The 288,358-nt window shown below is 37.1% G+C and overlaps 11 protein-coding genes across 20 annotated transcripts; 7 read left to right on the plus strand and 4 right to left on the minus strand.

The window, feature by feature from the left end:
* The first annotated feature begins 9,327 nt into the window (after positions 1-9,327).
* LOC113119198 (potassium voltage-gated channel subfamily G member 2) lies at positions 9,328-44,775 on the plus strand. The gene is made up of 3 exons (XM_026288480.1): positions 9,328-9,795; positions 15,879-16,754; positions 40,062-44,775. Exons 2-3 carry the CDS (start codon positions 15,951-15,953, stop codon positions 40,896-40,898), a joined length of 1,641 nt encoding a protein of 546 aa, XP_026144265.1. The 5' UTR covers positions 9,328-9,795; positions 15,879-15,950; the 3' UTR covers positions 40,899-44,775.
* LOC113119200 (PQ-loop repeat-containing protein 1-like) lies at positions 44,093-80,831 on the minus strand. Of its 3 annotated transcripts, none has more exons than XM_026288482.1 (5): positions 80,282-80,831; positions 79,126-79,259; positions 77,867-77,914; positions 60,494-60,710; positions 44,093-46,664 (listed from the first exon to the last, which is right to left on the minus strand). In XM_026288482.1, exons 1-5 carry the CDS (start codon positions 80,482-80,484, stop codon positions 46,457-46,459), a joined length of 810 nt encoding a protein of 269 aa, XP_026144267.1. In that variant the 5' UTR covers positions 80,485-80,831; the 3' UTR covers positions 44,093-46,456. The 3 variants fall into 3 exon arrangements, with proteins under 3 accessions (XP_026144267.1, XP_026144266.1, XP_026144268.1); XM_026288481.1 differs by having other exon boundaries at positions 77,867-77,917; positions 80,282-80,484; XM_026288483.1 differs by lacking the exon at positions 77,867-77,914.
* Positions 80,832-83,724: 2,893 nt separating this feature from the next.
* On the plus strand, positions 83,725-129,654 carry septin7a (septin 7a). Of its 3 annotated transcripts, none has more exons than XM_026288484.1 (15): positions 83,725-83,849; positions 92,486-92,490; positions 92,803-92,905; positions 100,821-100,927; positions 114,184-114,284; positions 114,423-114,557; positions 116,353-116,470; positions 119,510-119,602; positions 120,078-120,174; positions 123,675-123,726; positions 123,884-124,009; positions 124,467-124,487; positions 127,289-127,424; positions 127,520-127,665; positions 128,763-129,654. In XM_026288484.1, the coding sequence occupies exons 1-15, from the start codon at positions 83,804-83,806 to the stop codon at positions 128,797-128,799; spliced, it is 1,323 nt and encodes a 440-aa protein (XP_026144269.1). In that variant the 5' UTR covers positions 83,725-83,803; the 3' UTR covers positions 128,800-129,654. The 3 variants fall into 3 exon arrangements, with proteins under 3 accessions (XP_026144269.1, XP_026144272.1, XP_026144271.1); XM_026288486.1 differs by lacking the exon at positions 92,486-92,490 and adding an exon at positions 84,288-84,289 and having other exon boundaries at positions 83,726-83,849; XM_026288487.1 differs by lacking the exon at positions 124,467-124,487.
* Positions 129,655-137,542: 7,888 nt separating this feature from the next.
* On the plus strand, positions 137,543-162,180 carry eepd1 (endonuclease/exonuclease/phosphatase family domain containing 1). The gene is made up of 7 exons (XM_026288488.1): positions 137,543-138,617; positions 146,291-146,342; positions 155,883-155,993; positions 159,024-159,158; positions 160,181-160,301; positions 160,475-160,669; positions 161,682-162,180. Exons 1-7 carry the CDS (start codon positions 137,785-137,787, stop codon positions 161,876-161,878), a joined length of 1,644 nt encoding a protein of 547 aa, XP_026144273.1. The 5' UTR covers positions 137,543-137,784; the 3' UTR covers positions 161,879-162,180.
* A 5,413-nt stretch (positions 162,181-167,593) lies between these two features.
* Positions 167,594-174,875, minus strand: LOC113119203 (chromatin target of PRMT1 protein-like). 2 transcript variants are annotated; one of them, XM_026288490.1, is made up of 6 exons: positions 174,592-174,875; positions 172,902-172,993; positions 171,749-171,899; positions 170,452-170,629; positions 169,847-169,975; positions 167,594-168,401 (listed from the first exon to the last, which is right to left on the minus strand). In XM_026288490.1, the coding sequence occupies exons 2-6, from the start codon at positions 172,964-172,966 to the stop codon at positions 168,202-168,204; spliced, it is 723 nt and encodes a 240-aa protein (XP_026144275.1). In that variant the 5' UTR covers positions 172,967-172,993; positions 174,592-174,875; the 3' UTR covers positions 167,594-168,201. The 2 variants fall into 2 exon arrangements, with proteins under 2 accessions (XP_026144275.1, XP_026144274.1); XM_026288489.1 differs by having other exon boundaries at positions 169,847-169,981; positions 174,592-174,874.
* Positions 174,876-177,169: 2,294 nt separating this feature from the next.
* On the plus strand, positions 177,170-180,006 carry LOC113119204 (SNARE-associated protein Snapin-like). The gene is made up of 4 exons (XM_026288491.1): positions 177,170-177,328; positions 178,004-178,050; positions 179,222-179,340; positions 179,415-180,006. The coding sequence occupies exons 1-4, from the start codon at positions 177,207-177,209 to the stop codon at positions 179,520-179,522; spliced, it is 396 nt and encodes a 131-aa protein (XP_026144276.1). The 5' UTR covers positions 177,170-177,206; the 3' UTR covers positions 179,523-180,006.
* A 2,383-nt stretch (positions 180,007-182,389) lies between these two features.
* LOC113119205 (mothers against decapentaplegic homolog 4) lies at positions 182,390-204,218 on the plus strand. Of its 3 annotated transcripts, none has more exons than XM_026288492.1 (12): positions 182,390-182,755; positions 184,964-185,209; positions 189,953-190,127; positions 190,238-190,261; positions 191,665-191,883; positions 191,972-192,172; positions 193,467-193,565; positions 193,655-193,708; positions 193,837-194,020; positions 195,242-195,410; positions 196,602-196,740; positions 199,050-204,218. In XM_026288492.1, exons 2-12 carry the CDS (start codon positions 184,973-184,975, stop codon positions 199,259-199,261), a joined length of 1,713 nt encoding a protein of 570 aa, XP_026144277.1. In that variant the 5' UTR covers positions 182,390-182,755; positions 184,964-184,972; the 3' UTR covers positions 199,262-204,218. The 3 variants fall into 3 exon arrangements, with proteins under 3 accessions (XP_026144277.1, XP_026144279.1, XP_026144278.1); XM_026288494.1 differs by having other exon boundaries at positions 193,470-193,565; XM_026288493.1 differs by having other exon boundaries at positions 184,969-185,209.
* A 942-nt stretch (positions 204,219-205,160) lies between these two features.
* LOC113119207 (synaptotagmin-11) lies at positions 205,161-226,487 on the plus strand. Its single transcript, XM_026288495.1, has 4 exons — positions 205,161-205,411; positions 215,371-216,260; positions 222,761-222,881; positions 222,993-226,487. The coding sequence occupies exons 1-4, from the start codon at positions 205,378-205,380 to the stop codon at positions 223,301-223,303; spliced, it is 1,356 nt and encodes a 451-aa protein (XP_026144280.1). The 5' UTR covers positions 205,161-205,377; the 3' UTR covers positions 223,304-226,487.
* Positions 226,488-227,426: 939 nt separating this feature from the next.
* On the plus strand, positions 227,427-238,973 carry LOC113119208 (GTP-binding protein Rit1-like). Of its 2 annotated transcripts, none has more exons than XM_026288496.1 (6): positions 227,427-227,583; positions 229,571-229,660; positions 232,233-232,289; positions 233,324-233,397; positions 234,952-235,143; positions 237,551-238,973. In XM_026288496.1, exons 2-6 carry the CDS (start codon positions 229,579-229,581, stop codon positions 237,779-237,781), a joined length of 636 nt encoding a protein of 211 aa, XP_026144281.1. In that variant the 5' UTR covers positions 227,427-227,583; positions 229,571-229,578; the 3' UTR covers positions 237,782-238,973. The 2 variants fall into 2 exon arrangements, with proteins under 2 accessions (XP_026144281.1, XP_026144282.1); XM_026288497.1 differs by lacking the exon at positions 227,427-227,583 and adding an exon at positions 229,288-229,442.
* Positions 238,974-267,761: 28,788 nt separating this feature from the next.
* On the minus strand, positions 267,762-269,797 carry LOC113119214 (ras-related and estrogen-regulated growth inhibitor-like protein). The gene is made up of 4 exons (XM_026288504.1): positions 269,605-269,797; positions 269,464-269,517; positions 269,299-269,375; positions 267,762-268,961 (listed from the first exon to the last, which is right to left on the minus strand). The coding sequence occupies exons 1-4, from the start codon at positions 269,771-269,773 to the stop codon at positions 268,545-268,547; spliced, it is 717 nt and encodes a 238-aa protein (XP_026144289.1). The 5' UTR covers positions 269,774-269,797; the 3' UTR covers positions 267,762-268,544.
* Positions 269,798-270,566: 769 nt separating this feature from the next.
* LOC113119209 (uncharacterized) lies at positions 270,567-276,847 on the minus strand. 2 transcript variants are annotated; one of them, XR_003294429.1, is made up of 7 exons: positions 276,792-276,847; positions 275,591-275,670; positions 274,893-275,048; positions 274,648-274,776; positions 271,725-273,273; positions 271,333-271,407; positions 270,567-270,918 (listed from the first exon to the last, which is right to left on the minus strand). XR_003294429.1 is itself a non-coding variant. In XM_026288499.1 (5 exons), the coding sequence occupies exons 2-5, from the start codon at positions 275,668-275,670 to the stop codon at positions 271,809-271,811; spliced, it is 1,830 nt and encodes a 609-aa protein (XP_026144284.1). In that variant the 5' UTR covers positions 276,792-276,847; the 3' UTR covers positions 271,648-271,808. The 2 variants fall into 2 exon arrangements, 1 of the variants encoding a protein (XP_026144284.1); XM_026288499.1 differs by lacking the exons at positions 270,567-270,918; positions 271,333-271,407 and having other exon boundaries at positions 271,648-273,273.
* Positions 276,848-288,358: the final 11,511 nt, after the last annotated feature.

Consider the following 288,358-nt stretch of genomic DNA (forward strand, 5'->3'; position numbering starts at 1 on the left):
TTTAAAAGAGGTTAAAATGTGAACTGTGTGTAATGTGAGTGGTGCATTTATGTGGCAAGATGTGCAGATTTTTCATGGATGCTCATGCTGTTGTTTTTTGTCTGTTTATTCAGGCACATATAAGCCACTGCCGTTGTTTTATACACCTTTATTGGTTCTTTAACATAGATTGCACTCTTTCAAGTCAAATTGGGACTTGTGATCTGGTGTTTTGATTAGAGATTATTACTGTAAAGGACTTATTTTTGTTATTTGCTTTTCTTATGTTATTTCACATTCTGTGCCCATTGAAGGGAACCGAGTCACATCATTTGTTTTGTTTTATTATTCTGTTTTATACGACTTTTCTTGTTTAATTGGATCTAAGTCCTGAGAAAAAACTATTTTTCCCTGAACCAAACATTTAATGCTGGGTCTTCTTTTGAGGCTCAGTCAAGAATAAAAGAATCCTTTTTTAGTAGATGTCTTGGCATTGTCTCTTCCTTTAATATATTAGAAGGACATCAAGCCGGCCACATATATATATATATATATACATTCTTAGTGTGAAGAACATTTTAATTATCTAAAGAACCTTTTGTGGAATGGAATGGTTCTATTAATGTTAAAGGTTCTTTATGGAAATAGATTAAGAGATTTCATTTTGTTTAATAACATTTATGCATTTGGAAGATGCTTTTGATCCAAAGTGACTTGCATTGCATTCAAGATCCAGTGTATATTTTATAAGCTCATGCTTTCCCTGAGAGTCATTTCCATGCTCTATTGTTTGATCTAATGGAAGCAATCCACAGTGAACTGAACAGACAGACTCCAACAGGAAAACTAACCAATGAAGGAGTTACATAAGAGCTTATTATTCATTAGTGCTCATTTAGGTAAAGTGAACCCTAATTATAGGCCTAATTTGATCATTTTCTGAGCAGACGCTGAATCAGAGGTGCTCAGGGCGAGGGATGGAGGGACAAGAGTCATACAGAGACCAGTATATCTCATAGTCACATTCCTGGTTATACTTGTGTGTGTTTTAATCCCACTTTTCTGATTTCTTAGGAGTGTGTATGTATGGGCTTCTTCTGATCTTTCTGTGTAATATCACAAAATAAGCTTGCACAATTTAAATATGAATGCGAAAGAAGACAACATAAAATTAAATGGAGAGCAGCAGCTATTGTTTCTGCTCTGATAGCTGCAAAACTCAGAATGCTGTTGGTTTGTGTTTGAATGAAGACTGATAAGACATTGTGCTTTTTACATTTCTTGCCTTCAAACCAGACTTACACTTTCACCTGGCAAAGCTTAAATCCCATCTAGCTTGTTTCAACACGTCCCAAACTAGGTTAGTAAGATGCGTCTCATACTCAGTAAGCAAAAGTATGAGCATTATCCACTTGTGTTGAGATCTCAATGCCAGGTGTAAACCACAGAGTCATTTCTCAAAATACCTTTTACATTCTACAAAAAAAGAGTGGGGGTGAGTAATTTTTGGTGCATTATCCCTTTAATGAAGCTACCTTTTATGAGCACCAGCAAAGATTTTGAAAATCATGAAAAAATCAGCAGAACAGATGTTATTTTGACCGTCCTTGTGATTCCAAGGTTAAAGCTGTTCAAACACAAAGCAGACATGATTATAACCTTGCGATCTGCACGCCACCCACACGTCTGAAGCTGTATGTGTGCTGGATTGATGGTTTCCTGGAGGAGCTGCACCGTGACCGCTTACTACAAAAGTCCCCTTCATCACTGGCTCTCCATTTGTCAGTCCTCTTGATGTTCGGCAAAGCAAGTTGACATTAATTGCAGTGTACAAGCATCAGAGTACTTGATAAAGAGTGTAACTCAATGTTGCACCCATTTCTTCAAATAAATCGGAGGTTATTTGAGTGCACTTGTTCCGCTGAAGTAAACATCAAACACAGAGACACTTAATGTTTGAATGCAAATGGACTGCTGTTTCTTGGGAATAAGACGGTCAGGTCTTTCACACTGACTTCTTCTAAATTAGTGGAGGTCAGTTTGCTCCATCGATTCAGACTGTGTCCTACACACACACACACACACACACACACACACACACACACATGAACTCAGGATTTTTGTGTTTCAGTGTAGATATTCAATGCAGGTTCCTCTGGGGTTGACACACAAATGAGACGGTAAGCTCATTATAGTGGAAGTTCATTCGGCGCTGGACTTCAACTTCATGATCAGTTCAGTGGTGAAAGGAGTTTTGTCTACATATGCATCTTATTTTACAATGTGTGCAATTACTATTGGTTAACTACATGGGTTAAAGTTAGTGTACAGTGTACAGCACTGTAAAAATAGTTTCATTTTATTTTAAGCTGTCCTTATTACAGTGTAATTCTGCATTTAAGTACTGAGTAATACAAGTTAACATGTACTTGCTTGTAGTTACACACAATTTACTGTTATTAGTAAATGTGACATGTAACAAGGACTCAAAATATTGTTACCAAAAAGATACTACCATAATGTATTAATATTAATTGAAAAATAAATACTATTATATAAATGTCAGAAATCTGCATGTAATTTATTAATAATTATACATAATTTACTGTCATTACTAAGTCAATTTAACAAGGACACTGTAACAAGAAGCGGTAGTAAAAAACCACTACTACCAAAATGTTTTATTTTTAATAAAATATGTAATAAAGTAATCTTCAGAAATATTGATGTGGTTGTTTATAAATATGCATAAATTACTGTTGTTGTTTTTATTATTATAGTAAATACATGTAACAAAAATTCTGCAAAATAGTGTTACCAAAATACTACCAAAATACATATATATATATATATATATAATAATTGCTTGTAATAATGCATAATTTACATATTACATAGTACATATAACAAGGACAATGTAAAATAGTGTTATCAAAATGTACATCCAAAATGTTTTTTTACATCAAAATAAATATAATAATAATGTAATATTCAGAAATGTTTATGTAATCGTTTACAATTATAAATAATTTGCTGTTATAACTACAGCAAGTACTTGTAACGTTACAAGGATGCTGTAAAAAAGGATGCGTTACCAAAAAGTACCACCAAAATGTTATTTTTCATAAAAATAAATACTAATGTAATCTTCTGAAATACTTATGTAATAGTTTACAGTTATACATAATTTACTGTTATTACTATAGTTCAATGGACAAAATTAAGTGTTACCAAAAAGTATTACCAAAATTGTTTTATTTTTATTAAAAATATGTACTATAATAACATGCTTTATATTATGCATAAATAACTTCCATTACTATACATGCAGCATGTAACAAAGACACTAAAATAAATTGTAAAAACAGTGACACCAAAATGTTTTATTTTTGATCAAATATGTACTATAAATATAAGTATGCATCTGTCTGACTGTCCAGCACAAGATCTGTGTGTTATTTATTAGGGACATTCACACTGTTAATTCAAAGCATTCGTGTAGTTTCTGCACGTCCAGTGAAAGATGAAAGTGTTCGGAAGACACTACCCTGACACCGCAGAGAAAACATTTGACAAGCTGAGAACAACTTGGCAAGCAAAGGAGATACTAGTACACATTAAAACTGAACGACATCCGTAACCAATGGTGGGGCGTTGTGATGCGACCACGAAGCACATGACAGTGTTATGACAAACCACACTTCATCAGCTCCAACGCAGTTTCTATCCCACTTACTGGACAGCACTACAGGGCTCGTCCGAACTTAAGTTTTCATTATTTTAATGTAAATATAAAAAGGTTGGACTCTCCTAAAAAAAAAGTCACTGAATAATATCATTATCGATAACACTTTATTTTGATAGTCCTCTTTAGAAATTCCCATGGAACTCGGTTTCTGCCACTGAACAAAAAATAAACAAGGGAAGTGCTACTTACAGTTCTGACTTTTTTCTCGCAATTGCAATTTTTTTTATCCCGCAATTGTGACTTCTTTTTTCAGACTTAAATTTGTTGACATTTTTTATATATCTCAAAGTCTATAGAGTTTTTCTCAAAGTTTATATCTTGCAATTCTGACTTTATATCATGCAATTGCAAGTTTATCACAGAATATCTCGCAAACCTGAGAAAGATAGTCATAATTGTGAGATAAAAATCTGCAATTACCTTTTCTTTTTTATTCAGTGGTGGAAACGGGCTTCCATACATATTGCATTTTCTTATAATTAATAGAATGTCTACCAGAAGTTAAACACATTGTCAAAGTTATCAGGAGAAATGTTCAAACAAAAGACAAATCGGCAGGAACTATGCCACTGCTTCAAAGTACATTAAATATGTTTATAATTGCAGGTAAACAAAATGTTGTAGTCAACATGTAAATTTGTTTCAAACTGGATTGGAGTGCGAAATTGTGAATTGTTCAGTGCAGTCAGTAACCTTGGCAATGTTTCTGTCAAACAAGACACATTGTTAATTTGTTCAGTGCAATGGTTTATAAAAACACAATGTGTGTCAGACGCTTCTTACATCCACAACTCACAACAAAAGGCACAAGTTTTCAGCTAATTCTGTGGTTTAGAAATGTTATGACAATAGATCTAAATTGTTTACTTGCACTGTAATAATGGATTACATCATCATTATTGGTAATAGTGCTAGAAAACAATATGAACATTATACATGTTAATCAAACCCTGGGTTCACATCCGATGGAAACCCTCACTGTGATGCTTGATGTGATCCGAGTTCACTTTAATTGAACAAGATTATCATCCTGAGGAAAAGCAGCAGAATCAGTCACACATTTATTTATATTGTACTGTGACAGTCAGAAACACACACTCATCCATCACTCTTCAGTCCCACTCATTCACCTTTACTGGCACAAACCATCAGTAAGTGAAACTCACCAAAGGTGTGGGCGATACACCAGTAGACACGGCAAACTGCTAGAAATCTGTCTCTATAGCACAAGAGAAAAACTTTCAAATTTAAAGCTGCTGGTCATATAATTAGAATTTCATCAAAAAGATGATTTATTTCACTAATTTCATTCAAAAAGTGAAACTTGTATATTATATTAATTCATTACACACAGACTGATATATTTCAAATGTTTATTTATTTTATTTTTGATGATTATTAACTGACATCTAAGCAGAATCCCAAATTCAGTATTTCAGAAAATTTGAATATTGTGAAAAGTTTCAATATTGAAGACACCTGGTGCCACACTCTAATTAACTTAAAACACCTGCAAAGGCCTTAAAATGGTCTCTCAGTCTAGTTCTGTAGGCTACACAATCATGGGGAAGACTGCTGACCTGACAGTTGCCCGAAATACGACCATTGACACCTTGCACAAGGAGGGCAAGATACAAAAGGTCATTGCAAAAGATTCTGGCTGTTCACAGAGCTCTGTGTCCAAGCACATTAATAAAGAGGTGAAGGGAAGGAAAAGATAGAAAAAAAGTGTACAAGCAATAGCGATAACCGCTCCCTGGAGAGGATAAAATGTGGGGGAGATTCACAAAGAGTGGACTGCAGCTGGAGTCAGTGCTTCAAGAACCACTACACACAGACGTATGCAAGACATGGGTTACAGCTGTCGCATTCCTTGTGTCAATCCACTCTTGAACAACAGACAGTGTCAGAAGCGTCTCGCTTCAAAAAGGACTGGACTGCTGCTGAGTGGTCCACAGTTATGTTCTCTGATGAAAGTAAATTTTGCATTTCCTTTGGAAATCAGGGCCCAGAGTCTGGAGGAAGAGGCACACAATCCACGTTGCTTTAGGTCCAGTGTAAAGTTCACACAGTCAGTGATGGTTTGGGGTGCCATGTCATCTGCTGGTGTTGGTCCACTGTGTTTTCTGAGGTCCAAGGTCAACGCAGCCGTATACCAGGAAGTTTTAGAGCACTTCATGCTTCCTGCTGCTGATCAACTTTATGGAGATGCAGATTTCATTTTCCAACAAGACTTGGCACAAGCTACCAGTACCTGGTTTAAGGACCATGGTATCCCTGTTCTTAATTGGCCAGCAATAGAAAATCTATGGGGTATTGTGAAGAGGAAGATGTGATATGCCAGACCCAACAATGCAGAAGAGCTGAAGGCCACTATCAGAGCAACCTGGGCTCTCATAACACCTGAGCAATGCCACAGACTGATCCACTCCATGCCACGCCACCAACTAAGTATTGAGTGCTGTACATGATCATACTTTTCATGTTAATACTTTCCAGTTGGCCAAGATTTCTAAAAATCCTTTCTCTGTATTGGTCTTTGCTATGCCTTGGGATTAGCGGGGAGGGCAGATCTGGTGTCTCCAGTGTAAAGATCACGATTTGAGTAATTTGGTCTCACTTTAGTTTGGGGACTAATTCTCACTTTCTATTAACTTTGACTTTTACCTCAACAAATCTCCTAATCTGCTGCTTATTAATGACCTGCATACATCACAGAGAGAAGTCTGTCACTTTTACAGGAAGGTGTAGTAATCAGATTAAATATTACAAGATAAAAAAATGAAATGTGTGCACTGAAGAATTGTTCTGTAATATATGCAATATGCATTAAGAAAATACTGTAGATAGGGTGAATTTTCATTTTATTCCAACTTTAAGTACATCCAGCAAGAGAAAACTTATATCAAGAAAATATATCAAACACATTCATAAAAATACATATTCCAATAAGCTGATTGATAAAAATGTATTGCTAGTTGTCAGTTTTCTGATGTTGAATTGTCACATTATATTTAATTTCAATTAAAGTATGATTTAAACTTATATTTAAAACTATAAAGAACCTACTGTGATACCAATGTGTCAAATCCAGGTTATTTAATCTATGGAAATGTATTGCTTCAGCCATGAAACCTGCAAAGCTGGGGAATGAGAATGGGAGGCTTTAAAGCCTTTTTTCATTCAGCTGCACGACAGAAACACCCCGGTGCTGTGCTTACAGGTAACAGACGCTGAGACATGCTCTTACACACAAACACCATTCAACAGCTAGAAGAGAAGTTTATGATCAAAACGTTCTCTCTGCGGCGCCGTTACTGTGTGTAATCATGTGTGTAATCACATTTACTTGAATGCATGGCTGTCTAAACATCACATGTGGCACATTGCATGAACATACACTATTATCGTCTCTGCGAGGATCTTTAGGCAGATACGCCATCCACAGCAGTCTGCCTGCAAGACTCTTGATTGACGATATACGTTTGGACATAGCACTTGCTTTCTCCGTGTGTCATTAGCTTGTGTGTCTGACATGAGTGAAGCCCCTCTACCCACAGCATTGCTCCTCATTATGACACCGTCAGCTCGAACCATCACCGCCGTTACTTCAGGAGCGGCACTCGGGAGAAAATACTGCATTTGCGTCACTTGTGTTTGTGTGGGCAAGTGCAGTACAGCTTCCAAACAACGCTTCAGCCAGGCCTGTTCTCTACATTTGTTACCGCAAGACTTACAAGACAGCTTCTGCTTAATCCATTTCCGCTGTTTTCTATCGCAAAGCCCATAGAAATGCTGTCAGTGTGCATTAAAGGAGTAGGTCACCCCAAAAAAGAACATTTTCTGGAAGTTTACTCATTTTGTTTCTTCATTGGAACTGATTTGTGGAAATGTAGTATTACATCACTTGTTTACCAATGGATCCTCTGCAGTGAATGGGTGCCGTCACATTAATCCACAAGTAATCCATGCCACTCCAGTCCATCAATAAACGTCTTGTGAAATGAAAAGCTGTGTTTGTAAGAAACCAATCCATTATTAAGATCCTTGTTAAGATTAAGTTAACCATGAGTCCATAATTCATAATAACACTTCCTCCGGTGAAAAAGTCCATCTCCTGGTTGTCCTCTCCCATCAAAATCCACTGATATATTTGTTTGGAACTGTTTTTTTTATCACTGGGGAAAACTATATATTATGGACGTAGCTGGAAGCAATGGTTTGAAGTAAAAAAACTCTTAATGATGGACTTGTTTCTTACAAACATGCAGGTTTTCACTTCACAAGTCATTAACTGATGGACTGGAGTGCTGTGGATTATTGTGATGTTTTTATCAGCTGTTTGGACTCTCATTCTAACGGCACCCATTCACCGCAGAGGATCCATTGGTGAACAAGTGATGGAATGCTAAATGTTTCCAAATCTGTTCTGATGAACAAACACACTTATCTGTCTTATCTATCTTGGTTGACCTTAGGGTGAGCACATTTTAAGTTTTGGGTGAATTATTCCTTTAAATGTTGATACAGTGTACTATATACTCATAAAAATGATGGTTATGTAGGCTATTCTGAACAAGTGACAGACTTCATTTCTTGCCAGTAAAAAAGTATTACCATAGTGACTGTTGAGTCAGTTTTAAGACATTAAACTTGAATACAAAACAATGAAAATTTTATAGGCCATCCAAATCTCATCAAAAATTTGTATAGTCACATAACATCCACTTTGCGGTTACAAGGAAAAACAGAGAACATTCTTCCTCACAAATACATAACCAGTTCGCTCTCATTAAACTGATTTAGAGATGATTTACAAAATGTTTTCTGTTTGTTTGGCATGAAGAAAACAACAGCGAGCCGTGTGATGCTGAGCGTCTGACGTGCAGACGTTTCTCCACAAATCAGCTCTCAGCCTTTAATTACAAAGCTCTCGATACATAGTTCATTTTGATTCCTCTCAGAGCTAAGCAACATGAAATACACAGTCCATTCAGAGCAGGTCATGGGAATCATTATGTCAGTCTTTAATGCATTGCAGAAGCCAAGATATTAACTGTGATTTAGTGTTTGATATTTTAAACTGCAGTGAGAGAGTTGCTGTAAAACCAAATATTACCTGACAGATTGATATTCTCAGGTGCTTTTTAGATAACTGATGTAAAAAAAAAGATGTGAACTTGATAATGGACATTACATGCTACTGACAGTCCCTCAGTGTGATCGACTTCTCTGTCTCCCCTCAGTGGCCAGACTGTGTCCACCTCTGAATCACACAAAAATAACAGAGAGACTGAGATTTATTCATGTTTTATAATATATGCAATTTTAATTTGTATGTATTTTTTAAAGCATATATTTTCCATTCTGAGCTATAGTTTTACAGACAATATTTAAAAAAAGACCAGATTTTAATATTAAAATTACATTGTATTGTTATTGTTTATAGAATTATGATTCTATTCATTAGTGTTGGCGCTGTTATTGTGTTTAATATAAAATAACACGAGCTAAAATAATGAAATATTGCTGTTTTTGTTCATGCATCACGCACGCCCATACGCACGCTGATATCATTAACACGACGCGTTTAATGCAAAACGAGCGACTTGAAGGATTGGAGAGAGAAAGAGAGAGAAAAAAGTTAAAGAACAGGATTAATGTTTTAAAACTAGCTGGAAAGAGCTCTCCTCCGCGTGCATTCAGCAGGATGGATTACACATAACGAGCATGATTTAATTAGCAAACCCGTGGAATCCGAGAGAGGAGTGTTTGTAATGTATTTCTGCATGGTAATGCGTCGTTATTGCTCAGCAAACAAGCTCGAGGTGAGCTGGGGACTCGAGTGTGCGCGCGAGAGCAGCAGTAACACCCATCAGATCCGGATCTGACACGAGGACTGAGGAACTTCAGCAGTTGTGAGCTGGAGTCAGTCTGATGCTGGAATAAAATCAGCCAGCAATGCGGAGAAAGGGATGAATAGTAACTGTGCGAGCGCATCACAGCACAACGTGCACGTGCGAGCTGAAAATGAGCAGGGCAGCGCAAAACCAATGGGCTTAAAACGGGTAAGTGACTGGTCACTGGGAATTTTTCTGAGTTTGGGCTTGTTTGGAATGAGTCTATTATATGCATATATTTTCTGTATGTATATGCAACCCTTTTTTATTTTTTTTCTGTCTATAATATCTCAATAGCAACCGCGGAAGATTAATTCGAATCTTTCTGAGTTCCAAAAAAAAAAAAAAGCGTTCTAGGTTAGAATTTCGCTATACAAAGCCTTTATCAGTGCACTGTTCTGTTTCTCATTTGTCTTGGACGAGAGCAGTGGGATTTCAGGCAAATGTTAATTAAGATGGAAAACTATAAAGTTACATAATGAATATTAACGTCAAAGATATGTTTAATAAAAACATGGCTTCGTTTTACTAGCATACTGAAGAGTCCATGTCGTGTCAGTCATGCAGAAACAATATATGAATTATTTTAAATGGAGAGGTAAACTAAAAGCTTGATGAAAACACGTATTGTGCGTTTTATGACCACTTCATAATATATATAACAGTATTATATAAGGTTTGTCAGATCAAGTACATTCAAGAAGCACTATTTTCTTAGAAATGTCGATTATAAATGACCTCCTATTACATCCTATTAAATATCCATTAAAAAGCTTATTTTAGTTAGGGTTGCTTAGTATACAAATCCTTTGAATGTTGAATGACATCTGGGTAAATTTTAATGGCACATTTATAATCATGAGCGATTTCCTGAAACTCATTATGACGTAATGTAAAATATACATTTGGTACAATATTAACACTGTCTCTTAATGATCAAAAAGCTTTTTTTTAAATGCTTGTTTGGTTCTGACTTTAGACCTGTGATGGGATTTCTATAGATGTACTAGCTACTGTACATGAACCACTTGTACAGTGTTAAAAAATAACAAGGATACACTTTTCTTGCCGCTTCGAACTTCTCAACACTCCCTTGGTTTTTCTGTCCAACTTCATTTGTCCGTATTGCCTCTGAGAAATGAGAAATGACCCCTTCATTAAAAAATGAAACAGACCCCAAACCTGTCACACTTATCCAGCAGAGGTTTATTTTAAATGAATCCATGTGTGTCTACATTGACATTTTAATCTGAGTGTGATGTGCACATCTTTATTTTAATTTCTTCTCTGAATTTACATATTGTGGCCTTGTTGCTTGCAACACCTTGGTAATGGGTTCGATTCTAGGAGAATGCATCAATTGCACCTTGAATGCAATGCATGACAAAAGTCTGACAAAAGCATGATGGTAAATGCATATCAATTCAAAGTAGTCATTGCAACTGATTCTATTTCAACATTAAAATAAATACAAATACTTTTTTGTTGTTGTTTTTTGATCGAGAAACAATGCCACTTCAACTTGTTGTGTTAAATTGTGAAGAGTGCTGGCAGTTTTATCATAAACTTTTTGAGGTTTGCCTAGCAGCACAACTCATCATCTCTGCAGATATAAAACAAAAACTGAGTGACAGATAAACAATGCACTTAGTGTCTTCCCATCCGTTTTACAGCGCAATAGCGTGAATAACGTCGGCATCTATTAAGAACAAGCACGAATAGCTCATATTGATTCATGCGTGACTTTATAAGTCTCTAACTCAAAGTGCCATTGCAGAAATCTCCCCATCAGCACTATTGAATTTCATCTTCCCCGGGAGACACACAGCGCCATCACTCATACATGCTCCTGTACGGCCGCCCAACATCTTGCTCTTCATCTCTCGGCTGTCTGTGCTGGAGAGTGTGTGTGTGGCTTGTGTTTTCATATGTCTGTACAGAGACCTCCAGCCTCCTGTGCGCTGTTATGAAGTTCACAAAACGGAAATCAATGTTTCAGGCATCTTGGAATTGATCTGTGCTGATTGCTAATAGTGATGACAGTCTCCACAGTCTTTTACCATCGCTTCTATAGATCTCCATACAGACCCACAGGACTGAAGGAATAGAGTGGATTCTCAATGATTATGAATGTAATTAATAGAGCAAACAGCTGTGGGAAAGAAAAGGAAGAAAGAAAGAAAGCGCTAGCAGACAGATCTGCCCACACTGTCTCTTACACTCTTTGCCTTTGAGGAAATTCATTTAAATGTGTTCACTTCTTTTGTGCATGTTTAAAGTATGTCTGCATGTTTGCATTAAATACGAGAATGTATATAGGACCTACCGTATATAAACACTATTTCTCTGTAAAACAAATCTGTCAGATATTACAGTAAAACTGTAAATTTAACCGTATTTTACTATTAAATTACATTAAATGTCCCATTCGATCCAGCTTTTGACCATATATAGTAAAGGAACTTTACAATTACTAATTACAAGTATTTTACTGTAGAATTTGTGTAGTGTTTTACCATGAAAAACTTTTATTGTGTTAAAGAAGTCTCTTGTCCAGGATACATTACAAACATTAATATTGTGAAATATTATTTCAGTTTCAAATAACTGTTTTCTATTTGTGTTCAATTTATGTATAATTTCTCCAGTTTCTAGTCTTCAGTGCTGCTCAAGAAACATTTCTTATAATTAATGTTGAAAGCAGTTGTGATGCTTCATGTTTTTGTGATACGTTTTTATGATAAAAGTTCAGAAAAACAGCATTTATTGGAAATAGAAATCTTAAATGTCTTTATGCATCCTTATTATTTCTGTATTATTGTATATTTATACTTTCAGTAATCAGTATAAATAGTGCGACCAGTTTTTTATTCCAAAAAAGATTTCACAATATTACTGTTTTTACTGTACTTTTGATCAAATTCATGTAGCCTTCGATTCATGCAGAGACTTCTTTCCAAAATATTGAAAGGTCCTGCCAACCCAGATCTTTGAACAGTAGTGCATACAAAAAGGGTTTTGTGTTTGACTGCTTTGTATTCACTTGACTGTGGTGAAAGTCATCTTACATTGGAAAGATCTGTCACGTTGCTCTGCTTTACTCAAATCTTTTGTGTATCATTTATCATTGGTAGATGTTGCTTCCTAGTGTTGTCTTTGGACATGAGAAAAGTCTGGCTCGTTTGCATTTTTAAAAATGCCTTGGCAGCTTGTTGAACTGGCACATGATGTGCCGTTTGAGCTCAAATGATGGCAGTATGAGCTTCATGCAGGAAATGCTGGGTCATATATTGACTCATGGATCGAACGGTAACACATGGCATCTTTCTCTGCACTTGTTTCAGTTCAACAGTGATTCATTTGGATTGTCAGAGGCCTCAGGGCTCAAAAAACATGCTAAGAAATCAAATTAAAGCCCAGACGAGATAGAAAGCTGAATCATATATAATGCTCAAAAGTTTCTATAATTACTGCTAAGTCATGCTTAAACAGGTTGCATTTGTAATATAAATGGGAGGGAAATTTAGGATAGAAATATTCAATTTGGTTTTTGGTGAGCTTTTTGAAGTTTATTAACATCCACCATGATAGCACCAGTTTTTATTCATCATTTCTGACGTCTAAAACTTGCATAAGACAGTAATCAGAGATGCCTTTCTGCTCAGATATGCTGTTTGAAAACATTATGCTTTAATTTCACAAAAGGTTGAATGGCCGTTGTAAGACGAATGGATGGTGTTTCTCAGAATGGCTGAATCCTCTGCTTCATAAATCTCCTGTTTCAGTCAGACTAATTATACCCATGTTCATGTGAGCGCACCGGACCTTACTCTGCCACTGTGTAGAGAACATGGCTCATTTAGGAACTTATCCATCAGTAGAAAAGAAAACATCATAATTAATTCCTCCGGAGTCAACTTGTGTTGTGACATGGATTTACTGCATCTTGTGACTTGTGAGCAATTGATACTTACAAAGCCATGGTAGAACTGATTTTAACTACTGATTGAAAAAAGAAAATATGCAAATATGTCAGGAGAATGTGATGTTGCATTAGGAGACTGATACAGTGAATATATTAGTATGAATTATGCAGCATTACTGTTGATATTTGACAACTTTTATGCGTTCATTACGTATTTTTCAATGAGTGAGTGTTATTACCCTTGAGACAGTTAACATGCTGCTTATTTGAAATCCAGAGCTCATGGAATGATAAATTGGAAAGTCTAAATTCTTCACCCATGTAAAAGTGTACTAATATTCACTCAACATTTTTAGAATGTTGGAGTAGAAGACATTGGTGGAATAGAAAACTGGAGTAGTTTTTGAAGAAATGGAATTCAATTGCATTTAGGTTATAATGTACAGTAGGTATAATGTAAAGGTCTTTTTCTTCAATGCAGTCATGTTTTTCAATGCGATTACAAAGAATGATGACCAAAATAAAGCAAAAACACCATTAAAGTGTCCATATGACGTATGACTAGTCCATATACTTTTAAAAAAGGTAAGACTTACTTGGAAATTATATACTTTAGAAGAATATTCTTAAGCGTGAACTAAATGTAATGTTTTCAGAGAATAAGTTAATTGTTAATTGCAATTAAATCAAAATGTGTTGTAGTTTAAATTTATATTAAATGCAGTTCACTGTAGAGTGCTTTTTGACCAACTTAAATAGGACATCAATATATCTTTATATCTCACTTCATAACTGGTCTTTATGACAAGCATAAAGATACTAAAATATACATTTATGTCATTTCTATCGAAACTTGTATGTCATGTATTTAAATATATTTGCAATTATATAAATAGGTAAAAATTGATAGCCTGAATGCACTGTAAGTCGCTTTGGATAAAAGCATCTGCTAAATGCATAAATCTAATTTAAATTTAATTTTAATAAATATATTTATTGTAAATTATAAATAATAAACATATTTGCAATTTGCAAAGTTAGTTATTACATTTATAATATTATTAACTCTTAAATATTTTTATTCTCTTTCCCTGCCAGCGTTTTTTTTTAAGTTGCCAGCCACTGCCTGCATTTTTGACCATTTACATTAAATTTTCATGGCCCTGAGAATGGGTTGTTATATGAATATCTGAGCATGCAATACATCAAAATAAAGAACAAAACAAAACTCTAGCTTTAAGCATTCTTTAGTTAATCAACACTTGAATGTAGGTAAGTTTTATTAAAAAAAGCAACATTTTGTTGCTTTTGTTTTTATCAAAGACTACACTGGATCATGTACAGTTCGGTGAACAAAGCATAGATGAAGTAGTTCACTTCCACCCTCAAAGCATTCACAGTACTTTACCACTTCCTGGATCGACATTTCACTCGGTAACATTAGGCATTTTTGATTGATATGCTGTTTATTGTTGATGATTGCATTATTTTTCATATGCATCTGGTTAAATATGAAATCACTCATTCCTGCATCTTCCTTTGCTGTGTTTTTGATCATTCAGAAGATGTGTAATAGCACACCCAAACGTATAACAGTGAAAACACGGAGAGCGGTAAAATCTCGTCTTTGCGTTTTCTCATAAAAGACATGCGGATCGAAAAACTCATGTGACTTTGCGCTATGAGACAGGATAACTTGACTAGCAGCGAACCGGTCTCGTTCACAGCATCTATATGTTATTATGGACGTTCTGAAATGCCTGAGCAAAGTCTGTCATCAAAGTATTTCAGTATAAGTCCTACACGACTGCGTTCCCAAACAGCAGCATCCACCTCCGAAAGCAATGAAAGCATTTATTGTCTTGTCTGCTCATTTTGAAGCACAAGCAATGTATTGTAAATTAAAATTGTTATATTCAGTGGCTTCTCCTAGTTATCTTAGTGATATTTAGTGCCAATTTACCAGGAAGTGACTATTTTATTCTCTTTGACTTGTTTATATGAAATGTTTCATGTAATATTCGAATAAGTTTTGAATTTGAATATTTGGATGGAAACATAGGTAGCGTTCATTTCCATTTGCTTCTGAAATGAATAACACAAAACTGGTTGAAAATCAGCTAACTTTTACTTTAAGTATGTGCAGTATACAAGGGACCATTTTCTTTGTGTTGTTGAGCATTTCAAGTGTGTTTTGGATATATCTGGACTAATTAATCTGTTGTTTTCTCTGCTAATTTTGTTGCATCGTGCCCCTTAGACTTAGCAACCTGGAGCTGGAACTGAAAAGTAAGTCTTCATTAAATCTTCCTCTTTTATCTCTCAGAGCTCATCGATGATGACCAGCGTGACCTGCTAGACTGTGAATCTGTGGAGTGCACAGCCACGCACAGCAGAGATGTACCAAGAGGTGGCTTTCCTAGCAGGCAGCACCGATCATCAGTTTACCTCCTTCCACTTTAACCCTTTGGAGAATCCGCGTGAAATCAGCAGCAAAAAAGGTGTGTTTTACAAGCGTGCACAATTGCAGTGCAAGCCTGGGGTACAGGAGGAAGAGGTGCACCGGAATCAAGGAGCTGGAGCGGATGAGGGTGCTTTAGTCGACCGCACCGCCATCATCAACGTGGGTGGCATCCGTTATCGCATACCATGGTCCACTCTTGAGGAGTTCCCATTGACGCGTTTGGGGAAGTTACGCAGCTGCAGCAATGCCGAGGAAATCCTCGACTTGTGTGATGACTATGACGCGCACTGCAACGAGTTCTTCTTCGACCGAAGCCCCAGCGCCTTCCGCTCCATCGTCTCGTTCCTGGCGGCCGGGAAGCTTCGTCTTCTGCGGGAGATGTGCGCGCTCTCCTTTCAGGAGGAACTGATGTATTGGGGTGTGGAGGAGGCCAGTCTGGAGTGGTGCTGCTTGAGGAAGCTCCGTCTTCGGCAGGAGGAGCTGCGAGAGAGACTCCGGCTGGAGGAGGAGGAGGCTGAGCTGACCTCGCCCCAGTCCTGTGAGGAGGCGCCCTGCGTCGGGAGCCCAGAGGAGGGGCGTATGGACGGTTGTATGCACAGCCTTAGAGACATGGTGGAGAACCCTCACTCCGGGATCCCTGGGAAGATCTTTGCTTGCCTCTCTGTGCTCTTTGTGGCCATTACGGCAGTTACACTGTGTGTCAGCACCATGCCTGACCTGAGGGAGGAGGAGGAGAGGGTGAGTGCACACCTAAACATCCCAGACTAGGGTTGGTGTAACTTGGTGAACTAGTTGATATAGTTGTCCAGAAAGTGTAGACAATGATTGCAAAAACTTATTTTCTTAATCATTATTTTTGTCTTATTTTCCAGTTAAACGTAGACATCCTTAAAATTGACTTTGGGAAGACCTGGGATAACATTTTTGGACCCTTATCCCAAAACCTAAATCTTTTAATTAAAAAAATCACTATAATCCTAACCCTACCTACTGTAGCCTTACCCAAAAAAATAACTTGAACCTTGAAAATCCTAACCCTAAATTTACCCTTCACTCATTACTTAAATCTAACCCTTATAATCCTAATCCAAACCTTACCCTTACCCCAAAACCAAACTCTGACCCACTAAAATCCTAAAGCTACACTTTCCCCCAAACCTAAATCAAACCCTTATAATCCAAATGTAACTTTACCCTTACCTCAAACCTAACCCTAAACACTATAACCCTAACCCATAACCTAACTCTAACACCTATAATCCTAATCCTGATTTAACCCTTACCCCAAAACTGACCTCTAACCCTTATAATATTCATCTGACCTTGCTCTTAACCCCAAACTGATGTCTATCCCTTATACAGTAATCATAACCCTGAGCCTAACCCTAACCAAAAACCTAAATCTAAACCCTATAATCCTAATGTTAACTTTATCCTAAAACTGAATTCTAACACATATAATCCAAATCCACATTTTTACCATTACCCCCAAACCTAACCTAACTCTTACCCCTATAATCCTAACCATAACACATTTGCAGTAAATGTGGTAATTTTCCAGAACAACATGTTATTACACAGTAAATCTGAAGTAGGTGAAGATGTATGATGCTAGTACATGGTAGGTAAAGCCACCTATTATATAGTTTTTGTTTAGGTGGCTTAAGTAATTAAATATTATTGCGGTCAATGTGAATGAACAGTTTTAATAACTTGTTCTATTTTATTTCTTAAGCAAAGTATCTAAATTGAAGTATGGTTAGATTTGTTTTTACTCTGAAAACAAGACAAAAATACTGATTAAAATGTAAATATCACACCAGGCAGCATCAGCTGGAGTGTGTTTTTTGTGTAACTGAGAAATGAAATCTCGCAAATCTCCAATGATGTGGGTTGCATTGACATATATGGTGCAAAACAGACATGTCCCACTCATACAGTAGTTTCTGTCAACCTAAGATTCACACATAGTTATTTTCAGGACTCAGTCCAACAGTCCAAACAGAAGTTAGGAAGCTTGTACAGTGCCCTTATACTATTGTTTGTAAGTCTAAATTTATTTGCCTGTTACCATATGAAATTAATGACATACCCAAGTGACACTGCGATGCATTTTGGAGTTGATGTCACCATATACAGTAGATTAAGCACAGCAAGTTTGCATGTTGCCACAGGCCCAACAACAGTCACCCACCACAGGAAGACCGTGCAGTTCAATTAATAATCAATTAAAAGGATAGATACTATTCTGTCTTCCTTCACCAATCCTGATGGACTTACTTCCTTAAAGAGATCCAATTACAGAATATTAGCTTACACTTAATGATTAATTCTGTGAAAGGTTCATTCACAGTTAACCCTCTGACTGGTTAATAGCTCACTTGAGAGAAAGATTACCAGTGAGATAGATACATGCAGGGTTAGGGTTACTACTTTTGGGCCACATTTATGACATTGTTTTGGTTCTTTTGCGTGTCTTTTGTATCTTGAAAGTTCCAGTACGGACTCTTTCTCCTGCTTGGAAAAAGAACAAAAAGTACATTCTTCAAAAAGTGTTTCGAAGGAGAGTTATGAATTTGAAATGACATGAAATGATGGCTGGAGTTTCTTTTTTGGGTGAACCATACTTTATAGAAATGAAACACAGGGATTTGGACTGGAAATCATAATTAATTCAGACTTCAGTGAACTTCCGTGAACTTTTCACTTGAGAATTTATGTTCAGCAAAACTGCGGTAAACTTTTTGAATTCATAAAATGCAAATATAACGATCTTTGAGTTAGAGTACAGCCACTTATAACACCCCTGGGCAAAACCGGCCCTCAAGTTCGGCCTTTGACAAAAACCAAGTACTCCTTCATCTGTCTGCGCTTGATGATGTGAATCATTCTCTCTGTAAACAGTCCAGAGACATGAGATGTTTGTGTAAGATGTTTGTGTGTGCAGTGTGTGTGTGTTCGTGTGTCTCAGTAGCTAGACTTTGTACTGTAGGGGGATATTTTTCTGACAGAAACAGGCATGACAGCCTGGGGACAGCATCTCAAGTCCAGAGCCAGATTTCATGAATACCAAATTAGCCATATTCCACAGAACTATTGTAAAAGCCTGGCAGCTGTTCCTCTATCACACACACACACACACACACACACACACGTGCCTACTCGCTCACTCACACTCACTCACATTCAAACACACACTAGCACTCACTCAAACGGTTTTGTTTCACTGTGTTCCTCAGGACATCCCAGTAACTATTGTTTAAAGCCGATTATAATTATTATAGACTAAATCAACCCCAAAAAGAGCTCACACTTTAGGCTTCTAAACAGCAATAAAATGTTATATTTAAGAATCAATTTAGTGATTAAGGACATCTCTGAAGAGAGGAGTTGACACTTTTAAGGACAGTTTTGTCCCCCAAAATGCTGCAAACATGCGCACATACAGTACAAACACTCACACTGGTTTCTTCCATATTATATGAGGACATGATGGTTTTTCTTCTGTACACACTGTATTTTCTACCCACAAATGCTAAATCAACATCTCGCACAAAACTTTCTCCATTTTCATATTTTCTAAATACTTCATTCTGTATGATTTGTAAGTTGATGTCCTCATGTGGTTCCAATAATGTAAAAAATACGAGGTAATTAACTACCCCAACCAAAGAAATCTGTTTTCACCTTTAGACATGTTTAACAACATTTCTTTATTTACAATATATTTAATAATCTGACATTTATTACTGTTTAGTGTCCAATTTTCACTATTAACTAGCTGATTATTAGCATGAATATTAATATCTTATTGACTGTTTATTAGTACTCATTATAAACCACATATTAATGTCTTATTCTACATGACCATATTTTAGATCCCTTAATCCACCCAAAACCTAAACTTAACAGCTACCTTATAAGCTATTAATAAGCAGCAAATTAGGAGTTTATTGAGGAATCAGCTGTCCTGTCAGTCTAATCAATGATTATGAAAATATTTAATATTATTTATTACAATTTATTAAAATCTTTGGTTTGCTTTTAAGTAAACTGTCATATTAGCAGAAATTTCCCACAACAGACATCACAAGTTGCTCCTCCATCATTGCAGTATCCAGATTTTCCAAACAGCTGTAAATGTGTGGCGTTCGGGTGATTAAACATCCCGCAAAACGCTTACTGCCAATAGAAAACTATTTTAAAAAGATGCCCCTCGCTGCAAAATATGTGTTCTTTCCGATCAGGCCTTAGTGTATTTGGTCTAGATCTGCTATACATGCAGCTGAGTAAGCCTGTAGACTAGTTACTACCACTAGATACACAAGCCCCTTTCACACTGCACGTCGGACCCGCAATATTTCTGTAACATTGCCTGGTCGCCTTCTGTGTGAAAGCAACCACGTCCCGGGATTGATTACCGAATTGAACCCGGGTCGGGGACCTAGTAACATTGTGGGGTTCGACCCGGGACGAGCGCTGTGTGAACAAAAGCCAGATCTAATTCCTTGTCGAAGTGATGACGCATGTTATCGCGCGACTCTTTTACTGGCTGTTTTGAAGGAAGATCAACGTTCGCGACGAAAACACATGTGCAAACTGTAATGAAGCAGAGATCAGTTAGTTCCACACTTTCCGCGCTGATGAAGAGTGTTGCTTCAGTTAAAGTATAATGTGCCAAGCGTTGTCGACTCGTACATTACACGTCACGCGCTGATGTCACGTGTCGTTACGGGATCTTCAGGGGTTGTGTATGAAAGCACGCACATATCCCGGGTCATCACTGGCAGTGTGAAAGTGCAAAATCTAGCGACCAGGGACCAATTGCAGGAACACTTTACCCCTGTATTTGCCGGAATGGCAGTGTGAAAGGGGCTACAGATGCTGTTCTAATGCTGCTGCTGCATGAATGTGTCTACATAAATGCTGTAGCAGATCTAGAAAGGGGGTGCTGGGGGAGGTGGAGGGTTTCAGAGGAAATCTTATAGCATGCTGCAGGACCGTCTTACAAAAAAACATTGAGTCAGTCTATATAAATGTTGAGAAAGCAGAGGCCAGTCAGCTTGTGCCATATAGTAAATCATATGATTGCTAGCAGAATGAATTTAAAGGACCTTTCAGTCTGCACCATCTAGAATGTCATGACTGAACCACATATTTATAAAACCTAGCATCTGAAACGTCCTGACTGTTAGTAATGATACCATCAGGTGCGATTAGAGTTTAAGGGAAAACCCAACAACCATGACAATACTCCTGTGCGCAGGACCTGTTATATCATTTTTCAACTTTTAGGAGTTCTGACTAAGGAGCGTTTGTGTACTGGAGCACAGCCCTCTGCATGACATCAATAAAGTCTGCAGAGATTAAAGCGGAAAAAGAGAGAGCGAGGTGTCTTCCACAATCAAACGGCCACACTGAAGAACAGCAGGAGGAATCTAGGGAGCTCTTTATCTTCAAAGAGACAATCAATCACTGTGAGCAATGCATTCTGCTCCAGAACCCCCTCACAAAAACACACACGCTGAAACAGACATATGAGTATCCATGAGGAATCATGCATATACATACAGCATATACAGTATTCTGTGTGCACGTGCATTGTACTTCATATCAGAATATATTTTAAGAAGAACTATATACTTGCAGATAAAAAGTGCACTTTATAATATCAAATTCAATGTTTTAGTTTTAGTGCATTTAAAGTAATTTGGCTTAATATTTTTTTTGTCATGCTTTAAAGAAGTACACTTATTTTAATGTGTTGACTAACATAGTAAAGCACATGTAAAGTACTTGACTATACTTTTAAATGAAGTGTGTATAAAGGTGCGTCTCAATAAATTAGAATGTCATTGAAAAGTTAATTTATTTCAGTAATTCAACTCAAATTGTGAAACTTGTGCATTAAATAAATTTGATGCACACAGACTGATGAAGTAGTTTGAAGTCTTTGGTTCTTTTAATTGTGATGATTTAGGCACACATTAGAACAAATTAGAATACTTCATAAAACAAAAAAAATGTAAATAAAAAAAGTATGTTAATTTACCGTACATGTACTCAATACTTGGTAGAGGCTCCTTTAATTACTGCCTCAATTCGGCGTGGCATGGAGGTGATCAGTTTGTGGCACTGCTGAGGTGGTCTGGTTTCTTGTGGGCTTCAGCTCATCTGCATTGTTTGGTCTCTTGTTTATTATTTTCCTCTTGACAATAACCCATAGATTCTCTCTGGGGTTTGGGTCTGGTGAGTTTGCTGACCAGTCAAGTACACCAACACCATGGTCATTTAACCAAACTTTGGTGCTTTTGGCAGTGTGGGCAGGTGCCAAATCCTGCTGGAAAATGAAATCAGCATCTTCAAAAAGCTGGTTAGCTGAAGGAAGCATGAAGTGCTCCAAAATGTCTTTGGAAAACGGGTGCAGTGACTTTGGTTTTAAAAAAAAACAATGGACCAACACCAGCAGATGACATTGCACCCCAAATCATCACAGACTGTGGAAACTTAACACTGGACTACAAGCAACTTGGGCTATGAGCTTCTCCACCCTTTCTCCAGACTCTTGGACCTTGGTTTCTAAATGAAATACAAAACTTGTATTTACTTCTGAAAAGATGACTTTTTCTTCTCTTAGCCCAGGTAAGACTCCTCTGATGTTGTCTGTTTCAGAAGTGTCTTAACAAGAGGAATACGACAACTGTAGCCAAATTCCTTGACATGTCTGTATGCCTTGACCCCAGCCTCAGTCCATTCATTGTGAAGCTCACTCAAATTCTTGAATCAATTTTGCTTGACAATCCTCATAAGGCTGCGGTTCTCTCGGTTGGTTGTGCATCTTTTTCTGCCACACTTTTTCCTTCCACTCAACTTTCTGTTAACATGCTTGGATACAGCACTCTGTGAACAGCCAGCTTCTTTGTCAATGAATGTTTGTGGCTTACCCTCCTTGTGAAGGGTGTCAATGATTGTCTTCTGGACAACTGTCAGATCAGCAGTCTTCCCCGTGATTGTGTAGTCTAGTGAACCAAACTGAGAGACCATTTTGAAGGATCAGGAAATCTTTGCAGGTGTTTTGAGTGGATTAGCTTATTGGCATGTCACCATATTCAAATTTTTTAAGAGTGAATTGGTGGGGTTTTGTTAAATGTGAGCCAAAATCATCACAATTAAAAGAACCAAAGACTTAAACTACTTCAGTCTGTGTGCATTAAATTTATTTAATAAATTATTTAACAAATATTTTGTATTTGGTGTAAGGCAATGTGTTTATGTGGTTTAAGGTAAAAAACAAAAACAAAGAAAATCCAAGTTACGCCTTCTTTCTTTGCATGAACATTTGGGCGGTGTTATGCAAATATTCCCACACAGTGACGTAGATGTGGGTGCATGTTTAAACGAGGTGTTTTAGGAGGGCATGGACGGGTCTTAACTTTTATAAAAAATATTTCTTTGGGTTTGAGACATTAGTCTTTGCAACTTTAGGGATCTTATCTATGCATGAACCGCAACACTCCAAAGAGAAAGAAAAACTTGAAATAGCATCATATGACTCCTTTAAAGTTTATTTTAGACTTACATAAAAATAAGTATTTAAGTCTTCCTTAAGTAGGCCAAAATGCATCAGCATGCTATTAAATTTCTAAAGATTTTACATTAAGTTCACACTTAAGTATATTCTTTGAGATTGTGTTGTTCCTGTAATAAGTATTCTTTTTAAAAGTATGATAAAATGCACTTCTCTTTTCAATCAGGTTCAAAGGTCTGATTATCTTTGAAAGATTTGATGCCATAAACCTTGCAAATTTTTGGCAAATCCAGCCACCAGTCCTTTCTCAGAAGAGCTTATTGAAGTAGCCTAATAAGAAATTGGTAGATAGTCCGTTGGCAGGCCGTCTGAGACAACAGCCTTGTATGCTACATTACCTACACTAATACCACAATAAGTGTACAAACCCAACTCAAAGGCTGACCTAACTCTCAATTCATTCATTATACAACAGCAAACAATTACATTATCACACTAGACACATTATCTGTGGCCTCTGAGGAAACCTGCTGTTATCTATAATGAGTTTGTGATGCACTAAAATGCCTCAATTAGAGAATTAGTTGAGCGCCTCAGAGACAGACTGAAGAGAGAAAACACTAGATGAGTCCCGTAAATAGCTTCTCTCGCAATGAAGACGATGATAAATGCCACGTTTTTGGAGAGCACTTGGATTCTGCAGATCCAGTGGCCCTTGAGAAAAAGGAGGAGCACTTAATTGTACTAAAATGTGCACTTGTAGTGTACTTCAAATCTTAGAGTATTTTTTAAAAAGTGTACTTGCAGATGATATAATATTAAATAACTTAAAAGGCCACTTACGTGAACTTAAAGAGAGTTCAGTTTCTTAACCCGCTTAAGTAGATTTTCAAAAAGTGCACTTTAAAAAGTTTTACTTTTATGTTGTACTTTTAAAATCATTAGTTAATGATTTAAAATGTACTTAGTTCATCATAACATCATTGTTAATTAGTTAATCATAAGTACATTTATTTTGATGTGTTGACTAACATAATAATGCATTTGATTATAATTGTAACTAGTGTGTTATTCAATATTACATTTAAAGTTAATTTTAAATGCAATTAATTGCAAATTAATCACTACAAAAGTGTACTTAAATCTAAATACAGGATATACAAGTTTCAATGGAAATTACATTCAAGTATATTTCAATTTAGCAAAAATGATTGTCGGTATATTCAGCTTTACACTTAAAAAAACAAATTGCATTTTAAGGTGTACTTAAGTCCTACTTAAGTGAGCCAAAAATGCTCTAAAGTTCGATTCATTGCATTTAGTATAAATGTTCAATAAAATATTTTTATTTAATTGCTGAAAACATGCATTTGTGCAAAAAACTGTACTGTATATTCATTTAAAGTATGTTGTTTCTTTGATAAGTACCCTTTAAGTATGATAAAGTGTACTTGTTTTAGTGTATTTAAATCACTTAGCAGTAAGTGTGCCTAGGTTTGGTCCCTTTTTGCTTTAAAATTAACAGGTTTAAATTAAATAAAGCCCATATATTGTACACTTCATATATACCATAGTAAAAAGTAATATATTTAAAATACATTTATTTCAAATGCATTTAGTTTAAATCTATTAAAGTATTTACTGACATGTCGCTGGAGAAAAACTGATAAAAACGTATAATTAAACTTTATGTTAAGTACTAATTGTGAACAATGCACATTTCTTAATATTTAGCCTAAAATGTGTTTTAATGTCATTACTGTGTGATCTTTGAATAATACAGGTCTGTAAATGCAAGGCATTTAAAGTGTACCAAAAAATATACTTGCAGTAGTTTCACTTTAGCACGATCAAATATACTTCAGTATATCTTTAGTTGGACTTCAGCACTACTTCTTCACAATTAAAATGCATTAAGTGCAAAATGAGTTGTTCTAATTTAGCAGACTGTAAGTGTGCCGACATTATTGCAGGGTATTTTTATTACACTCATAAGCATTTAAATGTATTAAGCATGAAATAAATGTAATTATCTATGAAGATTCGGGAGGAGCGCGTCAGATACTTAGCCTAATCATCACAGGTGGACCACAATCAAGTAATCAATCCCACAGTATAAATATCGCTGACTTACCTCTATCCATTGACGGTTTATCAGCATTTTGGTCCGCATGCACCATGTCCCAAAACCGAGATTCCTCGTCAGAAGACTCATCCAGCTCTTCCCCAGCCCCATCACTGCAGCCAGCCGGCTCCAAGGCCACCCCTTCCCGGCGTGGCAACCAAATCGAGCCCCAGGCTCCAACCCGCGGGCGCGGTACGGCGCGAGCAGCTACTCGCCTCCCAAGACGCCTAGGCCTACCTTCGCCGCCTCCGGCGAGAACCGCGGCTGACTCCCCCGCGTCCTCCTACCGCTCGGCCAGGCATACGATTCCGCCAATCGACAAATGGACGGTGTCGAGTCTGAGGCAGGCCCTGTCCAAAAACGACATCACACCATCAAGCAAGTTAAACAAATCCGAACTGTATGACTTGTATACAAAAAATCTAAATAATAACATTTCTCCCCAGTCTACCCCTGTACCAAAGAAACGACAAAAGAAAGGAGTACCTCAAAATTCGCCTCAAAGCACTCCACCATCCTCCGCCGCTAGGCCTAGCTCGCAGCGGCTATCAAGCCGTAGCAAGAGGCCTTCAGCAAGCCTAGGCCGCGCCCCGGTTCCAACCGCAAGGGCGCTCGCTATGTCGCCCGGAGCTCAGCCTCCCTCCGCGGCTCCAATTCCAACAGCTCAGGGCGCCGAAGCCCAAGGAGGCTCCTGGCCGCCTCCTCCACCCATCGCAGCCCCTCCATACGGAACTTTCTATACCAACACCGCAGCCCAGGCAAGCGCTTGGCCGAACAGTTCGCCACATACAGCGCCGCCTCCCGCTTCCTCCAGCTTCACGCCCGCGGTCCAAACTAGCGCTTGGTCGAACTGGCTGTCACACAATGCCCCGCCTCCCGCTCTGCCGAGCTCCGAGCCCGCCGCTCATGCTAACGTTTGGCCGAACTGGCCGCCTTACACAGCCCCGACTTTAGCCCATCCCAGCTTCGGGCCCGCGGCCCAAGCAGCTGCCTGGCCATACTGGCCGCCCAACCCAGCCCCGCAACCCGCGGCCTCAAACTCCGGGCCCGCGGCTCAAGCAAGCGCTTGGCCGCAATCGCTGCCAAACACAGCTCCGCCCCCAGTTGTCGCCACCACCCTCCTCCAAGCGAAATCCCCCCATTCACTCTTCACTGCTACACCAATGCCCATCCCATCAAACGCTGTCTCCCTCGAACCTCCCCAAGTGACCCACAGCATTCGGGCACAGATATTAGCAGGTGCGGATGTAGATCTCTCGTCTCTCCTTTCTCTCCTGCCCACATCCGATTCAAACCGCCAAATAGACTGCGGGGACTTCTCAGTCACGCTAAAAAATCCAAATCCCCTTTCATCTCGACTTCTCTCCTTCTCCAAATTCACCATCGCATTCAACCGCTACACCGAGATAATCTGCTCAGCCTTCCCCCACAGGCGACGCGAACTAAACGATTATTTGTCTATAATAGCCGAACTCGCGTTGTCCTACGGAGGGGGGCACTTCTACACTTACCACAAGCTTTTTTCCGCTAAATGTGCCATCCGAATAGCTCAGTGGAACCAGTGCCCTTTCTGGGGAGCGATCGACTCCGACTTGCACAGTCGCGTATTCCTAGGCTGTAGGAGCATTTCGTGCGCAATCTGCAGGTCCGTGGCTCACTCCACCACATCCTGCCCACAAATAAACCCGAACACTCTCTTACTCCCCCGGCAAAATCCACCAGCTATGTCCCAAAATCAGTTACCGCAGCAAACTCACGCCTAGCCCAACCAGGAGAAGAAAGCACACAGCAATGTATCGCCTTCAACAACGGGAAATGCATCAGACAGCATTGCCGCTATCTACACTCCTGCAAGTTCTGTGGCGGTGCTCATGCACGCATAGTTTGCCCCGTGCATAAAGCCGTAAATAAAAAATCTAAAAATTACCTATCGACTCCTGTGAATATTTTTCGCATGACCATTGAACTAGCACACCATCCCGACAAAGAATTTACTAATTATCTCCTGTCTGGCCTCAAACACGGTTTTAACCCGGGCGTCGTTTGCGAGCTTACCCAAAACACCGTCTGCCGTAATCTCCAATCCGCCCTCGCAGAGCCCGATATAGTAGCTAACCTCATCAAAAAAGAAGTCGAGTCAGGCTTCATGATCGGGCCCTTCAATACCCCCCCCTTCAAAACGTTCAGAGTCAGCCCAATCGGAGTGGCTACGAGAAAATTTTCTGGTAAGAAACGCCTAATAGTAGACCTGTCATCTCCGCATAATTCTACAGTCCTGAGCATCAATAGTTTGATACCCCTCGACGAATTTTCACTCAAATACCAAGACATAGATCAGGCAGTCGAACTGATTAAAATCGCGGGCCGAGGAGCCTGGTTAGCAAAAATAGACATCACTTCTGCTTTCAAAGTGATGCCCATCCATCCGGATTTTTGGCACCTGTTCGGGATACGATGGCTCGAGAAATACTATTTCGCCGTCCGGTTAACCTTCGGATGCAAAAGCAGCCCCAAAATTTTTGATATGCTATCAGAAGCCGTTTGCTGGATCCTTTCCAACAATTACGCAATCCCACATATTATCCATCTCTTAGATGACTTCCTGGTCATTTCATCGCCCAAGGCTATCCCAGCCGCCCATATCCTCACCGTCCAAAAAGTCTTTTCCGAGCTCGGGATTCCCATCGCTCAGGAAAAAACCATGGGTCCTGCCACAACCATAGAGTTCCTCGGCATCTACCTCGACTCAGCTAAATTTCAGCTCTCCCTGCCAAAGGAAAAGATTGATAGAATAATTCTCGTCTCATCCACCCTCCTCGACAGCCCTTGTTGTTCTAAACCCGAACTTCTTTCCCTGCTCGGGCATTTAAATTTCGCCATGCGCATAATTCCACAAGGACGCCCATTCATCGCGCACCTTCTAACACTCGCATCATCAGTTCACGCGCTCGAGGACCTCATCCCCCTAACCCATGCATGCCGCGACGAACTTAAATTATGGATCCTGTTCCTTAGACAATGGAACGGGCTTTCTTTTTTTTACAACAATTTAATCTCGTCTCCCATCGACTTGCAGCTGTTTACAGACGCGGCTCCCTCAATTGGTTTCGGAGGTTTCTACCAAGGCCGTTGGTTCGCGTCCACATGGCCCCCCCAGATGCAGGACTCGACCCAGTCCTCAGCTCTTTTCGAGCTCTATCCCCTCGTAGTAGCAGCCTTCCTGTGGGGCAATGAATGGACAACTAAAAGCATTTTAGTGCACTGCGACAACGAAGCCGTAGTTCAGTGCATAAACAAAGGCCGTTCTCACTCCCTCGCCCTCATGCCTCTCCTTAGACGCCTTATATGGATTGCAGCATGCGACCAATTCATAATTAGCGCAAAGCACGTCCCAGGTACAGAAAACCAAATCGCTGACTCCCTGTCTCGTTTTCTGTTTCAGAAATTCAGGACGCTGGCTCCAGAGGCGGACCAATTCCCCACTCCGGTTCCTCACTATTCAGAATTAATATTTCCGTAACTCACCCTCTAAAACCACTCCTCGAAGCATCACTGGACTCTATTCTCCAAGCAGTCTCTCCCAGAACCCTCCAGTCATACGTGACTGCATGGAGGTGCTTTAAGTCATTTCACCTCACCTATAACATCCCTTTCCCAGATTTTTCTCCAAGTCGGATCTATAAAAAGCTACCTGAGCGGAGTCCAGTTTTTTCACAAACTAATGACCGGCGCTCCTTCACCCGAAATAAATAATTCACAAACCTCCCTCCTAATCAAAGGGATCCAGCGATCCCAGCCCACCCATCCAGACACCAGAAAACCCATAACGCTAGATATCCTCACAAAATGTATCCACACCCTCCGCACAAATTACCAACCCCTCAGCATTGCCCGCATGCTCGACGCCATGTTCATCCTTGCCTTTTTCGGTTTTCTCAGGTGCTCAGAGCTTACGATCTCTTCCAAATTTAATCCTAAAATCAACCCCACCGTGTCAGACCTAACCATACTAGATGACGAAACAATCGCTTATTTAATCAAACAAAGCAAAACAGACCAAACCAACAAAGGCCATTTCATATACATTTTCAATCTCCCCTCCCCAATCCAGCCTTACCAATCCGTCCTCGCCTTTTTATACCTTAGAAATTCCCAGGCAAAATCCCCACACGAACCCCTATTCATCGACGAGTCCAAAAAACCAGTCACTCGTTTCTGGTTCCAAAAACACCTCAAATGCGTCCTGCAATTATCAGGCATCCCAGCGAACAATTTCTCCACCCATTCATTCCGCATCGGGGCAGCAACTTCAGCTGCACAAAAAAGGCCTCTCCAACCAACAGATCCAAACTCTAGGAAGATGGTCCTCAGAAGCATACCAAAGCTACATCAGAATAAACCAGTTTCACATAAAGAAAGCCCACCAAACCCTCATCGGCCATAAATAAAAAAAAAAAAAAAAAAAAAAAAAAAAAAAAAAAAAAAACCCCAGCGACACATCCCTACTGAATACCGACGAGTAAATTCCTATTAATACCGCCGACTCCAGCCGCACACTCCCGGCCAAATAACCTAACCTTTTCTATCCTATGACCAGCGAGGCTTCTCTCTTCGATGACAGGAGCACGAGCTCCCTTCGGATGCCGACGAGAGCCTCCCGGCCAGACAACCTCACCTTTTCCATTCTGCGGCCAACAAGGCTTACCCGTTCGTTGCCAGGAGCTCACACTCCCTTCGAACGTAGGTGAAAGCCCCCGGCTACCTGCTTTTCCATTTCTGTCTTACGTACGGAGAAGTTTACCCGCCCAACGCATGGAGTCAAGGCTCCCATTGAACATAGGCGAGAGCTTCCCGGCTAGACAACCTTACCTTTTCCGTCCTTTGGCCAGCGAGGCTTAACCGTTCTATCCGGGAGCTAAGCTCCTGTCGGACGAAGGTAAGAGCCTCCCGGCCGGACAACCTTTTCCGTCCTTCAGCCAGAGAGGTTTACCCGTTCGATTCCTGGAGCTAAGCTCCTATCGGACGTCGGTCCGAGCCTCCTGGCTAGACAACCTGACCTTTTCCACCCTTGGCCAGCGAGGCTTACCCGTCCGATGTGAGTGCTCCCATCGGACGCCGGCGACAGCCTCCTGGCCAGCCAACCACGACCCTACTGTGTGTTTCAGGTTACTAACCTACAAGCAAGCTGCTTAAATGCTGCAAGTACCTAACACACAATAAACTCTCCTTCCTTCCTATGGTCACCAAGGCTAAACCGTCTCTTGCCAGGAGTAGCAAACTCCCTTAAACGCCGACGACAGCCTAACGACCACGCAAACTTACCTTTTCCATCCTACGGCCTGCGAGGCTCACCCAGTTTGTCCCCGCCGGACGCTGGCAAGAGCCTCCTGGCCACCTATCGTTACCTTTTCTGTCCGCCATCCGGAGAGGCTTACCCGTTCGATGCGCGTGCTCCCTTCGGACGCCGGCGAGAGCCTCCCGGTTAGACAACCTTACCTTTTCCTTTTCTATGGTCAGCGAGGCTTACCCGTTCGATGTGTGTCCTCCCTTCGGACGCTGGCGAGAGCCTCCTGGTCAGACTTGCTTTACGTTTCCACCCTACGGTCGGCGAGGCTTACCCGTTCGATGTGTGTGCTCCCTTCGAACGTCGGCAACAGTCTCTCGGCCACACAACTTACCTTTCCATTTGACGGTAGGCGAGGCTTAACCGTCCGACGCAACGAGTCTCGTCCTCTCGCCAAATCCTGCAAAAAAAAAAAAAAAAAAAAAGCTACCCTCAGCTACTCTCACATCTTTTAACCCCGTCTGGCGAGGCTTACCCGTTCGATGTTCTGAGTTTGAGGCCCCATCGGATGCTGCGAGAGTCCTCCCAGTCGGGTTTTCCTTTCCAACCCTGTCTCCCGGACGGGCCTATGCTTGCCAGCCGCAAGTGAATCTCATCCAGCCGATGCCGTGAGTCGGGATCTCCCTTCGGATGTTGCCAGAGTCCTCCTTGTCGGCTGGCCCAAAAGCTTTTTATCTGCCTAACCGAGAGGACCCAGACGTCCGTCATCCTGAGTCTCAATCTCCTGTCGGAGGCTTCATGGGCCCTCTCGGTCAGCGTTAGGCCCTTCACCCACTGAATAGCAGGGGCTATCAGCCAGTAGGGCCCGTACGCCGACACCGTGACCTATTCCGGTCGAGGCAACTCGGGTCCTCCCGGTCGGGCACCACAACCACGCCGCTCCTCCTCATCGGCCGGCAGGGCTCACCGATCCAACGCCAAAAAACTCCAGTTGAGCATCGGCCCGAGCCCTACCGACCGGGCGCCAACAACCACGTAGTTCACTAGCTGCAGCTGGTAGGGCCTACTCTCTCAACGCCCAAGTCGCTCCCTCCGGAGTACGTAGGCCCTTCCAGCCTGCCAACGAGATAACTTCTCAGAAACCAAATCAGCCCCCGCCAGTACTCTGCTTTTTGGGGGGCATTCTTTAAACTGGCGGCTGTCCTCCTGTACATTTGCCTTTTTGGGGGGTACTCTAGCTTCGGGCAATTCCCGAGCTCGGAGCCCTTGCCCGGACAGCACGCCAAATACGCATACCATACCTCAGCTAATTATATGTAAGCGTGAACTAGTGAAATGTAATTATCTATGAAGATTCGGGAGGAGCGCGTCAGATACTTAGCCTAATCATCACAGGTGGACCACAATCAAGTAATCAATCCCACAGTATAAATATCGCTGACTTACCTCTATCCATTGACGGTTTATCAGCATCCCTCCTCCACCCCATCTCCTCACTTCAAGTTCACTTTACAATATACGGGGAAGGGGGGGTACTCTAGCTTCGGGCAATTCCCGAGCTCGGAGCCCTTCCCCGGACAGCACGCCAAATACGCATACCATACCTCAGCTAATTATATGTAAGCGTGAACTAGTGAAATGTATTTAAAATACATTTTAGTATATTTATTTTTGACTAGGGTAACATTTTCCACCAGTCACAGGGTTGTCATAAACATTCATAATGCACTTTGTAGTGATCTCAAAGTGCAACCTAGTGTTATGAGTGTCAACACTGAAACAGTTATTGACAAAAATAACGATTTTGCTCTTACATACAGTGCACACACACCTTAACATCACGGGTGACCGATCCCATCCATCAGAGCTTAAATGCCCCTCTGAGATCACAAACAGGCTCTGACAGAGAGAAGAGAGCAATATCATAGTTGTCAGTCTATTTGGCTTCTAACGGAGCACTTGACCCTGAGTTATGATGTCTAGCAGCCGCTGGGACCGAGCAAGAGAAAGAAGGACAGAAAATCTCACAAAACAATTTGTTCTCAAGTGATTCCTAATGAATGTTGACAGAAGGATGCAAGCGAAGCAGTCGTGCATGTTGAATATTAAAAATATTGAAAAAGTGATTAAAGCTAGAAGACATAATTAGTCCTGTCGCTCTTCTGTGTATGGTTTTACAGTTAATGTCAAAGCTGTCTGCAAGTATAGGACAGGCCGATAGTACTGATGGGCTCTGGAGAAGCACTCAGACTTGCCCACACACTCAGACAAGAGAGCACTGGAAACATTTGACCCTGACTGAGAGAATGAGAGAAAGCAGGAGACATATGAGAGCCCCGTCAAAGATGATTGCCAAATTGTAGCCCAGTTTAGAAGGGGATAGAAAGGTGATGATGGATGGAAGGCATTTCATCCTGAGAACAGTTACACAACCACAACAAAACCGCCTCTACCTGAGCAGATCAGGACAGTCACGTGGGTTTCCTGTTAGAACTGAGAGATTGAGATAGCACTGAAATTATAGGGCCAAAGGCACAAATACTGTAAGAGTGATCAGATTTGTGTCATTTTAGCACTCCTACACTAAAAAAAAGTTATAAACAAAATTTTGAAGTGTTTTAAAAGAAAATACATTTTCAGTTTTCATCTTGAAAATGTGATGTTTCCGTGTATGAAATATGAATTAAAGACTTAAAAACCTATTAGAAATTGGGAAAGAAATATATATATATATATATATATATATATATATATATATATATATATATATATATATATATATATATATATATATATATATACAGTATATATATATATACAGTATATATATATATATATAAATATATATATATGAAGAGTTCAGATGCAGAAGCCTCTAAGTGCCATCTGAAATTTTTATCTAAAATTAGGATTTTTATCAGGCACCTATATTTATTATGTTCAGTTATTTCACTTTAATAGCCTGGAAAAGGACCTGCATATTGCCACTAAAGTAAAACGACCTAATCCTAATCTTAGATGGAAATTTCAGATGGCACTTACAGGCTTTTGCATCTGAACTCTTCATATATATATATATATATATATATATATATATATATATATATATATATATATATATATATATATATATATATATATATATATATATATATATATATATATATATATATATATATATATAGTTTATATAAGTTATATATTATAAATGTACACACATTACGGATGTACATATGCATATGCAAATGCTATTTCATTTTGTAGGGTTTTTATATAAACATATATTCATCTATACAGAGAATGTTTCTATAATTATAAATTAACATATAGGGCAATTATTATTTAAATCCCTTTTATATTGTAATAAAATTATATATTATCTTATAGGTAACATATATAACTTATTATATAATTGCACTTTTATATTATTATAAAATTATATATGATCCAATAGGTAACATCTATGGCAATATATGGGAACAAATGGCATATATTATATTTCCTTATGGGTTGCTTCAAAATGATGAGAATCTTGGAAAGTTGATTATTAGTGAAGTGCACAAGCATTTCAGATTGTGCTCTAGTTTGGGCCAAATTATTACAAATGTTCTGTTGTATGAGTTGATATTTTAATTACTCTTTTATGTTTTTTTTCTACTACACTTTGCAGTTGGGATGAGGTTCCTCTCGAATGCAGAGCAATGATTTTCAGTACAGGACTCTCTTCTGGTTCATCCACATGGTCTTTGGCAAACTTCAGAAGGCAGCCGTGTTGAGAGCAGAGGCTTCTTGCTGTCCTGATATACAAACCATTCACATTCAGTGTTTGTCTGATGGTCACCTCATAGACAGTGTTGGGGAAAATTACATTTAAAAGCAATGTACATTTAAAAATGACTATACTTTACTAATTATTAGAAAAAAGTAATCTGATTACGTAACTTGCGTTACCCAAACACTGCTCATAGAGACAAGCCAATGCAAAAGAGGCCTGTAAATCCTTAGATGTCACCCTGTTTCTTTTTTGACTTTGTGAAAAGTTTTCCATCTTGATTTTGGTTGGATGAGCACTTTTAGGTGGAGTAGCAACCGAGGCGTCCCTTTGAACTTTCAGCAACACACTAACAGATGACAGATGAGTTTAATTTATGCCAAAAGTCATATTCATAACAAATTAAAAGCAAAGGCTGTGTGCATATTGACTTGAAGCTGGGAAATGAAATTCAAAGAAGCTTTGAATTCTGAAGTTGACAGGCTTCAGACAGCGTGGGGAACGCCAGAGGCGTGTGTGTGCGAATAACAGTAATTAAAACACTGCAGGGCCAGGTTCTTACATCCACTAAAATATAAAATAGCCTCCTCTCACCTAAACTGCATCTGATTCATTGTTACTGCTTTGCCACACGTGTAGGTGGGCCTGGGGCAAGTTGTCCCATTTTTACTCCAATCAGTATTTCTGTACAGACACGTACCTTAAAATCTTGACAACAAAAAAGCCCAGGAATATATTAAATAAGACAGGTGCATGTGGAATAAAATTTGTTTAAATATTAAAACTAAAGTAAAAAGAAAGGTAGAAAAGTAAAAAGAGGGAAGAACTTTAAATAAAGCATTTTGTTAAAATTAAATAATATATATATTTGAGCTTATTATACTTATTATACTTACTTTTTTTCATCATACCATCAACAGATGATGATAAAACTATGTGTGTCTTTGGTTATTTCTTTGTTAAAGTATTTTGTCATGCTTTCATAATGTGTTTTTGTTCAGTTTAACAGGAAAAAATTGTATGCAAGCATAACAAGCCATCTTGCACAATATATTTGTATTTAAAATGAATTAAATACATAATTATTACAGTTTAATGACTTAGCAGATGATTATATTGTTGCAGTTGATACTGTTTTATACTATATAGAGGAGAGCGATAGGTAAAGTATAGTGAGTCTCAAGCTCAGTGAATGAACTGAACATATGCAAAGTAATATTGATGAAATAAATGCATATGTGTGTTTTTGGGGGAAAGTGCATTCATGTTGACCGATGCACAGCTCGTCCTGCAGATGAAGACATCAGATCAGTGCTGTAATCGTCTGCTTTTAATCTGATCAGTGTGGAACTGAGAAATAATAAGAAAAACAAGCCCTCATCCAAAAAGCTTCCCATCAAAGGGAAATTATAAAACCACAACACAAGAGCATTTCAGAGAATAGACCTAATGGACTTTAAATGCATTTCTTCTGTCTCACACACACGCAATCATTAGCCATTATATTATATAATGAAAATCAGTATACAGTATGTATATACTTACATACACACACACATATATACATCTATCTATCTATCTATCTATACTAGAGAAAGTCATATGCACCCTAATAACAACTGAAACCTTCTCCTCATCAACTCTTTTCATTATTAGGAAATAATCACATTTAATTATGCCTTTAAATATTAATGTTGTTCATTAACTGCAGACAAAAAACTGATTATTTCGGGGGGAAGCTGGGGATCATGCAGGGCTTGTAAGGAGAATGAAACCTTTTATAAATTAGACATATTGTTCTGAATGCCTGTCTGATCCGTGACATGAAAACAGATTTGTGTGGATGAAGCTCATTAATACATTTCAAGAGTGGATTGATTATTTTTCCTAGAGAAATGTGTAATTAAACATGGCCTGCGGGATTGTACAAGTCTGTCCCGTCAGAAACATGCATCAAACAGCTCAAGTCTGACGTAAAGGTCCATTGTGGAGTTCTTGACATGCCCATTAAGCAGAAATGATCCACTAATCAGTTTGCAGTCAGCAATAACGTATTAATAGCTGAGGGTTGGTTGCACAAGTGTTATGTGGCATGTACATCTTAATTAGCATTATAAATAAACATTTCTGTAAATTGAGAAAAGTATGAATGATAAATGATCATGATTTAAAAAATGAGGACAGATGTGGATTGTGATATCTGAGTTTAGACTGATGATACTGTGTCGGTGAGGACTTTAATGAGTGTGCACCTTGTGGAATATTCCACATTTGACAAAATAAATCTCTGAGAATATTTGCCAGTGTTCAATGCATTACGGGTCCAAATTTTGTATATTTAATATATATAAGTCTGTATATTCTCTTCATACAGTACATAGATCTTATGGAGCAAATAATCATGATTTCTGACGGATCATGTGACACTTGGAGCAAAGATACTGAAAATGCAGCTTTGCATCACAGGAATTAATTACATTTTAAAATATATTTGAATAGAAAACAGTTATTTTAAATGGCAATAATATTTCACAATATTAGAATTTTTACTGTATTTTTGTTCAAATAAATGCAGCCTTGATGAATATAAGAGACTTCTATAAACAATATTAAAATGGTGTAACAATATTAAAACGTTTAAGTTGTGCAATACTGTATAATGATTATAAACAGTGAACTGCGATAATATTGAAACATCCAGAATTCTTTATGTATTTATTAGAATTACTTTTGTACCTTCATGACACAGAACTGAACTCATCTAAACAGCTTTGGACCCAACTGACTCATTGTTTTGAATGACTGGATGGATGAATTAATGGTAACACTTTAGTATAGGGTCCAATTCACACTAATAACTAGTTGCTTATTAGCATGTCTATTATTAACATATTGGCTGTTTATTAGTGCTTATAAAGTACATATAATGCATGACATCCATAATCCTACCCAATACCCTAAACTTAACAACTACCTTATAAACTATTAATAAGCAGCAAATAAGGGGTTAATTGAGGCAAAAGTCATAGTTAATGGTTAGTTAATAGTGAGAATTGGACCCTAAAATAAAGTGTGACTGAATTAATTAATAAAAACAAAACAGACATTTTTCAGAATATCTTTTGTGTTCATTAGACGAGAGGAAGTCATACAGGTTTGGAACAACATGAAGCGTATCTATCCCTTTAAAACACAAATGTATGAATAGCTTTATATAACATATAAATGTATTATATAACAAATATATAAACCCAATCTGCATTTCATTATAAACAATATACCACAAGCAATTCACTCACACCAACTACACAAACACTGATTAGAAATTGTAAAATGGCTCAGAAAGTTACAAGTTGTGAGAACAACTTTAACAGTATTTCTTTTTATATTGCCACTTGATTTAATATTTTGTATTAAATCAAAATATTGTGCAATTGTACATTGTACAATGAGATTCAGACATTTTAAATTCTCGGATGTCTTCACATTTTTGTGGTCACTTTATATTAATACGTGAGAGCCTTTGGCATTAACTATAGCTGAGATGCTTTGAGTGAGTTTTGAAGTTGCACATAATTGCACTATGCTAAAATTATCATTTTATAGGTCATTCCAGATGGCTAACGTTAATGACTTGAAGCTACCCTGTACGATTTTAATTTGTTGTTTTTTCGGTCCTGCTCTTTACTGTGTTGTGTGCATTACATGGAGCTCTGAAGCCAGACTGATCTAAATAGTGGAGTGCCTTTGGGCAACTTTAGACTTAGGCTTTCCTCTCTATTTTATTCATACCAGATTTCTATGTGTGTATGTATTGTTGCCACATGCACAGTTGGAGAATTATAAGTCGTTTAGAGTTGCCTTAAGTTTCTTTTTGTCTTGACACTGGTGGGTGGCCGGTTCTGGGCACATTCTCTCTCACACATTTAGTGATGACCTTCACTGCTCTTCAGAGTATAGTCAATGTGTTAAAAATGTTATTAAATCTCTCTGTTTCCAAGAACCTTGTCTTCAGCATTCGTGGAACATTTTTGTGTCTTTACGATTAAAAATTACTCAGAAAGTACACAGCTTCCCAGACACAAGTGTATTCATCTCAAATCAATGCTAGTAAAGTAATAACAGTAAAGGTCACTCACGTTACTCAATAACTTTTGAATTTACTAAAATTTTTACAACTAATATACTTGTCTTGTAATTTAAGAAATTGTATAGAAATGTAGAGCATAATTTTAGAATATTGATTGGTCAAGCTTAAGCATTTACATTTTATTAACTAACTTGATTGATTATAGCTCCGTGAGGGACTAACACAAAGGTACATTTAATACATTTTTATAATTTCAAACTAATTTCTGTAATTTTATCAAATATTATGGAATGTCTTCATCACTTATACTTACTTATGCTCAATGCTTTTCCCACCAAAATTACACAAGATGATGTCATTATGGTACTGGTTGTTGTTGGGGAAGTTCACCTTAAAAATGAAAATTCTGCCATAATTTACTCTCATTTCATTCCATGTCCTTCAAAGCCCATAAGACATATGTTATATATATATATATATATATATATATATATATATATATATATATATATATATATATATATATATATATATATATATATATATATATATATAGGAATCGAAACACCTCCAACTTCAGAATCCAATATTGCTGCTTTGTACATCAACAAAAGAGAAACAGTAGTAATATATTGTTTATTAACACTTATGTTTGTGTGTGTCTCAATAAACTGGTGGTGCAAACTGTACTATACAGCCTCTATTTGTGGACATGATACTATAGCTTTATCTGTGCAAACTTTCACTTTTTATGTTTTTTTAATCAACTGGTATTGGTAACAATGGTTGTGTTCTTGGTTTTCTGACTCTGACATCTGACTTCCAAGGTCAGTTGAACGCAGCATTAGCACCAATCCTAATTACTGTAAATGCACCAGGACTAGCTAATCAAGGTATTCAGACTCATTAGAAACTTCTTGGCAAGTGTGTTGAAGCTGGCTTGAGTTAAAATCTGCTGGACATTGGCCATCCAGGAATATTGCTTATTAAATTGTCTTTTTTTTTTTCAAATTGGACGTGAGTGCAGCACCCAGAGACATGACAAAATAAAACCAACTGCTTGAAACATAGTAAAATAATATGGTTTACTATTGTGATTTCCTTCTTTTAGAATATGTATTATCCACTACATGGAAACATTCTGCATGATGACCTTCTGAATGAAGACTCTGAATGATATCTGAATGATACAACAGAATGTGAGAGCCTAACCCTGAGCTCGACTAACATGTGTTTTCTCTCTCAGGGTGAGTGCTCCCAGAGGTGTTACAACATCTTTGTGCTGGAAACAGTCTGTGTGGGTTGGTTCTCCCTGGAGTTCCTGCTCCGTTTCATCCAGACTCAGAGCAAGTGGGAATTCTTACGCACACCCCTAAACATCATTGACGTGGTGGCCATCCTGCCCTATTACATCACTTTGATAGTGGACTCGCTGTCCGTAAGCGACCGTCCCACTGGCTCTGGAAACAACTACCTGGAGAAGGTGGGATTAGTGCTGCGAGTTCTTCGAGCACTGCGCATCTTCTACGTCATGCGTTTAGCACGTCACTCATTGGGGCTGCAGACGCTTGGCTTGACCGTACGCCGCTGCACTCGAGAGTTCGGACTGCTCCTGCTGTTCCTATGTGTGGCCATGGCACTGTTCTCTCCGCTGGTCTTCCTGGCGGAGAGCGAGATGGGCGCCAAGCAGGAGTTCACCAGCATCCCTGGGAGCTACTGGTGGGCCGTCATTTCGATGACGACGGTTGGATACGGTGACATGGTTCCTCGCAGCATTCCAGGCCAGGTGGTGGCGCTCAGCAGCATCCTGAGTGGAATCCTGCTCATGGCATTCCCAGTCACATCCATATTTCACACTTTTTCACGGTCCTACCTAGAGCTTAAACAGGAACAGAATCGGGCCGCACGGCACAAGCCCGATTCACAAGACAGCACCAAGTCCCAAAACAGTGAGGATTCACAGGACACTGACAGTTCCTTACATGGAATCACAGAGACCGTCGCAGTTGGTGTGCATCACCGCAGATCCGTCGCTGTGGCAAGTCAAGGAGCACCACAGGTCAGGAGATCTCTAAAGTCATAATGCAAACTGCTGACTGTAAGACTAAAAAAAAAAAACATGTACAAAGACATGCTACAGGTGATCGGCCATAAATAGTACCTGTATGATCAGGTGACTTGACAATAATAGACAGTGGGAAAGGGATGTTAAAATGGACAGGTTTGAATGTCCAAAGCACAAATATTGAAAGAGTTATTTCACCCTAAAATGAATGTTCTGTCATCATTTACTAACCCTCATGTTGTTCCAAATGCGTATGACTTTATTTTTCTGTAGAAAACAAATGAAAATTTGCACAATGCTAATTGTTTTTATATAAAGAAAGTGAATGGAGACTGGATCTATAAACCCAAAAGCACATTTTTAAAAAGAGGTCCATGACTCATACTATTATATTCAAAGCTTTCTGTGGTCATAAGGTAATTTTGTGTGAGAAAATGATGCATGGAGCTTCCCCTCTGTGTTAGCTCTTAAATCTCATTCTTGGTTGAGTATTCAGATGTGTCACACCATGTTGGACTTCAGTGACAAGATGCAACATTGTTGTGGCATAGATCATAACACATATTGTACTGTTTGAGTATGCTTAACTGGTCCTAGCTGCACCGCTCCATGTGGGATTCAAACCAATGTAAACCAGGTGGTGGGCACACTAACAAGGACGCTAAAGATTGGAGCCTCTAGCACTGTGTGCCTCGAAGGTTATGGGAGTGAGGTTTAACTGCACAGCTATATACCACTTGGCCTCTGTTACACTCACTGCCTTAATCTTAGTGTCACGGCACCAACGTAACTGGTCCTACATGCACCATTCAAAGACGGATTCAAACCAGTGTCAACTGGCATGGGTGGTGGGCATGCTAACAAGGATGCTAAAACCAGCATCCCTTACCGCACCTCTTGAGGCCTCATACACTAACTTTCTAAACCTTACTCCCATTCGGGTCACAGCACCAATTTCTCTGGTCCTACTGGCACCACTATCAAAGGGAGGTGTCATGTTAACAAAGAAACAGCAGTCCTTAATGTGCTTTTTGAGGCCAGAAGAGTGAGGTTAACCTGCACAGCTCTTACTAGCTGGCCTCTGTTACATTCACTCCCTAAACTTCACTCCCATTCGGGTCATGGCACCAATCTCACAGTATGGTAGAAGGGTACTTTAAGAAGGCACTATGAAAATGTCCACTTTCATGCCTCTTGAGGCCAGGGGAGTGAGGTTTATATGTGCAGCACTTACTAGCTGGACACCATTATACCAACCCCTCTAAATTTCACCCTAATCTAGGTCATAGCACCAGTGTAACCAGGGATTCAAACGAGCGTCAATCAGCATGGCAGGAGGGCACTCTAACAGGACTGCAGAAGCCAATGGCCTTTAATCTGTCTCTCGAGGCCAGTGAAGTTAAGTTTCCTGTGGAGATCTTACAAGCTGGCCTATATTATACTCACCCCCCCTAAATTTCACTCCCATCCGGGTCATGGCACCAATGTAAATTGTCCTACTCTTAAAACTCTGAGAAGGATTGGAACCAGCTCAACCAGTATAAAAGTAAGGCATGCTAACAAGAATCCTAAAACCAAAGCCCTTAATGTGTTTCTTGAGGCCAGGGTAGTGAAGTTTACCCGTGCAGCTCTTATTAGCTAGCCTCCGTTATACTCACACTTCTGAATTTCACCACCATTTGGGTCACGGCACCAACATAACTGGTCCTACTTACATCATGCTGAGGGGTTTTAACCAGCATCAACTGCAGAGGAGGAGGGCACGCTAACAGGTACGCGAAAACCAGCGGCCCTTAATATACCTCTTGAGTGAGGTTTACCTGCAGAGATCTTACTAGCTGGCATCTGTCACACATTTCTCTTAAACCTCACTCCCACCTGAAAAATGCCACCAATACAACTGGTCCTACTTGCACCGGTCCTAGTGAGATTGGAACCAGTATCAAGTGGCATGGATCGTGGGTGCACTAACAAGAACACTTAAAACTAGCAAGCCTCTTGAGACCAGGGAAGAGAGGTTTACCAGCATAGTTATATTTTACACATGCAGCAGTTCTAAAGAGGTTTGGGAGTTCAACTGCCTCTGTCCCCATTCACTTTCAATGTATGGAAATGAGCAGCATGAACATCCGGTTAAATATTTCCTTTTGTGTTCCACTGAACAAAGACAACCAAATGGGTTTGGATTGGTATTCGGGTGAGTGATGACTTAATTTTCATTAAGAATGGATCGATGGATGCTCCTAGCTGTGAAAACTGTATGACTGTGAAGATTGCCATTTTATTTTGCATCCACCTTTAAGGTTAAATTAGCTTTTCTCTGGTGTCAGAGGATACAATGTCACACTGTTCAAAACAGGCTATTAAACTTAAATTTATGCTCCTATATAGCTGATTTGCAATAACTATGTTTATGAAAACACATTTACACACGTCTCTGTATAGCTCTGCTTTTAGATGCCATAGTCTCAGGATCTGCCAGTTGTAAAAAAAAAAAACAGTGAAATACCTTTTAAAAGAATAAAGGTTTCTTATTTTCAAACTGTCTTGAGTGATAGATGGTTCTTAGTATATATAGATTCAAGTAAAACGTGAACTGGAAAGTGAACTGAATGCTGCTATACAGTACGTACTTAGACATAATACTATAGGGTATTTTTGACTACCATGTAAATGCCATGGTATATCAATATAGTAATAATTCAATAGCATGGTATTATCTTCTAATAACATTTAGTTGGTTTATTATATTGAGCCCAGTACATCTAGTCCTATAAGTGATGTGTGACAGAGGGTCAGATTGCTGTTATCCACATTGACCAGTGGTAAATACATCCTTATTGATTCCATTGGGAGTCCTGTGCTCATAAAAGCATGGAGAGTTATTGTGTGCTGCCAACACAAACACTGCTAAAATGACCACGGCTGTAATGAATGCACTCTCAGGTTTCCATTTTTAATAAAATTGGTTCAATGCCTGCACATTATTCCATAAAAAAAAAAAAAAAACCAGGCTGAGAAAGCCTGAGACCCTAGAGCAATAATGCCCTTTTTATTCGATTTATTTATTCAATGTGATTATTATTCATAAATTTAAATGTAATTGTTTGATAAGCTAACATCACATGCATCTATGAAGAAACCCGACTGTAAAACACTAAAAACTCGAAACACATACTCATTTACATATTAATGACAGCAATATACATACAGAATTTTTTTAAAGGTTTATTATAAAGGTTTATCTTGCTGTAAAAAAGTAGCATTGAAAATATATGACCGAAAGTACCCACCTAAATATGAACAGAACATTTGGCTAAACAGGCAGTAAACAAAAACAAAAACAGTGCTCAATAACTGCGAGTATCAATTCTGTGTGGAGTGCAATGACAGAGTAAACCTCTATATCATCATGGGAACCCGTGTACGCTGTTACCTGCATTCAGTGGCAGAAGATAGTTTGGCAATACAGAATAAAGCAGTTATTTGATCAAATACAGCACAAAGAGAAACAATACATAGTTAAATGAAGCTCAAGTAAAATACATGATATCTCAGAATAGCAGGTAAAAAAAGATAATAAAACACAAATAAGCGAATAACAGCGAAAGTAATAAAACATTGTCCTTTAAAAGAAAGCCCTCTTGTCTTTCTAATCTAATTGAGGAGAGTTTTATCAGAGACTCATATCTCCTCATATCGAATATCTTGTCAAAAGCCATCAGTCTTGCCAAACTGTTCCTCAGCATCACACACTGATAAGCAGCACCTCTCTCATAACATTTACTGGCATCTAACATCTCTGACTATAACTACTTTATCAGCAAAAAAAATCTAGTATTTTTCATATTTTCAAAAAAAAAAAAAGGAAAAAAAATGATAATTAAATTTAAAAGTTAAAAAGTAAATTTATAAAGAGACACGTGAAAAGATATATTCTCCAACATTTGAAAAAAAATCTATAATAAAACATTTGAAAAAAATAATAATAAAAATCCCCCACCCCCTTTTCTTTACTGTATGTAAACATATCCTCTTTTAATAATAAAAAAAAGTTTCCTTACAATATTTATTGTCTTACTGTCAAGTAAAAAACAAAAACATTAATCTGTAATCATAAGCCAAAACAATAATGAAAATGATATTGCACCACAATTATTATTATTATTATAAATCATTTTATAAATAAACCTTTTATTTCATAAACTTTTATAACGCACATAAAACTTATACTGGAAAATGAAAAATACTGTTAAAGAAAGTGATTTTTGTCAAATAAATTGCAGTGTATTGTCATATTCAGGACTGATGGTTGACTGGATGTTTGAAGCACTTGGCTTTGAAGTCATACATCTTTTAATTAACCCCCAATGTGCTGCAAATACTGTACTTCAAGTTTCCTAAAGAGGTCAAAAGTCAGTAAATGAATAAAGTGACTTCATATTTTGAACTGATTGCATGTAAATGAACTAGGATTGCCATACACATTTGTGGGAAGACACACCTTCAAGTCATGCGGATTTGTAAACTGTATGAAGACTGTATGAAGTGGGTATTTTTTAATTTTTTGGTTCAACATGACACAGTGGCTTTCTTCAATGGGCCTTCACTGTGTGAAACACCACAGAGAGCCACTGAGTTAAAAACAGTCTTCTCCAAATAAAACAGCAGTCACTGTATTAAACTCTTGTAACAAAAGCTTTGTACATTCATCCATCTGATGTCAGATACATTTCTGAGAGTCTGTAAGGCAAACGTTTTCAAAGCATGGTGATTACCTTGAACTGGTTTGTATATGTATGTAAATGTGTAAATATATCTGAATATCTTTATTGTATTGCATGTAACATTTGGTTCAATGTATATTTACATATACAGTGTATATATACAGTGGCACCAAAAATCTGAACACTTCATGAAATAGTTGATCTTAAAATGAAACATGATTGTTTATTCATCAGAACATATTAGGAGAAATTTAGTTTTACATAACTTCCTCATCAAAGGATGCTCTGCAGTGAATGGGTGCCGTCAGAATGAGAACAGCTGATAAAAACATCACAAGTAATCCACACCACTCCAGTCCATCAACTCACGTCTAGTGAAGAGTAAAACTATTTGTAAGAAAAAAATGATCATGGGTGACTCAATCTGACGGCACCCATTCACTGGAGAGGATCCATTGTTAAGAAAGTAATTTAATGCTATTTTTGTTCTCCAGATCTGATGAAGATACAAACTCATCTACATCTTGGATGGTTTGAGGGCGAGTACATTTTTAGCTAATTTTCATTTTTTGGGTTAAGGATTCCTTTAAGCAACACTGAACAATTATGAATGACATTTCATTGCATAAAAAAAAAAACACATGGCAATAATTTCAAGAAAACATAAGCACAAAAAGTTAATTGTAATTAAAAATCTAACATCATAATTTGATCTTGTGTATCAAATACAATGACATTCAGGCATATTTAGATGTGGCGTAAAAAGTGTATCACTAATCCAGATATATTTTGGGGACACTGTATAAAGATGCTGTATGTATGCATAGATCTGAGTGAAGCGAGGGTGTTTCATAGGGCCTTGGCGCTGGTGGTGTGTGTGGTGTGAGAGACGGGTTTCTGTGGGAAGCGGCTGTAGAAGTACACCTGGAAGAGGATGGCCAAGTCCACGCACACCTGAAGGAGGCCGCAGATCCAGAACTGCACGGGAGCCTGAGTCAACAGGAAGTAGCCGCTCTTGAAAGTGTCTCCACTGGTCCACATCAACACCATCTTAATACTGGAGGAACAGGAAGTGAGAAAGAGAGAGAGAGAATGTTATTAAAGCCTGGAGACGTGAGAAAGCAAGAGGCAGCTCAAAATCACTGAAATTGGGAAAACAGGCAAACGTGTAGGATGAGTGACATCTTTTTTTGACTTGATTGCACGTTTTAATATTTAGGATTCTACGTACTGTAGATTCTCCATAAAAACAACACCGTCTAATTTCTACATAATTTCTCACTGTAGCAAAGGAAGGTGAGCTGGAGAGGTATTGGTTTGGTCTTTCTAACCACCTCTGTTTTTCATGTCATCGGTCATTATTTGGGAAAGGACAGGCCTGACAGTTACAGTGTTCCCACAGGCCGGCTCCATCTGCTCCGCCTGTGGGTCTCATGCTCGTTTCTCACACTTCAGTACAAGATTACACATCCAACTGTAAAGCATCATACTGTCATCATTTACTCACCCTCATCCTTCCATGGAGAACAAAAGAAGACATTTAGAAGAATGTGCTGCTCACTCTTTACTATTCAATTACCATGAATAGAGACTGAAGCATTCAAGCTTAAAAAAAAACAGCATTAAAGTAGTCCATGCAATTTATATATCATATAACAACTCTAGCTATGTGTTAAAAGAAGATTTTTTTATTTAAATATTAAATGTTAACCACAAATATTCTTCAAAACTTGACCTTTGTGTTCCACTGGAGAAAGAAAGTCATACAGTTTGAATTACATGTAGGAAAGTGAATGATAGCTTTAACTGTCTCCTCAAGTGCAGAAACCTCTGTGTAACCCTGTTCAAGCAATGAGAACGATTTTTAGGAAGAATAAAGTAGGATAACTTCCTTTGTTCGGCCACATTTGGTGCATCAGCAACTTCATGCAGAGCCGCACAGCAGTTTATTTCCAGACGCAGAATGAAAGAGGTATTTTCACACACACACACACAAACACACACTATAACTAATTCCACCTGCATAAAGCTGTTCCGCCATTGCTGTTTCATAATAAACAAATAAATTATTCAAGCTGTGCATTTTAATTTTAGATTTCCCAGAATACAGTGCTCCACAACACACCGATTATTCATTTGAGATTTGCCTTTTTGGGGTGTACTAAAGCACTTTTTATGCAGTGAATCATACATTTAAGTAAACAGCCTGGAAGTATGATTTTGTTGAAAAAATAAAATAAATAATTTTATTCAGCAAAGGGCATTTTAAATTGATCAAATATAAAAGTAAAAAAATGTATAATTAAAGGTCAAACAATATATCACCAACATATGACTGATTGACATATGTTTTGCTGAGCCAAAAACAGTGTTTTCTGACAGTGACAGGACTTTTATTTTGACAGCACTAAGAAGGCCAGCACTTGAATGCAGACATGAACATAATCTTGTATTATCTTGTGTTATGTAAAGTTACAGTTGAAAATATGACCCTTACTGAGCACATTTACTGTTCACTTCCTTGTTTTTTACATTTTATTTTAATTTCTCCATTTGTGAAAAGCACTATTGCTAATGGAATTACAGAATCAAGATGTTGCATGAATCATAAATCTGTTTATTTTAAGTGTAAAAATTTTTTCATAATGATTAATTTTTACATAAAATACAATATACTGTCTTTATATTGGCCAGTGGACACCCTGCCCTAGTGACAACCAAAAAAACAAAAAAAACAAAGGCATATTGGTCAACCAATAGTTTATAATGCTACAACAGAGGTTTTTGTGACACTGACGACTAAAGTAATAGCGCCTGAAAATTCAGCTTTGCTTCAAACAAACTACTATTTAAATTATATTCAAACAGAAAACAGTTTTTTTAATTGAAATATTTCACAGTTTTACTATAGTTTTGATCGAACAAATGCAGCCTTAGTGAGCATAAGACTTCTTTAAAAACATTTTTTTTTAAATCATATCAATCCCTAAAGTCCTGTATATTCACACTGATACCTAGCAGAGTTTAAAAATCAAATGCAAGACTCCGTGAGATTGCTGTGGTGTGTCTTTCAAGCAGCAGACTCAAAAGGATGAGTATACAAAACAGCTGGGTGTAATGAACAAACTAAAGATAACAGAGAGTGCAAAACACTAACAAATCTCTTCTTGCCCAAAAGAAATGGAGTCAGGTGGGAGTGCAAGCACAAAGCCAAGGTAAACGCTGTTTTCTCCTCGTTGTTTGGCTCTGTGTTACACTCAAAGCAGATCTAAGAGCTGGCCTGATCCACGGCATCTGATAAAAGGCCACTCTGAGAGCTTATTACAGCAGCACGTCCTAAAGAGATGAAAGAGCACTCTCAGCGCCGCTGGGCCACAGCGATCAGCCCCTGTGATAGAGTAATAAACCACTCCACACTCCACACAACAGCACAGCTCAATGAGTGTGAGCGATGATGTGCACAGGGTCACGCTCGCTTACATCATTAAAGGTGAAATATGTACGTTTACTCCGCTAGCAACACCAAACCACTGGAAAAAATAAAGACTGTTTCCCAGCATGTTAAATACCCCTACTGCCCAGGAGCTGCCAGACAGCTTGTTTTGCACCGTAGTTGCACTAATGATGCAAAGCATGCCTCAAATTACAGACAACATAAAACAACAAAACTGCTTATGCAGACTTTGCAAACATTGTAATATTGAGTAATTAGATTTTCATTTGAAGCACTGAAACGACTCTTCTCGAAACATCTGTCATTTGCCTTGCGCTGCTTTATTTAACTTTATTTTTAATTTTTATTATATGTCTTTTTTTTTTATATCATTCCCTTGTATACATTGTATAGTTGTATCTACATTTTATATTTGATCTAGTTATTTTTTTAGGCTTTAATGTTAATGTTAACTGTATGCACCGGGGTCTGAGAGTAACACAATTTCGATTCTCTGTATGTATGTACTGTACATGTGGAAATTGACAATAAAGCAGACTTGATTGTTACCTTTTCACAGTATTTCAAACTAAACAAAACAAAAAACAAACAAAACAAGACAAAAAAAACCATGACAAAACAAAACAAAAAACATTGCAAACAAAAATGACAAAACTAAAAACTAAACTAAAAACATGGGAAAACAAAAACATGACAAAACAAACAAAAATGACAAAACAAAATTAGAAACAACACACAACAAAAAACATGACAAAAAACATGGGAAAACAAAAACAACGCAACAAAAAAAAAAGAAAAAAAAAATGACAAAAATTTAGAAACAACAACATACAACAAAAAACATGACAAAAACATGGGATAACAAAAACAACGCAACAAAAAACATGACAAAACAAACAAAAATGACAAAACAAATTTAGAAACAACAACATACAACAAAAAACATGACAAAAAACATGGGAAAACAAAAACAACACAACAAAAAACATGACAAAACAAACAAAAATGACAAAACAAATTTAGAAACAACAACATACAACAAAAAACATGACAAAAACATGGGAAAACAAAAACAACACAACAAAAAACATGACAAAACAAACAAAAATGACAAAACAAATTTAGAAACAACAACATACAACAAAAAACATGACAAAAAAACATGGAAAAACAACAACGCAACAAAAACCTTGAACAAACAAAAATGTCAAAACATATTTAGAAACAACACACATTAAAAAACATGACAAAAAACATGGGAAAACAAAAACAACGCAACAAAAAACATGACAAAACAAACAAAAATGACAAAACAAATTTAGAAACAACAACATACAACAAAAAACATGACAAAAAACATGGGAAAACAAAAACAACACAACAAAAAACATGACAAAACAAACAAAAATGACAAAACAAATTTAGAAACAACAACATACAACAAAAAACATGACAAAAACATGGGAAAACAAAAACAACACAACAAAAAACATGACAAAACAAACAAAAATGACAAAACAAATTTAGAAACAACAACATACAACAAAAAACATGACAAAAAAACATGGAAAAACAACAACGCAACAAAAACCTTGAACAAACAAAAATGTCAAAACATATTTAGAAACAACACACATTAAAAAACATGACAAAAAAAACTTTAAAAACAACCCAACAAAAAAATGACAAAACAAGCAAAAATGACTATACAAAATGAAAAACAAAAACACAACAAAAAACTAAATGAAAAAACAACACACGACAAAAAAACATGACGAAACAAGCAAAAATGACTATACAAAATGAAAAACAAAAACACAACAAAAAACTAAATGAAAAAACAACACACGACAAAAAAACATGACAAAACAAGCAAAAATGACTATACAAAATGAAAAACAAAAACACAAAAAAAAACAAATAAAAAAAACAACACACGACAAAAAAACATGACAAAACAACACACAACATCGACAAATCAAAACAACTAAGAACATGATAAAACAAAAAACACAAAGCACAACAAAACAAAACAAAAAAATGTACAAAAAACAAGTAATAATGTTTCCGTTTAATAAACCATTTGAGACAGCTTGTTTTACACCATAGCTGATCAACTGACAAAAAGCATGCCTCAAATTAAAAACAACTTTAAGCAATCCCATAATGCACTGCAATATGCTTTTACATTATATAATAAACATTAGATAAGCATTTCCATCAGATATGGCAAGTACTGAAAGAAAATTGTTTGATCCTATAAAAATGAACTTTTTGTTGCAATGCAGTGCTTCATTGTCACTTCTGTAATAAATACGTACAATCAGCTGATTATTAAAGATTGACCTATTTTATTGAAAATAAATGCTTGTGTCGCATAACACCTTAAATTCGAGAAAATGTGTTTTCATAAGAAAAACAAGAACTAAGAAAAACAGGAAATATCTAAATGTTTGTATATAAGCCGTCAGGTTAAACAAAAACTAGGTTTACTGTAAATAAACTATAAAGCACACTAGTTTGGGATATGGGCAGTGTTGGTGCCATCAAACCAACTGTGGTAAATGAGAAAAAAATAAAGAAAAGAGGGGCAGTGATCGGTTTTAACAGCTGCCATGGAAACCATCAGGAGTGGAGAAAGCAGACAGCTGCCAGGGCTTCCTTGATAGATATAAACAAATCCTCCCGCAACAGTTACAGGAGAATCACAACAAACACTGTTAGTGCAACATCACAAACAACCATCGGCTGACCAACTCATCAACATCCAGGAGGCCATCAAACACCAATAGTACTCATATTCTGTCAATTGGATGAAATGGCGTTCTGGTACCCATGGAGAAACTACAATTTTATGCTCTTTATACATACAATCCTTTTTTTTTTAATGATTTGATTCATGATTAATGCATTTGGTTTCAGGATAGCAAGAAAACGAAAATGTGTGTAATTACTGTGTTTGGTTTTTTGTGTGAATAACAGAGCAGAATATTTGTTCATGTATATATAAAAACAATGGAGAGGTGAGTCTTTACTCATCTCTCTCTCTCTCACACACACATACACACACACATATACACACACATTCTGGGCCCTATTTTAATGATCTAAACACAAAGTGTAAATAGCACGCCGCAGCTGCGTTCAGGGCATGTCCAAATCCACTTTTGCTATTTTAACGACGGAAAAACCGCCCGTGCGCCGGGGCACATTTTATGAATGGGTTGTCCCTATTCTCTTAATGAGAAATGGGCATAACTTTCAATAAACCAATCAGAGTGTCATCTCCCATTCCCTTTAAGAGCGAGATGCGTTCGCGCCATGGTGGATCGCTATTTACATGGTGCAATTTGTTGGCGAAAAAGCTGAACGCTTCTCAAGCGAAGAAACCGATCTGCTCGTGCGCACAAGCAGATAATCTACAGGACAAACAAGAATCTACAAAAGCTCTGCATGATGATTCAGTTAATATATATTTGTGTGTGTATTGCCACGATTGTTCAATTAATTAGCCAATTTCATTCATCATTATAAGTAATAGGCTGAATAGGTAGCTTAATGACTATCCATCATTACATTTTATATTTATGTAGCCTACACAGTAATATTACTTTACACTGTAATCATTTGTTTTTAATATTTGGCATGTTTGTGTGATGCACATCCCTGTGTGTAATAAGCAAAGTCAACGTGCACTGTGAACTCGCCCAGAGGCGCATTTTCTACCAACACGCTTTTTAAATAACACAAAAATATTGCGCCATTGACTTCAGACTTTAGACCAGGTTTGAGTTGGTCTATGGCGCAATCTATTTTCAGCTCCTTAAAACAGCAGTGCGCCTGAACACACCTCTTTTTTAGACCAGCATGCCCATGGGCACAAATGCATGTGCTAAGTAAACGACTAGCGCTGGACGCGAAAATGCACACGGTGCTGGACTGAAACTAGCAAACACACTCGTGCTGCGACTTGTGTCGCATTGCACCGGGTGTATGATAGGGCCCTCTATATCTCTGCTTCAAAATGCAAAAAAAAAAAAGAATTCTAAATTCTATAATATTTCAGTAAGAAAAAGATTCATATTTTATAGATGTTTGTGCAAGAAATTTTGCTGTTAGCTTCCAATCATCTGCTAATGTTTTACTTGTGAGCAATATTTCACATTTTAAATTGGGATGTGACCAGACACAAGCCTGGTTTCACGATAACTAGACGAGACGAGACAAGATTTTTTAACTTTTTAAAATAAATTCTCAATGATTAAGTATAAATGGAAATATATATATATATATATATATATATATATATATATATATATATATATATATTATTCAACTGAAAAAACACAAACTGCAAAAAATTCTGTGACATTCTGCGTTAAACTGAATCCTGTTTTTATGACTGGATAAAGACTACACTGCATAATTTTCCTGCTTATCACGAGTCCACCTGCCTGATGTGAGCATATAATATCTTACATACCACCACTAGTGAAAGGGCAAGTGTAATGCAAATATACTTGAAAGGTCTGTGCGAGGATATCGTCAGGTTCTCATGAAACACATCAGATCTCATCAGACCCCTATTTTACATACTATCTAGAGTTTCCTTTTTTATACAGATTCAGTCAGACCAAATTCCCATTCCCCCAATCTCACAGAGTCAGATGTTTGACTTCTTTTTCAATCACGATTAACTGACTTGTACTGCACCATCTTACTGATTTGTAAAATAAACGAGCCAGTCATTTTTTATATAACAGTTAGTGGAAATTAAATATGAAAATATATAACTAAAGCTACACATAAAACAATATATTTCAAATATTTGCTTATACAAATTTTGCAAACATAATACTCAATGATACAATTTTCATTGGAAGCACTGAATGTACTCTATCCACAAAAAACTAATCAAACAAACAGAAACAAAACAAAAAAACTATTATAAATCCAAACACCAAACCAAACTAGACAAAAAACTAAACCAAACCCCCACTCTAATAAAATACAATTGAAAAAAATCACAATAAAACAAGACAAAACAGAAGAGGACAAAATCAAAAAAAAACAACAGAACAAAATAATAAAAAGGAACAAAAACACAAAACCAATCCAAAACAACCGCCCACAAACAAAAACAAACAAAAAAATAAAATAAAAATCACAAAACAAAACAAAAAACCCCATAAAAGAACAAAATCAAAGACTATGGGCAATCAAAGGCAGTAGCAGGCCGAACAACAGAAGTCCTGCCCGAGCATCTCTAGCTGAGAGGATGTTAGATACCAAAGGCATGAACACGATGCCAACAGCCTGAGAAGCAGGGAGTCAACACAAACACACTGCTGTGAAATACTGCTGTCCTGCACAGCTTCTCCTGACAGACACAGGAGGGGAGCTTCCTTTTGTGGGAGCGTTCAGTTCGCCCCGCACCTTTCACCAGCCTCAAATCTACAGGAGCGCGCAACTTAATGAATGGTTTGTTTGCAGCCTGTGGATACAAACCAGCCTGCTGCTCAGTAAACACACATATGAAACGAGAGCTGGGTGCTGTTGCAGGGCAGCCGCGAGATCATTCACACGGCTAAATAAGGCACTGAGGGTCCTCCAACTCAAACTAACAGGACTCTGGCAGTGAACCTTATAAGGCTGGCTGTGGGGGTCACTGATTTCCCTCCCATTGTGATTCATTAACGTTCAACAAAACAGAGTAACATGAGGCCAGAGGTTGATTCACAGCAGCAGTTACCAGGTAAACAACTCGCTCTGAAACAACTAACAATGGCTGAACAACTACAAAAGGAAACGAAAAACAGTGAATGGGGAAAAAAAAAAACAAGACTGGAAATAAGATGGAACGTTCACCATTTGTTTTGATCAGTGCAGCGACAAAAAGAAGAAAATAATCATAATTCAGTTTAGTCTTATAATACAAGGCATTCTCCAGGAGATAAATTGTGAGAGATTGTGGAAGGTCTTCACTGAACACTGTGTGGATCTAAATCTGATACATCATTTCTGTGTGACAGTCAGGGAACATAAACAAGATAAAGCAGCACAAAAGTGCAATAAAGTTGTCCTTATGTCCGATGGAAGTTTCTGAAGACCTCTGGCCTCAACAATGCAAAGTCAAATCTGTAAAACTGTTTAGTAAGGTAGCTCATCCTCAACAAAATCCTCACTTACGGGATAAAAAAGCATACATGCCTCAATCACTGCCTTACTTTTTTTGCTAAGCCTAATTTGTGTATAATATTCTATTATTAACCTCAGTTTCCCTGACAAGGCTGAAGCCTAGTCCCAGACTAAAATGCAAGTCTGAGCTGATTCAACGAAAGAAACTTGAACTGATGGATCTTAAAATATATCAATGCCTTTTTTTTTTATAATGTCTTAAACTTAAACTATTAGTGTGCTAATAAATAGTTTTCATTATACTTTGGATATTAATATCCATTGCAGAGTTGATATGGTATTTTTAGGCTTTAGTATAGAGAAAAAAAATACTGTGCCAGAATTCCTATATGTGACAAGCAATGGGAAATTCTATTTTTGGAATGATTTCTATTTCTTTGATGATACAGTAGACAGATTGTTTTGTACAACATTAAAACGTTTTAAGTTCAAATATCATTTTTGTGTGACTAATAGCAATAATGAAAGAGACTATGGATAATTAAGATCAGATCTTTAAAATAACAAAAGAAACAAGAATGTTCAAACTGTGAACTCTATGCGTATTCCATGACAAACATTGTGTCACTGAGCATGATTTGAGTCACTTTATAATTGTTTATTCATTTGATTTTGCACATTTTGTTGCAATTATGAGACAGCAGCTTATGTGTTAAGCTGTCAGGTAAAAAGCCAGATGATCTTTACTGTATCCCAAAATACAACAGGTAGATTCCAAAAAACTACATCAGAGAGACTGGAAACGGTTTTATTTTACATGAGCTGAAATTGTTTTATTATTTTATTAGGTTTTGTTTTTATGACGTTTGAAATTACTTTATTATGTGAGGAGACAGTGCGCAGTGATACAAGAGACCTAACTTAATGCAGGATGTAATGATTGACTTTATTCACCAAGACTGCATTAAAGTGATCTAAGGTGACAGTAAAGACATTAAAAATCCAAAAAAAAAAAAAAGTATCACTGTTTCATTAAAAAATATGAACCCGTTTCAACACTGATAATATTTAGAAATATTTCAAATCATCATATTAGAGTGATTTCTGAAGGATCATGTGACACTGAAGACAGGAGCAATGATGCTGAAAATACAGCTTTGATCACAGGAATAAATGATATTCTAAAACATATTCAATTATGTTGAATCAAAATGCAGCCTTGGTGACACTTTTGAAAATAATATAACAGTTCACAAAATTCACGGTTCAGTTCGATACAATACACTGATGTCACGGTTCGTTTCGGTACGGTTTGGTACGTTTTAGATACAGCAAAATGTAAAAACATCTCAACTTTTCAGAATGCCGCAAGCGCACCGCGGGTCATGTGACAAGAACTAACCAATCAGCTTCATCCTTCCCCGTAACAACATTGAAAGCTCAGCCAAGATGAAGGATCAGCTGATCATAGTTGTATATGGATTGCAATTTTGAAATAAATTCAGTAGCAGAGCTACTGCAAGCGATTTTTAGAGCTGCAAATCCATTTATCCTTTACTGAAATATCCGGTTCTCATGGAGAGAGCACGTCATTGTTGCTTAGCAAAGACAGACGCCTCATGAGCGCTTCTGCCCGAGCGCTTTGGAAAGGAGGAGAAAGCGGCGCGACTAGCGTTTTCCACGCGTTTTGAGGCGCGATATGTGAACGGCCCCTAAGGCGCTCGCTCACTCAGTATGCGATGAAGGCTTGTTGCAAAATGTGTAATGCTTTTAACAGACCAGAAATAGAAGATCCTCCAATAACCAACAGGTCTGGTGTTTGGGTGCACTTTGGATTCCCTGTAAGCTATAATGGTGATGACAGAATGAATGGTAAATAGTAAGGTCTCATATCCGCGGCTATAACGTAAATGAAGCCTACGGATTGCCGCGGTTATGTCTTTTGCCCTGTTTGAATCCTTTGGAAATGCCGGTCTAAATGCTGCGGGGATAGTTTGTTGCGTGTATGTTTCTCCTTTTTTTCGTCTTTTCCCAGATACTGACACAATAAGGTGATAGATGAGTTGACATGTTTCAAGTATTCCGGCTGGTGTTTTTTTTTTTTTTTTTCGCTGGTGTACCCTATTGTCATGTAGCAGATGCGACATACCGTTGTTTTTTTATCCACCACTCTCTTGCCATCACCATTATAGCTTACAGGGAATCCAAAGTGCACCCAAACACCAGACCTGTTGGTTATTGGAGGATCTTCTATTTCTGGTCTGTTAAAAGCACTGGCCACCCCGTACCGTGCATGAACCGCTCGCTCACTCAGCACCTGACTGAGTAGCCTAACATAAACATATAAGTTGGTGTTTTTGGTGTCAGGGGCATTGCCTGTTACGTCGTTTGGGTTATTGGGCTACTTTTTTCTGATCGCATATCATTATATTTCTCTTTTTTTTTTTTTTTTAATATAATTAATTAGTCCAACGAACCGTTCGGTATACATAATGCGTACCGCGTACCGAACTGAAAGCCTCGTACGGTTCAATACGAATACGTGTATCGTTACACCCCTAATATATATATATATATATATATATATATATATATATATATATATATATATATATATATATATTTATTTATTTATTTATACACATACACGTGTACATATTTATTTATACAGCTATATTCCCTCTTCTTAAAAGACCCCATAACTACACAAACACACACACACACAACGCAGCAAACATCAATATAAAAATACATCAGCATACGCATATACAAAGTACCCTGTTGCATACATACAGATACATACATATACAGACATAGACTCTAACAGCAGGTTTGCAGAGATGTTAAAACACACACACACACACACACACACACAGGAGGCAGCAACCCTTATCTTGTCAGGCTGGCATGATGCCAGTTGCAGCTTCCCGCCTGTGCCATCAAATCAGTCCGGCTGAACGGAGACGCACACACACACACACACACACACACACACAAACTCAAATGCTGCAAAACAGAGCACAGGATGGCATCTCACAGTGTGAGATGCTACCAAACACACTAAGTCACACTGACAGGACGTGTCTTTACAGCACACACACTGCAGCTCTCAAAAGGTTATGCAAGATAATATTCCTCTCTCACACACAATGCATCTTATACAATCTAACGGCCTCTGCGAAACATTACCTGATTATTATTTTTGTCTGATTTGTCATTTTGAATTCAGGTACTGGCTTTGTTAGTGCTTTATAATTTAATTTGTGCTTTGGTTAATGTACGGTCATACAATCACATATACAGCTAAATAAAACATTTTAACTAATAAAAAGTCCACTACACCAGTTAACATATATTGTCTAAGGTATCTATATTTGATTCCTGTAGCTTAGCAACAGTACTTTATAAACCAGCTGAGCAGGAAGTTTGACTAGCAGACATCAAGTAGTGACTGTGCAGCCACATATCACTTCCCATGATCCTTTGTTCAAGCACTAGAGCAGTGGAGAGTGGTCATATAATTATTTTAAAATTAATTTCCCCCCAAAGGTTCACTAATAAAGTTAATTAAGGGTTTACTCACAATTTATTTTTATTCTTTTCAACCCTCTCGAAGCCTTAAATTTAAAATAACAAATTTATCAGTTTGTCCAACACAATCTCTTTGCCCTGATTGGGGCAACCCAATTGTCTAACCAAAGGACTGAGTTTGGGGATGATGCGGTCACTGTTAAATCAATGGCATGACTTTGATTTAGTGGTGACCCAATCACTTTGTCCAAGAAAAGGTTTAATTTTGGGGAAACCCTATCAGTTTTTCCAACTAATGCTGTAAGTTTGGGGCAACTCCATAACTTGGGTTTGGAATGACCCAATCACTTTGTCCAACCAATGGACAACGTTTGGGGCAAACTTTAAATTTTCTCAACCAATAGGCTTGTTCGACTTAAAGGGGTGGTTTACTGTTTTTTTTTTCTAGCCTTGATTGAGTTTATTATTTTGTTTTTATTTTTTTCCACATGATTTACCTTTATTCCACACCGATCTGTCCCTTCTCTGACAGACGCCTCGATTATTTCCTCTTATTATGAAGCCCCTCCCTCAGAAATACGCGATGTGCTAAGATTGGTCAGCTGGCTCTGTGTTTTGATTCGCTAAACCACCTCGAGCGCGTCTAAACATCCCGCCCCTCTAGTTCAGAATGTGCTCTGATTGTATTGGAAACAATCACTTCCTTTATATTGCTTATCAATTTGAGCCTGATTGAGACGCAGAGAATATTAATGAAGAGGATCACACAGAACCTGTGCAAGCACGGCTCTCAATGGTATGTTTGTTGTTGTCTCATACTTTTAGATACGCTGTTGTTTGTAAATGCTACTGCTTCTGTTAGCTTTTACTATACGGTTTTATTCTGATTAAAGCTTTAATAAAGCACAGAAACCGGAAGAGCATCCATATATAATGCTTCTCATAGCTTTGTGAAAATAAGTGTATAAAAGGAACAGTTTGTTGGAGCTGATCTGATGATCTGAATGAGTGAGAGAGAGAGAGAGAGAGAGAGAGAGAGAGAGAGAGAGAGAGAGAGACAGAGATGCAGAACAGGGTGATGTGAGGAACAGGATTAAGAACCGCTGCTTTAGAACATTGGTTTTGAAACTTAAATTCATTAGAATCATTAGAAAACAGAATCGAGATTCATATATGCACAGATTTTAACGTGCACCCCTAGTTTCTCTTACTCTTCTCTAAAGCAGCACAACATGGCCTTGCCCCCTTTGTTGAGTTTTCCGGGGGCGGGGTTTATATAGGAATGTGATGTAACGGAGCTGGGAAGAAGCTTGTTGTAATCTCTTACCAGCTGTTTTTGTAGGCATTAAGCTGCTAGAATGTAAAAAAAATCAGTTTTCCATTGAACTTTCAGCGCTGCAACAGCAACATTAAAAACTAAAATTAAAAAAAGTTACATTGCAATCAACCACCCCTTTAATGCAGCACCACAAAGATAGGGTGCCGCCTGACAAAAACAATGCATTATGGTTTGAAAATAAGTCTTTGATTGGTGCCACAGCTACCTTGCGATCACATGTGCCATTAAAGTCCCACGAGAGCAAAACAAGACCACTTGCTTAGGTCAGGCACTGCAGTTGCTCAAAATTGGCTGCAAAAGCCTTTCTGACAAGTCATCTTCAAAAAGTAGTCTTCAGGGACATAAACTTACTTAAAATAGTAACACCACTGAAGAACATTGGATGAAACCTTCTTTTTAGAGCAAAAACATTAACAGTACACACCTCATGCCTTCAGTAGATTTGTTCTGGAAGTTGCAGTAGAGCTGTGGAGTTCCCAGCATGGCCTCTGTAAATACGGCCAGAAAACCCAGGCTCTCTACAAACAGAACCGAGTCCAGTAGCAGATACGTCACATAGGCGGCCAGCACAGTGAACGCCAGCACACACTGCAGGTAATCCACAAAACCACTCCAAGACCAGAAGTAGTTCCTATCAAAGTCTAGAAGTCAGAAAGAAAGAGAGTACATGTTAAAAATAAAAAAGCACTACAGCTTATATTGGTTGAAAGTAGTCCAAAAGACTTTTAGAATATTTTGAGGTCTAATATATATATATATATATATATACACAGGGGTGCTCATAAGAGGTCTGCAGGTCCGCATGCATGACCAAAATAAAAAATGTGTTATATAAATGTTCTGACAGTGCATTTGAATACAGCTCTCATGATTAAGAGCTGTTAATACACATTTACCATTTTAGATCACAAACTGTACTATATACGTTTTATTTTCAACCTAAAAGCATTAATCTAGGCTATGCCATGTCGTTTTTATAGCACAATGCAAAACTGTGACATTCATCCATTAATGCTCTTTAATCAGCAGCAGTGTTAAATCCGGAAGCTCGTATACTTTCTTGCAGGCAACCCGCCAAAATAAAAGCCTGCTGATATGATGATGAAAATGCTTTTATTTCTTTCTTTCTTTATTTTTAGACACTTTTATCCAAAGCGACTTAAAATTGGGGAATACATAAAGCGATTCTTCTTAAAGAGGCAAACAAACAAAGTAGTGGTAAATATTACCATTTTATTTTTCAGTTTACTACAACAGCAAAAAACAAATAAACCAAAAAATTCAGTTATTACACCATTCATCTCACCATTCACCAAAGCTGCATATATGATCAAAAATGCAGTTAAAACAGAAATATTGTGAAATATTATTAAAATTTAAAATAACTGTTTACAACTTTTAAATTTAATTTATTCCTATGAGTCAAAGCTGTATTTTCAGCATCATTGCTCCAGTCTTCGGAGTCACATGATCCTTCAGAAATCACTCTAATATGCCGATTTACTGCTCAATAAACATTTCTCATTTATTATCATCATGTTTACCAAAAGTTCTGCTGCTTCATATTTTTGTGGAAAGTGAACAATTGACAAAACCACACAAGCTAAGATATGTGCCTTACACGTGGTTTTTCCTGACCGCAGTGGGTTTTGTGCAATAATTTATCGGCTGTCGAGAGCATGAAACTGTCAATATTTGATTTGGTATGATCTGTAGTTTCGGTACAGTGTTGGGTGACCACACATAAAGGAGGGAAATCTGGCTCCTAAAGAAAAAAGCACTTCTAAGACTGTAAGACCCCCATAAAGAAGTCCTTTTTCTTGATCATCCAGCCCCCAGCACACAAGCCTCTCAGCAGGGATGAGTCTGACTGGATTCTGACCTAAAATAATCCACTATCGCCAATTATTTTGGCCTCGTGTTGATGGAGGCTGAACTCAGAGAACTCATAAGCCAGCTCTCCGCCCATCCGTCGGTGAACGGGAAGAGCATATCTAATCAAAGCACGCTGGGAGCCTCAACAACGGTTACTCTCCTAAAGCGGCACTGGAAATGTCAACGCAACAAAGAAGAAGCAGAAGCATGAGGACCACAGCGACACCCAGAGTGTCATGGAAATGTCAGGGCATGCAGGACAAAGCTGAAAGAGAAGTCTAAAGCACTGCTATGATGGGTCTAGATGGACTGGAGCGGGAAAAACACCCATTCAGTGAATAAATGTATGGCTGGATTAGGAAAACACGATCCCAGCAATTCCTTGCTTAGTGCGCCTCTCTCTTGGGATGCCAGCTGTGCTCACAAAACCCAATCAAGAGAGGGCGGCGCAGCTTAGATACAAGTGTGTTTGGGTAGAGCGCTTTCCATCCAAAACTCTGCCTCAGTAACCGCAATCTTTGTTTGCTTCTTTACTTGCAGTGTTTGCTAAAGTCCTTTTTGAACTAAGTTTGAACAAATCGCTAACCGTAGTAGTGATGAATATAGCCCTGCCCACACAGAGAACGCTGTCAAAACAATCCGCTTCCTATTGATCAACATGACAAATTATTGTGCCCAAATTCAATAAACTAGAAGTCAATGGGAAAACTCCTTGCAACCAGAAGACTATTTTTCACCCTGCAGAATTTTGTTATGTACAAGTAAACGTGACTGCATCATAAACACTGTAAAAAAAATGGCACATGAAAAATTAGTCAGAAAAATGCATTGGTTTGAGATGGAATGGTTTAATCAAGCCTTTAGACATAATCTTAAAAAAAAAAGAAAAGACAAAAGTTTGTGTTTGTGTTTATGTCTTCATATTTGATATGTCAGGCTTTTATGGCTCAAAGTAAGAGAGAAAGCAACTCAGTGTTCCCAAATTGAGTAAAAATATGCAATTTCATACAGTTACTGATATGTATATGGTCAAAAAGCAAGATACAATTCTGATGGTTTGTACATAAATATCTACCAGATCTTCAGAACATAAAATGGATATAAATATCAGCTGACACACAATATCTCCCTAAAAATATGTCTTCGTAAAAAGATATTTAAGGCTTAGTTATGATTTTATTTTAAAAGATTGTATTTCATTCATAATTATTAGTCTTTAAATTAAATTAAATAAATTTAATTTAACCTTCTATACAGTTTATTAGTTTAATTTAATTAATAATTATTATTTTAGTTTTTAAATTAAAGTATTAATTCAAAATGTAATTGTTTTATTTGGATTTAAATAAATAAAACAACATTTTATTATATAAAGGTAATTACATTGCATTTTAAAAATTAAATACAGTTTTTTTTATCTAGATTATAACATATCATACGATTTAATGCGCAAAAAATATAATGCGATGCAATACAACATGACTTATCATGATTTTTATAAAATAATGTCTGGATAACCGAATAAACCTAAGTAGCTTCAGTCCAGTAAGTGTCATCTTGAAGCCAAAGTTAAAGTCAAAGTACAGGATTAATAAATAGTTATTACCCAGTTATTGTAATCACTATAATACACACATATTATGCACTGTATATGTGTACAAGGAATAAAGTGCAACTTTTTATGTTTAAAGATTTCACAGAAAAAGACACATAGACCACGACCTGAAGGGAGACGTTTTACAATTATACTAAAAGGTATCTTCTTTTACTTGCTAAAAAAAGCTACAAACTATCAATCAGATGACAGAAAACAGATTGTGCAACCAGTTGTTAAGCAAAGTTTTGAATATGCTGACAATTTAGAGGCCTTATAGGGTTAAATACCTCAGAAACTGGACAGCAATGCTCTGGCGACCAACCAATACAACAACAACAACAGAAGTCTAGATTTCTAATGAAACCAGCCGCTTGAAGCAAAAGGCTGAACAATAAGAAGTGACACACCTGTAGCAAGCATTTAGAGAAGGCCTGAATGACTAATTGTGCCTGGCATCAAGGATGAGGTCAGCAGTATTACACTAACACAGTCTCATCACAGCCCACACAGAGAACTGCGTGACAGCGCAGATCTGCACATGAGTAACTCCACCACTCTCTGTCATGACCACTTATCTTAACCGCTCCTCACACGCAGATCTGGAGAATCAACCATAATGCAAGACCGGAAAACAGTTTGAATATTTGATGCACAGACAATGATAAATGGATAATGAGCGAGAAAGTGAGATCAACGCGTTTCCCGTATAAATGTGCATTGTGGAAAACAGAAGCAGTGAAAGAAATGACACATCCAATAGCGTAAAGGATTTATAAAGCATCTCAGGATTGTCAATTTATTCGAGCTAAGTTAGTGAAAGTTTCTGATGGCTTGACAGAAACATTGCAAAGGTTTAACCATATAAAGAGTTTTGTTTTATGATTATTCTCAGGAAAATTAATCTCACTTCCATGTCTAAAAAAAAGGAAATTATATTTGAAGACAATTTAGTAGATTTTTGCATTGACAGTTACTCTGTTCTCATAACGAATCTAGGTCAACAGCTCCTTCTAAAACAATTAGCATATTGTGATAAAAGTTCATTATTTCCATAATGTAATGATAGAAATTAAACTTTCATTTATTTTAGATTCATTGCACACCAACTGAAATATTTCAGGTCTTTTATTGTTTTAATACTGATGATTTTGGCATACAGCTCATGAAAACCCCAAATTCCCATCTCAAAAAATTAGCATATTTCATCCGACCAATAAAAGAAAAGTGTTTTAATACAAAAAAAGTCAACCTTCAAATAATTATGTTCAGTTATGCACTCAATACTTGGTCGGGAATCCTTTTGCAGAAATGACTGCTTCAATGCGGCGTGGCATGGAGGCAATCAGCCTGTGGCACTGCTGAGGTGTTATGGAGGCCCAGGATGCTTCGATAGCGGCCTTAAGCTCATCCAGAGTGTTGGGTCTTGCGTCTCTCAACTTTCTCTTCACAATATCCCACAGATTCTCTATGGGGTTCAGGTCAGGAGAGTTGGCAGGCCAATTGAGCACAGTAATACCATGGTCAGTAAACCATTTACCAGTGGTTTCGGCACTGTGAGCAGGTGCCAGGTCGTGCTGAATAATGAAATCTTCATCTCCATAAAGCTTTTCAGCAGATGGAAGCATGAAGTGCTCCAAAATCTCCTGATAACTAGCTGCATTGACCCTGCCCTTGATAAAACACAGTGGACCAACACCAGCAGCTGACATGGCACCCCAGACCATCACTGACTGTGGGTACTTGACACTGGACTTCAGGCATTTTGGCATTTCCTTCTCCCCAGTCTTCCTCCAGACTCTGGCACCTTGATTTCAGAATGAGATGCAAAATTTGCTTTCATCCGAAAAAAGTACTTTGGACCACTGAGCAACAGTCCAGTGCTGCTTCTCTGTAGCCCATTTCCTGCACACGCTTGTGCACGGTGGCTCTGGATGTTTCTACTCCAGACTCAGCCCACTGCTTCCGCAGGTCCCCCAAGGTCTGGAATCGGTCCTATCTTTAATGTTATCTTTCTAGTTATCATCCGCTGGTGTGAAGAAATACTGTAATCGCTCAGTATTAGCTGAAGTTTGTTAACAAATGTAACCTTGTCGTATAGAGTTACCATTTTACATTTTTTTTTTTTTACTTAATTGTCATGAAAATTGTCAAAAACTCCCAATGGTAATAATAAGAAAAATAGTCTTCATTTTTGAACACTTGAATTTCATCTTGAAAACACTTGAACACTCTCTTGCAGGGTTTCATGAGATTCACCTGTAACGGTCTGAGATGAAACTGTGATTAAAGCAGCTGTTATCTGAGCAGTAAAATGTTATCACACTGGAGGAATCAGTCTGACAACATGACAGCCGTTGATCTGAGGCTGGCAGAGCGCTATCTAACGCACCGTTGGAGGAGAACCAGGGCCAGTTTATGACATTTCAAACAGATTTATTGAAGTATTGATAATTAAAGACATGACATTTCAAGAGGTCACCAGTAGACTGAAGAGAAAAATACTGCTTTGTATGAACAGCCTCATGTCATTCCAAACCCGCGAGACCTCTGTTCATCTTAGGAACACAGTTTAAGATATTTTAGATTTAGTCCGAATGCTCTCCGTCCCTCCATTGAAGCTGTGTGTATGGTATACTGTCCATGTCCAGAAAGGTAAGAAAAACATCATTAAAGTAGTCCATGTGACATCAGAGGGTCAGTTAGAATTTGTTGAAGCATCAAAAATATATTTTGGTCCAAAAATAGCAAAAACTATGACATTATTCAGCAGTGTCTTCTCTTCTGTGTCTGTTGTGAGAGCTCTTAGACTAAACCTAAAATATCTTAAACTGTGTTCTGAAGATGAGCAGGGGAAGACAGGGTTTGGTGAAAAGGTGCAATAGGCGTTTTTGTAAAATAGAAAATAAAATGAAATAAAATAAATTAAAATAAAATATTTATTTAGTTAAAAAATAAGTAAATTTAATTTAAATTCAATAAAATATTATTACAATGTACATTTAAATGATTAAATACTGAATTAAATTTAAAAAGTAATAAATATTAATTAAATTAAATTAAACAAAGTAAATTATATAAAGAGAATTTAATAAAATTAGAAAACAAAATACAATATTTTTTTAATTTAATTCAAAATTGTATTAATTGTTTATAATTACATTTAATAATTAAATTAAATTATTAAATGTTAAATTCAATTAAATGTCATTATTTAATTACATTTACAAAATATTAATTATACATTTTAAGTTTTTACATTTTAAATTAATTAATTATAAGTACAATTAAATATTTTTTTTAGAAATTACATTTAATAATTTAATTAAATTATTAAATGTTAAATTCAATAATTTAATGTCATTATTTAATTTATAATTTTATTACATTTACAAAATATTAATTGTAAATAAAAAATGCTTACATTTTAAAATAATTAAATAAATAAGCTACTTGGTTTTCAGTTTGCATTTTTTTCCTGCAAAGTATAGGTGACATTTAAAAAAAGAAAGAGGTTTCTATGTATTTCGAGTCATTATTTTTTGATGACAACACATTATTTGTCTTTAGAATAACGTGCACTGATAAATTGTGCACAATAAGATCAGGACAGTTTATTAAGAAAACAAATGGGGTCAGTTTAGACGTCATGTTGACAAAGTTCTCTAATTTCAGCTATGCATGATGTAAAAACTTCACACTTCCTCAGTTGCTACAGTCTTTGCAGTGCTTTGCATCAACATCATTATTTATCGATGTCCTACATGTCGTCTCAGTAAGGAGCATTCACACCCTGGAGGAAAACCCGCTGAAAGAAACCACACACAGGCTCATGCTGACCATTTCAAACGGTCCTTTCACAGGAAGCTGCTCGTCTTTTCAAAGAGAAGGATATTTATAGACTTCCTTCAGAATGTGCCAAGTGCTCTGTGTCTGTATCACGTCTGTCATGCTACACCTTCTCCAGTCCCATGCCTTAATATAAAGAGAACATCACTGTCTCTCAGCCATCGCTGACTATACAGCACTTGTGTATAAGGAATTATGGGCCTGTAAATAGCTTTCCATGTGGCAGGCATCACTGAAGGGAACAGGATTGTCTGGAACTCACTGATAACAGAAGCCACCCAGAAGAAACCAGCACCACCTACAGCGGGGCTCAGTCGCAGCAGGACGGCTATGATACTGGAGACAGACATATGTGAACACAGCAATAGTGCTCAGATCCGCGCCAAAACAATCGATCCAAGATCACCTGAATGAGGTGGTCACTGCTCGATTGAAAACGAACTCTGGAGCGGTTCGGTTGTAGTCAGAAAGCAATCCGATTCCAACGAACCAGGCTACATCATGAGGCATGATGGGTTATTACCGAGCACCAACCTCTCGCTCTCTCTCGTGAAGCCAATAAGGAAGTGACTAAAACTGCAATTCATCGACTGGCCGCTTGAGGCTGGCTGCAAAAGGGAGTCAGTCCCATAGACTCCCCATGTTAAAATGCCCAACTTCACAGCAGAAAAAAACATGTTTACAGCCTGGTGCAAAAAATGATTTTGGTCTATATTGCTAATTTTTTAAAAACTCATCCGTTTATTAATTTTATTAAGACTTAAAGTTCTGCATAATTAAGGGCGTGGCCACTTGAGTGACAGGTGGATTGCCGCTGCTGACACTGCTGTCGCACTAGGTGGGCGTGGCTTCAGCAAGTAGCTCCCGCCTTTTTGCCCATTTTTGATTGTTCACACGCTGAAGCGCTGCCAAGATGGCGACGGCCTGCTCTTCACACTTTAGGCTTCAAAAACACACTTCAGGAGTCTACAGATGACGTCACGGACACTACGTCCATGTTTTTATACAATCTATGGTTATAACGTTAGTTCATGTTAAAAGCATTAGCTTTGTTATTTTGCCAGTACCTCAAAATGAAACAGTTAGTGTCTGTAGGTGAGCACGTCTTTGACATTCAAAATCAAAGCGTGCATTTTCATTTTATAATGGCGTCTTACTGCTCTTCGTAGTAACGTTAAGTGCATTTTAACAATGTTTTCCCAACGAATTCTAGACTCCTGCTCAAAATGCTGAATTAATAAATTAATATAACGACAGTTACCAAAACCCAACAATAAGCCCTCGAAGCTGTTGTTGTTCCATCCTTGAGTTTTGACCATAGAGAGAACAGTTTATTCGTGCGTGTCTTCTATTAACAATATTGGTCCGTTTAGAAACTTTGCCGCATGAAAGCAAACCACACCAAGAATAAAAAGCAACGTTGAAATAATTTTAATCCCTTTTTCGGGAAAAAAAGCAACCGATCTACAGGTGTGAAACTCTAGGATGGGTAATAGAAATGTATTTTGACTGCAAATTGGCATGACGTAAAAATTATTTGTATTTTTTATTTTATTAATTATTGTCTTTCATAAATTTTTGGGAGTTGAACCGGTGCAGGAAATTTTACATCACAAATTACTATTTCACACTGATATTTTACAACATGAACTAACTTTTTTTTTTTTTATTCTTGATTCTTTTTTTTATCCTTGACACACAGTCATGACGCTCCCCTTGTTTCTTCTTCATAGAAGGATTGTGTAAAAGCCAATGGATGCATGAATTGCATTTTAATGCATAAAAAAAGTTCAAGAAAAAAAAACTTTTGATGCAGTACTGTATGTGTATATGTGTGTGTGTAAAGTCGTGGCACTGCTTTACCCTGCTGTGCACGTGTGTATCGCTGCTGCCAGCGGGGCAGTGTGTGGGAACAGACTGCCACGGCTTTTAAACAGCAACCCCACCAAGCTCGTCCTCTTTTTCAGCTCACACCCACAGTCCTAACTGCAAAACACAGATACTACACCACCACAAACAGAGCAGAGCGCTGGAAATATACTGTGACATTCCTGCCACTGATTTAAGTGTATTCTTGGGCAAGCTGGCCAAATATACAAAGCTTTAGTGCAACTAAACAGCCAAACAGCTAAATGACTGGGTGTTGTGTGTGCTGGTGAGACGTTGCTATACAGATGTTAGGATGATGCAGTTAGGATGATGCAGTTTGGCTGCTGGGGTGTTTTGAGCGCTTTTGCCATGCCGCTATCAGTGGCTGCTTATAAGAACAAGTCTCTATGATGTCTGGTCTCTATATACAGCTCAGGATGCCCCTTCAAATAGAAGTCTGTGAGATTTTTTGCTCATTTTTGGCACAGATAGTTTGAGCAGGTTATTGAATGTATGGTAAAGGCACACCTTTTCCCAAGAAGTCATGCAATTTGATATATTATTCATCTTGACAGCACAAACATTGTGAAATTTTAATACTTTAATGTCTAACTCTAGTTTTTTATTTTATTTTATAACTACCATTATTTAGCAAGTATGCATTAAAACAATCAAAAGTGACAGTAAAGCAGTTTATAATGTTATAAAAGATTTCTATTTCGAGTTAATTTTGTTCTTTTGAACTTTGATCAAAAAATCCTGAGAAAATGTATCACAGTTTTCACAAAATCATTAAGCAGCACTGTTTTTTAAACACTGATAGTAGTCAGAAATGTTACAAAAGAAATGGCAAACCCGTGCTCATTAAACATGACATTTTGCAGTCAAAAGACTGAAATAACATTTTCTTGTAAAACACCCAGGTAGACTTGTGCCGCTATTCAGAAATGTGATATATTACGGTAATGAATATGCACGATATTGTTATCGGTTATTCATAATTTGAAATGCATTTTAAGAAAACTATTCCAATCAACTAGTCAAAATGCACAACACCTCTGTATGCTGCTTGAAAGACGCGTGTGTTCTCTGATATAAACAGGCATGTATAAGAAGCACATGGAGGAACAAGTGAGAGACGTGTTGAATGAAAGCACATTCACTCTCTGACAGCAGATGGCGCTAAACTGCAGAGAATGCAGTCCTTACCCTGGAAACCCCATAAATAAAGCAGCTGCTTTACTTTCTAAAACGTATTTAAATAATTTTAAATAGCCATTCAGATTTGTGTATTTACTATGATGTTCATCTTATCTATTGATCTTTATAGTTCTTTTGCACTTTAATCCGTGCAAAACATTTAACTTTATTTGCTGAATTTTATTTAAATGTTCAGTTATTTTTTATTAGAAAAAAAGTTATTTAACCTATTATACTATATTTTGAGCACTTTTTAAAACTAAATTTCAATACCGTGATAATACCGTTAACAGTGATAAAAGCATGAGCAATTAATCGCAGCAGGAAAATTTGATACCGGCATATCCCTACACCCAGGTAAAACTTTAAAACCAATTATCTTCTTTTACTGTATTTTTAATCAAATAAATGCAGCCTGGTGAGAATAAGAGATTCCAAACTTTTACACAGTACTGTATATTGTTCACCAATCACTCTTACAGAAATGGTGGCTAAGGAATATTCAATCTTCATAAACCATACACACACACACACACACACACACACACACACACAAACTATTTCCAAACAGAACAAATAACCTCTTTTTTCCTCTAAAAGCTCTATTTTCCTCAGGGTATGTCCCTTTTTTCGTTCTGTCCTCTCCCTCAGGCCCACTTTGTGAAGTTTCACTCCGCTTATAAATAGACGGCGTTCAGGCCAGGGGCCAGGAATGATTGACTTGAAACTGAGTTGCACTAGTTGTCCGTTCCTTCTTTCAGAAGAGCTTCAGCCCACATGCCAAGAGATATCCGTCAGTCCCTTACTCTAATTACAGCTAAGTGAGATAGAAGGACGTGTCAGGGAGGCCTTTGGATGCTTAAATGAGTGACAGTTGGGTTCTGTAGGGCCTGAAGCTGGTCCTCATCCAGATCCACACAATCTGTTCAGTCGCAGCTCTGTCCAGAACGGACTGCCGCTCAATCTGCAGAGCTGTGGACTGACTGTAGTAAGATCCTATCGGCCTGTAAACGCCGGACTGAATTCACACGACAAATCAAGAAACAAGCACTTTGTCTTGACAGCGTTTGCAGATCAATACAGTAATTTTCTCATGCTCTGCGCTGTGAAGATGTTTTGATAATTTGTCAGCATTAATAATACCTCTAATAGTTTTTTTCTGATTTATTTGATGAGTGTACGATATTAGTTAAAATATATTAAGAAATCTATTATTTAACATATGTTAGGCATGAAAATATTATGATCTGCATTTATGACTTCAGATCCGATTTTAGCATTATTATTACTACCAACAACAGCAACAACAACAATAATAACTATTATTAAATAGCTAGCATTTAATAACCAGTCATTGTTGATGTACAACATTTTATATTAATATTTCATTATATTAAATGTTTCTGAGCTCTACAGGCCGTTCTTTTGACCTCATGGCTTGGTTTTTGCTCTGATATGCATCGTCAGCTGTTAGACCTTTTACCTTTCCAAATCAATCATACTCATTCAGTTGATTTTGCCACAGGTTAACTTCACTTAGCTGTAGAAACATCTACAAGCAATATGAATGCTCCTGAGCTAAATTTACAACTGTCCCAGATATACTTATGCAATGGAAGTTTTTATTATTTTTTAATAAATTTGCAAAGATGCTTAAAACCAGTTTTTTGCTTTACCATTATGGTGCATGGAGTGTGGAAATGTTTTTATTTAAAGCAGTTTAACATAAAGACAGCAACATAACTTGAAAAAAAATGAAGGGGTATGAATACTATCGCAAGGTCCTATATAAATATATACACACAGCATTCAGAAAGTATTCAGACCCCCCTCCATTTTTCAATTATGTTGCAGCCTGATACTACAGTTGTTTAATACTGCAACTACTACTAATAATAATATTCTCAATCTGTACCTTATAATAACAAAGTGACAGAATTATAGAAATGCCTGTAAATTTATTAAAAAGAGAAAACTGAAATATCACATTTACATAAGTTTTCAAGAACACTTGAAATGGAGCTCAGGTGCGTCCTATTTCTCTTGATCACTGCTGAGATGTTTCTACACATTGACTGGAGTACAACTGTGGTAAATTAAATGGAGTGGACATGATTTGGAAAGGCACACACCTCTCTATAAAAGACCTGACAGCTGACGATGCATATCAGAGCGAAAACCAAGCCATGAGGTCAGAAGAACTGCCTGCAGAGCTCAGAGACAGGATTGTATCGAGGCACAGATCTGGGGAAGGCTACAGAAAAATTCTGCTGCACTGATTGTTTCCATAATTCTCAAATGGAAGAAGTTTGGCTCAACCAGGACTCTTCCTACAGCTGGTGGCTCAGCAAAACTGAGCAACTGATGGAGAAGGGCCTTCTCTAGACTGGTGACCAAGAAGCTGATGGTCACTTTAGTTGAGCTCCATGATCATATGTGGAGATATGAGAAACCTCACTGCAACACTCCACAGATCTGGGCTTTATGGCAGTGTGGCCAAACTCAATCCTCTCCTCATTGAAGACACATTAAAACACACTTGGAATTTGCAAAAAAGCACCTAAAGGACCCTCAGACTCTGAGAAACAAGATTCTCTGGTATGATAAACTTCAATTTCAAGCATAATGTTTAAAGGAAACCAGGGACTGCTTATCACCTGCAGAGTAGCTTCCAAAAAGTAAAGTTTACTTGTAGCAGCCAAATGCTGTGGCGCTGTTTTTCAGTGGTAGGGGTGGAGGGACTCATCAGAGTAGAATAAAAGTTCAATGCACCAATAATATAGAGACAGCCTTAACGAAAACCTGTTTCACAGCTCTCAGGACCTCAGACTGTGCAGAAGGTTCATCTTCCAACATGACAATGACCAAGACAACACAGGAGTGGCTTAGGGACATCTCTGTGAATGTCATAGATGGGCCTAGCAAGAGCCCTGACTTGAACCCTATTGAACATCTCAGGAGCAGCAGATCTCTTTGAAGAGGTGAATGCCTCACTTCTCTCTGGGACTTTCCAAACTCCATGAAAACGGCAGTTTTTAAGCCTCTTCTGAAAAAGAGCAATCTTGGTAACACCATATTGAGCAACTATAGACCAATATGAAATTTTCATTTATAGGCAAGATTATTGAAAAGGTAGTTTTTAAATCAGTTAAACAAAAACTCAAATGGATATCTAGAAAATGTTCAATCTGGTTTTCCGACCACATCACAGCACTGAGACAGCGTTCATTAAGATGATAAATAATATTCACTTTAACTCTGATTCTGGCAAAAGATCAGTTCTGGTACTACAAGATCTCAGTGCTGTGTTTGACACACTGTCGTTCATAACATACTTCTAGAGAGACTGGAAAACTCAGTCTTTCTTGGATGGTACTCAAATGGTTCAGGTCATTCTTAGAAGGGAGAGGTTATTATGTGAGTATAGGAGAGCATAAGTCAAAATAGACGTCTATGACATGCAGAGTCCCACAAGGGTCAATTCTAGCACCGCTCTTGTTCAGCCTGTATATGCTTCCACTGAGTCAAATAATGAGAAAGAACCAAATTGCCTATCACAGCTATGCTGATGATACCCAGATTTACCTAGCCTTATCTAGGACCTAAATATATTGCAGATATGTTCACTGAATATAAACCTAAGAGACCACTAAGATCATTAGGATAAAGTCAGTTAGAAATACAAAGTGTTCACACAAAACAAGAGGAGTCAGCTTTTAGATATTTTGCAACCCACAATTGGAACAAGGTTGACTTTTTATGTATATATGTATGTATTATGTTCTGTAGTTTAAAGAAAATTCATTTTAAAAGGAAAGCAGTTTGTTCTTAAGTGTCTATTGTATAAATGTCAAAATGTGTTCTTATTATGTCTATTATTTTGCTGCATAACCCCATAAACTGAACATAATAATAAACGTTTGTTTAATAGCAGAGACTATAGTGGATTATCAGACAAAATGGACAGTCAGCTAATTTTGACTCAAGTACAGTCAGGCAGAGCGAGCAGTTTTTGGGAAGTTTTCGGAAACACATTTGTTTGAAACACCCTGTTCTCTGAAAGCAGTGACTGGATGCTAATTGAGGCGGTTGCGGTGTCCTGTAGGGATAATGCAGTGGAGTGAGACTGTGTGTGGGAGTGCCGCACATTTACGTCCATTAATGCTCAACCACCAGGACCCCAGCAGTCTGCCCTACATCAAACACATTTAGAAATCTCTGCCAGAGCCGACTGAATTACAGCCAATCAACTGCAAACAACCAGCTCCTGCTTCAAGCCTGAACGACGGACATCACCAGGATGACAAATATGGACAGATAAATTGAGATCTGAATGCACTGGATAAAAACTCTGACTTATCGAGTGCTCGGATATCATATAATTTCTGCCCTCAACCAGCAAACTGCCCATTCCTGCTTGACCCATGACCCCTGGATTGATCAGAGCACACCTCCATTATTCAGTTCCACTGGATCAATGAGCTTGTGAGCAAAGCAGCAATTAGCAAACACCTCTCAGCCTGAGTGCGTAGCACACTTCTAATGAGGTGTGTGAGGGGCCGTGGGGCATGCATGATCAATACATGTGACACACAGAGAGAGAAAACAACAAATCTGCTTTTCCATCAGCTGCTAGTTATAGCTAGATGAAAAAAAGTACTATAGCCTCAGTCCTATTGCTGATTTAAACTCACAAGGCACAAATAATATTGCAACAAAATGGTTTTTCAAAAAAAAAAGTATTATTATGTAAAATAAAATAAAAGGGTATTTCAAATAAATATTTGTTTTCCCTTAAATAAGTACGGATCCCCGCACATGACATGCAAGAAAAAATAAATAAATTGTGGGCACGATTTACTAATTCGTTCCCTCAGTGTACTAAAACGTGCACACAATTACCATTGCGTTCCCTTGATTTACTATTTCCGTTCACTCGATTTATAAATTGTGCGTGCAATTTATTTATTTTTTCTTGCATGTCATGTGCGGGGCTCCTTAAATAAGAACAGGATGACTTAAAAGGATAGTCGCCCAAAAATTTTTAATTATGTCATCATTTATTCACCCTGTTGTTGTTTTAATGATATGCCCTACTTGCTTTTTCAAACAACAAAAATAAAAATAAATCTGCTTGCACTGGCACAAGGTCATTAATACAGCACCTTAAAAATTTTATTGAATTAATGAAAAAAATATTTGGGGTAATACATAAAATTTCGGTCTGTTTTTAAATAAAACCCTATTGTATACCATCAGAATACTTTTATTTTTTTATTTTTTTATCTGGATGTTGGTTGCTTCTCACTACTATTATATGGACAAGCATGAACAGGACATTTTTCAAGATTTCCCCACAAAAAGAAATTCATACAGTATTTAAAAAAACACACCAGGGTGAATAATAATTACTAATTTTTCATTTTTGGATGAACAACCTCTTTAAAAGCATTTAAAATTAATAAATGACTGTTTTGACTAGATTAAAATGTGAAAAAGTGCATAAAATCAAGAAATCAAACTGAAATCCATAACTACAATGACCGCATAATAAATATGTTTTTAACGAATACGTTTTGGAATCTCGAAACAAATCGAATTAATATATCAATATTTAAGGTTTCTGTCGATGAAAATAAATACAAATAAATCTGGTCTAGCACTGGTCTAAACTAGTTTCAAATCCCGGCAACTTTGATTTTCATATTCATTTTGAACATACAATTATTTTGTCATATTTCAAGGGTAATATACTGAGTTAACATGAATCTGATAATCAGACATTAGCCCTAATACAATAGTTCACCCAAACCTCATAACTGCTCCAGCCAGAGCAGCGTAAACAGAAGAAACTACTTTCTTTTTCTGGTCAAACTCTATTGAAGCGGTGAAGGGAGTTCAAGGTTAAATGCCTGATCCTAAAACTGGACTGAAGACCTTCACATTTGCTCCAGTGAGAGGAGACGTCATTCACAGCAGCTGCCCGACAACCACAGGACCTCAAAGAGACACAAGCGCATATTAAACAGCAACTCCAGCACATGTGCTGCTAACACCTGACATCTGGCATCGTCTGCAGTCAATAATAAGATGCTTTCTTCAAAACCCAGTTGAATTCTCTCCAAAAACACCAAATACCGTCAGATGGAGGACATAGCTATGAGTATAAATTAAAATCGGTGCACATATGTGCAGAAAGTCTGCAGACGTGGGAGTGCATCAATCAGACTGTACAATAAGAGAAGATCTCAGGTTTGAAGCACTAACGCCACCTGCTGTTCATGTACAGCAACAAAAACCAAGAGTGCCAAGAGTGCACTTTCAGTGAAAACATGTGTCCGTTAACTCTGTTAGTAGACCCTCATGAGACAATGCAATCATCAGTAGTGCAGCAGCCAAAGCCATGCGGCACTCTTCAGACTGTTAAAGGGTTAAATCATAAAGGCATCAAGAAGAATGCAGCAGTATAATATAGCACAACATGCAGCGGTATGAAATATTACTCAATTACTGATTTGGCAACCAGTTAAATGAGCTGTTGGAGGCATGAAAACTGAATTACTTCATACACAAACAGATTTAAATTTAACTGATATCTATTTGCATGCAACACTGGAATTTCATCATTCAAATCAACAGAATACAAAATGCAAATGCAAAACTGCATCTATCACTAATGAAACATGCGTTTGTAGTTCATTCTTATACTTTAATGTCTGTTTTAGATACATGCAAGTGAAACTTCAGGGTTAATAGAGAGTTATGGAGTCAAAACAGGGCCACATACACATATAATTATTGAAAAAGAATTGAAGTGTTGCAAAAAAAATACAATTTCTGCAAATGAAAATGAAAGTATTGAGAAACAATAAATGAAAAATTGCAAACTGCAAACAAAAATAAAGAATTAAAATAAAGAAGTAAATGAAATGATTGTATTCATTAAGGTTTTGCAATACATAATTTCCATGCCCATATCTACTAGTTTATTTGTAAAAAAAAAAAAAAACTATCACAAGCTAAAACTTGACTGAGATGCAAAATAAAAGCAGAGTTGCAAATGTAAAACAATGAAAAATTATTGCTTTTCATTGTTTAATTTATATTTGTGATTCTTCATTTTTGTTTGCAAAACTTATTTCATCTTCCAATATTTAATTTCCTTTTGCAATTCTTTATTATTGTTTGCAAAAAGCATTTTTTTTCCAGTACTTTCATTTTGTTTTGCAAAACTTCAATTCTTCTGCAAGTATATGTGGCCCTGTTTTGACTCCATAGAGAGTGGTGAATTAATGACAGGATTAGAGGAGCATAAGGTTCTGTACAGGTCATACTGGGAGGAAATGAGCGCGGTGGATGATGGATGAAATAAAAAATCTATAACATCAGACTGTTTTGAGGGGAACATACCCAGAAAGAGCCTCTTAGAAACTTTGATTTCTTCATCCTTACTGTCTGCTGCTTCAGACAAATAAGACAAATAAACCAAAAATAAGAACAGGGAGATTGCATCGCTCCACCTTCACGAGGACACAAAAAGCCCTGAAGGGATGAAACTCATGAAAACATGTCATATTTCACCCTAAAAGCAGCTGTTAAGGAACTATTTTTCATAAAGAAAAAGAAACATATTTTTAGTACAATTATAATATGTGACATTTCATTTTCAAGATCATAAGTTTAATTTTTCTTAAGCAAAACATTCTGTAATTTTTAATCAAATTTTTTTCCAAATATGCTACAAGTCGAAAGGTAGGAATCATTAAGATTGTTTTCGAAAGAAGCCACGGTTTGCACAGAAATATTTAGCAAAACTGTTTTCAACTGTGATAATAATGTTTCTAGGACCATGTGACACTGAAGACTGGAGTTATGATGCTGAAAATTAAGCTTGGCATCATAGGAATAAATTACATTTTGAAACATATTCAAACAGAGCACAGTGATTTTAAATTGTAATTATATTTCACAATATTACTGTGTTAACTGATTTATTTTTTTATCAAATAGATGCAGCCTTGGCAACTATGAAAGACTTCTCTTCTGTTAAAAGTTATACAAGACGTTCATTCATTTTTATGTGTAGCAAATGGGTTTGTTCAAAGCGAGATCATGGGAACCTTAAAGTGCCACTATTATGCATTTTTTAAAATATAAGACAACTGTCAACCCATAAAGACACACTTGGGTACGACTTTGCACTAACAGATAAAAACTGATTCAACAGGATGTCCTCTGCAAACAGAAGAACGAGAGACTATTAGCGCTAACAAATGTGTTTCTAAATAAGCACATTCTTCATTCAGCAGTATGTGGACTTAGAAACACTAAGCATTACTTTTGATTGAAGCATTACTTCCTATATACTGCATCACATATTATTCTTAGAAATAAGTACAATACATGCAAAGTTCAGTGCTCGTGCTCAGTTTAAGAGAACAAACTCATCTTTTGTTAACTATGTATCACACCCCAACTATAAATAAAGCTGAGACTGATGTTCCAGCCGTTCAAAGTTCATCCACTTCAGAGGCCCTTCTTGTATGATAATCACACGAGACGCGCTCAGAGAAAGACCCTGACCATGTGACTGTACCATGTACTGGAATTCAATAGCTCAGTTCAAACTCAACTGGACCGAGGCTGTAAAGAGTCATGAAGTTTGGCACCTGTGAAGGAGCGGCGTTTGGTGTTGAGTTCAGATGTCAAGCGGACGCTGGTGCACAGGTTCAGCATGATTAACATCGTGATGATCATGATTATACTCTGCCAGAGCAGCGGAGTCTCAAAGAAACGTCCAAACCTGACAGAATCATAACAACACACACATATAAACTGCTCAGAGAAAAGCACCAAATACTGTAATATTCCTACATCTTTTAACCAGTTAAATTTCCTTTAATTGTTTTTGTTAGGGACTGTATATTTCTCTGTTTCTCCTGCCTTTTTCTGTTTCCTTTACAGTAGCCAAGGGGTAAGCTACAAGTATTTTTATTAATTTATGCGCATCAGTAGGTTTGTACCAAACAACTGGTAAGACTTTTGTATATCCTTTTTTTTTAAATCACCAATCTTCGAAATGTATATACTTAATAAAAATGTGAAAACAGAAATATTTAAATATCTTTCCATATTTGATTAAATATCTTGCAGATATATTTCAGAGCTTAAGAATAGAAAAGTTTCAGATATTTAAAAAACAATAATAAAAATGAAGTGGCTAGATGGGAGAATGGCTCAAAGTTATATTCGTTTATTACAGAAAATAATATATAAAATTAGTGCTGTCAAGTGATTAATCGCATCCAAAATAAATGTTTTTGTGTATATAATGTGATGTGATGTATGTGATATTATGATCTATATATAAACACACACAAGAATTTGTATATTTAAGAAAAACATGACAAGAATATAAATATATACATGTAATTTTTTTTAATATATGCTGTATGTGTGTATTTATTTATATATGCATAATAACTATACACAGACATATAGTATGTAAACATAAACTTTTATTTTGAATTGATTAATCCAGACTAATAATGTTACAGCCCTAAAATACATCTAAATATTTCTTAAATGTATGCATATGTCCATGTGTGTATTTATACATAAACAAAGGCTAAATATACACAACACACACATATATAATGTAAACAAAAACTTTTATTTCAGATGCGATTAACTGATTTGACAGCACTTGAACACACATTATAGTGGATTATAGACAGATCATGTGTTTGTATGGTTTGCTCATATAACTGTAGCCTATAGTCTTGTTGTGTCTCCAGACATGAAGGTTGAGATATAATAACTCACCTAAAGAGTATTCTCAGTATGTTGGCCACCAGCAGCACCAGACACACATATGTGGAGAACCCCTCAGCATTCTGGGTCCTGCGGATGTCCCTGTACTGAGGGATGTATGGCACCACCCCTCCAAATATGATGGCAACAAATGCGATCCAAGACACCGCTTGATGAGCAACATTCATGATCTGATCCACAACCACTTCATCCATCTCTGAGATGCAGCTGCTGTCTCTTACAATTAAAATCACAATGACTAGCCCACTAATGCAATAACACCTAAATCACATTACTATTTTGTTGTTGGATGTATATTATTCTAAACAACGGCAGTAAATATACTTTCATTATCCCAGGCAACATCCACTGATTCATTGGATATAGTGATTCCGCTTTCCAGCACAGAAATACTTGCTAAATCGATGGGAACGGATCCTCAGCGTGGGTCCGTGTTATACGAAGTTTATCTCCTGTCTTACAGAGATACACAGAGCGCTGTAAAACATTTTAAAGCCTCTGTGATCCTCTCTGCTACTGCTACAGCTGGCTGAAAGCTCATAACAGTACTTCCGTGTTGCATACGTCACAGCACGCTCATTACATATTCATGAGACGCGCGGTCCTATCACCAGTCGAGTTTCCTTGTATTGATCTTCATATAAACCCAACATTTCGGATAGTGAGGATTATATTTAACACCACATGTTAGACTCAGACATGATCTGACTTGATCTCAAAATGTTTTACACTTGTGAAGGAATATTTGAGTTTGAGCCCTTCGAAATCCAAATGTAATGTATAAAGTATATTAACGCCAAATAGATTTGCAATGTAAATGTAAATGTAAAATGTAGGTCTATCATGGTTTCCATTAAAATATTTAGCAGCACATCTGTTTTAATTATAATAAATGTTTCTTGGGCAGCAGGTTAGAATGATTTCTGAAGGATCATGTGACACTAATGATGCTGAAAATACAGCTTTGATCATAGGAATAAAATCACATTTTAAAATATATCAGAATAGAAAATGGTTCTTTGAAATTGTAATAATATTTCACAATATTACTGTTTTTACTATTTCTTTCATCAAATAATTGCAGCCAAAAACCTTTAAAATCATACCTATACCCATAACTTTTGAACAGTATAGCTACTGTACATGAAGTCATTCAAAAACATTCTCTGGACTCGACTTGTTACTATGCATACTTCATTCTGTGTGAAAATATTTATTACAGGGATGTAAAACTCAGTTGCTGGAGGGCCACAGTCCTGCAGAGTTCAGCTTCAGCCCTAATAAAACAAAACCTGATCCAGATAATCAAGTGCTTCGGGATTCTTTGAAAACTACAGGTGTGTGTGCTGAAACAGGGTTGGATCTAAACTCTACCACCGTCCTGCAGACTTCCGGTCCAGTTCCTGAACATCTTTAATCTGCAGGACGGTAGCTCTCCAGAAGTGGCTTTGAAGAGAGACCAAGCTGGCCAAAGCACTGAGCAGATATATTGGAGAAGCTTGAGCAGAATATTTTTTTTTTTATATATAGGCTATGCATGAATTATTCAGTGTCTTGTTTTCTGTTTGATTTAGGTTTGTATATACGATGTGGATCTTGTACCTAATGCAATAAATGAACTTGTTTAGTCTCTTGTGTTAAATCTTTTCCAAACAAAAATGGAAAAGTATACCTCTTGCTGACATTTACAATGATCTTTGAAAACGGTCATTAAACTAAAGGCCAAAAAACTGCATTGATCCATTTTAAATACTTGCAAAGGACTTAGCAATGCATAACTGAACTTAAGGGAATTCTTATTAACTTATTAATGATTTTGTAATATTTTGCACTTAGCACTCATATAGTATCCTATGCTTTTTCCTTAAAAAGGGGTCTGTTCAAAATGAACTATTATGCAACACTATCGCCATGGTGCAAATGCTGGCAGGCATTAAATGTACTTTTGTATGTTATTTACAGTATTTATTTAATTTGAAGGAACTGTAGTAGTAGTTTTTCATATATGACCAATTATATAGGAATTTTATTTAATATTAATATATTAACAAACAGGTAGTAATTGCAATGTAATCTGGATTACACAATCAGATTCCCCCCAAAAATGAAGCAGACCTACTTGTAATTAGATTATATCATGTTTTAAAATGCTCATAATCAGATTACAGTTACTTTTTTATGGATTACATGATTTTGTATTATTCACACAGTGGCAGTAAAAAAAAAAAAAAATTCTTTTAAATTTTCCTTTCTAAATAAACTACCTGCTAGTAATCGTGTACAACATTTGATCAACATTTGACTATAACATTTTTACTATTTGACATTTTTATATTACTTGTCATTATATTACTTGAAATTTTTATAAGATTTTCATCTACGTCCTACTGTTTTTTCACAAACCCCAATTTGGGAAACCTTGCCGTAAAGTAATGTTTTAAGCATTTCATGACATTGATACCAAAGCTTCTCTCTCTCTTTTTCTTTACAGAATATGGTACACAAAAACCCCATTTAACTTTATTTGATAAATGAGTTAGGTCTAAAAGTAATCAAAAACTACATAACTAAATATGTGTAATCCAGGTTATGTTACTAACTGCAATTTTCTTCATGCAATAAGTAATGGACTGGATTTGTAACTATCTACCCAGCACTGTTGCTATATCTTTAGCCAGCAGCTGGCAGCATTGCTTCTCTCTTCTCACTGCAGTAAATAATCAGTGTAATTAAATCAACCGTACTGATTCATATACAGGTCTCCAGCCAGACCATCGCTGACATTGAGATGAATACATCCTCTGAAAGCTGAAAACATAAGCTTGTTAGGAAATGCCAGTATTTGGCTGAGATACAACTATGTGAAAATCTGGGATCTGATGGTGCAACAATAAAATAAAATAACATTTATATATAGATAAAATCGCTTTTAAACTTTTCAAAATAAAGTCCTTAGCTATGCATATTACTAATAACAAAAAAATATATATTTACGTCATTAAATTTACTTAATATATTCATGGAACATTATCTTTCCTTAATAATATATATTTATTGGATTTCCGATTTAAAAGAAAAATAGACGGTAATAGGCCTTTAAAGTGTGCAAATGCCAAACAGCCTCCTATATACTGTATCTTTTTATTCTACAATATTTAATTTTGTATATACATTCTTATATATAATAGTATTTAATGAAACATTCTTCTTTTTTGTCAATGCCTTGTTTCTTGTTTTTGATTATTTTGTGAACGTAAAAATAAAGCTGTCAAGCTTTCCGCAACTTGTTGGAAAGCAGCAACAAGCAGATGTATTGTCCGATATATAATGCCAGGACAAACTTCTCGCGTTTGAATCGTACCCCGCGTGTGGCTTGCATGAAATATCGCGAGATTTGTGCGGACGTTATTCACCAAAGATGCGCCTCCGCCGTAGCCCCAGTGGTTGTCAAGGGAGACTACGCAAGAAATGTGACGTACGCCCGTGGGCCGGACCGTGAGTTGGAGAAAGGGAATGTCGATCGGCGACAGATCGGTTACAGAGGCGGCCGGCAGAATGGGTGAGTATTTAGTCTCCGTCGCTTTGTTAAACTCGCGGTTGGTTAAACTCTTCTGTTAGCAGATTTATTGCTTTGTTTGTGCGCTGTGTTTTGAATTCGCGTGCGTTGGTGCGCGCGGCAGATGCGTTTCCTGAACGTGTTAATAGATCAGCTCGAGCTAACGTTACTGTTTCAGCCTAGTCTTCACTCTGTATGTCGTTATCACACAAATTACTGTCTCTTTTCCAGTAAAAGTGTTTTATTTTAATGGTTATGCTTACAAACCCGTACTGTGGGGTGGTACAATGAATGTATCAGACCGTAACGCCATATTACTTAATCATTGTGCTGTGCTATTTTCATTGTAACCGTAACTTGTATTTAAAAATGCCATATTGAACAAAATATGGCATTACGACAATATTCTGTCCGCGAAAACACCGGTAGGATGGGCTTGAGCAGTGAATGCAGTGCTGTGGCCAGACAGAGAAACACCTCCTTGTGTCTGTCACTCTCAGCTCTGGAGAAATATTCAAATGTGTGTGTTGCAGTAGATCAGGCGCCTTCCTACAGTTTACACAGCACTAATTAAACACACACACACACACACACACAGACACAGACAGATAAATACCCGTATGTATAGATCTAGTATATAGCATATAGACGACTGTGCAGAACAATGGATTAGTCACATAGATGGATAAATAGAGGGATGGATGGATAGATAGATAGATAGATAGATAGATAGATAGATAGATAGATAGATAGATAGATAGATAGAGGGCTGGATAGATAGCTAAAGTGATGGATGGATAGAGAGGTAGATAGATAGATGGATGGATAGATAGAGGGATGGATAGATAGATAGATAGATAGATAGATAGATAGATAGATAGATAGATAGATGGAGAGAGGGATGGATGGATAGATAGATAGAGGGATGGATGGATGGATAGATAGATTGGTAGGTAGATAGATATAGGGATAGAGAGATGGATGGATAGAGGGATAGATAGAGAGATGGATAGAGGGATAGATGCATAGAGAGATGGATAATTTCTTCATCAAATTTCTATTGATGTGTGCTTACAAAGCACAAAGAGTCAATTTTGATTCATGCAGACTTTATCATAAAGTTCATATTTAAGGTCTTGCATGTAGATTAGCTGATTTTACCTTTACTTTTAAGCACCATAACATCTCATATGAAGCCTACTAAAGAAATTTGTCCTATAGCAACACACAGCATGATCATCTGTGAGTGAGATCTCTGGTGTGGCTGAAGAATCCCTCCTTCATTTATTCCCATGATGTTTGGATCACATGGCTATTGTTTTGAATCCTGTCCATTCGCATGTGAGCGTGTATTTTTTCCATGGGTAGTCCTGATGCTTCATAAAACAGAAATACAGTTGAACTTGATCCTAAATTCCGTGGATTTTATCCTACATCGAAAGGGAAGAAATCAGGATGACATGAAAACAGCTGGGATTCGTCTCTTTGGTGTGGACGTGAATCCATTTTGGTCCTGGATGCAGGTGTGATAGTGACTTTCCAGCCCTTGAGTGGGATGTTAAGTGAATAGTTTACAGCTGAAATCTTGAGAGAGAATGTGTCTGAACTGTGGGTGGTCAGAATAGCCTTTTAATGGGTTGTATTGTCTGGCTGCTTTCATTGAGTGTGTGATGATAAAACCAGACCGAGACGGCATGCTTTGCTCACATGCTGTTGCGATGAGCCGGCAAGATCCTAGTACCACAGTATGATTTCCATGATACGGAAAATGAAGATGGAATCACAAAATCAAGTCAATACAATGGAATTTATTATATATTAAACAATATCATCCAATTTGGAGATAAATCAAAAGTGCAATATATCGCCCGACCACTAATTAAAGCTTAATTAAATCATTAACACGGAACACAGAATAATTCGAAAGAAAATAAATAAGTTAAAAGTAGGGCTGGGCGCTATATCTAACGATATGATCACGCGGTCAGTAAATCTAGTCAGTAAATCTGGTTCTGTGATTAGCGCTAAATAGTAAAAAAAAACTCTACCCTGGTATTCAGTTTTTTTTTTTTGCACACATCAAAATACAATGGTTTATGGTAGTGATCGACCGATATTGATTTTTTATAACCGATACCGATACCGATTATTTGCATGTTTATGTACCCGATAACCGATATGCAGAACCGATATTTATTTACTGTTATACTTCTGTTTCTGACAATTATTACAACACAAATGAGCTGAAAAAAAAAACATTTTATTTATAACAATCACTCCTTCCTTGCATACAAAAAAAACTTTATATTTATACACAAATAAATAGAGGGGTCTGAGTCCAAAAAATTTAAGTGCACTGTGCAAGTGCAAGTGTCTTTGTTTTAAAATAAAAGCTTTGATGAGGTAAAAAAAAAACGGGTAAAAAAAAATAAAGCACAAAAATGATTCTAACATATTGGTGGGGGCGGGAGGGCTATTTAGGAGTGCATAGCTATTTAGTAGTGTAACTTAATACTCCCAGTTAAGCAGAACTAGGTTTTAGAGTAGAAAACAGAGTCTTTCAGCATTCTGCCCTGTAAGCCTGCTTCCTTCAAAAATTGTATGCAGTGGCCATGCTTGAGGCTTCCTGATCATCAACCCAGTCAGGTGCTGAGCAATATGAACAAACTTTTATCCCGAGACTATATAAAATTAAACAGCACTTGTCAGTTGGCATTTTATGATCTAGATTCAATCTAACGTTAGATCATGAAATGCCAACTGACAAGTGCTGTTTGACTATAATTTAATCAACCGCGATCGCGCATGGAGATAATAAATAATTAATTTCCACAAAGCGGTATATGTGTATGTGTATTAGCGAAATAATTGTTATGTAGTAAATGATAATATAATCTAGTGTGTTTAAACAAGATAATCTTGTCAAAAGTTTCATTCAGTGGCATTGCTTGAGGCTTCCTGATCATCAACCCAGTCAGGTGCTGAGCAATATGAACGAACTTTTTTTCCCGAGACTATATAAAGTTAAACAGCACTTGTCAGTTGGCATTTTATGATCTAAATTTAATCTAATGTTTAATCATGAAATGCCAACTGACAAAGTGCTGTTTGATTATAACTTAATCAACCGCGATCGCGCATGGAGATAATAAATCATTAATTTCCACAAAGCGGTAGGCTATATTTATATGTGTATTAGCGAAATAATTGTTATGTAGTAAATGAAAATATAATCTAGGGTGTTTAAACAAGACAATCTTGTCAAAAGTTTCATTCAGTGGCCGTGCTTAAGCCTCCAGATCATCCGTCAGTTGCTAAGCAATATGAACGAACTTTCTCTTCTAGACTAATGGTGAGCAAATACAACAGATAGAGAATTAAATTCAACGCTTTTCAGAATCAGAATCAGAATCAGAATGAGCTTTATTGCCAGGTATGTTTACACATAGCGTACGAGGAATTTGTTTTCGTGACAGAAGCTCCGCAGTACAACAGAATAACAGCGACAGAACATAAAACACATAATAAAAGAATAAAAAAAAAACATTTTTTTTTTATTTTCAACATGCACTCATTCATGTCTGTTTTATTTAATTCATGTAAAGATACGTCTTTATTGGAGCAGGACATGACGAACACTACGTACCTCAATGAGTTCGTCTCAATTGTTTAGAAACAAGCTGCATAAATTAACTATATCAGGAATTTATGTCTCAGATCTCATTTGTGCATGTCTGTTATGTTAAATAAAGTTGATTAATTAAAGCAAACCAAGTAGAACATATACTTTACCTGTGCACTGAGTTGTTGGTGACTGATCTCCTCAGACGCCCGGGGTGCAATGGCGGAAATCTCAAAACGGCCACAAGATGGCGCCGTAAATCGGCGAATCCGATATTACAAAACCGATACCCGATTATGGAAAAATGCTTAAATATCGGGAAAAATATCGGTAAACCGATACATCGGTCGATCACTAGTTTATGGTCATTATCCCTTTTGTATGAATACATTTTTTATGCGTCTGTATGATTTGTGCAGCTTGCAGTTCATTTTGGACTTGCGAGTCAGTCATATCCTGTGAAGTGCTAGTCGGAAACGTGTCTTGTCAGAAATGTGTATGGCTGTATCTCATTTACTCCTCGTCATTGCTTTGCCTTTCTGTCTGTCTGTCTTTATGGTTGGGTTCAGGCTACCACATCTCTTCCGGCAGTTAAGCCACATACAAAAACATGTCACTGTTTCAGGACTGCAGCCACTTTCTCGCTCTCATCTTCCCTTTAGATCTCTACAAGGTTATGGTTTTGGTGTCATCGAAAAGGGATAGTTAACCCAAAAACGAAAGTTCTGTCATCATTTACTCACTCTCCTGATGTTTCAGACCTGTTACCTTTACCTGTTCTGTGGAATGAACAAGAAACGCAATGAAACTTGATTAAGCTTTTACATTAATGGCCATATACTGAATGAAGGCATCTGTCTATCCCATAATAACCTACATCAGTGACCCAGAATGTGACCTTGAGATGCAATCATTTATATCATGTGTGGTGAAAAAATCCCTGGCATGTTTTTATTTTAGCTGTTGTGAATCATTGTGGACTATATCTGTCAATGCCTCACCACAGGGAATGAATGTAGCTTTTATTTTAGTTTTTGCTGGTGTGTTGTTTAGACCATCCAAATTTGCATTGGAGCATTTACTGTAATGGTTCATTGAGAGGTTCCCCTTCAAATATGCTGAGCGTCTCGGCTTTGACAGGCTTTTAGCCTTGAAGAAGGAATACGTCCTCTCAGTTTCCCCCCGTGAGATCGGACTTCCCCTGCGTGTATTCGTGTGTTCACACCTCACACCTGCCCTCTAGAAGAACACCCAACGATAACATCAGCAGGAAGTGGTGCAGGATATTTGTAACAGCCTTTCATTTGTAGTTTCAGGAAAGAGCATTGCTTATTCATTGTGTGGGTGGTTAGAATAGAGTAAGAGAGGACAAAATCTCCAAGACAAACAACATAAATGCAGTAATAATCCATCTTAAAGGGATGGTTCACCTGAAAAGGAAACATTTGTTCGACTTGGCAGAAATCAGACTGGCAAAATCATAGTAGAAGTCAGTTGGTATAGGAATTGGAAGTTGTATTTTTGCTTTGTTTCCAATGAAAACGATTATTTAAAGTGCATTTAAATGTTAAATGGCGTTGGTTTGCATAAGATGTAAAATTGATTATAATGTGGTTGTATTTTTGGATTGTGTGAATGTGATTATAACTGAATGACTACTTATTCAAGTATAGGGCTAGGTACCGAACTTCAATGCCTTTATTGTATCGAACGAAAAACTTCGATACTTTGAGTATCGAAAGATTATTTATCTTTCGGTGCCAAATTTCGGTTCCAAAAGCCAAGCTGCGTTTTATTTTTTATTATTGACAAGTGGCTGTGTCTGTGTGAGCTTGTAGCATAGGTGCATGTAATGACCTATATTTGCAGTGATTGGCTGTCCAATCCAATCCAATTCTGAAGATACTCGCAGTCACACAACACAAGTGTAGTTGTTTTTTCTCAAAATGTTTCCATTTTACAATGCCAAAGAGGTCTAAAGGGTGGCTACACTTTATAAAAGTGGTTGTCAAGTCAGCAAATTGCAACATATGCGATTAGAGTATTGCAACCAAAGCCGGTGTTACGGTTTAACTGGTTACCGTGTTATTAACTTCTTTGTTTAAGTCTCCGCTGCAGATGTGCTGCAACGACGGCAGCAGATTCTGCGATTCTGAAAGCACAAACTGATGTGATATTAAGTGTCTAATAAATGCAGACATGCTCATTGCATGACTCTTTTATTCTTGTAAAGATTACAAGTTATTAGTATTCTCGCCCGTTTCGCGGCTGAAGTAAGTAGGATAAACAAAAAAATAAAAATAAACTACGTCTGTGTTGGCGCGGGTTTCGAAGACGCGCTAAAAGACGGCACACCGCAAGACGACAGAAACAAACCACCGAGCTACTGATCTACACTGAATCATCTCTAGATTCAAGACAGGACTCTTGGCGTCACATCATGCAGCTGCTGAACCAAGGAAATGTGACCGTTTTAACTTGTGACCTGTGTTTACCTATTATGAAAATAAACCATAGCTGAACGATGACTACATTTAATGGTTCATGATGTTAAAGAACATTTCATGACTTCTCAGACAACTGTACATTTGTGGCTACTGTGGGTTAATTATAAACTAAAGAAAATGTACCATGTTTTTACTATGGTAAATATGAGTTAACCATAGTGTTTAGAATTAACCCACAGTAGCCACAAATGTACAGTTGTCTGAGAAGTCATGAAATATTCTTTAACCCAAAAATACGGTTTTATTTTGCACTAAAAAGTTTTTTTTTTTTTTTACATTCCTTTGCATTTTAGTTGGTTCAATATTAGCCTGTACACAATATCATTTGTTTGTTTATTTATTTATAATATGTTCATGTTGTGGCAAAAAGCTTTCTCTTTTTTTGTTAAATTTGGCCAAGTTAGGATTGATACCAATCCTGAGTGTCTGCTGGTGCACCCCATCCAAAAAAACACAACCAGTTGTATTAATAATTATATCCTGAGTGTGAAGTGTTACCAGAATTTGTTTTAATTAAGGTGAAAAATAAAAGTTTTGCGTTTAATGTATTTGTGTTGATGTTGAAATGGATTTTAAAACATATGGTATCGAAAAAAGTATCGTAAACTGAGGTATCGAAATTGGCACCGGATCTAAACGTTTTGAACAATACCCAGCCCTATTTAAGAATAAATTTAGCAGAAAAATTGCATGAACAACTACATCTTGAACAAACATGTCTTATCCACATTATGTTCAGAAATAATATGAAGAAAATGCTTTAAAAAAATTCTCAAAAGTCAAGGTAATACAAATTCAGAATGACAAGGTATAACACCAGTAGACTATTTTTAACTATAAATGTTCTGTTAAAACAATGCAGCCTATCATCATGATAAAAGCATGAATCATCAAACATACTGTAGTGGTTCTTTACAGTTTTTTCCGATTGCGCTGCTTTTGTAAACAAAAAAATTGCTTTTGCTTTTGACTGTTGCGCTCGCTTCTCATGCATGAAACGGCATTCTAATAGTGCGCCGCTCAAGTTAAAAGACGTTCAACTTGCATCTTCTTGCATTTTTTTTCCTATTCCACTGCCCGTGTCACATCTTTTTCAACACAAAAGCGTATTCTGCATGAATGGCACACAGCGATATGAGCGATAAATCACGTGCACCAACATGCAGTTGTATCGTTCCTTTTTACTGTTAGCATTTGCATTTTGACAAAGTGTCTAATTCTAATGCTTATATATATATATATATATATATATATATATATATATATATATATATATATATATAATCAAATTCAAAAACATCAAATTCAAATGAATCGACAAAACCTGAAACATTGCCCAGCCCTAGCTAAAATGTTCCATGACCATTCAGTTTAACGGATATATTTATGTAAAAATTAAACGACGTGTACATTCTGACCTCCAGTTATTTGCATTTTAGAATGACAATCAACTAGTTTTTGGGGGCTGTAATACTCTTTTAGTGTCATGCAATGATGTTAGGATTAAATAAGCTTGACAAGATTTTTTTGATATATTGAACTGTTGTTACACTGAAAGACGTTAAAGTCGGTGTCTTCTGTAAAATTAAAAAGACATTCTAATGTATTAGGGAAAATATACATGTATTGTAATGTATTTGTTAAACACCCTTTTTTAGTCTTATGAAACTAGTCTTGTCGATGTTATGAAAATGTGATTGCCATTGAATAACTATAGCATAAATGTCTATCTGTTCTGACTTTAGAAGCCTATATAATGCTAAATAATAGAATGCATGAGTTGTCTGAGCTGATTTGATACTGTTACTGTACGTTGTAGCTGACCTTCTGAATCCTCATCACAAGCTTGTCTAGTTCCTCCAGGACATTTGCTTTTGTAGTGTTAGCAGAATAGCATGAAGGTTTTGATAGTCAAATGAGTTGGGATTTTTATGTGCTGCAATCACCGATCTGTGCATTTGATGATTTGCTGTTTCAGCAGAAAGAACATGCCATTCAGGGAAGGCCTGGTTCATTCAGTGAGATGAGTTTACTGTGAAAGTCTAGCGCTAAAGCCCCATTTCTGGCCTTCCTGTAATTCTGTGTGTTTAGAGAAGTGGTTTGTTCGCGCAGCACTGGAAAAACACAGTTAAAATAAACTGATATTTACAGAATCTTCCTCAGATGTGTTTCTTCCTTAAACCCAAGTAGTAGTGTTATTGGCCATTTACACCTGTATTAATGTGACTTTTTTGATTGATCACCTGTGTGTGATTGGTTCACCTCAAGTGGATGTTAATAATAACAGGCCTTTGTCCTCATTGGTTTGATTGACAGACCAAAGGTTTTGTTGAAGCTGAGTAGCAGACCTCTTTAAGTACTTCAGCTGTTATCTGTCTTTGTCTTATTCGGTCTCTTTGTGTTTTATTTTGTCTATGTGGATGCCTCTCTGCCTCTGGTGGAACCTGATCATCTCTTCATCTATTCATCCATCGATCTGTGGAACAACATGATCTGAATGCTCTCCAAAGTAGCAGTAAGTGTGCATATTCGTGGATTATTGTTTTTGTTTCGTTAGCATGTACTCGCGTTTTCTTCAGGAAATGTAAAAATATACTTCTTAAATTGTCTTTTGTCTTGGTAAAAAAGCCCATGCATACTTCTAGCCATATTTTCTATGCTGTTATCTGAGTGTCAAACTGAATGTTTCTCAAGATTCATGAAGGTGTTAACAGTAACCGTGTGCAGTCGTGGCTTGCGACAGATGGCCGCCTACGTGTTTCTCATTTGTAGTTTTTTGTCAGTCATGCCTGCTGAAGACATTGACTGTGTTTGGTTTGGTCTACAGCAACAGAAGAACCTTGAGGGGTATGTGGGGTTCGCAAATCTCCCCAACCAAGTGTACAGAAAGTCTGTGAAGAGGGGCTTTGAATTCACTCTCATGGTCGTCGGTGAGTATCTTCTGTCCTGTGCCATTGAATTCCTCTCTTTAACTTAAGTGAAAGCTTGTGTGTCATTTAAGGGTACTGATATCTAAAGCCTGCAATGGTCTTTTTGCAATATCTAATTGACCTGGTCTTTATTTTCAAAGTTAAATCTTTTTGTAGATCATTAAAAGAAATGGTTCACCCAAAAGAAAAAACTTGTCATCATTTTACTCCCCTAAAACCAGTATGACGACTTCTGTTGATCGCAAAATAAAATGTAATAGCCGGACAGTCCTCATTCCCTTTCATTGCATAGAAAAGAGCAGCATGAACAATCTGCTAAATTTCTTCTTTCTTTTTCACAAAAGAAGAAAAGTTTGGAAGCTTGTTTCTGGTAATTGTGACTTTTTATCTCACAATTCTGCCTGTTTTTCCTCAGAATTGCAAGATGTGAACTCACAATAGCAGATACAAAGTTAGAATTGTGAGAAACAATCTGAATTGCGTGAAAAAAAGCCACAATTGCTCAACTGTAGGTTTATGTCTTGCAATTCTAACATTTTAGCTCACAACTGTGAGTTTATATTTTGGAATTCTGACTTTATAGCTCAAATTTTTTTATATTGCGCAAATATTAGAGAACAGTCAGAATTACGACTTGCAATTGCGAGAAAAGACCTCAAAATTGTTATATGAAAAGTCGCAATTAGTACTTTCATTCATATTGGTTGGAATGGCTTCAAGCCAAATAAATGATGTCTGAATTGTCATTTTTGTGTAAACTGTCCCTTTAAAAACCGATTGGATTTCTTTTTGAGGTTTGTGACATACGGAAAAAAGCTTGGGTGAAACATTAATGAAAACGGGTCAGAAATAGAGGGCTGTTGACCAAGCATGCTATACAGTGTTATGTGGATTATATGCGCTCATGTGTCTAGCGGTGTACAGTTTCACGCTGGCCGCTTCATGCCAAGCGCTGGCAGCTGTACGCTGAAATGCATCAGTGCTGGATTTCACATGGCAGAACAGAATGAGAAAGCAGGGCTTGAAGAAATGAGAATTTTAAAACAAATGTTCTTCCCATTGTCCCATGGGCCTGGGGTTTTTCCCCTCCTTTGGAATGCATGTGTGTGTGAGAATTATGGATAGTGGGTGGGAAGTTTCCTGTAATCCCATTCATTTAACTTGGCCTGAGGACTCGTATCTACCTCCACCTTGAGCCTGACACTGGCCCTGACGCCCAATCACCTGGGGTCACCTCACATCCTGCTCACAATCCAGAACCAAATCTGCGTTTCTGACATGTCAGTATTTCAGAATTCCATCTCCATGGGATTTTGGGAGGAGAGCTGGAGCAGCTACGCCCTGGAGTTTCCCCCACTGCTGCACGCTGGGCAGGAAATGAGCTTTTAGATGGCAATTTGGTGTACAGCGTGTAATTAGAATCGCATAGTAATTGAAGAAATGCTGTCAAACACTTCCAGCTCTCTCTCTCTCTCCCTCTCTCTCTCTCTCTCTCTCTCTGAATGGTAAAGTCCCTGATGTTGTTGTTTAAGACTGTTCGTCTGTTCTTGGTGGGATGCACACTGGGGTTGTCCATGGTTTCAGACTTGTGTGTTGACTGAAACCGTAGGATAGAGTCATGAGGCTGGTTAAAGTCAATATTTACCAGTGATTAACCAGCTGCTTGTGAGGATCGGCCTTGATCTTGGCTGATGTAGAGGATTTAAGTCTGTTCGTCTTTCTTTTCCCTTTTTTAGATCTGTTTATTATCAGTGTTAAGGATTATTGGTTTTATTAAGCCTTTCTTTCTTATTGCTGAAAAATGATGGTTTGTCTTCCACATTTGAAGTTTTACAGTGGTTGCACAGCAACAGTGTACGTATAAAATTTAAAAAGTTAGGATATCATTACACATTTAGCCTAGGTGTGCTAGCTGTAGGGGTGTGACGGTTAGTATATAACCGTGAGACCGGCGGTTATAGTTGAACACCGTCATTAGAACTCTATAACCGCCAAAACCGTGTCATTAAAAATTTTATCAAAAATTATTTCCATTTTTTAGATAGGATCATAAGATGCGCAATATATCGGGAGACATGGTTTTTACCACTTAATCAAGTTTTGTAAATCGTCAGACATGATATTTACCACTTCATAAAATTTTGCTTTGTAGAAAACCTTTCTTAAAAACGAATTTCGTTTTGAACCAATTTTATCTTAATTTTAATAAACCAATTGCGTGTATTTTAATAAATAAAAAGCAAATATAGCAGACAATGATATCCGCGACCAGGAAGCACCAGCGCGCCGCGTTCACTTGCACTGCACTGTGAACTAGAGCGCATCTCATCGTAAATGAAACTCAGCGTAGGCCTATGCAGCATACATTAGCATTAAATATCTTTGCTGCATACTATTTGAACAGACAATGGCTTTTTTTTTTGCGGCTCGCATCAACAAAGCATTGCATCGCCATAGACCGCAAAACTATCAGCGGATGGCGGGCGGGTGCGGCTTTGAAATTTGCTCAAAAAACTTTGGCGCGGATGATGACTTTTGTGACAGATCTCCTTAATAAACGGAGGTCTGAAATCTCTGCCCCTTTACCGATCAGAGCGCGCGCAGACACGGAGTTAACCCGCTATCTCCAAATACAACCAATTGACTCTACGGCAGATCCACTAGCATGGTGGCGAGACAATTATGAAACACGCTATCCGCTATCACTTCTGCATAATGTAAAAAATGTTTTCATTTTTGGGTGAACTATAGCTTTAATTGATTCATTCTGACAGCACCTTGCCGGTCTTCTTTCCTGCGTTCAGTGAAAGTTCTTTGGAAGTTCGTAGTAAACTCTGTCCCGAGCTTCTCCTGCTTCCCAGCTCCCGCCCCTGTCATGCGATGGGGAGTTCCTCTGGAGTAAACCCTCCTGGTTTACACAGCTGTGGGATATTTCCTTTAAAGGAAGCGAGCCGGACCCTCGCCGGTCCGCCTGGTGGGCTTTGGGCTCAGCTGCTCTAGTGGCAGGACTCTCACCACGCTCTGCTCCGGCTTTCCATAGCACCCACTCCCTCTTGTTTAGATTTCCCCGAATGCGGTAGATTGAACTTACTGCAGTGTTTGAGGAGTGTGTTCAGTAATGGTTAATGTTGTGAAATACAGACGGTTAGACGGATGCGTGTTGTGTGTTGTTTCTCATCTTCTCAGGGCAGGCCTGTAAGGATTACACACAGCACAAACATTGAGTTTCGTAATGCACAGAGACAGGGCGGGTTACAGATACCGCAGTTTTTACATTTTTGGGCGGCTGACAGGAAAGCCCTGATCTGTCATCATTCTTGGTGGAGAGTTCAATGAAGGACTCCGTAATAAGCTCTGGTGTTAAAGTAGTAAGCCTTGTGCTCATAGTCACCTTTCTGTTTATTTATCAATGTCTCTCTTCTTTTTCCTCAATGCTAAACTCTGTTCACAAACTCCGATCTCTTGCGTGGGGTGATTTAGGGTATAACTACTTAAAGGAAAAGTTCACCCAACAATCTGTTGTCAATTACTCAACCGCATGCTGTTCTAAACATGTTTAGCTTTCTTTCTGTATAAAACCAGAGTTCAGTTTTTTGCCAAATCTGTCAATGGCAAGTAAACGGAGTAAACCGACCAATCATAAACAGTGTTTCACATATTTTCTTGCATATTTGTAGACAACATAGCTCTATTGTTTGTCACAAAGAGTGAAACCACACCTTTCATAATTGCATTGTCTTGTGATGGCTTAATTTTTCATGTATGCTTCATGAGATATGAAAAAAAGTTTCAAATCACGTAAAGAATGTATTTTTTAAGGTCTGTTCACACAGAAAACAAGAAAATACAGCATAAAGATAGCTATTAGCATCCACACCAACAGAAGATACAGTAAAGTTCTATTTACTAAAAACATTTTTGTCCTTTTCTGCTTTAAATGTTCAAGCTTATAAAAGCTGGGTGGATTCTGATTGGCTATCCATGTTTTATTGTTAATTAGCGAATAAACATTCTAAAATGATTCCTACAATATTGTTAGAATTTTAGCAGTATTTCGTACCATTTTCAAACATTCAAGACCCAGAAAAGTAGTAAGGACATCTATTAAAATAATCCATGTGACATCAGTTGTTCAAAATATGACAACAACTCCAACATATAACTACCACCATTTATTTGCATACTGAATTATCATTGGTCTTCTGTCTTGCGTCTAGTTACATACTGAATTACAATTTTTTTATTGCTCCCATCTATTTGCATACAGAACTATAATTGGTTTTCTGAATTGCATACTACATTTTAATTGGTTTGTCATGAATATATTTGCATACTAAATAAAAATTGGTCTTCTGTCCTACATAACTATAATTTCAAAGTGTAGAAGATTCTAGAAGTGTTGAGAAGATTCTTGCCCTTTGTTCATTTTGAATCTTGGGTGGAACTCCGAGGCAGCAGCAGAATATTCACATTGGTCCTTTCTATTCAATCAAAGTGAACAGTAATGAATGCTGTGGAGCTTTAAGAGGGATAAAGAAGAACTATGAAAGTAGTTCATACAACTCATGGGTGCAGTTCTTGAAAATGTTCTTGAAACCTCAAAACATGACAGACATGACGTTATCATTGCAGCATCATTTTTATTTTTGGGAGATTGGTAGCACTGTATCACTGTGTGGAAAGAACTACTTCATCTACTTTGTGCTCCACTGTAGAGAAAAAAATCATAAATTTTTGGAGTGACATTTATATCGCTTTAAAGCATTCATACTAAATGAGTTTCCTTAAACAGCTGCAAGTTACGATACCATAAACTCCTGCAAGCTACGCTCCCACAAGATCTTCAGCTTTTTATGTGAATGTGAATCTCTGGCAGACTTGTATTCAGGATCATATGTCTCCCAGCAGTAACTCCACCATCGTGGCTGTTTTTCAGAGAACAGCAGAAGTGCATCCCAGTGCCTGCTCTGCTCCTCCGCTCGCCGCCTGCTTTTGTTGTTTCCCTAATTCATAATGACATTTTAAAGAAGACTGTATTTCACTCGCTGTTTTCACAAGCCCACGGACTGTTTCAAAAACCACATTCAGCAAGCAAAATAAATCCTGTAGGGCTTTTCTTCATTCTGCTCAACGATGGCAATTGCTTTTGCATCTCTCCAGGCAATGAATGGAAGACGTTTCTGATGCGATGGTGAGGTCACTGTTGTTCTGCCCTTCTGGAAACATTTAGGGTTTGAAATAAGCTTTCCTTTGTTTGAAGGTTCCCTCCGTGTTTTACGGCCTGTGGAAGTGGCGCAGGGTTGGGCACTTGCTAAAGGTCAGGAGAGAAGCCCAGTGGTGCTCTGTGCCAACATGCACCCAGTTTCCTTCACACTGTCCTCTTTGTTTCCAAGCCTCACAGGAACCACATTGCCATGCATCCAGCTGATGAATCGTTCTCGGATGCTTGGAGGAATTGTTCTGTGAAAAAGTCACTTGTTGTTGGAGGCTTATGCATTGGGGTGAAGCACTAGAAGCTTGTGGAAATCAAATGTCAGCTATATATTTGATTAACTGAGTGGGATGAGTTGCCTTTATTAGCACATGAAGAAAATGTATAATGAATAAAGTAATTATGCTGAAAATTCAGCTTTGATCACAGGAATAAATCATATTTTATTATTCATTACAATAGAAAATTGTTATTGTAAATTGTAGTAATATTTTACAATTTTATTATTTTTACAGTATTTTTTTTAATCAAGTATAAGTAACTATACTTTTTCTAAAGAATCCAAATGAGTTGAGTTACTGTTCATGTCCATAGCGGAAGCTGTGCTGGATGAGTTGCATGCTGAAGATGAACACTTAGAGTCAAGGGTTAAAGGTTAAGTATGAGAAGTGCTGAAATTGATGCTTGTCTTGGCAAACACCACTAATAAAGTTTATAATGTCTTGTGAACATCTTCTTTGTCTTGGTTCTCTGCACACCCTCTGGTTCTTCTCCTGTTTTGTACTTTATCATAATCTCAGAGTTTCAGACTGTTTAGATTTCTCTCTATCTATCCAGCTAAATAGTTGTATTCTCTTGTGGTTAATGGAATTCCACACATTTCTGATGCCGTCTGCATTTTCCCAGACTCGCAGGCAGGGAACGACCCCATATAAATTCATGTCAGAGTTGATCACATTATGCCATTCCTCCAGACTGGTTTCCTGTTTTTAGAGTCAAGTTGAAAAACTACATCTCAGCCTTTCCAAGTGCTGAATTTGGTAGATTTGTAATGCTGGGCCTTATAGGGGTTTGTGATTTCAGCAAAATTTGGACCAATTAATCGAGTAAAATTGGTGGATAATTAATGTATGTAAGCAACGTATGCTGTTCTTTGTATACACGGTTTACACTTTGATCTGAATGTAATATCCAAGTACATACGTTGCATACGTTGATTACGAATGTGATACTCTCCAAAATGGTGCTAAAGGGTGACAAATTGTTGAATAAAGTCTTAATTTTTGTTTTCTTTGTGCATAAAAAGTATTCTCGTGGATTTATAACATTACGATTGAACCACTGATGTCACGTGGATTATTTTAATGATCTTGCTACGTTTCTGAGCCTTGATCGTTTAAGGATCCTTGCTGTCTATAGAGGGTCAGAGAGCTCTCGGAATGCATCAGAAATATCTTCATTTTTGTTCCAAAGATAAACGAAGATTTTACAGGTTTGGAACCACATGAGGGTGAGTAACCAATGACAGAATTTTCGGTAACAATTGAGAATAGGTAACACTTGTTAATTATTAACTACGACATTTCTCTCAATAAATTCTTAATTTGCTGCTTATTAATAGTTCGTAAGGTAGTTGTTAGGTTTAGGGATTGGGTAAGATTAGTGATTTAGAATATGGTCACGCAGAATAAGGCATTAATATGTTCTTAATGAGCACTAATACATGGTTTATAATCTAGTAATATGCATGCTTATAAGAAGCTAATAGGTGTTACCTATTCTAAAGTGTTATCGAATTTTCATATTTGGGTGAACCATCCATTCAATATGGCTTAATTTGATTTAAGGTATTTTTTATTTTAAAAGATGATTCAGTTGTTAAAGTTCTATGGATTAATTTAAATACCACAATGAAAATGACCCCATGATTTACTCACCCTCTAGCCATCCCAGATGTATATGACGTTCTTCGTTCAGAAAATTTGAATCAAAGTTATATAAAAAAATGTGGTGTCTCTTCCAAGCTTTATAATGGCAGTGAATGTTGGTTGAGATTTTGAAGCTCAAAAAAGTTAATCAATACATCATAAAAAAGTGCTCCACACGGATCTTGGAGGTAAATAAATGCCTTCTGAAGTGAATCAATGCATTTGTACACACGTACAACAGTTAGCGGAAGCTAGAGATTATGGTTTAAAGAGATTTTTCTTACACTGATGCATCGATTCACTTCAGAAGCTGAGCCATTTGGAGCACTTTTTATGATGGATGGATGCACTTTTTTGGGATTCAAAATCTCAACACCCATTCACTGGAGTAGCCAGGACTTTTATAATATAATTGTGGTTGTATTCGTAAGAAAGCCATATATACACCTAGGATGGCTTAAGGATGAATAAATCAAGAGGTAATTTTTATTTTTGGGTGAACTATCCATTTAAAACGTACACTGTATTAAAACAGAGTTCTGAATATAATAAAATGGGAAATTCAAAATTTGGGAAAAATAAAATGCGCCACAAGTTTCCCAAAATGTTTAATGAACAAGCATGCAAATGGAGAATGTGTGAATGATGGCTGTTCAGATTCTGTGGAAATCTGCAGACTCAAATTCCTCTCATTCATTGTTCACCGTCCAACAGAAGTGATGAGTGAGTCACGTCCTGAAATCTCTAGCATGACCTCTTGTTCCCTGTCCTGCAGGAGAATCAGGTTTGGGGAAGTCTACACTCATCAACTCCCTGTTCCTGACAGACTTGTATTCTCCAGAGTATCCCGGACCCTCTCACAGAATCAAGAAAACCGTTCAGGTAAGATCACTCTGATTCCCTCCACAAAAACCCAGTAGGATTTCTCATTGGTTTTAGGATTATTTTAGAAAATAAAGCTCTGTGACTAACAAAAGTTTGATTCTCACACATTTTGTTCATCATATTAATTTTCACAAATGAACACAACTTTATGGATTTGGATGCCTAAACACGATCACTGGAAGTAAAATGCTAAAAGTAGGCTATAAATGAAAGTACACAATGGTCACATGACTTCAGCATCAATACAATTAAGCTTCAAACAAGTCTATCAGTCTTTTAAAAGATTTTCCCTGATAGCAAGGCTGTGAAAGCAATCAGTGTGTTTAGGCATTTAACCAAAAACACATTTAAAAACCCATTAACCTCAGGAGGATGGAACTGAAAGTGCTCAAATACAACAGTTTTATGGGTTTTGACCTACAAAAGTAGAAAGTACGTCATTCCTGCAGCACTCTATGTTTAACCCAGCTGGATCACATATGCTGTAGGGTCCAGTCTCTTGCCAGATCAGCAGTGTTCTGCATCGGCCTAATATCAGACTTTTAACTTCGTGGCTTCCCATTTCTCTGTCAATCAAATGAGCATTAGAACTGGACTGACAGGCGCTGTCGATCTACGTCAAACACAGGTGTGGCCCATCAGCCCTCACTGGTTTTTGTGGTATGTGGTTCGTCAGCTATTGTAAGGAATGTTTTCAGAAACACATATTTGAGGTGTTTTTGCAGTCAGCACGACATGATCCAGGTCTTAGGGTTTTTGTGTAGACCCCTTTCATGAGCTACTCTCTTATCTTAGACTCTGTGGATTGGTAGAGCTGTGTGAAACCCCATACAAAAGCTCAATCTTGATTGAGATGAGTGTGATACGTTGTGTAACTGTGCAGTCATATGACGGTCATGGACAGAGATGTGTGTGCACATGATGTACTGAAATCCTTTGCAATCCAACAGAAATCAGTTCATCTAGTTTTTGATGTTTAGGCAGCTAACGGTCCCAAATGCCATTGGGGATAAACTAAGGCTGCACGATTTGAGGAAAAAGCCTAATTGCCATTTTACATTTTTAACGTTAAAATCTAATTAGAAAAATACTCCAGATTTGTTGTACTTTTTTTTTTTTTTTGTGGTTATATATCTCTATCTATCTATCTATCTATCTATCTATCTATCTATCTATCAATATATATATATATATATATATTTTAATAATAATAATAATAATAAAATCCTTCACAATTTGACCCCTAACTTGTTATTATATATCAGTATGGCTATAAAATCAATCAAGAAGAAATTACTATTATAGACTTTTTGATTAATCAACATACAATAATATCTAATAATAATAATAATGTTATTTTACAATTTTACAATACCTATATATTTTTTGTTGTCCTAATTTCTTTATTTTCAAATGTTAAGCAATCAAACATTTATTTTGGTAGAAAACCTGAGCTGCTCAAGTTTAAATGACACAGTACCACGCTTCACTGAAACCCACAACACATATATTTATTTAAATACATCTCAGCCTTTTTTTTATTTAATAACCATATTGCAGTTTCGGTTTTATTTCAGTGAATCATGCAGCCTTTGGCTAAACACACTGATCTCTAATCATAATGTTTGTGTTGAGCTTGATAATGTCTGTGGTACTTTAGTAAAAGCAGGTCAGTTTTCATATCATGTTTCCCTTGGCTCATATCAAGTGAAGGATCGGATTTAAGTGTGGATTATTCTCAGAGAAATATGGTTTTCAGTGATGAGATGAGACCAGGGTCACTGCGAGCACACATCTGATGAGCTGAATATGTTGTTTTACAGTAGATGTGAACAGCCACATGCAACTGTTGTTAATTACTGTCACACATCGGTGCATCTGCCATATTGGAAAGGTCAAAATCCGCCCATAAACTCATATAAATGAACACACATTTTCTGAATTCTCTATCTAACAGCAATTTATAAAGGTAGTAACCTTGGGAACCGTCTAACAGTCTGATTACTGAAAAAATACAGCTCTAATTATAACACTGTTCTGAAGAAACGGTAACTTAAGTTACAATACATCACAGAAATCATATTCACAGTAATCACTTTCTATGCTTTCAAATAAAGAGCAATAAAAAGTCTAGTTTAAAATACTATGTTATTTATAAAATGTAAAAAAAAAATTTAAAAAAAAAGTTTTTTTTACCTACATAGGCAGGTAATTATTAATTGAGACCAATTTCAAATCTTTTATTCAGCAAATGTGCTTCAAACGGATCAAGTAACAGAAATATATTTTTAGACCAAATCAATTTTGATGATTTATTTTAAGTTTATGAGAAATTTGAATGAAGGACTGCATTTTGGAAAATCTTGAATAAATTATGACAATTTGCATTTTTGGGTGAACTATCCATTTAATGGAAGTGAAAAAGGAGCAACTTATAAAAATATTATTACATATTTGTGTGTGTGTGTGTGTGTGTGTGTGTGTGTGTGTTTGTATGTGTATATATATATATGTATATATATGTGTGTATATATATATATATATATATATATATATATATATATATATATATATATATATATATATATATATATATATATATATATATATATATATATATATAAGAAGCATAATTAGACAAATACAATAGAGATACAAATTAAGCTCATTTTTTAGAAACTGTAGGTTTTACTTAGCATGTATACAATTATTTATCATCTTTTGTTTGTTAACATTAATGACAGATTGGTATTTAATTTGGAATGCTGTCCTTTTGAGATGGAAGGAATGCATGAAATACTGACACACGATCAGTTTTCACACATCTGTTCACGTTCACTTAATCCATAACCTACTGTATTTAAGTGAGATACTCTACATTATAAACATCTGGACTGCTGTGTGTGTGTTTGAGTGCTGAGAACTGATCACGCGCTGTATATGAGAACTGAGGAAGAGGACCGCGTGTTAGAGAGAGAGAGAGAGAGAGAGAGAGAACACTTCTGTCAGCGTGAATCCACCTATCCCGCCTTCATTAATTTTAAGTTAATCGAAAACGAATTGTGACTCCCGTGAAAAACGGGACATCTGTTTACCACATCGCTACTCCTTCGGGTGCTGAGGCCATTGTTTCAGATCGCTGGTTCGCGTTTTATTAGCCTATCCATCCATTGCGGCTGTTATACTGACTAGATAAACAAACGGCCCTGATCCAATGACAAGGGCGCACATTTTGAAGGACAATAGCCTATAGGGTGCGTTTTGAATGTCCGGTAGGCCTCAAATAGCATTATAGTCCAGTCTCGTCTAGTTAACGAAAACGCGGCATACATTTCGTCATAATTTCGTCATCAGATATTATTTTTAGCTCGTCAATGACTCATCTTAGTCTCAAAAAATTTCCGTTAACGAATATTTTTCGTCGCCGTCTTCGTTAACAAAATTAACACTGCAAGCATTTCTTATTGTTATCAAATCGTCATATTCCTCGTCCACATTCCTTGTATGTAATATATATATATATATATATATATATATATATATATATATATATATATATATACTTATTTACTTTTGATTAATATTTGATTAAAGTTTATTCCCAGAAAAACCGTGCTGTATATATGAGTCAGTAGTCATATCTCCGCTATTAACCGTGTGAAATGAGTTTACATGCTGATGAGATACCAGTGAAGCCTCTGCTGTCAGATCAGTCTGATCGTATCTCTGCTCTCTGTTCTGTCCTGCACAGAAACAATGAACTTGTGTGTGATTGTTGCCTCAGAGATTTCTGGGAAGTGAGTCAGAGAATCAGTATGCTACAATGTGATGTGTGCATCAGGAGGAGAAGCTTCATCGCTGATGTTTCTCACAGTGTTGCGTCAGTCTTGTCAAATGAAAAGCTCAAGATCTCTCTCTCCGCGTGTGTGTGTGTGTGTGTGTGTGTATGTGATGGGTGGGGGAGTGCTCACTGAGAGTAGTTTATGTTGTTTATGTAAAGTGTTGGCAGCTCTAACCGGATGTGTGCCATTGAAACATGAATCGGTTGTGACCGGTTTAAGGAGGAGTGTGAGTTAGTCTGTTCAATCCCTCAATTATTAAACCGTATTAAACTCAAGTTAGTCTGTCAATACTGCTAATTTCACAAAGCACATCACCATTACATTTAATATAAGTTTAAAAACAACATCCACATTTAATTTCTCAATACATGTCTTTGGTCTTATAGTGATTATAGTGCATGTTATGCTAAAGAAATGTTTAAAACTCATAAATTTTTTTTAAGATACTTGGCTGGTGATATAACAGACTTGCATTCAGTTTTCCCCTCACTCTCTTGTAATGTGTGCATATATTTTGAAGCATATGGCAGTGATATTAAAGTGTTATTTTATTATATACATTTATTATTTTCCCCAGTGTTTTTACATTTTTTTTTTTTTTTTTTACTATTTTATTATTATTTTCTTTTCTTTTTTTCCTTCCTAGAGTTAGTTTTCATTTGAAAAATTATTATAATTTTTGTTTTGTATTATTTATTTAGGATGCTAAAGTTAAGTGATCGAAACTTGGCATGAAATGAAAATGCATGCCATTTAAACTTATTGCAGTCGTTTCATCTTTATTTTTTTTTGTCACCTCAATCTCACATTTACTGGCCTAATATTTTTTATTACTTTAAATGCTCTTTTTTTTGTTTGTTTATTTATAATTTTTCTATTCCGTTACACTCAAATGCATGACTAAACCACCTTTACTTGTGTTATTGTTGAGTTATCGATGCATTGCACGTGTGGATTAATAACTTGGGGCTGGTGCTGATGATGCTCTGAGGTTGCTTGGTTCCAGCTGTCATTTCTGACAACAGTACGTCTGCTAGTTGCTTGATGTCTAACCAGACCATCTCACCTCCTCGGCCGCTTGCATCAGGTCCACGCCTGCTGCTTTGTGGCTAGGCAACTTCTGTATTTTTTTTCCATCAACACCGGAAGAGAACAAAGACCAACAGACAGCATCGGTTTGCTTTTTCTACTCCACCTGCTCAGTGGCAGAATTTCAGACAGTTATAAAGCCAGTCAAGCTGTTCTCAGGGTTCGTACACATTTGCTGAGTGACTGCACTGGTGTGGCGTAATTATCAGGATGATGTCATTGATGTGTAATTGTTTGGGAATACAGAAGATACGGGATGGGTGCTCACACCCCCTCATTACCTCAGATCATTCTTTCTGCATTAGTTGTCCCAGCACCGTTAAAAGCAGCTGCCTGAAACAACAGCCTGTAATGATGACAAAACAACAGGTTATCATCGGACAAAATCACAACACGTGTTTCCAACATCAACATTGAGATGTGTCATTACTCCTAAAGAGTAACACGCCAAACTAGTTCGAACTGATTTGCTTATTCTTAATATCAGATGTCAATGATAACCACAATGTAAAATTGTGAGGACACATGAAAAGGTGTGTTTGCATAGACATTTAATCTCAAGAAACAATCACATTTATGCTAATTGTTTGAGTCATGTGTTCAGTCACAGTATTGATAACTCACTGAAAGTTTGCGGAATTATAATTTTTTGGTATTTCTGTTTGGAAATATCAGGTAAAACTTTGATTTCAAGACCGAAAAGTCATGAAAATGAGTTAAACATAATGTATATATTTATTTGGTGCATTTATTGTCTAGGCTTCTTTGATGGTTCATAAGCTAGTGCAATCTATATAAATCTGTATCTTCAAGAATTTTTATCTAATATAAATGACTGGACGTTTTACTCTTGATTTTAGTATTTTAGGGCTAAAAATCTGGGAAAAAGTTAATAAAGCCTAAATATGCCATGACATAAATTTTTTACCCATGTCTTTTTCTAAATTCATTGTTTTTTTAACACAATTAACAAGTGTAGTTTAACAACACAGTGCTTGTGTTTACTAGTGATACATTTGAGCAGACGTTTCTGAACAATCAGACGTGGTGATTTGAAGAAATTGTACAGTTCTGGTTCCAATTTGACCAACTCTGGTTCCTTTTAGTAGTTTAAGAAAGAGACAATTGATCATTTTGGAATTCTTAATTTCGAATGTCAAAAATGATGACAAATTAGAAATGAATTGTATACATTTCTTAAAAGAAAAAACTAAAACAAATGTATTATGTTATGTATTATAATTAGCAGCTTTGCTGTCTTTATCTGAACCCACACTTTGGGTTTGGTTTTATTCTCTTATGTCATGTGCTACATCAGTGATATACAGATGAAGAAGAGGTGTGTTTGAAACGATCACATGCTCGTTAGCTGTTTGTTGAGTCACATGCACATTCTGTAATATTGCTGATTATTTATTTCTTCTATTTCTGTTTGGATATCATCATGTAACATTGTGGATATTAGTTAACTCTAAATTTTTAGTCCGTAATGTGCAATCTATATAAAATGATGGAGAATCTTTATCTAAACAGCTAGAAAAGTAGTGTGCAGATCCTGGTTATCTTGTGAGGTTTGGGGGGTCTTTTTTGAAGCTGCTTTCTGGAGTTTCTGTCTCGGGGGATGTTCAAGGTGGGCAGGTCTGCAAGACGGCCGACTCTCACAGGGGTGAAAAAAAGCACACGCAGGAAGTCTTACGAGGAAGTACCTTGACTGTGCTAGTCTTGCGGTTTTTTGGCAAGGGCAGGTTATGACAAGGTGAATATCAAGCCTATGTAGTTATTTATTTTCTTCTTTTTTTTTCAAACATTGTCACGGTCTTGTGAATAAACAGTTGAAGTCTTCAGAAAAGGGTCATTAAACAGCAGCTCATGCTTGACTAGACAAAACAGCACCAGTTTCTCCGTCATGCGTACCCGGACAAATGTTTTCCACTTGTTGCCTGCAGCGTGTGTTTCTTCACTCATCTGTTTGCAGAGCAATCGACGGCTGTCTTTCTGGTTTCTCAGCATCTACATGTCATCGCATGCTTCCATATCATATTAACACTTTAACGTTCAAAGTCATCAGAACCCATTCTACATATTACCAAAATGTTGTGTGTACAGGCTGAGCCCAGGAATGTGTGCTTGATACTTTCTCAAGGGTGTGGAAGGAAAGTGAGAATAGAGCAGACTGGATTTCATGAAGCTTAACTTTTGGTCACCCTTTTGTTCGAACTAGCTTGAACCAAATTCAAGACCACAGCTTGCCTTGGTTACTTCAGTGCCCATGTTCACGTGAGCCTTGGTGTCCTCTTTTGCTCTATTGCTTAAAAATATAATAAATAGGCACACAGCATACTGTTATATGGAAGTAAAGATAAAGGCAGCTTTACTGATTCATTGTGGTTTGTGCTGTTCACAGTTATAAACATAAAAAAAAAAAAAAATGTTTTGTTGAATATCTTTTGAATTCCTTTCAAAGATTCAATGCTATGAACTTTGCGCGCTTCGTAAAATTCAGTGGCCAGTCACCCCTGCTTACAAAACCTACAAAACAAGAACAGTGTTGTAAACATTTAAATATAAATCGCACAATTAAATATACTTCACTATTTCTTTGGTTGGATCTCAGAACTACTTCCGTGCAATTAAACTGCATTAAAAATTAGTTGGTCCATTTTTTTCTTTTCAGTAGTACAAGTACAATTAAAGGGTATTTTTGTTAATATGCACATGAAGATGTAAATATATTTGTAGCATACTTTAAAATGTATTTCAAATACATTTTAGTATATTTTTTCACTTGGCTGTGCTTGTTTATCCGCACAATACGCTCCACTTTAAAAGTGTGGCCCTCGAGTTAAAATTTGTCAGAAGTGCAAACCCTCTCTTTTTTCCCACCCTCATTAGAAAATGAAACTGAAGAGATGGAACAACAACAACAGTAACAGCATCAGGTGGTGTGAGGGGGTTATGAGAGATCCACAACTTCAGTTTAAAAGAGTGCAAGGCATTTTATTATAACTCCTGGAGAAAAATAGTGCAGACACTGGACGAACATGAAGCTTTCTTGAGTGCATGTGTCGACCGCTTGCATTCACATGCAAAATAAAGAATGGGCCTTTACAGTATTCTGAGCACTTGAACCAAAACAGCTCGTTTGTTGAAATGAGTCATGCATGCACACTTTATTGAGAGGAATTAGATCATGCTAAGGGAAGTGAACCCTTTTGGAAATGATGGGCTTGGACCAAATTCAGGACCACAGCTTCTGCTTTGATATTTACTTCAGTGCCCATGGAGATTCGCAGTAATCTTCAGTCACTTCTCTTAAATACCTGCCAAAGATTCAAGGCTATGAACTTTTGCCAGATTCAGTGACTTGTTTTAACCCCTGTAGCTCTCATGTGTCTCAAGGTCTGATGTCTGCTAACAAAACCTGGAAACACTGGACTGATATTACTTGGTGCACTAGTCAGACTGTCCTTTTCTTCAGATCTTCAGATTTCACCAGCTTTTTTCGAATGCAGTATGCATCAGTTAGTAAAATGCAAGTAAAAAACTAAGAATTTTGCATGTAGAATTTGGTTGTAGTTTGAAAATAATAGATTTTAGAGCAAGTGCAAAGTGAAGAACTTTTGCTCAGACATTTGGCTACTTTACTGTGGTTTGTGTTGCTTTCCGTGGGCAAACACTCGTGATAAAATGAGTACGGTGCGTCTGATGGAAATAAATGTGGTCTGCCATACAGACGGAGACAGTTAGAGATCCCTTTATGGGTTTCTAACTAGGGCAAGGTGTGTAGTTTGGACCGCTTTACAGGCAGGTGGTGAACAAGGTGTCTTGTTGGGAGATAAATCACCCTTAAAGTGCTTTCTGTCTTTGCACATGTCATTGTAAGCTCCAGTGTTTTATGTGCCAACCTAAACTTCACCCCGAATGTGCTGCGGTACACCTCTGCAGGTGCCTGTTTTAGTGCCAAAATGATTCCTTGAAAGAGTGGAATAAGTGTTCATGTCAGTGCAAATACATCTTTTCCTTTAAACAGTTGTCGAAAGATTTTTCAGTTTCCGGTGGTATTATCTGGAGAGCATGGTTGCAAACAAAACCAATAATCCTGTGATGTAATAATCAAATATTTTCTCAAATGAAATGAACTGATTTTGCTGAATTTCTGAAGAAAACTGAGTAGTGATTGCCTGTACAAGTTCTAGCAAGCTGTGAATGGTTACTACGCTGAAACAGGCCACGTGATTTAAAGTATTATTCATATACAGAGCCCCAATCTGCCATCTGTCATGTCTGCCAAAAAAATCAAGTCATACTCCACATTCCATACCAGATGGGGGCAGTATGCCTCAATAAAGTGAATTGGTCTACTCTAGAGTAACAAACGAGAAACGGCATAGTCTCTTTGCTCCACCCCTACCTTCACAACAACCCTAGAGCCATAGCCGAAGCCTAAGAGGACGTTTTGCCTCCAGAGGAACGTTGGGTGATGTCAAGTGATTTTGAAACATGACATCTTCAAGCTACTCCCCTTCACCTTTACCAGTGAATATGTTCACATTCATTTTGTTCATATTACATTTTGAGTTGTATATACACATTATTTGAATTAAATTAATTTGAGAGACAGCATTCTGTCAACATCATTGGTGAAAGTGAAAGTGACATGAAATTCAGCCAATTATGGCGACCCATACTCAGAATTTGTTCTCTTCCCCCCGACTGTCTGATGTTGACCAAGCTTGCGCCAACCAACGTAACCAGAGCTGCCAACTCTCAAGCATTCACACACAATTGACTCTTTTCACACACTTTCACGCCACACATCAATTTTCTCACGCACAGAAAAACCACGAAGCAAAGAGGACATGGAGACCAACAGACTAGACAGAGCAGGTTAGTTATGATATAAAAAAATATCAGATTCTGTCAATTTATGACGCAATTCAAACGATACAATGATTTAGCATCAACTTGGTAGAGACTGGCTTTGGTAGATAACAGGTGAAAACCGGATCTGATCTGTGGGTAAGTTATAGCTAGCTAATTATCAAACGCAGCTACGGTTAGCCATCGCTAACATTAGCACGTTTATCGAACAGCCTTCGATACATTTCTATGTTATAACTTCCCGAAAAAAATACGCAAACATATAAAACAAACTTCTAGCGAAATACTAACAGCATCTTACTTACCAATCCAAAAGAAATGTTGCAAGTTCGGACCACATTTACATTTACATTTATTCATTTAGCTGAGGCTTTAATCCAAAGCGACTTACAATTGCTAGTGTGAGTTATTCGTGTATTCATTGCAGGTTGGCTGGTGGTTATGTTGCCCGCATACCGCCTCCCATGGCCGAAACTGGTATTACGACACCTGTCGGGCCGTGGCTAGTAATGCTAATGCTAATTAAGGTTGATATCTCTGCAGCACTATAACTTGACATTTTTAATGACATCATCGCCCTTATTTCTTCTCATTCTTTTGATGCGTGTAGGTCATTTTTTTGATATTTTTACCTCAATTTTTACACATGGTACCTTTAATGTTTTAGATTGAAGAGGCACATGTTTAAAGACAATTAATATGTGCATTTTCTTGGGTAAATTATTTATAACAAACTTAATTGACTAGAAAATGTGTCTAGTTAGCGGTTTGTTAGAGTCCCATAAACACAAGTATGAGCAACAGTAATAGTGATTCTAGAACTATTCTTCTCTTTTGAACTCTTAGCAAGGTGGTCTCAAAATGGCCAGAAATCAGCTGATTAATCAGCCTGGCCTTCACGTCACACTACTTACTCACATGCAACGTGTCATGTTTAAAAATGCCTTGTTGAACTTTTCAGACATGTTGGGGGTAGATTAATCAATTCCAAGAAGTCCATAAAGAATGTTGCTACGTGCAATTCTTTGGAAAATTCTTAAGATCTCAGATATTTTCATATTTCAGAGGACAATGATCTGATTCAGCTTTATCTTGCTGGAGTAATAGCCCCAGTAAATTCATAAAACATCTTAACCTTGTAGATTTCGGCTTGTTAAAGGTTATCCTATATAGTATAAGGACCAATTCTCAATATTAACTAGATGCTTATTAGCATGCCTATTAATACCATTTTGGCTGCTTATTAGTAGTTCTAAAGCACATATTCTGCATGGCCATTGTCTACATCCCTAATACCTAACCATACTAAGTAGTTAAAGGTTTGTTGATAGCAGACGCTCCTCCACACGCCCCGCAGCAGGCCTTGACACACACCTGCAAACCCACTGTTTGCATTCCTCAGCCGACCACCTCCTGGTGGAGCCATTTCTCCTGCATTCTTGGCCTCATTTCTGCCTTTTTTCTTTCCCTGTTTGTGTGGAGTTGGTCATTTACAGAATGACAGATCTGCGGTGGCTGCACATCATCTCGCTCATGTTTCCAAAACATCCCCACGGCCTTTCAACTAGTGCTAATGGTTTTGAAAACAACACTTCCACTGAGAAGAAAGAAATGTAGCAGGATTTGCCTGTGTGCTCTCAAGTTACCTGGTTTTCCCCTTAGTAGGCTTCTTTTGTGATGCCTGAGGTGCAGAGAGCGCTTTTAGATGGTTGATATTCACCCAAAAAATAAACTTGCCTTTTAGTATTTACTTGTCCTGATGATGATGTTTTAATCCCATATTGATTTCTTTTTTCCAATTAATGCAATGAAAAAAAAATTGTAATTGTAATTTTATTTGGAAAAATATAAAATTAAAATGTATACTTAAGATAGCAAATTATTAATTGTGTAATCCTATTATAGAATGCTTTTAAAATAAATTAACAACTGGTTTAAAACATGAATAAAGAAAGGAAGCAAGGACCCTAACCAGTGTACTTGGTAATCTGGGTAAGTCTGTGAAATCGGTTCAGTCTGAATCAAGACCAGGCAACACATTGTACATACAGTACTCCTTTAATATGACATAGCAAGCAAGCTGTTAAAATAAAAGTCCCGCTTACGACACTTATGTTCACCCGAACAGAGAAAACCATATGCCGATTATTTAACATATATTGACCAAATTTTGATCACTTTATGGCTGTGCAGTTTTGTAGTATGAATGATAATGGATGTGCAATTTTGTAGTATGAAAGAGCTTGGCAAAAGCATTAGAAAAAAAGCAATCTGCAAAATACCGTCTTGAATATTTCATTGAAGATAACCACAATGAGTCTGGCACATCAAAGGAGAATAAATTATTGTTGTTTGGACTATTTCTTTATTGGGACATGCAGCTTGCTGGACAACCATCATGAATGGCCCACAAATCAGATTGAACTTGCACTCTCTCAGTTCAGGATGTGTGTAGCTCCACAGTCCCAGCTGTTTGGTAGACATCGCTGGCCAAGTCTGTTTTTTGGGAGGGTGTGCTTCATGAAATGACTGTCCTGCGCTGGGCTCGGAGCTGTGGAATGCTGAGGGCTGTTTCGGAGGAAATCATAAAATGCAGCCCTGAAACAACCCAAAGCCAGAAGCCACAGTCTCTGACCACAGCCGCTGTATGCTGCACATGGAAAGGTGTGGACTCGAGCTGGTTTTAGCTGAGGTTCCACACATGTGGGCTGAATCTGGTGAGTGCCAACTGCCTCACAATATATTTAAATATGATCCGTCGATCTAAAGCTCCACTTAATGTTACGACCCCAGTGTGGTCAGTCAAGGGGAAAAGGGGAGGAACAATTGAAGAGTTTCTCAACGTGACTTGAGGTATCATTCATGTCCATAGAGCAAGTTTCATGCCAAAGTATAATAACTTTAATAACAGCTGTTCCACATTAATGTAGTGAAAGTTTTCAGAAGCTCCTGGCTTCTATTAGAATGAGAAAATCTTTGCTTTCCCTTTTGTGCTGCTCTTAAATGTGAAGAGAAAACCTCTGAATGGTTGTTTTGAGGCCTCCAGGCTCTCATATTGATCAACTTCATGATTGAATGGAAATCTGAGGATATGTGCTTGTCACGAGTGTTGGCCCTCCATGTTGATTGGATATCTGCACCACACTAATTCATGTAGATCTAGAGCTATTTTCTTATTTTGTGTCATATTTCAATATGACACAGAGATACTGCTCTCAGTTTAAGACTTCGTATGATTTACATCGTCTTAATAGTTTTTTTTGAACAACTTTTACCTAGTAAAAAACTTGTCGACCATTATGTTAGCTTCCAGATCATGTGTTTAAAACTGGTATTCAGGAAAGGCATTTAGAAGAACATAATGTTGGTTTTTGAGTACGTAGACGCTACATAGAATTACAATGAAAAAAAGGGATTTTATTTTATTTTTTGTTTTTTTAGGTGGAGCAGTCCAAGGTGCTGATTAAAGAGGGTGGAGTTCAGCTGCTGCTCACCATCGTGGACACGCCAGGGTTCGGAGATGCTGTGGATAACAGTAACTGGTAAGCGTGATGTCTTTATTTTCTGCATGTCATCTGGGAGTCTCCTTATATTGGTGTTTAATAAATAAAGGATGGCTGGTTTGTTTATATTACATGTGCATGTTGTTGAGTCTGAAGTGTGGGTTGTGTGTCCTGTAGCTGGCAGCCCGTCATCGATCACATCGACAGCAAGTTTGAGGATTATCTCAACGCAGAGTCACGCGTCAATCGACGCCAGATGCCCGACAGCCGAGTGCACTGCTGTCTGTACTTCATCGCCCCCTCTGGTCATGGGTAGGCACTCTTTTTTAAGCACACAAACCCTCTGTGGAGGGGCTTATAGATGTGAGCTCTAGTGATGCCAAGTGCATCAGGATTTATTATAGTGTTGTCGTCAGACTTGTATTGTTGTATCTCATTTAAAGGTCTGAATCTCATACTCCTTCAACTAAATCTAAATTCTCTGACGTGTCTGAATTGGTTAGGAATCCTCTTTCTTTCTTATCTCTTGTCCTCTCATGCCGAATCTTTCTGTGGCTCAAAGACATGCTCCGACTGTTTTTGTCTGCACAACCATGAAGCCAGGGAACACTGAGAAGTTAGGAAAACACAAGTAGCCTATATTTAGTACAGTTTGCCCATACTTGAGGAACAAACCCCTAACCCTGTTTGATAACTCAAACAATGAGGCATGTTGGGAGAAATGCGTTTTGCTTTGATTTTAGTTTGGTATGTTTGGTGTTTTTTGTTTGGGTGGTTTGGTTTGATGGTTTGATTGTGGTTTGAAGTTTTGATTTGGTTTGGATGATATGTTTTGGTTTGTCTGGTGGTTGGTTTTCTTGGCTTTTTAAACTGTTTTATGTTTTGTATTGTTTGGTTTGGTTATATATAGTTATATATATATATAAAAAATTTGGCTTTCTGTTTTTTTTTTGTGCTATTTGTTTGGTGGTTTTTGAAAGTTGTTTATGTTTTGTGTGTTTTGTTTTAGTTTGTTTGGTGTTTTTTTTTTTGTTTGCTTAATTGATTGGTTTTGGTGGTTTGCCTGGTGGATTTTGGAAGTGTTTTGTATTGTTTGTGTTTTGTTTGGGTGCACTGGTTGTTAACAGCAACGTTCTTTATCAGCATGAATTTGCGCAGCTTGTAAGTTAACAACGGCTTTACTGACAAGATGTGCATTAATTATTGTCCGTGAACCCCTACTTTGTTGGGTGCTTTTTTGTTTGGTTTGGTTGATTTTTGTGGTGGTTTTGTTTTCCTGGCTTTTGAAAGTGTTTTGATTTGGGATTGTTTGGTGTTTTTGTTTGTTTTGGTTTGGTTTCATTTTGAAAGAAGGGCTTGAGCCAAACCTAGGGACAATTTTTTTTACGAGACTTGCAGCTGAACTCTTGTGACTGGAGCCATTACATAACCTCATATAGTAGCTATGTGCTAAAAACCACCATAGTAATGCACTTAAACACTACTCTGAACACTCTAGAAACCATATAGGAACTGCTTTACCATCACTCAAAACACTTTAGCAACCCCCTAGCAATGTCTTGGCAACCACTCAGAAACCACCAGCACATTGGCATGGCCCCAGCACAGTACGTTTTGAATGGGGAAGCACCAGTTACATTTTCAGAAAATGGAAATGTCACATTTATATTTAAGTGTTTTTCAAAATGTGAGAAGTATGAAAAATAATTAATCCTTCCTTTGAACTCCCTGTTCCTCAGTATGTCAGTGTTATAAAATGACACAGTACACTGTATATTTGAAAGGTATCATATAACCTCGATTGAGTAAAGACACAAAAAAAAAGCTTTTCACTCATTGTCGCGAATCCTGAGTGTGTGTCTGGCTAAAGCTGTGAACATCACAAATGATTTTCCTGCCATTTATTTATTGCTCTTCTTGCAGCACTTGTGGCTTTACTATGAGCCGAGCTATAAGTTCAGCCAAGCTGTCAAACATCAGTGTGAAAGTGATCCTTCACTCCTGCTCTACAGAGGAGACCTGTGCGCCTGCTTTTGGACCTACGCTCAGTGTTTAGTTTGAAACATTAAACCCTCACATTCTCTCTCTCTCTCTGTGTGTCTGTCAGACTGAAACCACTGGATATTGAGTTCATGAAACGGTTACATGAAAAAGTGAACATCATCCCACTCATCGCCAAAGCAGACACACTGACTCCAGAGGAGTGCCAACAGTTCAAGAAGCAGGTGAGAGTGATCGCATGCTAACGCCAAACTCTCTACCTGTAGATCTAAAGCCGCGTTTCCACCGCAGGAACTTTACCCAGGAACTAGGGACTTGGTCCGGTACTTGGTGTGTTTCCACCGCAGGAACCAGGAACTAAATAAAAGTTCCGGGTAAAAAAATGCCCCCCAGAAAGTCCCTGCTGGCGAGGTGGTACTTTTTTAAAGTTCCGGAACTTTCGGGGGCGGGACTTTGGCGCTAAACATGCTGATTGGTTGAGTTCACGCAGCATTGGTTGAGTTCAACCACCATTTATTCGGATCAACATTTTCAAAATATTACTGTTATTGTGTCATGAAATGTAATTTTAAAAGTATTTCAGGCGAGAATGTAGTTGTTTAAAACTCAAATCTGTTGTTTATTTATAAAGACAGCGCCTATTTAAAAATTTGTTTCGCCGATCTCGTAGACGGTGAGCTCCACTCGATCAGCGGGAGCTCAGTCCTCATGTATCCGCCGAGAAGCAGCCTCTCCTGGGATAGACCTTCTGTGCCGCTGGCTCTGATGTGTCTTTAGTGGTTAAACATAAAATATAATTCAGCTGCGGGGTAAATCTAACAGGTTTTCTTTGGTCTGTATTCAATTTATCTATATGTTAAAATGAAAATAAAAAGGCAAGTCTATATAATATTTATTTCATTGTAATGGCTGTATATAACGTAACACTTATCCCTGAACTAAGTACATTTCTGCAGCTGTTATTATGTTTAAATGAAAATGAAAGGAGGCATTGGTATTTTATATCCTATTTCGTTTTATTGTAAATATACTGAGGGGAAAATTGCAGCAGCCAAAGCGATCTGAGTTCACGCAGCATTGGTTGAGTTCAAACACCATTTATTTGGATCATTTTCAAATATTACTGTTATTGTGTCATAAAATGTAATTTTAAAAGTATTTCAGGCGAGAATGTAGTTGTTTAAAACTCAAATCTGTGGTTTATTTATAAAGACAGCGCCTATTTAAAAATGTGTTTCGCCGATCTCGTAGACGGTGAGCTCCACTCGATCAGCGGGAGCTCAGTCCTCATGTATCCGCAGAGAAGCAGCCTCTCCTGGGATAGACCTTCTGATATGTGCCGCTGGCTCTGATGTCTCTTTAGTGGTTAAACATAAAATATAATTCAGCTGCGGGGTAAATCTAACAGGTTTTCTTTGGTCTGTATTCAATTTATCTATATGTTAAAATGAAAATAAAAAAGGCGAATTTATATAATATTTCGTTTCATTGTAATGGCTGTATACACATTTCCCTGAACTAAGTACATTTCTGCAGCTGTTATTATGCTTAAATGAAAACGAAAGGAGGCAGTGGTATTTGATATCATATTTCGTTTTATTGTAAATATACAGTAGGGGAAAATTGCAGTAGCCAAGGCGAGCTGACTGAAGTTATCAAGTACGCTGCTGTTTATAGATTCACCGGACTTGCGTCGTCGCGGACATCACACTCCCCAGAGGAATGCACAAAGTCTGAACCAACTACCGAGGATGCACGTCCAAAATCAGCGTACTTTTTTTTTTTTTTTTTTTTATCAGCGGTAATTTGTATTGAGAAACGCGCGCAGACCTACGTCACCAGTCTATTTGCCTAATCTACCCGGTACTTTACACCGCGGTGGAAACACAGAAAGCAACAGGTCTGGGGGGAAAAAAAGTTCCTGGGAAAAAAAGTTCCTGGTACAAATGTTCCGGGTAATTTCGGTGGAAACGCGGCATAACGGTGGAAACGCGGCATTTTCCCCCTGAAGTCCACCTATAACAAGGTATCTCGGCCAAAAAACACAATTCACTTTAACCCTTAGTCATAATTTGGCTGTGAAAGGAGTTTAATGTTCTTGCCATGTGAGTGAATCCTAAACAGGTTGTTAGTGTAGTTTAATCTAAATGCAGTCAGAGTCACATTATTGTTCAGTATTTTACAGCAAATTGGATGGAATTTAAGAAATGTGTACTTACAGCTGTCCCAGAACAGTTTTCTTAAAGTATGAGGCGCAGGTTGCTAAATAATTTACATTTACATCATTCCAGACATTTAAAACTACTACAATAAGTTATTTTCCAAATGTAACAGAGCAAATTATAAAAATACGGCCAATTGCAAACAGAAACACAGGGATATTCCTCCAGGTTTCTGCCAAAAGGTTTAATAGCAGCATCTAAGTATTCAAGTGAGACATTACAGCAAACATTTTACATTATCTTACAACAATATTCAGTTTGACTAGCATTTATTTATTTATAAGTGCGTGTGTGTGCGCGCGTGTGTGTGTGTGCATTATCGGTTAAAATAACTAATTTTAAATAAATACAATTCATTTTCATAATTAGTTTATTTATAATTGTTTGTACTAAATAAAAAAAGTTTTGGTTTTCTGATTTGGGATGCAGTGCTGGTTTAAATGATACTATAATGCCTTAAAATGCTGTCTAGTTTGGCAGCTCACTAGGTTTTGGAACAGGGCCCTTTTGTACATTGTAAATTGCTTTATTTCATAAAGCTAATAAAATGGTGTTTTCCATTATATAATCCCCAAGGTAAACTTGCTGCTGTTTTATGTGCATGAAAAAACATTCAGCCTCCATTCAGTTTGATATTAACTGCCCTCACTGTTGAACAGTCATTCATAGAGTCGCAGGAGTTATGTTGCATCTCAGCGTCATTAAAGCATTCCCAGTGTTTCAAATGATGCATGTGGGACAGTCGCAACATCTGCAAACCAGCTGAAGCAGTGTGTGTGTGTGTGTGTGTGTGTGTGTGTGTGTGTGTGTCTCAGTGTTGGGGTGTTGCGAGCGGCGGCTGCAGTATGAACTCCTCATAACACTAGAGATAAATCGGTCCACACATGGTTAGAGAGTCAATGCAATCACAAACCAGTGACGCTCTGAGAGCCCACAGAGCCTGCTGGGAGACAGCAGAGCATGATTGAATGGAAATCTATTTTTAAGACCAATTTAATGCTTTATTTTTACCTCTGTGTTTTTGATTTTCTCTTTTCCCAGATAATGAGAGAGATCCAGGAACATAAGATCAAAATCTATGAGTTCCCGGAGACTGATGACGAGGAGGAGAGCAAACTAGTCAAGAAGATTAAGGTTTGTTTGCTTACCAAAGTTAATGAATGATTTATTTTTTTGTACCGGAATATTTTCAAGATTTTTTAATCGATTGGTACCACTCAGTAGAGATGCTCACTCGTGGACCGATTCCTTTAGGAAAGAGTCAGTGCTATTTTAGGATCATTACTGTATTGTTAACGTTCTTGTCAATGCTTTGAATTCATTTTATTTTTATATTTCTGTTTTCATTTCAGTTGAAAGTTTTAATAATCTTGTCGTTTTAGGTATTTCCTTTCAAATAATGAAAATGTTTTGTAATAGTTTTATTTTTAGTTCATGATGATAACCCTACTCAGAGTGCATTGATTACTCAAAAATAGTCTCTTTAATTAGGCCCTCCAGGGAAATGGGTCAGAGTCACGCTCACTGAAAGAGCGCGTGATCATCATTACCCCACACACACACACAGCACTCTCTCTCTGAACACGTCTGTGTGATTTGTGTCTCTCAGGACCGTCTGCCGCTGGCTGTGGTGGGCAGTAACACCATCATCGAGGTCAGTGGGAAGCGTGTACGGGGCAGGCAGTACCCCTGGGGCGTGGCAGAAGGTAAGGGGTGAAAGGTGTGTGTGTGTGTGTGTGTGTGTGTTTGTAGGGTAGGACGTATCCCGAGGCTGTTGATGTACTCTGGTTCACAGCAGATCTGAGTCAGACTGATCTAAATGTAGTCGTTTAGCTTCATTAGTGATGTTTGCTAAGGCTGTTGTTGGCTTCCCGGACCATAATGCACTTCTTATTGTGCTGTTTGAATGGTGTGTTTGACCAGTGACACAGTACATAATGGCATTGTATGTACATCTAGGAGGCTTATTTTTTCACATTATTGATCTGTATAGCTTTATAATTTGATTTATCATAATTTTAATTCGAACTTAATTCAGTGTTCCCAAACTGGGCTTTGTGGGGGAGCTATAGGGAGTTTTTGATTTGATGAAAAGCTAATAAATAATACAATGTAATATTGAAGCAAATGATTTTAAAATGAAAAACAATTAAATAAATTAAAAACAAACATTTATTTTAAATATGTTAAAATATTGACTTCAACTAGCCTAAATATTTCAGGTCGAAGGGGTTCAGCTGATTTGTTGTTGTTTTGGTAATGTCTTTAATTAATTGCTAGTTAAGCTTAGCACACCACAGACCAGTGAGAATGCAATAAAAGTCATGCATTAGCAACTAAACATTTAAAAGTCACTTTTCTCGTGTCAGAAATAACTTTTTTTAGTGATAACTAAGGCCATGTTTTTAGTTGAAATAAAGAAATGCAACGTTTTCAGTTCTCGACTAAGGCACAACCAAGTTTTATTTTAGCATCATTTATTTACTGTTTTGTGTTTTATATTTTTAGTCTGTTTTTGTTTCATTGTAATTTTTTGTAATACACTTAAAACTTCTACTTTTTTAGTTTTATTTTGTTTAGTAAGTACTTCAGCTTCAGCCTATTTGAGTTAAAAAAACCTTCTAATTATTTGTCATATTTCTTTATTTTAATTAGCAGAAGTGTTGTTTAATAGTTGTAGTTAATAACAACCCTGGAGCTGGTTCAGTAAATAAAGGCCTCTTACAGAAATGAAAGAATAAACAAGTGACATCTTCTAAATGAAAGACATAATGAAATGCTTGTCCTCAAGTGTGTTTAGGGTCATGTGATCAACACCCTAGAGTGCGAACAGGAAGTGTGTGTGTTTGATTGAGAGCTCCTGTAGAGCCGGTCACATGATCCGCCGTGAACTTACAGCATCAGATATTCAAAGCACTGAATGAAGCTTTGAAGCAGAAGATCAGATGCTGATTTGATGAGTCACATCATCTCACTCACCAGAGCGGTTTGGCTGCAGCTGATGCCTGCTTCCTCTTCTTTCTAGACCTTTGACCTCTGATAACACCGGAGACACTAGCCGCACTGAGAGCAGGGTTATTGTGTCTAGACAGAAACATGGCGTGTGATCAGGAGGGCTGTGGGTTTGATCCGGTGGTTATCTGTAGGGTAGGTTTGAATGCCTGAGATGCTTTCGGCAGCATGTGAGCGTACAGATGGCATGTGCTTGTGAAGGAGAGAGAGATGCATGCGTCAGGACCGGGTCAGGTGACACCTGCTGGTCACTTTATACATTACAGCAGCAGAGGAATGAGAATACAAGCTTGTTCCTGTGGTGTGCAAACTCTAGTTATTAAAGCATCTTGCTTGGTTTGCTTCGTTTTTTGGTTTCAAAAAGTCGTTTTTTTGTTTTGCTTTCTTTTTTGTTTACTTGGCTTAGTTTTCTTTTTTTTCCAGGTTATTTATGTTTAGCTTAGTTTGATTTGTTTTTTGCACAGTTGATTTTGTTTTCAACAAGTAACATTAGGTTATTTTTGTTTACATTTCTTGTTTAGTTTATTTTGGGTTGTGTGTGTGTTTTTTTTAATGCTTTTTTTTTTCTGGTGCAGTTACATTTTTTTTTTTTTTAGTAGGTTATTTGTGTTTAGTTTAGCTTAGTCAAAGCCCCTTTAAAGCTGCAGTAGGGAACTTTTGACGCTCTAGCGGTTAATAAACAGAACTGCTTGCGTCTTGCGGAAGAACATCGTAGCCGGAACTACTTCTCTCTGTTTATGTCTATGAAGAATCACAAAGGTACTGGGTTACTCCGCCGCGGTACCCCAGAAGCAATCTAAAATAGTCTGAATATAAACACTTATTATATGTGCACCCTAGTGATTCAGGACAAGCTAAAAACACGGTTTGGAAAATGGATTCATGGTGTACTCGCTTATTATATAAATGTTTCTACATTTTGAAAACAAACAAAGTTACGGACCGCAGCTCTGATTGGTTATTTTTTACCTGGAGCGATGGAGTTTCTGCAAATGGCAATAGGAGCACTGGGAGCAGCCAGAGGAGCTTGATTTTTTTCACAGATTATCTGTCTCATATTCTACTGTCAGGACATAATGACAGGTTTAATAAATATGTAAAAAATATTTTTTTACAAAAGTTCCCTACAGCACCTTTAAGGGAAGTCATATCACTTGCTGGCCATCTTTGATACGCCTCCCGGGCATCCAAGTGCAGCTCCTGTCATTTTGAAAGGTGAAACATCAAATTCTCTAAAACTGTTCACTAAGCTTATGATTAAATTTCATATTTGAAATCACCAAAGAAATCTGACAACTGTGTCATAAATGTAGTTCCCTTTGTTCAGATAGCGTTATAAAAGGCTAGATGAGCCAGTGCACATGCGCAGTCCTAAGAGCACGTCTCTGACTGTTTCTGAAGAAACCGGACGTTTCTAACAGCAGCCGCGTGATGCGCTGACTTTACCGATTAGTGATTGGCTCTTTCATTCAGAAGGCGGAGCTTCCTGAGATTGAGCGGCCATTCAAAACTGTGTGTGACATGTCTTGGGTATTCTATAGTCTTTGACTCGGTTTGGTTCTCTATGTGTGTGTGTGTGTGTGTGTGTGTGTGCTTCAACAGTTAGTTTATTGTTGTTTTGTAAAACTTGACCTGTTTTTCTTTTTTTCCGTGTGTTTCGGTGTTTACTGATTTCAATTGATTTTATTAAAAAATGTCAACAACTATGCAACTTTTTTGCCAAGTTTTGCAGTAACTTGAGTTTGAATTTTTTTTTTCTTCAAACATTTGATCCATATCTTTGCATTATACTTGTTTATAGGCTTTCAGTCCTCCATAATTCAGCTCCAGATTATCTGACTATAATCCCGATTGGATATCTGTATGTAATTATGAAGCCCATATTAATACCAATTAGCTTGCTTCTGTGAGAATAGCCACTTTGCAAGAAGTGTACTGTGCTAACAATGGAGAACTGGTACATAGTATGACAAAACCCACTGTCTGATATCATAAAATTAAATGTGATTTTATATATATATATATATATTAATAGCATGCAAATTGCATTCAGCCACACACCTTCCCCCAAAGTATCTTTGTTTTAACTGTAGTCATCTTTAACTGCAGGCTGGGAAGAGGTAGATATTACAGTGTAATGTTGTTGCTGTTTCTTGATTCACTTTTAATGCATTGGTTTTGTTGTTGTTTTCAGTGGAGAATGGGGAGCACTGTGACTTCACAATCCTTCGAAACATGCTCATCAGGTACATAACTGTGTTTACACCAGCACTTATACCTGTGCTGAGCCGTGCATCTGTGGCTCTTTCATGATGAATAGCATTGGTAAAATAGCATTTTAAATGTCTGCGATGGACATGCAGTGGTCTGAATCTGTCAGTTATCTGTTCTCCTCAATCACAGAACTCACATGCAGGACCTGAAGGACGTGACCAACAACGTTCATTACGAGAACTATCGCAGCAGGAAACTGGCCGCTGTCACTTACAACAGCGCAGACAACAACAAGACCAAAGGCCAACTCACAAAGTGAGTGTTTTTCACTTATAAAAGCTCCACAGCCTATTTTAAGCCTTGCTTCAAGCGTACACAAACATGACCTGATGCCAGTTTACTGTACGTGAAGCAGATATCTGTGGTTATAATATGCCGATAAAAGATCGTTGTGTAAAGACGGCTAAACCTGGATCCCAGAGCCAGACTGACACATGCTAATAATGCTAAAGTCAGCGCAGTGATACATCCAGGCTTCCTAACAGCCACAGCGGTTCATCCTCAGCACACACCTGGCACTAACCCTCAAATACAGTCCAGACGCTGGCTAACAGCCATTCACTTCACCATCACACGTGTACGGCTCCGTCTGAAGAGTCTTAACCAATGCATAAGAGCGGCCAAAACTACATGATTCAGCTGCTAACCATGATGATTTCTAACACATGATGCCGTGTGAGCATGCTAAGTGTGTGTGTGTTTTTTATTTTAGACCTGACTCATCTGAAGGCATGTAAGTGTCGTGATCAAGTTCACATTTGTCTCGTCCTGTCTCTCCTCTGCTCTCTGTTTTCCCCTCTTTCTCCTCGTCCGTTCACGCTCGGAGTCGGCCGTCCTGCTCGGTGTCCTCATCGTGTGTAACTTCAGATCCAGCTTTGTGTGGGATCATTCCCAAACTGCTGTCCTGTTGCACATTACCTTAGGTGTCCTCCTTGAGTTAGTCAGTTTAAAGCCAGTTTTCTGTAAGCTGGACGAATCTTAAGAAGTTGTTTCTTAAAAAAGTAAGGCAACTGAGGACGTGTTCGTTGTAAACTATTTCAGACGCTGCCTGACAGGAGACAAGGCTTGTACATACCAAGGTTTTGAAATAAGTTTTTTTGAGTTGGGTTTGTTTTCTTGTTTTGTGGAGAGCAGGAGATTTGAGTTTTTTTGTTCTGTTTTTGATTTTTAGTTTCTTTTGTTTTTGAAGAGGCCTGTTTACCAAATAAGCCCGGTTTATTTCAGAAAGTCTGGCTTATTGATTCAAAATAAGTCAGACTAACTGAAATAAGCCTGGCTTATTTGGTAAACTTGTTTTATGAAACAGGCCCCCTGTCATTTTTGTTTGGTTTGTGTTTTGTTTTTGTTTTATTGTTTTTGAAACCTGAATGTTGAATCCTAAAAAAAAAAAAAAAATCTGGTTTGTTTTCTACTTGATTTCATTTGAGTAGGACATTTTTGTTTAGATTTTTGCTTATTTTTATTTTGTTTAATCTGGCTTTTGTTTTTTATTTATTATTTGTTTATGGTTTAACTTTCTTTTTGCATTAAAGCATGCACAAACATTAAATTTCCTTTCATCCATGTGCATCACCTTTTTTTTCCCCAGAGACTAATGGTAATGTGCTTCAAACTCAGTGTGCATCATTTTTTGCTCTACACTGCTCCCTAAACGTTTGCTCCAGACTGTGTATTCTCATTAGACTTGGTATGTACAGGCTTTCAGTCCTCTATAACCCAGCTCCAGATGATCTGTTTATACTCTTGACTCCTTAAAGGGTTAGTTCAACCAAAAATGAAAATGATGTTATTAATAACTCACCCTTATGCTCTTCCAAACCAGTAAGACTTCTGTTTATCTTCAGAACACAGTTTAAGATATTTTAGATTTAGTCCGAGAGCTCTCAGTCCCTCCATTGAAACTGTGTGTACGGTATACTGTCCATGTCCAGAAAGGTAAGAAGAACATCATGGAAGTAGTCCATGTGACATCGGAGGGTCAGTTAGAATTTGTTGAAGCATCGAAAATACATTTTGGTCCAAAAATAGCAAAAACTACGACTTTATTCAGCATTGTCTTCTCTTCCGTGTCTGTGTGAGATTGAGTTCAAAACAAAGCAGTTTGTCATATCCGGTTTGCGAACGAATCATTCGATGTAACCGGATCTTTTTGAACCAGTTCACCAAATCGAACTGAATCGTTTTAAACGGTTCGCATCTCTAATACGCATTAATCCACAAATAACTTAAGCTGTTAACTTTTTTAATGTGGCTGACACTCCCTCTGAGTTCAAACAAAACAATATCCCGGAGTAATTCATTTACTCAAACAGTACACTGACTGAACTGCTGTGAAGATGAACACAGAGCCGAGCCAGATAACGAACAAAACATTGACTCGTTCATGAGTCAAGAACCGTTTCTGTCAGACGTGTCCGATTCGAGAACCGAGGAGCTGATGATACTGCGCATGTGTGATTCAGCGTGAAGCAAAATGACACACAGAGCATCTGAACTGAACTGATTCATTTGGTGATTGATTCTGAACTGATTCTGTGCTAGTGTTATGAGCGCGGGTAAACCGAAGGCTTGAATCAAGGGCAATCATCGCAAATGACGCCATTACGTCGAGCGCAAAAGAACTGCTGAAACCGTTTTCTTCAACCCGTTTATTGAATCGAATTGTCCGAAAGAACTACTGGTGATCCGAAAACCGATGCAACTGGTTCTTGACTCATGAACGAGTCAATGTTTTGTTCGTTATCTGGCTCGGCTCGGTGTTCATCTTCACAGTAGTTCAGTCAGTGTACTGTTTGAGTGCATGCATTACTCCGGGATATTGGTTTGTTTGAACTCCAGAGGGAGTGTCAGCCACATTAAAAAAGTGAACAGCTTAAGTCATTTGTGGATTAATGCATATTAGAGACGCAAACCGTTTAAAACGATTCAGTTCGATTTGGTGAACTGGTTAAAAAAGATCCGGTTACATCGAATGATTCGTTCGCGAACTGGATATGACAATATGCTGAATAAAGTCTTAGTTTTTGCTATTTTTGGACCAAAATGTATTTTCGATGCTTCAACAAATACCCTCTGATGTCACATGGACTACTTTGATGATGTTTTTCTTACCTTTCTGGACATGGACAGTAGACCGTACACACAGCTTCAATGGAGGGACTGAGAGCTCTCGGACTAAATCTAAAATATCTTAAACTGTGTTCTGAAGATAAAAGGAGGTCTTACGGGTTTGGAACGACATGAGGGTAAGTTATTAATGACATAATTTTCATTTCTGGGTGAACTAACCCTTTAATTAGCAGTAATTGTCACGTTGTCTCTGTGCTATATGTGAGTGGTGTTGATCTTGCGGCTGCACACTAACACCGCTGCAGTACAGCTTACTAACTCCGCCTCAGTGCACTGGGTCCTCGAGTCTTCCCAGCAGGCTCCTCTCTTCCCTACTGCTCCTGCATCACGGGTCTGTTCGTCTCTAAAGCTCGGTCAGCCTCTTTGTGTAAAGCGTCTAATGAATGTGTGTGTGGATGTGAGCAGGAGCCCGCTGGCACAGATGGAGGAGGAGAGGAGAGAACATGTGACCAAGATGAAGAAGATGGAGATGGAGATGGAGCAGGTGTTTGAGATGAAGGTCAAGGAGAAGATCCAGAAACTCAAAGACTCTGAGGCAGAGGTAGCACCAGAGATTTCCCGCCGTGTTCTCTTCTGAATTGACGGTTGTGTTGTTGAGTCTGAGTTCACTGTGCTGCTGTGGTTTGGTCTGTTCAGCTGCAGCGGCGTCATGAACAGATGAGGAAGAACCTGGAGGCCCAGCACAAGGAGTTGGAGGAGAAGAGACGTCAGTTAGAGGAGGAGAAGGTCAGCTGGGAGGCGCAGCAGCGCGTGCTGGAGCAGCAGAAGCTGGACGCGTCCAGGTACACACACACATTCACAAACACACAGCACAGCTCCGCTCATAAACCTAGCTAGAGCTGCAGATGCATCCTTTAGAAATCAGGAAATCTTAAATGCATTGCATCAAGCTTAGTGGAGGTAGTATGTTTTATTTAGTCCTAAAAGAGCCAACTTTAAGCATCGTTTTCAAGACCCCCCTATTCCATTAATCATATTTTATTGAACTATCCTGGGTTTAATGCAAGTAGAAAACCGTACACTCACTCAGGGACTTGTTTAGTAAGATTTTACCTCATTTTTTTTTGCATGCTAATTGAAAAAATCTTATATAATTGGTGATTTCTTGTATATTTTTTTACAAGTTTTTTGTTGATTACTAAATTAACTACTACTGCTTATTAGCAAAGTTTAGAATAAATGTGTATATAATAATTTTTTATTGTAAAATTGTTATTTTAAAATGTAATTTATTCCTGTGATAAAAGCTGTATTTTCAGCAGCATTACTCCAGTCTTCAGTGTCACATGAAGTTTATGAGCAGCATTTATCTGAAATAGAAATCTTTTGTAACATTATAAATGTCTTTACTGTCACTTTCAGTCACTTTAATGTGTCTTTGCTGAATGAAAGTATTATTATTATTTTGAGAAGTAGCTTTTGACAGTTTCCACAAAACATAAATGGATAAATAATTATAAATAATTTGAAGAAATTTTAATTCCACCAAAAAATAAAAGCAGCGTAGCTGTTTTCAACATTGATAATAATTATAAATGTTTCTTCAGCATCAGATCATCGTATCAGACTGATTTCTGAAGGATCATGTGACACTGAAGACAGAAATGATGCTGAAAATACAACAATAAATTACATTTTCTAATATATTCAAATAGAAAACATTTATTTTAAACTGAACGGTTTCATAATATAAAAAAAACACTATAATATAGACTATAATAATGTGTTTTTTAAATATAATTTTATTTAAAACATTTGACCAGTAATGTAATTTAAAAGATTGTATAATCATTTACACTCATATTTCAGTATGTAATAAAGTGTGCCTGTCAGTGTTTATTTCCTCTAATACACATTTTTCTTATTTTCAATCCTGAAGGACTTTGGAAAAGAACAAAAAGAAGAAGATCTTTTAAGCCACTCGGACCATCAACACATCCTAGTTATCAATGAAGCCAGCCGGGACCCTCAGTCAGTCTGTCCACCAAAACCATACATTTATATAAAGCCCTGTGTGTTTAGTTTTAGCTCATTCGTTTTTTTGTTTTGTGACCTGGAAACACTTATCCTTGTATTTTCCCACATCTAAAGCATCGGTTCATTCACCAGACCTCACAGAAACTGAGAGCGCCTGATCGAACACAAACAAAGCATTCAAACTTCTCAGAGATATGCAATATTGTTAGGATTATGAATTTATAAAGGGCAGATTCCCCTCCTGCACCGTGTGTTTGTCTAGTGTTTTTAGATGCGAGGTCACTTCCTCCTCCTCTCAATAAAGGCTGAACCGTACCTCAGGCATCTCTGGCCTTTAAACAACCAGCTTCTTCTTTTCCCCTTCCCCAATTGTTAAGCTCTTCCAACATTTGTGTAATTTAAATTATTTAGCCATGGACCTTAGCCATTCGTGAGCTGTGTTTTTCAATTGCTATTATTTCCTGCGTTTGTTTCTCAGATGAAGTCCCAGTCCACTGTTTTAAATGCTTGTGCATCTACACATCCTCTCTGAATGTCACCTGGTTTGTCCAGGGATGGCCGTTGTGCAGTAGAGGACTCCTGACACACATGATTTGTGTCCTGCTGATTCAGGAACAGTGAGCTGGCGCTCTTGGCCAGTCGATGTGTGTTTCTCTCTCTATAAGCACGAGTTCCCGTCAGAGCTGGCCACACTTAGCTCACGCTCATGTACTTCTGCAACTTTTTTTATCATTTTGATTCTCTGTTTTGCTTTTTAATTTTTATAGTCACAAAATAAAGTTGTGATGATGCCATTTGAATAGTTGGAGTTGTTTTTTTTTTTTTGCTGCTTGTCATTAATGGGAAAAGTTGTGTTGACAGCTGTGTGTAGTTGTTACAGGGTGAATACAATAATGGGCTATTGATGTTTATTGTATGTGTGTTGCGTTTCATTCGGAGGGATTGTGGGAGTTGACTACAGTGAATGAAGCTTTCTAAAGCCAGGACATGACACTCTCGTTCAGGACCAGGTTTAACAGGAAGGGGGCAGCAAATACTGCCCCAAATATAGCTGAGCTGCCTCTTCCAATGAAGGTAAATATTAGACTTTTGGAGAAATGTCCTAAACCAACTCTCAATTTAAAATATTTGTATATACAAACTACATTCAGAGTTTGTTAGGTTTTGTTTTGTGTTCGGTTTCATTTTCAGCAACCACTATTAAAAAAATTACGTGTTTTTGTTTTCAGTAAATCTTGAACTTATTTTTATACAAAAATATAAAAAACAAAAGTTTGTTAGTTTTTGTCTTTTGGCAACGGCGGTATCAATCTAAACATATGTTTATAAAAGAGTTTTTGTTTTGTATTCTTGTTGGTGATTGCTGAAACACATGAAAAAAAAAAACACTGCAAAGAAAAATGCTGAAAAATAAAACTAAATTTTTGAAGTTTTCAACAACCACAATCAAATTTTATTTAATTTTTTACAAATTCCCCAATGAAGTGTTTCCTTGTTTTCACAATCTAAAACTTTTATACAAATATATTTAAATATATTAGGTCCATTTTAATATATTTTTTATTTTCAGAACCATCAATCTATATATATATACACAAATTTTCCCTTATAGTATATTTGTTTTCTATGTTTATTTGATGATGAATGAAAACAAAGCAATCTAAAAACAATCTTCAGAGTTGTTTGTGTTTTGTTTGTCATGTTTTCAGCAACAACCAGTCTAGAAAACTAGATTTGGCTTTGCAATGCTTTCCAAGTTGTTGGCATTTCACAGTTTTCTATTTCTGAATAATTGATTTTGGCCTAGAGATACTTAAAGAAATGTAAGTATGTAGAGTTTATTTAAATAGCGCATTTATCCCAGCAAAGCTGTACAAAGTCAAAGATAAACATTAAATAAACTAAACGGATGATACAGTAAACTAATGGAAGATAGATCAAATCCAATTCTGGGAATCTGGGAATAAAGATATGATGTCAACTTCATTTTAAAGGTTGTAATAGAAGGTGCAAGGTGGATATCCAGTGGACGTCGGTCCCAAAGTTTTTAAGCGTGGGCTTGACCGTTAAGAGCTTTACAAACAAACAACAACATTTTATTATTGAATTGTAACATAAACAGGAAGTCAATGGAGAGAGGCTAAAACTGGTGTAATGTGATCTGAAGCAGTGGTGTACTATCTGTAAGTGAGCAGTGGATGACCGAGGAAAACCCGAATATAATGAATTACAGAAGACAAGGCGGGAGGTAATCAAAGCATGAATGACTTTCTCCAGGTCATTAAAAGTGAAATATGCTTTCAGTCTCAAGATGAACCGAAGCGGATGAACTGTTCTTGACAGCTGTATTAATTTGCTTAGTTAAGCAAAGTTCAGAGTCCAGAGTGACACCAGTGTTTCAGGTCCAATACAAGTTCAGCTCTGTGAAATGTAAAATGCACCTTTTTTTTTTACATTCAAGTTTCATACATTTTTGTATTGAAATGGAATGTATACTAGTTCTTTCATCCAGAAATGGTGTATTTTCAGTCATGGGATCTCAGTGCTGTGAGATGAGCTGCACCAGTGCATGTCATTTGTGTGTGTTTGGTGGTCCTATCACGTAACCTCTGTCCCCATTTGAGTGTAACTCTCAAACAAACGGAGACTTTGACCTGAGTGTAATCAGCAGATGATGTGACTTCTCTGGATCCTGTGACTGGCCCAGCATTGTCCCTGATCATCAAGATAGACGTGGTCCTGGCCAGTCAGCGCGGACTCTCATTTAACATCACCTAGGCTGGAATAGGTGCTCTCTGAAGACATGTGCGAAAGATTTCTGTGGAAAGTCAGTGTGTGAAGGTTCATGATTGGATACTGACACATTAAATAGAGAGAAAGACCCTTTTAAAAGACCATGCAAAACAAGAACCAGCTATAGTTACATCATATAATGTTACATCATAATGTAGGGCTGGGTCCAGTCAGGGTCTAATTTGGGAATATTGCTGGTCTGGTTTTGTGGTTTATATGATTTGTTTTGTTGTGTGCCTGTGGTTTGTTGTGGTGTTTTTTTATTTTTTTATTTTATTTAATTATTGTGTGCTTTCTGTTTTGTTTAGGTGTTTTGTAGTGTTTGTTTTATTGTGTGCTTTTGTTTTATTTTTGTTGTATGCTTTTTTTGTTTAGGTGTTTTGTAAGTTTTTGTTGATATAATTTTTTGTCTTTTGTTTTATTGTGTGCTTTTTGTTTTGAAGTTTTTGTTTGTTTTTATAATATTTGTTTGGTTCTGAGTTTTCGTTTGAGCTTTTTGTTAGTTTGGGTGCTTTGTTTTGTATGCTGTGTTTACTTGTTTGTGTGTGTGTGTGTGTTTCAACAAACATGTAGAAAATCAAGTGGCCAGAATGAAAACAGACAGTAAGATAAATATGTGTTTCTGTAGCCAAAGACCAAAGGGTTTGAATGAACTGGTGAAATGCACACCTTGAATGAAATGTAAGTAGCACTGGATTCAGTCTTGGAGACTAATGTCACCATGTCCTGAGAATGACCCACCGTAAACTGCATTTTAATCAGCTACACCGATGCAAACAATATCATCTGCTGACCCCTGTTTGCCTTTTGCACACAGAGCATGTGGTAATGCACTCCATAAAGCTGAGCTTAATCTGTGATTAGGCCTGTGTCTGTGTTGGCTGGAGGCTGTAGTGTGTGAGAGGTCATTAATGGGGTCCCTCAGCGCTCGGGCCGAGCAGAGGACACTCTTATGTAACCAACACAATGCTCTTGATTTGATGCCAGAGCTGGACACGTCCTGCCAAGCACAAGGCCTTACCGTGACATCTGACTGAACAGGACAGACAATGTGGCCTGGACAATCCTAATGTCCTGCTTCATAATGACCTCTTTCCCCTCAGACTCGGAGCGACATGACATGATTCATCAGCCGGTCAATCTGATGCACTTATGCATGACCATGAGTTTGGTTTTCTTTTATGTTTGCATGTCTTACTATCAGACAGCCATGTTTATTCTACTCTGTTAATTAAAAGGCTGTTTATGTGCATATTGAGGCTGCCAATTAGCTGAACATATACTTGTTTAATTTGTGACTCTTAGTCTGCAGTTTAAAATATTTCTTTGAATGTAGCAACATAAAATTGTTCTCTACAATATTTCTGTGCATAAATCTCTGACAGAGACTATCAGCCAATCACTGTGTGCATAGTTAGTAAGCATGCTGACATCATCCATAGCAACGAGGTCAACCCCGCCCCCTTCCTCTTAGCTTAAAGGAACACTCCACTTTTTTTTGAAAATGGGCTCATTTTCCAACTCCCGTAGAGTTTAACAGTTGAGTTTTACAATTTTCGAATAAATTCAGCCGATCTCTGGGTCTGGCGGTAGCACATTTAGCTTAGCATAAATCAGTGAATCTGATTAGACCGTTAGCATCTCGCTCAAAAATGACTAAAGAGTTTCTAGAAAAGCCTAGAAAACTCTTCAACTTTTAATTTTCCGTTGGTCTTAGTACACGATGTAACTACAGAAGAGTCAAGTTTTAAATAGGAAAAATACAGAAACTCTTTGGTCATTTTTGAGCGAGATGCTAACGGTCTAATCAGATTCAATGATCTATGCTAAGCTAAGCTAAAGGTGCTACCGCCAGACCTGGAGATTGACTGAATGGATTGGAAAACAGTAAAACTCAACTGTTTACCTCTAGGGGAGTTGGAAAATGAGCCTATTTTCAAAAAAAGTGGAGAGTTCCTTTAAGACTTTTTGTCTTATTGTCTCGGCAGCTTTGTGAATTGGTTTTAAGAGAAAACTTAAACCTTGTACTGCTATTTAGGAGAACTGTCAGTGGTAAGATAAAATGTTTTGTGTATACAGGCCCTAAACTCTGGATAAAAAAGCATGAGTGAGGTTGTTTTTGTGTCTGTCTGAATTAGGTTGCACCACTTGTAGTCTCTCACCATGGATACAGCCTTTTTGTTCCCAAGAAGTATAATTACATCACCCGGTTACATTCATTTCACTTGTACCTGAACCCACTGAACTTAAACTATACGGGCTTTACTGAGAGCTTCTTTTGAGAACTTCTTTTAGCTGTGCAACATTCTGAACCTCAAGCACACTTGGAAGTCTACAACAAGGATTTAGTTGGCAAACATTTGCTTTCAACACAGAGCCATGCAGTGGATCATAGTCTAGCACAGGGGCCTCACAAACTTTATTACTGCAGAGTTTTATAATGTAATTAATTATACAAACCCGATTCCAAAAAAGTTGGGACACTGTACAAATTATGAATAAAAACAGAATGCAATGATGTGGAAGTTTCAAATTTCAATATTTTATTCAGAATACAATACAGATGACATATCAAATGTTTAAACTGAGAATATTGATTATATATTGATTTTAAATTTCATGGCATCAACACATCTCAAAATAGTTGGGACAAGTCCTTGTTTACCACCGTGTGGCATCCCCTCTTCTTTTTATATGCAAACGTCTGGGGACTGAGGAGACAAGCTGCTCAAGTTTAGGAACAGGAATGTTGTCCCATTCTTGTCTAATACAGGCTTCTAGTTGCTCAACTGTCTTAGGTCTTCTTTGTCGCATCTTCCTCTTTATGATGCACCAAATGTTTTCTATGGGTGAAAGATCTGGACTGCAGGTTGGCAATTTCAGTACCCGGATCCTTCTTCTACGCAGCCATGATGTTGTAACTGATGCAGTATGTGGTCTGGCATTGTCTTTTTGGAAAATGCAAGGTCTTCCCTGAAAGAGATGATTTCTGGATGGGAGCATAACATATTATGTTGATCTAGAACTTGGATTCCTCAAGCTTTTATTCAGGTTAAATACTGTTAAAAACTTGCATTGCCAAATGCATGGACACAGAGTTGCGCTTCTCTCTCTATAATTATTTAATTAAATCACAGCCTTTGCTTTGATAATCATTTTAATTTTACATCCAATATAATTTTTATTAATAACTTTTAATCAGCTGAGGAGCTCCCTGCAGTTCCTGAGTGAACCCTGGTCTATGATATGCTCGCTGATTCATGATTAAATCTATATCTAACCCAGTTTTCCCACCAAACATTCATCTTGGTGTGAATACAGTATTCAGTTTGCGTATTGGGGAATTTTCTGACTCTTTTTGCAGGGTGCACTCTTACACCAGTAATGGTGACAAGTTATATGTTTTTAATAAGTGAGTCATTGAATGAGTCACTAAACCTATTTGTTCAAAAAACAGTGATTTATCCAGGTTTCATTTACCGTTTTATGAATACTGTTAATTCTGACGGTCTGTTGTTTTCACATACTGTTTTGTGTACATGCATATCCATATTTAGATTCAAGTGTCGGTCAGAGATGCATGGCAGTTGAATTACTGCTTCATTTGGAACTACTCTCTTTTAAATGATGGAGCATGCACATGTTTATTGTTTTTACTCAATGTTAATTGAGCTCAGATTATATGGAAGTTATTTGTGTGATAATCGGACATTTGGGACTTGTTAGGCCTCATAAACTTTTCAGAAGTTGTGAGGAATTGGTGCTGGATCACTGCCAACCTTGTAATCAACATAGACAATGCCATGTATCTGAACTGAACACGTGAAAGTCAGTCAAACAACAAGCACACCTTGTTGTAGTTAAGCTGGGAACATCTAAACACAACGCCTGTTGTGGTCTGCATGCAAAATAATTCATATCAGTTATTTTATAGCACAAAGAATTATAGTCATAAATGCTTAAGATATTGTGAGATTGGACTTTGTATAATGTTTATTAAACAGCTAAATGTTCCTGATAAGAAACTGTTTTGAATCTTGAGGCAGATTTTCTCTTCTGTTAGCTGCAGTCACGATCAGGAATCATCTGGCATTCAGATCAAATGCTAATTGACAGCAGCTCAAAGCACATAATTACTTTGACACAAGCTTTCGAGTTATGTAAGTGTCCTCATCTCTCCTGACACACATGGACAGGCTATTCTGGGTTATAATTGAAAATAATAAAATAAATAAATATATAAAATCCTTACAGAGTTGCGGCCAAGCTTCTTTCAAAGTAGAGTCTGTAACAAGAAATGGTTCCAGTATGATCTGTATTTATGTCTATACAATCTAAATCTGTGAACATCACTTTCCCAACAAAGAAACACATAAGGGTAGGAATGATTTATGTAGTACAGCATCTTTCATTCGGTTTTTATACAGTGTTCAATGCATTTAACACAACCTGCCTTCCAGAAGTTCATTTAAGCTCATATATGTTGTACTTACTGTTACACTCCTAATACTGCATGCATCAATTATGGGAACAAAATGTTCATTAGAGAAGAATTTAATCAAAATAGCTCCTTTTCTCTATCAAGTGTCATATTGGGAGAAAGAGTCCGCAGATATGGACAATAATAATGACAGGAGGCCACGCCCCCGTAGACTGGACACCAACGCTGTTTGATCAGTAACGATTCGTTTGAGAGTCGATTCCTTCGAACGGATCGGTTCGTTTGAGTTGTCACTCAAAAGTTAACTGAAATCCTCTCGCGTATTTATTTATTTATTTTGCACTTAACTTAATATATTGTCTGTGATTACCATGTTTTCGATTCATTTGTGTAAATTTGATTAGATTATATATTGTGTTTCGTATATTGTAGTTTTATTGTATCACTCTAACTGGAGACGCTGAGTGTTTTTTTTTTTTTTTTTGGTAAATAAATGACAACGTTTATTGAAAAAGTAAGCTGAATAAATGAACTTTCCATTGATTCAGGTCTATGGTTTGTTAGGAAAGGACATTAGCTTAGATAGGCCTACAACTATTTGAAAATCTGCAATCTGAGGGTACAAAATAAATAAATAAATAAGGAAAGGCAAGGCAAGTTTATGTATATAGCACATTTCGTGGGATTTTCAAAGTGCTTTAGATAAAATAAAGTAAAATAATAATGAAGAAAAATAATCACAAAAATTATTTTAAAAAATGTATTTAAAATGAATTTTAAACATTTAAAAATATAAAATAATTTGAAATAAAATACAGTGAATACGTAAAACTAAATAAATAAAAATATTGAGAAAATCGCCCTTAAAGTTGCCCAAATGAAGTTGTTAGCAACGCATATTATGACTAATCAGGATTGAAAAAATATATTAAATAGAACATGATCTTTAGGTAACACTTTATTTTGATAGTCCACTTTAGACACTCTACTAGCAGTAAGTAACTTTGCAACTACATGTCAACTAGCAGTTAAAAGAGGATTATTAGACTGTCTGCTAAACATCTTCTTACACTTTCTTTGTCAGCTTAAACTAAGCCTAAACCTACCCCTAACACTAACCCTAAACCTACCCTAACCGTCTACTCTGAGAGTTAGTAGACATGTAGTTGCAAATTTCTGAGATTTAGTTGATATGTAGTTACAAAGTTACTTATAGTCAGTAGAATGTCTAAAGTGGACTATCAAAATAAAGTGTAACCGATCTTTATTTAATATCCTAATAATTTTTGGCATAAAAGAAAAATCTATTATTTTGACCCATGTTTGCTATTGCTACAAATATAACCTACCCGTGCTTTCGGAAACGCTGAGTGAAGTGATTCGATCGAATCTTTAAAAAAGAGTCGGCTCAAAAGAAAGACTCGGATAGTCTGCCTCGACAGAGAAGTTCACTTCAGTTCAGTTCAGTGTGTGTGGAAGATGTTGACACGGAGGCTGTTCCTTCAGCTCCGAGACTGAGAAAACCGACGAACTGACGGGGATACGAGATCTCAACGTGTCTAAAGAGAGGAATAAGATTAGGGTTAAATATCAAGCTCAGATATCAGGACTGGTCTATGTGCCACCGGGATCTTCCACGCACAGTGCGCCGCGGGTTTCATTCGCTTTCATTTCAGATTCACCGGGACGCATGGGTGGGAATCTCGGGTGCCACCGGTCCATCCCAAAGGACCCCACGGACTTCTGTCAGGGCAAGCGCAAGTTCAGCGCGGCATGCAACTTCAGCAACATCCTGGTGAACCAGGAGCGGCTGAACATCAACACCGCCACCGAGGAGGAGCTCATGACTCTCCCGGGCGTCAACCGCGGGGTGGCTCGCAACATCGTGGAGTACCGCGAATGCATCGGCGGATTCAAGAAAGTCGAAGACCTGGCGCTGGTCAGCGGGGTCGGTGCCACGAAACTAGAGGCTATTAAACTAGAGATCTGCGTGTCGAGCAAGAACAGCTCGTCTAATCAGTCGCCCTCGTCTCTGCGCAAAGAGCACGAGCACCTGCCGTGCACCGGCGTCAACATAAACACCGCCACGCCGCCGCAGCTCGTGAGCGTCCGCGGCATCACCGAGAAACTCGCCAAGAGCATCGTGGAGTTCCGGTCCGCGCACGGTCCGTTCCGAAGCATCGAGGACCTGGTCAAAGTGCCCAGCATCAGCTCGTCCCTGCTGGACCGCATCCGCTTCCAGGTGTTCGTGGAGCGCTCCAGGACTCCTTCCACCAACACCAACGGAGGCGTCACGCAGCCGAGCCCCGCGTCCTTCAGTGAGGACAGCGAGGAGCCGGACGTCCCGCTCGGGGGACCACCGCTCGTCACCTCTGCGCGCCCCTGCGTGGAGCCTCCGGCGGGCACGCGCGATGGGAAGCCCGTGGTGCGCGTGGCCACCTGGAACCTGCAGCGCTGCTCCAGCGAGAAGGCCAACAACCCTGGGGTCAGAGAGGTCATCTGTATGACCCTCCTAGAAAACGAGTGAGTAAACTCTATTACAGAACATGTTTTTTTGATATGCCATGGTATTATACTTTGAATTATAATGATGATATCAACCCCCCCCACACACACACGCACTATAATAATAATAATTAATATTTTTTAAATTGAGTTTGGAAACACCAGGGTTGGTGTGGATGTATGCCATGGTTTTGTATTAGAAGTTTTCTGATGTGTGGTTCTAAAATGTAAATGAAGCTTTAGATGAAGTCTGATTAAATCTGCACTAATCTGCATACCTTTCCAAAAAAAAAAAAAATCTGAACATTTGATAAGGTTCAAAAATTGTTTTTTTCTGTTGACATTAAGGGGATTTAAGATATCTATTTTTATCATTCAGTAAAAACATAAAATAATGTAAGCAGCCTGCAATAAAATAAATCACCATTATTATAGGATTCAAATGTTTGCTTTAAAACAAATACGGCCCCCCCCCCCCAGACATTCTGTCAATATTCCTCTTTTTAAATAAATAAATACAAAGCATTGCATTTGCATTGATTGTCACACTTGACTTGAAGTGTTTCTAAGCATTAATATCATGATTCTTTGCAGTCTGATGGTTTCATTCATTCCAGATCTTGTTTAAATCCCATTCTTAGCTGTTAGGCGGGTTATTAGTTAGCTTTAAGATGTTTGTGCCCTGAACATCAGCAGGGAAGAGTGAGCCGTGTGTCAGGAGGTGACAGAAGAGTCTGCTCTGTGATCTTCAGTGGATGTCCATGATACAGCCCCATCTGACTGCACATTATCAGACTTCAGCTGAGTCCCTGCCCATGTTTTATTGCATTGATGGATTCTAAGATAAATGTTTGTACTGTTGCTTGTTTTATGACACACACACACACACACACACACAGTAATCCACTCAGGGGTGTTTCTGATGTACGTGCCCTCATTCTTGTCATAACTCAGGGAGGGCTTTTATATAAGCATGTACGCATGTGTGTGTGGGAGAATATAGTGTTATGAATGACTTAACCGCTGAACACTGTACTCTATGTAACAGCAATGCATGCAATGCAACCATCCCTAAAAAGAAAGCAGGGACCCAACCAGGATCATGTGACATTCTCAAAGGGCATTGGGAAGGATTTTGATTTTGCTTTGTTAAACCCATTAAACAGAAATATTAATTAATTTAAATAACTAGTTGTTATTGTTTAATTATTAGTGAATGTATGTGCTGCTTGACTGCATGAAGAGCAGTTATTTCTTCCTTGTTAAAGGGTGTCTTTAAAGATAAGTTATATTCTGTATAGAATGAGTCAAATTAAAGCCTTTCTGGTTTTGTGTTGATGAAGCAGTGATAGTGACTAAAACAGTTAAAAATTGGTTTCAGTAATTAAAAATAAAGCTATAGCGTTATATCTAAAATATTAGATAAAAATGAGACATTTTTACTTGACGACTTACTGAAATAAAATAAGCAGAAATTTTACAAAAACAGTGAAAAAAATTGTATCATTTTCATAATAATAATAATCTGTTCCTAACATATTTGAAAACTTCTTCAGAATTTAGGAACTTTTTGGGATTTATCTTGAGACATTTCTTAACACGTTTCTTAAGAAGTGAGTCGGGGCCCTGATCCACCACACAAGGTCAAATGCAGATGCAGAACTAATTTTGCTGCGCTGGAAATATTCATTTTGACACAACAGCATATTGCTGCATTTAAAACTCAAGTCAGCTTAACAGCAGCAAGCGTCTCTCAGGGTCGCTTTATCACTGTGTACTGACTTTACAAACTAATTAAATTTTTTGTAGAGTAAATTTAGGGCTGTGCGAATGCGATTTTCTGTAATTAGAAGTACATCTCCAGCACGTGTGTGTTCAGATCAGGGTTGCCAGGTTTTCACAACAAATCCTGCCCAGTTGCTTCTCAAAACTAGTCCAAAACTAGCCCAAGCGCGTTTCCAGGAGGTTCCCCGATTAAAATTGCTTCCCAGGGTTAAAATATACATTTTTTGGCAGGGTTGCCTTGGAAAAAATCGCACTTTAGGGGCTAAATATCACTTTATTGGTATTGGGGTCTCTTCAAATCGCGGACATGAAAAACAACCGCAGACTTGGCAACACTGGTTCAGGTGGAGCGGCAGTTACTACACAGAGCCGTAGTCTACCGATATTTAACACAAAATTGCTTTCAAAATCGACAAAGAAACCAACCAGTGTTGCCAAGTCTGAAGCGACAGATGTTCATGAAAATCAAATTATATTTTTTGCACGGCCCTTGAGTAAATAAATCAAATTCAGTTATCTCAGAACAAACCTTGGACCGGAAATAAGTGCGTTCTTGAAACCCTAAATCAGACGTCCCATCAGATGCTTATTTCTCAAACCGTTCCCTCCAGCTGCCTCCAGTACACACAGGGCTCTAGTGATACAAGATAGGTCGAGAGGAGAAGACGTGGGATTTAAAATGAAATGGTAGTAAACATTGATATAAATAGTAATGATTTATAACAAATTTTGTTTAGAAGGTATTATGTAGGCTACCGACTGATCCCTTTGACAATAGCAAGATGACTATTGTTATTATTATTACTATCAGGCTAGTAATACTATTTAATCAACATTAAATCAACAGCGTTTTACATGTTGCGCATTATAACCAATCGCACACGATTCTGTTGAGTTTATGAACGCAGCGGCCAATCAGAGGCATTCTGTTGGAGTTTTGTTGTTGAATGTTCTTTGCTCATTTTCTGCAGCTGCTGTTTGAATAACTGAGGAAACACAAGAATTCTAATTAGGAACTTTCAGTGCTTCTATCAAATGATCACGTTAAATAGGAATTCAGTCGTATTTGAAATATTTGATGACATGATATACATATGCTACTTGACTAGAAAGATATACTGTGTAGATTTTAGCCTTCCCCTGGAGTCACTCTCCACTCTACAGCGATGAAACCAAGTAATTGAAATTATTAGCATGATGCTATTGTGTATCGGCAATCTCAAAGGCTAACAATATGAAAATGGAGCATATCGTCCAGAACTAGTTTTGTTTTAATATATATTAAAGGTGCCTTAAATTGATCAAAAGTGACATTAAAAACATTTCTAATGTAAAAAACAAAGAAAAAAAAGAATCACATTTCAACTAATCTGTCAGATAAATTAGCTGCGTGATTTGTAATAGCATTCATGTATGGCCAAACAGCACCCAAGTTTAATACTTTAGGGTAAGGGTAAAGATCCCTGACAAACATCTCTATCTAGGGATGACCACAGTTCACTAAAAAGCGTCCCGTCTCGCGTCGTCATCAGTTCTTAGTTCTGCTTACCACACAACACATCCTTCAGCTATTGATCTGATCTCAGGTTTGGGCCTTTGTGGTAAATTAAAAGCTGTTATCGGTGTGAAAGCACACATTAAAACCCACAGCGCTCGAGGTGTTTGCTTAAAATGCTGCGACGGATCTGGTCTGTTAAACACACAGGGTGGAGGAAACCATCAGACAGAGGTTACTGTAGTTCACTCCGGAGAAGCCCAACAATCGGACTCCTGCAGATCTGTCAACTTCAGCTCACTCTCTCTCTCCATGGTGCTGTGCTACGTCCTGATTGATGACCCATCTGCAGAAAGACGCTTTCAGATCTCCAATCGCACGGCATGGACGAATCATCTTCTGTTTTGCCAGGAATATCTGACACACAGACATCACACACAGATTCTTGAGACCCGATTTTTGTAGCACACTGAGCTTGATTACTCAGGATTAGGGGTTTGTCAATATCTGATAGTGACGAGTGATGGCCTGCCCTTCATAGGACGTCAAGGGGTCAGTCATTTCGCAAGAGCTTTCATTTTATTGCAAAATGAGATTTCGAAAGGTTTCCTTGCAGCAGCAGTTGAGGTGTTGAGAAGTTTGGGTTGTTTGACAGGAACGAGAGACTGTGAGAAAGAGGCAGTTGCTGTTGATTTGTTCCCAAGACTGACCTCAGGGTCACAGACGCAGCTGGATCAAAGTCATCGTTTGCACTTCTCTGGAAACCTTTCCTTTTCTGCTGACACAACGCAGCACTGCGCCGTTATTAGAAAAACAAGTGCTGGAAGTGACACAGTGTGACAGGATGTGTAGACCTGTTTGTGTGCGTGCGTGTGTCTATAGGACATTTTTTCCATCCTTTTCCTTTAACGCTGTAATGAACTGGCAAACACATGAAGAACTGCAGACTCGCCGGTTACATTTTGACAGAGTTGGACCTTGTCTGTCATGCTCTTATTGACCGAACCATCACTACAGCGGGACGAGCCTAATTGGAAAAGTTAATGGAGAGCCTCTTGACATCGGATTTCCTTCTTGTGGAAACCCCCAGCTCTGATTTGCAGGTGTATAACTTCATGCAGACAAAGTGACACACAAAACATACAGTCAATGGTAAACTACAGCTTTTGAGTCTATAAAATGCATCAACGAGTCCCGCTTCATCTCTTAATAAAAGCTGTTTGCACAGACCTTCTCTGTTGATATAATTGTCCGTCTCCAAAACAGGAGAATTTGCATGCTTCTATATTGTTTAACATATTCCTCAGTCTAAAACAAGCCAAAACGCAGAAGCATCTTCTTCCAAAAACTGGATTTCTGACTGCATACAGTGTCTGTTTGATTCCCGAGCGATAAGGAGGAACGAAGGTGTTTAGATCGAAAGGACAGAAGCAGGTCAGGGAGTGGGTGACACGTGGTAAAACTCAAGGAAGACTGAAAGGAACATGGCTTTATTAATATTTGTCTATTTTGTTGTGTTAGCTAATAACTGACTGTAAATGTATATTGTAAATTAACATTTAAGTTGAGGGTTTTTTTTATTCTACAACATGACTGTTTGGCTGAAAAGGTATACCAGGCCTGTTTGTGTTGTTACACTTTCAGATAAACATCATTTACTATTTTTATAATGTTTCCCTCATGGGGACTGCAGGCCGGTGCCCGCAAAGTCAAACATTTTAGGTTTGACTCATACAGTCTATGGTTTTACTATGCTTGTTTTGGGGACATTTGTTCCCCACAATGTAGCATAAACAAGCACACACACACACACACACACACACAGAGCGAGAGTGTGCTCACCTGTGAGGGAACAGAGTGTTGTCTGTCTGTCTGACTGTTTGTTTGTTCTCTAAACAGGATCTGTGTAGTCAGTTTCAGCATTGGCTGGAAAATAAGGATGGATTGTCTCCTGCGTATTGCTTTCTGTTGTTCTGTCTCCAATGGAAAAATTTGCCTTAACAAACAATTTTTGGCCTGTCATGGATAAATAATGAAGATAATAAATCCACCAGTAGGTGGCAGCAAGCCCCTGTTTTGATAAATGATTAATTGAATCGTTCAATTCAAAAGATTTGTTCAAACGGCTGATTCCTAGAAACGTAACAGCCCACTGTGGATAATATCCATCCTAAATCCTACGTGATATTCATATTTACAATATTATTTGGGGCAGATAGGCTGGATAGCATGCACAATGGGACGCAGGGAAAGTGTCCATCTGAATGGGCGGTTGAATCACTGAATCACTTGATTCGTTCAAAATCTGATTCATTTAATGAACATTTAATGAGGTTTTACTATGCACTGTTGTATAAAATTAACAGCACATTTATGCTCGTGCATGTAGGCCTACTGATATTCAGAAACGTACATTGCTTGTGCAATTAATATAAAAACATAAACACTCATACATGGGTATTTTATACATATAAGGTTATTTTACCTGTATTCTAATAGGATTCATTGCGCAGTGAATGCTTTTGGACTCTCAAGATGTGTTTTTGTTTGGTTTATGCAAGGTCGATGACTCGATAATATCATCTCTCGGTCCCTCAGTCACACATACAGCACAGAAACAGTATGTCAGGGGAATGTTTTCCATTCTAATGAAGGAAAAATCATACTTTCTGATTTTGTCTTCTTCTTTTTAAAGAAATACAAATGTTGCGCTTGAACCATTTCATGAAATATCTTAAGTAGATCATTTTAACATTTCATTTGCACGACAACTTTTACATAATAGACATTTTAAATCCAAAGGGGATGGTAAGGGGGGATGCTTTTTGTCACTTTTTTTTCAACTAGGGGGATGCCATCTCCCCTCATTATTTTAACCTTGAGAAAGTGACTCCCTTTGGCTTGCTCTTGCTCTTGTGTGTGTTTTTCTGTGTGTTTGCTGTGGCAGTGAACTCTGGGACAGACTGCAGGACTGTTCTGTTCTTCCTGACACTACAGTAGAATTGATTTGTGCTTCTAGCTGCTCTCTGAGCTCTTTCTCCAGTCTGAAGCTCCAGTGTAGATAAACACCCCTGAGGTCAAACTGAAGTTTTGCTCTGCAGTATCGTCCACTGGGTTATAGAGTGTATGTTGTGAATAGAGATTGAATGTGTGAGTCTTTACGCTCGGACACTTATCAGAACATCCTTTATATTGTGTCAGTGGACCTGAACTGTGTTCGTGTCATCTGCTCTTGAATATTCATGAGTGATGAACAAAACAGTCCCAGTGAATGCTGGTTTAGCAGGTCTTTCTAAAAACATCTGTGAAGAATGTGCCGAAATATTATGTTGTGTACTTAATATTTTGAAACATTTTTTCTTTGAAGATTTAACAGGGTCAACATAGTGACCTGTCCGGAAAATATAGTTTCTGCTTCATCATTGTAAATTATGACTTTTATGTCTTTTTTGTAACTTTTATTTTTATGACAATTATGAATTGTCCATATTGCCATATTGCTCTGTCCTCGGTCCTCCAGAAGCAGTGTTGTTATTGTCAACTAGCACCAAAGCTAATACTATTACGATGATTTTTGTTAATTGAAATAAATCTGAAATAAAATTAATGAAATGAAAAAGAGAATATAATGAATAATGAAAGGTTAAGAGAATATTTAATATATATATTTTTTTTAAATATTTAAGTTTGTAATTATTTTTTAAATTAAAGATTTAAAGAAATATTAAAAAGGCAAAAAAGTAACTATGTAAAAAGCATGTAAGATTGCAAAAACTTAATCTAAATTGAAATTAAAAGCTGAAAATATAAAAATAAAAGCTAATTTGTTGTTTGTTATTCTTAACTAAAACCAAAACTAATACTATTCACAATTATTTTTGTTAATTGAAATAAATCTGAAATAAATATTTTTTTTTAATGAAAACGAGAATATAATGAATAACGAAATCTTAAGGGAATATTTAAAAATTCAAATATTAAAGTTTTAATTTTTTTAAAGGAAAGATTAAAAAAAATATTTTAAAGGGCAAAAAAAAAGAAACGCCAAAAGCACATAAAAATGGAAGCTGAAGAGAATTTTTTTTCTTATTTAATTATTATTTTTAATTTAAAATGTAAAGAAATATATATGTGTGTGTGTGTGTGTGTGTGTGAAAAGCACATAAGTATTAAAACTTAAGCTAAATTAAAATGAAACCTTGTCATTACCTCCATCATCATCACATTGAGTTTCATATCATGTTTACAAGATATTATATGTAACTAGCCACACAGCAGGAGTGGTTGGCTGATTTAAAGCAGTCACTTGATGATTGTTTGTTGAACATTGATCTGTTTGTACGTGATTGTTTTAATATCCAGTTACTGTCACACTAGAGGTCTCACATGTCTTGTTTTTCTCTCTCTCCAGCATCAAGCTGCTAGCGATTCAAGACTTGGCCGATCGTGAGGCTCTAGACAAGGTAGCGTTACATTTCTACACACACCTCTTCCCTTCAGCACACTGTTACACGCTAGCTATGTGTGTCACGTTCTGTAAAGAGACACCTGATCCTCCTTGTTACATCTGTGTGGTTTAGTGGTTAAAAAGCCACTAATTCTGGCTGAAAACAGTGTTTTGGAGGTCATCCAAAAGTATTGGAAAACTTTATGATGGCTGTTAAAGACTTTCAAATTGACTATTACTTAGAGCAAATGTCAGAAATAGTGCGACTATATGTTTGCGGAGGTACAAACCCAAATACATGTTTTCCACTGGGGAACTGTTTTAGCGATAACTTATACTCAGACCATGCTGTGATCTTTGAGATTGTTAACTGAGGGTATATGCTTTTGCTCAAACCTTCAGCCCATACTATGTTTTGCACTTATGTTTTAAATAAACATGCAAAATTCCTGGTGGAAAACCACGTTACCCATAATCCTGCAAAGAAATCATCACCAAGCAGAATTGGGAAAAAAAAGCAAACGGCCACAATTTTCAAACATTTTTAATTTTCAGATCGAAGTTTGTTTGGGATGTTAATCATTCACCTTGTGTCTAGCTGGTGTGTTCGTAGGTGATTTGGTCTGCCGCTTGAAAGCCTCTTCACATCCCGATAGCAATCATTCAAGACCATTTGTGCAATTGTTTTTACTATATGCTGCATAGATGAAAATTGAATTTCATATTGAAAATATATTTCTCAGAAGAAGAAAAAACTTGTTTTGTTTGGTTTTGTTATCAAATAACACTCTTTCCATTTTCTTTACTCATTAAAATGTTTTTGGACACGTCTCTGTTGTTAGTTAACGAAATAAGCCTGTTTTTTACTTAAAAGCGCAGATAACAATATTGTAATAAAGGGCTATAACTTGTTTGGGGAACGGTATATGTAAACAAAATGTTATTTGTAAGTGTAAGACACAATTTTCTAAAGAAGAATATCCAAACTTTAGGAGTTTTTGTTTGAGTGCACAGTAAAAAAAACAACAACAACTGTTGCTTGCATTTTAAAATTCTGTAATTTCTTTAATTCTTAGAGAAAACGAAAGGAAAACTGAGACTTTAAATTAGTTCTCCTGTTTATAACTAACTATATATGGCACTTGATGCTGACTGCTAGAATAGGTCTGAAAAACAAAGAAAAGTGCAGGTGTGTCAGGCGCCCCAAAAATGTTCTAGGTCTTTAAATGTTAAAGCATGAACAGAGTGAAAAGATTACAAAGGAAAAAACATATTTTAGCCTCTCTCTCCTCTATTTTTCTACCCAACCTACTAAAATCATGATTGTCTTCTACTTTAAGATGATATTATTATGTGCTGTGTCCTTCTCAGTGCACAAAGCCCTGTGTGTGTGTGTGTGTTGTGTTTGAGGTCTCCTCCGCTCTGATGCTGGGAATAGACTAGTAAAGTAGGTTAGCAGAGCAGCAGTTTGTCATTGAGAGGACTAGGGCAGGATCAACCCATATTTCTCTCCTCTTCTCTCTCGCTCGCACTCTATTTCTGTTCTGTCTCTCTCACTGCAGAGTACAGAGCTCTCCTGCTTGTCTTTCTGGGACACACCTTGTTGATTGAGTGCATGGCATAGTGGCTGAAGTATAGGGTTAGTGATGGGAAGGTTGCTGGTTCAGTCCCTGCAGAGTGCAAGCTTTGACCTGATCACCATTGGGCCCTTGAGGTCCAGGGCAGTTATCCCTGTGGAGGTGACAATAATGGTGTGACCTATAATAATTGTTTTATTGAGAGTAGGAATTGTTTAAATCTGAGGTGACACGAGGAACTGTTATTAAGGTCAACCTTCATGTAAATTAATCACTCAAAATATAAAGGTGACATATAATGAAAATGCTAATCTAAGTGCTATAATCAGGTCCCTGGTGCATCTACCAACCCAGAAAATGTGAAAAAAATAAAATAAAAAAAATGGTAAGTTCTTCACTGATGAGCTCAGCTTTAGTGTAATTTAACAGTAAAATGCTTTGATAATTTCAGCGTCTACACCACGAATGCAATCCAGTCAAATGGAAGTGGTTGAAACTCAAAACGTTTCACTCCCAGTTTACATCTGTATTTAGTGTTGTCCACTTGAGATCCGATCGAACATAACACATCTTAATACCAAGTGTAAACAGGGCCAAGATATCCAGAAAATGGACATAAGTGAACATAGGCCTCAACACTAGACACACAAACCTCAAGAACGGTGGCAATCAACAAATATTAAATAGATTAGCTCTTTACATCACTGTGCAACAAAAAACTATCCTATAACAGTATCTGCATAATCTATTCATGCTGCAATGCATGCTGGGAACTCACAAAGCCTTAACATTTCAACAATATGAAATTATTTCTTCAGACAACTGTGTTTGCCTAGTTGGGACAACATCCGGGGTAATTGTGTTGGTAATTGTGTTGGTCTGACAAGGGTTTTTATGTAGTTTCAAGAAAATATATAAATATATTTTTCAGTATTTGAGACTCTAAAGGTTTTGTTAACTGGAAAATGTGCAGTTGCGTTTTTTTACAGTGTATGTGTCACACACCTGGACTCATTTAATGTTTTTGCCCCAGTGACCCAGTTTCTGTCTTCCGTGATTAGTTCCCAGGTGTGTCTACTATCTTCCTCATGTGTTCCATGTCCCTGTTAATTTAATGATTCCATCCACCTGTGTTTCCCCAATTATCCTTTGTACTTAAGCCTTGTCCTTTCAGTTCTGTTTGGTCGGGTCTTCATTTGCATTCATCACTTGCTACTTACGTGTGTCTACCTCTGTGCTCCATGTTGGATATCCCCTGTGTTGTTTATATTAAAAACCTTATTCCGTTTATCCTCGACTCCGTATTCCTTCAGGCAGCGTAAAACCGTGACAGAAGACCCGACCCAATAAGAGAAAATAGAAAACTGCGTGTTCTTCCCTCCGTTTTGTTTTTGTGTTTTCAAAGTCTTTTCTTTTCTTAGTGTTTCTATGGATCCCCTCTATCGTCCCGAATTCCTCATCCTTCTGCTGAAGCAGGAAGAACGCTCTCTCGAGGACCACACCAGATGGTTTTCCTTATTAGCTAATGCCACCAGCTACCCGGACGGCGCGCTCTGCACCTTCTACAACACCAGCCTGAACTCCAAATGCAGAGCGTTGTCGTCCGAAGATGGTCCTCGAGAGGATTTCGCCGCATACGTGGAGTGGACTCTGGCGAGAAATGGGTCACCTCTCACCGTCTGCCCCATAGAGGACCTCGCCAGCCCCACTCCCGACCCAGAGACCAGCCAGCCACCATCACGCCGCACGGAGCCAGAGCCCACCGCAGCCGCAGAGTCCGAGCCATCCACTGACAGGGAACAGGATCTCGAGAGCGCGACTGACCCGGTGTGTGAGCCGGCAACACCGTGCATCGTGGGAGTCCTCGTGGAGATCGAGGGCGTGGAGGAAAGCCCTGCCCACACTTCTGCGACTGAGGGTGAGCTGTATACAGTCTCTGAAGGTCATAAGGAGCAAGCTCTGGATCTGATGGACTGGTCTATGGAGGTAATCCCTAATTTTCCTGTTTCCCCGCTGGTTCCGTCCAGCCCTGATTCCCCTGTATACCCTCTCAGTCTCCCACTCCTACCTCCTCCAGTCATTTCCTCTGCTCCATTTCCGCTGGTTCCGCCCAGCCCTGAGTTTTCTGTTTCTCCGCTGGTTACGCCCAGCCCTGAGTTTTCTGTTTCTCCGCTGGTTACGCCCAGCCCTGAGTTTTCTGTTTCTCCGCTGGTTACGCCCAGCCCTGAGTTTTCTGTTTCTCCGCTGGTTACGCCCAGCCCTGAGTTTTCTGTTTCTCCGCTGGTTACGCCCAGCCCTGAGTTTTCTGTTTCTCCGCTGGTTACGCCCAGCCCTGAGTTTCCTGTATCTCCGCTGGTTCCGCCCAGCTCTGAATCTTCTGTGTCTCCGCTGGTTCCGCCCAGCTCTGAATCTTCTGTGTCTCCGCTGGTTCCGCCCAGCTCTGAATCTTCTGTGTCTCCGCTGGTTCCGCCCAGCTCTGAATCTTCTGTGTCTCCGCTGGTTCCGCCCAGCTCTGAATCTTCTGTGTCTCCGCTGGTTCCGCCCAGCTCTGAATCTTCTGTGTCTCCGCTGGTTCCGCCCAGCTCTGAATTTTCTGTGTCTCCTGTATTCCCTCCCAGCCTCCCTCTCCCGCCTCCTCCCAAACCTGCTGGTCCCTCTACTCCTCTTTCGCTGGTTCCGTCCAGTCCTGATCCTCCTGTCCTTCCTCCCATCCTTCTCCTCTCTCCTCCTCCTAGACCAGCCAGTTCCTCGTCATCCCTGCTGGTGCCAGTCAGTCCCGCAGCTCACCCTCAGTCCGCGCCATCGGGGCGCGGTGGTTCGCCGCTGGACTGCCAGTCTCCAGCTCCGCCTTGGCGTGTTAAGGCCCTGTCTCCGCCTCCAGCCTCCGAGCCCTGGACTCCTCCTCGGTCCTTCGACCCAGCGGCTCCGCCTTGGCTCTTAGCTCCCTCGTCTCCACCGTGGCCTGTCATCCCACCTGCTCCACCGGGCTCCCTCGTCCCTCCGGCTTCACCTTGGTCAGTCGTCGACCATCCGCCGCCTCGGGACTCCACTCCTCTGGTTCCACCTCGTCACTCCATCCCTCCGGCTCTGTCAGGCTCCTCCTTCCCTCCGGTTCCACCTCCATCCTCGGTCACTCCGGCTCCACAGCGGTCTGCCAGGACCCCGCCTCCGCCTTGGTCGCCTGAGCCTTCTGCTCCACCTAGGCCCTCCGGAACCTTGACGTCCCCCTGGCTCTGCGGCTGTGCTGCTCCATCTTGGGCTCCTCACCCACCGGTGCAGTCTCCGCCTGTCGGCCCCCTGGTGTCGTCGACCCTTCCTTCACCATGGCTCCTCCCGCCGTCGACTCCACCTTGGATCTCCGTCCTGGCTGGTCTCTGGTGGACCATCTGGCTCCTCCTGCTCCTGTCTCCTCCCTGGCTCCTCCCTCCGTCGTCTCCTCCCTGGCTCCTCCTTCTGTGGTCCCTGTCTGCTGGCCCCCTCCTGGGAGTCCGTCCTCCACCGGAACCTCCTCCCAAGTTCCCACCCACGCCTCCCTCTGTTGTTTCTACGGTGCGAGGACGCACCTACCGGGAGGGGGGAGTACTGTCACACACCTGGACTCATTTAATGTTTTTGCCCCAGTGACCCAGTTTCTGTCTTCCGTGATTAGTTCCCAGGTGTGTCTACTATCTTCCTCATGTGTTCCATGTCCCTGTTAATTTAATGATTCCATCCACCTGTGTTTCCCCAATTATCCTTTGTACTTAAGCCTTGTCCTTTCAGTTCTGTTTGGTCGGGTCTTCATTTGCATTCATCACTTGCTACTTACGTGTGTCTACCTCTGTGCTCCATGTTGGATATCCCCTGTGTTGTTTATATTAAAAACCTTATTCCGTTTATCCTCGACTCCGTATTCCTTCAGGCAGCGTAAAACCGTGACAGTATGTATCAGTTATTTTACTAAACCAACTGCTTTGCAGAAATAATTGTACCATTTACTGCACTTTATTCTTCTAGTTAATAACCTATAGTGGCCGATTAATTGAAAGTCTTGCACAATCACAGAAAATAACTTGCAAAATAAGATGAAAAATGTGGGTATAGATACATTTTAAATATAAATTTCATGGATTTTATTTATTTATTTTATAGTGTGTTATAGAAAATGCTTTAGAAAAAAAGTGTCTGGCAATTAACCATTTACTATTCTCTGTTTGCGATCTTCATGTTGAGTGCTTCTCTTTGCTGTTTTCTCTTCTTCTCGACTGCATTACGGTCAGATGGGCCGTGAATGAGTGATTTGAACAGCTCGGCTGCTGTTATGCCGCAGTGAACCCGCCGTGTTTCCTCTAAACTGCTTTCCCAAATGCTGACTGGACGGACAGAGATGGAAAGGCGCACTTCTGGCCCAGAATGAAATGGTGTGAGCTTCTCAATGCCTCTCTGGACTCCTGCTGCAATCTGACATTAACTCTGTTCAGACATCATTTGGGAGATAATGGAATTCCCGATGCGATCCACGGAATGCTGACACTTCTGAATAATGTTATGAATTAAAATATAGGACGTTTCAACATGTATTTCTTTTTGAAACAGGAATTTGGGATATAGTGTAGTGCTCATCCTTTTTTTTTGATAGTTTGTGGCCAAGTTTTAAGTCACAGCCCTGCAAACCTATCATCGTGCTTGCATCTTCTTTTAAAGTGCATTTTTACTTCAGCAAGAGATCTCATCAGTGTTTGTGATGGTGTAGATTGGATGGAGGCAGATCTTCAAATATTCTCATTTAACAAGTAATAAAATATATGGTTGAGTTGCTGGCGGTGTAACATGCATTTAGTAAATTGGGTGAATTTTGATTGCATGCTGATTTTTAATGTGAAGTATTTTGCCATCTCATAGACACGAGGCATAGATGTAGATCTGAAGAAGGCACTGTTTGTTTATCGCGTGTCTCAGTTTCCGTGGAGTTTGTGGTTTAGATGTTGCTCTACTATAAACACATATTTCCACCGAACTACTCATGAGTCATGACCTTGAGTCATCATCATCGAGTTTATTAGCGTGTGTTGTTTAAAAACTCACACTTCTGCTCCTGTTCCTCATCTAACTCAGTCTTTCCTATTGTGTCTGTTTCTCTCAGTCAGAGCACAATATTGCATCGCATGCTTTCATGGAAAGTGCCAGTCATTTGTCCAGTGAAGCTGAATTTGCTTCATATCTGTTAGATCTCTCTTTCTAAAGGTGTGAAAACAGTATTGATTCTTGTGTCCTGGTTGATGTCAATGTGTGGGTGGCATACAGAATGAAGGATTCCATAAATAGTTTAATATATAGACTGTTATGGCGTGGTCTCTGTGAGAAACATAAATATTATGATCCCAGTCTATCATTCTTTATTAGAAAACTTCTTCAAAATATTGCCAAATATGTTAATGCACTTGTCAATTGATCCATATGGTACTTTACTTAAAAAAACAAAGCAAAATGTAGATTATAAACTTTTCATGCAGTGCTAAAAGTTATTGATATAAATAGTTTGATTATAACTATATTATTTAACTATAAATAGTTAAAGCTATTCATTTATAACTTCATTAAATTCATTAATTCGTTCCAATAGTTGTTTCGGAAGTTTATTTATTTTTATTTTATAATTTCTTTCTTTTATTCTATTTTTTTTATATAAATAATAACTTAAAATAATAACTTATTATGAATGCCAAAGTCATGAACCAAACTAACCAACTCTGAGATGAATAACATCATTACATACGTTCGCAACAGAATATATAATAAAATTAAAAGTCAGTTGCAGGAGTGCATGAACTACTCATTTCTTTAAATGTTTATAACGTCAAAATAAAAGATAACAACAATTTTATTTTTATATAAATATATTTATATGTTAAGGTTATTGCAAAAAATTTAAATGTATAAATATTTTGAGTAACTTCCTTTACAAGGCCTTGACCAATTTCTGCTGAGCTCTTTTGCAGTGATTTTATTTTATTTTATTTTATAACATCAACTTCTCTGCAGTACTGTTAATGTTCACTACTTTTTGTTAAAATGAAAAACAAAAACAATCAAAGAATTATTAGATGAAAAACTTAAGTACTTGTAATATAAACTTGTTTTAAGTTGGTATTAAAGTACTAAGTACTAAAATTATTAAAATTGAATTAAAAATGAATTAAAGCTAAAACTAATAAAAATGTAAATGTACTGAAATTAAACAGAAAAAAACAATAAAAAATATTTATAAATATGTAAGTATTTATAATCTGACATAAATGATACTAAAATATCACGTTTCTCTTGTTGATCTCTCTTCAGGAGATTTTCACCTATATTTTGACTATTGAAACACAGTCTGTAGCTAACTGTTATTTGTGCAGTGGGCAGAGTTCAAGACAGACAGCTGCCAGTGTAAACAGTGATGGTTCCTCATCATCATCATCACCATCATCATCATCATCATCATCATCATGTGTGGGCTTCCACTGGATGAATCTGTAAATGATATTGTTGAGACTGAGTGAATCCACTGACAAACACACTGCCGAAGCTCTGTCTGGCGTCATCACCTGTCTTTAGTTACAGTAACTCCTGGACACCTGTCCCTCATCGTGCTATTTACAGGTTTACTCCAGCAGAACCCATACAGAGCAGACACTCGTTTGGCACCTGAATTTGGGGATTTTTGGAGGGTTTTGTTGTAGTTGTTGGTTTGTTTTGGAGAGGTCTGTTGAGCCTCCATTCCTCCGGCGCTCTTTACAGATCAGCTGATGATAGTGTTGTTTCTGCTGAAGATCTGGCTCCCTGCAGGAAACGCTGCTGGTTAATTATAGAACAGAACTGGGAGCTAATGGGAATGTCAGATGTAGTTATCAGATTTCCCGGCTCCTGTGGACACACTCGGCACGTACTCTTTGCTAGAATAATGCCAAGGCTTTGGCTTGTCTGAAATGTGAAACCCAGCATCAGATATCTGATTCTTTGAGTCCTCTGGTAGGAAACTGACCCTAAACTCTCTGAAAAGCACACAGGGATGCTTCCAAATCATTTGAATGAGGTGCTTAGCATTAATTGCAGATCTAAATATTATTGACAAGCTCACGCATAAATTGTCATCTATTAGTCAACCTCATGTTGTTCCAAACTTTTAAGAGCGTCGTTCTTCTTTGAAGTGAAGAATGAAACCATTAAACAGATTTAATTTATGCTTTTATTCACATATAAGCAATGCACATACATAGAGCTCATCAAATATGGTCAATGGAAGCTCGAAGATGGTTGCTTGACATTGATTAAGTCAGTAAAAGACTTAGTTAAATTTGTGTATTTTATGCTTAATCCAAGTCATGATTTTTTTATGTCACAGCAGGTCTGTCTTTAAAGGTTTTAATAAAAACATTATTTTGTAACCTGACAGTTGCACTCTATAATGCCAAATTTACAATGTAAAGGGGGCACTTTTGAGGAGCCATTTAGGCGTCTTTAAACAGACTCTTTAATGCAGCTCAGAGGTGGCATGAATGCATTTACACTGAAATTACAACCGCACACTTTAATACTAGGGATTGACGTACTGTAGGTCTGTGCAGACATGATTTAGACTTAGGCTTTTAAGAAGCATTGCATCTTTAAGATAATTTAATGCAAAGCACAAAAGCTAAAGGCAATATGAATCCAATATGTATGTATTATGCACTTGAATTAGGTGTTATTGAGGGCTATGGGAAGCACTGGATTACAGTCTTAAATCTTTTAAGAAAATCCAGTTTAAAATTTATCAGTGTAGTAATATATTTAGTTTTTTTTTCTTCTTTTGACTCAAGAAAAACTGGCTACATATGTGAATAACAAAGATTTCAGTTTCAGTGTGTTTTACAGATATGTTGAATCTTGAAAAATAAATCAAAGCAGCAATAAGGAAGTGTAACTGTATCATTTTTCACTGCTAATCAGCCGTGCTCTGTGTTTGTTTGCCTCAGGTTTGTGCCGAGCTGAATCAGCCCACTCTCTGCAGCGTACGCAAGTGGACGAGCGCCAGAGGCCTGTGGAAATGTGCCGTTTCAGAGAAACCCACCGGACAGTCCAGTAACGTAAGCTTAGTTCCCTATAACACATATACACACACACACACACATATGTGACCCTGGAGCACAAAACCAGCCTTAAGTCTCTGGGCTATATTTTGAATATTAGCCAAAAATTCATTGAATGGGTCAAAATGATAGATTTTTCTTTTATGGCAAAAATCATAAGGATATTAAATAAAGATCATGTTCCATGAAGATATTTAGTAAACTTAACTTATAGATTAGTAATATGCATTGCTAAGAATTCATTTGGACAAATTTAAAGGTGATTTTCTCAGTATTTAGATTTTTTTGCACCCTCCGATTCCAGATGTTCAGATTTATTTATTCAGCTTTCAGATTATGTATAAATCTCAATTTTGAAAAACTGACACTTAAGACTGGTTTTGTGCTCCAGGGTCACATATATGCAATATTTAAGGGGTCGTGACTTTTTAATTTTTTTTTTACAATTATTATTTTTTTTAATTTTTTTTTCAAATAATCATTATTTTAATATGTTCCCTGAGGTTTACTTATAATGTTGTTAGTTTAAAAACAAAACAAAAAAACTAATAAATATATGGAAAAATTATATTTTCGACCCTCAATCTCTCTAAAACGACCTGTTTTAAGGGAGGGGTCTTTTAAGGCTTGTCAGTAATTGGCCACTGTTCTGATAATGTCGCTTCATGGGAAGCAGTATCAACGCCCCCCTCGCTATTACATGATTCAAGTGTTTTGACAACATGATCATTTCCAGACAAAGCATCATGAAATCTTCATCTTTCAACAAATGTTTCTTTGTGAACCCTCCATGACACTGTGCCTTGTTTACAAAACAAGATCCGATCAGTCCTCAGACCAAACAATTTTTAAAAACAATTGCATTAAAGCAAACAATCTTTCACTCAGTGTTGCCAAGTCCGCGGTTTTCCCGTGGAATCGAGCTACTTCAACACTGTTCAACACCGGTGTTGAAGCAACCACAATAACCTGATATTTAGCCCCTGAAATGCAAATTTTACTGGAGAAACCCTGTGATTCTTCGGTTCTGTTCAACCATATATTTGATTCCTTTCTTCTGTGACTCATATTCAAGAGTCATCCGTTGGACGCCAGTGGGCGGGGCCTATTGTGAAAAGAAGACTATTCGTCGATGTCTTGGTCTGGAGGCGGAGTTTATGCAAATATCTGTGTAAATATTTTGTTTATAATAAGGAGGAGGTTTAATGCTATGAAACTTGCAGGATGTTTTAATGGTACAAAGGCCTCTTATAAGCCAAAAGATCAAGGCACAAATTGGATTTCTTCTGTAATGACTCCTTTAAATGTTCAACTAGCAAATATCTGCGGCTACAGCTTACAGAAGGCTGATAAAAACAGATCGTGTGCAACAGAGATTGTTTTCAGAGAAGGAAAGTGTTTGAAAGGTTCCTGTAATAAGAAGTTTGTGTAGGCTGAATCCTGGTTCTCATTTCCCCAGTGGCCATTCGTTTTCAATACAAACTCTGCACCTGATCACACTTTTAATAGAGATGTGTTACGAAGGGTATTGAATCATGAGCTATTTGAGTATTTATTAATGTACTACCATAGTGTTTTTTATATATTGTGAATTAGCTATTATTTCGACATTTCCAGTTCTCATTTTAATTTTAAACCTTTAAGTTTATTCACAATATTACTGTATTTTTTATTAAATGAATAAATGCAGCTTTGGTGAGGATAAGAGACGTCTTTCGAAAACATTTAAAATCTTGCTGAACCCGAACATTTAATCATAAATGTAATTGAGTGTATTATCTTTCTTGGATCAGAGTTATTTTAGTATTGTTTTCTATTACAGTAGTATACATATAATTAATATTTTGAATTAGCTTTCATTTTTCAGGTCTCATTTAATTTTAGTTTTAGCAGTTTTATGATGTGAATTTGTAATTTTATTAGTTTTAGTTAAAAGAAAATTTCCTTGGCAACTAACTAAAAATAAAAAAAGTTTTACTTTTGCATCTAATATTTATACTAGTATTTTATTTCAGCTTTGAATCAGAATCAGAATCATTAACTAATTAACTAATTAAAACAACTTGAATAGTTTTGGTTTTCATATAACAATACGAACACTGTACTGGATTACATAAAATCAGAAAATTCGGCCATCATTTACCTCAAACCCATATGATTATTATTATTATTATTATTATTCCTTGAACACAGAAGGAGATATTTAGCAGAATTTTGTTACTACTTCCATACTTGTGTTTTCAGAGCACAGTAAAGGCCTAAACTATAACAGTGAAGAAATAGTTTGAAAAATCATTGTAAATGTAAAATAATTGAAATATGTTACCAAACCATTTTGCTTATCCCTTTGATTTCTACCCTTTGATACAAAAATGTCTTGAATTTCTCAGATTATCTTATTTTTTTATGTTTCACAGTAGAAATAAATTCATACAGGTGTGAAATGACATGATGTTGAGTAAATGGTTATTTTTTACATTTTTGGGTGAACTATCCCTTTAAGAGCTTTAATGTGTGCAAATAATGAACACCTAATTTATGAAATAACACTGATATTTAGTGTTAGTATTTAATAGGGCTCTTACTGAATTAACATTCTAATTCTATTTAAATTAAAACTAAACATCTAAAGAGAGAAGTTCATGCTTATAATATAGAAGTCGCAATACGCGAACAGCCCGTGGAAAAAAAGTAAGCATACTGCATATACTTGTGTATGGCCCAGACTGCACCACTGCTCCGCCCCCAAGTTCACAAACAAGCACCTCCCCCTTCATTAGTGGACACGCCCCTTTCTCTTACTGGTGCTTGGTCTGATCCACTTTCAACTCACTTCACCTTTAAGACTTCAATTGAGTCTTTTCCTCACAAAGAGCTATGATATGATTTCAGAAGACGTGGAATAGAGAGCGCTCCGTCTATACGATGCTGTTATGTGCTCTGTGTTGTGTAGCGGGACGGTTGTTGGGTTCTGCGTGTTATTCGTCAGAGTCTGGTCATTGTTGAGGTTGTGCTGTGACCCTGCAGGATGCTGAGTACTCGGGTTTCCTGTGGGACAGCTCTTCTGGGATCCAGTTGAAGGATGCCACTGTCTTGGAAAATGCGACGACTAATGGTAACGGGACGCATCTACACCCTCAGCCCTACCTGGGACATTTTTATGTGAGTCAACCTGCAATACAACTCCTTCTGTTATTGAGTCTGTTATTGTATACTGAGTCTAGTAGTCTGTTATTGATGCCAAGTGATTTGTTTCGTGGTGCGATTTTATTCGAGCAGTTTAAGTTATACATAAAACACTGTTGAAACATTTGTGGTCAGCAAGTTTCTAAAGGAGATTAGTACTTCTATTCATAAAGGAGGCATTAAATTGGTAAAAATGACAGTGAACTTGATATTTCTGTTCATAAAGGATCCTGAAATTATTATTTTTTTGCATAAATACTAAGCAGCCCAGCTGTTTTTGACATGTTTCTTGAGCAGCAAAACTGTTTATTATTAATGATTTCTGAAGGGTCATGTGACACTGAAGACTGCTGCTGCAAATTCAGCTTTACATCACAGGAATAAATTAAATTTTATTATATATTTCAATAGAAAACAGTCATTTTAAAATGTAAAAATATTTCAGGATTTTACTGTTTTTAAAGTAGCACTTTCCAAAATAAAAGTTCTTCTTTGCATAATAGATGTTTATATACTATGTATATTTATTATGCATACATAAATAAATACACACACATGCTGTATATATTTAAGAACATTTTTGTTTATTATATATATATATATATATATATATATATATATATATATATATATATTAATGCACTGTAAGTCGCTTTGGATAAAAGCTTCTGCTAAATGCATACATTTAATTTAATTTAATATATAAGGATGCAAATGTACATATATTTTCAAAATATATATACTGTATGTGTGTGTATTTATATATATATATAATTAATATACACTGTGCACACATATTATGTTAAAAAAACTGTTATTTTAATGCAAGTAATCCTTTGACAGCACTGTTTTAAAGTATTTTTATCAAATAAATGTACCTTGGTGAGCAGAAGAGACTTATTTCAAAAACATAAAAAAGACTTACCAATCACAAACATTGTAATTAAACTGTCTGATAACCAGAATGATGATTCTCGCTCTCTTCTGTCTATATCCAGATTGGCTCGTCTGAGCTGACGCTGGTCAATCTACACCTGACAGCAGCGCCGTCGTCTGCAGAAGACAAGAGAAGAAGTGTGTGTGACCGACTGAGCGCTGCTCTCCAGGACACTCTCAAAGGTCTGTTTCCACATCATACTTCATGCAGCATTATTGCAGTTGCATCAGATGTGCTCTTTATGGTGGTGTGTTGATACTGGTACTGTGTGTTCTAGAGCAGGGACAGAAATGAAATAACACTGAGAGTGACATCCACAGTCCTGAATGTTTCTGTGTTGGTGTTGCTGATGCAGGTGAGAGAGAGCTGCTGGTGCTGGGACACTTTGGCATGGCTCCCGACAGCCCTGGGATGGAGTGCCTGAGGAAAGAGAAACTGTGTGCCCTCCTCGCGCCGTCCGTCTTTACTAACATCAGCACCCGCGCCCCGCAGGGATCCCTCTGTCTGGACAACATCTGGACCAGTCGCTCCCTGAAGAAGACGCACACAGGTCTGAAATCACTCGTCCTGGAGAATCAGCTGGAGTCATTGAGAGAGTAGCGATATTTCTGAAAGAAGCTTCATGTGCTCGCCAAGGCTTCGTTTTGTTTGATCAAAAATACTGTAAAAATGTGGAATGGTATTACAATTTAAAATAACTGGCTTCTGTGTGAATATGTGTTAAAGTGTCATTTATTCTTGTGATAAACGCTGTATTTTCAGCATCATTGCTCCAGTCTTCAGTGTCACATGATCCTTCAGAAATCACTCTAATATGCTGATCTGATGCTCAAGAAACATTTTTTTATTATCAATGTGGAAAACAGTTGTGCTGCTTCATATTTTTTTGGAAACTGTGATTATTTAATAGATAGTTCAGGTTTACTGCCATTTTTGACTGATTTAATGCATCCTTGATGAATAAACACAAAAGTAAACACACACACACACATATATATATATATATATATATATATTATATTACATCTTTACTTGTGTATGTATGTATATATATATATATATATATATATATATATATATATATATATATACATACATACACAAGTAAAGATGTAATATAACATATATATATATATATATGTATGTGTGTGTGTGTATAAATCTTGCTGACCACAAATGTTTCAACAGTGGTTTATATGTAACTTAAATAGCTCAAATAAAACCTCTTATGACTTCAAAAATCAAATTGCTTGGCATCAGTAAAGATATTAACACAGAAAAGAGCTGTATTCACAAGCAGCAAATCAGCAAATTAGAATATGATCATGTGACACACTGAAGACTGGAGTAATGATGATGAAAATTCAGCTTTGACCGCAGGAATAAATGACATTTTAACACATATTCACATAGAAAACATTGTAATACTTCACTGTATTTTTGATCAAACTATTACAGCCTTTGTGAGAATAAAAGACGTCTTTCAGAAACATTTACGAATGGTTATAAATCCAAGCTTGTTGGTGATGATGCTGTGTGTGTGTGTGTGGTGCCCCCTGCAGGTCACTGCTGGGTGGTGCGCGAGGGCCTGACCAACCCCTGGATCCCTGATAACTGGTCGTGGGGCGGGGTGGCGTCTGAACACTGTCCCGTGGTGGCCGAGTTCCTCGTGGACGTCGTGCTGAAGGAGCACCTGTGCCGCGGGAACGGAGTGCCGGTGGTGGAGAGAGGAGACTCCATGTCCAAACACGAGCGGTGACCTTTGACCTTTGACATGGACCCCGCGGAAAGGGTCACCCGCGTCTGGACTGACACTACGACTGTGTGAATGCAGATGAAGAGAGTGAGAAGTGCACCATGATTGCCTTTGTCTTGTCTGTTCAATGTACAGTAGAGATTCTATACAGTTGATTTTAATACAGAACAATATAATAAGAGAGATATTTAAACACTTAAAGATTTATTAAACATGTACATACAATGAAGGTTAATAAGAAACAAATTACTATTGTTTGCCAAAACTTTCTAAGTGAGAACAATAAATCAATATTTACAACCTGATTTTGTCTCCTATGGGGGGGGGGCATGGGTAAGGTATTGCATACTAAGATTCAAAAGATTATTTTGAAAACTTTTTAAGCATCAAACTGATCAGAAGGGACAGTAAAGACATTTATAATAATATAAGATTTCTATTTCTGAAATTCGGCAGATGAGCCGTACAGCTACAGAGAAGAATACTGAAATGTGTACATTATCTTTTAGTGTTAGTAAATCCTTTTAAAAAAATCACCTTTAATTGCTTTTTTTCTGTAAATAACTTAATGTGCATGTTGTGAAGCATGTAAAATGCAAGCCCTTGTTTTATTTTCGGTGTGCTGTGCATATTTACATTTGCGTGTTGGGTCAAATCAAATATACAGTATGTTCTATAAACATTGCACACAAATATACACTCATAAAGAAATTTAAAACATGGATTTATGTTTATTTATTATAGTTTTTCTGGCAGGGCAGGAAAGCGGTCCAGTGTGTCCTCCAGTGGCCACTTACTTTTACTGCCTCAATTTGCATTTCATAACTAGATGGAAAATTAATAAGAGATCAGATGTCAAAATAAAATAATAATGAATGATTGATATGACATTTAGGAGTATTTAAATATTACAGTTAAACAATTTTTTTAAACTAAGATAATTATCAAAATGCTTCATTTATTTACATTTTGATTTCCTATTAATAATCAACTTTTTTAAGTGAAACTCATCCTTCGTTCTGTTCAAATGCCTTTGATTACCTTCACATTTATACAACATTAATTAGTGCTGATTTAGTAAGGATGAGATGATTTTATAGAATCATTATTATGTGATTATGAGTATAATAAAAGATTAATATTAGCCTCAGATCTCAATAAAAACTGCTTTTCAGTATATATAATGATGGTAATTTGTTCATATGTTAGGAGTCTCATGAATGTCCACATGACACAACAATCCCTGTTTAATCCCACAGATTGCAGGAAGTGTGAAAGCCAAGAAGACCTCATAGAGATTAATGGGGCCTGTGTGTGTGTGTGTGTGTGTGTGTGTGTGTGTAAGCGCAGCTGAAAACTGAAACCCCCAAAAGATCAGGCATTGTGGGAATGGAGATTGTAAACAATGAGCATACTTTGTTTGAAGTCATGGATAAAATCACCTGTGATTAAAGATGGAGTGGCCTGTGCCCATCAGTCTGATGTCATGTCTAAAGTACATTGGCTTTAAGGTCCCCATGAAACAATACTGCATATTTGACTTATAAATCTTAATAATAATTTAAGTAACGAATTGTGGTGGACATTGGAGACACAACCTAAAAAGAATAAGATGGAGCTACTTCCTATGAACCAAGCAAACACTGTATTCAAGAGACAATAAACTACATCTGAAAAATATCTGAAATAATTTCAATTTAATTCAACATCTGAACAGCGCTTGTCTGAATGCAATGGCATGAATTGATTTAATTAATTTAGATATATTAAGATCATATGGAGAAGTTGTCATGGGCCATGAAATCATTTTATAGGCACTTTAAAGTGCTTTTTGATTCTATGGGAAAATGCCAGGAAAAGAGCAAGGTCAAAGGTCATACACCTCAACAATATAGTTAAGGTTGAGATTGTTATTTATATACTGTATATTTAGTATAGGGCTGTCTACTTCCATAAAGAAACCCTTTTAATCAAAGATTAACATCTTGGCACTCAGAAAATGACTCTTTTTGTAATCATCAACTATTAAAAATTTAAATCATTCAAAAGTTATATTGTAAAATAGATGCCATCATAAACATGAAAACCATTATACAAGCAGTTTATATGATACAAAAAGTAAAATGTCATAAAACTTCAGGAAATAAGGAGTTTAAGGATCTTGTAGTACATATGAATGTTTGGCAGTCTGTAATTTGGCCCCTCGGTATCCCCTAAAAGAGGAAGAAGCACATGTCCCCTATATAGATTGATTATTGTGAAATCTCTTAATTTTCCAAACCCACCTCAAGGTAAAACTCATTAAAAAAAAAAAAAAAACCTTTAGAGCTAATATTGCATAGTAATTTGGTCAGTTGTTTTTACGTTTTGTAATATTGGTAATGATTAATGACTGTGATGTAATTCATTTTCACATTACAGTATTTGAAATGAGATCTTTGTAAATCTACACTAAATAAGGAACATGAAGTACAAGAATCTGAGGTGAGAGGCCCTGAGTGTCTTTCAAATAATTAGAAAATTCACTAATATTTAATGCTCAATGTCATTTTATCTTCGTTTTTAGTGAAATACGACCTGAACCTGTTTTTGTTTATGCGTGGTAATGTATGACCTGGACAGGTTTTGTGAGATTCGTGCGGGAGGTTAGAGGTCACGTGTTCAGAGAAGTATGCACAGCTCCTCATCGGTTCATGATTGTATGAAGCTGCTCTGTGTAGAGCGCTGGGTCCTGCAGGAAGTGAGGGACTCTTCAGGTGCTCCACGTCCTCATACGACACCTGCACAACACACACACAGTCAAAAGTTAAAATCTGCGTGATTTGGGGAAACATGTCAATGCAGTTTTTCAATTGTGAGACTATCAAACTTTTTTAAGTCCTTAAAGCTTCTCTTTCTGTGCTTCCCATTACAAGTATGGGAAGATGGCTGGCTCGTGTTTTGTTCTCAAGTGCACATTAAACACAATCAAACTCAAAGGAGATGCAGAGATGGAGAGCCATGAATTTCCCAGAGCCATGAGCAGCTGGAAGTCAATCTTGTCTCTGTGTCTGAGGATCTTCAGGAAACTTCTCATAGGAGCCTTAATTAATAAGGTTCCCTTGTGTAGTAGGACGATAAATGGGGCGGCTTGTGCTTTAAGATAAAACTGTGTAAGTGAAATGCTTGCAGAAGCATACGATCAGTTGTTATGTATGTACACACAATACAGCTGGGGCTTTGGTGTTGTGTGGATTTATGAAAACTGATTGTGATCCATCAGGTTACGCATGATTAATGAGCTCGGTACTCTGAGATAATCAATATAATGGTCAGAAATGAATCAGTAATACTTTGCTGCAGCACCTAAGGTCTAATACAGCCACTATACCCTACATTAAACAATAATCCATTAAATATAACTTGCTATGTTGTTTTTGTTGGCTTTTGCAGCCAGGAAAGCTATAATGGGATCTCTGATGCCCTGTATAAAGTGGTCTCTCAGTGTTTAATAGCTAGCGGGAAACTGAATTCAATTAAATAATGAACTCTTTAACCTTCAGAGAGGTTTATTAGTCTGACTGTGTTGTTGGCAACTCATGCATTTGCAAATCATTGTTTTGAGCTGCTGAGCCTGAGACATAAAGCACCTGTTTCTAACTTATTATATGCTGAATGTACGAAACTGAAGAGTCAGTGTTTATTTCAAGTGCAATAAACATTTGCTAATCCTCTCCGAAGTCCTTTTTAAAGCTATGCAGCATGCAATACAATTAAAAACAAAACCAAAGTATGAATTTATGTCTCTGTGAATTTTAAGGTAACACAATTTGCTAGACACTAGTGCTAATCTGCAATCGCAAGCACCGTCTGCCAAAGTCAATGCAATATGACATGTATCCTTTCAGTGGCTCGATGAAGGCAATCCATTTCAAAGCCTCCTTCAAAAGTGGCCTTGAAATGTGCCCCTTCATTTTCCAGGCCACGAAGGATACAACGAAAGGATGCTTCGTGGGCCAAACCAACGAAAGGATGCTTCGTGGGCCAAACCATCCCAATGTTCAAATAACAAAACATATTAGGATGGGATAACCAAAAGCACTAGGTGGGATTTCAAGTAAAGGAAATGCTGCTGGTCCTAAACTCGAGACCAGCCTGTAATTGTCCATTCATTGCTGCATCCCCATCTCCCCTTAACCTTGAATCCAACAAAAACTAGAAACAAATCCGAACAGCACAGCACGCTGAGTGAATAAAAGTACCGTTATGTATTATTACATCATTTTAGGAAGAGAGAATAAGGATGCATTTACTGTATCAGTGTTAACGTCATGTGGCACACAATGGCAGCAACAGTCCACGTGCCTCTCGAAATGATGACCTTAGGGCTTCATTGGATGATATATCATGCATAAAGTAGACTTAGACGCAAGTCAATGAATTCGGCACAACAGTGAACTCATTTTACTTTCTGGTGTATTTAAACAGTGTCGTGGTAGTCTAATCTCGGTGAATTCGAATGTATGAAATCGGTTCCTTTCAAGTTTGCAATTAATTCTAAGAAATCTCGTTTTAGTTTAACATCCACTTCAATTGAGTAAAGCAGATGGTCATTACATGTGTGCAATCCTCTGAAGAACAGTGTTGTAACATCATATCCTAACAGACTCACCTGTAACCTCAATGGATTCAAGCATCATCTCGCGTGTGCTGTGCGGCCTCAACTTTTCCCGCGCGAAGCAGATTTAAACAACAAAGCCCATAAACAACACGACAAATACTCAGTAATGCGGTTGTAATATCTTGCATATGTCCAGCGAAGACAATTAACAGTGCTTTGTAGTCATTAATTACATGTAATCTGAATTAGGTAATCAGATTCCAGAAATTAAGTGACTGTAATTACATTTAAGAATAATCGTGACTCAGAAAGTCTCCCAGTTTAATGGACATTCACACAGAGATCAGGCAATAATCAGGTGCAAACACAGCATTTAACAACTGATTTATAAAAATCACTTTAGGTGTAAGAAGTCTTTCAAGATTTCATCACGTTTTATCTGAATTAGGTTATTTCACCATGTAGCCTATTACTATATCATTGGGTGGGCTTTTATCTTTCAAACACACTGAAATTGCAAAAACTTCACGTTATTTCTTATTTACATGTAATGCAGGCATTCCCAAACGGAGTCATCTGAACCTCTTTCACCTATTTAGAGAGAGAAAAAAAGTGTAGTCAAACGATTAATTTTTGTTTGTATAATATATAATTATGAATGCTTGCAACATAAGACAGAATGTGTAAATCATGTTAAAAAGGTTTTACATTTTTCATAGTCTTAAATGGATTTGTAATGTTTTTATTACCTATTCCTAAACCATCGGGACCTCATGATCTCTTTTTCTTTTAGAACTAGCCTCCGATTTCATGTTTTTGATGTTTCAACCATCCTGTGTATTGTAAAATATATTTTACAATCTAATGCCTTTGATATGTGTAGAGCATAGAACAGAGTTATGTACAGTTCTCACTGTATACACTCATACACCCCAAAAAACATTGAATTATTCCCATCTAAATTATGCTTTGAAGAAAATAAATGAAATACCACACACAGACAGCTTTATATCTCCTTCTTTTGGAGATACTTAATATTTGAAACTTGTAAAAAAAAAAAAAAAAAAAAAAAAATTAATGTCTATAAAGTTAGTTGATAATATCCTTAAGAAAGCACATGAGTCTTATGGCCAAGATTTATTTGAAGCCAAAAGAAAGAAAAAAAATTAAGTTTGGTTGCAGGTTACAATATACCTTTAAAACATATTTTGTGTCTGACAAAAACAGAAAAAGACTTATCTAGATTGTGTATACTGAATAAAAGTTCTACTTTAAAACATAATAAAAATACAATAATAAAAAGGTAAGTTTCATTTGTAGAGCATTACGGTAATTAACAGCTGTTCATCTATATAAACCACTTTTCCACACCAGACGATCAAATGTACTTCCTCACACATGGGGCCATTTTCTGAAATTCAGCCAAAAAATAAACACAATGTCTATTATTATAGCTCAGTTGAAAACAAGTTTTTTTTTTCTTCTTCACTTCCAAAACGTTTTCTAAGATGACTTGTGTTTAAGAACCGTGGTTAAAGAGTAGAAAAGGCGAGTGGCTGCTCACAAATCTTTGAAGGTAACAGGGATAATACATAACTTTGTACAGCCTTCAAGTTTAAAACGTCTTCTCAGGGAGTGTCCAAGAGCAACAGCTTCAATGGTACTGGACGTGTGTCTGGTCAATCAGTCTATTCTCTGCAGATCTTCAGGGGGCTGCGGTCTCTGGTTACTCCATGCTCTCAGGGTCTGCCTGGGCCATGTACGCGTCCAGCTCGGCGTCCAGATGGCCCTTGGTCTTGGACATGTAAGCATCAAGCTGGTTGTCCAACTGCTCTCGTGTGACGACGGGACGGCCTGCTCCTCGGCCTCTGCCGCGTCCACGACCCCTTCCTGCAAACCCTCCACGACCTCTCAGACCCCCGCGGCCTAACAGAGACAAGCACAGACTTTAGTGTCACATCTAAAGGATCATTTACTCACCTCCATGTCATCCAAGATGTTCATGTCTTTCTTTTTTCAGTCACAAACAAATGACGTTTGAGGAAAACGTTCCAGGATTGGCTAATGTTTTCAAGAAAAAAAAAAAAAAAAATGCAGTTTCAGTGCAGCCTCAAAGGGCTATAAAGGCCGAATCTACCAAAACAATCATTTTCTTTCAATTATACTTATACACTTTTGAACCACAAATGCTTGGCTGCGATGCGCGTCTGTAGGCATGTAGAGCCCTTTGAAGCTGTATTTTGACCTTGAAATCATTGCCACCAAAAAAACTAATTTCTTTGTGACTGAAGACAGACAGACATGGGGGTGAGTAAATTATCAGGAAGTTTTTATTCTGGAAATGGACTTATCCTTTAAGCACAAAACAGAAAACGCTAACTTGGTAGAAGACTGCATTTTTTTTTTATGTTCAAAGCTCATTGAAATGAGTATTTTTCCTTATTGTGATGTACATGAACATGAATATGTACGGCAGGACTTGATTCACTGGTGATGGCAATGGTATTGATATTGCAATACCATTTTTCTTGATATGCAGTAGTTTGATACTCGCCCATCTGAATCACGGAGTCAGCTGCTGCTGGTAAAGTGCATAATCTAGTTTTTCCTAAACATGAGACATGCTTTGTATCAAGGACTTTAAAATCAGTCGTAAGATATAGTTAACATGCATAGTTTAAAGCGGCTTGCCCCATCAGATGCTCTGACAGACTCATGTCCGCTATTCGCGCCGTTTAGTGTGTTTGAGATGTGCATTTTCATCAGTACATAACTTACAGGTGCAGTCTCCATCTGTAAACATTAGACAATCATGGAAATATTTCCATTTTGCTGTCAGGAGCCTTCTGCATGTGATTCTCCACTGGCCTACGTACTTCAGTGAACAGGCGCACCAAACAGACGGAGCGCAATAATTGCGCCATTGTCGAATTTTAAACCTACAAGTTTGTTAATGATTTAACGCCACATCAAGGCAAGAGGAAACAATCAATTTACGGTAAATAAATGTAACTAACAAGCGTATTTTATAATAGCAGATCACAGTAATAGGGTAATATCTTTTCATTTTTAGCTTAGTGAATTGAACTTCTGCTTTAAAAGGCATTATTTTTGTTTGTAATGTCACAATATTGGAATGCAATATGATTTTAGTGCCTTTTTACACATAATGGACAGCACATCCTATACTTTCACTATATTTGCTTACATTGTCTTTAATATAAACATTGTTTCATTGGGACAACATTGGGCAGAATTAATGAAATACATTTTTTATCCAAACAGAAAATACTGAGATACACCGTATATCGCGTTTCAGCCCTAAAATATTTTATTTTTTGTCCATACGGCCCAGCCCTAGTATTTCTAACCTCTTCCTCCAGGTGCTCCACGTGCTGCTCCTCGGCCGCCCATAGCACCTCGTCCTGGAGCTCCTCCGCGATAACGCATGCCTCGACGGAGACCGATACGTCCAGGACCACCCCGTCCTCTCATCTGACCTGCACCTAACAGAAAAAGATCATTTCTTCACATGAAAATGAAGGTAAAAACTATTTCCAGAGTGCACAAGGGAGTACCTGCAGTTCATCTATAAACACCATTACTAAGAATCCCATTGTTTAACCACAAAGGACAATGCCATGACTTTTACTGTGAACTTCTTTCAAAAACTAAAGATAATTCAAGATCTGCAATGAGTCAAAATTACAACTGGATTCTCCATTTTTATTTCAACTGCAAAAATGATCCCCAAATGATCTCAATCTTGACTTAAGTTTATTGCCACATCAGCTTCACAGGTTATTACTTGGCGAACAAGGATTATACATTGAAATAAAAATGCAGTAGTAGACAATACAAGATACAAAAAAATAATAAAGCCACATAATTAGAACCTGTGTTTGTGTATAAATCAGCTTTAGTTTAATTAACAGTAAACTAGTAGTGCACTGGAGAACACAAACAGCCGTGTCACCTCTTAGAGAGAGAGCTCCTCTCATGCCTCCACCTCTTCCTCTTCCCCGCAGTCCTCGTCCAGCTCCTCGAAATCCTCCAGGAAATCCTCGCCCTCTGCCGCCTCCCGGCATCAGCGAGCCGATGGGCCGACCCAGCCTGGCCTGAATGTTGCTCTTCCCAAGGCGCTGTTTTAGGCTCTACAGGCGGGTGATATGAAGGATTGTTACTCTGGGCTGACTTAAATGTCATTAAATGTGGTATGCCTAACTTATAAAAGCAATGTGAATTGAGTTTCGGAATAAATCTGTAATGAATTACAAAATAATGAAACGTGATATGCAACATGTAAAAACCAACAGCTTTGTTTTACCCATGCAAAAAAGCGCATGTTTCAGAACAGAATGAACGGAGAGCCTGCAGTTTTGTGAATTCAGATTGTAAAGGTAACAGCATTATTAACCAAAATTAAATGACCATGTAAACTGTAGATTGGCTGCACCACCCACAACATTATCCTAAAACAATTCCTAGAAAATTGAACAACATGCCTGTGCAAACTTGTTCAGATGTGAGCTGAAAACTAAAATAGTTGTTTCATGCATTAAGCATATTTACTCAAAAAAGACTAAACGATTGAGACAACAATTTTCCTTTGAATAAAATTTAATTTTTGTTTCGCGTAGAATTGGACATTGAAAATTTCTTAATAGTGCATTATGAACAAAAAAAGGGGCAAATTTAATTAATGACATACTTCAATGTTACACTACTATTTACATTTGGGGTAATAAAAAAAGTTACACATTTGAAGTCGTCTCTTATGGCCACCATGGCTCCATTTATTTGATCAAAAATACAGCATCTGAAATATTATTACAATGCGTTTTATTTGAATATTTATTTTAGAATGTAATTGATTCCTGTGCTCAAAGCTGTATTTTCAGCATCATTCCTCCAGTCTTCAGTGTCACTTGATCTTCAGAAATCACTCTAATATGCTGCTCAAGAAACATTATCAATGTTGAAAACAGTTGTGACACTTAATTCTGTGTTAATACTTAAGGGATTTGTTAAAGTTAAAAATTCAAAAATAAATTTAGAAAATTTAAATAATTGTCCTTTCTGCCACTTTTGATCAATTTAATGTGCCCTTGCTGAGAAAAAAAACATTAATCGAACAATAAAAATGCAAACAGTAGTGTACATATTCAATAGCTTTTTGCATTCACTTGTACTGTTAATGCAGCTGATCTGCAGCTCCATCTATATGAGATCAGTGTCATGGTTGCTCATCTTTGCACAGGTTCCTCTCTTACCTGTTTGTGTTGCAGGGCAGCCTGCACAGAGGGCCTGTTCTCCATCTGCTGAGCGAGCCGGCGGTTCCTCGCACTGGCCATGTGCTGCTGCTGCATGCTCGCCCGGATGCTACTCACTGTCGGCTGCTTGTTCTTCAGCATGTTCGTGAAGCTTGTGGGACACAACAGAAGAAGGAGGGTAGAGAGAGAGAGAGAGAGAGAGAGAGAGAAAGAGAGGAGGGAAAGGGGATACGAGGAAAGGAGGGTTCCAAATCAAATCATTTCACACAGCATGGACGCAGCTACAGCGGATCCTGCAGCAATCAAGAGAAAGCCCTTCTTAGACCACAGCTGCTTTCATTTACTCTCTCTCTCCCCATTATGTGTGGAGACACCCCAACATATTTGGCTTAAACCCAACGCCCAACATGTGGTTTTAGCGGGAAAAGAGAACACAGAGATAGAAAAGAGGGAGCGTTTTTTTACTGAGCGTTTGCCACTTACGGGCCGGCATCAACCCACTGTGACGTCATCAGTCCGAGACGCCACAAGGGGAGTCGACCCGGGGCTAGAGAGGGGTGTCTGGACACCCAGCCACTTACAACCAAGACCGTGACCCGACACACTGTTCTGAGAGACGCTTCTGATGAGAAGGGAAGGGGGTTGTGGGGGGACAGGTCACGTCTCGGTACGGACTGAGCACCTTGATCTCAGAGAAAGAGAGAAACACAGAGGAGGAGCAGAAAAACTCATCTGAGAGAGAGAGAGAGAGCAAGAGTGTGTGTGTTTTCGTGTTAGAGAGGGCGAGAAACACGGATGGCACACACACACCATCCTGCATTATCATCTTATTCCCATGGCTGAGGATGCTCTTCTGCAGTGCAGTCGGCTTACCTCACCATTACCCTCTCACCTCCGAGTGTGCACCGCTTACACAAGAGACACCTCGCCAAACACGGCACGCGATCAGATCTTTATTGTCCACTCATGTAATCGCGGTCATGTTGGGTGAGCGGCGCACACCGTGAGGGCGGTCTAGCGTCCGCGTCAGGTCTGATGTCTCCCCCTCAATGACCTCCATAGTACACGTGTCTTGAGGCTTGGTGCCTTAGTTATCTCTGTATGCTTTCCCCCTGGCCTTGAGATAATGCTGTCAGGATGCGTAGCGCCTCACCGCTCATTCAGGGACACCTTGGTGGTGCTTTTCAGCACGACTTTTTGAGAAGAAGGGGCGCTCATGTTCCTTCAGACTCGCAGGGATCTCTCCTGTAAGGGAGAAACAGCAGAATACAGATGTTCGGTATCTATGCTGCGTGAAATGAAAGTTTCACAGACAGAAACAAGAAAATCAATGGCGAAACTACTAATGGAGATGACTACCTAGACTAGGGTTTTTAACCTTTTAGACATCACAGAAAATTTGAATAAACAATAACTAGGGCAGCATGGAAACTTTGGCAAGAATGAATCAGATTTTATTACTTTTGTGTAAACGGTGACTGATAACGGATAATGTATTGACAGTATCAAGATCGCGTCAGTTGTGGCTCGTGCAGCCAGTCTGACTCACGGAGAAATCAACACTATAAGAACAGCACACACGAAGAAACAAATGTGAACAAATGATGCGGTAGGAAAAAAGATATATAATATACGCAACATCACACAAACAGGAGTGATGTTTTACCGACTTTCAACTCGATTGCAAATATGACATTGATTTTATAGAAGTCATTAACTGACATTTTGACACATTGCGGATCGTTTTTGCTCCATTTCGCTAACAAAAATAGTTCTAAGCAAAGCCACAGCAGCACAGACGCGCACCCCCCGAGAAACACGCAACAGTCTTAAGTTAATAAATGACTCATTTTTGAACGAGTCAATGATTCAGTGAGCCATTTATAAAAATGGTTACTTGCTTCATTTATTGAATGAATCAGACATTTGAATGAATCGGTTGAATCAGTGATTCACTCATTAAGACAGTGATTTGCCACACCTACTGGTGGTTTAATATCATATTTAAAAGTATCATTGCATTTTTCCAACATTTCATATTTGTATGTCAAAAAAAGTTAAACATTAATAACATTATTTACGCATTTACAATTTTGAGTAAGTTAATTTATGGAACCTATCTTCATTAAACAGTCAGAGTAAATGCATCTAAATGGCACTTTCGACGCAGCTTCTGTGTTTCCTCTGCAGTGGACAGACAGAGTTTGTTGATACCGATTTAATTTGAATAGTAACAACCATATAGTATCTTATTATTCTAACTTAACGTATCGATCAAATGTAAGAATCAGTGTTAATGGAGACACGTACATTTAATCAGTTTACGAAAATATCGTCCTACATAAAGTTAAAAAGTGTACCAGCAATCAATTGAAGGCAAATATCTAAAATATGCTGATTAAAGCAATACTTTCTAGAGCTCTGATGAGACTGCTTCAGAATAAATTACATTTGTGCCAAAAAAGAAAAAAAACAACCCTTTCTCCCTTTATCCTTCTCCAAAGACTCCCTTTAATTCCCTTGATTATTTATTTTTTTAAATTTTACATTTATTTTTTTCAAACTTAAGTAGATTTAAGACCTACACAGCATTACATGTTTGCAGTAGGTATAATAGTGCTAATGATGCTCATAAACGCTGTTCAGGAGCTCAGTGTGTTTAAAAATATCATACATAATGATAAAACAACAATACTAGATGGTTAAACAGAAGGATTTACATAACTGTACGACTGCTCATCAGCTTTATTTCAATATCAACGTAACACACAAATATCGTTCTTATTCACATATTAACCACTCTAATTTTATATGTTAATGTGTAAGATATATTTAACTCTCACCTTTTCTCTAAAAGACTCGAGTAGATATGTTAGCTGTGTAACGTTATTAGCTTAGCGCTCGCTGACTCGACACAATCACGCTCCAAACTTCTCTACTTAGCGCACGACAACTGTACAACTAACGCTCCTTCTTCTTAATATATCTAAGAACTTAAAAACAAAGCTATATCCCAGAAAAGTGGGTATATAACACCAATCTACGTCTAATCCGCGACTCTAACTACCTCCCCTCATTCATCACAAAATGGTGCTAGCAACAGCTGCTCGAGCGAGGAAAATGGAGATCTACGTCAGATATCGCGAGATTTTCTAGTTGTGCGTGGACGTTGAGCGTGCGTCAAGATTGTAGATATTAAATATTTTCTATATATTATTAAACGTTACGGAACTTTTTAAGATGTTCTGGGCAGGTTTAACCATTTTAAATTACATTTTAGAAATTACAATATTCTTCCTGTCTTCCTCCGTTGTTGAAACAAAATCATTTAAATAATTAAAAATATTGCACACAATAGCTAAATTATTGTATAAAACATGTATATTTATAATTATTATTGTTATTTTAATGAAAAGGGTCATTCTACTGAAATGCCAATTTGTCTGTAGCCTTTACAGAAATATTAGCTACACTTGATAATACTTTAGGGGTACAATTTTTTTTTTTTTTTTTTTTTTTTTAAACAATATGTTATTTGAACAATTGTTGAGTCATCAATGTGGCAATGTTTGTTTTTAAATTAATTCTATAGAATTCCAAGCAGCACAAAACTGCTCATTATCCCCACTTGGCCATTTTCACCTGAGCTTCAGAGCCAAATTACGGTGTTAAAAATGACTTCAGAAAGATGAGAGCACCATTATCTTACTCTTACTCAGAGATTGTTAGGTCTATTTGTAAAATCTGTAGCAATCTTTGTTGCATTATGTGCCAATGGTGACCATTCAAAGATGAGGAATGCGCACTTTTCAAGCTTTTTCGCCACAGTTTTTGTAGGCCTGTAGCTCAAAAAATATTAAAGATATCTCAATTCCCTTTTAGATATTGGGTCTTAACAAACTTTTCTTTAGAGGTCTTTATTTTTAAGGCCCTATTTTATTCTGTTCCAAAAATATTGGAAGTTCAATTTGGTCTACAGGAGTAGTTAAATCATTAAATCTTACATATTTTAAGTGGTCAAAAACCAAATGTGGGTCTTTCTATCAGAACAACATGCACTGAACATAGGTCTGTCAGAGTATCATATATTTATTATTTTCCAAGGTTTTCCTTCCTGTAACTCAAGAAGTTTTAAAAATATTGCAATATGGTTTTAGATTCTAGTTGTTAATAAACCTTTCTTTTGGATTCTGTAGGGACATCGTTCAGCTTGAGCCGGGGACCTCTGGTTGAGCTGACACAGAATGACACAAATGCATTTTTCATAAAAATCATCACTGGTATTACCTTTCTCATGGGTAAATAAATGTACAAAAAAGATAGACAAATCATTAAGCTGTCATTTATTTATAGCCTATTCATAAAGGTAATCTAATAACATGGCTTAAGTTTAAATTCTAGAAAAAGAAATACATTTTAAGACATCTTGTCCACACCAAAAATGTACATTTCTGTAGAATGACCGCAAAAGTTAACATGCAACAGACTCTCAAATGATCATCTTCATGCAATAATCCTTATTCTGAAATAGAAGACAGCCAATTTTTACATTTTCATGTATAAAATCCCAAATACATGCTGTGAAAAATTAACTTTATAATTATCTTGAAAACATTTAGATTATATTACATTAACACACTTATTTATATTTACAGATGTGCTGTATGTGTTTATTTATTTTTATTCTTTTAATTTTTATTATCCATTTATTTTAATCGACATTTTTTTATATTGTTTTTTTAATTTGTGCATATTTTTTTGTTTTCTAAATTGTGTCAGTACTTTCACTGCTTTAAATGAATGCTAGTTGCTGAAGTGTGCTTTATGTGTACTGTTCACCATCACATACTGTTGTGCTACTTTCACATTCTGCACCGTGTAATGAGTATCTATTGTGATGAGTACTGATTTATGCCTGTAGGTGGCAGTAATGTATTGTATAAAATGAAGTGCATTCCCTAGAGGAAGTGTTGGTAATGGAGACATGCTTTGTGTGCCACATGGAATAAAGACGCCAGTACCATCTTTTCTTTATATCTTTATTTGTTGTCTCTGAACAATACACACCGTATGTAGAAAGCAATAAGCTAACATTAGTCCACTATTGTATTTGAACACAGCCATATCCATAAATTTGGAGATACACTGATTTACAAATCATCGCACCGCTCTTGTACTTTCGCTAAAGACGCAGTGACTAACGCCAGTGTTGCCAAGTCCGCGGTTTTACTGATTTTCTACTTTAACACTGTTTCCGCGGGTTTAAGCGACCTTAATAACGTGATATATAGCTTTGTATAAAAATAACGTGTATTTTATCTCTGGAACACAATTTCTACCGTGGTACCCCACTCCAAATTTGGCCACTGATCGATAATAGCTATAGATCGGTGGATCGAACTAGTTTTGTTTTCAAGACCTGGCAACCCTGAGCAGCGGCGTCCAATCAGCGCTCAGTATGAAGATGGCCGCGCTAGCAGTGGAGGAGACCCCTTCAGGGAGAGATGCTCTCGCCGAGGGTTTGCTGGATCTCCTGAGTCCCGCTGTACAGCAGCTCGACACACATGTGCACTCAGTCAGGTAGTGCATTCTGGGAAACGTACGAGTGTTTTTTAGACCCGATAAATGTTTAATTCAAAACGATTAGTTCTGTGTGCTAACATGCTAATGCCTGTCAACATGACGGGTCTCGTGACTCTGGGATGCTGTAACCTTCTTTTACTGTCTAGGGGCTGTTCATTTTGTTTATTTATTACATTCTCGCAGTATCGCACGATGTTTGAGATATGTTTCATGGTCATGGATTTCTAAGCGTGCATGAGTATAATTATATGAGATCAGATGTGCTAAAACACTAGTCACATTTAAATCTAGACTCAAAACACATCTGTTTAGTTGTGCATTTATTGAATGAGCACTTGTGCAATGTCCGAACTGATTGCACTATATTTTCACTGTTTTTTTTATTTTTTTTATGTAAAATCATTTTCTAACTGTTTTTAAATGTTTTAATCATTTAAAAAGTTATTTTATTATTTTATTATTATTGCTTATTTTTGTTATTATTTTTCTTCATGATTATTTTACTTTCTTTTATTTAAAGCACTTTGAATTACCATTGTGTACGAAATGTGCTATATAAATAAACTTGCCTGGCCTATACAGCTACATCATTTATATAAAATTAAATAAATTAATGCATTTAGCAGACGCTTAAATGTTTACCTTTCATATACTGTAAATGTATCTTTACAGAGAAAGCCAAGTGGAACTCAGGGAACACATTGATAATTTGGCATCTGGTAAGCTTGTATTTGTCTCATGAACTATCACTATCTGCTCAAGGAGATTCTGAGTGTTATATATTTATAATATAATTATTATAACATTCACAACTTCTTATATTATTTCAGTGTGTGAGCTATCACATGTAAAATTAAACCTTTAATTGTAAAAAAATAAATCTGACAGACACATGTATATTCTGTAAATATTTGTGACATGGAATATATGTTGATGTCCGCTAAATTGGGAAATGACATGCCATAATAATAATATCGGAAACACAATCATATGTGTATGTGTGTATACATGTACATTTATGTATATTATGTCTGTGACCCTCGACCATAAAACCAGTCAGTTTTTTTAATTGAGATTTAGTTATCATTCCATTGATGTATGGTTTGTCAGGAGGATAATATTTGGCAGATATACAACTATTAGAAAATCTGTAATCTGAGGGTGCAAAAAAAATCGAAATATTGGGAAAATCACCTTTGAATTTGTCCAAATTAATTCTTGGCAATGCATATTACTATTCAAAAATTAAGTTTTGATATATTTATGGTAGGAAATTTACTAAATAACTTTATGGAACATGGTCTTTACTTAATATCCTAAGAATTTTTGGCATAAAAAAAAATTCTATAATTTTGGTTATTGCTAAAAATATACCCCAGAGAGTACTTAAGACTGCTTTTATGGTCCAGGTTCATATATATATATATATATATATATATATATATATATATATATATATATATATATATATATATATATATATATATATATATATATATATAGACGCACACACACAAAAAAAAGTTATTGAATAGGGTCTTTTGGCTGGGGTTTATAAGTTTCCAATTGTTTTGATACTTGCAAAACGTAATGAAAGAAGAGTAGTTTGACCAATAGCGTGCAGGCATTGTACATGATCGACCAATCACTGCGTGCGAGAAGGTGGGATTTATAGAGAACTGTCAAAGCATGAAAAATCAAACATATGTCATCCTAGAAAGTGACGTGTTAGGACTAGAAATTCTTTTGGTATAGAATAAATGAATATACGATTTGGCTGTATGTCTGTTTGCAGTATTAGTATTTTATAATCCATCCACATTACAAAATGTATAATTTCTGCAGAATTCATGAATATTATGTGATCTCATGTGAGCCTTTCTTCTGCAGAGCTGTGTAGGATCAACGAACACCAGAAGGTGGCACTAGATTTAGATCCATATGTGAAAAAACTCCTTAATGCCAGACGAAGAGTGGTGCTTGTCAACAACATACTCCAGAATGCACAGGTAAGAGACTGAGACTTTGAATATAAAACATCAGTCTGCTTGCTCTCGCCCTCTTCTCCATCTTTATGTTGCAGGAGCGTTTGCGAAGGCTGAACCATAATGTTGCTAAAGAGACGGCACGCAGGAAGACCATGCTTGAGGCATCTGGAGCATTTACTCCACGCTCTCCCAGCAAACCATGATGTCCGAAATCACACATTGTGGGAATGCACCATTACACTGTGCTCGATGCCAAGGACTGACGCTGTAGACCTGCAGAATCTCCTCTTCTCATTAAAGGGCGCTGGGCTATGCTAAGCACTGCTAACAGAGCACTGCAGCATTAGTGTCAGTTCACTGGAGAGTAGTCAGGGAGACAGCAGTGTAAATATGCACTCATCTCTTTCTTGAACATGTTTCTTTTAAATACAATATTTGTCTTTATGAATTTAACTGTTGCTGACAAATGCAATGCTGTGGATTTGTTAATAATTTGCAGATGTAGGGTTTGAATAATTATTGTTTATCAGAACTGTCAGTGAAAATATCAAGACTAATTCACCTGCAAATATTCCACTGTCAGTCTTACCATATTTGTTCTTGGGTTTATACTCTGTACATGTTTTTATCTAATTATTTTCTGTTGCAAATGTGCTTAATGTATTAAAAGGAATCATTCACCCAAAACTGAAACTGTACACATCCTCAGGCCATCCAAGATGTGGATGAGTTTGTTTCTCCATCAGAACAACTACATCACTTGTTCACCAGTGGATCCTCTGCAGTGAATGGGTGCCGTCAGAATGAGACTCCAAACAGCTGATAAAAACATCACAGTAATCCACATCACTCCAGTCAATCAGTTAACATCTTGTGAAGTGAAAACCTGTATGTTTGTAAGAACTATCAGCAGTTTGGACTCTGATTCTGACGGCACCCATTCACTGCAGAGGATCCACTGGTGAGCAAGTAATCTCTCATGTTTTTTGTCTTTAGAATGATGTGTAACAGAATTTTCATTTTTGTGTGCACTTGCCATTTAAAAAAAAAAATATATAGCCACTGAAGACTCCATTTAAGAGTGTTAGAATTACTTGAATATAAATCACAGATCAAGCCAATACAAGTGTGTAGATATAAACAACAATTTTAGCGGGGAAATGAACTTATCCAGCACCCAGGTATCCATGGCATTGCATTATTATTGAATCAGCAGCTAAATCATAGGCATGCACGTGTTTTATGTAAATAGTGTATGCTTTTGCAAGAGAATAGGGGAAAGGGCCGATGAAGGCTGAAAGGGAGAGGGTTAGGACAAGATTTCAGGACAGGTGAAAGGTCAAGGGACGGAATCTATCAAGGAGGAAGCTGGAATCATATGAGGGGCCTAAAAGTTACTCTGCTGATGAGAGATTAAAGACAGATTGCTGAAAATCACTTGACTGCAACAACTAAAATGAAAGAGTAAAAGCCTTTAGGAGTCCGCTCATGATGCTCACTGCATATGCAAACTTGGCTAAAAGATGCGCATGCCACTGTATGCTGTTCCTGTAAAATATATCTATTTGTATCCATAAGTAGTGAGAAATCTGATCGTTTGTATTTTATGCTTTGTTTATTGTTTTATAAATCCCAGATGTTCGATGTGGAATTCTGGGCACCGTTGTACATATTAGTGCTTCATTAAAGTCGTCAGTGGGGTTAGAGAAGAAGAACTGTGTCCCAAATGACGCACTATTCACTATGCACTTATACACCATCAGTGCGTGCCAAATCGTGGGCTTGTACACTATTCGGTTACGTTTTGTAGTATAAATAGTGTGTTCACAGTGAAAATCCAAAATGATGCACTTAAATAACCAAAGAATTAAGTGTGGAATATTGCACACTTAATGCACTCAACTATCGAAGGTTTAATTAAGTAGCGAAGGGGGAGGGGCTTTAGGACTCCAATTATAAATGACAAAATTACTTTATTAAATTCATACACTACATGTTTGACTACATAGTGCATGTTTCATTTTTTGGTTATTTTGCTTTTTGGACCGGAAGAACGAAATTACTAAAAAGAAAGTATTAGTATTAAAAATATCCTTAGTTGTAGACATAATGAGCGATACTATTGTTTTCACTGATGTGCAACATAAAAATATATGTTAACATCTCAAAAAATGTGCTTTAGGGTTTCATGACCGTTTTAAGTGCATCATCTTCTTGGTATTGAAAGTGCACGTTTTCTAATTGGAATATTAAATGTGAAAACGTCACAGATTAGTGTGCAAGTAGTAAATTACGCGATTTGTAACACACCAGTATTGTGCTAGTCTAAAAGTAGTTTTGTATTATTATTATTATTATTATTATGCTTTATTCAGTAACAAGAAACACAACAATTAAATAAAAATGATAATACAGAATAACGACAACAACAACAAACAGTAAAAACATATATATAAATTACAATAATAATAATAATAAATTTAAAAAAAGAGAATTACTAAAAAATAAAATAAATAAATAATTATAAAAAACAAAGACAAAAATACAAGGATGAATATCTATATACACATGGGTATTGAAGTCAAATCCATATCTTTATCTACAAAATAAATACAACAATTCTTAAAATGGATAGAATTTCAAGACCTTGCAACATTTTTAGTCTTTTTTTTTTTTTTTTTGCATCCTCCAGTGATTTAAGAAATCGACAAAGCTCAAGATTAAACTGTATATAACTAGGTGTATTTTTTGCCCATCGACATTTAATTAATATCAAAGTTACAACTGAAAATAAATTTAATACCGCCAATTTTGTTATTAAACTTAATATAATTCTAAATCCAGTTAATTTTAAAAATAGTATTAGAAACTTCAAAGTCAATAGCATTCAAACCATCTTAATGGAATAAATTGCCTAACAAACCTCATTTTGAGTAATGTGGGCTATTTCTTTCAACTAAAATTAATTTTTTTCTTATTAACCTGTGTTAATAAACCTGTGTTGTAGATTTCAATCGTCGATGAAAACTGACAAGGGATGAATGGGGCGGGGAGAGCCGATAAGGGGCGGAGCAATCTCAGCGGCGCCACCTTAAAAACACAGTCGCGCCGATATGTCAATCCAGACGCGACCCAGACAGACCTCGGCCCTGGAGCCCAGCCATGAGAGCCGCGTTCTGATTGGCTGAGCGCAGCCTTCCTTTTGAGACTCGCCCTGCTATTGGCTGGAGCCGTGCGGACTCCACTCGCACAATGTCTACCCGCTTTTGTTATTGTAGCGAGCGGCCAGGATGCGGAGACAGCGAGCCTGATAGACCGCTATCGACTCCGATACATTCAAATTAGATGTTGGAGGGGGAAGGGTACACGATTTACTACCTCTCCGTCCTCGTCCAGAAGACAGCTTTTCGCTATCCTCCAACAATACGACCGATGTGTGAGTATTTTAACATTTTTGTGCATCTGTGTTATTCATTTTTAAGGGCACGTTGCACCGTTGGAGACCGTATCAGAAACTGTGCGGATTCTGTGATGCATTTCGTTAGTTGGAAGGCATATTGCGTCTGGCCGTGTCTTAATAACTCATCTTTGCCCTTGTCTGAGCTTTAAAATAGCCTATTTAGTAACTGTCTAGCGTTTGAATGCTGTCTCGAGACGCTGACACGTCCAGCCTCTCACAACAAGTCCGCGAGCAGTTCGTTCATTCAACAGTTCGCCTTGATTTTATTGACCCGACTAGTTAGTTGGTTTGCATGTGTCACCTTTAGCTCCAGCCCAGCGGGAGCGCGTGAAACGTTTAGAACGTTTAGAACGCGGACTCGATGACGTCACGTGACCGCTGCGTTTGTTTGCCTGCAGAGCAGTCAACAGTTTGGCTTTAACTTTGCATGACATTTCATGAGCTGTAATATTATCCTATAGTGCACTGGGAATGTGTTGGATGAAGTGTAGTCTAAACATTAGGGCTTACTATTGAATTAGGCCTAATGTTATGATTATTTCATTCAGTGTATACAATGTTAAATCTGTTGAAGAAAGTCTGCGTCTTAAAATGTTACCATAAATCATTATGTGGCTTCTAAAGCTGTGTTCGGATCCAAATGTCCTTTAGAATCATGCCGCCATGCTTTAGTCAAGTACACTGTATATGATGAAATAACAGAGTAATACACCCAGATAAGAAGAAAGGAATAATGCATGCGTGTTTCTGTCAGAAGAAACTAAAAAGAAACCGCTTTCTCAAATATTTAGAGCATATGAAATCCCTTCATCTGATAGCATTATATATTCTGTGACCGTTTTAATGTAAAGTTGTTCCTCTGGTGCTCTGCCTCAAGGGCCACTTGTGCAGACACAGAGAGCAGTCGTCTGATAATAAGGGTCTCGGAGAAGCTCCCCCCAGATTAGAGATGATGATGCTCAGAGATCTGAAGTGTCAGGATCCGTCAGCGCTCCACCATCTCTCAATTACCACTGCACTCTAGAAATCTCGCACTTTTGCACTTGCAACATCTCATGCAAAGATCACAGGGGTTTTCATCACCGAAACATGAAGTTCTGCTGCTTATGTACAGAGAATACAAATTGAAGTTCATCACTGCTGTATAAACCACCTCTCTCACTTGCAGCAATGCAGTTAATTTTTTATTTTTTTAATATTAAATCACTTTTATTTTTCCTATTTTAGTTTATTGTGCAATGACAACTGGCAGTATGTGCTCTGTTCTGACCAAGCAAAGTCATATTTACGAGTCATATTTATCAACTTTCTTGATAAAACATGAGTTGCCGTGTTGTGATGTTGCAAGGGGAACACTGTGGAAACACTGATCTGTAACATAGATATCACAGGCCTGTCTGTAACCTATAGAGATCAGTCAGAGGATAGTAATTCTGCAGGGAATAATGCAAGTTACTTTGTTTTTACATGCTGAATTTATCAATGTGTATTCAGATGTGCTTTGGGGCCCTCTGTTCACAATCGCTTAGTTTTGTTTGGGCTAAATCTTAAATGCAAATTTATAATAACAAAGGCCCGACTTGGAAGTATGAGTTTCCCATGGCTCCTTACACTAAATGCTAATGCTTTTTGGCTTTTTTAAACATTTGGAATATTTGGAAGTGCATACTAATTTACTATTCTTACTATTTACGCAGTATCTTGTATGCATGCTGTGCATATATGCAGTTTTTGTATACATGGAGCAGACCATGTGCAGTATTATGAAAAACACACTGTATGGAATACTGTATCCCATAATCCAATGCACTTAACTTCCATTTCCAGTGTGACAAATTATCTTTTTTTGTAGACTCATTATTTGATCAAACTGCCAGAAGACTGAAATTTTTATACAAAATGTAAGCGACATGACAGCGCATTTAGGGAAAGGAATTAAAAACACACGCACAGTTATATGGACCGTTAACCCCAAAATTAAAATTCTGTCATTAATTAATTGAGTTTTCATTTTTGGGTAAACTATTTTATGCAACTGAGTAAAATCATAGCTTTGAAATATTGAGCGATTCTTCCACTGATGTCCATGAAGCATTACTACGGCACTGACAGTGTGTTGGCACACTAGATGCAGCGTGTAAGAGTCATGTGTTGATGCTGCTGTTCTGTTTTCCCATCTGTCAGAGCAGGAGGATGTCCGTGAACCCTCCCAACAGTAATGACGCCTGCCTCAGTATCGTGCACAGCCTCATGTGCCACAGGCAGGGCGGCGAAAACGAGGGCTTCGCCAAGCGTGCCATCGAGAGCCTGGTCAAGAAACTGAAGGAGAAGAAGGACGAGCTGGACTCCCTCATCACCGCCATCACCACCAACGGAGTCCATCCCAGCAAGTGTGTGACCATCCAGAGGACGCTGGACGGACGCCTGCAGGTGAACCACGCTTACAGTAACTCACGTTCAACTATTAACATTGGCTTTAATGCTTTAATGCAGTGAATGTTAAGGCTGAATGGATGAGTCATGTCTTCATTTGGCAGGTTTTCTCGTCTCCTTTACTCAGTGTTAGATGGCTTTTTCAGACAGGCATTGAACTGCTGTCTTAGGCTGTCATTCTGTCAATGTGAAGGTTTGATCCGACATGACACAGCGGTAAAGGTGTTTAAAGGGTATTAAAGAGGATGTGTCTTTGTCACAAAAAACTAGCAATAGGCTAGTTTGGCTAGATCGATTATTTGGTAGTTATTGGCTGTTTAGTGCTGTCAATAAACAATGTATACTTAAAAAATGGTAGTAGTGTAAATGAAGCTGTAAAAGAGTGAATGAAGCATTAAAAATAAAAAAAATACTCAAATGGTTTAAAATTAAGAAATCCAGTATTTTATTGAGGTAGCAATGCTTCGGTCATCATCTGTGACAGCGGTTACAAATGAAACATGAATAAATAAATAAATAACATTTTGTTCATGCAAACTACGGCAGATCCTCTTTTCTGAGTAAATATTGTGTAAAATAATAAAATTCAGATCTAGTTTAGGATCAATAAATTTCATTATATTTACTGTACACTCGTCCTCCCAAGTTCGGTGTTGGACATTTTTTTTTGAAAGAAGTCTCTCACCTATGCTGCATTTATTTGATCATAAGTTCAGCAAAGACACCAATATTGTGAAATATTATTACCAGTTAAAATAACAATTTTCTATTTGCATATATAATTAAAAGTCTATTTGTTTTTTTTTGTATGCAGCACTGTATTTTCAGCATCATTCCTCCAGTCTTCAGTGTCACATGATCCTTCAGAAATCATTCTAATAATATTAATTCTAATTTACTGCTCAAGTAACATGATTATTAACATTACATTATAAATGTCTTTAAATTAAATATATGCATTTGGCAGTGCATTCAGTCTAATATTTCTTACCTAACATGTGTTCCCTGGGAATCGAACCAACAACCTTACGCTTTTAATGCAATTCTCTACCACTTGAGCCACAGGAAGATTTACTGGAACATCTTTACTGTTTCCTTTGATTAAATTAATGCATCACTGTATATGCATAATAATAAAAAAATCTCACAGACCCTAAAATTTTAATAAAACCACACATAGAACTTGTATTGATTGCAAATACAAGTCATAAGCGACCGAAATGTAGTAAACACGTTTTACCATATTTAAATCCATACCACAGAAAAACAGCCCAGAGAGAGAGAGAGAAAAAAAAGATTCACCGTCTCTCCCGCTTTATAGATATCAGCTTTGGCATTGGCCTTTAAAACTCGTAACGGTCAACCACTGTATAAACTCTCTTTCCCCAGTCTACAATAACTTTGGAAAGTGTGTTTTCCAACACTCTTCACACAATTGTGTTTCCCCTAATCTATTTGTGAATCCTGGGATAAATAATGGCAGCCAAAGTAAATAATCAAGGCATTGTCCGTTGAATAAACGTAGTGTTAGGGTGTAGCTTTGAGGCCCAGCGCTCATCGCATCCACACCACCCACATCTGAACATACGGCTTTCATATGGAGACGGATGCGACGCAGCTTCAGCCAATCCTAATAGCTTCCTGCCTCTAGCATCGGTCTGCATGGATACTAGATGATTGACAGCTGCTACAAAGAGAGACATTCATCACAAGGCCTTCGACTGTAAACCTCAACAACCTCAAAGTAAAAGTGGTGGTTTATATGGAGAAGGACGATGTGTGTTCAGTTTCCCCACCCTTTAGTACGGGCAGATTTAGAGGGAGGGGTGGAGGACAGACTGGGAAGGTTGTTTTGTCTAAAACACAGGAAAGGGGCTGGGTTAAGTTAAGGCCGTCTATTTTTTCCTCTGTGTAGAAGGGCTGCTGGTAGATAGTCCATGATATTCTTTACACACAAGATGTGATGATATCCAGGCAACACAAGGAAAAAAAAAAATTAATGTGCTGTGACAGAGGATCTGGTGCAGTAAAATTTAAATACTGAGTCAAGACATAATGTGTCACCTTTATTAACCTTATCATAGACAGAGAGAGCATGGGAAAAAAGAGACCTTAAGATACTGTTGTAAAATAGCTTTATGATACACACACATACCTCTGATCTGTTTTTCATCAATATTCTGATCACAAACATTATTATTGCACCAAGTGTGAATCATTATGATGTAATCTATAGTAATGAACTATTAATTGATATAGGATTTTAAAATGATAATTTATAGATATTTTGTAAATGTATTTTATTTATTTTTATGTTTACTTGATTGAAAATAATGTGCACTTGTAGTGTACTTCAAATGTTTGAAACTATGAACTCCATGGCACATTAACATTTTGACTTTAAAGTACGTTTAAATCATTATGTTTCAATAATGTTTTATCGTGCGTTAGTGAAATGCATTTATTTTATTGTATTGACTAACATGCTAAAGCACATGCAAAGTACATGATTATAATTTTAACTGTAGTGTGTTATTCAACATTTCATTTATTGTTAATATATTAACATTAAATGCACAAATATCCATATTCAATGTTAATGTGATGTTAAATTGCAACTTCATCATAACAATGTGCAGTTAAAAATATATTTAAATACATGGCCTACAAGACTCAATAGAAATTACATTCATTATTATTTTAGTTGATCATAAATGTTATTTTAGTTGATATAAATTTTAACATTAAAAGGTTTTTATTTAAATGCAATTAACATGCAAAAATGGTCTGACAGCGCTGTCAAAATAAAAGTCCCACTTAGAACACATCGGCCAAACAGTAAAATGTAGATGCCGATATTTGAAAATAGCCAAATATCGGCCGATATATCGGCCAACAACTAGTATTATTTCAATATGTAGGTTTTATAAAGTTGGCTGTATAAACTTTTATGTTAATTCTAAAAATAACTAACATTAGCATTTGCATTTGCATCTAAGGTAATGTATAATTTGAATGTGTAATGTAATGGAGATGTGCGCCTGTTGTAAGTAGGCTTTAGTGACCAAGGAGACTCTATTGTCTGCTCTGGGGTGTGAACCCTGGCCCTTTTGGTTTGCAGCCCCATCACATTTGTGTCTGTGTTTCAGTGCGTCTGCCGAAATGGCACTGACAGCTGGATTTATCCCTCTGCTCAGCTCTCTCTCTCGTATCACGCTGCTAGCGCACAACTGTAGTGTCATGCCTCTAGTGTTAATCTACAGAGGATTATCATATCACACACGTCCTCCTGCAGCTGTGATACACTCTCAAAACTCAACACATGACCTTATGCTCAATGTGCTTTCAGGATCATGTGACGCTCTTTTGTCATACTGCTGTGTTCCAAAACATTTTGGCGTGTCTTTAGCAGAAGTTTGACTTGTCATATGAGCCACTTCACTCATATGGTCGACATGAGTTTGTTCAGTTCCTGATCTCGGTTCCCATCTTTCAATAATAGACATGCAGGCCAAAAGAAAAATGTTTAACAGTTCCTTTGCTGAAGAGAGTGAGGAATCGATAGTCAGCTAAAAACAATGACATTATATAAAAATATAACAGATTTGTTTTTAAAAATGTTTTTAAAATCAAATGTATTTTAAACAGTTTAAATATAATAAAATGTATAAAAGTAGTGCTGTCAAACGATTAATCGCGATTAATCGCATCCAAAATAATTCATTTTGGATTATGCACATTATTAATTTATTACATTATGTATGTTGTGTACTGTGTTTATTTATTATGTATTTATAAATACAAACACATGCATGTGTATATACTTAAGAATTTTATTTTTTATATTTTATATATACTTATTTGTAAAATAAATTATATGGATATAAATATATACATGTATTTTTCGAAAATATATATTTATTTTTTATGTATTTATATATACATAATAAATAAACAGCACACAAAGACATATTTTGTAAACAAATCTTTTATTTTTGATGCGATTAATCGTGATTAATCATTTGACAGCACTAATAAAAAATGTAAAATACATCATTATAATACATTAAATGCAATAATTATTATTAACTAAAGCTAAAAGCTTTGAAAATTATTGAAATAAGGCTGAAATTAAATGAAATCTAAATATCAGATGGAAAAATAAAAAACTGAAATTCATTAATATAAATACCAGTATATACATAGTATTAATAGAATGCATAATACATTAAAATTGAATAATAACAAATTTAATATGCTAGGTAGAATTACTGTCAGAAAACACATAAAATGACTAAAAGATAAGCCAAATTTAAACTGAAAATATAATAAACAACAATAAATTATAGTAATTATAATTTCCTGTATTATAATTATTTAGTAAATAATATAAAAATAGCACTGTAGTGATCCCATAATTCCCATAAAATTAGCATGCCTTAATGATTATGAAAATAATTAAATTAAACCAAATCATGACCTGAAATCAGTTATCACAGCTTATGGCTGAATCATTTCAACATTAATTTAGAAAATGATCTGAATGTAATCGTGTGAAATATTTAAACCACTAATACAGGTTTTATATTAGCGCTTGGAACATTCAACGTGTTAATTGGTTTAAAAAATGGCCCATGACTGGTTAATATCTAAATAATGATTGTGCAGTACTTAATTATTTAGTATTATAATCCTCATTAACTCTTCCGTTCCTTTTTCCCTCATGTTTTCTTTCGGTAGGTTGCCGGTCGTAAAGGTTTTCCTCATGTAATCTACGCACGGTTGTGGCGCTGGCCTGACCTTCACAAGAACGAGCTGAAGCATGTGAAATTCTGCCAGTACGCATTTGACCTCAAGTACGATAATGTGTGTGTGAACCCTTACCATTATGAGAGAGTGGTGTCACCCGGCATCGGTGAGTCTGTCCTCACACACATATCACTGAGTCTCATGCTGTTCAGTGCCATCCGTGCAGGAAAACAGGCTCTAATAAGTGTTTCTCTCTTTTTTCCCTCTCATCTCAAGTTGGTCTCAGTCTTCAAAACACGGGTAAGTTATGCAGTAATCAGTGTCAGGGAGTAACTAGTTAGATATAAAGGAATTTCATAATTTAATTACAAAATAAATGTAATACTAATCAGTTACAGTTACTGAGAAAAATGTTAACGAATGCAAAAGGGTTGCATCTGAATTTTTACACACACACACACACACATACTTTGGTTCAAATCTTAGAACAATGAAGATGTTTTTAGTTTTTGAAAGATTCTCTTATGTTCACCAAGGCTGCATTAATTTGATCAGAAACTGTAATAACAGTAATAATAATATTTTTTGAATATTATTGCAATTTCAAATAACCGTTTTTCTATTTGAATACATTTTAAAATGTTATTTATTTCTGTAATGCTTAGTTTATAAAATCCTTCAGAAATCATTATAATATGCTGATTTGCTGCTCAAGAAACATGGTTATTAAAAATGTAATTATATCAGGCTTTTAACTTAAAAAAAAAAGAATTATTCATTTATTTTCATTCATTTAGTCATTTATCAGATGCTTTTATCCAAAGCGATTTACAAATGAGGAGAACATAAGCAATCAATTGTAGTATTAAAACAACTAAAAACAGATCCAAAACTAAAAGCTAAAACTGTATAAATACTACCTATACACATTTAAAAAATAAATGAATTCGATAGAAATGACAAATGAAAACAACAAAATTTCAAAACGTAACATTTAAATGCAAAAAGAAAAATATTAAAGAACAAAAGGTATAAGAGTATAATAATGATTCTACCATAACACTAATCCCCAAAAAATCCCCCCCAAAAACATACCACATGCACATACATATACATACACATTTATAAATTCTATATATATTTAATTTCCATTTAATTTGTTGAAGTATTAAAATAACTAAAATGAAATAAAACTAAAACGTAACATAAGATCTATACAGACATAATAAAATTCAGACATAATTTTAAAAATTCAATTAAATAACAAATACAAATCAAACGACATTAGTTTATCAGTATTCTTACACTTACACAGGGTAAGAAATATTTATTATTATTATTATTAATATTAATATTTATTATTACATTCGATTGATAAATAATAGAATTTATATATATATATATATATATATATATATATATATATATATATATATATATATATATATATTTTTTTTTTTAAATACACATTTATTGAAATTTTAATAATGAACAGATAAAGTTGCAAAATTATTTAATATTAAACATGACGATAAACAGTGTTATTTTTTGTTTTTCTATAAATAAAAAAAATGACTTGCCATTTCACACAGGTTAAAAAAAGATTCATTGACTCAAATGAAGTCCCAAATGAATCAGCGATTTATTTATTTTTATGAACTGACTCAGTAACTGATTCGAGTTGTCCTCTGGCTGGTATGTAGGTCCCATTGGCAGACTAATAAAGGAAGAGTACAGCCACGACTGCATCCAGATGGACGTCCCCCCAGGCATGCCTCCTCAGCAGGACCACCAGGGGGCGATGAAACTCCCTCCTCCGGACCACTACGGCCAGCCCCTTCCTCCTCTACAGCTGCCTTCAGAGCCCAGCCGCGCGCCCCCAGCAGTCACCCTTTACTCCAACATGCCCCTCTCCCCCGCCGGTAAGAGCTGCCCGCTGGACACACGGGACCACAGCGGTTGTGGTCAGCACAGTGTCATCTTCCAAACTCTCGTGTCTTTCATCTTCAGGCTCTATGATGCCGATGCAGGGAGGTCACGGTGAAGGCTTGCTTCAGATTGCGTCTCCTCAGGGTCAAGTCATGACCCCTACACCTCCCCCCTCCACCCCCACACATGGACCCCCACAGACCCCCGTCCCACCCCAGCCTCCACCCAATCAGAACGGCTACAACAGCTCCAAACACTCCCAGACGCAAGGCTCCTTTCACAGTGAGTATCACACCACGTCCCAACCGATCACAGCGAGACTACTGATACAGTTATTTACTGATAAAAATACGTTTGTGTTAATTTGTTAGAAATGCCATGATAACATGTACATCATTTTCTGATTGAGGTAATAATAACAATCAGTTATGCATAATTACACTATTTGACTTCATCCTAAAAACAATGAACAAAAAAAACAGTTTATTTCTCTTTTCTTTAATCTTTCCGTGTCTAGCTTGTACTTATTTGAACAATGTTTGAAACTTGGTATTAGAGCACTTCCTGCGTCTGTTTAAGATGAATAGCTTGATGTATTCCCTAATTGTAAGTCACTTTGGATAAAAGCGTCTGCTAAATTAATAAATGTAAATGTACTTGCAAGTAACCCTAAGCCAAACCCTAATCCTTACTCTAACCATATAGTAAGTACATGTAGTTAAGGAATATTACTCAGTAATTAAATGTATAATTATTCTGTTACAAGGACATCTTAATATGAAGTCTATCCTAAATTAGCGTTTTCATTAAGCCCGTCTGCTGTTTTTGTTCAGACCAATGTGAAAATCCAGCCATATGCACTGTAGCAAATGCTAAAGCATTATAAAAAACTAAATAATTAAGATATATTTGTTATTTAATATAATAATTGATTTATAATAATTGTTTAAAATAATACAATCGATACATTTCTCATCTCTTAAATTTTTTTTTTTTTAAATATTTTAAAAAGTCTGAAATTAGATTTTAAAAATCCTGCAGATACCCTGTAATAGTAAGTTAAATATAATTTTTATACTGTTATATTATTTAATAAATAAACCTTTTCTGTCGATTATTGTTTTAATATTTTTAATGTATTAATAAAGTAATTTATATTCTTTATAACCTTTATTTATTTTAACATTTTCAGTTTTATTTTACTTTTTTTTGTTTTTTTTTTGTGATGGGCTTTTGACTTATTTTTATTAGTATTACTTTTTAAATATTTTTCTTTAGTTTTACTTTTTTTGTAGTTTTAGTAATCTGTTTTTCACCTAACATTTTATGATTTAATTTCAGCTTTATTTCAATGAATGAAACCTGATATCAGTATTAGTTCATAATAAGATCTTGGTTTGTGTTTCTGTAGCCCAGTCCACAGTGAAATCTCTCGTATACTGACCGTGGTTTTGGCACGCACTTTCTCTTTCAGTGTAGACAGTTAAAATACTTGTCGCTGGAAACTTGTGGTGTCATGTCTGTCTAGGTGTTATGTGTTCATATACAAACCTTTCTAATCTTTCAATTGCTGCAGCAGCAACCTGGACAGGCAGCAGCACAGCCTCCTACACTCCCGTAGGACCCCAGCAAAACGGACGCGGCCACCAGCCTCCTCTCCATCACGCACACTTCTGTACGCTCGCCTGAAACATTGCCACAAACAAATATACCATTATTCCTACTAGAACTGAATGAATCCATTATTATTTCTGTCTCTGTCAGGGTCTCAACATCACAGTTCAGCGTCTTTCCCTCCTCCAGTCTCCAACCATCCAGGTTTATAGACTCTATATAATCTCCACTAAAACACACAATGGTCTGATACTTAAAAACCCCCAAAAGAGATAAAGTGAATACTTATTTTCAGCAAGGACACATTAAATTGATCAGAAGTGCGTCCACAGGTCCTGAGTTTTGGTGCTCCGTCTCATACTTCGAGATGGATGTGCAGGTGGGGGAGATGTTTAAAGTGCTGTCCAGCTGTCCGGTGGTGACGATTGACGGGTATGTGGACCCCTCAGGAGGCGACCGCTTCTGCCTGGGTCAGCTCAGTAACGTGCACCGCACAGACGCCAGCGAGCGCGCCAGGTATGTGTCACTAAATATCTCCGTGTGCTTATTAGAGCTGAGACACATACTGAAGATTTCGGATTTACTCTGTCTTGTTTTGATGCAGCTGTAAAACCAACATTGTGAATATGACAATGTTTTTAATGTCCTTTTTTATTTAGCTATTAAGCTTCAAAGATCAAATGCCAGTAGACTTGTTCCACATTTATTCTTTTGTCACAACTTGAATGGAATGAAATTTTTATTGGCATCAAACAAGAAAGAAAGGTAGAGATGCAGACAGTTGCAAGCTATTGAAGAAAGACATTTTTGGAGCAAGGTGGAGAATCAACTAAATATTTTAACATCAAAAAAAAGGCACGGACTGCATTTTTTTTTTTTGCAATTCATGATTTTTTGGCTACAGTTCACTGCACCTTTGTGTTAATGTTAAAGACGTTAATTCAAAGTTATTATTTATTTAGTAAGTTAGTATTTATTTAATAATAATAACATATATATATATATATATATATATATATATATATATATATATATATATATATATATATGTATGTATGTGTATGTATGTATGTATGTGTGTGTGTATATATCAAATTAAAAAAATTATATTAAAATATATTTTTTTAATTAAATAATTTAAATTTTTTTTTTTAATTATTTTAATTTACGTTTTAATCATTTTTATGCACTTGTCATTTTTATTAGTTTTCGTCATTTAAATTATTTCTATTATAATTTTCAGTTTTAGTTTAACAATTTAGTTAAATGTTTAAACTAATAAAAATCAATTTTGTTAACTGAAATAAAGCACATCACATAATTAAAACAAAATCACATTAAAAAACTCAAATAAAAGCTAATGCAAAATATTAATAAAAACTAAAGTCTGTCTGTCTGTCTGTCTCTCTGTCTGTGCAATGATGAAAATCATCAAAAGGCTGAAAGATATCAAGCTATATAGTCCAGACAAAATGGCTTTATGTGTGTGATACGTGTTTATTTGTGTATAGATGAATTTCACAGGTTTTATGTTTGCCTTCACACACGTCTGAAAAACCTCTTACTGTGCCAGATTGACAATGTGATGAACAATAATAAACAGACAGATTATGTGAGAATAACAGCCGGATCTTTAACAAGCTGATGAAATGACTTGTAAGCGTATCAACAGAGGCACATCTGGTTTTGGTTATGTAACTACCTGATGTAGTTAAAGTCTTGTGTCTCTGTCTACAGGTTGCACATTGGTAAAGGAGTGCAGCTGGAGTGTCGAGGAGAGGGGGATGTGTGGATGCGCTGCATGAGCGATCATGCCGTGTTTGTGCAGAGTTATTACCTGGACAGAGAAGCAGGTCGAGCGCCAGGAGACGCAGTGCACAAGATCTACCCAGGGGCCTACATAAAGGTAAAAGATGTGGACGGCAAAGATGAAATGCTTAAGGGGTCCCCATATTGTTTTTTTAGTGCCAGTCAAATAGCATTGACTTGTTGAAAACTAGATTTGTGGGGGACGTTTTGAGCTTTGAATTTTTTTAATTGTATATTTTATTGTATTTTATCTTCACATTACTTGTTAAATAAAAATAAAAAATAAATAAATCACAAAAAAAGACTACATAGATTAAACAAATTACAAAATGCAATGATTAAAATATAAATCACTTTTGACATTAATAAATGGTCATATTTAATTTGTCTAATTTGTATTTCATCTTTGAAATATTGCTTTTTTGTAGTTAAAAATTAACACTTCAAATTCTAAATGAAAATAAATAACTTTTTATAATGATTTAAATGATGATGAATTTTTATGAATATATAAATACATGAATTTTTATTTTTTATTAATCTAAATTACATAAATTAAGATCATAATTTAGACCAGCTGCTTATGTAATGTATCTAATAAAATGAATGTGTTTGTGGTTAATTTTTTTAATGTAACAAAATAAAGCAACTTAAGCGTCTACAAGCATTTAAATAATTTATTTGTCAATAAAAATTTATGAATTTTTATTTTAAGCATAACAGTAAATGTTACCTATATACAAAATAGTATTTAAAAAAGCAGCTTGTCTATGTTTATTTGTCCATTTGAAAATGTATTAACATTTTGGAATTATTGTTTTTGTGTAGATAAAATGTAAAATGTAGTTACATGTAACAATAAAGTAATTTTTTTTAACAAAATAAACAAAATAAAATATTTAAAAAAGTAAACAAATTTAAATTTAAAGTAAATTTAGTTCCTTATTTAATAAAAAAAAAAAACATTTGGTCTGTTTTCCTAGTGCATGGTAGTGCAATCATCCTGTTTTTATTAATACATCTTAAAAATCAAGGAAAAGTTCTCCTAATATGGCCCCTGTGGTTCCAGCCTCGATGCCCAGTGAATACCTTTGTGCACTTGAGAGCTCTGTATGTGTTTTTGCTTCCTGTCACATTAGATTTGCGTGATCCAGAGCTTGACTTTTTATAAGCCTGTCCAGATGACTCCTCGTCAGCCGTTGTTTCAGCACACAGCAGCGAGGTCTCTGTATGTCATTGCTGTGCTGATAGCAGACGTGTGTGTGAGTGTGTTGTCTGGTTTCTGCAGGTGTTTGACCTCAGGCAGTGTCACAGACAGATGCAGCAGCAGGCGGCCACGGCGCAGGCAGCAGCAGCAGCACAGGCCGCAGCGGTGGCGGGGAATATCCCAGGACCAGGAAGTGTTGGTGGAATCGCTCCTGCAGTCAGTGAGTGTTGCATTTAAAACTATCCTGGCGCTTCAAAGCTTTATAATGGCAGGGGAAAGCAGGGTTTCTTTTCAACAGTCCAAAATAAGTCTAATAAAGCACAATCCTCCATAATATAACAAGCTTCACATGGCTCCGGGTGGTGAATTAAAGGGATACTCCACCCTAAAATTAACATTTTATCATTAATCATTTACCCCCCCCCCCCCCATGTCATTCCAAACCCGTAAAAGCTCTGTTCGTCTTTGGAATTTATTTTAAGATATTTTGGATGAAAACCTGGAGGCTTGAGACTGTCCTATAGACTGCGAAGTACCACAAAAGGTATGAAAAGTCGTTGTCGAATACTCCATCTGCCATCAGGCGTGCAATCTGGGTTATATGAAGCGATGAGGACCCTTTTTGTAAGCGAAGAAAACAAAAATAATGACTTTATTCAATAATTCCTTTGTCAGAGGTCTCCTCTGTGTCTCTCCATATCACCAAATGCTGTGTATGTTCTTCTGTGTCCTCCGCGCCACAAGGATGCGCTGTATTATTTCAAATCAAAGCTATATACACGTAGAAACAGCGCATCCTTGTGGCGCGGAGGTTTTACGAATGGAGCTTTCACGGGTTTGGAACGACACGCGGGTAACGTAATTAATGACAAAATGTTCATTTTGGGGTGGAGGAACCCTTTAAGGCCTCCTGTATCGAATCAATGAGTTTTTGTAAGAAAAATATCCATATTTAAAATGTGAAAATCACTTTTCTCTAGTTTGCGCCAACAGTCGTACATGAAAGGCGTTCTCGGTACAGGTGACAACAGCATTTAGAGAATTTCTAGGCAGTGTGTACCAAACCAAACTAAACAGCTAGTTTTTAATTACACATTTAAACACATGTGTTTTTTTGTGTGGTTGTATGTTTTACTCATTAGTGTTGCCAGGTATTCCTTGAAAATAGAGCAAACAGAGCAAACTCATGATGAACTCATGATTGATCCAAATGCATTCTCTTGGAAATACACCTCATGCCAGAATATAATGACTTGCATATGCCTACTTTATTAATCCATAAACTGGATCACTTTATAAGCTGAGCCCAACCAACAATCCATAAGATGCTTAAAAACCGCTTATAATAAGTGGACATGGCAACCCTTCAAGTCTGTGTTCTGTGGAAGCAGCTTTTCAAACATGAACAAAACACAATGTCTCTGCTGACAGTGGTTTAGTCGATATCACGTTCATAAGAAGTCATTGGTTCAAATTTTAATTAAATTAAAGCTGCAGTAGGTAACTTTTGTAAAAATATATTTTTTACATATTTGTTAGACCTGTCATTATGTCCTGACAGTAGAATATGAGACAGATAATCTGTGAAAAAATCAAGCTCCTCTGGCTCCTCCCAGTGTCCTATTGCCATTTGCAGAAATACATCGCTCCCGGTAAGGAACAACCAATCAGAGCTGCGGTCCGTAACTTTGTTTGTGTTCAAAATGTAGAAAAATGTATATAATAAGCGAGTACACCATGAATCCATTTTCCAAACCGTGTTTTTAGCTTGTCCTGAATCACTAGGGTGCACCTATAATAAGTGTTTATATTCTGACTATTTTAGATTGCTTCGGGGGTACCGCGGCAGAGTAACCCAGTACCTTTGTGATTCTTCATAGACATAAACAGAGAGAAGTAGTTCTGTTTATTAACCGCTAGAGCGTCAAAAGTTACCTACCGCAGCTTTAAATTGTAAAAACATTTTGTAAGTTTACTGTAGAGAAGTTGTACAATTCTTTTATATATATATATACAAAATAAATATTTTACAAAGTATTTTGGAAGCCTAAATTGCTGTGAAAAGCCATATGTCCAAATAAATTATGTTTCAAATTTGAAGTTGATATTACAAAAATGAAGGTCCCTGAGATTTTTTTTAGACGCTATACCAAAGATATTATACCAAAGAGATTACCAGGTGGCACCCAAACTCTATTGAATTTTCCTGTCACAAATTAATACATTTCTCACAATATTTTGTCTGTCACAAAATAACCACAAAATATGGAACCTTGAGACTCCAACAATGTGTTTTGTCAGGATTAGAACAAAGTCTTGATTAAAAAATATTTGTAGCAAATTACAATGATTACAAAAATATGTGGTAGGGAAAAACGGCAAAAGAAATAGCACCATTTAACTGACAACTTTACAACAGAACATAAGTCAACACTAAGTAGAAATCTGTTTCAGTCAAGTTTGATCACAAAAACGCACCCGATTTTCTTTTCGGTTTTGTAGCCTGACTTTGGGAGTGTTTGTTTCCAGGCCTCTCGGCAGCAGCAGGGATTGGTGTGGATGATCTCCGGAGGCTGTGCATCCTGCGCCTGAGCTTCGTGAAGGGCTGGGGTCCTGACTACCCCCGGCAGAGCATCAAGCACACCCCCTGCTGGGTGGAGGTGCACCTACACCGGGCGCTGCAGCTGCTGGACGAGGTGCTGCACACTATGCCACTGGCAGACCCTGGACCTGCTAACTGAGAGCCAACAATACACAGCCAACACTCACCACACAGACACTGGACTCACTACAGTAAGCGTGCGAAGTGCTGACCTGCTACAGTGTGCTTTGCACTTTTATCAGTCATTAGAAATACCCATGAAAACACCACAGAAATACACTATTCTAAAATTCATGTTCTGGAAAGATATTTCAGTGCATTTTCTTGTTCTATTGTGAAATGTTGCATTTCTTTTCGGGTTCATCTCACAAAAACATGTCTAGGTCATATTTTGCTCTGATATAAAAAATTATATTTGCTTAAAGACAATGGAGACTGATGGGTTTTTTTTGCATTATGACTAGGGTTGCAAAGGGGCAGAACATTTCTGAAAATGTTCCTAAAATTCACAAACTTTCCCAAAAATTCAAGAAAGTTTCTGGAAATTTACCAAACATTTACTACCTCTTTGCAGCCCTAATTATGACATTATTTTTAATTATTGAAGCACATTTTGCTGCTAAAATAACTGACATTTTTCCAGATGTTTTGAGGTTGTTTGTTTATGCAGTGGTGATTCTTATCAGATTACTGTATATTTTTGATTTAAAATAATGATTAGTTTGATTTCAATTCAGCATAAATTAAGGAAGGTCCAAAAAAAATAATAATTACAATTAAAGTTATACAAATATAATAATTAATATTTGTACATTAATCTGTGTTGTTTTTTGAACAGTCAGGTAGTATTCTCATTAAATATTTAAAATAACAATTGTGTTATATATATTTATATATGAATAATAAAGAATACAAAATAAAAGAAGAATAATGTTAGATATATTATATCATGATCATTTTTACAATATTATTTCAATGGAAAATGGGGGAAATAAGATTGATTATTAAGAAAATAATTCTGTAAAAAAGTGTTTTTTTTCTCTCTTTATACAGAATATCATTTCAATTTATTTCTCTTGTTTTTACGGTGAAATATGACTTTGACATGTTCTTGATGGGATTTGTGAGACTCTGTTTAAATTAGATGTATATACCTTAGCGCTACAGGTCTACAAACGAATGCAAGTTTACACAGGGTTGATTGCAGATTAAGTTCAGGGAAATAGCTTTATTGTTCATATGCCTTTCTAGCTTTGCACATCATGCAGGTATGCTAAGAAAAGAGTCTATTAGTTTTGCAATACTGGTAGAAAAAGCTTAAAATCTGTCCTTGCAAGAACTACATTTATGGGTCAGTGTCTGAACGTAAAACGAAAGGCAAGTATAACTCCTGCTTTTGCAGTGGCCTTGGTTTCAGAAGTATTTTTCCATTCATTCACTCCATGAGAGTCCAAGCTACAAGATTAACATTTCAAAACATATGCATTTTAAATTTAAATGAATTTTGCATGCTATATATTTGAAGTTTATTGCAGAATATTTGTTCAAATACTGGGTAGAGAGACTGACTCGAATCTCTGTGGAGAAAATGAATGGTATTTTTACTTTTGGTGCCATACGGTTGTGGTCTGTTTCACTCTGGCGACACAAGTGAGGAAGAGACTTTTCGACCTCTAATCAAGTTTTTTGCATAAACTCTTGATCTAGAGTTTCTTGGGTTTGGTAGCACTAACTGCCTCAGAGCAAATCACTATTTTGGCGCTGGTCACTTCAGGAAGCGTTGGAAAGGACCAGCTGATGTAGATGCAAACCTGCCTCTGAGAGACATACTGAACCAGACAGATAACAGGACACACTGTCAAAACGAAACGCTCATCGTCTCTCTGCTTGTGCTGTGTTACTCGACATGTGGACCTCAACTCAGCTTCGATGCAGCTTACTATCCAGGCATCTTCTTAGTTAGACTTGCAATAGCCTTCCAGCTCCTTTATTTTCATAACCCCTCCAAAAAAGAAGAAGAAAAATAGTTCAGCTTTAAAACGGTGGTATTAGTATTGTGACGCAGTTCGGTGTTTGTAACCAAATCATTTGCCATGTCACCAAAGCCAGATTACCTCATGATAATCGAGCATGAACCCAGTGGATTTTACTTTATGCCAAATTGTGTCTGGAATCTTCTAGTTTCTGGACGTCATGTTCACCTCATACTTTAACCAAATTAAAACAGGGCGTGTCTTGAACCGAATGTAGAGCCTTGATGCACCGACTGACCGATTTCAAACAACGGGTTTTTGCCAACACCAGTAACTCAGCTTCAGCTTTTATCTCATCCAGAAACTCTTGTCTGGATTGTGACCAAAATTCAGCCCCATACCACTTTAACATTTTGCAAACGGGTAGAACATCTAAACTTCAAACTTTGAGCAAAGAGCATTATGGTTTTGCAGCCTTCCCAAAATGAAATGTCTATATTATACTGCACACTTACAGTAAATTTTGCATTTATTGAAAGACCCTTCATTTTGGCTTTTTTTAAGATGTATGTCCAGTACAATTGCAAATATTTAGTAACTGAAAATATAATAGTAAAAGTGGAATGCCATTATAGAACGTTAAAGTCAACATGAAATCAAGATTCATCCTGTTCACTTTCTAAACACATGTTCCTGATCTTATCTTATTGATGCAACAATAATAAATTACGTTTTCAATTATGTTTAAATAGAAAACTCATTGTAAAAATATTTCATTATTATTTTTGTTTTACAGAGACATGGGAATGGAAGAAAATATGGGATGGGAGGAAAAATAATATTTAGTAAAATTCAAAAAAATAATATTTACATTTTATATTCTAGTATTGCATTTCACCAAGAAACCTCCTCTCACAAATGTGTGTAATTTGCGATCTCTTGCAAACATTTTTGATCTCTTAGAAAATATTTGCGCTTTCATTAAGACAAAAAGGCGTAAATCATTTGCGATATTGTGCAATATTTTCCATCTCTCACAATATATTTTAGAACGGGTAAATATTTGCGATCAAACAATATTTGTCATCTCAGAAAATATTTGCAATCTTTTGTAAAAAAAAATTTGTAATGTCTTGCAAAACAATTTCAGTCTCTTAACTTTTGCGAGGTCACACGAAATTGTCTTGGAAAATATCTCTTGCAAAATATTAGCGATTTCTAGTTGACATTTCCTATCTCTCGCAAACAATTTGTGATTTCACAAAAAAAAAATTTGCAAAAAATTGCAACGTCGCACAATATACGCCATGTTTTGTAAAATGCGCAATCTCTCGCAAAATATTCGCGATCTCGTTAAACATTTGCGATCTCTCGCAAATCAGTTGCACATCTCATAAAATAATATACAATCGCTCATAAAACAGTTGCAATTTCTTGCAAAACCTTTGCAATCTCTCGTTAAACATTTTTGCTCTCTCCGAAAAGTATTGTGTTCAAACTGAGAAACTTCGCATTTGTGGGCAAAAAACTAAACAAAAACTTTGATCACAGAGAATGCAAAAGCATTCAAATACAGTTTTTCCTCCCATCAGCATGTCCCTTTAGGGTCACTGTAGTTTTTACTGCATTTGGCTGTGAAATATGTTACATTAAGGGAATAAATGCTTAGCAAATGGCATTTCATGTTGACTTTAATCAGTGCTTGAAAACTGTTATCTGTGATTAGTCACAACTTAAAAGAAACTAAGGATCGTATGATGTTCTGCGTTCCCAGTATCGTTTCCTTTGTAGTAATCGTTGTGCCTTTCCTTTGTGCTCCTTTGTTCATAGATAGATTCTGCTGTTACTAAAAAGCCCTCTCCAGTGATTCTCACATTGATAATGAACATCGCAAACCTTCTATTGGTCTGAAATGATCCATTAGTTATAAGCAATGAAGTACGTCAGGGATGTTTTAGTCGTCTTTCGGGCTTCGTTTGGACCCCGCGTGACGTTTGTAAACTGGGCGATGCAAAAGATGCAAACTCTTCATCTGCAGGGTTGTTCACATCGGCTCAGGTCACGTTGAGAATTATGAGCCTTTCGGGGAAATTTATTGTGAAGCATAATGCCTTGTTTTCTTTCTTTTTCGTGGCTGTCGGTTGCTATAAACATTCGATGTAGATGTCAGGTATGCTCATTGTTTCGATGAGTGCCTTTGTGCTGTATTTCATGGGATACGTGCTACATATACATACACTGCGGATGAAATGCTAATTACAGTAAAGCTGTAGTTTTAATACAGATTTCAAAGGCATTTTGCATTGTACGCAATCAGTGTTGAGTTCTCTTTAAACCAGTAGGTTATTTTGGGTGAAATAGATTTAAGCTCTCGCATTACACATCCAATGGACACCTCGGTGTTGTAAAAACATATGTGTTGTATTTAAAGATAGAAATATTTATAAAATAGACATAGGCAGGTATCTAAATGTCATTAGCAACTTCAGTGCATAGCTTGCTTAGACTTACAGCTATGATCCGAAACATTTTATTGGTTTAAACCAATAATATTAGATGGTTTTATTACATTTTACAGTTTATTTTGCCTTAAAAAATGACAATATTTTACAGTCGAGCCCACATCGGTGTGACAAATGTACAGTTACTACTTTCATTGTAGAGTAACTTCACTTTCTTTTTCTTCTTCAGTAGCTACTGTGTTCTGCACTGTAATTCAGATTTAAAGAAATCCAAAGGATTACTTTTTGTTTTTTCCTCAAAAATATGTGGCCTAGCCCCTTGTAACACTTTACCTAGAATGTGTGTGTGTGTGTGTGTGTGTGTGTTTTCCACTGATGACGCATACTGTATTGTGTGAGGATACAACCAACCGGTGTGTCAGTCACATGACAATCACTCAACTGGAAGTCAGATCAACAGCATTCCATCTGAGAACTATTTCTTACAAGTGTTTATCAGTGTGTTATCCAGTGTGAATATATTCGAATCGACTATTTTACTGATATTGTCATTTCAATTCTTGTTGTTATTATAATTGTTCTACTGTTAAAGGACATTCTGCTCCTGTATGTTGACTGTACACCAAAGTAAAAAACGAAACAAAACACATTTTGATACAGATATGGTTTGTGATGTATTTATTTGTGTCAAATGATGCTTATACACAGTATATATCAACTTAAATACATACAGGGATTATGCATTTACAGAAAACCTAGAAATAGTAACAGAAAACCTTTAAAATAGTGTTTTCGAGGCCTTGAATTAATAGAAGGAATTCTATGCAAATGCAATATCTATAAAACAAATTTAGTTTAAGTCCTTATTCAGAAATCATACACACACACACACACAAACATATATATATATATATATATATATATATATATATATATATATATATATATATATATATATATATATAACTTTATTTTTCTATTTAATTATTAGCAATAATAATTTACTTATTAAAAGTAGTGCTGTCAAACGATTAATCATGATTAACTGCACCAAAAATATTTTTTTTCTTATATTTTACATTATAATTATATTAAATTATTTTTTTTCTTAAATATACATGCATTTGTATTTATATATATACAAAATAAATATACACCATACACAGAGATATCTAAATAAAAACATTTATTTTGGATGCAATTAATCGCAATTAATCGTTTGACAGCACTAATTAAAAGTAATCACACATAGCTGGGAAAAACATGGAAATTCATTAATTTGTGAAAATTTCATGTATAGATATTAAATTAATATTTAGTTTTATAGAATAATATTGGAATGTCACATTTTAAATGTAGGCCTACTCATTAATCGAACATAGATGAATTGTTTATCTACAAATAAAATATAATTTAAAATGAAATCTACATCAATCATGTTTATATAATGTAAGTGAATGTAATATCTTCAGGTTCGGGGTGTGCTCTGTGTTTTCCCCATTGTAGACTGTAGGGGGAGCTGAAGGGTTTCCATATGATTTTAGGTTGAGTCTAAGCTGCATCCGCCCTGTGCATCATCTTCATCAGCATCATCATCTTCATCACACTCGCATCTGGAGCGGAGGAGGAGGCGGGAGCGCGGGCGCGTCACCGAGCGCATCCTTAAGGAGCGCGCAGACACAGAAGAAAACATCCACAGCTCGGCCACCCATTCAGCTGGAGGATCGGCCTGGAGAAATTCATGGAAATAAAATAGAAATTCATTCCCCTTGCTTTTTATTTTTTGTTTTCTACTCAAACCCAAGCCACCGGACTTCAAAATGGCTGAGATGAATAATTTAAAACCGACCTATGGTGAGTGAATCTCGATCTATATTTACGTAATGATCCGGTCTTTCACATTGAAACACCATCGTAACCTGTTTATTCGGTTCTTAATTAATCTAAATTTAGGTTAATGGGATTATTTGTAATTTTTTCACTAAAAATTCTGAGCTGTTCATTATTTACAGTATATAGGCCATTTTATATCGGTTTATATTGTATTGTATTATAGTGAATGAGGGCAGGAAATATCTGATGATAAAATAGGCAACTATAAAATCCTAAAAAAAACATAATATTCCTCAATGAAGTGTAAAGCGTAAAGTCCAGCACCTGACAGACGCATGAAGTGTGTCCATCTGGACACGTGCTGCGTCATATGATGATTGATGTCATTCAAAACCAGGCTCAAAGTAGAAATAAATGTATTTTCTATAGAAAAGACGCGTTTAGATCGGCACTGCGCGCATGACGTCATGTCTGTGGAGCGCGCGCGCATCAGCTGGAGCTGCTTTATTCACTTCATTCTTTACTGACGCATGGATAATAGCATCCGTGCATCGTGCATCATAACGATATTCATAATGCCATATGAACTGTACTGTGATTTTTCCTATATCTTTTCATAAATAATTGTAATCACAGTCAAACTACAGTTATAGCCTACATCACTATTCACAGTAAACAGTAGCCTCATGTTGTCTACTGTGTATCATGACCCTGGAGCACAAAAGCAGTCATAAAGGTCAATTTTTTTAAATTGAGATGTATACATCATCTGAAAGCTGAATAAATGAGCCTTCCATTGATGTATGGATTGTTGGGATATAAATCTGCAATATGAGGGTGTCGACTTTTAAATTGCCTTTAAAGTCACCTAAATGAAGTTCTTAGCAATGCATATTACTAATCAAAAATTAAGCTTTAATATATTTAAGGTAGGAATTTAACAAAATATCATCATGAAACATGATCTTTACTTAATATCCTAATGATTTATTGGCATAAGAGAAAAATGTATCATTTTAATCCATACAATGTATTGTCGCTATTGCTACAAATATACTTTTTGTGCTCCAGGGTCACATATATAACTATATAAGTGGCCTGTTATATGATAATATATTATGATAGGCTTTGTTATGGATAATGTAATATAATACACCTTTATATGACCATGTTTCATTTCTCGTCAATATTTTATTATTGGGGCTTTTTTATACCACAGAACATAGAGGATTTTAACATGATTAAACGATTATGATATGTCAAAAACACCATTCAAGTTGAATAGCAAAATATCTATTTTAATTAACTCTTTCTGATGCCTTAGTTGCCTACTGACTATAATACGATATAGGCTTATATAAAAATGATATGTAAATATACTGTAGCCAAATGCATTGCCTATGCTGAGAATATTCAATACAGAAGAAAACATGATTTTATTTCTGATAACTACAGCTGTTTTGTGCGGGTCTTTATGGGGGTTATGTCAAGCGCTGGGGGAGGTGGAGAGTTTTGACGTGTGTCCTGGTGGATGCGTGTGATGTAGTTTGGGTCAGGTATTTTAGGAACACGTCTGAGGCATCTTGGATCACAACTCAGCGCGTGGGAGTTGACTGGAGACAGAATCAGCAGCGAGAGAGAGGAAAATAACCAGAAACAGTTCAGCCAGATAAACTGAGATTTAGGAGTTCTGAAGCCATGAAGATGCCTTCAGTGAATTGTCTGCTTAATCTCAAAGGAAAAATGCTGTTTTTTTTTGTGATGAAACAATAGAAAATCAGGACATGTTGGATGTATATGCATGTACAGTTGTGTGAAGTGGACTTTAGGACAATGTACAACACCAAAAAAAAAAAAATATTTTATATTTATATATATATATATATATATATATATATATATATATATATATATATATATTTTTTTTTTTTTGTTTGTTTGTTTTTTTTGTTTTTTTTTTGTTTGGTGTTTGGTTTAGTGTTATGTTAGAATTTTAGCTTTATTTTATGTTTTTCATTTAAAGAGATTTGACTTTTTAGTTAATTTCTTTATTTTTAAAATGTGTATCGCTAGTATTTACACAGTTTTAGCTTTTAGTTTTGGATCTGTTTGTTTCAAATTCCTCATTTGTAAGTTGCTTTGGATAAAAGTTTCTGATAATATATATATATATATATATACATATATTTAACATATATATATATATATACATATATTTAACTGTATTTGCAGATAATATAATATTAATTCAATAAAAAGCCACTTAAGCTAACTTTCAAGACAAGTAAGTAGTAAGTACACTTTTAAAAAGCACAGTCTGTATTAATGTCAGATCATCGAAATTAAAATTCAACTTTAAAGTACATTCTAAAGCATCATGTTTTAAACATCCTTTGTTGTGCTTTAAAGAAGTAGACTTATTTTAATGTTGACTAATATACTAAAGCACAAATGTGAATGCGTTATCCAAAATTATATATAAAGTAAATATGTTTTAAATGTACTAAATTGCAACTTTATCATTAAAAATGTCTAATTAAAATATATTTAAATATATGTATGCATACAAGTTTCAAAGTTTATTTTACTTAACCATACTCTTCAAACTAAGTGATTATGAATGTACATATAAAGATGTAATTAAGACATACATAAGTGGGTCAAAAAAAACAAACACTCTAAAGTGCAGATAATTGCATTTAATATAAATGTAAACTACAATACTTTTTCATTAAATCAAAGTGTTGAAACCTTAAACTCCGTTCACACTTAAGTACATTAGTAATCTTTTTAAAATATGCTATGGTTATTGTTTATTACACAAGGGTAGGACTGATACTCTGATTAGCAGGAAGAGCTTTTATCAATAATAACTTTTATTGCATCATGCCTGGTTATGAAACTTCATAAGTGTTAACTAGAATGCTAATATATATGAAATAATTTGCTGTATCATAACATGACAGATACTGACGACACAAACTATACCAGATTTGTGGTTAACACTGTATTGCCACAACCACACTGAATAATCATTGGCCCACTTCCAGCATTTTTTGTTTTCAGTGTGAACAGACAACTCACACCTGGTTAAGGGTGTAACCTATTGAAACTGCCCAACCAAGAACCTGGTTTCTGAACTGCGTCAGATTGTGTCTGTATCAATATTAATCTAATGTCAAGTCCTCTCAGATAATAACAGTGCCTGCATTGATCGAACAGAGCATCGACTGACTTTGCAGGACATCAGTTTCATCAGCAAAACAGGATCAAGAAAATGCTTTCAGGACGCAAGGTGACCAGGTCAAGACTCAGACGTCAATAGCAGCTCTCTGACGCTTGTTTAATGGAGACTCATCGTCTGATTGGGATTATTAATGTTGGCAGCAAACGCCGATAGAGTGACGTCAAATTTCTTGAACGAGCCTGATTAAAAACTGCCTTACTGGGTAACATTCAGAAATGACTGGCTTAGAATTAACCTGCACAGTACAAAACTAGTAAAATTGTTCACAGAAATTGCTAGTAAATTTCACAAACAATAATATTTAGATTAAAAAAACTGATTTTTTTTGTATAAAAAAAAAATATATATATATATAGTAAATGAAACACAAAACATTGTTACATAAAACTAAGCAATACATTTCCTTACAATACATAAGGAGTTTATTGCTATAAGTTTTATTTGTGCAACAATGTTTTTAGGTTGATTCTGTGATGGTAAATAGTGCTTCTGCCTTAAACCTAATTATTAAATATACTATAGAAATATATAAGCATTATTCAACTTTTATATGATGTAAATAATGATTAACACATGAAGCTCATTTATTTAGATTGAAGTATCAGAAGTTCACTGACTGCATCTGAATGTCTTCTGTGGACAGATTTAGTCTGTGTGTGTGATGGAAAGCTTAGGTGTTGTCCATTTTATTATTTCATTTTATTTTTTGTGATCATTAAATGGCAATTCAAACTGATGCTTTCCCAGCTCCTTTTTACTGTAGAGTGATAAATAATGAATGATTGAATTCAAGAGCTGTTTTTGAAGACGGAGGGTCTCTGAAGTGAAGTTCTAGCCTTGACTCTATTTGATCTCAGCTTTCTTAAAGATATCTGCAGTATACATGTCTTGCTCGAAGCGTGAGTGTAGCTGCAGTGATTGAACAATGGCTTGATTTATGCGTGCGACTGGGGTCAGAGTGACACATTTCGTCTCTGTCCCCGCTGAAATCCAGCAGCACACAGTGTCTCTCCACAACACGACTGCAGCTGATCCTCATTCTCAGTCTCATTACCACTGACAGCAGATATAGAGAGGGAACCGTCCTCACATGGCAGCTAACTAAACCTCTTTGTGATCCTGCTGAACAGAGAGCAAAACTGCGGGTGACGTACGAACGAAAACTAAAGAAGGAGCGAAAAGCAGAGAGTCTAGCAGTGCTGAGCATCATTATTCACACCTGTCCGCTCATGCTCTTTTCTTAACCTCATCATTTTCCCATCTTGCTTTCTCTTCATTTCTACTCATCACAAACTCCTCCACCCTGGCGTCCAGCTCAGCCGTGACTACAGACAATGCCATCATTTCTCATTTGTGGGCCATTTTGTCCAGCGTATTAATCATGTGCGCATTGGGCTCCCGGTTGTGCGTCTGGAGCACATTATGGAGGGTGTCATAATCAGAGGCGTGTGTTTTTGGCGTAGATAATGTATTGGTTTTTTGAGGAATGAGCTGTGCTGACGTACATTAATATCTGTTGAGAGACCGCCGCACATTCTGGAGCATCAAAAGATGTCGCATTTAAAATCCAAATGTAATGAATTAAACAGAAGTGATGTTCGTGTGTGTAGAAGTTGCTGTCACTGTGCTATGCTGGATGCTAAGATGTTATCTTACTGTGAGCTATTTTAGTGGTTACTAAGATGTTCTTGGTCAATTCTGCTTTTTGACCAATCAGAGACCAGATGACGATTGTGGAAAAAAAAGGATAATTAAGTGAATTTTTAAAAAGAGTACTTACTAAGGAGATAATATACTTAAAAAAAATACTGATAACTAAATGTAATATTTTCAGGCACTTTAAGCTAATTGCTGTTAAATAAAAATTTGATATAGTTTAATTTATTATAATTGAACTTAAGAGTGATAGTTAACCTACTTAAGTAGACTCTCAGAAAAGAAAGGTACAAAAGTTGTACAAAAGTGGTAACTTTTTAAAAGGCGCATCTTCTGAATGTGCTTTGTACCAAAAAAGTCCATAATGGTATCTTAAAGGGACATATTAGTACCTGAAGTGTACATTTTAGTACCTAAAAGGTACAAAAGCATGCCTTTTGAAAAGGTACCGCCCCAGCTGTTGTACCTTTTTTTAAAAAAATGTCTTTTATGCCTTTGAAATGTTTATGCCATGTATTTTAGAAAGGAAGTTACAACTTAGTACATTTGTTAACTTGAAATGTAATAATGAGTAACACACTACAGTTAATATTTCAAGCAAATACTTTACGTGTGCTGTAGTTAGACAATACATTACAATAAGTGTACTTCTTTAAACGATTATTAAAATATTGTGATTTAAAATGTACTTTAAAATAAAACTTTTAAATTTGATATTGTTACTTTGTGCACTTGTCTACTCAAGCGTTTTAGGAAACATGAAAGTGTCTCTATTCAAGTGCACTTAATTGTCTTTTTATTTCATTAATATTATACAATCTTCAAGTACAGTTTTTTTAAAAAATGCTTTTAAGATTTGAAGGACACTAAAGTTGCACATTCAAAAAAGACTGGGATTTTTGCACCCTTTTTTTTTTCATCCACATGACAAAAGTTGAATGATATTGCTATTACTGAAAAGTAACAGCTCACTTGATTTAAGGTCTCATTCATGTTTGTAACAGAAACGTGTAACACTGTGCTAACTAACTTTTACGCGACGCGACGCCGCAACATGCAAAAAAAGCTGTCTTTACCATTTTTAATCAGAGTTTTAATCGGTGCGACGGCAACATGCAAATTTTCCAATTTAGAAACGGTTTCTACTTCCACACGCTTCTGATTGGCTGTGATATTTGATTGATTCTGTCGCGGAGTCGCGTCTGGTGACACCCAAATTGTTTGTTCAATCCATAACTACAAACAATAAACAATAAAGTACTACCTTTAGCAACCACCGCTTAAGGTTATTCAGTGGTTATTAAGATTCCTGTTTCCTTGTACCTACAATGTCAGGTTTCAGCTAGAATACTGACACTAATTTTTCATTTATAAAGCAATTAGAGCGAGAGTTGAGTGTATCAGCTGGCAAAATGGTTTCCCCCCACTTCTTTCTCTCAGAGGGGTAGTTTCTAAGCAACAGAAGCAGCTGGCTTTTAAACATGCAGCCAAAAGTGACATCATGTGATTTAGAGTCCCTCCGGGGGGGCGTATTACATCCAGTCGAGTCGGGGAGGGTCTCGCCTTTGTGTGGACTGATCCAGGGCCAGGGGAAAAAACAGAAATCCAGAATAATTTAGGTAAAATGACAGGAAATAAAAAGGGGTCGAAATCAGGGTCAAACATGTCAGAATAGTCGGCTATTAAACATCTGTGTTGGCAGACGTCAGAGTGATGTATTTACTCTACAGTCACATAACAGAAAAATGACAGATTTCTGTATCAGAGATGATGGTTTCAGTCAGGAATTTAAAAAATCTTTTTTTATCTAGCATTACCTTTCGCTTTTTCTTCTCTCTCTGTCACACAGAATCTTTATATAATTTTGTTTTTCCTCCACCTTAGTTCATTCCTTCTTTCTCAACTCTTTGTTTCCTCTTATTATCCAACGACTATGTTCAGATCATTCCACAAAATGTTTGGATGTTTCTCACTACTCTCTGTGCAGTACGGGTTTCTGATTCAAACAATCGGTTTTTGAAGCCTTCGCGCGTGAAGTGCTTCGAGCACATCCGTGACCTCCCCGTTATCCCTCCGTCCTCGAAATTAAAAAATTCGAGCCATCTGGACCATAACGGTGGAATTTTAGGGAATGGGAAAAGTGTTTTGTGAGTGCCACAACCAAAAATGCACCTCCTCGCCATCTCTCCTTTCACGCGCTGCCAATGCGTGGAGGGGCGTGGTTACGAATGCGAAGCAGACACCCAAACCGTTAAACCTACGTCATCAGGGAAGATCCTCCAATGCAGAGGGGGAGGGGCATTTTCTGATTTTGATTAAAGATTACGAAACCAAATTTTTTTGTGTGTGGATTGTCTTGTATGGATGAATTGTTTACCACGTAACTATCAATTTAGGCAAACAAAGTTCATTTGTTTGTTCAATTTGATTTCAGTTGGACTTTAACTTTGATAAAAAATATCTCTTTGGATTTGAGATTTAAGTCTTTGCAACTTTACAGATCTTCTTCATGCACCAAGAGCATGTAACACTCCAAAGAGAAAGGAACAATTCAAATCGCATTATGTGACGCCTTTAAACTACATTTTCTGCAGGAAGTGTTTTTGGTGGCTTGTCTCCTTAGACATTATTGTTGTGTGTTGTTGCTCGGGCATGTGGTTGGTTTCTGTTTTCCCATTGGCTGTTGTTTCCTTGAGGCTGTTGTGTTGGGCGGGAGAGCACATCCTGTTCTCATCAGCTCACTGAAGCGGGGGCCGACTCACTATTCCAGTCAGCTCTGACTGCCATGAGCAAAGAAAGGGGCCTGTCTTTGCCACAGTGACCCGCTCCGGGCTCTGGAGTTCAGAGTTTGGAGAGAGAAAAGAGGAGATCAGAGAAGTGGCAAAGAAAGAGGGGTGTGAAATGAATATAACAAAAAGAAAATAGGGAAGAGTGTCAAATCAGTAAATGGAGAAATGAAAGAGGATGAGACAGAAAGGGACTGACAAAGAAAATGGAGCCAGTGGACGCCAGTCATTCAAAGAAGCACTTTTAAAAATGACTGTGCTCCACACAGAACCAACAAGTGCTTTTCTTAAAGGGCACCTATTATGCCCCTTTTTATGAGATGCAATATAAGTCTCATGTGTCTCCAGAATGTGTCTGAGAAGTTTCAGCTCAAAATACCCAACAGATCAATTATTATATAACTTTGAAAAAGCTTATTTTGAGTGGAAGCCATAGACTGCATAAAAACATGGACGTAGTGTCCATGACGTCACCCGTAGTTTTTCTGAAGAGTGTTTTGAAGCTAAAAGTAGGAAGAGGCCGCCATCGCCATCTTGGCAGCATGCAACCACGCGTCACTCCTGGATCATCGAAAATGGGCAAAAGGGCGGGAGCGGGTTGCTGAAGCCACGCCCACCTAGCTCGATGGTGGTGACCAGCAGCGGCAATCCACCTGTCACTCAAGTGACCACGCCCTTAATTATGCAGAACTTTAAGGCTTAATATAATTAAAACAGATAAGTTAAAAATTAACCCCCCTCACAGTTGTCATGAAGGGCAAAATAGCTATATAGACCAATATAATTTTTTGAACTGTTTGCACTGTGCAGGTCGATCGTTGTGTGATCGTTGAAGAGCTGATTGCTCTTTATGCTTTTGAATCGCTCTTGTGTGTTTGTTCATTCATTTGACTTAAAGCATCACTGTGCACTGTGTCTTTTTTTGATCGGTGTGTAGTGACATTTCAAGTAAAACGAACACGTGCTCATATTTGCATCGCATGGGGGGCATTTGCCGGTCATGCCCTCAAACAAAATATTGTGATTTCCCCATTTTTTTATGAACTAACAAACTGCGATGAAGTCCTAGCTGGAACATCTTGTTCCATTCATAAATGCATTATGTTATTGAAGTTTGGGTTGCTAATGTTTCATGTTGTCCTAAAGCCTCCAGACATTAGCGTGTTTCCGTGTCTGTTATTAAAGGTGTTTGGGCAGAGGCAACCCACAGTGTGATGTTTCCTAATTGAATGCCCTGCAGCATGGGGTGAAAGCTGCACCTGCCAGCCCCGGTTAAGCTTGTTATGGTCTGTTGCTGACATTTGAACGTTTTGGGGGATGTGTGTTGTAATGAGCCAGTTATGACTGCAATATAAATGAGCAGATTCTGTTGGCGCTGTCTGTGTGTTGAGATTGGGTCTGTGTGAATAGTAAATGCTTCAGTCAGGTGGATGTTACTGGTGGATCCTCTCATGGACTGCAATAAAGAGTCCATGATCATAAATATAACTGCTGTGCTCAGCATCAGCCCAATGAGCTTGCAAATGGCTGTGGAACAAGCAAGAAGCAAATAGTCATGAATTAAACGGGAAAGAATCCAAGCTGCAGCCAAGAGCAAGAATTATCATGCAATACCCAGAAAATTGTTTTTCATTACATGGATCATTTCAATACTTCGAAAGCTTTTTTTTTTTTTTTTTTGAGTGCACTTTTTCTCCCTCACGAACAAGTTCTGTAATTGTACTCCATAAAGTATTTTTTCAGATTCATGTTTTTGCCTTTGCCTGAACTAACCTGAAGCGCTGCTGCTGTTTTTTCTCTGTTCTGCATCTATCTGGGTCAGTCTCTCACCTCAGTTTAAGGCCGTCTGTGGCCATGTTTGCCATTCTCTTAAATTCACTTTGAGACCAGATATTTTCTCTAGAAACCTCATCCAAGTCTTTATCACCCAGAACTCTCTGTGAATGTGGGTCACGGTCCAAACGAAACTATAATGAGTTATGAAGAAAATGACTTGTGCACAGTATTTAGTTAAGATTTCTGCAGCAGTGATGATGCTGTTTGAATACACATTTTGAAGGAGTGTGTTATTTTTTTAATAAAAAAATACTTAAATACAAATATTGCAGGAGATTCTGCATAAAATTACTTTCTTTGGTTTGGTTGTGCTATTCATTCATGTTAAAATGGTCGTTTCGGTATGAAGTTTGGGTATAAATGATATTCATGTATATTTTAGATTACAATAAATGCTTGTCAGTGTAAATGCTGATTGCTGAAGTGAGCTAATGCTCTGTCTCTGTCTCTTTCAGATGTGTCCCCAGTACTTGCGGGTTTTCTGGGAGCGGGGGTCTTGGTCGTCTCTGTGACGGTGGCCGTTTTTCTTTGGACGTGCTGTCAGCGGCGATATCGTCAAATGACAGGTGCGTACAAGCTGACTAGCGGCCCCTACGACCCACCTGTTGACCCTCCCTACAAGTTCATCCACATGCTCAAAGGCATCAGCATCTACCCCGAGAGCCTCAGTAACAGCAAGAAGATCGTACGGGTGGGCCGGCGCTCAGGATCAGGCTCCCTGTTTAGAGAATGGGGTCGTGGGTCCCGAAATGGCGATGTGCTTCTTGTGGATGCGGATCCTGAAGGTGGTACCCCACACCTACAGATGAACCACCTGGTACCGCCTGTGGGACCCCCCAGACTGGAGAGGGCGCTGCCCATCCGGGCTGACTACTGCTGTATGGAGAGCAGCTCAGGAAGCAGCAGCGAAGCTCCCAGTAAGACGGCATCGCCCCACAGTCTCGACTCCCCCTCTCTGGGAACGCTCAGTTTGGCTGTTGACTACAACTTCCCCAAGAAGGCCCTCGTTGTGACCATTGTAGGAGCGCAGGGACTCCCTGCGGTGGACGAGCAGGCGGGCAGCTCCGACCCCTATGTGAAGATGACCATCCTGCCCGAGAAGAAGCACCGGGTGAAGACGCGTGTCCTGAGGAAGACTCTGGAGCCTGTGTTCGACGAGACGTTCACCTTCTACGGCATCCCTTACAGCTCGCTGCCCGAGCTCTCGCTGCACTTCCTGGTGCTCAGCTTCGATCGCTTCGCGCGGGATGATGTCATAGGGGAGGCGGTGGTGCCATTGGTGGGTGTGGATCCCAGCACGGGACGGGCGCACATCACCCAGCAAATCAACAAGAGGAACACGCAGGTGAGCATTTCTTGACCTTACACAGGATTGGGGGATATTACGGGTGACTTTAACCTTTAGTGATGCAGCGAAATTAAACTTCTGGGATGAAATTGGAAATTCAGTATACACCACTGACCTGTATGTAAACCTGGACCACAAAATCTGTTACGATTGGTCAATATTTGGATTCAACTGAAAATTCAAAAAAATTTAAAATAATAATAATAATAATAATAATAATAATAAAAATAATATAGAGAAATTGCCTCAGCAAAGCATACTGTATTACTAATCAAAAATTAAGTTTTGATATACTTATGGTAGGAAATTTACAAAATATCTTCATGGAACATGATCTTTAATTAATATCGTAATGATTTTTGGCATTAAAAGAAAAATCGATAATTTTGACCCATGCAATTTAATGTTGGCTTTTGCTACAATACCCCAGTGACTTTAGACTGGTTTTGTGGTCCTGGGTCACATATTTAATTTTCTTGAGTAGATCAGTAATTTTTAAATGAAATCATGGTCCTTGTTTTTCATAAAATGCAGGTTAGTGGCTACCAGTCAAAACAATCATATATAATACCCGTGGCTTCATATGATATATTAAGGTTTTAATAAACAAAACAATCAGTATGTGCAAGAAACTAAACATTATTTACAATATTATTACTTATAATACACAGCCTCGGGTAAACATACTTTAGTGATGTCCCGTCTGAAATAAGAAAATGATCCGATGCAAGCTGATACAAGCTTAATATGAGTTGGTGAAGACTAGATTATTCATTTTATATGCTTTAGTCATGTAAAACATCCACATTTCACATTATTATTTAGTGCTTTAATTGCGTTATATGTTATGCCATTTCATGATAAAACAGACAAACTGTCTGAAAGAAACAGTTAGTGGAAAAGAATTGGATTTCCCTGTTTGTCTGTTTCTTGCACAAACCAACCGTTTCGCTTCATAAGACCTCAATATTTTATCAAGAGCCATGGGTTTCATTTTTTGTTGCTTGTGTTGCTCTTTTTGACTCTCAAAATGAAGGTAGCCATTGACTTGCATTTCATGAATCACCAAGGACCATGAGTTCAGCTGAGAATCTTCTTTACTGTTCTACTGAAGAAAAACGTTATCTACATTTTGGATGACCTGAGGGTGATTTTTGGGTTTACGGTTCCTTTAAAGAGCACCAAAAAGTATTTATTGTTTCAATTTCATAACAGAATTGACAGGATCTGTAAGCTAAGACTTTGTTACATAACAAAAGTAACAAAGAACAAAGCTTATCGTAATTTATTGGATGGGAGGAATGCTAGTAAATAATGTTTTATCAAGTTTTGTTCATGCATCAACTGAAAAACAGCCCTAAAAGATTGATCTTGAAATGTAAGAATTCGGTAACAGAATTTATTAACTAGTTGCAACTTTTTTGGCATTTAAGATGATACATGAGCTTTCGACTTGTGATTTTTAACACCTCTGAAGCCGCATGTGTAACTGTAAGACTACAAATAAGGTTTAGACAGGCAACAGTAGTATACTTTATAAGAGTGCTTTGTGTAACTGAATGTAATGTTTTCAGACACCAAATTGCATTTCAATTGTGCATTTTGAATGGAAAACATCAGTCAATCACTTTTTCTTCTGAAATCATCCTGTGTTTTGAGCTATAAGATGTTATATTATGCAGATTATACCATATTGGTCCACACATATTTGAATGTATGGGCAGGGCTTTATGGATGGTGAGAGTGTCTATTGATCCATTAAAGTGGCATTATAGCAGACAGAGAGTGTAGCCATAAAGGCCAGGACTGCAGGGGACACATCCATCAGTACAACCATCTGGAAACTAGTGCTTATTCTCACATCATTAGCAATGAAACCCACAAACCAATCCATTAACATCCCAGTTCAGTTATTCAGTTTTTGGAAATGATTGAGACTTTCAAAGCTTCTGTAGTCTCTTACGCCTGTTTACACCTGATATTGATGAGTGTTATTGATGGGAAATGTGACTCTTTCAACACTTGTGATGTTTTTTTGAAGGGAGGGTCTGGTTTTGTAACAACACTACTGTTCAAAACATTTGAGGTTGGTAAGATATTTTAAATGTTTTTGAAAGAATTCTCTTATGCTCATCAAGGCGGCATTTATTTGATAAAAAATACAGTCAAACCAGTAATTTAGTGAAATATTATTACATTATAAGTAGTGCTGTCAAACGATTAATCGCGATTAATCGCTTTCAAAAAACGTTTTGGTTTACATAATATATGTGTGTTTGTGTGTGTTTTGTGTATATTTATTATGTATATTTAAATACACACACATGCATGTATATATTTAATTAATATGTTAACAATAACGTTTACTTTGGATGCGATTAATTGCGATTAATTGCGATTAATTCCGATTAATCGTTTGACAGCACTCATTATTATTATTACTACATTACAACGGTTTTCTATTTAATATTTTGTAATAAGTGCTCCCTACAGTTCACAAAATATTTTGGACCTTTTTTGCACCTGTATTTACTGCATTGGATTGTTTACTTGTGATCCCATCAAACAAGAACGATAGGAGGTGTATAAGAGGCCTCAGTAAACACCCATTGAATCGGACAGAGAAGGCTTTGCATCCATTTGCTCTCCAACACAACCTGAACACTGTACAAATAGTTGCATAACAAGTAATCATAGCTTAATACTCTTCTGTATTTCCATCGAAACGGGAACAATAGCATTATAAGCGATGTTCATAATCTCATTCTCTGGTTGCAGGAAATCTTTAGTGCTCAAAGGCAAATAAGTATTTGATCTTGTTTTCCCGCTTGTGTACGGCTTTGTAAATCAGTATACAAAATATGCAGAGTAAGCTTGTTCAAATCAGAGAACTTCCTGTCTGCTTTTTACTCTTCTACAGAGAGAGTGTCTTAAACTGAATCAATGCCTTTGACTCCACAAGACAGGAGCATTAGGGTGTTGGCTGGTGGACATTCGATTCAGAGAACGAGAGAGAGAGAGAGAGAGGATTACAGGAGAGAAGGAAGGAGAAAAAGCTCAGGGAACAGATGGAGTCAGTCCGTGTGGCGAGAGAGAGAGATGGGTGATTATGAAGAGTGAGGGACATACTGCGGCAGCGCCATTCTCGTTACACTTGCTTATAGCTCTTCCTGAAGAATATTTTCACGGAAGATAAAGAAGTAAAAATAGCCTTGTTAATGAGGTTTAGCTATAAGGGGAAACATGATGATCTCATTTATATCAGTAGGCATTTGTATTAAAGTGTTCGTATACATTTACTTATTATTTTTTGCTTTTGAATAGACACTTAAAAGCACACATTCAGTGTATATTGGCAGTATCTTAAGCATAATCTCTCGCGCATCTTGAGAGATGTACAAAAAAATCACTCGAGCATTAACTCCAAATCTCATAAATTATGGAGAAACATTACCTTGGTAAAATGTTTTTGATTTTAGATTAACTATGACTTTTGACTCCATAAACTACTAATTTTCTGATTATTAAGTTGTTAAGTTTAGGTATAGGGTAGGATTAAGGGATCGAAAATGTGGTCATGCAGAATAAGGCATTAATTTGTGCTTTATAAGTACTAATAAACAGTCGATATGCTAGTCATATGCATGCTAATAAGCAACTGTTAAGAGAAAATCAGTGTTACCCAATATTTTATTAACCTGGTCCGATGTATCTATGGTCAAAATACACACATCAACAGGCATACGAGAAGCACAGTTACCCACAGCTAAAAGAAAATCACAAACACCCACAGACATTACGCATTAGGATGTAGGCTGTTTTAAGTCCATGTTTAGCTCCAGGATGCCTCCTAATGCAAGTTGCCATGGTGATAACCAGGAACAGGACTGGAATCTTAACTCTCAAAGAAGAGAAAAACAACAGAGATGGCAAGAGGAAAGAATAAGAAGCAAAGTCTTTTCATGCAGTCTGGAAGAAGCCGTGGATTTTTATTTAATTTTTTTGCATGCATTAATTTGATTAGATACTTTTATAGAAAGTGACTGAGGAATAACAAAGGAGGTTAGGAAACCAGAAATATAAGCAGTCACAAAAAGTCTGCAATATTTAATTTTTCAGTCTGTATTTTTGTCTTGTTTAAGGAATGTTTTATCATTTTTGCTGCATAACAAGACATAAAAAGAATCAAAACTGCATGAGACCATGAAAGTAAAAAAAAACATACCTTGAATAAAAAAAGAAATAAGAAAAGAATGCCTGTAAATGAAGAAGTGGCTTCATTTACATCTTAAGCTGTTTTTTTGTGCCGTCAGCAAATCAGGTTGGGGCTGGATGCTTGTTCCACCATTGAGGGACAGTGAAAGCTCAGCACTGAAATTAAAAACAGCAACTGTACAAAACACATTAACATTTAATGAGGACTGCACTGCATTAAGACAGTTTAATTTTGTCTGTTGTTAAACTATGCTGTTACATTTTGGCACTATTTTACACTTGGCATTTGTTTACGTTGTATACCTGTGTCATCACTGTAATGAGAGGGGCAGGGCCGAGAGCTGTGGGGGCGGAGCGAGACCGGTGGAGTTTAATGATAATGTTAATGAGAGATACCTGTGCCTCTCACCGGTCTCGAGCACCAAGGAGGAGCTCTGTAAGGATAAAAGGAGGAGTGATGACAGTGGAAGACGAGAGAGGACCAGGCCTGGGATTTAGTTTGTGTTTTCATTTATATTTTATGCGGTTTTGTGTTTGTTTATTTCATTATTAAATGGTTTAAATGTTCTCCGGTTCCTGCCTCCTTCTTCTCATATCTAAGAACTTTCCTACAATCACAATTTGATGTTACTGCTTTTAATACTCTGGCACACGGCTTCTCATGGTTAAAAGTCCTGTAAAGAGTTGGGATAAAAGTCGAAGCTGTTTTAGGTGGCTCCTGCTGAATGTTTCGGTTCTTATACAACTCTATTTTATGACCAATTTGTAAATATTTTATGAATTTGTGGGACCTCACTCTTGTATAGACCCCAGTGATGGATAGGTTTAAGGGTCGGGTTAGGCATAAGCCATTCATAAAAATTGAGGAACTTGTTAAAATAAATACGATTTAGTAAAAATCATACAAATTCCTATGAGTGGGGTCGTACAAATTGGGTTGGCTCATAAGTGTCAGAATGCAAGACTGGGTTATAAATAAATGTAATGTGGGAGTTAAACCATGGCTTGCAGAGATGCCAATGCTCCTTTTGTCCTCTTCTCTTATGACAAAGGACAGGTGCCTTTGATTATTCCACCCAGCTTACCCTCATGACCATATGATCACCATTTCCTAGGGATAACTGACAGGTGCACAGATGGCTCATCATTGCAGTTCTCCTTCAAACTTGTCCATCTGGAAAATAAGTGGCCATTTAATGTGCCATGTGAGCAGGATAGGCTCTGGTGTAAATGGAGTAAATGCTCTCTCTTCCTCTATGGTCAATTTCACTGTCCAGGAGATGAAGTAGGTGTCCGTTCCAGTACACAAAGTGGATAATAACTGCATCCAGGTAGACTGAGGTACATCATATGGGACAAGGATGGTACCCCATGCACACTGAAAGGAAAGGCACTGTACTGCCAATATTCCTGTAGTGTTGAAGGACCCTAACTAAGTGTTAGGAAAGGTACCTGCCAATATTTCCAAAGACTCGACACAAGCAGCTACACCTCGTCCCACAAGGCTATCGGATGATCTCCTGATCTCAGTTATTAATCTGAAAGCCAAAGTAGACGTGAGTATTTACATGTACATGGGTCCAGGTGATGCAAATTTCATCACCTTAATAGAACTGTAAACACACCACCCGAATTTTGTTACCAGTTGCACATAGGCGTTGACTTGGTTTTGCACTAATCATTTGTTCCTCAAGGTGGCAACACTGGGCCGAGCCGTTGTTTCACAGTAGAAAACTAAGGAGACAGAACAACAACAAAATTGTGGGGACTACAACGGCCACATAGATGAGCGTTTGTGTGAAAAGGATGTGAGATAGCAGCAACTTTTGATTAAAAGAGTGCATGTTCAGACTGCCTGCATTCGCATACACCTCAAATGGACTATACTTTAAAAAGCTACGCGTACAACTGTGTGTAAAAAAGAAAATTGTAGTATACTTGGGTCTTGACTCAATTTATTCAAGTCTGTACCTAGACTCGAAATAGCTGGTCTCGACTACAGCACTAGATGATGGGTATTGTTCCCTTTGTTGGTACTGCTTTAGGAAGCATGGATGATTGTGCCAGGCTTACCTTACTTTTGGACAGACTCTGAAGTTGATGATACCTGGGGCAAGCTTTTGAGCTTGGAAAGTGGACAGTGCCTCTATATCAGTGCTGTGATCACTTACAGGATGGCTCAACATCATGTCCTTATTTATTCATCTGGTAGACTTTTGTGTATGCCTATAAAAATGTGTGTCCTATTTCTTGTGCTCAATTTCTGTTCTGTTTCTCCGCAGTGTGAAAGTCGTGGGGAGCTGCTGGTCTCTCTGTCCTACCACCCTGTTACTCACAGGCTTAACGTGGTAGTCCTTAAGGCCAAACACCTGCCAACCATGGACATCACTGGCCTGTCCGGCAGTAAGTACACACCACACATACACGCACACATAAAGATATTCAAATTATCCTATTTATGATGCCAAAAACTTGACAAATTCTCATGTCTTTATTACCCTTCTCCCCCCACAGACCCTTATGTTAAAGTGAACGTCTTCTACGGCCGCAAGCGCATAGCCAAGAAGAAGACACATGTGAAGAAATGCACACTCAGTCCCGTTTTCAATGAATCATTTATCTACGATGTCCCCACTGAGCTAATGCCGGACATCTCTGTGGAGTTTCTGGTCATCGATTTTGACCGCACCACGAAGAATGAGGTCGTGGGTCGCCTGGTTCTGGGTGGTCAGAGCCCAATTCCATCAGGGGTGACTCACTGGAGGGAAGTCTGTGACAACCCAAGGCGGCAGATTGCCAAGTGGCATAACCTTATAGAGTACTAGTGTCTGGCTAACACATGGGGAAAGCAAAATCTATTATACCACTTCCTTCCTGTCAGCCCCTCTATAGACGAAGCCCATTTAACAGTCTCTTCTTTTCCCAGTACAGATAACTGTATGAGAGGATAAGTATGTGTCAGGACGTAAGACCAAGAAAAGACACTTAGAAAGCTCTCTAATGAACTCGTAGGAAAAAATAAAAAAGACTCATACGTCATAGCAAAATAACAAAGGAAAAAAGCAAAAAGTTTAGGTCTGTCTGGTTTTTGGCTCTGACTAAATAACGCTAAAGTGAATTATAAGAGAATTATACCCATATGAGAGTAGTATCCTCAGAGCCTTTTATCAGTATACTGGCATAGTCAGACTATTCAAACACTACTTTCAATTAGCCGCATGCTAGAGCTAGCGAGGGACTTTTATTTTTAGGAAGAGGGTTGGATGAAAAAGTGAGTTTTAAAGTCAAATTTTTAAGAAAATAATGGGGTGAATGTTTTGATAGTGAATGGATGAAAAGTGATCTAATCTGGACACCACCATGAGCGTTTTTGCTAACATGCTAATATTTAACACAGAAGACAAGGTTGAAATATGGCTATTATTCATATCCAGCTTAAAAGAAATGCATAATCTTTTAATGACACTGAACTTGAGATGGAAATTCTCTGGAGAAAATAAAACTCCAGATGCCAATTAAACAAAACCTGATTTTAAGGCAGTTTTCAGCCAACCGCCAAATTGGAAGTAAAGACTGTCAGCTCAGGATTAAAAATGAATTTGATTTATGAAAAAAATTCTGATATTCCATATAATAAAGACAGTTTACACTTCACCCCATTTTTATGCTGTAGCTGCTTTATTTATTTGTAGCTGTACTTATACATTATTGTTAATTTATCTGTCTTAATGACTTGGACAAAGCACTTCTATGAGCTGTGTTTTGGCATATCTCAACATATCTGCTATTCACTGATTTAAATTATATTTTTTTCTTTAGGCATATCTATGCACATTTCCATTGTACTGCAAATGATGTTTTGACCCTGTTGCTGTGCTGTACCACAGCATAGAGATCAGGGGAGGTTTGATCAGGGGAAACACCGATAAAACAACAGTTAAAAGCCAAATGTGACAGATATATTGACAGATTAGTATATTTACATATTGTCAAATTTGTACATTTCACATGTACTGTACCAAACATCAAAGTTTCTATTGCCATCAAACGTGTTTTTGGCCAGACGTAATTCTTTAGGCCATACAACTAATTCTTATCGTCTTAACATCTTTGGTCACAATGTACATAATGTATCATAAGGCGTAACACTGGAAGTCTTCAGTTTCATTTTTTCCAAAGTACAATTGAATATCGCCAAATATACAGTTGAACCTTTGACTTACAAATGGTGTCATGGAAATAACAGGACAAAAGTTAGCCACCCCAGCTTATTTACTTCAATAAGTTTGGCTCTAAGCCAGTCTATTCTCTATTTTATGGATTATAGCTGAGATGCATATTCAGACCAATTTTTGCACTTTCGTAGATTACTGTATTTATTTTTATGATTTGTGTTCAAAAGAAAGAAAATAAATATATATATGTATATCAAAACCCTAATAACTATGATAGGACTAATAACTGACCATATCAAAGTTAGGATTTGGCATGAGCCAGTAACCATTAGTCAGCGACAGCTGGCGAAAACTAACCAAAGTAGATGGACCAACGTTTTGTGGTGTGTTGGTGACCATGATGAAGCAGCTCACACTGCAGCTTTACACAGGCTTTGAGTCAATGTTTGAAGGCTTGCAATGTGTGTGTGGATGTGTTCCCATTGATGTCATTTGGTGCCCACAGCCCCTGAGGCAGATTACATGCTGTATTCCCAGTGCGAATGAGCACATATTTAGTTAATAAGGCAGAAAGTGGGAGGGTGAGAGAAGAGAAAAAGATATCAGCTGGTTCATTAGAGATACTTCATATTTAACATGTGAAATTAATATAGCGGTAAATTAAGCCCCAGGGTTCTCTCCATGATATCTGCAGTCAAGCTCATTGTGAGTCATTAAGGCCACATAATGAGATTAACCACTGTTTATTAGCAAAAACGAATCACATTCCAATCACATTTCCAAGAAAATGAAGAAACCCATCGTCTTGTGATTTCACTCTATACATTTTCAACAGAAAAGTGAACTCTTCCACCCTCTATAATGTTTTTAACCCTGCATGCAATGACTATTCAAACTTCTGCTATAAAACTGGTGTATATATTACAGTTTTTAGTGGTTTATATGACAGCAAAACCCACTTTTGTAAAGACAGCAACCCAAGCTACACAATGCAGCCTATGTGAAATAATACATGCGTGTTTTTCTTTATTTTAACCCTCAGCTCCTTGTGTTACCTGGAACTTTTTTGGATCTTTCGGGCATACAAGCTTGATTTACATCAATAACTATAGACATAAAGATGAATATAACCAATTGTAAATGAGTGTTTGTTCCAATGCACTGGTGGGCAGTAGCACTTTCTGCTCTTCTTGTATCTAACTGTTTTACATGGAATGGAAATGGTTTCTTTATGTGTAAACCTCCTCTTTTGGAGTGCCATCTGCCCCTTTTTTCTCTCTCTGCCACTGGTCCCTAAATATCCCTCAGTTTTTTGCTGTTGTGTGTTGTACAGAAACATTGAAAGCTGAACAAAGACAAAAATGAGCTGAGAAGAAAATTTCTGTAATAAATATATATTAGTCCATTTGGATGCCGCAATGTTGATATGGTTAAGGTGGAATGAACTTAGTGATTCAGCTTTATTTTAGGTGTCCCCTTAAAACCACTGTACCTAGATGATAAGCAGTGTTAGTTCACCACAACTGTAGTGTGATCCATGATGTTCCCTGGCCTTTTCAATATTTGTAAGTACAAGCAAGTTGTCTATGTATAATGTAAGTACAGTGAATATCATGTACTTTACATACCCAGCTTAATACTGCTCATTTCACTACATGAACTTCAGGGACATCTAACATAAAGTGTGAGATGTAATGCTTTTGAGGGCAAGTTATCTGCATACTGCTGTGAGTTTATGCTAAAAACAGTATGTTACACTAATGCTGCCTTGTACTGTATGTTGAAGTTGTTAACACAATGGACGTGCAAATAAAATAAAAACTCATACACTAGATTGGACCTTCTCTTCTTTCTCTGCTCTGAAGTTGAATTAAGTACAGCCACCGCTATGATAACATTACAAGATGACTGTGCACTAACAAAAAGTATTAGCATGCTTTTTTGCTAATACCATGGAAATACATGCTTTTATGAAGTACATTTGAGCACCTACATTTTCTACCTTGAAATATGAATTTCAGAATTATTCTGAAGGTACACTGACTGTAATAAGGCAAATGGCTTGTTTCTTTACCATGCTCCTGCCTCTTCAGAGATGCCTTCATTGGTTTTTGAAGGCAGCATAGATGTATCCTTTGCTGCCTTTGATATCCCACAATCATGTGCTCAATTCTGTGAGCTAAAAAATAAAAAAGTTGTGGTTGGTGGGTGGTAAGTTAGTGTGTAAATATAGGTTTTTACCAACTTTTTATTGCAAGAAAACAGTACTGTAGTAATTAATTATTTGCTTTATCACCAAAGCTACCTCTGTTTTGTAGTAAAACCTTAAACCTTTCTGCTGCTACATAAGTTTGTCCAAAATCACTTTTGTGAGGTACCTTTTTGCCTGCAAAGTCAGCGAGGCCTCAAATCAGCACTCTACGTTTTCTGACGCGATGTAAAGGTGTTTGGTGGGCCTGGGACGGTACGAAATCCTGCAAAATGACAAAAAGATTCAGAAAGCTTCTTAATATGGATAGTATATACAATTTTCCATCTTATATTTGTCTGTAAGTTTATTTATTTATTTATTTTTTCTTTACACTTTTAATTTATTCGAATTTTATCGTAACAACAATAACCGTAATAGATAACTATATATGACTGAACTATGTAAATATATTTATTATCATTATCAAATGTATTTAGTTATCACTGATTAAAAAGTATTTTTATTTATATATATTATACACTTGCGTTACCGTGGTATAATATCTGTCGACGGTCCGAGAGTAACTCGTCGGGCTTTAGGACCCGCCTGCGCTCAGTCCTCCAGGGCTTTGTATGTTTACAGTGAGAATTGTATGGCAGGAATTTTCTAACATCAAATATTTAAACATCATTTGCATCGATACAAAAGTCCCAATGGAGACAGAGATCCTGTGACACAGGTAAGCCACCAAGTAACTCAGTCGGCTTCTAACCATAGTTTTATCATGTACATAATCACACTTTTCAACGCATAAAGTCTGTTACCGCGACGGCAACTATGCTACTTTATTTGATTTGAACGATTTAAGTGTTTGTTGTAACGCAACACTGTCGCTTCATAAACAAGCTCAGTCATTCACATCGATGTTTCAACAACTTCTAAAGAGTTTTAAAACCTTCGCATGGTTTTTGTGAAGTTTATAAAATACACTTTGTTAATATAACTAATAAAAATGAGTCATATATGTGTTAAACACAATTTGACAGAGATAAACTCGCTGCAAGTCGTCGAGGCGCTAGGTCTATTAATATCTCAAACTATTTTTTCATTGCAGATAATCTAGTTCTGTCGGTCTGCTCATTTCAAACTCGGTCATTAAATAATAATGCATATCTGTTCATCTTTGGGTGGTTTTAAAGACTTGTTCTTGAGGTCATGCAAGCGCCCCTTTTCGACTTTTTTAACGCAGTGGTTTCGAGGCGCAGTTGCCACTCAGTGACTCAAGGCCTAATATTAAAAGAATGCGCTTTTGAACATGTACCATAGTGACCATAGTTTCCTCCAACATACCACAGTTACCATAGTTCATATCGTGAAGAAGGCTAGCCTACAGTAAAAGTGTCTGGAGTCCTGGACAAGGTGTAAGCCACCACTTTCATCAGATTAAACTTATCATCAATTGTCACAAATATTACTAAAGCTTTAGACACTGTTTGAAAAAGATCCCACATTGATTATGATTTAACAGTACTTTGAAATGCACACAACAAATGGTCATTAAAGGGAAAGGCTTAACCTTCCGAAATGTTGATTGTGAAGGTCAAACTAAATTTTATATTAGCTTTCTGTGATATCTTTGTAGTTTTTGCAGCCAGATTTTGTGATGTGTGAAGACAGTTTAAAGCTTTAAATTTTTGCTAATTTAGAATAAGGATGAATTGAACAAATGAACAATAAGCATGAAGTAAACAAATACTATACATTGTTTGTAAATGCTTATAATCAATTATACGAAACCTATATGCATATCCACATTTTAGACTCACTTGGCTGAATGTGACTTGGAAAATTGACAGAAGAATAATGATTCTGTCAGAGTAAATAATTTAAGCTATTTGGTATTTATTTGTATAATAAATTGGTAAGTCGTTTATTACAAACTAACAACCCATGGACACCATGAGAGCTGCTCAGATTTGTACAGGGGTCCTATAAAATACACAAAATTGCAAATAACTCAACTAATATTTCTGTGAAAATGATAAACATGTACAGGATGAAATGAGATGAAGAGGAGTTGCACACACGCACACACACACACACACGCGCGCACACACACACACACACACACACACACACACATTAAATAGAGCTGCTTAAAACAAAAACAAAAAACACCACTCAGCAGTGTTTTTCCATTTTCTAATATTATTTCCACTGAAAATCACGTAGAAGGGCTGCTCTGAAGTAACTAATGCAGTCAGTGACAATGGAAAAATAGATCAGACAGGGGTACACTGGCAGATAATCTATTATAGACCGTGGTTAATGTAACACCCACCCCGTGGATGCTTCGCTTTGTCACATGAATAGCTCGACAGAATGACTCACTTCCTCTTCTCCATCAAACTGAAGCTGTGGTGTCAAACACAGCCCTTCTGGGTGCAGTCGGTCACATTCACAGGCCTGTGCTCATGCAGCGGTGCAGCTGTGGAATCAAACGCCCGGGGTTTCATTGTTTATTATGATGGCTTGACAAAGAGTCCAACTCCTACTAGAACTTGAAAACTATATTAACAGCGGTCTAGCAACCACCTAGTAATGCCTTTCAACCACTCAGAGCACCCTATCTGTCTGTCTGCCTGTCTGTCAGTCATTCTTTCAGCTTAATCTTTTACAGTTTTTAAAACTATTGTGAACAGGTTTTTGCTTGTGTTTTGTTTCAGTTATTTGGATGGAGTCCTCGCGGAGCATAGGGGGTCACTCCCGCGAGTACAAATTGGTGATGTTAGGAGAGGGAGGTGTGGGCAAAAGTGGTGAGTAAAGTAGTTCTCTCTCTCTCTCTCTCTCTCTCTCTCTCTCTCTCTCTCTCTGCTGCTGTTGTTGCTTTCTTTTATTGGTTCCCATTCCCAAGTCAGCATCTGTCATTGTCAGCAAATATAATTATTTAATTTTCATCGTTTACTACAAGGTTTACCAAACTGTTACGAACAGTTCTCTTTTCTTGCAACTATAAGAAATATAAATATTAGTCAACAGGACTACAACAAAGGTTAATTAGATTTACTAATTTATCACTGATTAAATTGGTAGGCTTTGATAATTTTATTCAGCTTTTGCAATGAGTTTTATAAACAAACAATTTTGAAAATTGTATTAATATTATGTTATTACAATTCTATATTTTTTCACAATACAAATTAATAGAGTATATTTGGCACACAAAATGTGATGACAGACGAGTGACACATTCACCATTTAGTGACACGCATACCATATTAAATTATATAATAAAATACCTTATAATGTTACGATAATCAAAACAGTCCTCAGTTAGATCGAGCTGTAATTTCTGCAAACCAAACTATCACTTTAATGTAATAATATGTTTTGGATTTTTACATTAACTAATAAAAAGATTTTATCATTAGAAAGCTCCACACGAGAGATGCTTTATGACAGAAAAATCTTTTTTCGGTAATAATTCTTACTGAAAACCACACTGATACTGATCTTTTTAAAAATGTGAAATACTGTGAAACTTTTTGCTTTAAATTTATCTTATGTATACAGCACTAAAATAAACATGAATTGACTGGACTTAATGGAGTGCTAAACTGCAGAGCGTGTGCAATCTTATCCACATTGCTGTAATTAGATGCTTTCTTAACTGCTGCTTTCTCACTGCTGTCATTTTCATTATTGAGAGGATCCATTTGAATGCCATTCGGCTGCGTTTGCTCTCTAAACAGCTGTGTCTTCTTCTATTGGATTTCATCTGGGAGAGCTGAATGACAGTCTTGCACTGCAGTGCCACACTGGTCAAGCCTCATTATTACTGGCTCTTACATTAGGTCCTAAGATCACACGCTATTCGACAACACAAATATTTGTTGACCATTTTTTATTGTTGACCTTACAATAATGTTGAATAATTGTTTCAACTATATTAGTCAGTATTGTTCTAAGTAATAATAAGCAATTTTCTGAAAGTATTAACAAAAATATGATTTCCAAATGTAATCAGCAGCCATTTAAACAGCTAGAAAATCACTTCATAATGCTTAAATCCTCCAGTGAGCAAGTCAGAGGTGTCTGTTGCTTGGAGCTATTTCCTCTATATGAAATTATGTATTTTTTCATAAAAGCAATGATGCCTAAAAACCTTTGGGAAAATTTTAAATCTAATTATCGAAATTTTATTTAAAAGTAACCTCAGTCTCAAATATCCATTATATCGACTTGATGTTTGTCCTGTGTCTTTTTTAGATGCTCTTAAAAGCTTAAATGTTTTCTGCAAAAAGGCCCCAAAACAGGGCTGAGGGAGCTAAACTTGGTCTTTAATAATGGTGAAGAAATGTCCAGTATCCATTTGCCCATTAATTTGTGGTGGTTAAATATGCTTGATTTTAAAACAATTGAAAATAATGACAGTGCAAAAAGTCTTAAAGGGATAGTTCATCCAAAAAAAATGAAGATTCTGTCATCATTTATTCACCCTCAAGGTTTTTTAGTTTTATTTCAAAACTTCTGTTGAACACAAAAAAAGATATTTTGAAATCGTTGGTGACCAAACAAAACAAAACAAACAAAATACTGTTTCTTTAGCAACAGTATCTTCTTTTGTGGTCAATAAAAGTACAGTTTTGGAAATTCTCAAGGGTGAGTAAATTATTAAAGACCAAATTTAGCCCACAGCCCGTTTTGGGGCCTTTCTGCAGTCGACACAGAAACGTTTAAGCTTTTAAGATCCTTAAAGACACAGGAAAAACATCAAGTCGATATAATGGATATTTGAGACTGAGGTTGCTTTAAAAAAAAATTGTGAAAATGTTATGATTAATTTTTATTATTGGGTGAACTGTCTCTTTAAATATCCTTCCTTTCTTTGATTTTGGCAAGAAATAATTTTGTGTGATTGACCCTTGTGCCAGATCTGAGTGGTTTTCTTTCACTGTAGCCCTTTATTGTGGTCAGACAGTGGGCTGGTTTCACAGCCTTAGACGTACAGTCACAGTCGGGCAGACAATAAAAGTGTGGGTGTTGGCTCAGGGCTTCAGTCTGGCCATTACAAAGACACAGGTGCCGAGCAGCTTCCTTCCCCTCCAGGAGTCTGTTAGCTAGGAGATGAGCAGAGGTCACCTGGTGAGGGTCTCACTATTCGAGTGCACTGCAGAAGGTGCTTTAGGGTGACCGATACTCTCTCTTTATATCCCTGTCTCCATGGGAACAGAGGAGAGAGTGCATACAGAGCAAATACGTGCCGACAGCAGGGTGTGTTTGCCGCACATGAGGGAGAAGAGGGAGATGTTTACACTCTTCTCATTGAATTTCATGGTACCACAATTATGTAACAACTATGCTTGTCTTGTTCTCATTGTCTCGCAGCCATCATCATGCAGTTTATAAGTCACAGATTTCCAGAGGATCATGACCCCACTATCGGTAAGGAAATAATTAACTCATCAGTCATTTCAGAGTGATATTGCATTATGTTTTTGTGATGCCATGCCACAAGTATAGATGACCAAAGAATTTAGGTGAATTCTGGATGCGTCAAAAAGTCACATCTCACCTTCAGGTCATCCAAGAAGTTGATGAGCTTGTTTCTTCATCAGATCTGGAGAAATTTAGCATTATATCACATGCTCAGTAATGGATGCTCTGCAGTGAATGGGTGCCGTCAGAATGAGAGTCCAAATAACTGATAAAAACATAATCATGATCCACACCACTCCAGTCCATCATGTCTTAGTGAAGTGAAAAGCTGTTCGGACTCTCATTCTGACGGCACCCATTCACTGCAGAGCATCCATTGGTGAGCAAGTGATGTAATGCTACATTTCTCCAGATCTGTTCTGACGAGGAAACAAACTCATCTATATCTAGGAGTACATATACAGCAAATTTCCATTTTTGGATGAACTATTCCTTTAATGTGCAACTTGTTTGAATACAGTAATTGTTTTTTTGGTAGTGGCACAGAAATGACGCTTTGAGTTGATGTCTAATTTACTTTTATGATGTAATTTTTTTTTCCTAATTTAACAATATTATCTAATAATGTTACCTAATAAATTGACTTTATGTAATATATTGGAATTTAGAAATAAGAGTCATTTACATCCTTATAAGTCCTTACATGCATGTTTAATTTATCTTCATTGATTCTTAAAGCTTGGAGTCTGTAATATATGTTATGTTTTTTTTTTAAAAGAAGCATCTAATTCTAACCAAGGCTTTATTTTTATTTGATCATAAATACAGTAAAACATAATGGAAGTCGTTACATTTTAATTTAGTTTCTTTTTAATTTAATTAATCCAAAAAATGTTTATGGTCGTGTGTGTATTTGCTAAATATACTCCTAAATATAACACTGAAGTCTCTTCCCATTTAAGGTTGTTTTTTTTCTGTTGAGCTTTTTAATGTTTTGTGTCCTCTAATAAACCTCAATGCATGTGCTTTTCTGTTTTTAGAGGATGCATATAAAACACAGATCCGCATAGACGATGAGCCAGCAAACCTGGACATCTTGGACACAGCAGGACAGGTAGGACGGAGGATAAAAGAAGGACACATGGAAAACAAGACAAGAAACAATGAAGTGCAAAACCTGTCTGTGGTGAACTGTGCTGCTCAACTTAACACTTTATTTTACAGACTATAAGAAGGTCCTTCTCAAATGTGTCTCACTTCTCTTTTTTTGTGTCTATCTTTGCGGTTGTCACTTCACAAGACACGAACACAACATCAGGCACAATGCTTCAACATCTTTTTCGTCATTGGATCACTCAGGGATGTTATAAAACACATTAGTCATCTCATCACGAGTTTAATGAAAATTCGCCTACAGTTTAATAAAGTAGTGTTTAGGGTTCATTCGGGAACATTTTTGAAACATTCAGGGAATGTTTTATAATGCATCTGTGGTATGATGTTGATTACGACATAAGTTCTGACCGCAGTATAAACTTATCTCTTGGTTTTTAAACAATCTTCTTTACAGGAATGCAGCCAGAAATATAGCCACAAGATTTCTATGTAAAAATGTGTTTGAACAAGAGACTAATGTGGCAAAAATGCTTAATAACATTGTTTGTGTAAAATTATATCTATTAAGGACTAGGCAATATCATATAATATCAATATTTATCACCATAGTCATCTACTGTTAATGGGGAAGGAAATTCCACTTGTTTGAAAAAAGTTGATTTGGTAAAATTCACCAGTTTGGTCATTATTTAAAAATGTAATCAAATGAAATTAATTTACAAAAAAAAAACAAAAAAAAACATTGCATTTTTATTGTTAAGCAAGATGCTACACAACAGAACTGTATAAATTGATGAAAAAATATTATTATTATTATTATTACTTTGAAAAATATATTTTACTAGGCTATGCAGTAGTAGTGTATTTCTGTAATAATTTCTTAAAGTTAAAGCAGACTTTTATTTTGAAGGGTTGTCCGGATGGTCTTCCAGTTTGACTCTCAGTTTCAGTGTGTATTTTACGCAGTAGTTTTTTTTTCTCAAATGAAACTGTGTAGTGCTGGTAAAGAGACTCTCAGAGCCACTTTGGAGACTGAAGTTCATCTGTTCATGTCCTCGTATATTAAAACTCAGAAATCAGTGAGCGTTACATGTAGGCTATTTGTGTATCAGACGAAACTGCGCCTTTCATTCACACATGCACTTATTAGAAACATGCAATGATTAAAAATACCCCCACTGTATTTGATATATAATCATTTCCTATTTGTAACTGTTTCAAATTGATTTAAAAAATTGATTCATCAATTTTATTGATGTGATTTTTTTTAATGATTATTTTACTTTTATGCAGGGGACTTTTTAAATTATTACTGTTTATGAAATGTGCTATATAAATAAACTTGCATTGCCTTGATTAATGCATATCCAGTAAAAATGTCCAGATTATATCATTGTAGACAATATACATTGTATCTCAGTTTAGATAAGATACCGTTTTAGCGTCCAGCCCTAAGTGCTCTTGCCATGACCATGTGAATCTGATAAATCCCGTAATTTTGCATGATATGCACAAGGATGCAAGCCGGTGAGATCTGTGTGTTTGACCCCAGGCGGAGTTCACAGCCATGCGTGATCAGTACATGCGAGCGGGTGAAGGCTTCATCATCTCATACTCCATCACGGACCGCCGCAGTTTCCAGGAGGCTCGGCACTTCAAGCAGCTGATCTACCGCGTGCGGCGCACCGTCGACACCCCCGTCGTGCTGGTGGGGAACAAGTCTGACCTGGTCCATCTCAGACAGGTGAGACGCTTTACCAGAAATATTCACCCCCCTCAAACTGTATTGCATAATACTGTGTTACATAACGGATCCATGGTGCATCCCATTCAAAATACTACGCCTATAAGTAACAGATATTTTAGCAGTTATATAGCTGTATGATCATGTATTTTTGTTGGCCAACCCTTAAATTATTCATATATGAAATTTCTTGTTTTTAATGAACCGTGTCCCAGCTTCAGACACACATCTACTTGTTATATTTATCAAATAATCCCTAACTCCCCCTATCCTAAACAACAAGCCACCTGTGAGGGTCTATGGACCCTTCCCCTGAAATGCATCGAATGCCTCAGAAGAGCAGAACGGGCCACTGGTTTCAAGGCAAACAATGCTGATATCACTGCTCACCCAAAGAGCAACTCTCAATTCATTTACTTATAGGAAAGACACACTTAATGACATAATGGACTCTCATTTATTGACAAACCTTTCTTTGACCTTCCTATCACATAACCTCAGGTCACTATGTATATTGTTGCTCTTCTTGTATACTGTCTTTTGTATTCTACACTGTTTTATGCATGCTAACGATAGAAACATTTGTTCATGTATCCTTGTCAATTGTTTCCAGAGGATTATGGTTGTTGAGAGGGTGTTCTACATAGTGTTTGAGGAAATTAACATTAACCCAGTGCTGTGAAGTATTTCGTAGTTAAAGGGGGGGTGAAATGCTATTTCATGCATACTGAGTTTTTACACTGTTAAAGAGTTGGATTCCCATGCTAAACATGGACAAAGTTTCAAAAATTAAGTTGTACGTTTGAAGGAGTATTTTTGTTCCCAAAGTACTCCTTCCGGTTTGTCACAAGTTTGGGAAAGTTTTTTTCGAGTATGGCTCTGTGTGACGTTATATGGAGCGGAATTTCCTTATATGGGTCCTGAGGCACTTCTGCCGGAAGAGCGCGCGCTCCCGTATAGCGAGGCTGAGCAGCACAGACATTTCACTGATCAGAGCGATTCAATGATCAGAGCGAGAGCGTCGAAAATTCACAAAAGAAGTGTGTTTTTGGTTGCCAGGGGAAGACAACCCTGCACAGATTACCAAAAAAAAACAGCATTAAGGGACCAGTGGATGGAGTTTATTTTTACAGAGCATCAACGGAGTTGTGCAAGTGTTTGTGTTTGTTCCCTGCATTTCGAAGATGCTTGTTTTACAAACAAGGCCCAGTTTGACGCTGGATTTGCACATCGTTTATTTCTTAAGGATAATGCAGTCCCAATGAAAAAGGGTCACGATCGTGTGTTGGAACCGCAGGTGGTGAGTAAAACTGCTTCAAATATCTCTGTGTTATTAACTTAGCTATCTGCGTGTAAGCACATCAAGTAAACAACATGCGATGTTGTCATCAAACTGCACTTTCCACATGTACAGCTTAAAAAAAAAAAAAGACGACATAAAGTTGAACTTAGTCATTTTCCAAAACCGCTAAGCAAATATATACAGTTTCAGTACATACCACATAGAGACGTCGTTGCTGATGCTGCTCTTGTTAAATTTCAGCCTCGGGATCTAATTCTGGATAATAAATATACGCTGAATCTGACTGTTAGCCATGGTTTGTTTTGGATGTTTTTTTCCTCACGGTAATGTCACAACTTCCAAACGCTCTCAACGCAAAAGCCTACTCCCGCTCGTGATTCTTTAGCTCCGCCCACAAGTCATGCCTCCAGCCGGTCGTGTTTTTCCGGGAAAAATCGGTACAGACTATCTTTCTCTTATGAATATAATAAAACTAAAGACTTGAATATAATAAAACTAAAGACTTTTCGGAGTTATGAAGGATGCAGTACTACTCAAGATTAACAGGATATTGAGTGAAAATGAGCATTTCACCCCCCTTTAACTAATTCATGATTCCAAACGCATTAACTAATGTTGAGAAATGACCTCACTGTGAAGTTTTACCAAGTATATATATATAAATATATAAACGGATAGAAACTACTGTTGAGTAGTTCAAAGTGGGATTGTTTTTTTTTTTATTATACTTTTATTCAGCAACGATGCATTCATTTGGTCAAAAGTGACAGTAAAGACATTTAAAATGTTACAACTGTTTTCAAAATTACATTTTATAATTTATATAAATTTTTATAATTTATATTTTAAATCGTTTAACTATGTATTAAAAAAATCTAAAGGTTATTTAAAATAAACCCCTACAATGTTCAATAATATTTCATAATATTAAGAGTTTTTACTCTATTTTCTGATTAAATGAATGCAGGTCCAACATTCTAAACATGAATATACTGTGTGTATAAAGTTAAATCACCCACTATTTGGACATATGGAATCACTATGTTAGAGACAAATGAAGGCGTTTGGACTGAAGAGCTGTTTGTCTGGTCTTCACACGTCCAGGTGTCTGTAGAGGAGGGCAAACAGCTGGCGAGGGAGTTCCAGTGCCCCTTCTTCGAGACCTCGGCGGTGTTCCGCTATTACATCGACGAGGTGTTCGCTGCACTGGTGCGTCAGATCCGCCAGCGCGAGGCCGAGGTGCTGCGAGGCAGCGAGAGGAAGACCAGACGCAGCCACTCCTTCTGGAGCCGCCTCAAAGCCCCCTTCAACAGGAAACAGCAGTCTGAGCACTGAGAGAGGGGCATGATGGGATACCACGGCCTGCTCACCTGCAGCTCCCTCAGGAGGTTTGAGAACTGTCTTTATAGTTTCTATCTGATCGTCTCCCAATCATTTGAGTTATACTAAAGCCTCACCGTGCAGGAGTCGTCATTTGGGACGTGGGCTGATTCACTGATGTTAGAGATTCAGAAAGAAATATACAACTCCACATGTATTTTTGGACACGTTATACTTTGCGAAGGTGAATTGTTGTACCTCATATTTTAACGGGATGGGAATGCAGAAGGATTTGGTGCATGTGTTTTTGAAGTGTAGAGAGGTGTAGGGTCAGATATTTGCTAGTTGGAATAAAATGAAGGTGGAATAAGTTCCTGAAAGTAGAAAGAAGGAAAAGAGAGCGATGTGCTGCAGGATGGGTAAATCTGCGAGGGTTTATGCTAGAAATATTAATGAGTACTGTGAAGCCTTCCTTCTGTTAAGACACGTTTAAAAACCCTTGCTGTAGTTGATTCAACAGTAACTCTGTTCTTTAGCTTCTTTTTAAAAACTGGGTGCATAACATGTCCGGGTCGCATTTCACCCCAAAAGTGTGTTATTATTTAAAATAAATAATATAATAAATAATTAATAAGATGGGATATAGATGTAACAGTGGGGTCGGTTTATTGTCATGGAAATAATGCAGAAATGCTCGTAAAAATGCACTCTTCTTAAAACAAAATAGAGTTTATTATATTTAGACCTTAAATATGACCTGGGCATGTAATATTCAATCAACTGGGTTGTGTTTGATGCAAACTGAGCTGTATGAATTAGTTTGAAAATACACTGTATGAATGATTTATTGTTTATTTTTTGAGCAATATTCAGGTCCTCTTTCAAGCACATTAACAGGCTGAGCAACTTGATTATGATTGAAAACAAAATAGTTTCTTTTTTTACACAGGGTCATTTTTCCCCAGTGGTTTCTGAAGTCAGTGTGTAGGAAATGAAAGACTTTAATGTGTCTCTCTTACACATGCTGTGCGCTCACTGCGCATCACATTTGAATAGTACGTCTGTTCATGTTGGCATTTCATGCAAATTCATGTCATTTGTTTTCTTGTTATTATTAGATTTTATTTTTAAGCAGAATGGGTTTACTATATTGTCCTTTATTTATTGTTATCAAAGTTTCTCAAATAAAATTCACTTTACCTATCTACTGCATAGTCTGCTTTTTTTTAGCCTTGTATTGTTTTGTTCTTATAGATATTATCAGTAATATTAAGTACAATGCTTGTGACCCTGGACCACAAAACCAGCCTTAGGTAGCGCGGGTATATTTGTAGCAATAGCCAAAAATAAATTTTATGGGTAAAATCCTTTTATTTATTTATTTTTTTTGGCCAAAAATCATTAGGACATAAAGTAAATGTTTCATTAAGATATTTTATTAATTTCCTACCATAAATATATCATAACTTTATTTTTGATTACTAATATGCATGGCTAAGGACTTAGTTTGAACAGGTTTTTTTCTCAGTGTGTAGATTTTTTTTTTGCACCCTCTGATTTTCAAATAGTTGTTTTTCAGCCAAATATTGTCCTATCCTTATAAAACAAACATCAGTGGAAAGCTTATTTATTCAGCTTTTCGAAAAATGTGATCCTTATGACTGGTTTTGTGGTCCAGGTTCATATATATTTTATCAGTAATATTAAATGCATGCATTTTGATTTATTTGGCGACCCCTGGTGGTCGTTTTTAATGTTAGTCGCCAGAAACGAACAGGAAGTACATTAAACCTTTCTTGTCGTTAAATATTAAATTGATCCAGCCACTTATAAAGTAAATGGACACGTTAAGGTTATTTGTGTGCCATCTCCGTACGTACTAAACACATCTACCAAACCGTGATTCACTGTTATTGGCGGAAAACTGCAGGATGCGCTTTCCATTGATCCAGCGCGGGCGTGTCCCTCTTCGTCCACCGTCCGTGGATTAGAGCGCGACAAAAACATCAAGTGCAACCTTTCTTTTACTGTCTATGAGTGCAACACAGCAAGCATGCCACATAAGTCCACATAACTACAGTCAGAAGTGCGTATCCTCTGAAAACACCAGGGGTCCTCGCGGTGAGCTGTTGGACGGACGCTAGTGTGTGTTTATGATGGCGTCATGGGTGAGATTCAGCGCGCAGAGTCAAGTCAAAGAGCGCGTCGTCAGGTGCGCGCGCACACACACACTCACAAATATTACTAGCAACAAAGCACAGTAGCACTCGCATGTTTGAAGTAATTTATGTAGGTTATTAAGAAAAGAGTTTCTGCTGAATCAGGGGCAGGAAGAAGACTCAGGGTTTCCTCTTGATCCCAAGTTACTCTTTGAATGAACAGGATGATGAATTGAAATAGCTGGAGAAATTCAGCTCAGTCACAGTTTATTTCGAGAAAGCCCAACGCAAGCTTTGGAGTGAAATAAAAAGGCATAATTAACCCTCAGGAGACACAGTGTATTACAATTGGAACATATTCATACAGCAGTTAAACAATATTTAATTTTCTCTAAATATAGATGCATATCATGCTTTACAGTTGCTGACACTTTTTGTAGTTTACAGTTAAAGGGAAGACTTGCATATTTACTGCCAGTCACTTTCTAAAGTCACACAAAATTGTGACAGTTTTTAACAGATTTTTAACAAATGTGTATATTTGCAAAGTATGTAGTTGACATAATTGTATTTAAATGTTAGTTCTATATGGCTAGTGATGGATTTCGTGCCCTGATATTTTGAACATTAGAAAGCATTAATAAAAAAAATAAATTTAACTGAAAAATGCAACACTGGGCATTTGGCGGTCGATCTTTTTTCTTTTTGTTGTAAAAAAATATATATATTTAGCTGTTTTTTTTTAAACTCCTTAATCATTATTGTCTCTTTTATATAACAGCGTGGTGTTTAAATTAAATTGTATTAAAATACAGGAACTTCTGAACGTTTCGTGACTGTATACGGTGTACATGCTCATAATATTTCAAGTTCAAGTGAAACTTAATGATAAATGAAGCCCAACATTTTATTTTTATTTTTTTACATTTTTACAAATTACACATTTTTAATTTCAGAAAATCATCAGGTATTCAATTTTGATGTTTTAAACATTAACTAACCTTTTCTAATCAAACCCAGTAATCTGTAAATCTGAAAATGTCCTAGTCTTGCTATACAGCTATAATGCGGTAGTTTTCTGTGTTTCAGCACAGAGCAACATTTCATGAAGAAATTTCACCCCAGAATCTGCATAAATGAAATGTAATGCCACACATATGTGACCTTTACAAATGTACATTACAATTGAAATAATTGCATTTTAGTAATAATAATATAGCTTTGCTAGATTCACAATGTCACAGCAAAAGAGTGTTTGTATCATAAACTGCAGCATTTTATTGAACATTAAGCATTTCTTGTAAAAAAAAAAAAAAAAAAAAAAGTTTTTAGTTTGGAAACTGTTAGAAAAACCTTTTAAAACTTATGTCTGTGTTTGAGGCCGTTTCTTGTTCAAGTTATGAACTTAATTGAATTAAACTACATCACTGACATAGCTATAATTCAGATGTATTTGTATTTTTTTATGTGTATACATGACCTGTGGAGTTTTATATAACATTGCCATATTTTGAAACTTCTTGAATGTTAATGCTATGCATCACTGGGGTTGCTGAAGGTGACTTGATGGAGCTGTGAATCTAACTTTTGAAGTAAATAATGCCTTGAATTTTATTCTCTACTCTTGATTTTTCTTAATTTTCCATGTGCATTAATTGAAATATCACTCATTATATACAACGTCAGCAAATCTGAAAGCTCTTGAACTTATTTGCAGTCTGTCAATAATTGATATGTTCTCGTCTTGTTATGCTGCATCTCACCACTAGAGAGAAACACAACCCAACATTTACAACCGGAAACATGACAGTTTTATCTCGACTCCATTTATCTTTCAGGTAATAAATATGTTCGGGTTACAAGATTTCTGAAATCATATCCTAGTTCAGTGCTCAAAATATAATTTTAATCTTAACTGGGATTGTTGAAAAAAAGGGAACAATAATATTTTTTAATTGTTGTGGCTTCCAAATGATATTTTAATTAATTGACATAATTATATTGATGTTTGCAAACTGACCCATAGCTTTAGTCTCAAACAATTCACCAAAATTCACTATGAAAAACTAAATAGTAACTACTGCAAATAACAAACAGATCAAAACAGTATTATATCATAACAAAATTATGATTTTACAAACACACACAAAAGCACATGAGAACATGATAAATAAAACTATATACTGCAATTACTTTTGAAGGTTTTTGAAATCAATACTTAGTAGGCCTATCGCTTCTTATTTTACATTTTAGGTGCATTTTGAGGAAAAAAAGTATGTACTTTCTGCAGATGTGATTGTGCAAGTGTGTGATTTATTTGTTTATCTGAGGAATAACTTTCAGGAACATTTAAGATTGTGTGCAAAACAATCCCGAACACTTTTATGCCTTGTTAAATAGTACACACAAACAGTATTACTTTAGGTCCCACTTTATATGAGGTGGCCTTAACTACTATGCACTTACATTTAAATTAATTATATTGTATTATAGTAATAACATCTCATTTGTGTAATTACTTTTATAATTACACATCCCTTACACCTTAATCCTTCCCAAACCACCAAACCTTACCTGTATCCCCCTCGATAGCAGCAAAAGTGGTTTGCAAGACAATATGAACACAAGTACATTGCACCTATTTTTTAATGTAAATACATAGTAGTTAAAGACACCTAATATAAAATGGGACCAATTACTTCTTCATGTCGTTCCAGACCCGTAAGACCTTTGTTTATCTTCTTAACACAAATAAAGATATTTTTTGATGAAATCCGAGAGCTCTCTGACCCTCCATAGACAGCAAGGATTCAGAAATGTAGCAAGGACATCATGAAAATAATCCATGTGACATCAGCGGTTCAACCATAATTTTACAAAGCTATGAGAATACTCTTTTGGGGGGAAAGAAAACAAAAATAATGACTTTATTCAACAATTTGTCTCCTCTGTGTCACCGTATAGCGCCATTTTGGAGAGCGTCACATATGTAAACATATGTTTGTTGTTCTGTGTCAGCAGCACCATATGCAGATACGCTGTTTACTACATTGTTTGTACGTATCTGCGTACATACATTACATGCATTGTTACCATGCATAATAATCCTTGCTGTCTATGGAGGGTCAGAGAGCTCTCGGGATGCATCAAAAAATATTTTACTCTGTGTTTCGAAGATGAACAAAAGTCTTATGGATTTGGAACGACATGAGGGTGAGTAATTAATGACAGAATTAACATTTTTGTTGAACTATCTCTTTAAGAAATATGGATTTAGAAAAACTATGCTATGTTTAAGAATCACATGTGCATGGCCCTGTGGTTGTTTGTAGCGCATGTGTTTAAGTGCACAGATTGAGAGCGCAGGCTCCTGCTGTGAATGAGCGGCGCTGGAGGTCTGTCCTCCTACTCTCTCAACACACTTACATCACACTGATTCACATGCTCTGTGTCGCTCCCACACGGGTGCATGTGTTTGCATTACCCCCAACCCTGTCTCTGTCTCTCGGTCAGGCACAAAATCTCTTACTCTTATCCAGTACATGCAGAATGTTTGCAACATTGAGCAGCTGACTCTCAAGAGAGGCCATTGTTGGAGTAATAATAGGAAAGCTACACGTGCCTGTTGGGCTTTGTATTGATCTCGAGTGTGTTCACTAGGATTCGGATGACAGAAACAATGAGATAGGAAAGGGTGAAGGTGGCCATCATCAACACCACCTACAGTCACCCACAGAAGATGCTTTCTCAACTCTCTCTCGCTCTCTTAATATTTCATTCTGCACCCTTTCTTATCAGACAGCTCTCTTTATACTGGAGCATTAGCTATTCTTTTATTAGGCTCCCAAAATGTAGTCATGGAGATATTGAATGGCTTCGTGGCAGTGGGGTCCAGATCTGAGAGCAGTACTTTTCAATGAGGTCTCAGACGCTGGACACACACGGGGCTGCAGACAGTCACCTTAAACCAGGACCCACGCTACTTTTGAAAGAGACAGAGAGAGGATGAGTAATGTTTGGCACGTCCTTCATGACTTCATGCCAAGCTGAGTTTTATACTGTGTTAATAGACAACTGATTGTCTCTGAACACAGACCCCACTGGAAGCCCTTCTTACATAAACTCAGGTTTGAGCTCCAGACTAATCACATCAGACTAAACAAAGGACAAATCACTGACTACTCCTGCAAACATCTATCTATCTATCTATCTACTGTTTGTGGGAAAAGGTGTGGGAACATTAAATATTGTTTAAACACTTTTTAAAAACATTTTCTGTAAGGAATGTGGGAGTAACTGTTCTTCCCATGAGTATAACCTGTACCAGAGATTATTTTAGATGATGCACGTCTCTGACTGGACTTCCCCGTCACACACTGTATTGTATAAGGTCATATCATCTATCCTGCCTGAACAATAATCTGCCCTGAGGTCTGTGGTTTATCTTTTGTGGACAGCTGATTCATACAGAAAGTGTTTCAGAGTACGGATCACGTGTCTTTATATGCACACAATCGTATCAGATGTGTGCGGTGATTGGGATCTGCCCTCATGTCCTGTGCTGCCACATGAACCGGATACCAGCTGTGGGGCTGATGGGATACGGGAGGACAGGGGAGGCTCGGCTCGGCTCGCGGCTGACGGTCTGTCATCTCAATGCAGAAGATAAACAGAGCGCTGTGGCTTCATCAGGACACCATTGTGTAAAACTTTGAATGACAAAGGGGATGTGGGGTGGTGAATAGATATGAATATGCCATTCAACACATCAAGATATGTCATGTTTATGGTTTATATAATGTAGTTTGTGCAGATAAAATGGGGCATATAATCTCATTTATATAAAAAGGCCTTTATATCCCATTCTTTATAAATATGTAAGGTACTTTTCAAAAGTTTGGATTCAGTAAGATTTGCATTTTATTTTTTAGATTTAAAAACAATATGTTTATTCAGTAACAATGCATTAAATTGACCCAAAGTGACAGTAAAGAAATGTATAATATTATAAAAGATTTCTGTAATTGAATTTGAACTGTATTTTGTTAATCAAATACAGCCTTGATGAGCATGAAAGATTAATAAAAATTAATAATAACTACAACTGCTGGTCATATAATTAGAATATCATCAAAAGCTGATTTATTTCATTAATTCCATTCAAAAAGTGAAACTTGTATATTATATTAATTCTTTACACACAGACTGATATAATTCAAATGTTTCTTTCTTTAAATTTTGATGATTATAACTGACAACTAAGGAAAAACCCAAATACAGTATCTCAGAAAATTAGAATATTGTGAAATGGTTCAATATTGAACTCAATAATTAACTCAAAACACCTGCAAAGGCCTATAAATGGTCTCTCAGTCTAGTTCTGTAGGCTACACAATCATGGGGAAGACTGCTGACTTGACAGCTGTCCAAAAGACGACCAATGACACCTTGCACAAGGAGGGCAAGACCCAAAAGGTCATTGCAAAAGAGGCTGTCTGTTCACAGAGCTCTGTGTCCAAGCACATTAATAGAGAGGTGAAGGGAAGGAAAAGATGTGGTAGAAAAAATGTGTCAAAGCAATAGGGATAACCACACCCTGGAGAGGATTGTGAAACAAAACCCATTCAAAAATGTGGGGGAGATTCACAAAGAGTGCAGCTGAGTGCTCCACAGTTATGTTGTCTGATGAAAATTTTCATTTTCTTTGGAAATCAGGGTCCCAGATTCTGGAGGAAGATAAAAAATAAAAATAAAACATTTAATTTAAAAGTCCGTAAAAGTGACTTTGTGCTTCTTTGGGATGGCACAATCAAGCGACGTTCACTTGCAGAACGCAAGCTTCTAGAGGGCACATACGTCTGAAGTAACAAATTTAGGTAAATGGGTGCAGAGCCAGTGGTAGTTTGTAGGCAGCTATTGGAAGCCAGTGCAAATTGATAAACAGAGGTGTGACGTGTATTCTTTTTGGCTCATGAAAAATTAATCTTGCTGCCACGTTCTGAATTAATTGTAAAGGTTTGACAGAATTGGCTGGAAGTCCTGCCAAGAGGGCATTGCAATAGTCCAGCCTAGACAGAACAAGAGCTTAAACAAGGAGTTGTGCAGCATGTTCCGAAAGAAAGGGCTTGATCTTATTGATGTTGAATAAAGCAAATCTGCAGGATCGGACAGTTTTAACAATGTGGTCTGAGAAAGTCAGCTGGTCATCAATCATAACTCCAAGGCTTCTAGCTGTTTTTGAAGGAATTATGGTTGATGTGCCTAACTTGATGGTGAAATTGTGATGAAACGATGGGTTTGCTGGAATCACAAGCAGTTCTGTCTTGGCAAGGTTGAGTTGAAGGTGATGGTCCTTGAAATGTCTGTTAGACAAGCTGAGATGCGAATAGCTACCGTCGGATCATCAGGATGGAATGAGAGGTAGAGTTGAATGAAAAGCCATGTTTCTGAACGACAGAACCTAATGATGCCATGTAGACAGAGAAGAGAAGTGGTCCAAGAACTGAGCCCTGAGGCACCCCAGTAGTTAGATGTTGAGACTTGGACACCTCACCTCTCCAAGATACATTGAAGGACCTATCTGATAGGTAAGACTCAAACCATTGAAGTGTGGTTCCTGAGATGCCTTTCGCCAGTAGCGTTGATAGGAGGATCTGGTGGTTAACCGTGTCAAAAACAGCGGACAGCTCAAGCAGGACTGATTATTTTCCAACAGGACTTGTAAACAGTGCCAAAGATACCAGTACCTTGTTTAAGGACCATGGTATCCCTGTTCTTAATTGGCCAGCAAACTCGCCTGACCTTAACATAACAGCGAAGAGGAAGATGTGATATGCCAGAGCAAAAAATGCAGAAGAACTGAAGGCCACTATCAGAGCGACCTGGGCTCTCATAACACCTGAGCAGTGTCACAGACTGATCGACTCCATGCCACGCCGCATCGCTGCAGTAATTCAGGCAAAAGGAGCCCCAACTAAGTATTGACTGCTGTACATGATCATACTTTTCAGTTTGCCAAGATTTCAAAAAATCCTTTCTTTGTATTGGTCATAAGTTATATTCAAATTTTCTGAGATACTGAATTTGGGATTTTCCTTAGCTGTTATTTTATTTCAAAGTGTTTTTATTGTTTTAAACGTACATAACACAAACCGACATACATTCTCTTATATATATATATATATATATATATATATATATATATATATATATAGAGAGAGAGAGAGAGAGAGAGAGAGAGAGAGAGAGAGAGAGAGAGAGAGAGCTGTTATAATCATAAACATTAGAAATATATCAGTCTGTGTGGAATTAATGAATATAATATACAAGTTTCACTTTTTGAATGGAATTAGTGAAATAAATCAACTTTTTGATGATATTCTAATTATATGACCAGCAACTATATACTGTGGGGCACAGTATTTGTTTATTTATTTATTTTTCAGTAAAATCCTATAGAGAGCTTTTTCATATTTTTTTTTCGTCGCCTTCTATTCTGGTCTTGGTTGTTTTTTTTTTATAAAGCAGCAGCATCACAAGTCAGCTTTATCTCCATAGCAACACATTTTGGCCATAAAAAGGGGATCAAGAAAGGACATCTGAGTGCATGTTTTTTATCATTTTATTTTATCCAGTTCAAAATAGACAAACATCACAACAGACATTACAAGTAGAATTGTGGAATTATGGACATTAAGAAACAACTAGAAATATTAAAATAAAAGTGAAATTTTGAAGTAGTTATTTATTTATCATTATTATTATTATTATTATTATTATTATTATTATTATTATATTTTTCAGTAGGAATCAAAATATGAAACTAAGTAGCATCTGCAAACCAAAAGATGCTGCATGCATTAACTGTGAACATCTTCTAATGACATTTTTGGGCCACATTTGAATTGCATACCATGAGATGTTTAGACTGAAATGAAACAAACCTTTTAGATGGCTTTCTATTGAATGGATTCAACAGCTAATGGTATAAACAATGCTTTTATCGCCATAACAAGCTTTTCTCTTCATTTCCTGGACTACATCAGAGTCACTATGTGGAATATTTTCATTCCTATTTTTTCCCAGACGGTGGAATAGACTGCTGCTGAAACAGTCAAACCTCTAAACACTTCTGAACTGTGCTCGGGTCTCTGTGTTGGCTGGGATCTGCAGTACAGATCCCTCTGGGACTGAAGGAAAGGAGTGAATACCATATATGCCCAGCCCTGTTTGTCCTCCTGTCAGTAGGGAGTAAAAATACTGCAGCTACGTGCTGCCCGCCAAGCCTCCGTCTCCAGTGCAGCGTGTCCCACAATCCTCTGGGAGAGTCTGTGTGCGGCTGGACACAGCGTCTGCACTTCATAGACACATGGAAACACAGAGTGAAATAAATCTACAATACAGTTAAAATAATCGTTTTCAGCATATTATGCCAGGGTATTTTAACAAACTCAAAATAAAATAAAATAGTTAAAAAAAATTTTAAATAATAATAATAATATAGCTAGCTATATAGCTAAAATAAAAACAAAAATAAAAACATAAATATATATAAATGTTTTTTTTTCTTTTTTTAATTGCATTTAATTAAATAATTATTATACATATGTGTTTATTTATTTAAAGAGTGTATACATGTTAGTTTGGTATGACAAACAGACGAGAATACTATATAAATATGTAATTTTCCATGTGCTTCACTGTAGATTTGAATATTTCCTTTAAATGCAGTCATATTTGCGGTGGATGTTTTGGTGTTCTGTGCATCCAGCTGGCCTTTGTCACTAATCTTGATAAACAGCGCAGTCTTCTTTCAGGTCTGTGTGAGGGTGAAGAGTGATCTGCTTCTCTGCTCGGCCTACGTGAGGTCTGAGGCTCAGCGCTGTCCAACAGAGACGCTGAGATAAAGCAGGAGAGGAGAGATGTGGAGATAACAGACCACTGACACACTGAGCTGAAACACACACGCTGTTCAGCTGCTTAATGACTTGATTTAACAAAACAGCAGCTTACAGCTTATAGTCCTTTTACAGTTTGAGTGGAAAAAATATAAAGTTAAAGGGGTTAGTTAATGAAAAATAAGGCTACAAAACAGAGTAACCCTTGTGAAAAAGAAGTACACTTTAGTATGCTTTAAAAAATTACTTATACATACAAAAGAACATACTTAAGTGTGAACTAAAGGACATTCATTTGCATGTAATCTGCAATTTAATTAAAATTTATTAGAGTTTAAATTACTATTAAATGCAATTACTTAAAAGTATTTTTAGGCTAACTTAAGTAGGAATTAAGTAAATTTATATGCAATTTCATAATAACTTCTTTAGTCTTTGAAATATAACTTAAGTGTGCTGCTGAACTACTGACAAGAATTTATGGTAAACTAAAATATACTTTAATGTAATTTCTATTGAAACTTGTATTTTATGTGTTTAAATATATTTGTTATAACACATTTGTAATGATGAAGTTTCAATTGATTACATTTAAAATATATTAACTTGAAATGCAATATTGAATAATACACTACAGTTAAAATTATGATAGTGAGTAATAAGTGCTTTTTTATGTTAGTCAACACATGGAAAGAAGTGCACGTTGAAACATGACTAAACATAATAAATTTGGAATATATGTTAAAAAACATCTTTTAGTTTGACATTATTGCAAAGTGCACATATTAAAAGTGTACTTAAGTGTGCTAAGAACAGTCATGCAAGTCTATTTTAAAATACTCATAATCAGACTACAGTTACTTTTTTTTATTGATTACTTGAAATATTCTAATTATACAATAGCAATAAATGATTAATAATTTATTGATTCTCCCTAAATCTTTTAAATGTTTATTTCTAAAATGCCTACATGACATACCTCAAAATATTTATTTTTATTTTAGATTTTTAAGACTTAAGTAATTGTAAACTAACAAACCCCTCTGCAGTTCCTTCATGAACCTGAGTTTGGGAAACCTTGACATAATGTAATGCTTAATTCACTTTATGTTATTAATAACAACAAATGGAATATATTTTCCTTGTATTTTAATATCAATATGGAACAATATTATTCTATTTAAATTAATTTGATGAACAGGTTATGTTAAAATAAACTGATTCAATTAACCAAAATGTGTAATGTAATGGATTACGTTACTAACTACAATTTTTGTCATGTCATTTAGAATCAGTAACGGACTACATTTTGTAAGTAATCTACCCAGATCTGCTTATACATTTCTTTCTTTAATATTATATTTTCTGCTACTATAGTTATTATTATTTTTAAATGTTAGATTTGATGTACACTAAAAGCGTATATTCAATAAAGTGATACATACTTTAAAAAAAAAATTTTTAGTGGAGTTTGCAAACCTATAAGCTATGAGTAAGAGTTATTATTCAGTGTTTACACAAAAGTGTGAAGGCACAGGAGCAAAAAATTGCTCATTTTAACCTCGGGGTCAAAGAGTGGGTGGAAAATCGTCATGCAAAACTAAATTATGACTGTTTTTGTTGAAAGAAATATTGACTAACAATATTAGCTCCGGGATAAAACTGAAATGATTTATAAAAAGAGGCAGCCACGTTAAAGCCATGAGATATGATGATTTTAGATTTACTTTTTATTACTGAACTGATGTAAAGGACTTCCCCCCGTGGTTTATATGAACAGTATATTTCATTCTCTCAAAATTTTTCTTCCTCAACTCAGCTCCACACAGTTCAGCCTCACTACCCCTGAACGCACAGATAGCATGGCTGGGCAGAAAGCCCTAAATAGACCAACAGCAAAGAGGTCTGGGTCTCAGAAACACACACACACACACACACACACACAGTATAACACAAATCTCATGATTTGACAGAGATCTCATGCAATCTGAGAATGTGCTGTTGTCTGCTGTTCTCCGTGTTACACAGGGACACAGAAAAAGCCATTATTGTCTCGTTTTCCAGAGCTCAGCTCGAAGAAAACAAGGACGGCAGCCATTGGACACCTGGGAGAAGTAATGAAAACGATGAAAAGCAGCCAAGAGATGCAGGTCAGGAGGCTGGTGGCTCTAATGAGTATCAGTGATTACATTATACAGGACTGCTCAGATCAGGGTGGTCCAGCTATGGTGGTCATTCTGTCTTAAAGAAACAGTTCTTAAAGACACTATGTCTTAAAGAGATAGTTCATCCAACAAAGAAAATTTACCAGAAATGTACTTCCCCTCTGGCCATCCAAGATGTAGATAAGTTTGTTTATTCATCAAAACAGATTTTAAGAAACATAGCATTACATAATTTGCTCACCAGTGGATGCTCTGCAGTGAATGGGTGCCGTCAGAATGAGCGTCCTTACAGCTGATAAAAACATCACAATAATCCACAAGTAATCCACACCACTCCAGTCCATCATCATCTTGTGACGTGAAAAGCTTAATGTTTGTAAGAAACAAATTGATCATTAAGATGTTTTTAACTTTAAAATGTCACGTCTAAACCATTCTATAATTCATAATAACACTTACTCCAGTGAAAAAGTATATCCCTTGTAGTCAGTGGACTGGAGTGGTGTGGATTATTGTGATGTTTTAATCAGCTGTTTGGACTCTCATTCTGACGGCACCCATTCACTGCAGAGCATCCGCTGGTGAGCAAGTGATGTAGTGCTACATTTCTCTAAATCTGTTCCCATGAACAAACAAACTCATCTACATCTTGGATGGTCCATTTTTAGCTAATTTTCATTTGAACTATTCCTTTAAAGAGATATTTTTCTAACGTTCTTCTGCAGAACACAAAATAATATATTTGTACTGTTTCAGTTGTTTTTGTCCGTGCAGTTCGTCAACGAGTCAATGGCGTCTTAAAAAAAACAAACACTGGACCCCATTGACTTTCACTGTATGTATAAAAGCACTCAAATATTTTTCAGAATATCTTTGTTCAACATTCTTTCTAATAACTGCTCATTTCCGCTGGCGGCAGTGGCTGCATGCACGTACCTCACAGTGCACAAACATCACGCACGTCTCCATTATATTTAGTAAGGAAGTATTTCTGTTTCCTGGGAATGAGGTGCCTTTTCCCACTGTTCCAGACACAGTTTCATGCACTCAAACCTAGACTCATGTATATTTTAAGAGGCAGCATAAACCTGTTCTCCGATCGCACACCAACGGCTGACCTCTCACAGACTGTTCCTTTCCCATGATCCAGGCCGCCCCTCATTCTGCTCAGATTCCTGATGTTGCCCTACCAGTCGCCATTTCTATGTCAATACAACGGCAGATTTTCCTGGAACGTTTATTTAGTTTTTCTAGCCGTAGTGTGTCTTTGAAGAGATCTGACAGTGGGGTATACTGTATAATATGGTCATGTGCCGAGACTAAAGTGATTAGGATTCTAATTTGAAATCCTTTTGATGTGTTTGTGAAATTATATCAAGAAGCTGGTGTTAATGTGCAGGCTATGTCCTATCTTTGGATAGATTTGTTTGTACTAATCTCATTTGCATATTGGTTTAGAAACCGCCAAGTGTATATTAAATTTCTATTTTTTGTTGAAAAAAGCTGACATGTATATATATATATATATATATATATATATATATATATATATATATATAATGAAATAGAAAGTCAATAATTATGAAATATAAAATTGTAATTGACAGTCTAATTTTTTCATAATTATTACTTTAAACTTTTATCTCATGACTTTTTATCTCCTAATTTATTTCAAGTTTTTAACTTTTACTTTTTATCTAAAAAAACCTGTCATAATTTGTAGTTTTATATCATAATCATGACTGTATCTCATAATTTAGACTTTTTTATCTCATAATTTGTACCTTTATCTTAAAATTATGTCACTTAGAATCTAATAATTTTGACTTTTATGTCATAATTTTGACTTTTTATCTCATAAATTTGACTTAGGATATCAAGGCAGAGAGAATGTCCCACGTTTCTCTCCTCAGCATACAGAGTTATTCATTTGCTTAAATTTCTGAAACACTTCACTACCTAAGAGGATCACAAAACTGCGGCTTTATCCCTTTCTTTAGCCCTTTAACTTCTGCTGGGTTTTACAGCAGCAGGAATGCATTTAATCTGATTCTTACTTTAGTGTTTGCTTATGGATACATATTCCTGTCATGAACTAGAAACAGTGTTGATATTTATTGCAGCACGTGCAACTCTTTATGTGACCCCTCATTTAAAGGGTCTGGATCATATGGGGAAAAAACAACAAGATTTAGCATAAACTGGTTGACATAAGTCCCATGCTCACGTTCAGCATTAAAAAGCTACTTTAGAGGCTTTTATTCTGTACAGTCAGCACCCTCTTAGTCTTAGCCATGTTGACTTTAGTTCACCACAGAATGAAGGCAAGATAAACAACCATGATCGGCTTCACGTAAACTGTACCACTAATTAAGATTGAGAAGGCTCAGATTTGAGGGAAAGGTATTAAATATTAAGGTGGGATTTTTTATCCTGTTGAATTAAAGGGGTCATGAACTGCCTCTGTTTTTTATTTTGAACTGATCTCTGAGGTCCACTTGCTGTTATCAAGATTTTTACATAAAAAAAACTTAATTTAGAAGTAATGGTCCGTTTTCTGTCCTGTTTTTGACCTAGTTTGAATAGACGTGGTGGGGTGTAGACTCAAATAAATGCCCTCTGCTATGACTGGCTGATAGTTTTGTATGTTTGAGAGCCTACATCCTTCACAGGTGGATGCTGCTATGATTTAGGTTAAAACAAATAAATACTCAGAGCATATCAAGCGTTCTGTTTAACAGACAAAGCAGTGACCACGTAATAAAAGCAGTTACTCTGACGTATGTGTTACGACATTACTGTTGGATTCATTATAGTCAGCACAGCATTGTCTTTTAGTTTCAATCTTTCTGAAAACCCCGCTTCGAATTGTGCCTTGTTTGTAAATGAACCTGTTTTTAAGGAAGCTTGTAAATCAATTTCTCTATCCAATGCTGTCACGTCAAATGACAAAGAATGAACGATAGGTTAAAGCCTTTAATACAGTCTTTATTATTATTATTATTATTATTATTATTATTAAACAATTAAAACATTAAGGCAGTACACTTAAAATCATAAAGAAAAAAAAAATAATAATAATAATAAAATAACATACACGCAGATTTGTTGCCAGGGTATCTACTTTTATACAGGCTATGGTGAAAGCGTATGGGACTGTCACGGGATGAAAGAACGACTCAAACTCGAAGACTTGTCAGACAAGAGGTGAGGTGAGCTAATCATAAACTGAAAACCCAGGTAAACAATGAATTAATCTTTTCTGTTTCTTATAGCATTATAGTTTTGTATAGTTTGCAGTGTGATCAATGTTAACATAAGTACTAGTAGACATGTAAGAGAAGTAACATGTAACATTTTAATTCAATTTTGATAAAAATGGATGAAACGAATGAAATGACTCGGAAAAAGATTCATTCATTTTGCTTAACGAGACTCAAAGGTCATAGTCGGTAAAATGATCTGAACTTCCCAACACTACTACATGCGTGAATTGGAGGGCGGGGCTAAACATCAATGGGAACAGTAGACTTTCTGTAATCATTTTATTTCAGTCAGATGGGGACAATAAATTTAGCTTGCAATGTGACTGACTCAATTCATATGAATCTACCTTTACTGATTTTTATTACAAGCAATGCCAGTGGTGAGACACAACGACCCACAATTCAGTTCGGCAATGCATGATATCACCCATTCAAAGTAAATGAGAAGCATTAACACTCTTTGTATAAACACATCTGATTATCACCGGCTCTCTTTGTTTCTTAACTGTTCGCTAATTCGCCCCATTTAGTAAATCTGGCCCTTAACTATTAAATAGCATTTCTGCATATCTTGCACTAACTGGTATGCAAAGCCTCTGTCATATTTATTCAAAAGCCATGAACAAAGAGCACGACCAAAACATGTTTATTTTTAAGCTTTAGCATTAAATTCCACAATATGCAAGATTATGTAACATAATATAAAATATTATAATGCACTTGTAGTGTACTTCCAATCTTAATGTAATGGTTTAAAATTAAAAGTTGTAGTTTAACGTACACTTTAAATCTCAATCATTTCAATCTTTTGTTGTGATTTAATGAAGTTGACTAATGCTAATGTGATATATAACATAGCATGAAACTGATGCTATGTTAGCATATAGCATATATCCATATTACAGTACTTATATTATATTTTTAACTATAGTGTGTTATTCAATGTTACATGTTAAGTTAATATTTTATTAATTGACTAAATTGTAATTGTACTAAATTACAAATTATCATTACAACTGTGTAAACATATTATCCACAATTCAATAGAAATGGTATTAAAGTATATTTTAAATTACATAAATGTTTGTCAATTCATTTAACAGTTCACTTTAACCATATTTAAAAAACAATAGACTTATGAAATTGAAATTGAAATTGAATATATAAAAAGTCCTAGTTAGGTAGGTCAGAAAAGCGCACTTATGTTAAAGTAACTGCATTTAATATAAATATAAACTATAATAATGATAATAAAACATAATTGTTTATAACATGCTACTAAGTGTCCAATAACATTACATTCAGACTTAAGTATATTCTTTTAAAGTACTCTTTTATTCAGACAGATGGGCTTCATTCACAAGCAAAGTGTTTGTGTCTGTAATACAGGTACAACATGCTGGACATCACACTGCTGTCAGTGATCTGACAATATGCTGGATCAGTGAAGCATGCGAGCGTTTAGCTTCACTTATCTACCTCTCCACGGACCTGCTGCTTATTAGTTGACTGAGCAGACTGAGCTATTACAGGTCACTCTCTGTCAAATTAAAGTCAGACCGCAGGAGGACATCTCACATGCGAGTTTAATTTAGCCGTCAGCAGCAGCGATCAGCAGCACAGGTGCGCAGGTGTTATGCTGAACAGGTGTGTGTGCTGCTCTGCCTCACAGCATTCAGGATAAAACGAGTGGCATTCTGGATCGGAGGGGGGCAAGGTGCCCGCAGGAATGCCAGGAATGCCCAGCCTACAGTGCCTCAGTGTGAGCACTCCTACTGTAGGCCTCGGGGTGTTTTTATCTGCATCTCAGTTTCGGCGGACATTGTGGAGGTCACAGCCCAGAGGAGAATTTTACTGCTCTCTCATAGCTCAAGAGACGTAATGGATTCCAATGAAACTAGGTCTCAATCCCAGCTATATATTTTGTGGTCTTTTCTTTGTGTCCCTGCAGCCCATAAATGAACATGAGGGTTAATTAAGACATTTCCATTTACTGTCCATTTAGTCTTTGAGAGTCCGTTGAGATACCATTTATGATTTTCTGTTAAAAAGAATCTTACACTTTAGCACTTTTAAAATGTTTACTTATTAAAGACAAAAATATTTTATTTATTTATTTGTTTATCTATTTATTTGTTTGTTTTGTTGCCAATTCATTGTATTTTCAAAATTCAATTAAATGAAAATGTATAACTCTTTACAAAAGGTTGTCATTACATTACACAGGGTTTCATTCCTTGAATTTGAAATGCAATAAGCATTAATAAATGAAAATAAATAATACTAATAAAAAAAAACATAAACTTATTTTTTTAGTTAGATGTCAAAGGAAAATTTGTTATTGTATTTTATTAACCTTTCTCTTTTACCTTAATGTACTCAAATAACTAAAATAAAATAACAAAACAAAACAAAATAGGCATAATAAATAAAAATATGAATAAAAAAAACTTGCAATACACAATTGCTAAAACCATTTTATTTCAATGAAAATAGAAAGTACAAAAATAAAAACTAATAAAAATATGAAAAACTATAATAGTTTCTCAATGATCTGAAAATAACTATCATAATTGATCTAAAATTACACTGACTTTAAATAGTAATTTCATAATTACCTCTACTATCTTTGAAATATTATTAAAATACTGCTGAAAGTACTATCAAGCATATATGCAAAAAACTCGAAATATTTAAAATTTATTTTAAAGCTTGTAAATGCTGTATTTAAATATATTTGGTATTACACATTTGTAAAAATGATGTTGCTGTTTATTACTTTTAAAATATATTAACTATAAATTTAATACTGATTAACACTTTACATGTTCTTTATGTTAGTTATGTCAAAATATTTTTTTTTCTTTTAAGCACTGCAGATGTTTATAAAAACAATGATTTAAAATGTACCATATTTATTATATCTGCAAGTACTGTTTTTAAAAATATATATTTTAAGATTTTAAGTATGCAATTAAGAACATTTCGAAAGGAAGTCAGTGTGAAAAGCTCACAGTTAAGGCCTTTAATGTTGGTCTAACTCTCATGATTTCCAAGTTTCTCAGCTGGGAAGTGTAGCTGAGATTTGGTTTGCTGTGAACTTTGATTTCATTGTGTTGGCTTAAGTTAATAATGTGGAGCTAACTGTAGTTTTAAGGGTGTTATTCCTTGTTAGGGGGCTGTTGAGTTAAACCTTGACTGAGAGTCTGTTTGCGGTTGGTTATTAATCTCTAAACAGTAAATGTTTGGCTCCCCTGCGTAGTTTGACAGGGGGTAAAGGACACCGCTTCTCGGCCAATATGAATCTGCTATAAAAGGAAGATGAAGGCTTTGGAGTTTCGTCAGAATTGCAGCAGAGAATGGAATGAATGGAATGCCTTCTATTTTAAGTCAAATCATTATGACCTCACCGACACCAAAACAGTCACTTCCTCACAAAACACTTCAACAGTCAGCTGCAGCTTATCTACAACATAGACAACATATGCCATATTTAGGTGTTATTAGGAAGAAAACGGCACTGTTTGGTTCAGCTTCCACTGGGGCACCCATGAATAAGCTGAATATGCATGAAAATAAACAAACCCTCCTAAAATGAGTTCAGCTCAAGTTCATAAAGGTCCTCTCATGCAATACTTTGGTTGAGAGAGATCAGTAAACCAGCTCTTTCAAGAAGTCTGCAGCTTGACATTGTGACCTTTTCAAAGTCGATATTCAGGATATACCATACTTATAATAGGCACACTTTCTATATGCATGGTAAACCTTTGACCTACTTTCACAAATCGAATGGTATTATTATCATCACACAACTGTATGCCAGGATGCAATGCATTTGATGCAAACTTCCTTTCACTGTGTGATAAATGGGCAAATAATATTAGCCATGGAAAATATTTAGTTTCTCATATCACATGTGAACAGAAGAGTCTCCCCAAAATGGACATTTGCTGAAAATGTATTCACCCTCAGGTCATCCAAGATATAGATGTGTTATAGTTATAATATTAGTAAGACTTTTTTCTTATTGTTGTGCTGTATTTGCATATTGAGTATTTGGCAAGGAGTTTAATCATTAGCTTACGCTGCTTGAGGTCCATTACACTCTTGGGAGGCCAAGATTTATAGCTGAATCAACATTAGCACAATGAACTTCAGTGATTTGCCATGACTTTGAGTAGAAGACTTCTTACATTCAGAAGCTTTATTATGGGACCTTAAATACATTTTTATTTCCTGATCGCCTCAGTCATATGTTTTAAACTAGTTTCCAATGTCGTTCCAACTTGAAAAAAGAAATGCAGCCATGAAAACAGTTAATATTACTGCAGTACATATACTGTAAAATACTGTTTTGTAGAATTACAGTACTGGCCTTATGTAATGTAAATTGCATTTCAGCATAATATAGTATATATAAACTACAGTAACTTGTTGTGTATAACACCAGTCATAAAGCTGTGTATTCAAGTATCAAATATTAAACTCATATTTAGCTTAACTTATAAATTAATATAGGTTGTCCATGCCTACAAAATTAGTTTTAAGGTTTTCCAAGCCATACAAGTCCATTGCACACTCTCCTGTTGGATGTTAATTAGTCACACACAAGTATTCAGTAATTTTCCACTACAATCCCAAGCCCAAGTACATCTTGCTATGACACTCCAATGATGTGATTCACAACAGGAACAACCTTTGGTTTGATCAGATTATGTCAAAATTCCTGTCACATTCCTGCGAGTCAATGTATGTAGGCAAAAGGATGGCCATCAGGCGAAAGGTGAAAAGGTTTAAATGTATATACCTCCCACTTTGGGTCAAAGTTCAGGGTTTAAGTCTCATAGCTTTTTAAAAGCACAAGGATAAGCTTTCCAGTTCACATACATTTATTTTTTTGAAGTAAAAATGCCGTATTACATTTTTAAATATAAGTACTGTGTTTCAGCTTAATCGAATATCTAATGTAAACAAAACAAAAAAAAGTTTAAATTGGTTTAAATATCGGCATATTTTACAAATTTGATTTTATAGACAGTTTATGCTTTTAATATATAGAAAAATACAGTATAGAGAGGTGGACACATTTATTCAGACAGTTAACTTTCATTTTCAAAGAAGTCCAGTACAAAAATTACTACTGCTTATCAACAGTAGCTGTCACAGATGCAAGGCAACAAGAGCAATACTCTGTACGCTAGATCATCCCATTTAACAACATTCAGTTAAGCCTTCACAGCCTTCTAAGGATGCAGCCCCTGAATTGACATACAGATACTGTTGCCTTGAATATACAAAGTACATCATAAAATCACTGCTAAAGTCTTTGAAGCACAAGGTCAAACCCGGCATCATAAAGCCATGTGTCTGTAAAAGGGTCATGGGTCTGTCAAAGTTCAAGGGCAATGACCCTAAACATTTTAAAAACACTCAGGACTAGTAGAAAAAAAACACTTGACTATGATGAGCCAGCAATGAGCACAGGTCTAATTCACACCAGCTGCTTTTCCACTGTCGGCCAGTGTGAGCCAGTGCTTTAAACGGGCCGGGTGGGGCTAATAGCCTCGGACCTGTAGCACCAAGGCCAAAATAGAGCTGCGTTTCCACCGTCGGGCCAGAAGCTGTGCTTCACTAAAACGAGCCCTTTACACGCCTCCCAGGAACAACGTCAGGAAATGCCATAATTTCATCAATAAAGAGAAGTTTTCAGAAAACTAATAAGAAATAAGTCTCTGTAACTTTGATTTCATGCTTTGTTAAATATTTAAATCCAAAAGCATCAATGTTTTACTATAATAAGTGATACAGTGATCATAATGAATCACACAGAAATAAAGCGTAATGAACAAAGCCTGCTTATTCAATCGAGTCGGTTTCTGTGCAGCCAAATGTACAATATAAACATCACATTTAGAAAGAATGATAAATTATATATTTTTATAAAAGCTCTGAAACAAAAACCATTACTATATTTTTATGATATAGGCTACGCAGAGCTAAACTCTCGAGATGAGACTAATGACAGATAAAATATGTTACTTAATAAATACAAGAAGTTGTTAGATTTATGTAATGATCCGCGGTGCTGATGCTCTCCGGACGAGGATAAATTCTGCCTTTGTTCATAACCACTCCTCTAGCTCCAGCTGGCCCACTTCGGCCCAAAAAAAAATGGGCTGTTGGCCCAGAGGAAGTACCGACGAGGCACGATCAAGTACCAGAAATTATAGTGGAAATGCGACTGGCCCTGGCATGCACTAGCATGCCTGCTTTTGGCCCGACTACGGAATACTAGCACATTATAAAGATTGAGTGTAGTTTTCCTCAACAGTTAAACCCTTGTGAAAAGTGAAGTACAATTTAACATACTTTAGAAAAGGAAATAATCTACTTATAGTGTTTTTTGATGACTTATTTTAAAGTTGCAGCTTTTTCACGAAACACAAAAAGTTTGGATTCAATTGCGGTAAAATCAATGCTTTATTCTGAGTCTCACAGATTAACAGGTAGAGTGAAGATGATCGTGTCTGGCTGATGGCTGGGTAGCGCAGGGACACAATGAGCAACCTCACTGAAGACGGCGGATAACAGCAACTTTAACCCGGAGACGGGAGATCAGGAATCAGGAAACACTGGCCAAACAGAACAACAGACACTAAGGAACTGACAAAAAAGACTGGGTTAGCTCTCCTTAAATAGAACCAATAATGAGCCACAGCTGAAAGTGATCAGCTCTCCGCATTAGCACAGAGACGCACACACAACCGCTGTCCCCTTGGCAGAGGGTAATTTGGACAAGAGGATAAAATTAACCATCTTTGAGAACCATTCCACTACGGTCAAAACCATATTGCCCAGGGAGGCCAATCACGAAATCGAGTGTAATATGGGACCAGGGTCTCGAAGGGACAGACAGCGGTTGGAGTAAGCCCTCTGGAGGTCAACTGGAAGTCTTACCTCACGCACAAACTGAACAGGCCAAAACAAAACCTTGGATGTCACGAGCCATGAAGCGCTACCAGAATCATTGTTCAACCAGAAAAATGGTATGACCAATTCCTAGATGACAAACCACATAGAAACAGTGACCCCACTGAATTATGTCCGACTGTAACCCCTCCGGCACAAACAATTGTCTTGCTTGGCATCTGGGCGGAGGTGCTACCCCTTCTAAGGCGAACCTTCAACTCAATCTCCCAAGTAATTGTAGAGACAACCAATATCTCGGGTATAATGCACTCGGGAGACGGCGGGCGTTCTGAATGATCAAAAATGCATGACAGCGCGTCGGGTTTGATGTTTTTGGAGCACGGGCGGTATGGGATGGAGAAATCAAAACAACCGAAAAAGTGAACCTGCCTGGAGCTAAGGTGTATAGCTTATCTGATGTACTCAAGGTACTTGTAATTGGTCCAGACCAAGAAGGGAACCCTCTAACCAGTGACGCCACAACTCCAATGCTAACTTGACGGCCAGCAACTCTGTTAACAATGTCGTAATGGTGTTCGGCTGGGGATAAACGATGAGAAAGAAATGCACATGAATGCATCTTATTGTCCGAAGCAGCACACTGAGAAAGAACTGCACCTACCCCCACCTCTGGAATCAGGGGCCATAAGAATGGGAGCCAAAACAAAGTGGCTCTTGAGTTTGAAAAATGCAGTTTCGGCTGCACCGGACCACCTGAATGTCATCTTGGTGGAGGTCAAGGCAGTCAGAGGAGAGGCTAGTTGGCTGAAATTGCTAATTAACCACAGCCTTAACCTTGTCAGGATTAATGCATACCCCCTAAGATGACACAATATAATCCAGAAGAAGAAACACACTTTTCCACCTTTGACAAAAAGCCCATTCTCAAGCAGCCTCTGGATCACTCTCCTGATGTGTTGAAAGTGTTCCTGGAGAGAAAAAGGAAATATCAGTATTTCATCCAGGTAAACATATATGAATTGGTCAACCATATCTCTCAACATGTTATTGACAAGTGCTTGAAAAACCTCACGGGGTGGGGTTAGAAAGGCATAACCAAATATTCAAAATGCCCCCCAAAGGGTATTAAATGTGGTCTTCCACTCATGCCCCTTTCTTATGTGGACCAAATACTAAGTGTAACATAAATCCAATTTGGTGAAGACGGATGCCCCCTGCAACCGCTTGAAAGCTGAAGACATCAATGGCAATGGGTAAGTGTTCTTTACCGTGATGTTATTCAATTCGGTAGTCAATCAAAGGTTGCAGGGAACCATCCTTCTTCACCATAAAAAAATCTCTGCGCCTGTGGAGAAGAAAAAGGACGAATGAGCCCGGCTGCCTGAGAATCAGAAATATATTTCTCCATGACCCCCCTCTCAGGAACAGAAAGCAAGTATAACTTGCCCTTGAGTGGACAAGTACCTGAAACTAGGTCTATGGAACAGTCATAGGGATGGTGTGGAGGAAGAGAAGCAGCCCTGGACTTACTGAACACTTCCTTCAGGTCGTCGTACTCCCTGGGTACGTTCGACAGGTTCACCATCTCATCCTGAAATTAACCACAAGAGACAGGGGAACAAGGAGACACAAGACACGATGAATAGCATTCTTTACTCCACGCCGATATGGAGTTCTGATTCCAATCCACAGTTGGGTTATGTTGAGTAGCCCATGGGTGGCCCAACACGACGGGCGCCAATGGAGAGTCAGTGAGATAAAACTTAATTCCCTCCTGTGTTATTGCCAGAAGTGATAAGAGTCAGAGTGGGAGTGGAGTGAGAAACAATAGGCAATGACTGTCCATTTAGCGCTTTGACAAAAATCTTCTGGCTCAGAGAAACCATCAGAATTTGTAGGTGTCTAGTGAGTGCAAAGTCCAAAAAATTACCTTCCGATTCTGAATCAAGTAGCACTTTGCACTTGTGGTCCCCAGTTTTCCTATTGCAGTCTTACTGGGAGGAGATTATTGGATGAGGGTTTGTTCATTGAGGCTCCACCCGACAGTAGCCTCAAACCTGCTGTCGGGCTTGATCTTCTCTTGAGCAATTGGCTAAGAGATGTCCCATGGCCCCGCAGTACATACAAAGCCCTCGTCTTCTCCGGCACTCTCTCTCCTCCTGGGAAAGCCAAACTCTTCTCTTGCCGGTCCAGATGAGCATTAATGTTGGACAGAAAGTTCTGAAGATCAGACGTCTCCACTGAATCCATGTTAGTCAGTTCCTTCTGTCACAAAGCACAAAGAGTTTGGATTCAATTGATGTAGAATCAATGCTTTATTCTGAGTCTCACAGATAAACAGGTAGAGTGAAGATGATCGTGTCTGGCTGATGGCTGGGTAGCGCAGGGACACAACAGGCAACCTCACTGAAGATGGCGGATAACAGCAACTTCAACCCGGAGACGGGAGATCAGGAATCAGGAATCACCGGCCAAACAGAACAACAGACACTAAGGAACTGACAAAACAAGACAGGGTTAGCTCTCCTTAAATAGAGTCGATAACGAGCCACAGCTGAAAGTGATCAGCTCTCCGCATTAGCACAGAGACACACCCACTCACGCACACACAACACGCATGGATGAATCAGTGAACCCATGAACCGTGTCACAGTAAGTTTGACGTTATTACAATGTGCAATTCTTTTAAAGAAGAACTCTCCTTAAGTAGACTTAAGTGACCTTTTTATTTCATTAATATTGTCTGCAAGTATATTATCTTTTTGTTTACACGTTATTTTATGTTGTTCTTATTACAATGTGTAATATTAATTAACAACATGAACAAAGTATAGGGTTAGGGTTAGGTTAGGATTTGACTTTGTAATTATGCATGATTTACCAGTATTACTATATTAAGTAACATGTAACAAGGACACTGTAAAATAAAGTGTTACCCAGTTTTAAATATACTATTAAGACCTTGAATTCACATTCAATTAAATTAAGCACTCTTCTTTTTGAAAAACATGGTGGTTACAAAAAGATATGCTTGATTTCATAACAAATAATGTGTGTGTTTTTTTTATGCAAGGGTGCTAATACTGTAATTATTGCCTCATTGCCTTAAAAAAAGCTACAATTTAATTCCTGGTAAAATCCCACTTGGACCATGATTAAGGCTCGGAGAAAATCTGTAAAACAATTCTTAGAAGAAATTAAAAAACTCTCCCTCAGGCTAGTTGACATTTAAACAAATCCTAATTTGCTTATTCATTAGCCTTTAAAGGAAATTATGCACACATCATTTCTCGATCTAGACTTGACTAGATTTTTCTCTCTCTTCAGCGCTAGGTAAGACATTTCACAGTGAAGCACAATATCCGGTAATCAGGCCTCATTGTAAAGCAGTGCCTGGTCAAGAGCCATCACCTTAATTACTCTCTCATCTCATCCCTCTTATTAAATCAAACAGTTCAAATCAAATATCTACACTGCACACATCTTTTCTGCATCCTGCTGTTGTTGTTGTTATATGAACATGACCCTGTTTTGAGTTATAATCCGGGGTCACTGTGTCAGAGATATCCTAAGGCATGTCTGTACAAAAACTACATGAATTCTACATTGTGCATTGCTTATGTATTTATATTTTTGCTTGTGTATTGTTCAGTTAGAACTTAAGATGTTCATGCAATCATGTTGTATTCAGACTGTACCATGAATCTTCCTCAAATAAATGGTGACAGACTCTACTGAACGCGATAACTGCTGTTTGGTTTGAACACTCTTCCTTTCTGAAGAGTCCTTGACATGCAGTGACTCGGTGTACCACATCTGTACGTGCAGGATCCCACATGTACGCACCGTTCACAGCCTGTCTGTTCCCACAATCCCTGATGTCCCTGACTCACCTCACACACTTCACTGTATGCTGAGGTACCAGACCACCGAAAGCCTGAAGGCACTCTGTATCTCTTAAAACGAAATTAGGAAGAACAGCAAAAGGACAAAGAAAGACAGAGAGATAAGGTTGGAGAAACATCTTCATTGTTCCCCTGGCTCTGCGGTCGAGGACCTTGAGATGCTGTTATCACACAAAAAAGGCAAATAAGGAGACAGACATGGCCTTGCAGTCGGGGCTTTTCTTTGGTAGAGAGAGATTTCCTTTTATCAGTTTAATGTCAAAACCTGAACACACAGGCATTGAAAGTGTCACTGCACTGACAGAATGCAAAATAAATAAACATTAAAAGTCATAATGAGTAATTTAACTGAATATCATTTGATCTAAAGGGCAGGTCATTCTCTGTAAACACTGCAATTTACTGAGTGAATCACAGTGTGTGTGCATTACAATATATTATACAATTATAGTAATATATAATTAATACTACACAGAACTATTTTCGAAATAAAACATTGATTTTATTTCCAAATATTTATTTTTCACCCAGAATATCAGTCAGTTTGTGTATCCCCGTTTTCTTATGTGACACTTATTTAAAATAACATTTTGTTATTGATGAATTAAAAACTGAAAAAGTTTGGACATAAGTTCCCTTTTGTCACACCCCCATTGGACTGTGGGGTCACTACACTGTGACACTTTTATGGTCTTTATCAGTATTTTATCATAATTACACTTAAATTGGTATTATTAATTTCAACAATAGCTCAAACACTGTAGAAATTCATCGTAGTGACCATAGCAATTTTTACAAGTATAAGTAATTAAATAATCTTGTGTGTTGAGATTTATATTTTCTGGCTTCCTCATTAATATTAGATTTTGCACTGATATTCAAACCTGTTACATTCAACCCCAAAGACATACCATGAGTTTTTGTTGTTGTTGTTGTTGGTTATAATGTGATTAAGTATAAAGATGTTATCTTCATTATTTTGGATATTCAAAATTCTTAGTATGTGAATTTCCAGACATACTGGGATGGGGTGTTATAGGTTTTGAAATCGCAAAGAAGCAGATATTTTCATGTGTTTTTTTTTTTCTTTCGGTAAGATAGAATTTTTGATATTTTGAAAACTACTGTACTTCAAACTTTTTAGGTCAAACTTTATTTATTTTTTTTAAATAGGGAACATATGCATGGATAAACACATATGCAAGATAAGATGTATACCGTGAATTTTCATTTTGTGCCTCCTGAGGTGAACTCCCATTGTCTATTACAGCCCTGGCATTTTGTGCTTGAGTAGGAAAAAAAAATGATTTCCTGAAAACTCCACTGTGACCTTTTCAAATGAAATCATTAAATGTTAAAGATGGCTCTGTTTCCTGAGGAAGGCCCTTTTATTGTTGTCTCTGCTTTGAAAGCATGATAAATATGCCAGAACATTGTGCCCCACGGCCCAGTCGTGAATATTCATGCGTATGTGTGTAAACGTTAGCGTACACACGATTGTGGGAGGAATCCAGGCTGGTGTGTCACTGAGGCGTTCTGTGGACGGAGACACGTCTGTGTCAGTGATGTCATTACTCGCATGACGAGGGTTATTGTGGTGCGCATAGCAACAGCTTTCACGTTCTCAGTCAGCTCCCCCGCAAAGCGCCCACTTGGCTGCAGTGGGGAGTGACAGAAACACTTAGCTGCCCTTTCTCTTTCTCAATCTGTTTCTTTTCCCATTTCATTCTTTTCTGTATCAAAACACTGGATATGAGACTTGACATATACAGTAGCTATACACCAATTCACTCTTATGCAAACAGACAAACAAAATGCTATTGTTTTGCCTCATTAGAGCTTTTAAATTTCATAAATTGTCTTATATATTTGAGGGAATGCCTTGACCAGTCTGGTATATGATGCACGTTTGCACTCACAATGTATGTGTTTGCCAGTCATATTTCTTGTAGTAGAAGTAAAGTCATTTCAGATTGTCAATAGATTGTCTCAATAGATTGTCTTACAAAAGTACTCAGAGGAAGTGACTTCAAAGGGCCAAGATTAAGGTTAATTGAGCCTGTTACTAACTTATCATAAGGGTTCATGACATGCAAGGAACTTAACAGGTGAGAAAAATATACACAGTAGTTTGACACATATAGTCAAAGTCTACATATTAATGAAATGTAAGGGTTTGGTGGTCTGTATATCCATTGGTCTTTCCATTTTGATTGCTTCAACTGTGCTAATTTATTAAGTTGCTTTGTATAAAAGTGTCTACGAATCAGTCTTTTATTAAGTCTACCAGGTTTTCCTCTGTTAGCGATTCAATTCAATTTCAAACACTTTGCAATCATTGGTCGAACAAGGTCAGTTTTCTAGGATACTTGCTTGCCAACTTTGTGGATACTAGCGAATCCAGTAAAATCTGAAATGTGTTTTCGCTGTTCATCCAACGAGCAGATCATGGTCCAGTTAATCTTGAGTTAATATATTAATGGGTGCACACAACTGTCAGTGGTGACTAAAGTCAGTGTGGTTAGCTGGGAGGAATGAGGCTAATCCCAAATCTAAAACATGGGCAACCTGAAAATTCTAACGGCTACCTTTCTGCTTCTTAGCAAAACACATGACCACATGTTAAAATGGCTAATTTGGACTAGTACTACTTAGAAAAGATATAGAGAGACATTTACATTTTTCTCATGGTTTATTATAAAACAATATAAGCATATGTTTTTACATCTGCAATATATACACACACACCAATCTATGTTTGACAGTTCGTATCACCAATGCATCAAATGAAACAGGACCTCAGAGGCAAAAGTTGGCAACATGTTGAAATGCAACATTCAACCACACCACTTTTATGACTACAGCACTTTATAGGACCCTAATGCATGGGCAACTTCGTGCAGGAAAATGTAAATATGAACATTTTTAAACGAAAATGCTACATTACTATATTCATATATCGCATGCTAGAGGCCACATTTTACAAATCGATCTCATTTAATTGCATAGGGACCAAGAAGGATTGAGCCATCAATTGCACTTATTAGCTACAGTAAAACTGATAGTAGTACAAAGAAAGAATTGACAGTTTAATATATTGAGAAACAGTGACAAATAAGATGTTGTATAGTTAGATCGAATTTGAACATTCTTAGAACATTCACACAGAACATGTTTCTGCATTCCAAAACAGAAGGAAAATGGATCTGGGAGATAAAGATGAACTACTTTTGACAGGCGACTTAGTGATGCTCATGGTGTGAGATGCCAAAAACAGCATGCAATGGCCAAAGATGTCGGTTCAGGAAATAAAAACAGTACAGACAGAACTTCGTGAACAACCCTAGAAGACGGTCAACTTGCAAAAATCCAGTTTAGATTAATAGTCAGTCTTTGCTCCAATATGGATTCCATAAAAGGGTTTAACCCTGATTCTTCCACCGCTTTGAGGGGAAACTATTCAGTCCGCTTTCTTCCAAATACTGCCGACATGCTCCTCACGATTCCTTTGAACCCTGCGGGGCCCTTTTTGAGAGCCCTGGCCTCTCGGATGAGCTCAAACAGTTCGTGAAACACCATCAGCACACCGTGGTACGTCTCTGCAGCGGACACCTCAAAAAACCCACAGTCCGTCGAGAGCGCCAGCAGCCGCCCCTCTTCACTAGACACTGTACGTCTGTGTTGGAGGTCTCGCTTATTCCCCACAATGATGATCTGAGCTGTGCTGGCCAATTTTTGCTTGGCTTGTCGTATGCACTGCACTTGTTGCCGAACCACATTGAAGCTGGCGCGGTCACAGATGCTGTAAACAAGGATATAACCGTCTGCCCACTGCAGCTGTCTGTCGTTGATATATCCTGACTCCTCTCCATTCTGAAACAAGACATTTATGCATTACTTCTATTCACTTCTGACCAGGCATGCATTTCAGTTGTTGCTGGTCCTGTACTAGCAATATGTTAAGTAGTACTTATTTCTTAGTTGATAGCAAATAAGAAGTTATTAAATATATTTTATTAGGAGACGCATAAATATTTCCCCAAGTATACATTACAGTTGTCTTTACTTTATAAAGCAAATAACTAAATAGATAAAATAGATAAAATAGCTTATTTTAATGATTATTTTTAAGGATAAATTAGCTTGCCATACGTCATGCAAAACATTTTTAATCATCATCTTATCTCGGAATGTGCAAAAGGATGCTTACCTGCGGACAAAGTGAGTCCCATATGTTGAAACAAATATCACGCCCGTCGATCTTGTCAGTGTGGCTGTATATTGATTCTGTGAATGGAAATAAACAGTTAAGCAAAACAATGGCTATTTTACTGCAAATCATACTGAAGATCAAGCGCAGTAAGTTATTGTTTACCTATGTCTCCGTATTCTCCTATGAAGCGCCTGGTTAGAAAGCGCACGGTGAGAGCTGTGAAGAAGAACAGACTGTTAGTGCTCTTGTTCAGACTGACGTAAATGCATAAAAACAGCAGGTAATATTTGCAGCAGAACTCACCAGACTTTCCAACGTTCTCAGCTCCAAGTAACACAATGTTGGCCTCCACTTTCTGCTGGTTGCCTTCCATGGTTTTGCTGCTGTAGCGAGTGCGTGGTTTCACATGAACAACCATTGGTGGGTAGTAAAGCCTGTCGGTAGATTCCCACAGTGAGCAGGTGTTGAGCATCTAGAGAAGCGCAGGCAGAAACACGTTTAAATAGGCTCGATGTGTGGGCGGGGCTTTCTCCAGACTGACCAATCATAGCGAAGAGCGTCTGCTCTTCTTGAGTTTTAATTTAGTACTGTAGGTTTTTATTTATATTTTTATGGCGCACATGAAAACATTTTATTTTTATATATTTGGATGAATTCGAGGGGAAGTTCCTTAAGATGTCAAATTAAATTTAAATCATTTCATGAAATTATATTATTATTAGCTATTGTTACTTACTACAACTCAGCGTGTATCACATTTCAGTAACTAGCTACTGTGGGTCTTGTCAAGGCATGACACCAATTCAGCGAAGGGCTATGAATTGCAAATGCTTCTAAATTACAAGTTGTCTTTAGCAACTACTTACCACGACATTAAATTAGCAGTTCAACACAGACCCATAGCCCTCATTGAGCTGTCATGGCAAATGCTTTTTAATGACAATACTTTAATAGTTCAATAATTCTCCAGATGCAAAGGCCATTGCCTTTCTGCTCTAAATTGAAAAAGCATTTTTTTATTCACACCATGTTGTTTCAAAGCCTGCTCTAAACTGCACTTCTGCGACGCCTCGTGGAGAAACAAATCTGACAATTTCTACATTTTCTTTTTTTTTGGGGGGGGGGGGGGAAACATCTTTCTCCTCTATATGTATAGATCAATATAATTATAATAAACCCAATTTATGTTTTAATACATTTGTATATTAAAGATTTGTAATAAAAAATATTTTTTTTATTATATATTTAAGTCTTAAATAAAATGTAATAAATAAAATACGAGTGCATCCGTTCATATTTGAGGAGTAAGGAATGAAATCTGCTCCCTCTGGTGGTCACAGTAACAAATAACGGGGAATCAAGCTTATTTTACAAATAGCAGAAACAGAACATTTGAATGAATAAAAAATCAGAGATTCACCTTTACATCTGAAACATGATATGGTAAAGTGTTTAAAGGACTTCACCTCACACAAGAAAGAATTGGCAGAAATAGAAGATCCCTGAGTGGTTGTAGGTTTTAAATGAACATGAGGTAATCTGGAAACATAAACTCAGAATCCTGACAGTGGCAATGAAAATCTTGGGATGTTTACACAACCATTCAAAACCTGGGGTCTGCAAAATAATAAAAAATAATTTTAAACAATTTGAAAGAAGTCTCTTAAACTCACCAAGACTGCATTAATTTTCTAATTGAATTTATTTTAAATGGCAATTTATTCCTGTGATGCAAAGCAGAATTTTTAGCATAATTACTTCAGTCCTTAGTTTCACATTATCCTGCAGAAATCATTTTAACATGTTGATTTGATGATTTTTTTAAATGTATTCTTATTATCATTATTGACAAAAGTTTTCATTTTATTTATTTTTATAAAAAAAAAAAAAAAAAAAAAACGTGGTGCATGTTTTTTTTTACCAGGACCAATGCTAAGAAAAAAACATTAAATAAATAAAAATATTTATTTATTATATTTTTATATAATAAAATCAATGTGCAATAATAGTCTAGTTTATTTAAGAACTTACATAACGTGTCATTGTTTTTCTTCTAGATAAAAATCTTTGGAGTCCATCCTAAATCAACAGGGGATGCAGGCAGTCCTTTATGAAAGGAAAACTTGATCATCATGGTTAAGGGAACAAACAATTGCTTCAAAACCCACTACAGTAACCAGTGTTTGAGTGTATATCGACAGGGAAGAATAACAGAGTTAGTTTCAAACTTGAATTCAAAGTGTAAATCTGGCATTTTTGAACAGTCTAACCGCGATGTCAAATGATGCATTTATCTGTATTAGAGAATCCAGTTAAACTAAACACTGCATATACAACATGCACATCTGACTAACTGAAGAGTTTTATTGAATTACAGCTTTCCAATTAAAATATAAACATATTCAATTTGAACAATAATTCACCTTCATATGATCCCGATGCCTTTAAAATATCTCAAATGATAGAATCTGTAATTGAAGAACAGAAAATATAAAAATATGATCGGTTCAGTCACTGAACTCGCTGCTGAGCTGAAGCTGAAACCCCTCTAGATGTTCCTTCAGTCTCTCTCTGACGTCTGCTGTGGGCCTCAGGTCCGACTGGTGTGTGAGCGGACCGTGTTCCCACGCTGTAGCCGTTAATACAGAGGAATCACACTTCACAGCCGGTCCATCCCTTTCTTCAGTGTCCTTTGACTGATATCTCTCCAGTATCACCCGAGGCTGCACAGTCTCGATCACGGTCTCAACGTCGACCCCGTTGCTTTCCCTCGCTTCGGCAGGAACCGGCATCAGCAGGACGTGATCATCAGTCCCTTCCTGAACCCAGAAGAACTGCTGCTCCTGCTCCATGCCGCTCTTTTCCTTTGTGACGAGCTCAGAGAGCAGAAGTCCCTGGTGCGGCTCAAGCACTTGGAGTTGCTGCAGCTGGAATGGCACAGACGTCTCCTGCAGTGTTGTGGAGTATTGAACAGATCCGGACCCGGGCGCAGTGTGCATCTCAGTCTGTGGATGCAGCACAGCGAGCTGCTGGATTTCTTCTGCATTGCTGTGAAGCTCGAGAGGTGTTTCCTCCTCGGTGCTCAGCAATTCCATGGTGACCACCTGCATCGTGTCCTCGTTCTCTGCGCTCTCGCAGTAATATAAATAGTAGCTTTGCTGCTCCACAGGCGCCACATCAGTCCGTGAGGTCTCTGACTTCTGTTCTTTGAGCACTTTGGCTTTCCTTTTGAGTCCCTGGATTCTCTGAGGCTTGAGGGGTCCTTGAACATCAGGTCCTACAGTTGCTACGATTACTTTGTTTCCTTCATTGTCTCTTCCGCAATAAAAGCAGCAGCCTTCTTCTTCTTCCCCAGCGACTCTTCCTTTTGTCTGTGCTTGTCCGGTCCAGCCCTCGGACAGAAGGTCTATTTCATCAGCTGCGTTCTCCTCCAGTCCCTCAAGATTGCAGCCTCTCTCCCCCTTCGGCCCCCGTCCCTTCCAGCTTGAACACCTGCCTCCTCGGGCCTCCTTCCCTTTGGCTCCGTCTCGTGTGCGTAACAGGGTACTTCTGAGTCGGTTCTCTCTGAGGCGCAGTAACGCGTGGCGTAGGCGGTTCTCCCGCCGTCGGGCGGCACTCAGAAGACGCAGTGCTTTTTCCAAGCTGTCGATGGCTTTGTCGTAGCGCTTGCGCCACACTAGAGGGCACAGCTGAGCGTAGTTGTGCTCTTTGGGCAAGTAAAATCCAGGAGGAGGCGGGAGACGTCTCATGTAGCAGGATGGAGAAGGTGGACGAGGAGGAGAAGAGGGGACAGGAGGCTGGTCATCTAGTGTGGTCTCTTCAGAGGTTTGAGGAGCCTCTGATGAAGGCTGAGCATGCTCGTCCTCCCCTTCGCCCTTTTCACACTCATTTTCTGCTACTTTTGGCAACACAGTCTCATTGTTGAAGATCTCCTGGGTTTCTGAGTCCTCACTACAGGAGGAGTTCTTGACTCTGAAGAGATTTGGTGTAAAATATGCACATTTAGTATAAAAAAAAAAAAAAACTTTTGTAAAAAAAAGTACACTTTATAAAAATGGGCACTTACCTGGAAATTAACTACTAAATAGAATATACTTGCAAACAGAACTTAACGGTACACCTAATTGAATGTTAATTGTAGGGCTGAAACGATTCCTCGAGTAACTCGATTACAAAAAATTATCGAGGAAGAGGAATTTGCCTCTTTTAATTTATCGTTCTTTCGCAATGATTTTTTTAATTTGACACAACGCGTTAATCAAACATTATTTTTTTTCAAGGTTTAATCACACAACATTTCTTCCATGATTTATTTTTAATAGTAAATCCCCTTACCAAAAAGTTAAGTTTGCTTAATTTTCAATAATTAAAAGATATATTAAATAAATGTTTTATGTGTTTAATGTTTAATGTGCATCTCAGAAAATGCTTTATTTAAAACCCCAACTGAATGGCACTTAAATGCACTTAATTCATCTGTCAATTTTATTGTCATTGTTCACAGTACAAGCACAGACAGAGAAACAATGGGTAATAATTAAATGTTTATTTTTGATGTATGCATTGCATTATATGCATTTAAAAAAAAAAGGAAACGTAGTTGTTCATTTTAAGAGACCCAGGAGTCTTTTTTCTCTTGCATAATTAATATTTCACTTTAATTAAGCAAAAACGCATTTTATCCGATTACTCGATTAATCAATGGAATTTTTGGTAGAATACTCGATTACTAAAATATTCGATAGCTACAGCCCTAGTTTATTGTAATGACATAAAAATGTAATATAGTTTAAATGCAATTAGCTGACCTCCAGAGTGTTATTAGGACTTGAATACATATTTATAAGTAAATTAAATTACATTATCTCTGAAAAAATGGTTAAAGTTGACTGCTAAATACACAGACAAAGATAAACTGAAATAATATCTGAATGCTATTTCTATTCAAATCTGTAATGACACATTTAAATGATAAAGCTGACAATTTAGTGTGTTTAAAATATACTAAATTTAAATGTAATATCAAGTGACACACTAAAGTTCAAATAAAGTACTTGTGCTTTAGTATGTTAGTCGACACCGAAATAAGTGTACGTTTTTAAAGCATAACACAAGATTATTAAAACATAATCATATAAAATTTGTTTTTTTGTAATATTTGACATTATTCTAAAATGCACTTTTTGAGTGTACTTAAGTGTGTTAAGAAACATTGTCATGTTTCGTTTCAAGTACACTACAAGTGCACTCTGAATACAATTAAACACATTCTTTCTTTTTTTCTTTAATCGAGAGAAGGCACACTAGTAAGAGGTGTTTTTTTTGTTGCAGCTTTATGTGAAATACCTGATATGTTCGTCCACATTTCGAGGACTGCCTCTGCGTTTTGTTGCACATTTCCCAGCAGTTCCTCCTCCGTGAGGCTGAATGTCAAATACAGTGGGAATCGCATCATCCTTCAGTCTGCGATAGCCACTAAAAAAAGGAGAAAATCTAAATGATTTATTCATCTGTACCTTCTAATGCATTGTATTTCAACAATCAGAGATATTTCAGTGAAGGAAATGTAAAGAGGGTAATTATTAGCAGACCTGACACCGGAGAGTTCAAAGCTGTCGGGGGTGAAGTGTTTAGAGCAGAAATAGATGAATCCACTTTGGGGGTCCCACTGCCCTTTTCCCTCAGGGCCTCTGCGACGAGAGTTGATAATCCAGGCTGTGCGTCGAGGGTTTCCCTTCTTTGGCAACCTGAAAAACATAATAAACAACATTAAGAAGAAAAGATCATATGGTTACCCTTTGAGGAACTACTGTTGAGACACATTATACTCTTTTACACCGCTTTTCATCACATTAAAAAATAAACTTGACAATGAGTTGAAGTCAATGCAAATGACTGTAAGAATGTAGTTCAGTCAATTGGTCGCTAGGAGGCAGATTTTAATCATTAAAGTTTGTCTTGTGCTGAACAAAAAGATACATTTAGATCCAGAGGGCATGGTAGTGTACAAACTACCAGACTATACACTGAATACGGAGTCATTACATAAGCTTTTTAATGCAGTTGTTGATATGAAAATTTGCTGCTTAGTGCTTAATCGAAATGAAAGCATCTAAACATCTCTGGAAATCTTAACATGTTGTATAGCAGTGGTTCTCAACTGGTGCATCAAGGGGCTGTTCTGATAGGGACAGGGACAGGAACAGCAGGAAGCATATAATAAAATGCTAAAAGCATTTAATACAATGTTGGTAAATTTGACTACTGGTTTGGAAATATGGAGTTGCACCTGTGAAAAGTGATCCCAGATTTCCTAATGTCTTTTGTGTCGCGTGACTTGCAACCTACAGCAGAGCAGTGTCTTGGCATCTAGGGAAAACAAAAACAACATTTGACCAAATTTGTAAAAACACACACACACACACACACACACACACACACACACACACACACACACACACACACACACACACACAAACACGTTTACTACATGGATGGCTAACTTTTATCACTCCCCCCCAAATTTTTTTAATCACACAAATTTATCCCAGTGCTGATAATGAATGATCTAATCAAGTAAAATGTAAATTAGACAAAATTCAATGTAAATTGTAAAAAAAAGAGAAAAAATATAGAAATACAGTATAATAAATTAATTGATAATAATGTCAAATAATAAAAAAAACACCAACACCAATAATAATGATGAAAATAAAGAGTTTCAATAATACAAAAATAAATTCTGAATGTTGAGGAAACTACTCGAGTCATGTATTGATTTATTTTAGTTTTTTTTTAATCGCACTAATTCATCCCTGTACTTATAATTAATGATTCAATTAAATTAGTTTAGATCAAATAAAATGTCAATTCGATGCAGTTCAACGTAAATTGTAAAAAATAAATAGTAAAAAAAGACAGAAGAAAATATAGAAATAGCCTACTGTATAATAAACTAATTATTAATAATGTAAAATAATAAAAAAAGAACACCAACACCAATAATAATAATGCTGATAATAATAAGGAGTTTCAATAATACATATAAAAATAAAATAAAACAAATTCTGAATGTTGAGGAAACTAACGTTACTTAGTAATTTATTTATTTTAGGTTTTTTACAGTTTGGTCATCCAGACCAAACACGTTTTCCTGAGTGGATTTACTTAAAAATTCGTGGCAATTATTTGCGGAAAGTCCATATGATGGTAAAAGGACACATATCGTAAACTTTTCGGTTTAAGCAGTTTTCCCAGCAGCCGAATATCAATGTCTCGATGTCAGCTCATGTGTGTGTTTGGGACAGTAGCGTCGTCTTTAGGTAACTACATAGCAGGCCACTATAAAACAGTCGATGCCCAAGGCGGTAAATAATAAGGTGGTCATCTGAAACCAGTATAAGACCATGCTATTCAAATAGAATGCTAGCTGCCTTTCTGGAAAAGAATACACAGTAACTTCTCTCTTCAAAATCAGCATTAAAACTCACCACAAAAGCCTGCGACCTCACGAAGATGGCCGCCTTCTTCTTCCTTAGGCGCTGTAGATAAGACCCTCCTTTCTGCAGCAGCCAATCACAATTGTGAATTACAGTGACGTCGCATGAGGACGTAAATATGTGTTTTGGAGGGACGGACGACGCTAATGCATTTTTTATCACTAACCTAACCTCACTTAACCTAAATGAAATAAAACATAAAAATAAACATGTTCTTTTCAAATGTGGTTTTAAAATGTGCACTTGGACCAAGATCTTGGAAGGTAGATATAAGCACAACCATAAAGCATATAGGCCTTCCAGCATAATGCATGCTTACATTATGAATCACCTTAATAATAACAATATATATATATATATATATATATATATATATATATATATATATATATATATATGTTGAGGAGCACAAGAGTGTCATGATGTCAAAACCAGTACTGTTACAATGGAATACAGTTTATATATATATATATATATATATATATATATATATATATATATATATATATATATATACACACACACGTACATACATACATGCATGTGTGTACAAGTGTATGGATATCATTAAGTTTGACTCTCATATGATAAGACCCATAAGTGGAGGGCATGTGAGAAGTGCTAAATGCAATTAATTTCATTTCAACTGATGTGTGAAATGCTGAAGATCAGAAACATACTTACAACCCACAGACACTTACACTTATAGATCACAACAATACTTAGAAGTGCTCACAAAATGCAGTTTCCTGGAGTTTTAATAAAGCAAGAATAAACATTAATTACATGGTCATATGCTCTGTCTATTAAGCCTTAAGTCTTTAGCTTAATTATTTAACATAATATACAAAATACACAGTTACTATTGTGAACCATAAGGAACCATTCTTGAATGTAATACTATATATATCTATATATAAAGAGAGAGAGAGAGAAATATATATATATATATATATATATATATATATATATATATATATATATATATATAGAGAGAGAGAGAGAGAGAGAGAGAGAGAGAGAGAGAGAGCTGTTCCTGATTGCAAACTATGCTCATCAATTCAAATTCATAAGCCTTAAAAACAATTGGTTCTTAAAGTTACATTACTGTTGTTGATTGATTTAAATATATGAATCTACCAATGTTTAAAGATTATAATAATTATTTATATCACGGTTGGACACGGTTGTAAACTCAGTGGCTAGAGAATGCCTATAACTACTGAACTATTCATTTTATTATTTATATTTATTATTTTATTCTTTTAATCCCTCATGTAACGATGGCATGAGGAGTACATTCTGTGCTTGGCTGGGGCATCAATGTTGAGGTCTGTTTGACATTCAAGACTCTCCTTGGAGCGTCCCAATGAGTATAACATTTAAATGATTGGATAAGCTGTCAATACAAGTCAAGTCACGTCACCTTTATTTATTTAACGCTTTAAACAAAATACATTGCGTTAAAGCAACTGAACAACATTCATTAGGAAAACAGTCTGTCAGTGATTTCTGCTTACTGCTCCCCCCCCATGGCCGAGAAGGGTCATTCACCATATCCCCCTTCACCTAAACCTCCTACATCTAAAATCCTTCTTAATCCGGCATAAATTTCCTATAACTTCTTCATAATTTTTTGGAACATTCTGTAATAGGGAAGCTGTTTGGAAGCTGGTGTTCCGTTACTTAACTTATATCAGGGAAGATCTGCTGCAGATTATGCTGTTGTGTTCCACACCCTTGTTGCCCAAATGGTATGTGAGAATGACAAAAGTGCTCTTCAGAAAAAGATTAAACCCAGAGTAGCACTCAGAGCTGGCCCGCTGAGACGAGAGGTGGATTTTGGATCAATTTATTGATTTGCCCATTTGTATAGACCAGGTTGTCCAAACTCGGTCCTGGAGGGCAGGTGTCCTGCAAAGTTTAGTTCCAACTTGCCTCAACAGACCTGCCTGGAAGTTACTAGAATGCCTAGTTATACCATGATTAGCTGGTTTAGGTGTGTTTAATTAGGGTTGCAGCAAAACTTTGCAGGACAGTGGCTCTCCAAGACCGAGTCTGGACACCCCTGGTATAGACAAAAGTGAGACTTCTTGTAAACCTCTCTGACCTTCACCAGCCTTGACTTGACCAACTGTGGAGGAACAATAGCCCATATAAATTGGATGCACACATCTAACCCCTAGCAAACTTGTTGCATCAGACACCAACTGTCTTTGTACTATGACCCTGCGAGACACTTCAGGGCAAAATGCCCCACTCTGTCCCCCCAAGATGATCCATCAGCAGTGAATATTTTTGGCCAGCTCTTTTCAGAGTATAACAAGCTTGATGGTGCCAGTAATTCTGATGTTTGCTGCTACCAAAGTTCATTCTAAAGCCTTGATATGAGTGATGCAGCAGGCAATTTTATTGATATAAATTTATCAAAACTGATTCCTTGCACACCTCTCTTGACAGTCACGGCACTAGATGTAGGGCCCCTGAGTAGTGGACATGTACAACACCTAACCTCATTGATATCACTCTCCAAGTTGGGGCCCTATATGCTACAACAACACAACCGTCAAATCTACTGGCCAGAAGGACAGTTAACATCTGTGGTGGGGAGCTTAGTGTTTTAAGATTATCTTGACCTTACAGATGCTTTCAACAAAGCCAATGCCTCTCATCTACCTCCACACCGCCCAAGCAATTGTGCTATTTATCTCCTTCCCAGCACCATTCCAACCAGGCAATAATATTTCCCTAATCTGAACCTGGGAGCAGGACCATGCAGGATTAAATTGAGGAAGAGCTAAGGAATGGCTTCCTCATACCTTCTATCTCCCCAGCAGCTGCCAGCTTCTTCTTCGTTCACAAGAAGGACAGAGGACTCCATGGTTAACATGGTCTCAGCGAAATCACAGTCAAGTTTTGCTACACACTACCTATCGTCCCTGTGGCCCTTCACCAAACTTGACCTACACAGAGTTTACAACTTAATCCGCATATGAGAGGGAGATGGAGAGTGGAAGAATGCCTTCACCATAAGCAGAGGGACTTATGAATATCTTGTTATGCCCTTCAAATCTGCCTGTTTTACAGTCACTCATCAATGACATTTTTTGTGTCATGCTCAAACACTATAGTGTATATTGATTGATCTTTATCCACTCCAACTCCATGGAGGTGCATGTAGCCTACATGAAATCTGTTCTACAATGCCTCATTGATAACCACTTATGTCACCTCTGCATAGGCCTGTGAAGCAACTACAGAAATTTCTGTGATTTGTTAACTTGTATTGATGGTTCATCAGACACTTTAGTCTAATTGCATCCCCCCTCACCTCAATGCTTTGAGGAGGGGGAACAAGTCTAAAAGGATCCTCAGCAGCTACCCAGGCATTTTGGGATCCTATAACCAACGTTTCACATTTGCTCTTATCTCGCGACATCCTGATCCCAGTTTTACAGCTGTGGAAGTGGTTGATGCTTCAAGCACAGGGATGGGGCAATTCTGTCTCAACATCAAGGAACACCATCTAAGTTTCACCCTTTTGACTTATTTTCCAAGAAACTGACTATGATAGAAAGAAACGATGATGTGAGTAACCGAGAACTTCCAGCCATGAAGGCAGAATTTGAATTTCAATCCTTTTATGGTTTTAACTGATCACAGAAACCTAGAATACTTACGCTCAGCTACAAGGCTAAATACCTGGCAAGCCAGGTGGGCCCTGTTCTTCACTCAATTCCAGTTCACCATCACTTACCACTGCCCAGGCACCAAGAACGCCAAGGCAGACGCTCTTTCCTAGCCGTTTGGCTACATCACCCAAAAGTGGTCAACAGAACCCATTCTTCTTCCCACTATCATTCTCGCTCCACTTCTGTGCAATAAAATGACAGATATCATGCCGGCCAAGGCTCAAAAAACAGTCCCTTCAGAATGTTTGCTGGGGAAGATTCTGCCATACATTCTCTGTCAGAGAGTTCTACACTGGGTTCAGTCATCCCAGCTCCAGACACCCTGGTATTTCTGCCACCCTTTGACTGCTACGGAACTGATTTTGGCGGGACTACATGATGAATGCGGACACAACTGCAACAGTTGTAAATGACTGTGTCAGTTGGGCCACCTCAAAAACATCTAGACAACCCCTGGAAGGTCTTGTTCTGCCTTTTCCTATGCCCCAATGACCTTGGTCCCACATATCCATTGACTTCATAACATACCTACCCATTTCGCAAGGTACCTGTAACAGTACCATTTTGACTGTAACTGATAGATTCTCTAAGGTCTTCCAAATAATTATATTACCAAAGCTCCCAGCAGAAGCAGAGCAGAGCAGCTTTTTTGTTTTCTAATAATATGATCTACCAAATGAAATAGTCTCAGATCATGGGACCCAATTCATCAGTCGAGTGTGGTCAGCCTTCTTCTGTTTATTGACCTGTAAATATCAGTCTCACATCAGGGTACCACCCACTATCAAATGGGCAAACGGTTGAATCAAGTGACAGCTCTGTGGATCTAGCAATATATAAAGCATCATAATTTATATTTTTTTATAACATTAATTTAATGTATTAAGAGAAGGAATACATTTACTGTATATAATACATATAAAAGTAAAATGCCTAGAAGAACCTTAGACTTAATAGCTTTGCGATTCCAAAAAAAGTTGGGCCACTGTACAAATTTTGAGTAAAAAAGGAATGGAATAATTTACAAATCCAATAAACATATTTTATTCACAATAGAAACACAACTATTGGCTGAACGAAAATGGCGCCGTTGTGGTTGGCATGCCGTCTATCGCTCAGCATAGTCCTGAGTTTGTTTGTTTTAAGCTCATTTATGAAGTGTTTAACACAGTGTGCTTCACCAGTTTTAACATATGACCGATGTACTCTTTATATACAACTCATCAATTTTCATGGTGCTCCACCTCCCTTTCTGAAGTCAATTCCGGACTGTATACGCCGTTGGCCTTGCTCCCTGCCGGGCAGAAGGCGAAAGAGACGACGGGGTGGCCTAGCTCTTAAGCTAAAATGCTACCTGCGATTCCATTGGGAGTTGCATTCTTCCCCGGGGAGCTTTATGAAGGACTTCGGGATATGCTACCCGCGCTGGCGTTCCCTGGAGCCAGTGCATGGTTGGATTGTTCCCGTGTTTCCCACCTCACTGGAGCCGCTTCCGGTTTTTCGCGCGCCTCGCCCTGCGCGGGGAGGAGTGTGTCTGGGGAATCTTCGGCTGCTGCCTCTGGCGAAACAACCTGCGGCCTCTCCTGAACTTCCAGCGCTGCTCAGAATGGCTTTGATTAACGCCAGGTCGGTATATTAGCGCCTTTTCTGAAATGGTTCCGTCAAACTCTCTGTTTTTAAATTCACCGCATACAACGGGACGAGGTGGTGGTCTGGCCTCTATTTATAAAGACATTTTTTCCTGCCGTCCCGTAGTTTCAAAGGAATACCAAAGCTTTGAGCTACAGTTGTTTACTCTGGAGCTATGCGACCCTGTTCTGTTTGCACTGATTTATCGTCCCCCAAAACCTAATTCGAATTTTCTGAAGGATTTTGCTGACTTTTTGGGAGATTTCATTGTAAAATATGACAACTAATTATTGTTGGGGACTTTAATGTTCATGTCTGTTGTGCAGCAGATTCCTTAGCAAAGGAATTTATCAATCTGCTAAATGCATTTGATCTGACGCTTCACACTGGATCTAGTGCTAACTTACGGCTTCTCTCTGCAGGCACGTGCAGAGGGGGGGGGGGGGCGTTGGGTGCTTGAGCACCTGCCCCTTTGCCCTTTGGTGCCCAAAGTGCCCTTTTGTTAAAGCAAAATTTCCTCAAATTTTTTTTTGTCATAACGTTTCCTTTTGTGAATGCCTGCTCATGCCCAATCTAAATATTAGTAAAATTTTGAATAATAATTTAGCCGTCAATAAGATGACCAACATGACCTTTGACCAGACGACAACGACCTCCTCATCCGACCGGGACGATTCGTCACGCTGTACGCGCATTTTTTAATTGTCAGAGGATAATATTTTCAACACCGCGGAAGCTGGTAAGTGGTGTTTCATTCTCAGCTAAGTGATTTTGATATTTATTTACTTATTATTATTTTACAAGAACGACGTGATGTGAGAACATGCAGATATGTTGTTTATATTGCGGTGTATGTATATTGCTGTTGTGATTAGATCGTTCAGCATCAGCTGCTAAATTCAAATCTGTGTTCGCTGGCTGGCGCTGAGCCAGAGACGTTCGTACAACGCTTCATGATAACCAATCAACGGTTCTGTTGCGCGAATGCAATGACCAATCGGAGACGTGCAGAAGAGTCATCATGAAACGCGGTGTTTTTGTTCACTTGCTCGCTGACGGAATTATTTAGCGAATTCTTTCTTCAGAGAGAGAGAGAGAAAAAACAAAAAAAAAACCCTGATGTGCATAATGTAATATAAAGTGCTTCAGTGATTGTAATGGTAGTTTTTGAGAGTGCCTGAACTCTGGCTAAACTGAATGAAAATGTTATTTGATAATGTAAATGTTCTTTACTCTCTGAAAAATGAAAGTGTTAAAATAAGTAACTTACAATATTGTTATTAAAATTTACATTAAATGCAAATTCAGTCGTATTAAAAATATTTTATGGCATGATATGGCACTTAAGTAAAAAGTTGGGGTTTTATGTGTAGTTAATAGATCACACTACCTTTCCATTTATGGATCAAATAACAATCTATAAAGGTGCAAAACGCGTTTACTTATACGTTTGAGAATCAAGATATTTCCTGATATATTAAGCATGTTTGGAATTGTTTTGAATAAAAAGGAAAAATAAATAAAACATAAGCCTATATAAGTTATACAGTGCTTTCATAGTATGACTCAGTTGTTTATTGTTTTGTATCAATATTTAAGGTGGACTTATTGATTAGGTGCAAGAATAGTAGTGATGGTTAAAATAATAGATTGATAATGAAATAGTAGATTGTGCCTTGTTCTTAGATGGACAGAGACTGGAAAGTAATAGATCAGATGAGGAGATGGAGATAGAGGAAGAAAAAGAGGCAAATGTTGACGCACAAGTGACAGAAAGAGCAGGTAAGCAAGCCAGGAGACAGAGGCTGGTGAGAAAGAGGAAAATGTAGAGTGTTTTCTGTAGTTTTTACTATAACAGCTGTTCTTAATTATTCTGTAGAACAGAGAAGAAAAAGCCTTCAGGTTGGGACAATTTAAGACATTTCAGTTTCTAATCCCAGAGCTATTATTAGGTGGAATTTTTTTTTTTTTTTTACTTTTAAACTTAAAATTGTCTCTTCTAATCTTTTTCTTTTTAAAAACTGCATCACAGCATTTGCTGCCATATCAATACATAATCATCCATATCGATACGCAAATCGGCAAGGAATGCTTCACAATATATTGCTGTATTGCTATTTTGAACTGCGCTATTTAAAGCCTTGTTCCATGTGCCCCTTTTATACTTTGAGCACCTGCCCCTACAAAGGTCTCTGCACAGCCCTGGCTCTCTGAATGAACTAGAGGTGTGTGAAAATGGTTTCTCTGACCACAAGACTATGATGTTTACGTTTCCATCTTTTAACAAAACTGTTACGCAGATGTATTCGGCTCGCCAGTCGCGGCTTATCACATCAGCTACCAGAGAAGCTTTTCGCTCAGCCTTTAGTGAAGGTTTGCTACAAAGTGACGTTCTAAACACCGATTCAAGTGCTGAAGAACTACTTCGCAGTTTTAACTCCACCTGTGTTCATGCTCTAGACAAAGTGGCACCTTTAAAGACTCATCTCCATAAACCGAAATCTGAGCCTTGGCTTAATGACACAACTCGCACTCTTAGGCGTATTTGCAGAAGATTTGAATGAAAATGGAGGAAGGACAGACTTCAGGTTTCAATGCAAATGTTCAGAGACTCACTAACTCAATATCAGAAAGCAGTGAAAACGGCAAGATCAATTTATTTCACTGACATTATAAACAAGAACTGTCATAAACCAAAAACTCTGTTTAATGTTATAAATTCCACCATCAACCCCTCCACTGGTCTTGATATAGAAGTGTCATTAGCTTCCTGTGAAGACTTTCTTTGTTTCTTTGTACAGAAGACACATGACTTAAGAATGGGGCTAAACCCAGTTTCATCTGACCCTTCAACTCTCTCTAGATGTACTGCTGTTTTTAGTTGTTTTACTCCTGTTACAGATAACCATCTGATAGAAATAGTGGATCCCCTGAAAGCATCTGGTTCCCCAACTGATGTAATGCCCCCTCTCTTCTTTAAGCAAGTTATAGATGTGGTTGTTCAAAATCTTCTGTCTTTGATAAATCGCTGTTTAGAAACAGGTACTTTTCCAGAGTCACTTAAACATGCAACTGTTCGCCCTCTGCTTAAAAAAACAAGGTATGGATCCTACTATTCTGTCAAATTTTAGGCCCATTTCTAATTTGTCTTTCATTTAAAAAGTTATTGAGAAATCAGTTCTTGATCAAATACAATCTTTTATGGCTGAAAATTTGATCTTCAAGGTTTTCCAATCTGGGTTTAGAAAACATCACTCTACTGAGACTGCACTGCTGAAAGTTTCAAATGATATACTGTTAACATGTGACTCAGGCAACTATGCGGTTTTACTCCTTTAGATCTCACCACTGCATTTGATACTGTTGATCACGCTGTACTTCTCGATCGACTGGAATATTGTGCCGGCATTACTGGCAGTGCCCTGCAGTGGTTTAGATCCTATCTGACAAATAGGACCTTTTCAGTGAAGTTAGGAGATCATACCTCAAGTAAAGCTGCGATAACCAGTGGAGTTCCTCAAGGATCAATTTTAGCTCCGTTTTTTTTCTCTCTCTATATGCTCCCTCTTGGCTCTATCCTCAGAAATATGATGAACAAATGAAATTTGATAGACAGATTAATACTGTGGTTAAATCTTCCTTTTCCCAACTGCGGCTTCTTGCTAAAGTAAAATCTTTCCTATCTTTTAAAAACCTTGAAAAAGTGATACATGTTTCATTACCTCCAGATTGGATTACTGTAACTCACTGTACGCTGGGATTAGTCAAACAGCTCTTTCTCGTTTACAGCTGGTTCAGAACGCAGCAGCAAGATTTCTGACAAGGTCTCGTAAGCGGGATCATATCATTCCAGTTTTACAGTCTTTACACTGGCTGCCTGTACGCTATAGAGTTGATTTTAAAATTGTATTAATCGTGTTTAAGTCACTACATGGTATGGCCCCTTCGTATATATCTGAACTTTTAATTGAACGCAGTGAAACGAGATCTCTTCGGTCATCAAACCAGAGACTATTGTTTACACCAAAGACGAGGCTGAAGTTCAGGGGCAAAGCTTTTATTTCTGGCTGAAGCACTGTGTTTTACCATGATTTTATTTATAGTTTTTTATTTATTTTAAATTATTTTAAATGGCTGCGGTACTTCTTAATTTTTAATTTAATTTTTAACTTTTACTTTTATCTTTACTGTGCAAATGTGGTGTGTGTTTTATGTAAAGCACATTGGTCAACCATGTGTTGTGGAAATGGTGCTATATAAATAAAATTGACATTGACAATAGAATATAGATAACATATCAAATGTTGAATGTGAGACATTTTGAAACGTCATGCCAAATATTGGCTCATTTTTGATTTCATGAGACCTAAACATTCCCAAAAAGTTGGGATGGGTAGCATTAAGAGGCCAGAAAAGTTAAATGTACATATAAGGAACAGCTGGAGGACCAATTTGCAACTTATTAGGTCAATTGGCAACATGATTGTATCTGTAAATCTGTAAAAAAACAATATCTGTAAATTTTAAGCCTCAAAAGTTGGTTAAACTATGAATCTCTTGCATGTTCTGTGTGTCTCTGTGTGAATGAATGAATGGCAGAGACATGTGGGTTTGTTTACTACATAGACCAAACTGCATGACGCTTGCATTTATTTCAGCATCTGCCATCTCAATGAGGACATAAATACATAAACAACATCACCAGAACTGTTCCGAGTCACTTCACAACTTAACTTGTGGGAACGTGATAATATGCCGTGGTCAAGAGATATTAATTTGTGGGAACATTATATTAACTTATGGGAACATCTTATGTTGAGGGAATGTTGGGGGAAATTTAAATCAACTCTCATCAGCATAAGAGACACACCGGTGGTGTGAGGACCCTCTTGGAATTGCTCCGTTTATTAATATTCTTCCGCTTCTTCTTGTTCTTTTATGAAATGAATCACATTTTTGAGGGCCTAAACATGCTCCAAAACCCAACAGGAAGTACGTTATTTTGAATTTCCTGTACGATTTTTGTGCCGTTTTTGCAATTCCCATGCCTTGTCCTTTGACAAACTCCTCCTACAGTTTTGATTGGATTATCTTCAAATTTGGTTAGGATCATCATAAAACCTTTGTGACGTTAAATTGCGAAGATTTTGAGTTTTCATCAAAGGGAATGTCCCTGACAAAGTTTGATGTTCTCCGTGAAACAGGAAGTCACTGTAACTCAGACAAGCAATGTCCAATCTGCCCCAAACTTCACATGTGTGATAGGTGTCCTTAACAAACACCCATGCCTAAATTCAATTATAGTCATAGCACAACCTGCTGGCACCAGGAAGTGACATATTTAAAACTGTTATGGACTCGTAGGAGCATATTAAAAAGTCTCAACAAGTGTCAAATAGGCTGGCAATATGCTAGAAACATACTAAAACATGCTAGCAACACTTAGCTAAGTGTTAAAGCATGCTACTAATGCAGTGAAAAAGGAAGTTGCTGTACTCAAGCAAGCAATGTCCGATCTGCCCCAAACTTCACACGTTTGACAGGAGTCCCGTCCTGAACACATCAACATGCCTGTATTCGGTTATAGTCATAGTGCCTCCTGCTGGCAACAGGAAGTGTCATGTTTAACACTGTTAAGGACTCCTAGCAAAACATATTGAAAGTGTCAGCAAGTGCTAAATACACTGGCAACATGTTAGAAACATACTAAAACATACTAGTAGCACTTAGCTAAGTGCTAAAGCATGCTATTAATGCAGTGAAACAGGAAGTTACTGTAATTCAGTCATGCAGTGTCCAATATCCCCCAATTTGAACACGTTTGATAAGAGTCCTGTCCTGAACACATCAACATGCCCGTATTCAATTATAGTCATAGCACCACCTGCTTGCAACAGAAAGTGTCATTTTAACACTGTTATGGACTGTGCACTTTAACAAGTGTTAAAGGTCCCCTTCTTTGTCATTCCATGTTTTAAACTTTAGTTAGTGTGTAATGTTGTTGTTAGAGTATAAATAATATCTGTAAAATTCTAAAGCTCAAAGTTCAATGCCAAGCGAGATATTTGATTTAACAGAATTCGCCTACAAAAAAACGACCCATTTGGACTACAGCCCTCTAGTTCCTGTAGTAATGACATCACTAAAACAGTTTTTTTGACTAACCACCGCCCACATGAATTCACAAACAGGGGGCATGGCCTTGTTGCACTCCCACGGGGAAGAAGGAAGAGCTGT

Source organism: Carassius auratus, chromosome 19, assembly GCF_003368295.1.
Source record: "Carassius auratus strain Wakin chromosome 19, ASM336829v1, whole genome shotgun sequence".
In the NCBI taxonomy this organism is placed as follows: Eukaryota; Metazoa; Chordata; class Actinopteri; order Cypriniformes; family Cyprinidae; genus Carassius; species Carassius auratus.

Bases quoted from the DNA above. Each gene is read 5' to 3' on its own strand.
- LOC113119198 (XM_026288480.1), top strand. From the start codon at position 15,951: ATGTACCAAGAGGTGGCTTTCCTAGCAGGCAGCACCGATCATCAGTTT. The intron at 16,755-40,061 runs GTGAGTGCACAC...TTTCTCTCTCAG, and splicing joins TGAGGGAGGAGGAGGAGAGG to GGTGAGTGCTCCCAGAGGTG.
- LOC113119200 (XM_026288481.1), bottom strand. From the start codon at position 80,484: ATGGATGAAGTGGTTGTGGATCAGATCATGAATGTTGCTCATCAAGCG. The intron at 79,260-80,281 runs GTGAGTTATTAT...TGATTCTGTCAG, and splicing joins ATACTGAGAATACTCTTTAG to GTTTGGACGTTTCTTTGAGA. The intron at 46,665-60,493 runs GTGTGTACTGTT...CTGTTCCTCCAG, and splicing joins AAATCTACTGAAGGCATGAG to TATTAAGATGGTGTTGATGT.
- septin7a (XM_026288484.1), top strand. From the start codon at position 83,804: ATGTCGATCGGCGACAGATCGGTTACAGAGGCGGCCGGCAGAATGG. The intron at 114,558-116,352 runs GTAGGCACTCTT...TGTGTCTGTCAG, and splicing joins ATCGCCCCCTCTGGTCATGG to ACTGAAACCACTGGATATTG. The intron at 120,175-123,674 runs GTAAGGGGTGAA...TGTTGTTTTCAG, and splicing joins CCCCTGGGGCGTGGCAGAAG to TGGAGAATGGGGAGCACTGT.
- eepd1 (XM_026288488.1), top strand. From the start codon at position 137,785: ATGGGTGGGAATCTCGGGTGCCACCGGTCCATCCCAAAGGACCCCACG. The intron at 138,618-146,290 runs GTGAGTAAACTC...CTCTCTCTCCAG, and splicing joins ATGACCCTCCTAGAAAACGA to CATCAAGCTGCTAGCGATTC. The intron at 155,994-159,023 runs GTAAGCTTAGTT...GTGACCCTGCAG, and splicing joins CCACCGGACAGTCCAGTAAC to GATGCTGAGTACTCGGGTTT.
- LOC113119203 (XM_026288489.1), bottom strand. From the start codon at position 172,966: ATGAGCGCCCCTTCTTCTCAAAAAGTCGTGCTGAAAAGCACCACCAAG. The intron at 170,630-171,748 runs GTAAGAGAGGAA...ACCCGCCTGTAG, and splicing joins CTGCCCTGCAACACAAACAG to AGCCTAAAACAGCGCCTTGG. The intron at 169,982-170,451 runs GTGACACGGCTG...TTTTTCTGTTAG, and splicing joins AGGAGCTCTCTCTCTAAGAG to GTGCAGGTCAGATGAGAGGA.
- LOC113119204 (XM_026288491.1), top strand. From the start codon at position 177,207: ATGAAGATGGCCGCGCTAGCAGTGGAGGAGACCCCTTCAGGGAGAGAT. The intron at 178,051-179,221 runs GTAAGCTTGTAT...TTTCTTCTGCAG, and splicing joins CATTGATAATTTGGCATCTG to AGCTGTGTAGGATCAACGAA. The intron at 179,341-179,414 runs GTAAGAGACTGA...TTTATGTTGCAG, and splicing joins ACATACTCCAGAATGCACAG to GAGCGTTTGCGAAGGCTGAA.
- LOC113119205 (XM_026288492.1), top strand. From the start codon at position 184,973: ATGTCCGTGAACCCTCCCAACAGTAATGACGCCTGCCTCAGTATCGTG. The intron at 190,128-190,237 runs GTGAGTCTGTCC...TCTCATCTCAAG, and splicing joins AGTGGTGTCACCCGGCATCG to TTGGTCTCAGTCTTCAAAAC. The intron at 194,021-195,241 runs GTATGTGTCACT...CTCTGTCTACAG, and splicing joins GACGCCAGCGAGCGCGCCAG to GTTGCACATTGGTAAAGGAG.
- LOC113119207 (XM_026288495.1), top strand. From the start codon at position 205,378: ATGGCTGAGATGAATAATTTAAAACCGACCTATG. The intron at 205,412-215,370 runs GTGAGTGAATCT...TGTCTCTTTCAG, and splicing joins TAATTTAAAACCGACCTATG to ATGTGTCCCCAGTACTTGCG. The intron at 222,882-222,992 runs GTAAGTACACAC...CTCCCCCCACAG, and splicing joins CATCACTGGCCTGTCCGGCA to ACCCTTATGTTAAAGTGAAC.
- LOC113119208 (XM_026288496.1), top strand. From the start codon at position 229,579: ATGGAGTCCTCGCGGAGCATAGGGGGTCACTCCCGCGAGTACAAATTG. The intron at 233,398-234,951 runs GTAGGACGGAGG...GTTTGACCCCAG, and splicing joins TCTTGGACACAGCAGGACAG to GCGGAGTTCACAGCCATGCG. The intron at 235,144-237,550 runs GTGAGACGCTTT...TCACACGTCCAG, and splicing joins ACCTGGTCCATCTCAGACAG to GTGTCTGTAGAGGAGGGCAA.
- LOC113119214 (XM_026288504.1), bottom strand. From the start codon at position 269,773: ATGCTCAACACCTGCTCACTGTGGGAATCTACCGACAGGCTTTACTAC. The intron at 269,376-269,463 runs GTAAACAATAAC...TTCCATTCACAG, and splicing joins AGGAGAATACGGAGACATAG to AATCAATATACAGCCACACT. The intron at 268,962-269,298 runs GTAAGCATCCTT...GTCTTGTTTCAG, and splicing joins GGGACTCACTTTGTCCGCAG to AATGGAGAGGAGTCAGGATA.
- LOC113119209 (XM_026288499.1), bottom strand. From the start codon at position 275,670: ATGCCAAGACACTGCTCTGCTGTAGGTTGCAAGTCACGCGACACAAAA. The intron at 274,777-274,892 runs GTCTGCTAATAA...TCCTTTTTTTAG, and splicing joins TTTGAACTCTCCGGTGTCAG to TGGCTATCGCAGACTGAAGG. The intron at 273,274-274,647 runs GTATTTCACATA...AAATCTCTTCAG, and splicing joins AATGTGGACGAACATATCAG to AGTCAAGAACTCCTCCTGTA.